Source organism: Trematomus bernacchii, unplaced genomic scaffold, assembly GCF_902827165.1.
Source record: "Trematomus bernacchii unplaced genomic scaffold, fTreBer1.1, whole genome shotgun sequence".
NCBI lineage: Eukaryota > Metazoa > Chordata > Actinopteri > Perciformes > Nototheniidae > Trematomus > Trematomus bernacchii.
The window spans coordinates 109,984-390,120 of NW_022987604.1; the positions used below are offsets into that span (position 1 = coordinate 109,984).

Consider the following 280,137-nt stretch of genomic DNA (forward strand, 5'->3'; position numbering starts at 1 on the left):
TCAAGTGATAATCAGGTGTGGACAGCCCTCTCTCTGTGGGACGGGGCAGGGCTCAGGGCCAGGACGGACAGAACCTTCTGGACTCCTGCCGCTCGGACGAGTCAAGAGGTCCAACGTCTCGCGGTGAAGACGCTCGCCTCGACAAGTTTCCCTCTGGAGCGCAGTCTGTGCGACGCGGTGACATCATCTGGAGTTGGCCCAGGTCGGCTGTGACTCAGATGTCATTCTCACTCACTTAATCTTCTCTTCTTACCACCACCGTGTGACTAACCTCAGATAAAGAGGGAGAGGAATTTAGATGTAAAAATAGGGGCATGTGTTTTCTCTCGAGGTGTTCTCATTTTATTTTCTATTTATGGAATATATGCAGTTGGAAAAGTTATGTAAATGAATAGGAACTGTGTTAACTTTGTGGATACTTACTCATGGGAAAGGCCAATGATTTGTAATAGGAATAAAGACCTCACAAATTGAAAAAAGTTTGTAATGAAATCACTTTCCAAATTTGCATTATGTACTTTCACAAGTATTTTCAGCCATATCCTCAATTTCATTTATTTCTGTAACCTGGCTTCATAAGAAATGTAATTGATATTTTAATTAAAAGGCATTTTGAGGCATATTTTAAAAGAACCTGTCGGTGCTTTGCTTGTTATGTCATGTGAGAGATTGACATATATTTAGCTGGTACCTCTGCACATTTAATCGTTGCTGCGTGTGGTTTCTTCGTCAGGTTCTTGAGAAATAAATTGAGTTGCAATCGTTGTTGTAATGTTATGGCAAAAAGAAAATCCTGGTAATTGGAAACCCTTGACAGTAATATGCAACTTTAATTTCACACAGAAATAAACGGGTCTTGTAAGACATTGTTTTTTCTATAATAATCTTTGCTGTTGATCGTAGCGAAGGCACTTCCTGTGGAAAGCCGAGCTAAGCCTTGAGTTACACCTGTCTGCATCACCTCCTGTATCTCCCACCTAAATCTGCTTTGTCCCTCTCCCCCGCTGCATCCCTCTCTTTCATTATCTCCCTTTTCAATCCCAGCATCTTCAAGTCTCATCAATGCTTCTTAATTTCCATCAATACCACTGCAGCCTAAGCTCTCCCACACCTGTCCAGTCACCATGGCAACCTCACCTCTGACAGCAAAGAGCTCTGTAAGACACGCCATGCTGTATTCCCCTTGATTAGATATTGATTAAGCTTTTGTAATACATAATAGGATCAAAGGGATTGTGTAGCTTTGCTTACCCAGGTCTTCTCCACACTTTCATTTAGTTATAATCTTTTGTTATTTTGGAATCTGCATGTTAAGAGGGATGGGGTTGAGATTTGCCCCGCTTTTGTCTAGCCATGCCAAGCCTCCTTCAGGGACCTTTTCTTTATTAGTAGTTTAAAAAACAGAATTGGAGAAGAGGTGGCATGACTGCTCTTCTATGCAAATCTGCAATTTGAAGACAGTGTTGAGAGCACATTCAGGTTTCTAAGTGCCCCAGCTTATTCTCAGTGTTTGCAGCATGTTTCCCATTAAGGAACATGCTAATAGGCCCGCTGGAGTGTGCACAGCCTCCCGAATGCTTGAGTGTCCGTAATGGATGCACTGATAGATTAATGGACTATGAAAGTAAAATGCTAAACGCATGGCAAGTGACAGGTGATAAGTCAATATGGTAAATATTTGTGTAGGACATAGTTATGAAGTTGAAAGGTCATTATTCACGACTTAAAAAGCAATTCCTCGGTATAATAAAGCGCATGGCATGATTTTAATTGTATGAAAGTAATGGTCAACGGTGCATATCTGTCAATTGTATATATTATATCATAATAGTGTCAGCTGCACAAGAGATAGGTAGACATGATGATATTGGTTTCCATTATAAATTAATATTTTTTAAACCAAACGATCCAGATAATGATGTATTGATAAGGATGCATGCATAGTGATGATGATTTAAGGTACATTTTAAATATGTTTAACTTGTAACACATACATTACACAATAACATATTTTATTTTGTTGTCACTAATTGATAGTACTTCAGTTATTTGTGCAAAGCATACTTTAGAAAAACACCGGCTGTGTGTCTGTGTTGTTAGCTGACATATTTGGGATTTATAAGAACACCCAGTCCCAACCATCCTCACCAATAAAGTAAATACACAGAAGAAACACTCGAGCCAGACAGGAGTTTGTGTGTTTGTCAAATTTACACTGAAGATTTAGAGGGATACAAGGCTGAGAGAAGTGAGCAAAACGATTTTTCCTTTCCCACACTAAGAGTAGGAGAGTTAGAATTGAGAATAAATCCCAGAACTGCAAAGAGCCATGTTTGGAACAACCTGACCTTTTTTTTCTGTACAACTCAAACAAGGATAAAGACAACAAAACGTAATAACTTTCCCCTATCCAATCCATACTTCATGATTATCCCTCACTCCAAAACATTGGAAAAAATGGAACTGTCAAAAGAGTCTTGTTGTTCCATTTTCTTTCCCCTGGCCCCCCTCCTGGAGACAAACAAACAAACCCCTGTTAGCACATTTCATTAGCTTTAGGGGTTACAGAACAGATTGAGTATCGACAACGCTGGCTGTCGAGGCTTATGGCTCTAAGGGAACAGTAGAGGAAAATCTCAGGGGTAGGAGATGCAATCGAAAGGACCAAAATAATTCAGCAGGACTCACTCGAGGAACAATCCAGTTTGTCATGTGGAATCATGGAGTGTCTGCCGCACAATGAGGAAGGGTCCCCGGGGACTCGGCACAGGAGTCAACATGTGAATAGCCAAGAGTTAGAGCCCCGACTGGGCACTCTTGGCCTTTTTATCACCTGCAAATTTAGCAACCATAAATCTGTTTCCACACCAATGCTACTACACGGACGCACCGGAGAGGCCCATAAACAAGAAATGATGTTTGGTGTCTTGGGATGGTTTGGTCATTGATGTTCCCTGGGGTGTCATACTCGGCTCTGGGAACAATTACTGTCAGGGACTTTTGATGTTTTCCTTTTGTTGTGATGGACAGTTGAAGCTGCAGGAAATTGTTGGACCATGTTGATTTTCAAGGAAACAATTTAAAGGTCCCATGTCATGCTTTTTCGGTTATTACCCGTCCCCTTGTGTGTTATGAAGGTTTTTCTGCATGTAAACGGTCTGCAAAGTTACAAACCCTCAAAGTACACCCTGTAGCGAGTAAAACTCTAACACAGAAAAGACCTGTCTATGCTGCCCCAGAACGCCTCGTTGGAGATTTCTCTTTTTCCATTGTTTTCTTCTTGGGTACAGTGACGTGCCCATACCCAAATGGACCCATTGGTCCAAATGGACCAATCCGTGGAGCCGTTACGTTACGTCCACGGTGCCGTTACGTTACGTCCTCACACACACACACTCAATCTTTTCTCAGCTGCAGCGCCGCTGATTTCTCCTCCCTGAGACCGTGGGACGCGGCGAGGCTGTGAGTCTGTGTGTGAGCACACACACAAACTCACAGCCAGGCTGCGGGTGTGTGTGTGTGTGTGCTCGGGCTGGTTTCGGGCTGGGTTTCGCTGTGTCTCACTGTCTCGCAGACGGCCACTGGGCTCACAGGGAGGGGGGGGGGGGGGGGGGGGGGGGCAGGAGCTCCAACAAGTCGTTTAGGACAGAGAGTGAATACACATACTTTACAGAGATGCTGTATGAGAAACCAATGTGAGTTTGGAAAATTGCACAATATAAATCTATTTTAGTAGACCTCAACAATGGAATTATGATCAGTAGAAATGGCCATGACATGGACCTTTAAATGATTTCACTGGCTGTGCACAGTGGGCTCTGGTTAGTGGCGAGACACAATATGGTATGGACTTTTCCTTCCGCTGTAATGGGTTTTCAGGCGCCTGGTGACTGCTGGTAGACTCGAGGGTTAATGAGGGAGGAGGAGGAGACTGGGCCGTAAAAAGGACACTGACCACGGGCTTTAATGTGACCCGACTCTCCTTATCGTAACGTCTCTGTCGATAAAACGCAGCATGAGGAAAACCTCTGATTAATCGATTGACCTCCTGTTTCTTATTCACAGACGATAACGGGCATTGCACCTGCATTTGTTTCCACTGTAACACCTCCACGAGACAAGAGCTGAATATCCATTTCCCTTTAATCAATTCACAATTTATTCCCCTCCCTCTTCCAATCTCCCTTCCATTTATTATGCATTATTCGCCCTTTTTAAACGATTTTCTACTAACCGTCTCATCTAATTTGGTATTCGGATATGGTTAGCGCTGTTAGCTCAATTAAAACAATGACATGTCCTAAATGCATTCTCTCCACAATCCAAGTGACAAGAGGACAGAGAACACTTCAAGTCTTTGCAAACAGGGTCATGCATGCACACCAGGATTGATCCAAACCGTCAGGATTTATTATATAAAGCAATGTGAATAGATACAAAAGGAAGGACAAAGCAGGCTCAATCTTCTACAGGACTGTGCTTTATTTTAGTCTAAGCAGAATATAATGAACTAGAGAACTACAGAGTTCAGGAGCACTATGGGAGATATCACCCCGAATCAGGGACCCGAGCCAACGCTATTTCAAATTACATCTCTGTTTTAAACCAAAAAAAAACAGCTTGTTCAAGTCAAATAATAAAATAAATGCTTATTCAATTCATTGTGAATATAAATACCCAAACATATCGTGAATAATTTAATAGCATGAGAACATATGAATAGATGAAACTAGATAGTGAAGCTGGGAATGTAATGATTTATGATACAAATATACATGGTGCAAAGTCACCTACAACTCAATGTAAATTCTTTAAAGGCTCTCATTGAATGCTTGATTGGAGCAAACTGCTCAGTTAGCTGTTTACATTTTGGTCCTTGTAACCAATGGAAATGGAGGTGGGTGACCACATCCTAAATGTGTGTCAGAATGGGCTTGAGGCAAAACTGACTCTGGTGGAGTGTATGATGTCTTCACAACAGATTTCTTTTTAAGATAGTACATTTGGCATCCCCAGAATACAGTGTGTCTGACCACGGCTCACAGGTAGTACTGTCGGAGAGAACAGGCTGGGTTTAAGGCAGAATTCCCTCCTCGTATTAACAAGTCAACCTGACTGGAATAAAGCGATGTGGCGCTATCTACTGTTGGTACAATGTCTTCAGTGGATGGGATCACATCAGATAAACTGTGGAAAAAAACGTTTCTTTTGTAACAACAGAGAAGATGAAATGAACAGATATGTCAATGATTCCCGTCAACCCTTTGAAAAAAAGAAAATAACAATTACATTGTGACAGAGATAGACAAGATAAAAACATTACAGAAATGGCCTAAAGACAATGAGATATGACAGCGTCGGTCTCAAACCAATCTGACTGAAAAGTTTGATATTTTTTTGTCTTTTTTTGTCTTTTTTTGTCTCAAAACAACAAAAGGCCTCAAATGAGATTCTTTTTGAACATGCAATGCTGATTCATTTAAACCCAGTTGTGCATTGGACTCATTTTTCTGAATCCACATGACAGGTACCATCAATTATCCATTTTACAGTGCAGTTTGTTAATTCTTGTATTGATTTAAGAGCTTCCTGTGAGCAAAAAAGACCTCTTTGAACTTGCCCATCCGCGAGGGATTTCATACAGGGATTGTGCAGCCAAAAAAAATACAGAATAAAGAAAAAATGATCAAAGTATATCCGAATAAACCTCATGACAATGGGTCTATCCCAGCTTCAGCAGATAATAACAAAGCAGAAAAGAAAAAAAAGAACCAACATGAGTATAAAATCCCATTTTTGAACATCAGTGCTTCACTATACAAGAAATAACATCATTTCATCTTCAGTTTTGGATAAATTATTTCATAGGTTCCTTTTTCTTAGTTTCACTGAAATATATTAACTATTCTTTTTAATTTTTTTTTAAATGTTTGAACATGTTCTATTGTACGGCTTATAAAGAAGGTTCAACATAATTGAAAAATAAGCTATATTGTATGTACAGGAGAAACGCAGCTGTGTGGTCAGGAGAGCTGTGGCAGATTGGGTCGAGCTGGCAGGGGGTTCTGCTGGGTTCTACAACAAATGTTCTCTTGTTTCTCCCCTTCTTCCAATCGTGGCTTAACCACGTACATGTGGGTTCCACCGTGTGACTCGAAAATGAATTATGTACATGTTGAACAAACTTGGAGTTTACATTTTTGCAAAACTAACCTCCTTAAAAAGCCCAAACTTTCACTTCTAATGAATTTTAAAAAGTGTAGTCGTGATGGCTGATGCTTTTTGCATTTTTTTGTTTTTTTGCGGCGAGCATGCAGATGGATGAACTCTACTGTCACTGTCATATCTGTTCATCAGCCCCAAATGGACTAATCCAATTACCGCACAGGCGATCTTTCTTCCGTCAGAAAAATCATGACATGTCGGTGTACACAGAATTTTAATAAACGGATTACTTCGGGGCTGTGGCTTAGCTTTGACACTAAGTCAAACACTTCCTTAAGCCTTGGTCCGACGCTCAGGGTTGTAGGATGCTGTTCATGTTCAGAGCCCAAACTTAAGGGGCTTAAGGGAACTACAACTCTCCTAGATACCTGCACTGCTGTGGATACATTTTATAGTGACATCATTGTCCCACAGAGTTGGGATTCTCAACACCAGCTGCTATACAACCGTCCTCTGTTTTTGTATTTAATAGGCTATTTACATTAAGGAATACAAAAAGTCTTCATTACTGTCAGCCATGTTGTTGAATGTAATCCGACACCTTCAGCGTTTCACTGTGCGAAAAATGGCAGTTTTTTTTGTAGTTAGTTAGTTAGTCAGTTGGAATTGGATGGCGATACTATAAATGCAAAGGTGTTTCATCTGCCTTTCTGCTGGCTCACTTCTTATCTGTGATTCTGCCCGACCTCCCTCAGGATCATGGATAATGCAAGGCTCTGAACCTCTCCACTAATCATGACATCATAGCGCCTGATGCCCTGAGCATTGGGAGTGATTTTGTGGAGTGTCAGTTTAGCACAAAGCACCCCCGCCACCCAGTGCCTGTTTCAACCTCCACCCCTTTTCCATACTAAATCCCATTTCCACAGCAAAACCCTCTCCGCTGCAAAGTGAGTGAGATGACGGAAAAGCTCTCTCCCAAAGCAGCTATTAAATGAGAGGCGTTAATTTCTTCCCTCCTGTCCAACAGGTTCCTTTAATTATCTCTCCACTTTCAGTCAATTACATTTCACTTCCTTTCCTTGACAATCTCTGCTATTTTAGGGTGAGTGTTATGCACCCAGGGGGTTGGGGACTCGTAGACATGCTCCAGCAGTTCTCTACTCCGCCTGCCATTGGCTGGGGCCTTCTAAGGATACACGGTCCTCTAGAGTACTGACCTTATAAGCAGTGGTGTAGTGGCAGCTGAGGAAAAGGGTATATTATGTATAAACCCCCCAAATTCTCGTTTAATAATACAGGGTCAGAGTGGGCGCACGCATCAGTGGCAGTGAGCTCATACTGAGAGTGCTGGATATGTGCACACTAAATCACTGATTGCTAAATAAAGGCAGTATGAGAAGAGAAGAAAAGCTGCATGCTTCGGGGGTATGGACATAAAACTTGACATTGCTTTGTAGGATTTGCTTTGCATGTTTTACTCTCACAATAATTTGATTCATACTGATTCCTTTAGGTTAAAATGCCATGTTCTTTTTTATCTTTTTAAATTAGAGGACATATACAATATCCCTTTTGGCAACAGCTTAGTGACTGCCTTCTGGGTTTATCATTGCTCTTAGAGGTGAAACATGGCCTGGATTTATAACAAGAGTAGACAGACAGGGTAACGGGGCAGGCGGAGACTACTTCCTTTTCATGTTTTGGTAGTTTCCGAGCAGGTTTCTCAGCTATTTCTGTTTTGAATGCACGTCACCTCAGTAACACCCTCCCCTGAGCGTATAAGTTATAACAGCAACCATTGTTAAAAGTGTTGAAATTCTGATTTCACAAAGCCTAATTTAGCCCTGGCATAGCATTGATGCTACATGAACACTGCACTGTTAGCCAAGCAGACAGCAGGATACCAGGCTAGGTTTTTTGTTGGCTCACTGGGGACTCAACCTGCCATTAGCAGAGGGAACTCACACAGCATCAGATATAAGACAGAGAGGAGATCAGCGGAGCAGGCATGCAGGGTTCATGTTCAGCCTGACAGAGCCTCACTCGCAGAATGTATTCTAAAGATGGCAGAGACAAGCACAGGAAATGTCATTGCTCATGCAACATTAGATTTCCCATCGATTAGTTCAGCTTCACATGAATAATGAGCACAAATCGGTTTGCAGAACATGGCTTTGTTTTGACCCACTTCACTCAACGACAAATCATGTAGCTTACTGCATTTCCACTATAGCTTCCAACTAATGGCTGAATGGGAGGGCTACCCTACTTTTTATTTGAATACCATTTTTAAAAAGCTGTGTTTTAATGGCCACAAATGTTAAACTAAAGAAGTACTGGGCTTCTAAAATATTCGTTCAGGTGCTTTGTAGGTGTCCCAGCAGGGATACACACAAGAGAAATAAATAATTGTATTTGCGAGTATTTATAAAACAATTACATTTTGTGAAATAAAAAGAGATGAAGATACTTCTTAAGAATTGCAGATTTTCCTCTAAATTGTTGGTTTTGACCCAATTTGAATGTTTGAAGAATATGGTTGTATCGTCCAGCTTTCTCTTTTAGTTTTGCTAATCTCCTTTTTAAACACCTTGCTATGATATGGAAGGTTTTATCCCACGTCTTCCTTTGCCGCTTTGAGTACATTTCGCAGTGTTATTGGTGCCAGGTCAGCTGTCAGCAGCCTTGCCAGGGAGAAGGCACAAACATAATTCTCTCTAATCTTCCTTCTGTCATCCACGTGTATGCAGGGGACCATCTCTCCCGTCATTTGGTCCAAGTGATTATCCCGGTGATTTTTCACTTGGTTGCTGCTAATGTATAGAGGCTGGTGATTACAGTGTGATTAGAGGGAAAGGTGAAATAGCATGTCTAATACGGTGCAGGAGATAATTGAAGGGTAGTGAGCGCAGACATTAGCCAGGTTTGAAAACGCTGTTCCAAGGGGAGAGGGCTGCTGAACAGTTGCACCGAGGTTTTAGAAAGGCATGGCTGCTCTTAGGACAGGAGAAAGAGAGGGGGCTATATGGCACGTTGATATCAAATTAAAACCTTCCGCTTATGTAAATCTCCAAGAATAGCGGTGCATTTAGCTATTGGCTGGCACATGTTTCAGTCCCTCCTTCAGTGATTTTTAATATTTCTGATCTGCTTCTCTCTGAGCAAAGCTAGCGGTAAAAAGGATGGAATGGCAAGGAGGAGAGTCTCAGTAGTAAATAGGAATTGGTTGGATTTGAGCCTAATTTGTTAACGTTTTAACCCTGTTTTTCAAAAGCACATGTAGTGTTTGCCACCAGGAGCTTGTTTACAGCTTCTACATTTCCAGATTAAGTCATTGGTCTTTATCCTAGAAGCATATGTCTGAAAGATCCTGATGTCATGTTTGGTTGTTGACTTCCTCTCTTCCCCTCCTTCCCTCCTTGCCTAGCCATGCCTCTTACCGCCAGCTGCCACTGCTCAAAGGGCTGGTGTACGGATGTGAGCTGGTGAGAAAATTGGGAAGTGTTGAGAGTGACTGAAGCAGCATCGCTCCTCCCTCTAGACTCATGCCAAACATATTGATCTGCTTTTTAGAGAAGAGCCTGCATCCAGAGCTCTAAGACAGTCAAAATGAAGGCTTTAAATCAGGACATGACAGAAGTGGAGTGCTTTTCTCTGTCCTGCCTGGCGTCGGTGTCAGAGAGGCTACAAGCGAGCTGAATAATGGAGTTTAAATATTGTCTGTTTAAGCGTTGGCTCTTTGTATAATACATGAAGAAAAGCAGGGCGGGGAACATGTTAATAGAGGAATTTACATTATATTTGACAGAGCAAAATTAGCTCTAAAAGCCTGCACTTCCTTGCCGTTGATACCGTAAATAGAGTTTGTCTTCAGGGAGTGTTTCTCTGCAAGGAGACAGGAGGTGAAATGTATCCGGGTTTTGCAGCTGATCCAGTGGACACATAGTGTATATCCTTGGCCTGTCAGTTATTGTCCTGCTTGTTTACACCAGGCATACTTAGTTTTTTCTGACAGATTTCCTAAGGGCCATTTCATTTGTATACTGAGTTCATTCTGCTGGCAGTTTCAGTAGCTGTCACCTTCTGTTGCCCTCATGACCGTCCATTTGTCCATCTCTCTAAGTAGAACCATTACCCCTTAACAACTTGTGGCTTCATAATTCACACTCCTTGTTGCAATACAAAAGGTCAAGAAAAAAAAGAAAAACACACCCCATGTCCATTTGCTTGGTCTTTACAGTGGATTGTCGCTTGAACACAAAGGCCAGTGAGAAGCCTTAGACGTCTGCACCCTGTCCAGCACAGACATGAGTTAGTTCTGTCTTCTTTTTTTTTACACTCTCAGCATTCTTTTTTTTCTTCCAGAACAGTCTGTTCGTAGCTGTCAGAGAGTGCGGTGACTTAAACATCATGATGAGCGAGATATCCAGTGGCTGATACCTTAACATCCAAGAGAAAGAGACTCGTTGCGTACAGGGGCGGATGAATGTTTTCCATTTTCCTTCACTTTTGCCCACTTTTCATTACGACTTCAAGTATTTTTTTTAAACAACAGCAAAAGTTAGCAAATCTACATTGTTTTTCTAATCTACTTTACTATACTACAACCTGGTGCTAAATCAGCATCCAGAGCAAAAGATCATCCCCTATACTACGATGCCATTTCTTTTTTTATACATTATTTCCATTTTCTTTTATTCATACTTACAGTAGGCCACTGGATATTGATTTAATGATTTTTTTGACTACGAGTAAATTGTAATACTTGCAGCTACAAGGTATGAGTTTTTAAATATATATTTATATATTTATATATTTATATTCTTTTAAAAAGCGTTTAGTCCTTTGGTCCCTATTTCCTAAGGAATGATGCATGTAAATTATCCTGGATTCTCCTCTCCCTCCTCTCCCTCTTCTTCTCCCTCTTCTTCTCCCTCTTCTTCTCCCTCTTCTTCTTCTTCTTCTTTGATCCAGAGCTCGCCCTGTCACAGAGCACAACACCTGTGTAGGCACAAAAACCAAAATGGCAGCAGGCTGGTGTGTGTGTTTGTGTGTTTTTGCACGTGTTTGCGTCAGTACTTGAGTTGGCATTTGCACGTATTTATACATGTACAAAGTTTTTCGTTTTTTTCATTTTTCATTGTTTTTTAAGTGTAGTATCTTTAAATGTGTATGTCTTGTGTGTTATGTGTGTTTATCTATATCCTGTGTCAGTATGCATGCTTTGAGCATAATGAGTCTATAAAGGTTTTTTCCCCCCATCATGTCTAAAAAACAGCAGCAAAAAGTTGGTCTCTGCAAAAAATCTTCTTCCACAGACGCCAAAGCAAAACAGGGAAAAAAGAGGCATTTGCGAAGAAAGAAAAAAGAAAAGAAAACAACAACAACTCTGGGATCCTTTTTCTCAGTCACCCAATCTTTCAGCGGGTTTTCAGCAGGATCAAGGGACCACCCTTCCTTCATGATATGTAGCAGAGCAAGAAGTCTTTGTACTTTTACTGCACTTGTGGAAATAAGGTGTTGTGGCCCTTCATCCTGTGACACAGAGACAGAGCGAGAGGTAGGTTGAAAGAGAGGGGAGAATAAGGAGAGTGGATTTAGTGAGGCTGCGGCAAACATGCTCGGGGTTGCTGCTCCTGGTTATCACACAGACTGACAGGCACAGCCAACAGCATGAGAAACAGACGGGGAGGAGAAGGAAAAAAAAAGAGGACTGTGTCAATCAAAAAACCAGAAATAAGTGGGCTAGAGGTGGGGTGGGAGATTTGTGTTTTAACCATATGGAACAGACATCTACACTGTGACAGCACTAATCCAAGGGAGGCCTAATTTAAACCGACTACATCTCCCTGCATGAAAAGAAACACAGCCGAGTGTTGCCCGAGATGTTGCTGTCATTCATCTTGTTGTTAATTCATTACAAACAAACTACCAAAAGAACACGAAGAAAACATAAAGAAAACAAGACAGTGCGAGTGATGAAATAGTGTAATGATTATGACAGAAAAACTCATGGTTGTACCATATAAAAAGAAAAATTGAAATTGCCTGTAATGAGGATGCCATGGAAATCCAACCTAGCATCCCCAGCCTTTGTGTCGACTGTCACTATAAGTGTCCGTGCTGCAGACCTTTGGATACAAAAGATCTAGTTTACAGCCTATCATCCCTAATATGTTGTGAGCTATGATGCAGGTGAAGAAAGGCTATGAAATCACAGCAAATCACTCTCCGGGAGCGAACATGAAAGGGACTGACTTTGTGATGGGAACACGCGCGCCCAGACGCTCTTTGTTCTACCGCTCCATTTCTGTAAATGAGCTTGTTACAGTTTCATAATAGATCTGCTTTTAAGATGTGAGAGCGGAGATTCTAGCTTATTTCTTATGTGTGCCAAAGCGAGCCCCGGCCATTAGCAGCATAAAGCACTAACCGTCACAATTACAGATGCCCTCTTTTATAAGCCACTGGCGCTATATTCATCTACCACAGAGAAGAAGAAACCTTTTCTTTCTCCCCGAAGTAAACAGCCTCTTGGAAAACCTCCTAAGTATTTCACCCTCCAACTTCGTCAGATAATAAAGAATTCAGTTCCTTTTTTTCACAAGCTTTTTGTCACAGCCCTCCTGCCAAACAGCCACCTACTTAGATGGCTCCATAAAAGGCACCTTGCAGTTAAGAGGCATAGTTGATGCCAGAAAGACCTTATCCCTCCCGTTTTCTCCAGCTAGACACCCCTCCTGTGTTCATTGGATAGACTACGGGAGGGAGAGTCGCCTGCAGGGCTTCTGAAAGAATAGGGCCGTACGAGTTCGATGAAAACGACTATCAGGGTTTGGCCTGGAGGGATGGAAACAAACTCACTTGCTAAGAAAGGAGCTTTTCACTGTGAAGCTGTTTGCTGCCTTGTCTTTTTTACAGACAATTATCTCAGATACAAGCCAGTAAAACATAAGCGCTAATTTATCTGGTGGCATAATCCTTCTCAAAGCAACAGCAAATACTCATCATTTTGCTCTTACTTATACGTCTGTGTGTACAGTACGCTGGACATATTTTGGCCATGTGGGTCTGCAGTGCTGCCTGCAGCTCTGCTATCACGGCGTAATTGGTTTGCACCCTCATAAATAAATACATGGGAAGCGATTCTCATGTTAGGCAAACAAAACAATCTTGCAGAAGTACTCCCTGTGCAGATGGAATCCACGGAGAAGTGGAGTGTCAACATTTGCCGTTGCTCTCTGCATGAACGCTGGAGATTTAATTGGCTACACAAACATAGGGTCACCCTGGCCATCTCTCAACTAAACAGCTGTCGATCGGGGCGAGAAGATTGTCCTTTGTGAAAAGATTCAGACTTTTAATAAAAACAACAAAAAAACAAGTTTGCTGGAGAAAAAACACGGTTGACGTGAATGTGAAGAAATAGAGAAATAGAAAATACAGTACATCCATACACATGGACCCCACAAGAGAAAAGTAAAACATCACAAGGGCACACGGTACAATAGCACAAAGGGTTAAAGGCCACTTCCAGTTATAATCAACCAACCATTTAGCACGTCAGTTACATTAAGTACAACAGCCAAGAAAGGCATCGTTTTACTGCACTCCACAAACTGCCAATATACAAAATACAGTATATATATATTTATATATATTTAAAACGGAGGGCAGAAGAGATAGAGTTTAGAGATATCAATCAACGCCACGTCATGCAACGCAGTCACAGTCCCACCACATGACGTCATCCAAAAGAAAATGACACCATGGGTTCAACTTACAGCTGTGGGAACTTGGCCCCATGACAGGTGTGGGTGGGAGGTGGCTATAGCGGAGAAAGGCCACCTCACACTGTGATTGGTTGGTCAGGTTGCCAGGTTGGTGGGGGTGCAAAAGAAGGAAAGAAACAGTGGGATTTTCTCTTCCTTAAAGTCAGAATTCAAAGCACCCTTTCCACACGTATTCCACACTCTCACTTATTCTGCCTGATAAATCAAATGAGGTTATTATGGTCATTACCATAAAAACTGAAATTGACATGTAAAACAGAAATAACAGAACACATAATCTTCAACAGAAAAAAGGGTATTTTTGTGCGTTGTGAAGTTTTCTCAGGCTGACAACATTTGCAGGTTAAAAGGTTGAATAGATGTTTTTATATTCACAAAGATAACCCTTAAGGCAGGAATGCATATTTCAGAAACTTGTCCTGTCTACAGTAATTGGATTTGCCTTGCATTGTTTGCCATGAGGGTGGCCGTACAGTGAGGGCTTCGGATTTTTTTTTGCATTAAGTTTATCTTTAAGACACAGAACGCAATTTCAGAGTAGCAGGGCTCCTGAGACCAGCAGGAGAGAATGCTGTCTGATCGTGTTTTTAATTCAACTTCAAAGCGAATCGTCAGTATTGGAGAGAAGAAATGGGGGCTTCTGAACTTATCTACATATTGAAGTTTTATACCTAAGGAACACAAAAAAAATCATCATCAAAGTTTTTCATCATCATAATGCAGTTCATTCTAGAAAATTAAACAGTTACAGTTGAACTTATTTCAGTCTTTTGCTCAAAAACTCAATGTACCGTCTTCCACAATAATAGGCAATTTGTAAGAAAAATATTCCTAAAAGTAGATTGGTTCAATTTGTCATATCCAACTTCTTTATGTTCGATCCCTCATGGTTTTTTAAGAATCTATAAACCAGGAGCTGGCTTCAGGAGCACCGCTGGGGTATTTTTTCTTTAATGTTTTCATGTGATTGCTCTTGGATTTGGTCTATTGCTTTTCCTTAACTCAAACAATAGAAGTGGTGTAATAACAGAAGAAATAAACACACAGATGAATTGTACCAGACCAGAGACGAAGGAGGACATGAAAACACACACACACACACACACACACTCATACACCGACAAGCACACACACACACACACACTTCCTGATATAGTGACAGAACATTATTGTTGGAAATGTCTGTACTCGGCGACATTCAGAGTACATCTCAATGACTGCCCTGTCATTCAGCGCTGTAGCAGGATATTTTCCATTTGTTCCCCATTGATGTGCTAAATTCAAATCCACCCCCCCCCCCCCCCCTCCTCTCTTCTCAGGGTGCTTTGAAAGCTTCTCCTCAATTAGCAGGACACGACTCCATTCAAACGCTATCAAGCAAGAGATAAAGGAGGCATCTATCATTTGTATTGCACACCACCTTCCATGAATGCCATCTTGTGGCTTTTAAGGAGTCACATCTAAAACAAACAAACGGTATTACCATGCTTTTATTTATGGAGGAATATAATCCAGGCGTATGTTATTGTAATGAAAAGTTGTCTGGCCAATTGAGCGGAGAGAGGAAGCATCTATATTATTTTGCACTGGCAGCTGCACTTTGTAACAGATGGGGGATGATTCTTTTGAATCAAGCCTGACACTGTGAAATAAGTCTTTATTGAAGGATGGTGCCACTTTAAAGTGAAGCTTTCTTTTTATTATTTTGTAGGAAAGCTTTGACTTTGTAAAGGTCCAAATGAGGAACTGTTAGGCATTGAATATACCTGGTTTTAAGAGCTATTGTTTGTTATTCTTTGTTAGTGGATACTTGTAAAAAAAAAGCAGATACATGTTGGCATAATTCAGCTATTTTGTCACAATAAACTGGATTTAAGTATATTATAATTGAAATTGTTGAGTTGTATTAAATTAACAATGTTGCTGTGAATGCTTAAATACTGGCAAAGTGAGTTTGAACTTCAACAATCCTTTTGAACACTTTTTCCTGAGCAAAACAACACATTAGCATTGAATTAGGCGTTAGAAATAGAATGTGTTTCTGTCTAGTTTATTTGTATTTATTTATTTGTAAAATCATTAACAGTAACCCTAACGTTGCAATTAAAATGAGATATGAGAAAATACTGTTAATTGGATAACTAAATGAAAATTGATTGATAAACGATGTCACAGTTCACGATGAGATACACAACATTTAAAAGTGAACTGTGACACTTTCATTTAAAGCAGAGTTTAGTGAAGTATTACTTGAACTAACCAAATAGTGCTCACTGTGTATACAAGTACATTAAACATATTTTGTTTTTTTGTGTGTAGGAACCACTCATCATGCTCATTAGTAGTTCTGTAAAAGGTTGTTATACTTTAAATATACTATCGTTGTGCGGCTCCCTGATGAAAGCTCCCATAAGTAAAGATTTAACTGACAACACCTTTAGATTTTGCTAAGAAGATGACAGAAATCTGATTAAAGCTATCATAGGAGTGAACAAACTGCTAACTTGTAGCTCAACTTGCATCGATTCTCATCACCACCCTCAGTGGATGGGTAATTATGCACAGCTTCTCCTGCAGGTAAACATTTATTTTCAAAAATCAGAAGAAACAAACACATTAAGTGGAGCCTAAGTGAAGAGGGCCTGTGCCTTCTTCAAACTCTTAAGCTTCCCCGGCTAATATCCTAAAAAAAACGTTGACCTAAAAATATATAAAAATGTCTTCTCGTATTACGGCTCCTTGTGACAAAGTCAGATTATGACTACCACATTTGGATTTGAACTGCTTCCCTATTTGACCACATTTAACATTTAACTGGATAATTCATGCGTTTTGTTGTTTCATTAGTCTGTCATAATAGTTTATGTACATTTCCACAATGAGTATTGTTTTTACTAACGGGTTGTGATGGGGGTTTCTACTGTTCGTAAGACTGGAGGATTCTTGTAGGTTTATTTTTGCTTTGCCCTGGATGTACAGTTGCAGTCCAAACAACCAGAACAAGTTGCCGATTACTTGATTTAAAATTAATTTCATGTTAAAAATTCGATTTTATTTTGTTATATAATTGATGGATACACATATGTTAAAGTAAAGATCATGCATACAGTAGATTTGAATTCTAAATAATTCTCGCATAATAATTAGATCCAGATTTCAGCCAATACTCGAAGTAAATAGGACAGTTTGAGAACAGGCATGGCATGGCACTGTATTATGACATGGCATAGTATCATAACATGGCATAGTATTATGGTATGGCAGTGTATTATGACATGGCAGAGTATCATGGCATGGCATAGTATTATGGCATGGCATAGTATCATGGCATGGCATAGTATTATGGCATGGCATAGTATCATGGCATGGCATAGTATCATGGCATGGCATAGTATTATGGCATGGCATAGTATCATGGCATGGCATAGTATCATGGCATGGCATAGTATTATGGCATGGCACTGTATTATGGTATGGCACAGTATCATGGCATGGCATAGTATCATGGCATGGCATAGTATTATGGCATGGCATAGTATCATGGCATGGCATAGTATCATGGCATGGCATAGTATCATGGCATGGCATAGTATTATGGAATGGCACTGTATTATGACATGGCATAGTATCATGGCATGGCATAGTATTATGGTATGGCATAGTATCATGGCATGGCATAGTATTATGGTATGGCATAGTATTATGGTATGGCACTGTATTATGACATGGCATAGTATTATGGTATGGCACTGTATTATGACATGGCATAGTATCATGGCATGGCATAGTATTATGGTATGGCACTGTATTATGACATGGCATAGTATTATGGTATGGCACTGTATTATGACATGGCATAGTATCATGGCATGGCATAGTATTATGGTATGGCATAGTATCATGGCATGGCATAGTATTATGGTATGGCACTGTATTATGACATGGCATAGTATCATGGCATGGCATAGTATTATGGTATGGCACTGTATTATGACATGGCATAGTATTATGGTATGGCACTGTATTATGACATGGCATAGTATCATGGCATGGCATAGTATTATGGTATGGCATAGTATTATGGTATGGCACTGTATTATGGTATGGCATAGTATTATGGTATGGCACTGTATTATGGTATGGCATAGTATTATGGTATGGCACTGTGTTATGGTATGGGTGTTACTGTACCTGGGTATGGACAGCAGACGAGTCAGTAAGGTCGGTTGGCATCCTTTGGCCGCTTTAGCTGCACCTTCAGCCTCTTCATGCCTATCTGAAAGCCGTTCATGGCCTGGATGGCGGCTTGAGCACTGGACGGGTTATCAAAACTCACAAAGCCTGAGACGAGAACAGAGAGCGGGAGGAGAGTGGTCGGAGAGAAAAATTGGAAAAAAAGGAAACAACACAGAGAAGAATGGGTGAGAGATGAGCGAGGACCACGAGAAAGGGAGCGGGGAAGAGATAGGCGAGATGAAAGAGAGAGAGGGGAGAAAAAGAGAGCCTTTTTAACTCTCAACAATGACACAACAATAGCTCTTTGTTTTCTCTTTTCAGTGGATTAATTGAAAATCTTCGAATTAAAAAGATTACATAAAATACCACAAAGGCTAATAACACAGATATTAAAAATCAAACGGAGAGGAGTTATTAGAAACTTGAACAGAGAACAAAAAAAACATGAAAAGGTGTTAAAAGATTAGACGGGGGGGGGGGGAAGCAAAAGAGTCATGTTGTGTGTGTGTGGATTTTTTTTTAGAACAAACTCTGTGAACGTTACCTGAGTTGTTTGAGTGGCAGGGCTGCGTGTGTGTGTGTGTGTGTGTTTCATGTACGTGTGTGTGACTGAGCGTGTATCTGAGTAAAGAGTAAAGGGCACGGGGGTCGTGACGAGATGCTCGGAGCAAGGTGTGTAGGACGGGGGTGCCTGCTGCTCTGAGTTATCGCCTGGGTGTCGAGGCGGAATGAGCCCACAGCTTTCCACGCCGGGACTCCTTGCCTGCTCTTATCAGACACCTCGGTGATTGACGGCCCGGATTTTCCGCCTGCCAGCTGATTTGATCACACCGCTATGGGTCCAATTTAATTTGGGGGGAGAGGGCAGGCTTTTGTCAGTGCGGGTGAGATAAGGCTGCTGCTTTTACAAACCCTTTAAACAAACTGAGCTGGGAAGGGCCTGTCAGTTGGCAGTGATCCCCCTCCCAATCCCACAAACACACACACACACACACACACAGACACATACACAGACACACACTATCCCTGGCTTTAACGGATCTCCATACCTCACATTAACATCCACATGCCAAAAAAGACGATAGGATGCTGGGGGTCAAAGTACTGACAGTGAGGACACAGATGTGTTTGAAATGCATGGACATTCGAATAATCTTAAAGTAGGATTAAATATTTGAACATGTTTTCGAGCTTTGGCTGTTTTTCTCGAGACAAAGTAACCGGCTGAGGTTTCATATCTTTGATGCAACTCTGAGTGTGTGTGGTTCTGTGCAGCTCAAAGCCCCGAACGGTACTAATGTTTGATGTACGGCTCTCACGGCAGCCATCCATATTAGCAGAATGTCTGTACGTGTTGTGATGTTGTGCATTTTTTATAAAAACAAGACTGCAACAAACAGGGTGACAATAGGGAAACTCAAGTCGAGGACCAGGTGGAGAATGCTGCAGTTCATAAGTCTCACATTGCCACAGAAAGAATAGTTAATATGTCTGTGCAGTGATGGTGTTTTATGAACACTTTTTCTACTATTTCAGAGGTCTGCAGGTGAGGTCCAGGTTCAGATACTCTCTCAGGCTTGTGAAATTGTCCCTCGATCTGTATCAACTATCACTGAACTCCCTGTAAACATGATAGTGAATTTGCTGCTTATTTTTCAAAATGTGCACCTCAAACTTCACAGTTTAGTAGCCTAAATGTTCATGCATGTATTAATTGTGATAATTATTTTCACTTGAAAGTGTTGATTGGAGATTTGCTTGTTCGTTTATATGGTTTTATTTCTTTTCAAAGTCTTTTCAAAGATGTAAGGGTTGCTCAGTATGTATGAGTGTTGGTGAAACATGAAACACACACATGCAACTTCAAAGTGAGAAACAAAAAAGGAGCTTTACAACTTCAATAAAATATAGCTTTACTGTAGGTACATTGCAACTCCTCTTTTCTCTCTTCTAAAAAGCACTGTGTATATAATGTAAAGGCCGTGTGTGTGCGTGAGAGAGAGTGTGTCATTCCATTCTCAGAAGACCTTTTGAAATTCATTTTCAAGCTAAATCCAGCTAATTCCACCTAACAAGGTACGCTTTGATCACTTTTAGAAGTCAATATTGAGTGACTGAACGCAGAGGATTAAGACTAATGTTACATCCATAGAGACCCAGGTTAGATAAAACACAGCAGCTCCTCTACTGTGAATATCAATGGGATGCACACGTCTGCCTTTTGGATGTTCTTTACATTGTGGTGACTCATTAAAGCACCGGTAACTAGCCAGTTATTTGTACTTTTTGCCACTCTTGCTTTTTGTCGTCTTATTTTCTATTTTATTGCCTGGAGAGGAATATGTTTCCCAAGGCTTTCCTTCATCTCACCTGCACATATCCATGTAATCACTAAGCAAATAAAGATACTGAAGGAAACAGACATCTGTCTGAATTGACAGTGATGCATCCCTTAAGAGTACATTTCAAATCCTACTCCAGAAATAAATCCTTTATAAGAACATGTTTCTAGTGCTCCTCCAGTGACCTTTTTATCATATGCACATTTCAGAGCTCTTCTGTAAACACTGTGTAAAAGAGTGATGTTTGGTTATCTCCTGTCTAAATCCCAAAATGTAGATTACTGCAGAGAAATCAGGCCGTGTGCAGACAGTAGATTTCTCTGTTGAAACTCACAAGTCATTCTGCAGTGGCAAGCGATTTTTTCAAAGCTATTTAATTAATAATATTACAAACTTGTTAACCTTAAAGGTGGGGTATGTAATTTTGGAGAAACCAGCTCGAGTGCGCTAGAATTTGAAAATACACAACTGGAAAAAATCTGCCACTTCCTTACAGAGCCCCTCCTCCAACACACACGAACGCGCATATGACCAATGAGGGCACGAGATAAGTTTGTGCACAGATGGAAGGCTGACAGGCAGGTAGGCCATCCAGTTATTTTAGCCGGGCCGGCTCAGATGATTGGTCGTGCTTTTTACAGCGCCACGGCTTCCACAGATTAATTTTTTTTATGTATTTATTGTCAAAGCATTTAATGTATTCATTGCTATCGGGATGTTAAGAGCATTCCATGGAATATAACAAAAAGTGTTTCTGAAATAAATTACATACCCCACCTTTAATTACATTAAGAAATTAGAAATATGCTGCTTATTGAAATATAGATTCTACATCAACACACTTGATTTTATTAGGAAAAGAAAAAAAAGGTTGTGTTGTGCTTTTTAAAATAAATTAAAATATCTTAATACTGACTCAGGCCGGTTTCTTTGTTATATGGGAATACTTATAGGTATAAATAATGAACTGTCTTTATCTTTTCATGTCGTCCTTTTTACATACACTGCTTTGAAAATGGTTTCCTCAACTATCAGGAAGGTCATTTTCTTTCAATTAGTGTGTCGAGTGTGCACGAGGCCACGTGTGTACATGTTAACCATTGACAATGAATCAATCTTTTATTTCTACATCTATAAATAGTTACTCTTCCAGTTGATCTACATGTACGGTAGTCTCCAGTGCCCATTAACCACATCATCAAGGCTAAACACACATTTTTAAGATGAAGTGTTCCAAGTTCTTAGAGGCCTAATAACTTATCCCCCTTAATGCACAGCCTCTTCGGCTGCCTAATTTGTTAATGTCTTACAAAGGAGCCCCGGGGCTTCTGCTATAAAAAGGAGGGAGAAATGACTGAATAAAAAAACCTCACCTCACAAAAGAATCATGGGTTAAATTGCTGTTTTTCAGCCAAGATCTTAATTACAAGCCGTTGAAAATAAGCCGGTGAGACTGATGAGGTCAACGCCCCTTTGTCCTTCCCCCTTGGTGACTGACGGATAGTGATAGCGGGAGGCATATGTTTAGAGGAGAGCACACAATGGGAGGCAGAGAGTCCTGAGATGGACAGAAGAAGACAGACGGGGGGGAAGAGAGAGGAAGAGAAAGCCTCATAGACATGCCATGTTGAAGAGAAAGTGAAAGAAAGCCAATGCTGGGAGTCTCTCTCTCTCTCTGCCTGTCCCCTGGGTGCTGCTGTCCAACTGAATCAACAGTAAGGCCCCACACCAGTCTATTATTATCTCTTTAAGCCCGTGGATTCCACCTGCACCGCCTCCACCCTGATGAACTGGTTTTCTGTGTGGGAGGTGAGAGAAAAAGAGGGGAGGGATGGCATGATGTGGCTAGGTGGCCCGGCTGGAGGCCTGAAGTGTGTGTGTGTGTGGGGGGGGGGGGTCTGTTTTTTCTCTTGGGTAAAGGAGTCTGGGAATGGCAGAGAAGTGGAGATGGATCCTGATTGTGTTAGGAATGGTGAGATAGAGAGGCTGAGGAATTGATGTTTCGAGCAAATGCCACTATTTGGAAAGGTGTCTGGGTCAGTGGCGTCATCTGGGATTCATGGTGGTTTGGCTTGGGTTATTTCAGGCAGAGGTTGAATGTAGTGAAGTATATTAACTCAGAAACCGAACTTAAGTACATTTTTAGGTACTCTGGTACTTTTTGAGATAGGTATATTTTCATTGTATACTTTAACTGCACTACATTTCAGAAGCCAATATATGTGTATCACTTATCTGACAGCATTAGTTACTTTACAAATACAGATTATTAGCAAAAGCAACATATAAACCACTTGTAAATATACATATTCAAATAAAAACAGGTTAACATATCCAGCAGTATATAAAGTCATTCAAATGAGGTCTTTTACCAGCTGTGATGAAAACATTAATGCATCAAAAATCATAATGCAATCATTGAGTATATGTGAAATATGATGGGCCATTTTGTATTACAAGTACTCTTTTGGTTCGTTAGGTATATTTTAAGTAAGATTTTGTATGCAGGACTTTTACTTTTAACAGAGTATTTAAAAAATGTGGTTAATGTACAACTTTAGTAAAAGACAGTACTTCTTTCATCACTGATTTAAGGCAATTCGAGCATCCATCACAACACACTCTTATTTTTTCATTATCGAGCTAAACCAAATTGTCCGTGTGTGTCCATTTCTGACTTACCAAAACATTTGCTCTGATTGGTCGCTCGGTCCACAAACACTTTGGCGGAGATGACGTTGCCAAAAGGCAGGAACATTTGCATGAGCTCCGCATCTCCGAACTCCTGGGGCAGGTGATAAATAAACAGGTTGCAACCTTCTGGCCCTGGTGATGAGAGGAAAACAACAGGAGGGCATAAACAGAAGGAGAGGCTGACCATAATAACAATAACACAGGTGGAAGAATGACTCGATAAAGCAATCAAGAGAATAATCTAAGGAACGCAGGAGCCATGTAAACACCAAATTGATATTATGTTCTCCGTGGCACAAGCATTAGTTGTGGGAAAGCTAGTTATTGTGGAGTACACACTCTTAAGTCCTGTTTCTAAAGTGTTATAAGGTCACTCTCAGCGTTGGTCAGCTCATTTAAATCCGATTACCCCGATCCAAACTACTGCATGTACTGTAGGAGGCCCTTTAAAGGATAATTTTATACAATTAAATGTGCCTATTGAATCAGAAAATGTGCCGGCAATTGCAGTGCACAGTGGCAGAGATATAAGTAAAAGCGAAATACAAAACAGGATAAAAAACACAGAGTTTGATTGGAGGAGAAATATTAAGATGGTTATATTGGGACACTGAGTCACAGAGGAAGAGAGGAGGAGGCAGAGCATAAGCCAAGTTTGTGTCCCAATTACTCCGTGACAGTAGGACTGTCTTCCAATCTCTCGCTCTCCATCCCTCCACACTCCTCCACCCAGCTGCCACATATTGTACAGGTTCAATCTGGATAAAGGGAGGAATGAACTGGAAGGAAAGAGAGCGAACCATGGCCCGAGAAAAAGCGAGAGAGAGATGGGATGGACTCGGGGACAGTGTGCTTGCAGCTGGCTGCCTGGCTAGCATTCTCTCCTGTCTCATTGCTCAGGGTGATAGCATGACGAGATGAGACTGGGGCTGGTGAGAAGGCTGATAAGAGAGCTGCACTGGTGGCTGGCTGTACTGATGCTCTGCCGCTGCGAGATAGAGGACACACACACACACACACACACACACACACACACACACACACACACACACACACACACACACACACACACACACACACACACACACACACACACACACACACACACACACACACACACACACAGGTTGACGGAGTGTGGATTTGTATTTTTTCAAACATTTAAAATCTGAATCTCGGTTCTGTCTGTTTAGCTTTAGGGGACTTAGAGTACTTACTTTAAAAAAGAAGTGGTTTGTTTGAGGTTTCCCAAATAGAGTGTGAGGACAGTTGAGAAGTTTACTTTTCACAAGTATAAAATGTCTTGATGAGTGCATGGAAACTGTCTTCCTTTTCCATGTATGCAAATCTGCTATGTAGAGGAAATATGACTTGTATTGTATCCATTATTATGCCCACAGTGGGAAAGTGCGAGGATGCAAAGTAGATAATTACCTTGTGATTGCGTGTTAATATACTGAACTGCAGTTGTTATTGTATATGACTTCAATGCACTGTTTAGGATGATAAATAAATTGGTTGATTCACATATGCATAATTTATCAATATTTATTTTGAGAGGCCAAATCCAATAATTTTACACATCAAAGTCTGTTTACAGGTCCTGTGAAGTGCTACTGCACATCAGAAAAAAAGTTGTATAAAGCCTTTTGTGGCTCCAGAGGGAGTTGCACAAAGTCTGATAAACTGCCTCAAGTGATGTCACTTGAAATAGCTTCAGTTGAGAGTTAAGATACAGCTTTTAAAATATATGTAGAAAGAAAAATGTGACTTTACAAGACCGCTGTAGTCTGCTCCTAATCCCGGTTTGAGGCCATGAGGCTCCATTACACGCAATAACGCACAACACGACCATATATTGGACTGAACTGTAAGTTGCATTGTGGGTAATGTGGGCTGCATGTATCTATCTCTCCGTGCATCGATTATTTTCTCTAAAATGATTCTGGTTATGTAATTACTGTCAACCGTAATGCGATATGATCCAGTGCTCGTAAAACGGGTCTTATTATCAATAGTTTCTACTAGTTTTCACTTTACTATGGCAACTCCCACCTGGAGGGAGACACACAGCGTCTTTCCACTTCCTGCCAAAAACAACTCAGCTTTTACCACACTGTTGGCCAAAATGCCAGATAGTTGTTGTACAATTGGATAAACAAACCGAAGAGACCGAAGAGAGACATGTCTGGGCCGTGTTTCTACAGAATCCCCTCTCGGAAAGAAACCAGAGAAAGGAGGACATTGTGGATTTGTGCAATTAGCTGTGCTGCTGTCCCCGAGGAGCACACTTCTCCTAAACTTGCGGTACAAATGCAGGGGGCCAAATCCCATCAATCCCTCCTTCTCCACAGCATCCCAGGCTGTGGGTCATTAAACTGTGTGGTTAACCTGACAGTGGGAAAAAAAAGTTTATATTGAATCTATATCACAAGATGCTGTGTTGTCTCCACTATACTGCATTTCCACTACTGCCTTTGAAAGGATATCTGCTGAAAGCACTCAAATACTATTTAATGATGATGCATGTATTGTCCTTCACCTCCCAAATGACTTCATTTTTTACCCATTATATGAAAAGTACAGATAACTGTCTGTACTTTTGTACGCTTTAATCTTGGCAGCAGTGTAAGCCGATAGATTCTCCACAAGATATCTGTAAACATCGGCAAAGTACAGCTTCTGCAGAAGTACTTGTCGGTTTTTAATGATTGAAATACCGCAGTGGAGGCTGTATATGGGTCATACGTGCCTTAGACTTGCTGTATGTTTATATATCTTTTTTATTTCCTCTTTTCAGATGAAATCTTAACAATCCTGGCTTGTAAAATATGGAGATTTGACAGACTTGAGTTCCCAGTGTCAGTATGGTGTTTTGCCCTTCAGGTCTCCGGGCCAGTCAAGTGACTAAAAACTTTGAATTGCAATCTTGAACACATTTGGTCAAGTTGGCATGAATCTTAAGCAACCCTGCCAAACATTGGGCATTTTAAGTTCATCCACAAGTTTTTTGGCAGGACTGCATTACTTCTATTTGCTGAGTCAGTAGTATTGTTATAGCCGTGCTGTCTAAGATGCTCTTCTGAAGTGAAAAGGACAAATAATTTCAAAGAGCATAGTGAAGATTTGTCTGTGTAAGATAACATATTTGGATTTGGAGGGGGGATTTTTCCTTGACACACAGACACAGACTGATAGATTGTATTGTTGCAATTGTTAGCTTTCAGAAGGAGGTTGAAGCTGAGGCTCGACAGCGCCTGTATATTTAGGTTTAGGTGTCTCTTGTTAAATGGCAGGGCTGCAGACTGTGGCAGTGGACTGAGACAGGCTGGGAGTGCAGCCAGAACTCACAGGCCACCGACTACACCAAGAATAGCTCTACGTGTGTGTGTGTGCTTGTGTGTGTGCGAGAAAGAGGAACAGAGATAGTGTGTGTGTCGCCGTGTCTGAGTGTGTATGAGTGACCATGACTTCTATCATTCTTGCTAATGATGAAAGTGTTTCAAGGTAGCAGTGAGATGTCCTTAACACATGCTGTAAAGTTATTCCTGCATGTAAAGTGAATGGGCTGCTGTCATTGAGGATAAATCTTTACTTTGTTCATACACTTGCACTTTGACCGTGGCATTCACACAAAATGCAAACATTTTCTAACTTTTTCTCGTGGCATTGTTGGAGACACTCCATTTTTTCGAAGTTCCTATATTGAATATTCAAACCACTCTATGCTGTCTCATACAATCATATAGATGAATAATTGAGACTGACGAATGTGAGTGATTTACCATCACAGTATATCCTATGCTTTATTACATCTGATGCTGTGGCATAAGAGTGAACACTACACCAGGAATGGTAATAAATGATTATGCATGCAGCTAATTAATCTGATGAATATTTATAACCACTTAAACACATTGTAATGGACTGATTAAGCAGTCCAACGCTGCAAGTTTGAATTAGTGCAGTTTTTGAATAATGACAGAGTAACTTTCCATCTCACTGCTAATGTTCTTCTCTTTAAATGGGGAGCCTTTTTCTCACATTTTCCCCAGCCAGCTTTTTCCCTCCCTCGCTAATTCAAAGCAGCGCAGCAACATTAGAATGGAACATGGCAATTATCACCTTTTATCTTGGGTGGGCGCGCTTGCTCGCTCTTACCTTCCCTCTGTTGCTGGGGAATGATGGTTGGTTGCTGGGGGAACGCCTGGCTGATTGGCGCATAGGCGGCAGGGTAGGCTGCTGTTGCAAAGGGAGAACCACAGTGGAATTTTTCACATCTCCATTTTCATATTTGACACAACAAAACTCAAATCATTATTCCATTGTTCATTTGCGTCCTCTAGACATTGCATAAATAAATTGCATTATGACTGGGAGCCTGGGCTCATTTGGATGGTGGATCACTACACAAAGAGTTTGGAAAAAGTGAGTGTGGAGTGCTGTTCAACTAAGCAGGCACAAAAGAAAGAAAGGGAGACTTGCACCTTGTTAATGAGAGCCGATGTCAGGCGGAGAGCTGTGGTTATGAGAGGTCTATGTCATATCTCATGTAGGAGGCAATGGCAGGTTCTGTGTGTACTTTTAGAATTACGTTTTTTCTTAGTGGGTGTATAATAAAGTCAACTCTAAATCCTTTCGCAATCCTAATGTAAAGTAGTTTAATCCTGGAGAAAATTGTCTGGTCGTCCAGCTATCTCTACCTGTCATAGTGTCCACTGATGTGGCAAACAGAAAAAAGGGAGAGGGGAGAGGACAGATGGAGGGAGTGAGAGAGTAGAGGAGGTAGGAGAGGCAGATCACCTGCGTAGTGTTGGACGCCAGCATAAGCCTGTTGGAGAGGGTCGTTCACCGTTGGACTCTGTGCTGCAAGAGAGACGAAACAAGAGACAGAGAAAGAGGGGTGACAAAGAGGAAAATGAAAGCAGGGGAGACAACGAGGGGATGGAAAATGGTCAAGACAGACGCAGAGACACACAAAAACAAGGATCTATTGTTAAAGAGCAAGACAGAAATTGGTTTAGCTGTAGAGAACCATCAGGGGGTGAGATCACACAGGGAGCGGGAAAAATTTGGGTTGTCATATCTCCGTTTTTCAAAATGCCTGTTTGCCCCAGATGTTTGCATCAAATATTAACAACATGCCAAACAAACCACTTTGTAGTTCATTACAATTGCAGCTGCCTCTGCATAATGTAGAAACGGGGAGTGGGTGTCTGTCAATTCTTCAGGAATCAGTCCCAGACAACATTAAGAAGCCGAGGACGGGCTGAGACACATCAAATGAACCATAATGGACTGATGGATGAACTGATGGATTCATCATGATGCTAGGGCTGGCTGCTCAGAAATCTGCCAGAGACACTGTTGATTGACCCTCGAGCCTTAAACGCTTCAGTTCAAATCAGAAAAAGATGTAATGAGAGTGTGAAGTAAAAAAGGACTCTTGTCAACTTTTTAACAGTTCCCTGAGATATTAATCAATTTGTCAACACTGGCATGTTGAACTTGCATAGTGGAGAATACAGTGATAACATGGTTTCTTTGCAAGGGTCCCCTCAACTATAAGAGATGGGATTTGGGAGGATTGCACATTTATGATGCCTCCATGTTTTGTTCAGCAGGATAATCTCCACAAATTAACACAACTTTTATGATTTTTGAAGCGTTAATAGAATGGCGAGAAGTAAAAAGCTACTGTTAGGCTATAAACCAACTTCATCACGGAAATCACTACCGCTAAGCTAAAGGCGGCTAATAGTCAGAGTGATGACGTTTACCACTCTAATTTGGTCACTTGTTAGCAACCATGTGTTTTTATGATAAAGCTTCACACATTTACGAGTGGGGTCATTACTGACGCTTCTTATGTGGTAGAATAAAACGTGAACATTTCTTAAACTTGTGTTAACCCCAGACATTATTTTTAGGGCTGTCAGTCGATTAAAATATTTAATCGCGATTAATCGCATGATGTCCAATTAATCGCACATTTTGTATCTGTTCTAAATGTACCTTAGAGGAATATTTTTCAAGTTTTTAATATACTCTTATCAACATATGAGTGGACAGATATGCTTTATGCAAATGTTTGTTTATTATCATTGGAACAGTGACAAATATTCTCCTGAATATTCTCAACACAACAACCTGGAACCTCTCTCTCTCTCTTACACTCTCTCCCAACCCTGTCTACTTCTTTGCACAGAGCCAGTTGCTCAAACAGACAAGCCTGTTTACAGTTGTCTGCGAAATCCCGCTCCTCTGTCTTCATAACAGTCAAAGCATGAGACTGAAGTTCCCACTGTGGGTCAAAATAATGCGCTGTGATGTGCAGTCGACACGTTGGATGCGATCCAAATTATCTAACGCAGCCCCTCGTCCTCCACAATGTTAAGCTGTAGCCACCCATTTAGCTACCGCTGTTGTTGTGCAGGCGTCTCCCTGGCAAACTTTCAAGCGTGGTCTGCCGCAAGCGAGCGGCAGGAGCGGGGCTGTCGGCATCAGCTGGGTGCTTGGCTTGCTGTTTGAAACACCTTTTTTTGTATCCATATCTCTCACTAGAATCTCCCACCATCCAACTAACAACAACAACAACAACGTCAAGCCTTTGGGCTCTGAAACTACAGGGCGGGCCAAGGACAAATGCACATGCGTTAATCGCACGTTAAAATAATTAGTGGCGTTAAAAACTGTTTGCGTTAATGCGTTATTAACGCGTTAACTTGACAGCCCTAATTATTTTATATATTTAACCGGATGTGGTAAAACGCTGAGTAATTCCTGGGTTTAAGGAATCTTTCCTGCATCCCTTTTTTAGGTGATCTTCTTGTTAATATCAAGTTCAACACCAGAATAATTCACAAACCTCCATCAGTACAAGATGATAATTGTAAGTGTCAGGGTCAGACGACTTAAGATGTTACAAATCTCATGTTTCTTTTATCGTAGACCTTGATTGGCTCACCTGGGTACGGGTGAATACCATTGGTGTAGACGTGCTCATTGGCCTGCCCGTTGCTTTGAGGGAGGGTACTGAATCCGTTAACCCCGATCGTGGTGGCTAGGCTGGGCACGGATGTGGCAGAGATGCCTGGGGGTGTGCTGGTGCCTGCAAATAGATACAGAGTCATTACGTGAAACTGCAGGGTGCACGCTTCACATGCTAGAGACTCGTAAATAGAGGTGCGAGAGAATTTTCTACTCAAATGTAAATGTTCACACTAATGTAATATTTAATTACACCCACATTATGGGCCCTCATAAGCAAAAACATACTCCTTTTGAACCACCATAATGGTACTGTTTGGTAAAATTGGTACCAATTAAGCCTGAACAATTACTAAAATCAGTCAAGGTAGCACACTGGAAAAATGTGAGGGTGTGGGGAAAAAAAGCTAACCCTGACTCTAATCATCACATCCCTGTTTAAAGGTTTATTTTTCTCACTTGAGCAACAAAACTATTCTTTAGCAGTTATATAAGTAGTAGTACGAATAAGACTCACAATAGCAGGCAGCATAATGTCTCATAGTCCCAGTCTGTCACCTTGTCAGTGCCCTTTTATGCTGATAGCAGGTTTTTATTATTTTTCTAATCCAACTGAAGGGCATTTAAGTCATGTAGGATTATGTTTGATAGGCATAACTTGGTGTATGTAGGCTTTGTGGATTACAAATGCCAGGTACAGCATCAAACCACTTTATTTAATACATTTGCAATGACCCTGCCTTCAGGCAGTCTGCCTACTTAGTGTCGAGCCATCAAAGCTCCTCATGACAAGGGCCAAAAAGATAGTTCAGACTGGGGTCCAGGATTATCTCACACAAATCTTTGCTCTTATATTGTATAAACCAAGGACTCTGCATCCAAAGTCATTGGATTGGCTATATTCCCAGAAAACACACACTGTCACAGACACAGGGAGGGAGAGAGCGACAGACAGACAAAGAGCGAGACAGAATATAATGTAGCTGTGCATTTTCTCCCATCATGCCCCATTCAATATACAGTAAGGGCTTTTCTTCCTTTAATCCAACACTGGCAATTCAGCCCAGAAAATAGAGCCACATTTTAAAAGATGTAACAAGGGCAAAAGCAGAAAGGCCTTGAATGAATACATTACTACTGCTTCTATAATTCTTGCTAATGATGAAAATGTTCCAGGTCAGCAGTGAAAAATGGCGCGAGATGTCTGTGTTATTGCATGTGTTCTTGCTACCGAGTGAGTTGGTGCGCGCGTGTGTGTGTGTGCCTATTAGCAAATACCTGAGGACGGTGTCATGGGAGTAGCCACCAGGCCGTTGACATTGAAAGCTGCCATTTGCTGCATTTGAGCGGCAGCGATGGCAGCCATGGGGTTCATGTAGGACCCTTGTGTTGCTGCCATCAGGGCTGCTTGCTGTTGCATCATCTGCTGTAGGATTAAAGAGCGGTGGGGAGAGAGGTGGAAGGGAGGGATTGAGAGAAGGATAGAAAAGGAAAGGAGGGTGAAATAGCCGCAGGACCAGAGCATGTTTACTCTCACATCTTTGTTTGCTTGGCCCATGCCTTGTTCTTGTACAGAGTGATCTGTGTTGCCCTGCAGCGTTGCTTCCCGGCTAGTGTAACATTGCTCTGGCCTTGTGCTCTTTGTACTGACACAAGATAAAGGCAATGTGGTGAGATGAATTTAGCAAACTGGAGACTATGTATATCTGTATGTTCTGTATATGTTTAACCCCGACCCAGTGGCAGAGTTAGTGGAGAGATTGTACGTGAGTGGGCGATCCACACCTGTCAGGAAGAGATGATGGCTACAGTGAGATCTCACAGACTCCAAGCTGTGGCTTTCATGTGTGAATATGCAATGGGGCTGGGGTGGAGTGGCAGGAATAAGGGGTAAGGGGTGAGTGGCTTTGGGTTCCCTCGTAATGAAGTGCACCTCAGTTTGAGTGTTAAGGCACATGTGAACGAAATGTTAAAGAGGCAAGCTTGGATTGGCGGTTTAAATTCACAGAACAAGTCAGGAAATATGGGAATGGGTAATGCATTTGAAACGGATGCTCTCTACTGTATGAAAGTGAAACAGTGTAGTGCTGATCATACATGATAAGCAGCTTCCCTGGACAAATGAAGGGGTAAAAAGACACAATACAGCATTTTCTATAATTCTCTGAAAATGTGCAGCCATGTAATGGTGTTAATAATGAAGGAGTTGGGTCACATGCCTAGTGGGAGAAACAGGGAATTCAAATCACAACATTTTTTATTTTATTTTTTTAAAGCTCACCGTCTCCTCCCCCGCCGGGCTGAGACTTACAGCATGAGAGTAGGCGCCATAGGCCCCAAACTGGATGGTCATGGGACTGAAGATGCCGAGCTGGCCCGCCATCTGGTGCATCCTGCGCAGGGTCCGCTCTTTATCAGTGTCTGCGAATTTGACCACCAGACTGGACGAGGCACCCTAGAGGGGCACAGATAAAAAGGTCAGTGAAATATGCAACTTAACTTCCCTCTGAGTTTGTAAATTGGAACGATTTGAGTCCTTACTGTATATAAAATGTTTGGCAGTTCATCAACACACTTTTTAATGGCTCATTGGAGATTAGCTAGCAAATATACATAAAACGTTCTTGATATAGATATAATAGGTCGATTGGGTTATACAAGTTTCAAACAAGTAGGAAAACTGACAACACAAACTTTTGCAACTGACTTGGTTACTTTCAATCAGCAGCGTTTTTGCAGATTGCACCTGTCACTTCAGCTGGCCACCAAACTAATGAGCTTGTTTTTTGTTAGCAAACTGTCTGTGAACATCCTTAGACTGGATAAATGATTGCCATTATTATTGTTATTATAATTATTCACTGGGAAAAACTGAAAGATGACAACAGGGCAAAAACACATATTCTGTTGCTACAGTAGTTTGGGGAAATTATGTTGATTTACCTAAAACTAAAAGACAAAATACTGATATAAATTCTAATGTCACTGAATGACATTGTTCAATATGCCTGACAATAATTACTATATTATGCTGCTTTATCTGGAATTGTGCAGACATGTAAACACATTGAAGACATATTAGTCAGACCATAACCCAAATATGGGTAATTTATAAACAAGGTTGCCGAATGCAGTACATTTGCATCTTTTATTGTGTGGTTTGAAAATAGCTTCCTCACAATGTGTGTGTTTCCCTTGGGGAATGACCTGCAACAAAATGCTGGCTCCATATTAAAAGAATGTAGAGCTTATCCGTATCCGTGCATCAACCTTATTTTCTAAAAAAAACGTGAGTGTTGCCTCTCTTCATCGCCTCAAAGAAGAAACAGTGAACAGTGGTGGGCATGTAATTCATTTCTGCCATCTGATGTCCATTGTACACATCAGTCAAGCCTTTATGACCTCATATCTCTGAGCCAATGAAGTCAGTGGAAGTGAATGTGCACCTCTCATGACGGCAGTCATTTAGCTGTCAGCGCTAAATGGAAGAGAATAGTGAGTGATATTTGCTTTGTGAACTTTCTAACTCCACTGTATACTCAGGGAGTGAACTGTGATCCTAAGCAGATCCCACAGGAGTCCCAGTCCCAGTGGTGCAGCTCCACTGAATACAGTACTGGGTAATTAGGTCTGACAAAGGCCTTCGGCATGTGGAGGGTGAAGTATTGACTAATGGCTCTGCCTTATGGCAGATATAGTTCCGTATTGATGTCCGTGCTCCTGAGTTTGCATCCAATTAAATCATTTGAAAGACAGAGACCAGAGTCAGTTCCTCATATGACATCCAGGCAAGGAGAGAGAGGGAGAGTGTGTGTGAGTTAAAGACAGAGAGATAGATCCGGAGAGATAGATCCGGAGAGAGAGAGAGAGAGAGAGAGAGAGAGAGAGAGAGAGAGAGAGAGAGAGAGAGAGAGAGAGAGAGACGAGAGAGAGAGAGAGAGAGAGAGAGAGAGAGAGAGAGAGAGAGAGAGAGAGAGAGAGAGAGAGAGGATGAGGAGGCTGCCAGGCAGAGAAAGCAGCCACAGAGACTGTCAAGAGGACCAGGCTCCTATTTAATTACAGGCAATGCATGCTGGGAAAGAGCACTGAGCACCACCAGGACAGAAGGACACAGGCAGCCAGGGGGCAGTCAGGATATGATTAGTAAGATCATAAAAGCAAAGACACGGGGAGAAAAGGACTCCATAATCACAACTTGGATTCATCTTTCACAAAATGTCTCATCCTGACAGGGTCAGAACAAATTCAGGCTTTGATTTAGATTTCCATATTTACTGTGGGTGTAGGAGTTGGAAATGTGAGTGCAGGGCCCAGGTGAGAAGACGAGGCTAAGAAGTGGGATGCTGCACACACCTGTTTTTTGCAGTCTCATAACAAATTGAAATTGACAAAGCTAGGGGAGGCTACAGGTCAACTGCCACATTACCAAAGCAGAGCAGAAACAAACACACTTATGCTGAGCCCTGTGAAGCTGAATATGGAAACTGCACAGTGTGTATGCAGCCACTGAACACACACAGTCTCAGTCTGACTGTTTCACAGCCTAACTTCATGTCATTTCACAGTCATTTCTACACTAAGTGTGTCCTATTTTCAAAGCGCTTCATGAAATTTTAAACAATTCCTGCTAAGAAATAGTGTCGTTGAGAGGGCAGTGCCAATCCTGTCAGATACTTTAGAGTTTGGTTAGTCATGACTGCTGCAGCACAACTTACATCATAGTTAGTCATATACAGTATTCATCCTGCCAGCAGTATGTCCTACTCTACTTTAACATCAGTCTGATCCTTCCCTCAGCTACTGTTTTTGTTTTATCTATTTTTTCATTATAAACAAAGACAAAAAAAAATCCTTTTCTAAATGCAAAACACAAACAAGTTCTTGTTCAGAGGCTTTGCAAGTAAACTATTCGATTAACTCGTGTGGAAAGTGACTTTAAAACATTCTATTAACACAACCAAGAGAATGTGTTGGGCATAGATAACTGTGGGGAAGAGGCTGGGAAATGAAGGGAGGCATCAGCGTGGACCCCAGGGACAGTGCGTCTCAGATGGGATTCTATCAGAGGCAGCCAGCACCCCACCTCAGGCCAGAGGAGACCCATCTGGTGTTTCTCCCTCGATGCCATTTCAATTAGCTAAATCAATACCCCGACGTGGCGGCGTTAACGGCACAATTTCTCCCTTTCTTATTTCATTTCATCCCACCTCCCGACCTCTTTCTCTCGTTCTTTCTCAACTTTGCGGGGCCAGTGGAAGGGACTGGGCTGTTGGATTTAATGAGGCTGGCACTGAGCAAACATCCTCCTCCAGCGTTGTTGCTTAAGCCTGCTCGCAGCATGGGGGCCTGGCATTTAGATCACATTCATTTTCTACCTTGTGTGTGTGTATTCTTACATTCATTTAATTCCTCATGAAGAATGCATTGGAGCATCGGGACTGTGAAAGCCCGAGGCTGCCTGTACCCACTGCACCGTGACTCAAAATGAAGCGAGGCTGGCCTGGTGTGCCTCCTCCCAGCAGAGCGCTCTGCTGCAGACGACGGGAGGAGACCCAGTCTGCAGTCTGTACACTGAACAGACCTGGCAGCAGCATTAAAGCAACAGCCTCTGCAGGTGTTGTGTGCAGTGCCACTCATGTCAGAGCCTTGCATTTTCAAGTTTCTTAGCATAAAAGCCAAAATACCCCCCACTAAAAAAAGAAAATGCACTCATCCTCAACCCTGAAGAGGATAATTGAATATCCTTCTCTCTGACTATATCCAGGGTCTAATCAGAAAAAGCAGATTATAGTGTGAACTCCCTCACGGATCAGAAGTTTCTATCCACGAAAAGAAAGAGTAATATGTGTCCAGATAATGATGGAACAGGTGGCGGCAGACAACAGGCACTGGATGCAAAGCAGCCACTCCTCGCTGGTAGCATAAAATCACAAGCTGACAAACAAACAGAATAATAACCTCCAACCGGCGTGACTCCCTACCTGGAGAGAAAATGAATTTGCTGAATTTGATAAGGGCCAACAGGGAGCCTTCACTTTTGACAGGTACAACTAAGGAATTTGTCACAGGTTCAAAAACTAATCTAATTTCTTGAACAACACACTTGACTTGTGAAAATCTCTCATATTGGATTCTGTATAGGCCTGTGCAATGTGTAGATGGAGAAATACACAACGGTAATTGAGGGATTAGAACTTGACGGCACCGGTGAAATGGCATTCTGCCTTTATCTCTGCATTACTGTGATACAAAGGCGCCGGTGTTAAGTGTGTACTAACAGGTAAACAGACACTCATTTTCCAATTTCTACAGGGGCTTACAGAGAAATAATACCACGCCACACTCATTGGAGAGAAAACTGTCTTTTTTCGCACAGCATACTAATGATTAACAACCACTGTTATAAGAACAGTCTTTCTTTCGCATTCGGCAAACATGTAACAGCTACTAAATGACAACTCCCAAAGTTGTGTTTCTATACTTATAGACTCTAAAAGTGCTAATTGAAAATCTGTAAGAAATTAATTGAAAACACCATAGCAAGTTTGTTTGGTAATTGGATGAACCCCCCACAGGCTTCCTATTCAACTCTCTGAACCTTGCTACATCTCTGCTAGCCTCATGGGAGGACTGTCTCTCATTAGCACTGGATGATACTGTCTAAGTCTGGACTTGCTGTCCACCACATCCAGCTGCTGCCGCCGAGCACACTGCATCAAGCCAAAAGACACAGAAGGACAATACTGTCACTCTTGGTTTCTGTGCTGCAACAGTTTCCACCACAAAATGTAAGGAGTGGGAAAAAACAAACTCCGTGTTTGTCAGCTACAAGCCTGCTGAGATTTTACAGTAGTGTTATTTGGCATTTGATGAATTGTGTGTTACTATGACAATGTTCTCTGGCTAAGTCTTATCTCTCATTAATCCAGAACTATAGTATCACACATGCACGCTCTTGTTGCTGCCAACACCAGCGAGCTCCACAGGCCCTGTCAGCCACGCTGTGACACCGAACATGACAATGTCTGCAATTTGCTGGGTGCTGTCTGCCTGCCCCCGGCTCTGCCATTTGAAGTTTTGCCACCTGTGCCTCTGCAGACATACTGTAATTCAACACACGAACCAATGGAGAGCGCCTGTTCGGTGCCCAATCACCTCTTAAGTTAATTTTGGAAGCACCTGCAATCTGCAATAAACATCAATTAAAGCGATGACCTGATCTATCAGCGTGTGCCCTTTGGTGGCATCCCTTGCCCTTAAGCTTCATTAAAGCCTTTCAATTTGGGCCAGCGTATTTTGGTGCAGGTATTATTTATGGCATGTGTGCGTGTGCCAGGTAACACAGATGCCGGAGTGAGAACATTAAGAGGGAGAGAGAGACGGAGAGGGAGCGAGAGACAACTCTTTGTTCAAGGTTCATCCAGACCTCACAGCTGGCAGCAGGCAGAGAGAGGAGCAGCCCACTCTCTGAATCCTGCCTCCTGTTAGTCTGTTGTTGACGACATGTGGCAGTGATATTATCCAAATTAACTGCATCCCCCATCGGTACCAAAGCCTTAGTTGGATACTAATGGCCACCTTGCCTATTAATCTGAGAGGAAGTTGGATTTGTGACGAGGAGGATAACAGGTGCAGGGATAGAGGGAGAGAGATATGGATAATATAGATTATGAATGAACTTTTGGATCGCTCTTGATACGCTTCAGGTCTGTTAGGGGGTCCATATGTTGCTTTGGACAGATCATCTGCAGCAGACCTCAGGTGGCTCCACCTAATGAAACTGTGCCTAGGCTGCGGCAACACAAACATACACGAAATGTGCGAAAGCAGTCCACATGAGCCAAATGTTGATCTGTACAAGAAAGCACTCCAGAGAAATCCAATTATGTAAATCCCCTAGATGTAAACATATTCCGTTGATTGAGTCAACAAGATATTTTGAGTACAAGGTAAATATCTCGATTATAATCACATTTCGGTAAGAGGCCTGTCATAAGTACGCGCGATTAGTCTGGAACATGATTATTCTTTGGCTCGTGGCCCGCTGCAATTTTGACCCTTGTGGATTTCTGAATAAAGTTTTCTATGCTCAACAACGCAGTTAGACTTTACCACTTATTTTACACCCTCACTACTTCAATGTAATGCAAAATGAGGCGGCATCAAAAAGATGTGTAAATTACATCTGGCTTCCAGGACACTATCTGGCTGCCAGGATGCGTCCGTAAATATTTATTGCGAAACATCAGTGAAGTGTGTGAAGGTGTGGATATCTGCCAGAAAGAGTGTTTGCTTGTGTGTGTGTCCAGCTGTGCAGCACTCAGCACACATGCAGCTCTGGCAGGAAGACGCTTCCCAACTCGTGATTTATTTTACTTAAGCCTTTTTGGTAGCCTTCTTCAAGCCTGACAGAAGTATATCCAATTCCTAATTAACTTCAGCTTGACGAGAGTTACAGGTTTTGTGGCCTCATTTTTCAACTAAGCAACTCATAACTACTCTAAACCCAACACGAAAACCTACTCTCCACATTTCCTTCAAAACTTTTTTCCATCCTACTGGAAAGCACATTTGGATCAATATCTATTCTGTAGTGCCCATTAATTGCCCCAGTAATTATTGCACCACTCTCTTGCATTGCATTTGAGCAATAAAGTACATGTAAACATGCTGTGTGATTCTGTGTAATGGCTATCTAGGTGATCTCACCAGAGCCATGAAAATAAACCACTGAACTATGCAGGCTACGAAGCAACACTTCCAGTATTTACAGCCTATCATTATTGCACAACATATCAAAATGAATACCCCTCTCTTGGGCAGCTTACACCCAGGCTGTAAGAATAACTGTAAAAAAGCTCAAAGTTAATGGGAGCCTGATAAACTGCAAGTGTCAAACAACATTATGAAAGACTTAATGTGGAAAAAAATCAGGACGCAGTTAAGGAAGCAAAAGTGGATCTTCAGTATGACCTCATTTTGAAGATCCATCCCAACTCGAGGGTGCTTTCCAATTTATTGACTTACTTGTTAACCTCACTTTCTAGTCACTGCCTTTCTTGATGTGTTCAAGCGTTTTAAGCATTTGATATTGTTTAACAAAGTGTAACCCCCTGACAGGGGCCACTCTGTCACTGTTCATGATTTTGCTGTAATGAGTTGTTTTTTTTGGTAATTTCTACCATGATGCTTGAAGCATTTTAGATCACTCTTCACATTACAGTACATTCAGCAGCCTGCATGTTATCTCTGATCTGAAGCACTCTTGCTATGGGTTTGATTTGTTTTTTAAAGATGCATATTTTTTCACTGGCTGTACTCCCTAAAAAATAGTATCCTCTATCCACCCTTCATCTCGGTCTTGTTAAAATGGTGGGTTTTCAATCCAAGTCTAATTTTGTTTTACATGTACTGTATTCACAAAGTAATAGATCAGAAGCCCATAAATAAAACAAAAAATGTAATACTGTTATGCTGATGACTTGCATTTATATGAACAGAATTCAAGCAATGCCTTTGTAGCCATTTTCTTAGAGTGCCTTCACCGCCCAAAGTGTCACAGGTTAAATAAACAATTTCGGAAATTAGACTTTTTGGCTTTCTACCTCAAAGATATTGCTTCACCATGAAGTTGACACATTCTCTCCCAATGCAAAGCCTTTCATTTCAAGCTAAATTCAAGCTATTAACTTTTCACAGAGGTACATTTCTAAAATGCAGAGACATTTTTGCATCCACAGGGAATCAGAAAATAGTTATCTATGCTTTAGTTGGTTCTTCTTGAGATCAAACAATGTTGTCTTGCACTTTCACAACAGAATCTTGTTTTGCATTTTCACAATGATTTACTGTCATCTTCCAGAGTGGATTTTCCCTAAACTACAACAGTCTTGTATTAACACTTTTTTGTATAAAGAGGTCTTCTGTTAGACTAATTTTAACTTATAGACAGTCTGCTTAACATATATTAGGGTTAGATTTATAAAAAATGTAAGTCAGCTTTTAAAGAATAGTGTAAAGAATACAATACTGTAATACAGTTATTTGCTTTCTACGCTTGCTTTAATCGATCGTTTGACTTACTTTGACTATACTTTTATTAATTTTCCTTATCTGACTGAACTAAGCCATAATAGTCAATAGATGGCCAGAAAAGTTTGTCCAACGGGAAGCTCTATCTATTTGGACATGTTAGCAGGGCAACGTTAGCTAACACATAAGCTAAAGGAACCTGATAAGCCAAGGTTCTGCAAGTTTTTTTCAAAAGATTATTAGGAATGCTCTGGAATTACATATTAAAAATGGCTAATTGTAAAAAATAATAATCTTTCGAATTAAAATGTTGTTTCTATTTCAAACTATTTTTTATAAAAGGAATTCTGTGCTATTAAATCATGATATAAAGACATGTTGCAGCACCAAAACCAACATCTCCAGTATCAATTAATTCTAGCTTGCACCATATAGTTATTTCATTTCTGTGTCCTTAATGGTCTTAATGACTTCAGTTTTAACTTGACAAATAAAAAATCATCATTATCATATTCATAATATATATGTGTAACAATGTCTCCTGAGAACATCCCCATGGATTAATGTGCAGTTCATAATTGTATCTCTATAAGGCTGCGATTGTAAACACTCTCTATCTGCCTGCTGAAAAGGTGTCTGAATAGCAGAAGAGGGAAATGGATATTGAGTGAAAAGACAGATACAGAGTATGCAGCTGTGCGCTGTAAGGTGGCAGCTGCTGACTGTGGAAATCTTTTGTGTGTGATAACACACAGCAAGAACGTATGTGAGACTGTGAATGATGTGCTTTGAAAAATAAGCGTCACTGTGGTATGCCTATACAGCATACAGTATATAAATATATCTATATGTGTGTGTGTCTGCGTTTTATATATATAAAGGCTCAAATAAATACATCAAAAATACATTTAATATTTCATTTTTAAAAGGCCTTGGCTACACATTTTTTTGTAGGCTTGGCCTGTGTTTATTTTTTGGCAGGGCAAAAAACTGATAAAAAGTCTATCAAACTATTTTTGTAAACTTTTCCAGAGGCTGTGGCGCAGTGGCCTAGTGCATTGGTGTTCGGATCAGGGGAGCACAGGTTCAAACCCCACTGCAGTCAGCATGTCGTTGTGTCCCTGGGCAAGACACTTCACCCCAAATTGCTCCTGGGGCTTGCCCACAGTTTTGAGTATGTTTGGATAAAAGCGTCTAACAAGTAACATGTAATGAACTGTAATGTAATGATGGGGGTGAGCTTATCTGCCCTCATTCTAGTAATGTAATGTTTTCCAAGTCTACCTCAAACATTTTATAAAAGTGGGACCATGGGGAACATGGATAGCAATATAGACATCCAAGGGTTGACACATAACTCGCAAAACTTCCTTTATGGCACTCCATATCAAGTGTCAAAGCACTTGTTTGCATCTACTGTAAAATAAACCAAATGATGTTATTAGAACATGTCTTATATGAATCAAAGTAGTTACTTACAGGCATAGTCTGTCCACCATGCAAGCTGTTGATGGCGGCCTGCGCTTCTGCGTGGCTGGAGAACTTGACAAAGGCGCATCCTGTACACAGAAAACGAGAGAAATAGAAGGGAGGGGCACAACATCAGGGAGATAGCCTTGAATATATGGGGGAAAAAACACAATTCATTACCGTTGTTTTCATGTTATCTGGTTTGTAAATATATTCCGCCATTTGTGTGTTGAGCGCATAACTCTGAATAAATCAGTCTAATTGTAGTGAAGGCATTAGCTGCGTGGAACATCCTGTCCCTCGCCCATTTTCTAAATCCAGCCCCTCCACTTCGGAGCATGGAGCCAAGGCATTTACTATCCGGACTTGTTTGTGATTATTAATCTGTTTAATATTTACACATTGTGATTTGTGTGCAGTCACTCATAAAAGAGATTATGATGACAAAGGCATAGTATTGTAATCTGCCGAATCTTTGCTCGCATAACATTTGAGATGGATGGTGGGGGAGGGGGGGGGGGGGGGGGGGGGGTGGCTTTGCTCAAGGGGCATTCAAATCATCTCAAATCTGTTGTGTAGTTATGCACAAAAGGAAAGTCAACATAAAAAGTTGGCCGGAAGACAAGGAATGGGTGTTCTGGCGCCTCATCGCATTAACATTTCAAATTATTCAAGTAGACGATAAAAATGCACCATGTTTTTTTGAAAGGTTACATATTCTAACCACATGATTGCATAGTGTATCAGTGTGTAGGTAAGGACAGGCACTGAACTACGACAACGTAAAGAGAAGTGAAATACAGTGGAACTGAAATGTGGTAATTTTGTAAAAGCCATTAAATTAACCAGGAGCTATTTCTCTGAGCTTTATGGTGGTCATAGACTGAATAAGGTATTCTGTTATGTCCTATTCTTATCCTTGCCTTCAGGTAGCTCATGTGTTAAGTCAAGAGATACCTAATTAACAAAGTCTGCCCTCTTTTCATCGATGGAGTCGCACCAGTTTCTGATAACTAGACAGGCTTTTTACTGAGTTAAATCCCTGGTTACTTGAGGACTGCTGTGACCTATTTAAAAAACGGTTACATGTGTTCATATACATTTATGCGTTTGACATTCCCAAAGGAGTCGTTATATTTGGTTTAAACACTGGAATGTAGGCCCTGAGGATGGTCTGTGTCATTCACTTCAAGAGTCAGCTTTGTTTCTCAGACAAAGAAATAAATAATTTCCCCAACAAAATCGAAAAGATTGAACTGCAAAACATGCAGTGTGTGCACGATGGAGAACAATATCCCCCTTTACCTGAGGCTCTGTTCACATTCCAGCCATATAATAAATGAGACATGTGGTAAATAGTAAAGGCCATGTGTTTCCTGTACTGTCAAATGTCCTCAAAGCTGTATAGATCTACAGAGGCAAACAGATAAGTCAAAGAAGCCTTTGATTCTGTCACAGCGCTCTAGCACCCTTTTACTTCGCTTGAACGCCCCTCTGGGTGCAGGCTGGAAAGGTCTTCATTTGTCCAACTGAAATGCGTCAGCCCACTGCGTGCCATTTGACTGCGAGTCTGTCTTTGAAGGAACAAACACATTTAACCTTTGTAGTTGAAATAATAAGAGGCAGTTTGTTTCTGCACAAGCCTTTTTGTTTTTCAAGGCAAGATAACTTGTTATTGGTTCCCTAACAAGGCTATCAGATAGTGTGCCAAAATCCCAGTGACCCCAGCAGCAAAAGCCCAACCAGAAAGACTAAACTGCAGGGCTTGGCAAACACCATCAATGGCAAAGTAATGTCAAACAATGTCACACTAGAAATTCAAGGCTGGATCCTCCCTTTTCCTGACCTAGAAAAGAAAAAGTGAAGGGACACAGAGCAAAACATCTCCAAAGAATTGCTCTACAGCCTCATAAATTATAGTGCACATTTGAGTTTTAGAATTTGATAGCTCAGAATGAGTTGGGGGGGAAAAGGAAAAAGAGAGATTGTAATGCTTTCAACCGAGAGAATCTGCGCTGCCTTTTGAATTCCCGGGGTAATAATATGTATGCGTGAATTCCATCCCGCTGGATGGGTGACATTTATAACACAACTTAATTATAGACCTAAAAGCCATCTCTCTATTTTTCCTGACAATTCAGGGCTCTATTCAACTCTGGAAGCAAGTGTTGCACTTTGAAAGTACTTTGAGGAGCAGCGCCATAGAGAGATGGATGTTAAACTTCTCGGCCTTTTTATTGGGTGAAGAGGGGTGCTGAAAAGCTTCTGAGTAGCATACATTTACATCAACAGGGGACAAAGCCTCCATCATGGAACAGATAGCACTGTCAATTTCAAGGTCTGTCTCATTCAAATTACAGGAACCTCATCCCAGGCGAGGCGGCTGGCAAAATAATTTGCCGTAACATCCCGTAATGATTGCGTAGGACTGTTGCTCAGTGAGTGATAGGACCAGATACCTATATATGAGACCTTTGTCTGGTGGTAGCATTCATACTTAACATTGCTCTACATTTTCCCATTTCCTAGCAGTGAAAACTTGAAGAATAGGTGATGATCAAGCCACTTATAATAGAGAGACAAATACTAACACAGGAAACGTATGGCATGTGAAGAGAGGAGAAAGCGATAGAGATGAGGTGCGGGGTGCAGGAGGGTGAAAAGGAATGAAAGCGCGAATAAGGGAGAAAACTAGTTCCTGTTTGACACAGCAGCAGCGGCCTTATTTCATTCCATGTGCTGTCAATCAGCTTGAGGCATCTGAGCAGACAGGAAGAGAGGGAGCCGGAGAGACAGCAAAAGAGGAAACAAGCCACGGAGAAAGAGAGGTAGTGGGCCGATGGGGCGACGCAGAGCAGTAGACCCGGGATTAACAGTGAGAGGAACAGATGTAGACACAGATATGCGTGTGGTTCAGTATAGCCAGTCTTTCTCTTTGATATACTCAGACGGCTCGCGAATTATCAACCCTTCTCCCTTGCCTTCCCACATATCTGTTTCACACATCCAGTTACCTCATATAGGAGAATAAATCACAGTCAACAGAAAAAGAAAAGGGAGGTAGAAGTTCTGAGCAATATCACCGGCGTTATCACTTCAAATGTGGCTGTGAGACAGAGATCCATCATAGGCCGATGGGGGACCCTCTCGCTCCCTCAGAACAATCCCACCTGCATCGCACATCCATCTATAATTTGACCACGCTCTAATAACTAAATAGCACATAAGCGACCGACATGAATACATAAGCTAAACGAAACGCGGAGCACGGCTGCTTTATTTACAGTAGGACATTATCGTCCAATGGGGTCTCTGGGGAGGGATAACGGGAATGTGGGAAACACACATGATTACACCCCTTCACTTTACAGATAACAGGAAGAAGAAGGAGGAGGTGGGGGGGAGAGAGGGGTTCTGAAAGACGAGGTGTTGTTTGATTTCTTTTTTTTTAGTAGAAGCCCAGGGTGAGAGGAGCGGCCGTGGTGAAGAGACAACATAAGAAACATTTTGGGAGGGGAAAGAAAAAAGGGCGAGATAAAGGAAAAGTAGAGTGAGAAATAAAAGTGAAGGGAAATACATAGAGAAGTGAGAAAAGGAAAGTGGGAGGCGAGGAGGTGTCGGAGAACGGTGACAATGAGCTATGAAAGAAATGCAGACGAGACACATAAGAGGTGGTGAAAAAACGGAATAGCTAACGGGAAGGATGGGCTATTCAGAAGAGCAGAGTGAAATGCAGACAATGAGATGAGATGACGAAGCATGGGTCTACAAATGAGTAGAAAGAGAGGCGGCATATGTACAGACAGACAGACAGACAGACAGACAGACAGACAGATGGAGAGATTTAGAGGGACAGACAGGGAAAAAAAGAGTGGGTGGTGTGTGGGCTCTGACCCTTACTGGCCCCATCAGGCCCTCGCAGGACGGTGCACTCCTCGATCTGGCCGAAGGTCTCGAACAGCCGCCGGACGTCCTCCTCGCTCTGCTGCTTGCCGAGCATTCCCACAAACAGCTTCCTGTCTTCTGGATGGGAAGAGAGGGAGGGGGAGGAAGAGGGGGGAGGAGGAAGGAGGGAGGGAGGGAGGGAGGGTGGAAGAGAGGAGAGAACAGACACATGCTACAGCTGATGGAACCGTTCTGCTGAGCTGAGAGGAACTTGAACTCAAACCACCACCACCACCACCTTTTATCAGCAGTCTGCTGTGTAGAGAATACGTTGCTGTTGTTGTTGTTGTTTTTGTTGTTGATCGTACTGTTGTGTGGTGTGCCACCCCACCCTGGTATGAGAGAGATGTATTCCTGTTTTCAGGGAGCTATTGAAGTCTGCCGCGGTGACGTTTGATACAGAAGATGTTTTGAGCGCAGGTAAAAGGCGAAAAAAAGAGCGGAGATGTTTTGCGCAGGAAGTGCAATTGTTAGATCGACCGGATGCTTTAGTCACTTAGTTTAAAGAGAACATGGAACAAGAACAATGTATAACATGTTCTCATCACTAAAGGAGTAGGAATCATAACAAGCAAGAGCAACTGAGCAGTACAATCTATGCAATGAGAAACTCGGGAAAAGTTCAAAACAGCCAGCGTGTTCTGGTTCCTCATAAAAGACTCAACTTTGTCATCCATTTCCACTTTATGATGACAGCTTGTAGAGTATGTTGTATAGAGACACACTTAAGGAAATCACATTTCCTTAGTAAAAGGGCTTATTTAAAACTGAAATTGAGGAACAAATACTTAAGAAAAAGTGTATAAATGACTAAGTAGTACAATTAACAAACACAATTTTGCGCATAGCCAAGTGTTGGTCGCCAGGAAATAACAGATGAAGCTTTTCTGTGTAAAGTTGTCTGTAGATAATTATCAGCCAAATGTTTGCAAATCTGTCAAACTTCAACAAATCCAAACTAAAACTGAGCTAGATTCACATTTCAGAAGAACAAATATATTACTGCTATTTTGTGCACCCACAGCCGAATTCTATACAACTGTTCACAAGTTAAAGGGGACCTATCATGCAAAATGCACTTTTGTACGTCTTTTATACATGAATATGTGTCCCCGGTGTTCCAGGGAACTCACCAAGTGTCAGAAAACACAACCCTCTCTATTTTCCTCCATACCCAAATCTCTAAAAATGGGGCTGCAACGGATCTGATAAAAACTGATCCAGATTTGAACACTGTCCTGACGTCAGGACGGTGGCGCTACGGCTATTGGGCCAACTCCACCAATCAGGAGGAGACAGCCACGGCCATTGCCGTTCGAAAGCGCTGGAGACGCTGTAGTACATATGCCAGGCCTGTAGGTGGTGCTGTTCTCACAGAATCAGCCCTTGCAAAAACAGGGGTAAAAAAGTGCAAATTGAGCGAAATGAGGCATGGCTAAAATGCATGATCTGTTTGGTATTTTGAAAAAAAAAAAGTATAAATATGCCTTATATAGGTATGGTCCTACACTATATTATTATAATATAGCATGATAGGTCCACTTTAAATTGAAAATAAGATGCTTTTTCTGAGACACATATCCACAATAACTGTGACCGCGACCTATGGTTTTCACAACCAAGTGATAGTGATGGTTGTTTGCAGAGAGCATTACAACAGAACATAATACTCATGAAAGTTACAAGGTCTATTATCATGCCTTGAATGAATGGCAAAGATTTACAGTATATCGTTCATATTGTGAGATATGAACTCCTTCACTTAATATTCCTGTTAAATCTGTGTTTATTTAACTGGCCTCCTTCCTTGTGACTAGGTTACTTAATTGTGTATAGAAAAAGTTTGTAAGATGCTTGTCGTTCATCTTGTTCTTAATGGCCATTCATATGAACTTTTCAAACCATTGAGTGCAATGCTAAACATGAATTCATTAATATCAGGGCTACATCCTGAGTATGACACAGTCATTGTGTCAAATTCATCTCTCGTAAAGTTCAAGGGTAAGTAGTCATGAAAGAGTTTTAAAGTGAGAATGTATTTGACTATTTTCAGTTCATGTGCATCTAGTTGGATGTTCAATCTGAGCTGAGTACTGACTTCTCCCAATTTCCTGACCAATAGTCAATTGAAGACAAATTTGCAGTGTTAGTCCTCATTACATTTAAAGGGCAGCTCCCCCCACACCAATATCTTCAACACACTTCCTGAGCTCCAGAAGGGGGCGCTCTGGTTCAGACCTATACTCTTTATACTACGACATTTTGGGCCAGTCAGAAAGCTGGATATTCCTTATTAATCTTTCCAGTGCCCTGACATTAGACAGTGCATTCATCTTCTTTACATCTTTTCCATTATGCATCTCCTATTCCGCCGTGTTGTGGAATGAAATGGCTACTAGCAAGAACCCATCGCCAGAACTGATGGAAAGTGGCAGGAAGAGGAAGAAGAGTTTATTGGAAATGACACTGTTGATCTTCAGTGCGAGTCATTTGACTGGTAGGGAGCGGGCGAGGAGCGGAGGGCGAGAGCATCACCTGGGCCTCGACAGATGTGACGCCTCCTGTACCTGCCAGGCCCCATTAGACGCAGCTGTTCTAAAAATAAAGCACCAGGGCTTCCTTTTTTGCAGCGGGGAAATCGGATCCTGTTCCTATTCCTGTAAAGTTCAAATGAGACACGTGCCTGCTTCCCCGCTTGGCCACACAAATGAGCACCTGCATAATCAATAAGGCCTCGCCGCCTTGTCTCTACTGATGGTGTTGTAGCGGTGGTGTCAGTCCATGTTTCTGTAGTCACGCCTCACACAGCAGGAAGTCTCAAACCCACCAGCTGAGCCTGCTACTCCTGCTCATTACTGTCCCCCCACCCTTGGAGCTCCAGGGCAGAAACCCAGAGGAGATCGCCACAGAGACACCCACTTATGCTGTCCACCTAGATTTAGCAAAGACCGTCAGAAGGACAGACATCTTGCTGGATATCGGACATCAACCTAGGAGCTGTAAAGTCAGCTCTGAACAGGTGTTGGAGAGAAATGAGCCTGACCCCTGGCCATGGCAGCAAAGGTGAAACATGAAACGAGACAACTGCCCATCCAGAGCTCACATGACTTTCCCCTGATCGCCCCTCCATCTTTCTGATTTGCAAAGAGGTGTCACTGGTACATCTTAAACGGGCAGAGTGCAGTTTTACAGGCCTCCTGCAGTGTGTTAATGTTTTGGGACAAAAGTCTCATCTCGGTCCTGGCCCGAGGAGATCTAATGGCGGCTTTACAAGGCTAATTAACAAGCCATGAGCGAAGTAATGAACTTTCTAAATGTGCTGGCAAATGCAAAAATAAATTACACCCCAGTGAAGGCATTAAAGGAAGTGTGAGTGTACTTGGGAGCCTTCCTTTGGGAGAGCCACAGCGAGAAAATGAATTTGGAGCTGCTATCTTTTCATTGCCTGACCTAAGAGTGTCTCAGTCGACCGACTGCCTGCCCCGGCCAGAGTCTAGATTGCTATTAATTAGTCCACTTTGCACCTGTCTCCAAAGCAGCTCTTATTGGATTTTACATGATCTCGCTCATCTCCTATGGCCACTTGCAAGCCACTTTAAATTGGCATTTTACGAATATGAATAAATATCTTGTAATACACCGAGCGCACCACGACTCAATGACTCCAAAGAGAAGTAGGTCGAGGAGAAAAAAAAGGACTTTTGCAAACACATGGATGTACTTTTTTTCAAGTGCAGTCGTGTATTTGCATTAAGAGGGGTGAGGACCTTTCTATGGAATTGTCAAGGATACAAAAGTATGACAGATCTCATTGAGCTCACTGTTTGACCTCTGGGTACTTATCTCTCAATGAGAGGGGCTCATCTTATCCTCTACAGAGCAGGGGCTCACAGCTGGAGAACATTTGAGCTCTACAGCACTTCTCTGCTCTCCTCTGTAGAGACCTTTGTAATGTGCACTTTTAAACCTTGTAACTACTTAAAAAATAGAATGTGTGTGTGTCTGTTAGTTATGATAATAAGCAGATACAAGGAAACAGTGTCTTGAAATGTGTTTGTGTCTATATGGAAAAATATGTTATATGAAACGTGCATTAGGGCTGCAAAATGTACCGAAATGTTATACAAATTGCAAAAAGGAGTACTGCAACATCCAGATTGTAATTATTATATTATTTTGCAGTACAGCTTCTTGTTTGGTATCGACCCTTTATTATAATTTTGATATATTTTTCAATGATTGGGTGAATAATGTTAAAAAATAAATATTGATTCAATTGCAATAATCGCAATTAGTTATTTTATGTATTATTTCAAAACTGAAGCCCTAACGTTACGTTAACGCCTATACACATTTGTGCTAGAAGACATATAACCTTATTTTCAGGCCATTGTCAGCACTCCCTTTCACACACAAGTCATCCACATGTCGTTTTGTTTCCTCATCTCCTGGCTAACCGTGGGAGCAATTGTGTGGAAAATGGTTCCATGTCAGTCTCCAGCCATGTCCAAACTGAGGTGGCATGTGGACAGCTCCGTTTTATGAATGCAAATAAAAAAACGGAGATCAAAAAAGTTATCAAAACACTACTGACATCTGACAATTGCTTGTCTCAGGAAACCTTTTCATTTCAGCGGCCGGTATATTAAAAATTAATGGATTTTGCACAGATGCCATATGCTGTCAAGATTGATGCTTCTCCCCCTGGAATAAAGTGCTACTTGTGGTATAGGCTGAAGTGTATGCATATAGATTGCGCTTTCCCTTTCCTCTGATCTCCTTTTGTCTTTCTATTGCCCTCTCAGTATATTTCTCTTTACCCTTTATTGTCATGCCTCACTCTACTCTCCCTCTCTCCAGGCATAGAGTCAGTTATTGACTATTTTCTTTTCAAAAGTTTCTGCTGGACTTAATGGGAATATTCTCTTTAAAGAGTTTCTCTCCTGTCCTGGTAAATAATCTTTTTTCTTTTTTTTTTCTTCTTTTTTTTTTCAACGATTCTATCACTTATTGCCCGCTGGCAGCAGTCAGGGAAGCTTGCTAGTAGTAAGTGTTCCGAAAGCATGGACAGCTGCATCCAACGATAAAAGACGCCTGCTAGGCCGCTGGGTGCATTTCAAATGCAGAGTAATGTTCCAGGCAGCACAACAGAGAACTTGTGCTTCTTATGGTCTCATTAGAAAAGCCTGATGCTGGTGCGCTGCTGCCTGGGAGGTCCGCCACCAGACCCCCTCACACATGTGGGCGTACAGACCGGGTGCACTACATTTTCAGAATGGAACATTGACTGATTTTTCATCATTACTGCATTTTCTTTTTGTTTAAAAACGGGACTAAAGGTGCCATTTGCTTTCAGAATAGGTTTTGGGTATTCTTAACCAATCATTTTAAACATATACAGGGAATCATTTGATTTAATATTTATTAATAAAAAAGCATTACTCGATGGAAGTATAATACTTAAGGATTTCATAGTTACCCTGTCAACCATTTCCCTACAGTACAGTGTTTCATTTAAGTCCCTGTAATATTAACATTTGCTAAATGCTAAATGCAGTTTCAATATGCACAGTGCATGTTCTAATTATTGTAAAATGAACATGATATACATTGGTATCTGTTGAGCTGAATTACTCCAACCTGCTTGGTTGCTTTTTCTTTCAACAAACATCTTCAATAACCTAATGAGTACAATTCTACTTACAGTATAACTCAAAATGAGTTGCTACCAGGCAAACAGAAGTAATTAGACCCCATCCCAGTGAAAATGATGTGTCTAAACCTTTCTGCTGCTGGTCCCAATCTGATGTATGCAAGTGGATTATCCGGTATAGTGAGGTGGTAAATGGAATAATCAGAGGAGAACAAACATTATAATTGTCAGTGTATCAGGCCCCGATGAGAGGAAACAGGCTATATGTTTGTAAATGCATTACTTATACCACTAAAGCTGTCATATCTGTTTACCCAGGGGAGTGGGAGGGGGGCTGTCAACCTTCTTGTATGCATGCACGATCAAAAAACAAGCTCAAAAGGATACTTGTAAGAGAAATGTGTGTTGCGACATCTGCCCAAATAGTCATTTTTCTACATTTGAAACATCTCTCCTAATGGCAAGGTCGAATCATGGCACTTTCCATAAGTCAATGCCTTAAAACCTTAAATGAATTCACTGTTTGAAATCTCTGAACTATTTTTCCTGTTCAAGTGTCCCCAATGTCGGTGTGTATTTATCAGCACACACATATCAACCGCTGCCAGGGTTCGTCTTGACTTTTCAGAGTTTTGCACGATCGTGTCCAGAGGCACAGAGGGATCTTTTGGCTTCATTTGCATGTAAAGTGGAGCGTGCTCTTCTGTGGGCGTGAGGTGCCTCCAGACAGCCCCTCCCATGTGGCAGACTGAGGCAGCCAGAAGCCCTCACTCTTCCCTACCTGCTGGGGTGGGGCATGACAGCACACTGCGCAACATCTTAAGGTCATGTCAATCTCTTCAGTGCCACGACTGGGGTCAACCTTCTGAAGAGCAGCAGGTTGGCAAGGACAAACACGACCCATTCACAAAGACTCGCCTCAGACAGACAGACAGAAAGGCATGGATGAGATATTAAAAAGGCTCACACAGGGCAGCACATGAAGGGATTTCAATGCTTCTGGCACTGTATAAGTATCCAATAAAACACAAGTGCAGGGAGCTAATAAACAAGTAGGGTAAAGAAAGAGACTGTGTGTAGACAAATGCACTTTGAGTGGCACTTTGTGAAAAAGTCGATGTTGATGGAGGTTGCCGGGCATTTCGGGAGAGTGTTGAAACCATCTTATCAGAGTTAATAAAAGAAGAGGGTGTTGCTGGCTGACCCGTCATCTCTCTTCTCATCAGTGTGGTCTCCAGACTCACAGCAGTGGAGAGAGGAGTGGGACCTGGCTCCAAGATTGTGTTTAGATAATGGCCATCTCCAATCATAGATAATCTGGCCCCATCTTTTCTTCACAGACACAGCGGCAGACAAGGTCAGGGGGAAAAAGATTCCTGGCGAGGCGAGGAGGAGATAGGGATGGGGCGGCTCTGAGATGATTTACTGCTGAGATTCACTCAGCTGCCTCCATCACCCTCCGTTAACTTTCTCATCCCGTCGTCTCTTCCCCTCTCGCGCTTTTTGTCTTCTTTCCCTCACTCGCTCGCATTCCTCCATGGGCCTTGCACTGAATCCCCATCTTTCTCACTATCACTCGCTTCATCTCTCCCTTTGCACTGCCGTACCAATGAGAAACGAAGAGAGGGACGAAGAGAGAGAACGGACGCAATACAGAATTTTTTTTTTCTACTTTCCCTCATTTCTTTCCCTTTTGGATTGAAGCTTGAGTTTTAAGGGGCCTTATAGAGTATGAGTTCCTGCACTGACCACAGAGCAAGCAGAAGACCCACGCCTCGATTGCCTCTCAGAATCTCTAAGTTGAAATCATTGTTTGATAGAATTGGGCAGCAAAGAAAATTGCTGTTAAGAGGCATCAGACAAATGTGGACTTTGTGGGGAAGAGGTCGGCTGACTCAAGGAACAGAAATAGATTTAAAGGCTGTGAAGCTCGCCTCCCACGCTCCATTCTTCCTTGATAATCCATTGAAAATATAAAATAAGACATGAGTCACTGTATTAGACAGCCAGAGAATCATCTCTGTGATCCACAATGGCAGCCGAGCAGCAGGATTGCGCAGCGCCAGGCCACCCCCAGTCATTTTCTGAGCCCTGGTTTTATTTCTCCTCCTGACACTCCCATATCCCCAGGGAGAGAGGATGTCTCTCAGGGACACCGTGAACAAAAGAGGGGCCACTGGACTCACTAGATGGAGTAATGGGCCCTAATGCCGGCAAATGCACGTAATCGAGACCTCAGCTCAACATCCAATGACAGATAATTGCTGATGTCTTGGTTGTGATAAATGTGACTCCTTTCCAGAGGTACAAATGTCCCGGTGCAGCCCTGGGTTTGACAATCGAAAGGCCCCACTGGGATTGGTGTACCTGACTGCTCCCAAGCCTTCCACAGATGAATCTCTTTCCACTTTCTCTCCTTTAGTCAGTCCTAGCAGGGCTGTCTATTTTCCTTTAACCACAGGCCTTCATAGTAAATCTCATTTCATTGTCAGCCGCGACTGTGGTTTACTTCCCCGGCCTGTGTGCTGACTTTCTGTTGCCATTAACGCTCAATATCTCTGTTGGGGCCTGTCTGCTTGGTCTTATTTCATTCTGTGCTGTGTCCTATCCTGTCTCCCCATATAGAAAGTTCATCTGACAGACTAGCCTGAGCTGTGCCAGCCTAAGAGCTCTCTGTATTTCATTCACACTGCCTGTTCATCTCCCTTCTCTTCCTGCTGAAAAAAGGGTAGTAATTGATATTGGGCCCCATCCATCCTCCCCTCTTAAGTCCAGAGATCCAATTTATCTTGGTGAGAATGCCGATTGGCTCTCGCCCAGGCCTTGTCGGTCAAACTTTGCCTGTTTTGTAGATGGCCGTTAATTAAAGTGCCGCCATGACAAAAATAAGATCTACATGGGGGTGTGTGTGTGTGTGTGTGTGTGTGTGTGGCAATAGAAATGGGCCATCTGATTCACACTTGACCACATAAATCAGCCGAGCGGCTCAGTCTAATCTGACCTAGGCAGTCTAAATCACCACTCTGAAATGCAAGCACAGGGCAGACACAGACCGGTCCAATTAGATCCAATTCCAGGCATGTAAATCTTTAACAGGCTTAATCTGCATTAACCTCTGTGATGTTAGTCACAAATGGCTTCAGAATGATCTAGTCAATCACCATGTCATTCAGATTAAAGATGGAGGGAGGACGCTGTGCAAGAGAATCGGTGCAATGTCAAAGCACAAATGCACATTTAAATGTTATTCAGCTTGCTGGCGCAGGGTTACTTTTTGAAAAAGATCAGCATATTAGAGAGTTGAACTTGCCAATACAGTATGCCAAATCAATCGATCTTTAGATCAGGGATTTTCCAATTCTGAAACTGTTGTCCTCCCCTTGAATAATGCGCCATAAACCCGTTTAGTTTCCTTGCTTAGTTTCCTTCGTTTCTGGGATCCCTATGGGACACAATGAAGTTATTTGATCCCATAGACACTAAACAATTGCTGACATAACTTCCAACTACACATACAATAATGTGCACAAGCATTTATTAGTTTGAGACTTTTAGAAAGTAGGTAAACGTGTGGATACTTCTATATTGTGATCTCTTTAACCAAATATATACAATACTACTATAATGATACTTTTATTAAGGTATATAATTCCAGTGTAATTATGTCACAGAACTATTAATGAGGCAAACGGGTAGATAGGTGTACTATAGGCAGATTTATATGTACTATGTGTGGATTTTAGAGCAGTAACGCAGGGACTGTTTATAATAGACAATAAATTGCGCTCTTACTTTTAGACAAAAAAAACAATATTGTGTACCACAAACACATTCTTTACCTCTTAATTATAACATATCCCACTTTGAAAGACTCATGTTGTCTTCATATAGTAACTAATAAAGTACATTTAGTCAAACGGATAGTGTCTCTCTCCACTAAGTAGCTCTGAGGTGCTTCTTTGTGTATGTTTGGGTTGTATCTCACTGCCTCTTATCTATGAGCGGATCTCTGCGGTGTTCATGGGACGGAGATCCTCCACTCCCCATTGTTTTCTGTTCCCTCTCTCTGTCTCGTTTATTTCTCTCCATGTTTCTCTGTCTCGTCTTTGAACCGCTCCCAGTGACTGTGAACCTGAGACAGCCCCTCTGCTGGCACAGATGGGAAGTCAATAGAAGCAAGTGACCTATATTGCGGACTACTCTACTACTCCCAGTGTGTCTCAAGTGAGAGCAGAATATTAAGGATAGTGTATTTGTGTGTTTGCGTGTGTGTGTGTGTGTTTTCTTTAAGGGGTGTGTGCAACGGAGACCAGGAGAAGGTTAATTACCTCCTCGTCCTTCGCTGTCGGCTGGCTTCACCTGGATGGGCCGGTTCATCTGGAGAAAGAGAGAAAAGAAAGAGAAGGGAAATCCCAGGTTAGCACAAAAACGATAGAAGCAATATGTGAAGTGGAAAGAGAACAAGTGCGATGTGGCAGTTTTTCTGACGTGCATGTCTTGAGTTTCTCCTGCTATGTGAGCTGAACGCAAAAATCAAACAGAGACGACGGTGTAAAAGAGATAAATCTGCGCGGTGTTTCATGCCAACGTGTTTAATTAATCCAGGGCACTGCCTCTGGAGATGCCTGAATTCCCCTCACAGTTCAGCAGAATTAGCACTTTTCAATGACGGAGCCACACTGGGTGTCACATGGCACTTGGAGATGAATACCATTACATCAGCCACTCCCTGCCCCACGGGGAGAGGTCCTTTCTGGCTGGCTCTTGCTCTTCCTGTCCCCTCCTGGCTCCAGACTCCCAGTCACCAGCTATATCCTGCTCATCCCTGACCCTCAGCGATCTCTCTCTCCCTGCCGCCATCCCTTCCTCCTCTCTACCCAGAAGCCCTGTTGCGACTCCGGACCAACGTGCCAGTGGTCTGGACAGCCAACCCCTCCCTGCCCCAGCCTGCTCCTCCTGGAAGCGATTGAGAGTGACTGCACAGCGAATCTGTGAAACAGCTTGTGAAAGGTTAACAGTAGGGAATCGATAAACAACCTTTGAAGAACCATTTTATAGTGAGGTGAAAGCAAACGTTGCCAAGCTAACATAAAAAAGGCTTTTTTAAAACTGCAATGGCGTGAATAAAAGGTCCCCTGGCTCTCTTTGCTCCCTTGTCAACAACCTAATTTTTACTCTCACTCCCTGGAGTTTGAATATAAAAGCAGAAAAAACACTCGACCCAGTGCCTTCACTGAAACAACAATAACATCCTCTCTTTCCTTTTTGGAAAGGTAGGTGTTAAGAGCCACCCTCGAAGACCTTTGCTTATTGAGGCTTCCCACGCATTTCATATTTGGCTTTTTGTTTTATTTCTGGCATGGTGTTTTCTGTCTTCAGTCAGCAGCAAGCCCCTCTTTCTAACTAGGCCATGCAGACAGGTCCAACATGTGAACGCCAGTGAATGGCACACGGTCCTGCCCCCTCAGATCTGTCAGCTCGGGCAGCACAGTGGCTGTTGGGCCCCCAGGCAACACAGCACTTGACAGCAGTTGACCGGGGCCAAATATAGACCTAAGACTTTGGACGTGTATAGACACGCGTACACATGGTGACACCCCGGGGACGTAATGTACGCGTCTAGCAAAATGCTGTGACGTTAGGAACAAAGCTAAAAGAGATGATGGACGTATCACAAAGACAAGCGAATGAAGCTGCACACACAGACATTCACACCAATACAAACAGACATGCATACATATAAACAGACGTGTCCAAAGGTGGAAGAGGTTGATAGTGTTTGACTTTTCTTATACTAACATGCAAAAGCGGCATGGTCTGTCGTAACTCATTTTCCGTACGTTCTCAGGGGGAAAGAGCTGGCTTGTTGAGGCTCTTGAAAATGAAATTGACATAGGGTCATGTTTGTTTGTGTTTAAAGTTTCAATGAAGGGTTGAAGGGGGGCACTTAGCATCATTATTAGAAAGTTTGTATGGCCTTAATCCGCCAGACAGGGGGATGTTCTATTTCTGGCTGGTTCAATATTGCACTAATTATGTTAGAAAGTGAATCTGAGGTAAGGTTCAGATAGGGTGAAGCATTGATATGTGAGTATGCTATGCGTGTGAGAGAATTAAGGTCAGTTGGTACATATTGTAAGTGTGTGTGAGTGTGTCTCAGGACGGGGGGAAGTTTAGAGTAGCCTGAGGTCCCCAAATCCCTGTCCAGTGATCAGTTGGCTTCCAGGTCTTAAACGGCAGCGATTGGTCAGGAGGCTTCATTAGTAGCCCCTGAGCCACTGCACCAACGAGAGTCATTAGACAACCCAAAAGTACACTTGGGGTTGCTAGGCAACCGAGCGGAGGTGGCCGGCAGGCAGGCAAAGCAAGGCAAGCTGGCCGCTGGTCTGTGGGCTGTTAGCCAACCAATCGACACTCCTTTCTTTCTTCTTTTTTTTCTTTCACTTGGTCCAACGAGGTCAGAGGAAAAAAAAGAAGATTTCTCAACTCCCACCTTCCAGCATGTCCCACTTTCATGTCCCTTTTTAGTGACTGTGACAATGAGTTTTCAGAGCGAGTCTGCTGAAACGTCTGCTCCAGCTTCCTGCCAATTTATGGAGTTCAGCGCCATGCCAAACTACGGGGAAGTGACGAGCGCTCACATGCAAATGGAAGGAATTAAGAGGTCTGCTTCTTTCAACTACTTTATAGTGTCCTCTACGTACACGTTCTTGTGCAAACTGAGGACATGTTTCTAGCACACACACACACACGCCTACTGCACAGAAATATTGAAGTTGACTTATATCGTCACTTTCTCTCGCTCGCTCTCTCACTGTCACACACACACACACACATACACACACACACACACACACACACACACACACACACACACACACACACACACACACACACACACATACTGTAGGCACAAAAAGTCTAGGGGCTCAATAACAGCAGGTGGCTTAGGTGACATTTTAATCCCTTATTACTGAGTGCAGGATTAGCCAACAGATCAAGGCAGAGTTAATTATACGAATTCATCAGAGGCTGGGCGAAGAGGCAGCCTGCGTTCCCCTAGGGCCAGGACCCACTCCCCCCCCACACCACCACCCACCCTTTGCCTACACACTTACAAACACACACATGAAGAACGAGGACAGTTACACGCTGAGGGAGAAGCTAGCTAGTTCCTTTTAGCATTGCAGCGGCAGGAAGCTACAGTGGAGCCTCAACAGATGTTGTAAGAAAAATGACAACCTTCCCATTGGGCATCGCAAAATGAACTGCATACATTGGAGAGAAGCACTACAGGTTTTTATATCCTATAGCCCTGTGGCTGCTGAGGCTGAAAGGAGTTCAACATCCCCCCGTCTTGCTTTATCTTTGTCTCTCTCTGCCCCTTTGGCCTCCAAAACCAATATGCTTCCCACCACAGCCCCTTAATGGGTTGATCAATGCTGACAAATAGGCAGCTCATGCTGTCTTGCCTGGGAACTCACAGCTCTGTGCCTGTGTGCTGCTGCACTTAGAAGGGCCATCTCTCTTTCTTCTCATCCTTTTTTCTGTCTTTGTCTTTCTTTCACCGTCCATATTTCCCCTTCCTTCATGCTCTATTTCCTTTATGTCTATACATTCATTTTTCTTTGCTCTAATCTCTAGAGGCAAATCTATACTTTTCATTCTGTAATGATGAATAAAAGTCATTGGCGGGTGGAAGGCCAACCGTGTGGAAGAGAGGAACTTGCTTACATTTTCCAGTAAAGGTCTGTGTGTGTGTGTGTGTGTGTGTGTGTGTGTGTGTGTGTGTGTGTGTGTGTGTGTGTGTGTGTGTGTGTGTGTGTGTGTGTGTGTGTGTGTGTGTGTGTGTGTGTGTGTGTGTGTGTGTGTGTGTGTGTGTGTGTGTGTGTGTGTGTGTGTGTGTGTGTGTGTGTGTGTGTTAGTTTCAGAGTGTACGTTTGTTGTGTGTGCATTTGAGTCCATCTTTCTTTCGGTCAATTTGATTGATAACAGTGTAGAGAAAGAGACCCCTGGCCTTTGACCATGTTATGTGAAAACCACTGCTCACAAGCAAGCAAGAGGAAATGCTTTGCCAGACAAATGTTCTCCAAGAACTTTGACACAAGTAGCTGTACTTTGGCTGTAGCTTTTACTTTTTTCTTTTTAGACGACTAGCAATATCCGATGTTAAGACCAAGTGTTTTGTGTTCAAAAGTTTGATTGGACAAAATAAATACCACCTGTGGGAAGATCCTGATTCTAAAATCTGAGTACCTTTATTTTTTTCTAGCTGCATGTGAATTATTAGCTGTTTTCTCATCTTCTCATCATATCTAGATCAGAACATTTTATTAAAAATACTTTAATAAGTTTTGGGTGATTAAGAACTTATTGTATTATTAAGTTGGATAATTCTGATGTCTTCTGGGTAGATATTTGGTCAAATGAGCACTGAGCTAAACACAAAGAAGGTTACATGTGCAGTAAATGTCATATGTCATTGGCAAGTTCCTCCATCCCATACAAGCTCATTATGTTATTTCTTCCTACTGTCTAATGTGATCCACTAACCCGCTTTCAAAATGTTCTCGCCTGACGCTGGCAGGACATAAACATGTCCAAGTACCTTGTGTCAGTTTAAACACAAGCGTAACATTTTATAACACTAACAGTTTTATTTATTGTTTTGCGTCTGTTATAATGCATTGTGTACTTTGCAAGTGGCCCATTGCCATTCTGGGTGCCTTTAGTTTGTTCTAATGAGGAAATTCATAAAGTTAGACCTAGTTTTGGCTACATCTCCATGCAACAAACAAAGCCACTTCTGCCAAAACTGTGATAGAGCATTACCCTGTTTGAGCCCCACATAAACTCACAATTTCCCAAAATAATCCTGTTTACATGACATCCCCCAAGAGAATTGTCAATGTTCTTTTTCGTCTTCCAAAACAAATAACTTGTTTCCTGACATGCCACTGTCAAATGTAACTAAAACAGTTTCTCCCATGTGTGTGCTCCAACATATCACGTTGTTCACCACAGCAGATCGAGCTGTGCTGCAATTTGAAATGCATTGAAACATAGAGTACAGTACTACATGTGTGTTGGATGCAGTGCTACATGCTGCTTTTGCCCACTGTGACCCAGGGATTGGTGAGAACTCATGCCACGACTAGTATCTTAATATATTGAGAAAGTTCCATAAGAGTGCTTATTAAAGCTAAGCTAACTGAACACATGTATTTCATTGTATTCTGTTATTCATACCTTTTCACAGTATAACAAATAACGTTATAGAAAAAATAATATTGCTACCAGTTAATCTGTTCTTGCTGTCATCTTTTCAAGTCATCTGGTAGCATTCTCTTGATCAGCCATCCATTGTTTCATGCCTCTCATTATTATTCTGCCGTTTCGCCGTCAGTGAAGTCATTGGAGCTGTTGATGCCATTTACAGCCTTTTAAGCTCAATTAAAGATGTTAAACGCAGGCTGGCTTTCTTGGAGAGCCAACTTAGAGCCGGTGGCGATGGCTGAGATCGAGAAGCCTCATTCCAAACGCAGATATAAGGACGCTAAGATCCTAACCTTTGACCATTACAAAGCCAGTATAAGTGCCCTGACCTCTGTCATTATTACCAGTGCCTTGGAGCTTTAGGGAATTAAGGGGAATCTTCTGCCTTATTGAATGGAATTGACATTTCTGTCAATATGTGTTTTAAAGTGTCATCGATCGTGATGCTTGTAATTGGTTTAAGTGTTTTTATTTGAGGCACATTGGTTTTTCAAGCCTGTTTTGCACCAGCACAGACAATGGAACATTTCAAATGCCAACAGAGAGACACATCCCTTTATAAAATAGAACTTTAAAATGTTTTTTATACTGGAAATATTCAGGTAATAGAAAAACAACAAGAGCATTTTGATGTTGACTACCATCTCTGCAGGTCAATCTCAGAGGCAAACAAGCTCCCAGATCTTGCACAGCCTGTACTGTACCAGCCCAAATTACTTCTTCCATCACCCATCGCTCACACGTCAGGACATCCTGCCCCTCGTCTCGGTGTGGAAGAGAAACAGGGCCAGCGCAGCGGGAATGAGTCTTTCTCTCAAATTGGTGTGCGGGTTCACAGCAGCCTCCCTGTGAGGCCAGCGAGTCATGAGAGGTGGAGTGTGTGTTGGAAGAGACGGGTTAAAGCTGGAGTGATCACACACTGCCTGTCTCCCTTCGGAAAACACATGAAGGAAGGCTGTGTCTGCCTCATTGCGAGGAAGAGGGAGAAGGGGCGCTGACAGCTCAACAGAGGGTGGCTGCTGGTGAAATGCCGCCTATATTTAGCTCGGAGCCCGACTTCCTATTTAAAGAAAAGGTACTTGGGGTCGGTTTGGGAATGGGAGCAGAAAAATGTTGCTTGTCACCAGCTAACACAGTTTCCCCTGGTGTAATGCTGCAGCGTCATAGGGGAACGTCTCTGTGTTTGCGTTTTGTCTTTGTAATCTCTCCATAATTACCTGGCAATTGATTCCCCCTGGAGGCGGGTTTTGGCTTTTAATTTATCTCTGTGATTCCGGTATTGGCTCTCCCGGTCCTCTGAGAGTGGAAGAGAGCAACTGAAGCGATCTATACCGCCGCACCCTGCTCGACCTAGTCCAAATCTAGTCTTGGACCTTCTATTTTTATTTTTGTACCGGTGCCCAGCAGGCCTCCGTTCGAGGTGGGACAGTGGCAGAAAGTGGATGAGAAATCGAGCCATCATGTTATCCTCTGCTCGATAAAGCCTCTGTTCTTCCTCTGACTGTAGATGGATTGCTGCGTAGATCACTGCAACCTTTTTTCCGCCCTATCTCCCTCCCTCCTCTTCCCATGAATATGAAGGGTGGGGGGTGTGGAAAGAAGGACAGGGGGAGTCAGGGTATAGGTGCATCAGGGGGAGGAGGGGGGGTGACAATTCGACATAGTGAGACAAGACTAACAAATTAGTCAAAGTGACAGGGAGTTTTATGAGGTCTGGTCTTGTGGGGCGACTGCTGCCCCCTCCTCTCTCTCCTTCTCTGGGCCATAGGGACACCATGCCGGTGTGTGTGTGTGTGTGTGTGCGTGCGTGCGTGCGTGCGTGCGTGCGTGCGTGCGTGCGTGCGTGCGTGCGTGCGTGCGTGCGTGCGTGTGTGTGTGTGTGTGGTACATTATTTCTGCATTTGAAAAGGAGAAGAGTGAAAGAAGTGTGGAGGAGTAAGGAAGGAGAAAGGTGCGGCAGGCACATGTAAGGCAGTAAAAGTGAAAAGTGAGAAATAATGGATATAAGAGGCTTAGGGAAGATGAAGGCAGAGGTACTTTTCTCTGACGTCTGCTTTTTTAATTTGTCATGCTGTGATGTAACAGCCACTTGTACTATTTTGGTTTTCTTCAGTCTTAACATACTGAAAAGGCAAGGAGCAGAGGCAGTATTCATTTAAGTGATTATTTCACAGGTATAAAACTGGAATCTAGAATGATCTGTGAATTAATTCCTCTAAATGTTGGAAAGTAGGTACTGCATTTGTCACTCTAAAGTAAGCATAAAGCTGGTGACTTAGTGAGTTTGATCAATTGTGCAATACTCAAGTATTAATAATACACCAATGCATGTCTATCTTTTCATAATGTTCGCTATACAGGGATGTTGTGAGGCATTGGTACTGGAATTGAAAGCCTGTAATTTCTCTTTTCTATAGATACCAAACATGTTATTGTACACTGGCAGGAGAAGTATCCCATATTTTTTGAAAACATCTCTCTATTACAGTATTAGCTGTGGCCGTATTTGTACAGCTTTATTATATAAGCTCTGTAATGAGACATAGTTTGGAGAACTTTACTGAAAGCTGAAGGACACCATCATTGCAGAAGAACACATTTGCAACTTCATGTAACAACAAAACCGGCTGACTGGCTATAGTTGGCAGGTCAGCAATGGAGAATATCTCTGTCACTCCTTATATTTCAGGAGTATGAGGATATGTACTGTTTCAAGGGTCTTTGCAAAAGCAAAAAATATGAAAACAAGTTTGCAATAGAGTATACAATTCCAATGCAAACTTCCAACACACGAGGTTCAAGCCCAGCGGACATAAAAGAAACAGAGCAGGAATCGCAACAATAACCCGATGCCTCCTCAGCAGCATCTATCACTCTGCAAGGCCACAGTACAAATGTGTCTGAGCCGGGCCGGGAAAACAGCCAAAGTGGCTCACGGTGTGAAAAAATAAGTGAGAGAATAATAATAAGTGGAAGGTAATGACACACCAGGCATCTGTCAGATTTATGAGTGTATATCCTGCTCTGCTCCTCTCATATACCTGCCGGGCCGGGTCTGTGCCTGAACGCAGCACAATGCTGATGAGAGGATTCAGCGCTGAGCAATCACAGAGTACAGAGAGGGAGAATGGAGCGGGGCTCGCTCTGCTATGGCCAATGACAACATCCAACAATTGAGCACTAAAGACCCAGAGCACACATAAATACTAACAGACATGTCAAAATGGCCTCCAAAAAGGCACAGGATCACAGAGAGGCATAAAACAAACTGGCAACATGGATAAGGGGCCCAGTACGGAGCCAAGAGGCAATGGTATTTATATATTTATATACAAAGTGTATTTATTTAATTATCATAATGCTTAAAAATCCATGGCGGCATTGTACTGTGTTTAATAAACTGTTTAATATTTTCCTGGAAGATCCATTTAAATTGAGAACGTTTTTTGTGTGGCTATTTGATCTGCTACATTTCCAGTTTTGCTTATGTATAAGGTAGCATTGCTCCAGAGAAAACAAAAAGACAGCCATGATTACAAATGCATATTTCAAAGTGTTATATGCAGTAAATCATGCATTTTTAAAGTGTTTGTTTGGCCTTTAGGATACATATTATCAACCGATTCTGAAAAGTGGTAAATGTAAATAAAACGTCATTGTTTACAAGAAACATTCCACACCGTTTTTGTAATGTAGCCAGAGGCAGATGAATTAAACAGCACAGTGTTGACAGTGTTCGTTCAGATTCACTCGTTTGTGCCTCTTTTTGTTGTTTACATTTTGAGAATAGAGTTCTTCATCTGTCCATAGTGAGTAAAGTTTCAATTTGAATTACTAGTCAGGGGTTATGTTTTTAGATTTGTTTTAGAGTTTCACCAATACATGATATTTCAAAGAGTGAAAATGCAACAACACTCACACGCCTCAGCTTAGTATTGTAAAACAGTGATGGTTTATATGCATGCACATTTGAAGGCAACACACTTGTTTTTACCACCACAATGTGGCATTATAGACACATCAAGCTGTCTCAGAGTACTTATATGTTTTTCTTTGTTTTTACTAAATGCTCTCATTTTGGTTTTGATTTGAGAAATGATTTGGTTTTTAGAGAATATTTTCTTCTGTACAGTTTTTTCGCCATATCCTCTTAGTTCTGGATATCTCCCTTGATTGGATACACATCTTGTAACATGTTAGCGTATGCACATTTGGGGTATTTGGGATTGACTGACTTTGGTTTAAGATATAATCTCACATACATACACACACACACACACACACACACACACACAGGCTGCTGATCATGTGTTACATTTAACTATCACATCATGAACACACAACGGAACAATAAAGCCATAAACACACACTTACCAGCTGCTGATAGTAATGGAAGACACAAGAATGAAGATGCCCATCAAGCAAACATCACAGTTAAATGGTGTCATAAATACACACAGCAGAACAAACACAGAAATAAAATGATAATTCTTATGGAACAGAAGATGTGTTTTTGTAATGAGCAATAGAAGACTGTTTATTACACAAACGAATGCAGGCATGTGGATAAGTAAGCACATGGAGACACACACATACATTCACACACTATTTCACATGCCGGCAAACTCTTGCAGAGATGCCTTTAGACACATGCTCAAACACACAAACACAAACACACACACACACACACAGCCCTGCAAGTGTGCGCCAAGACGCCGTTAGCACAGAAGGCTGTTTGTGAAAATGATCACATCAATCGAAGTGATAGATAAAAGACTGGGAGCAATTGATAAAGTGCCACAATTATTTGGAAGATGAATGGCTGAATTTGCTTTTGAAATTGGACTGGATCTCAGTGCAATGGAACAGAACTCATCATCATCAATGAGCCCGCCATTAGATTGCTTTCTGTCACAGCCCAATATCAGCCCGGACAATTGGATCCATCTGCCAAATGGGATCAAATAGACCTACTCACGCAACATCAGAGGTGATATATAGTGACCATGTGTAAAACATATTACATCGCCAATGCACAATACATCACTGTGCACGTTGTTGTGTTTGCTTGCGTTAGCCATCACCATGGATGAGTACGCTCAATAGAAATGATTTGAGATACATTAAAGGAACACAAGTATGACATAGAGGGAAAATGATATTGCTAGCTATGCAAGAAGAGAAAAAAAAACATGATGCTTTAATGCCACAAATGAACCCATCAATCCATATAATGTGCGTGAGACAATTGTAAAGAAAAGGTATGGTGAATAGCTCGAGATTGATGTGCAGTAACTGTAAAGGCGGGTTTTAACAGAAGGAACAGATGAATAATTTCCTCACATCTTCCAACAACACCAGAGTATTTTTCTTTTATTATCCTTATTTAAAAGAATATTTGCAAACTTGCAACTCATAAATCTTTCACTATCGCATCACATAATTTATTTAAGCCTATAAATCCTTTGGCTTTTTCAGTTATACGCCTCATAATGATGCATTGGTTAACACAGCCTGAATATTTGAGCCACGTAAAAATGGTAATAGATTAAAGCAGGGGAGTGTATGGGGCTGCGGAGTGTATGTGTGTGTATGTGTCTGTATGTGTGTGTATGTGTGTCACTGTGGGATTGTGTGAGCGGAGCTATCAGTAAAGAAGTATTATGGCAGCTTACACAGGCCTTTGCAAACAGAAGGGAGCCTCCAAAAGCATTGCATCTTCCCCTGCATACACATGCACAAAGCAACAGAAGAGGGACACACGCAGCAGGGGGTTGGAGGGAAACAGAATAAGTTATGTATTGTGCTTGCAGGGAGGTGTGTAAATGGTCCACTATTGAGGGAGAGGAAGCCTGAAAGATTGTTTATGGCCACAGATCTGCCCAAAGAAAACATCTTTGCTCCTAAAATGTGTTTTTTAAACTATTCTGTCTAGTGTCTGGGGGTATCCACAGTATGGCATATACTACATTTCATTTACATACAATTTGTCTTTGTTTGTTTATTAAACAGGCCCTATTATGCTATTTGGGGTTTTCCCTTTCCTGTAGTGTGTTATAGGTGTTTGTGCATGTAAATGGTCCGCAAAGGCTCAAGTTCCCTTCAGAGGGAGTTTGCTCCCACACACTCCCCCCCTGCCTGACACGCCTCCATTGGACTCCTTTGTTTCTTCCATAATGACATCACTATGTAACACTCAGGCTGTTATTGACTAGAGCTCCAACACATCGTACGTGATAGGCTAAGGGGTGGGGCCTCTCTAAGCAGTTGACCAATCACAACAGAGCCGACCAGCTAACCAATCAGAGCAGACTGGGCTCTGGTTTCAGACAGAGGTTCTGCAGCACAGGCAGTATGAGAACAATACATCATGACTCTGTAAAGCTTTCACGTTTCTTAAAAAGGTTGGTTGCTAACAAGTTTGTTGTAGATACCATTGTGTAAGTTGTTGGGAACGTTAATTGTAATCACGCCAACAACGGGGAAACTCATCTTGTAACAGGTGGTGATGTTAATGTGATGCAACAATGGTGTAGTTTGTTTGTAGCCTAATGTGATTTTTTGCTGGTTGTGATCAAATTGTTGTGCTTCAAAAACCATAAAAGTGTTGTTTATGAAGATTATCTTGCTGAACAAAACCCGTAGGTATCATAACCTTTTTCTTTGCCGCAAGGCTTTTGTTTTGCCATTAAATCTAAAAACACTGACAAAAAGTGATGCCAACTTCCAGGTTGGCCTACACAAAGCCATCGGTGAGGATGTCACTGAGTAGTTTTGTTTTTATTTGTTGTAATGTCTTCAAATAGTTTCTTATGCGCTTTGACATGATTGTCTTCTGAATCTACAGTAGTCTTTATTCATAAACTGCTTTATTTCACAAATATAAATTACATTATATTCCATTGTGTGGTATTCATTACTGTTTCATTACATTACATTGTGTATAGTCTAAAGAGAATGCTGAATGTCTCTGTCTACTGACATCACTTGAATGTAATTAAACTTTTCCAAACACAGACATACATTCAAACGCCTACACTGTACCTTTTTCTACCCACATTTGCAATAAAAGAAACATTTTCCGCTCGCTGTGTGGGAGTATGTATACACTTCATTCTGATAAACCCTTCACAGTTACGTCTTTTTCTCATTGTCTCTTTCAAACTAAAGCACACAAAAGGCCCACAAACACACGCTCTGTGGGACAGATAGGCATGAATATGCACGTGCTCTCAGAGCCACACTACACACACTTTTCATGTGCGGCCAGTGTCTGGGGAGCTCTGCAGGGACCTGTGCTGTCAGGGAGCAGACCACAGTGTCCCTGGGCCCTGCTCCACCTGCTGTGACAGCTAATTAAGCCTGGCCACAGAGGCTGGCCTGTCTGGGTGCTGGAGTGGGTGTCGTGGCATGGCATGGCAGGGCATGGCTCTGGATGGCATGGGGATAGCATGGCCAGCTGATGAGGTGCCCTGCCATGTTGTCCGGGGACATGCTTAACCCGGGGAACACCCACGACCACAGTCTCGTCTTCGTTAGGCTCCCCTTCAGTCATTAATTACGCTCACGCACTTCTATTTGTCCTCCATTTAGGCTAATCAACAAGCTGGGCCCTCCGCTGACATCATTAGCTCTCTTAACAAGCAGCAGCATTTGGGGAGGAGCCCTTCAGAGCCGTTTGTGAACATTAACTCTTACCCAGCAGTAATGAGCCACCCTTATCTTGTGGACCACCTCAGGGCCTTTTGTCCTGCTCCTGTTGTCCGACTCCCCCCAGCATGTTCTTTTTGCACCTCTGTCATTAGGAGACCGCAGCAGCTAGCACCGAAGCTGTGGACGCTCCAGGCAGACAAGGAAGCTTAAATAGCATGGCAGGAAGTTAACACTGCAACGGGGGCAATGTATATTTTGGGAGGGTTGGGGATCAAAGGCGCTGAGGAAATGGGATGAGACAGGACAGTCTAAGCCCTTTGGGTTTGTGTGTTTCCTTGAGTGTGTGTGTGACTCTTATTAGATATGAGGAAAGGAAAGAAACACAGGTTGGAGATGGTGACAGGGAGCGCAGCCGCTTGGCTGGACCAGCGGGGAGCATGAGGAGGGAGAGCGGCCCCCTGAGCGGCTGCACAGCCCCCTGGGGTGTGAGCTGCTGTTTGGATGCAGAATTAAAACACACAAACTAACCCACACAGACAAATACAGATACTGTGATAATATTTGCCAGTTTTACCTCAAGAAATAAACATTGCTTACTTGAAAGTGCATCTTATAATTTTTTGGTTGTCACACTCGCACCTACACAAACACACGCACACAGGCATTAAACACACACACACACTAGTCCTTACTTTCATCGTGCTGCACACATGTACACTTGTGTGTCCCTTGCATCAAAAATAAAAATAGACATGCACACACATGCTTCTTCACAAGTATGCAGTATTTGGTAATCGTCAACCTCCACATAGTGCCACCTATCACATAGATTCAGACCTGAGCACACATTTACCTTGTGTTATCTTGCATGCCAATTTGTATTTGTGAGTAATTGCTGCCACCTCCCACTCAATGCACATGTTTACCGTTACTGTATGTGACTAATGCTTCATAAATCAGCTGAAACAGTCACAAATGTGTGCATATGTTGTTCATGTTGAAGGTGGGAGAATGAATCACCTGGAACATGTAGGTAAGGTTGATTTTTAAATGAGGCAGAAGTGTGGAAGATGTAGGCACAATTTAGCTTCCAAACTCAAAAACTGTTCTCATTACTTTACCTTCAAGCTCTTTTCTCAGGGTTCCCATTCGTTTCAAATTGTCTACCACATTGTCTGTATGTTTAAATGAAAGCACTGGAAGCGCTGCTCTGTGCTTCAATGTTGCAGTTGTAACTTTTAAGAACATCTCACACACATTCAAAACCGCAGGCAGTCGTATCTATCCGTTTTCTTGCAGGCCGTGTAGGCGAGTTGTTGGCATGCAGAGCTAAATAAAGACATCAATGCATATGCATTATGTGCACAGAAGCAGAAAGTAAGACAAACTTACTGTAGTGTATGTGCTTGGCAAGCAGCTTTCATTTGAATAAATGGGGAGCTATGTTTGAATAACTCATCCATTGTTTAAAGGTAGGGTAGGTAAGTTTGAGAAACCGGCTCGAGATCGCTAGAATTTGAAAATACACAACCGGAGAAAATCAGCCACTTCCTTACAGAGCCCCTCCTCCAACACACACGAACGCGCACATGACCAATGAGGGCACAAGATAAGTTTGTGCACAGATGGAAGGCTGACAGGCAGGTAGGCCATCCAGTTATTTTAGCCGGGCCGGCTAAAATGATTGGTCGTGCTTTTTACAGTACTACGGCTTCCACAGATGACATTTTGTTATGGATTTTTTGTCAAAGCACTTAAGATATTCATTGCTATCGGGATGTTAAGAGCATTCCATGGAATATAACAAAAAGTGTATCTCGAGCCGGTTTCTCAAACTTACCTACCCTACCTTTAATACAACCATGGAAACTAATCACCTGTGGAGTATAGCTGGGGTTTACAACTTAGAAATAGTAGCCAGCTTTAGGAACCACAGACCACGTTCAATAATTTACCAGTTGAGAGCTGTGGACTATGCCAAAAGTAAGCAGAATGGGTAAGAAAAGTCCAACAGTGTCAGAGAAACCTTCATTAGGCTCTTGTGGGCTGCTTGAAGTTGACTCTGAAGGCACAATTGTAGCCAATTACTGCACCCCAAAACTCGTGCTCAGGGCAATTTGCAGCCCCCTCGGTTCTTCACTTATTAATCCCTGCCAGGCCTTCTGCACGGTGTCATGATTGGCTGTTCATGGTGAAAAATTCATGTCATCTCATTGTCTCCCTCTGTCTCCCTCACCTCTCTTGTAACCAGCATGGAATATAAATAAAGGTAACTGTAATCAACTACGGAATTGTACATTATTGGTAGTAAATAAAATACATTTTAAAATAAAGAATGATATAGTACCATCACATATACAGTAACACACTACAACACTTCATGACAAACGTTTTACACTAGGCTTTGACTGGGCCACAAAGCGTGTGCGTACTTTTGATTTTGGTCGTGCTGTATAGAAGCTTGGCTTGTTGCCTGGATCTCCCTGTGAAGTTTGCTATTCTCAGCAAAAACAGACTGTTCAAATAATCTCTGTAAAATCACATAGACAACAAACAGCACCTTGCACAACAGTTAACTAAATGAAATGTGCAGAATATGTCACATGAACATATATGAATACATTTTGAATCAACTATTTTTAACAGTTGAGCAAACTCTTCTTAACCTTTTTCAGTCCAAACTAAATTGCCTATAATGTTGTGAATGAAAATGAAGCGGAATTAGCATCATTATTTTCTCTTAATTACCATTTGTTGGTGTTGTGATACCTACTGGGTGCATTTTTTAACAGGTAGTTCCATTGGAATACATTTTTTAAGTATCCCTAGAAAGCTTGCTGACCAGTCTCTGACTTTGTCTTCTAAGCTGTAATTTAGACGGGTATGCATGCACCCCTGCTCTCTGTGGGCTTTTGAGGCAGAACTGAAAAACAAGGCTTTAAAGTTGTCACTGAATAATGCAGCCATGTTTGTGAATGCTTTGTGACTTCAAAGTCCAACACATTTAAAGATATTGGTAATGGAAAACCTAGAAGCTTTCCTCCTACAACAGAGTCTTCTCTGAGTAAACACACTAACTGCAGTTTCAGAAAAATAAACTGGAATGCACTGTGTACAAAGTGAAATATGTTAGTGTACCTATGTTTGTTTGTTGTTTTTCGATTCATTTGTTGGTTAATTTTCTCATTTGCAAACCGGCAACAAACAAGCATATGCAAACATGTAATTTGTGTCAAGAGAGGTTTGGTATAAAAGGGGTTAACACACTATTTTCTAGCTCTTATCGGCACTTGTGAAAGGATAAGGAGAGGGAAAGTGAGAGATAGAGGGAGGGGGGGAGCGAGAAAATGCCATTTGGGGGGAGAGCCAAGTGGGTCTGCTAAACGAGTGGATTTTTATGCAAATGCATGCTAATTTATGCGCACAAGGCAGTGGCAGCGCCTGAGGCTGCTTTGATTGGCAGTTGCAGGTCTGTGTGTGCTGAGGAGGGACGCTTGGCTCCGGGTGCTTCTGTAAAGTTGGGCACGGCTGCCTCTCCATGTTCTACATGCTCTGGATCCACTGAATGAACACGTCTGTAGCCTAGCCTCTCCACCGGACTAGTCCCAGCAAACCAGCAGGGCTCCCATCCAAAAAACTCTCCACACACCAAGAGCTCGGCACAGCCAGCTTCAATTCCTGTATGGCTAGAAGCAGCCAGGGCATCATTATAAAATCAATGCCCAAGCTTCATCTTGCCTGCCCGTGTGTGTGTTTGTGTGTGTGAGCAGAAGGGGCAGTGTTCTGGGCTTGTTTGTGTTGATTCTAGTGGGTGTTTGTGAGTGGCAGAACAGCAGAGGCGCCAACGCAATGCTCTCCACGCTCACTAATGGGCTGACAGAGAGGCTCTAGGTCAGGGCCTCCCATTACTTCAGGAGGCAAACTGGCTAAATGAATAGGAACCTGCACATAACTACCACCCAGAGGAAATGTAAATGCCATTTGTTTCTGTGGCAAGGTGTTGTCATGCAGAGCACTGGTACATCTTGATAATGTAAACATAAATTCCTGAATACGGTGATGCCGGAGTAATTGGGTGGCTGTTATTTATCATTTTTTGGCAGTTTTTTGTATTTGCAAGGCAGGAGGAAGAAAAACAAATTTAGCCGGGCGAGGATGAAGCCATTACTCTGTCTATTACTCATTCACACAGGCCCCCAGGCCAATAGAAAAACACTTGGAAATCACCAACATAAAATAGAATATGTTCCCAAAAACATAGTGCATTTTACGCTACCTCATAAATATACTCTGCCATGATGAGGTTTCTTGGAATGAAACAATGGAGGCATTTTTTCTCACTATTCCTCTACAAAAATATGCATGTTAGGGAGTTTTCATGCATATGTGTTATAAACATCTCATTCTAATGTGCAACCATGCTTATCACACACTGACACAAACACACCAAATGTTCCTGTACACACATTACCAACATTTCCCGCCTCTCCCCCTCCAGCTTCCACACGTGCCAGAGCAGAATGGGTATTTTTAAGGTCTGCAATTATACTCTCTGCCGTGTGTAGGCAGCGAAAATTACTGGGTTGGCACCCCCAGCACCCCAATCCCACACTCCCCGTGCACCCTATCTCAAAGGGAAATAAAGCAAAACCATTTAGACAGATCTGGAACAAACACATTCAAACCTTTTGTTTGTCACACCTGGGGACCGCAAATGGATTCTCATCGCGCAGTAGATTGAAAATGTAGGCTTATTTACACCAGCATCCATCTCTTTCCAAATATTACAGAGATTTTGCCAGCCATGAAGTGGCCTTGTGTCTGCCCATGCTCTCCTCACTCTACTAATCTCCCCTCTTGAGTATTTGATGACACCCGAGACACAATGTGATGTTCCCTCATCACCCATCACACGTCACCCGGCGTTGGCTTTTTGAAATAGCACGCACGCCGCATGCATATTTCACCCCCTACCCATGTAGACGCAATGAATAATACATCTTTTATTATATGATTGCAAGAGATTTGTAGCACTTGAAACAGAATGCAATATGCAGTTTATCTCCATGCATGGCCAACACAAGGTGCTTCCGTATAGCGTCTGTCTGTGTCACCCTTCAGGGGGGGAGAAAAAGGGGGGAAAACAGAGGAAACAAGCTTGTGTTACTCCTGACAGTCCATCAGGTTCCCGGGGCAATTATTCTCCCAGCTGAGGGGTTGGATGCTGAGGCTGGTGACGGCCTTTGTGCGTGTCTACACACTTAAACAAAGGATGTGTCATTTTTAACATGTCTATGTGCTTTGTGCTACTTTTCAGAACAGCATATGTTAATAGCAACTCATGTTGGGATGTATTTGGTATTAGTGTCAGCGGCCAATATCCTTGTAAGCTGTTGTGACAATTCGGCTGTAATACCAGCAATATCACTCCACACTATCTCGTCTGTACTCATGCACAACAACAAAACATCAGAAGATATTAGGACTGGCTCAGAAACTCCAATAAATACGCAAGATATCATCAGTGAAAAAGTTCTCCCCCAAAATACTTTCCCAGTTTTTTTTTCTTCAAATCACTAACCTTTCAAGACCTGGAAATGATTACATCCATTTCCCATATTCTGCAGAGCAGTGTTGAATATCAGGCATTATTAAAACCCCTCCCTTAATCATCAGGCACCTTTGTTTTGCTGCCGTAACTGCGGTCCATTTTGAAATTTAATTTCCTGAAGTAGAGGGTCGAGAGCTGATGCCATTTTAAATGGAATAATTGAAGTGTTTTTATTCCCTGCATGTGTGAGCGGCGGTATTTGTTGTCGGCCTGCCTTGTCCTCTTGGAGATGGAAGGGTGAGAGCATGCTGTAGCCCTGCAGAAATCCCCCCAGCTTCTATCGTTTAATTTGACGAGGAGGCGTGAGGTGAGCTGGAAGAGGAAATACGTCTCGCTGTTGCTGTATACCACTTGAGAGCTCATTCACTGCCTGGGGCTATTGACCAACCCGTGTCAAGTTCTATGCTAGAAATGTGTCCCCACACAACACTTAAATTGCATTTGGACCTTGGCTGGGGTGAACCAGAAATCAATGTGAGGATACAAGCCTCGGTGGACACGGGAATGCGTTAGCTTTCATTCCAGCTATTGATGAATGCCAGGTACATTTCATCAAACTACTGTAGCTCACTCAGTTTTTGTTTACTGTACTCATGCAGAATTGGAGATAGGGTAGTCTCTCAGAGAGTTGTTTATCGACAAAAGTTGGGATATTACTTTTTCTTCAGCCATTTTTTCAGCCAGGAGTTGATAAGCCTGCAAACGTCTTGAGGGAGATGGGTTAAATGTTTAAAAAAGAACAAGTAGATGGATAAATAAACATTGTAACCCAGCTTTGCTTCGCTGATCTGTGACTAACTGGATAGCCATTAAGGTTTAAAAATCCCAGAGTGTGAAACAGACTGGAACACATTGAGCTTGGGCTCAGCATAATAGATTTTCATTTCCTTAATCAACTTCCTTATTCTTCCCTTTTTTTCCAAGGAATTAATATAGATCAGTGTAAATGGGAGCCAAATACGTGAGTGGCAGCATGCAGGGAGCAGGCTCAGTGGAGGAGAGCCGGCTTTTCTCCTTCACCAGGAGCAGCATCTGTTGCTCCCCTGCTCCAACGCTATTTACAGATAGCTGCCATTATTTACGCCTGATGAGATTCTATCCAATTTGCCGATCCACAGTGTTCACAGAAACACGGACAACACAAGTGCCCGACAAGGAAGCATCACAGCGAGGTTTGTCACTCAGCACATGCAGTTTTTTGATTCAGCATTGGACACAAATATGAATACCATTTGTTGCTATGTGACAAAAACAAAGGAATTATTGAAATAGTTTATGTAGAGGCATATGGCAGTGTGATCACACCTTGTACACCTTGCGTTTGGACAAATGTCACTTTACATTTTCAAAATGAGTGGCCAAACGGAAATTATACACCCTGAATTACCCAGTCATCGTTAGCATTCAGCAGGGGCTATCAAACCAAAGGGCTCCAGTAAAAGACAATATTTATACCGACATAAGGATTACACAAAGCTCTTGGGATAAAATGCTCTCCTCAGCATGTATCAGCCTCCCTTCACAGAGCCACCAGAGCCACATATTATGTACACCTCTGCCTAAATACTGTGTCTAAACCTCAGATGAATCCTTGGAAAGTTTGATGTGCCAGCTTTCCGCTCTGGGCTATGTGGGCGAGTGTTATTTTCCAAGAGAAATAATGCACTGCGAATATAATGTGCGAGCAACTTTTTTTGTGGAATTTGGAAAATCATATTCTCTCTTTGACTTCAGGGACTTCAGAGAGAGAGAGAGTATTTATTTGCTGTGTGTGTGTGTGTGTGTGTGTGTGTGTGTGTGTGTGTGTGTGTGTGTGTGTGTGTGTGTGTGTGTGTGTGTGTGTGTGTGTGTGTGTGTGTGTGTGTGTGTGTGTGTGTGTGTGTGTGTGTGTGTACATGTGTCTGTGACGGTGTGCAAAAACACAAGAACCAAGAAAGAAATGACAAAAAAACGCTGCAGAGAGAAGATGTGACAACGAAACAAAAGAACACCAAGACAGAGAAGGGAAAAGTGACAAAGGCGACAAGAATAAAATGAGGCGACAGAGAGAAAGAGAGAGAAAAAATGAGGTATGTCAAAAGTAAAATAATAAAGGAAAGGAGAGAAAAAGGGGAGAGAAGGGAGTACACAAAGTACCAGACAGAGAGAAACTTTAAGGGGATTGGCTGTGGCAACAAAAACGATTTCTCTATGATTGCAGTTCTCTTTGCAAATAACATATAGTGTCAGTTTTAGTCTCCTCCGAGTTCCAGATGGATGTTTGTTTCCACATAAGGACAATTCAGATGCCAGAAGCAGAAAAAAATAAACAAAATTGTCAACTGTAAAGAAAGAAGTTGACTTTTTCAAACACTCTAAACTGTCATGTGTCAACCCATCAGACTGCAAGGAGATTAAAACCAAACAAATATTTGGCTTTTGAAGGTAGAGTTTCAGGCGTGCATTGCAGCACATGTCATCCATCACTTTCACTTCCTTCAATACAACAGCAACTCCACACAACTTTTTCTATTGCTAATAAAGTTGTCCTTTGTATCAGAGCTACTGACTGTGCTGTGAGTAGCTTAGAGAACAAGCGTCTGCATCCTTATGTGACCAATTTTCGCGTGAATAATGATTTCAGTAATCCGAAGACGTGCTCACAACTAATTGATTCCTCGATTTAAACTGACATAAATAAGAGGAAAATAAAAAATGTGTATGTTTTCTCTACCTTGATGTTTATTGAAGTCAAGAGAAAAAAGTTGTATGAAGTTGTGGTATCTTCCTTTCATTTTTGCACATCACTGTAATAGAACAAAACACACACACACTACACATCCACCCCTTGTTGCCAGAGGATAACCCTGTGATGTATACCCTTGCAGGTTGCAGCGTCTATAAGTTCCTTTTTTGTCTGTTGAAGAAAAGCGTTCCACTCTTGTAGATTACGGTCAGAGGCGATTAAGATCTTTGCCTCACCGAAGCAGGGGAAAAGGAAAAAAGGGACGTGCTCTGTGTAACCTAAAAAAAAGGAGACAGAGGAGATAAAACAGATGAAATCCTTCCTTCACCCCGGAGCAGTGGGCGTGGCCATCCCGATGCATGAGCAGCATCATTGGCTTCTCTCTCTTTGAATGACTCTGTCTCTTTTTTTGTAACTCTGTCCCAAGCGTAATCTCCTTGTCTCTTCTCTCACCTTACTGCTTTCAAAAGCTGTTTGTCTGTCTTTCACTCTTATCGTTCTGCAGTCGGAGAGTATCGTGGCATCAGATGTTACATTTTATGATGCTTGAGTTTCTGGAGATCTAGTATGAGCTTAGGCTGCTGTTGTTCTTGTTTTCAGTCAGTCTGGGTATGTGGATCATCAATATCCCTAAAATGTCTAAAAGCATATATTTAGTCTTTCTTACTACCACATCATTTATAAACGTGGAGTATAGCATCACAAACTCTACAGTTGCCCTATCAGTGTTTTTGACTACATGTTACAAGGGTATTGAAGTTAAAAGTAATGTAAACTGTAAAAAAAGGAATTGGGCTTCCATTTTGGTGTGGGTTTGTTTATATTTAGCTCTTTGATTAATACAATTTATACAATTTGCCACACATTGTTTTTATCAGTATTATTAAAGTGGACCTATCATGCTATATTATAATAATATAGTGTAGGACCATACCTATATAAGGCATATTTATACTTTTTTTTTTTTCAAAATACCAAACAGATCATGCATTTTAGCCATGCCTCATTTCGCTCAATTTGCACTTTTTTTATTCCTGTTTTTGCAAGGGCTGATTCTGTGAGAACAGCACCATCTACAGGCCTGGCATATGTACTACAGCGTCTCCAGCGCTTTCGAACGGCAATGGCCGTGGCTGTCTCCTCCTGATTGGTGGAGTTGGCCCAATAGCCGTAGCGCCACTTTCCTGACGTCAGGACAGTTTTCAAATCTGGATCAGTTTTTATCAGATCCGTTGCAGCCCCTTTTTTAGAGATTTGGGTATGGAGGAAAATAGAGAGGGTTGTGTTTTCTGACACTTGGTGAGTTCCCTGGAACACCGGGGACACATATTCATGTATAAAAGACGTACAACAGTGCATTTTGCATGATTGGTCCCCTTTAAGTAAAAGAAGTAAGAATACAAAGACAAATCCCGATCATTTTAGTTTGCAACCTAGATCTCGCACTCGTGTTTTTAGCCAATTTATGTGTTTTATTAATCTATCATGTACACATATAATAATGTTTAATGTAATTAAAAAAGTGGAAATATTAATACTGTATAAGAACAAATGTCATCTCTAAGAACCAATCCCAAATCACAATTTTGATTACACCTTTTAAAAGTGTCATTAATAGCCATCTCTGGATAAAAATAAATAAATCAATTTGAATTTGACAAGGATATTGCTTCAGTAAATGTGCAGACACTGATTGAAAATAAACTTTATTTATGAGGAGCGACTGCTTTTTTTTAATAAGTCAAATATTATCATAAATAGTACATCCCTCCCGGTATATGAAAACGTCTATTTGCTGATTTCATTGATCCAGAGCGGTGCACACCCTGCTGCAGCTGCAATGACTGATTTAAGTTATCTGATGACTGAATGTCAATTATTTAAAGTCGTGAGCCTCATCAAGAGATGGAATCAGCTGCTTTGCTGTCACAGCAAATTCCTCAACAACATCAACAGAAAATAAGTCCTTTGACAAACCTCCTCATCTCGCTGAGGATGCTGAAAATTCTAATCAAGAGGCTGTTGATTTTCAGCCCCTTTTTAAAGCACATCATCACTATTTTGAAATCAGTTCTAAAATACTTCTTCTCCGTGCCCTGTCATTTCTTAAAAGTAAAGTTGATTCAAATGATGAAACATGTCACTCAAAATGGACTCATAGCAGAGCATAAATGTTGTACATCATACAGTATGAGCAATTGAACTGGCTGCTTTGGTGTGAAGCCAAAACCATTTCAAGCTAAGCTGCCTAACGTCATTATGGGTAGATAAATCATTCTGCTCTGCTGACATATGACCACTAAAAGAGTCCATACTGTGAACCATAAGTACCACTGAATGAAGTGTATAATGTGCCACAGCTGAGTCCATCGACTTTTGAACCAACCATGCCCGCTAATGTGGAAGCACTGTTTCCATTATTTGGATGGGTTCCAAGTCCAGTCATTTCTTCTCAAAAGTTGAAACAATCATTTACTTTGTAATGTACTGTAGACCCAGAGAGTCCTTGAAGATGAAATGTGTTTCTTCATCATAGACTGTTTCTTGGCTGCCAGTCCTGTCTCTACTATTTTACACCATGAAGGTTTTATTTCTAACCCATACAGTATACTTATTTCTGTTTCTTTCTAATGTTTTGGTAAAACACACCTCATGTTAATCACCAAGAATGCCATGCCATGCCATTTCAGGATATGTATACTTAAAGGTGGGAAAGTGACCACATGCCAAGCAACTAATAGTCTGGAGAGTCTTCAGCAGATCATATCCCATCATCTTTAAGTTACCAATTGGGAAAACAACAAACTACCTTGTTAACTTGAAACATATCTCTTATCACACAATCCATATGTTTAAAAAGTCCCTTTTCTCAGGGCTCCAGTGCTTTACTGTTGGGCCTATAAAGAGAGGCAGGGTTTTGGAAAGCATTACATCTTCCAGGCACGTTCCTGAAGAGAGGGAGAGATGGCAAGATAAAAGGTCTTTTTGTGGCTCCCACCCTCTGCTGGCCTCTTATGCCAGCACTGCAAAAAAAAAATCATATTAACATTTCAATCTAACTAGGGTTTTGCGTTTCGAGAAACCCTCGATGGTTATTTCCCCATTGATTGTGTTGCAATTGTTTAGCATTTAGTTTAATTTCATTGCAGAAGCTTACATTGTTACATATTGAAATGTGGCAGAATAATGTCTGCTTATTCAGAGAAAAGACATCAGATTGCATTGGAATCAAGTCGGATCATCTTCCCACAATGGTCGTTTTTCTCTCGAATTCAAGGAAAATGGGATTCTACTGTAGATCGATGGCAGATTAAATGACTTGTAAAAAAACATTTTTCACAGTTCTTTTTCTGCCTGTCTCTACTGCTTACTCTTTCTTTTGCTCCTCTCTCTCAACCTGTGTGGGGAATTGACCATATGGTAAATCATTTCCCTTACTCCTGCATGCTCTCTGTCTCATCTCCCCTCCTCTCCAGCAACACACACAGGGAAAGAGTGGAGTTAACCACAGGGATGTGTTGGGTCCCGGTATAAAAGGGCATAGCAGGGCAGACAACAAGAGCAGATGTCTCCTTTTCCCTCTGCCTCTCTCTTACCCAAGACTCCTGGCAGTGTGTGGTGTCAACCCGAGCCAGGGCACTTGTCCGGGCACCGCGTTGCTCCACATTGACTAAAATGTATTCATACAGAAGTTGTCCGTGGAGATTAAGCGTCTCTGCGGTGTCGGCAGGATGGGGTCAGAGTTGGCTGGTAACGAGGAGCGGCAGCACAAGCGCAGGGCAGACAATAAATCTTTCCTGTGTGTGCCAGCAGACCCGCAGACCTACAACTCACTGAATGCTTTGTTTTTTAAATGAGCCAAGTTGACCTTAGCGGTGTATTAATGCACATTTCAGATGCAAAGACATTCTCGCCTTGCCAAAAAAAAAAAACACGGCTCCTGGCTATATAAAAAAACAGCAGAGCGAGAGACGGTTTACTGTTATGACTGTTCACCTTTTTACCTCGCTGCAGAATTAATTTCAGCATTTGAATAGTAACGTTGTTTTTGGGTTGAAAGATAGTGCTTTTGCAATGATCCTCAATAAAGAGCTATGAGTGCTTTACATGGGAAGAGGCATTTGCCATTTGCAGTGGGAGGCCCATTGGACCACTTGCTGCCGGCTTATAGGGAAAAAACGAAGGCTTTCATAGGGAGCTGGGAGAATAGCCTGTGCACATAAAAGCTCCGTCATACTAGGGCAGAAGAAAACACTATTCTCTGTACTCAGATTATGGGTTGTTTATGCTCCATTTGGAATTCAAATGGTATTTCACACTGACAAAGAAACAAAGCTGTGGAGATAAAGGCAGCTGGTGTTAGAGTTATCATTGTGGCAGTGATGTTGCTAATGTCTATGGCAGGTCCAGCCGTCATGGACAGATGGCTGCTGTACAGAAAACTCAGCAGGAGCATCCAACACAGCGCCCCCTTCAGGCAAAGTCATTTATGCAGTTCCTCTAGAGAAGTAGAGACCGAAAGGGACATGTCTGCCAGGATGAGCCAATCTGTCGTTTTGTCATAAACAGCTTATGATTGACAGTGATATATTTCTCTCCACCACCCACCACCCATCTTGGCCACCTCTGAGATACATGTCCATCCTCCCAACAGCCGTGGGGACACATCATCACCAGGCTCCACATGGATCATATAGCCTTGTGAAACAGAATGCCAAGATGAAACGAGGGATGAAGGGGACACCAAAGGAGCCCTATCCGGGGCCAGAATACCCATTATTTTCCACACAAACCCTCATGATGCAGGGCCAAGGTCAGGGAGGCAGGCAGCCACAGCTGGGCGCAAAAACTGAGGCATCCCAGCGGCTAATGGCCAGCCTTTGATCACGCGTGTCGTTTCTGTTATGAAAGTGACCCACATGTTCAGACGACTCGCCCGTGGACAAGAATGGTGGCTTAAGTACTTTCTCTTTATTCATCCTCCAAGGTAAAACTGGTGGGGATGTTGATGTTGTGGCCATGTCAGCTCATAACACGAGGTCAAGAACGGGATCTGAGTCTTTGTGACTTAACTTAACATGTGGCTTTGTGGTCATTTCATCTTTTATGATTCGTATGATGTTTTAATGCTTTGTCAAGCACTTAGTGACTATGTCTGGGACAAGCGCTTTATAAATACATTTAACTTACTTTTTTACTTACTTACAAAAGCTTGTTTTACTACAGCTTCCCCTAATTCCCTAACCTTTGCTTTATGAGGGTTCATCCCAAAAACAGAAACAAACTGAGAATCAGAGCGAGCAGAAAAAGGAATAGCAGTAGTGCCATCCACGTTAACCCCCTCCGGCGAGTAGACTTGCGAGCATCAATGATCCTATGTACCACAATCCCTTGTCCCCTTCTTTGCCTTTTCAAATATATAAAGGCAGACTGACACTCATGTTAATTAAGATTTTAATCCAGGGTCAGTGGAATACCACAGAACAAAGGAAGACTCAGGCCTACATGACAGGACTGAAAAGGAGATTTGGATGTGTGCTCCACAACAAGACGATATTCTCCCCTCCCTCCCAAAGGTCAGGCGAAGTCAGTCACTTTGTAGAGCTATCAAAAACGCCCGACATCTAGGTCAAATGTATCCACGCTAAGAGGACTATGTCATCAACGTTCTATGCCATCTACAGCTGCAAAGATGAGTTCATTTCCAAACTCAGAATGCATAATCAAAAGCCATGTCTGATGTTGTAAACATGAGGAAACAAATTACCCGCGATGGTAGGGGAGCGACAATCCATGACTGACTAGAGGAAAAGGGGGATGAAATTGACTTGGAGACGTTTGAATGCATCTTTTTAAGAATTCTCTCGCATCTCAACTTCAAAACAGGACAGATGCGACAATTCAAGATGAAATATGAGTTTGCACAAAGGCCCATTCATTCCTCATGTTTTCTCACTTATTTCTGAATCAGATTCGAGGACTTTTCTCTAACAATGTGCCCCGGGTTCAGTGAAGCCAACTGGGAGATGTGGTCGGAGTGCAAATGCAAACCTCCCCACTGCTCTGATATCAGATCAGGCAGCAGACTGCGGGCCTATCACACATTAGGAGCGTTCACCTACGTGACACGGTGTGTTTGGTGGAATAAGTGGGACAACTCCCAACAGGCTATAGGAGCACTGGCCAATAAATGATAAAACAACAGGACTAGTCCCATGCTTCCTTATTGAAGTGTACCTTTGTACATTTATACTGAATTTCAATTGTCTCTCCCTGCATTTAAAAAAAGAAACCTCATACCAAATCCCCTCTGGAAGTCTGGGGACCGGCAGACCCAAACAGAACTGTTCAACCTGACCGGCCTTTATCACAGAGGAGATAAAGGAGAACAAACTGAGCTGCATGATAACCACAACTATCCAGAAACTGTTGTTGATGTTGGAAGTCTGTTCTGCCTTTTCCTGAAGTGTTTGTTATTTAGGCACAATATGTATAATATCTCTTGTCTTAGTTAAAGCCAGTATTCAGACCAGTGCAGATTTTCATAATATTTGAGAAGAGAAAGGTGAGAAATTGATGGCATAGTTATCCCTGCAGTGTCCCCGTAATTTCCCCTTTGTAGGGCACTTTGAGCTGCTATGTGCCGCCAAACAGTCCCTTAACCTAAGATTAAAGGAACCAACCTCTCGTTAATCATCCTTTTTCCTGTGCCTGGCATAGCTTTTTGCAGTGTAAGGCCCTTTTTCATTTTGCCCTGATGAGCAAAATGTTTAACTTTAGCGTATTAAGCTATTTATTCCCCTTTGACTTTTCCACAAAGTGTGGGCATCAATGTGATGAGGTGACATTGTTTGTTTGTTTTTTATCTCTGTGTGCAGACAGAGAGAAGTGTTACAGTGCAGGATGTGAATTTAAATGAATGTCAGTGACAGGAAATGGACGCAACACAAATATACCGTTTATCAGAGCACTCTCCATCATGTATGGCTTCCTATATTTTTCATGATACAACCAACCCATGGAAACATACTCAATGACAGATTAAACATTGAATGATGTAATGCAACAGAATGTGTTGACTTGCAAATGTGTCTAATGATGTAACCCTAATCCGCAGAAACAAAGTGAAAGACCTTATACATTTTACATTAGTATTTCGTTTTTTTTACCTTAAAAATGCTGTTTGACATTTAAATTAGGCAAATGCAGTACAACCCGCTGCAAATTTAACTACACATCTACTCTGCCTCATTAAACCTGAACAGACATAAGCCTGATTATACTCTGACCCATTAGGCTGACCCCAAAACTCTAATCATATTTGCACTGATTCCTAAACATAAGCACTATAACTTTACTAAGATATGCAAATAGGCCTTCATACCAGCGCCTATAAGACAAACTCTCAGTGATATGTTTTTTCTTTTCCAGCCGGCTCAATACCTTTCCACTTAATATGCTGCCAAGTTAATCAACGTTGGTTGGAATCGGAAAGATCACAGGCACTTTAGCTGCTGACGCGCCTGACGTTCCTCAAAGGCAATGGCTGATGGATCTCCTGTGTTCATTACGGAGAGAAAGAGTTCTCCTTAATCAGCCCGGGAGTCACTTATCATAAGGACGCCTTGCCACGCACACATGCTCACACTCTGAGGCACACACACACACACCGATGAACCTCCATGGATAAAAGCACACACGCAGATACGCAAGATTCACACACATACAGTAGGTCATCAAGACACTTCCAATCAGGCATACAAAGTCATACAAACGAGGCAAAGTGAGCATATGTCTGACATAGTCTCCCGCACACACATTTGTCTTTGAGATCCTCCTAACCACCATTCAGAAGATATATGGGCACATATATTACAGGATCTAATCTGGACATAATTACCGCACCGCCCACACACATATCTGTAGCAAGTTAGCGACCATGCTGGTGTCATGTGACAGGATGTGAGAAAGTTATCTTGTGGCAGACCACGTTTAAGAACGAGTAAATATTTGAGATTGTGTGTTCAAATGCTTGTCACCGGGGTGTAGGTAAATATATATTTTAGTCTGTACTGTGTCACTGTGTAACTGTCTGTTTAGGTGACTGCGCGGGTGTTTGTGTGTGTGTTTGCCAATCTCTTTGGATTGCGGACAGGCGTACACTGATTTAATCACTCCCCAGGCAGAGTGTGGGGGAGGCTGAGGAGGCTGTGAGGCAGATAGGAACAGACAAACGCGACAAGGCGAGAGAAGGAGAGAGCATGCTCGCCCCTCGGGCCGGCTCTGCTGCACAATAAATACAGACTTGTACAAATATTACACTAAAGTAACACCTACACGGAGACATAAATACATGTATGTCTGCACTTCAACCTCTATATATGTTAAAGTACAGCATCAAAGTAAATTTGTGTCGATGGGTGGTCGCATGTTGTCGTTTTTTTCCCTGGTTTGTGTGTACATTATTCAGTTTAATACATGTAACCCTGCCTCTGCGTGTGTGGATTTGTGTCTTTGTGCAGCCTGGATGCACACACTGTATACATTGAGTCCCAGGCAGAGGTCACTAATGGAGAACATGGTGGTAATGGGCCTGGCCGTTCAGGTTGTTCTGTAATTGCATCACGCTTAACTCAATAAGGTAAAGGTCACTCTGCCCCCCCGGTAGACGCCCTGTCCCTGCTTTGACCTGCTGAGAGACAGGAAGCATGGCACCGCAACCCCAGGGCCCTGATGGGGGCTTCATCAAGACTCATTCAGTTAGAAACTCCCTCTAAATCATTGTCTCTGTCTCTTGGCTTTAAATCTGCACAAGGCAATTTAAATGCAGCATAGAACAACAGGTAAATTACATTTGGTACAGAGTTAACTTGTGTCAGTACTCTGCATACGATACAGCCCACTGATTACATAGAAAAGGATCATACTGTTTTCCAAAAAAGACAAAACCCTTTCTTTGTAATTGCTTGAATTATCCGTTTGGTAAATGACATTTAGCTAAGCCCGTTCGCTTGAACCTTTTTGAAGCTACTAAAGTTTTCACTGTTTGTGCTTTCTCTGTTGGAAGATGTCAACAAAACTGAACAACTTGTTCTGAGAACTTTTCAATCAGGAACGGCAAGAGAGTGTTTTCTGTGCCTCCCTTGTTCTGTCCCCCCCCCCCTCCCTCACTCGTCTCTCAGTCATCCCTCTTTCTCACAAACGTCATATCAACAGTATTCTCCCGCTCTGTTTTCTCTCTCTCCACCATAAATTTCATTTAGCCTGTGAAACATGAAATAGACTTTCAAAAACTGCTTTGAAAAATGGGAAATTCTAGCAGAAGTGAGCGCATTTGATCCATACAACACAGATCTGATGATAACTGTAAAATTACCAAAACACTGTGACATCAATGAAAATAGATTATTCTTCTTCACTCGCTCACTGTCTCCTCTTCTCCCTCAGAGCAGTGAGTGGGTTGGCACCGGTGTTGACAGAATCAGACCATGTGATCAATCAGAGCGCGGCGGTGACAATGAGGACCGACGGGTGAAAGATTACACACACCATAGTGGAAACCTGAGACTAACGGCGGTAATTATTTCAGAACTTTCTGTAACTCACACACACCTAAGAAAATGGTTAAAACCGGTGTTATTGGAGGGTAAAATAAAATTGTCATTTTCCTCAGGAGTCATCTCACTGGGTCTCAGGTGTGTGACATGGCAGGCAAGCAGGAGGGGGGGAAGGAGCTTAAAAAGTGACCTCGGTGTCTCCCAGTGAAATGTCGCTAATCAGCCCCGGGGGATAACATCCTCTCTGGGCTCTGGCTGAGCTCGCAGCCGGGGGCACACGGCACAGTCTGACAGACTCTCCTCCCAGAGATCAATACCCAGACTTCTTTTTAAAGTGTGACATGTTGAGAGGCGAGGAATTCTACTTCTGAAATTCAAGGGAGGAGAGTTTTTCTGTTTGTTTTTTCTAGAGGAATTGTCTGACATAAAGCAGGTGTGTGAACATCGGTATTATTGGTGTTGCTTTGGATTACATCAGCCTTATCTTCATTAGGTAAGGTGTGAATGGGAGGGATTGTGCATATGAGATATGTGCACAACTAATGTGATTAGTGTGTCAAATCCTCTACAGGCTAGTGTCAATCTTTAGAGTCAGTGTTCATTTTTTTTTCGAGCAGAGTTAGGAGTATCTTCCTATAACCCATTTAAATGTATTTTTAAACCTCTTTCCTTATGCCAAAAATCATTGCTACCTTTTACCTATCAGTTACTGTATTTCAAAAAATAATTATTAACACCTGTTGATGGATTGTATGTACTAGCACACATCATCGGCACAAATATGTTGTATTTAATCTAGCTGTACTAAAAAAGGACAACCTTTCCTACTAAAATGTGACAACAATAAATAAAACAATTGACAGAATTGTTGAGATACCGTTTGATTAAATGGAGGATAGAGGAAGCAATAATTTACCCCCACAAATTCATATGCGTTTTTTTCTCCGTTTCCTAATACTTTGTATTTTAGCATAACTCATAAAGTTATCAAAGACATTTGGAAGGGATTTAAATCTCTGATAACACTTCATAGACGTCTGAAATGGGACACATTTAGAAGCCAATAAACAGATTTTTTTGTTGTTGTAAAAAGACAAATGACTATAACTGTGAGAATAATTCAGTGGAACAAATACTACAACACCTCTCTCTGAAACGTACCGAAGTGGAAGTACATGGAACCTTAAAATGGACCTTCTGTACTCAAGTACCTTCACAACTCTGAGTAACTTTGAGTAAATGTACTTAGTAACTTTTCTTTGCGTGGTGAATTATCTGCCAAATGCAGGTGAACAATAAGCTTTTCAGGTAAATCTTTTCCACAGATGTTTTAACATTCTGACAGACACATGTGTTGTCTTATGTGGCAAACAAGCTAAACCCATCTGTCTCCCCAGTAGGAAAACTGTAGAGAAGTTTTTGCCACAACTACCAGATCCAGGCCCCCTTGTTGCTTCTGCATAACTATCTCTGCCTTCATCCCATCTGACATCTGGCAGCGGCTGAGTGGGCACAGCTCAGCCCCGCTCGGCTCCATAGCTTTAGGGGAGGTCAGCGACTGGGGGCTGAGCACCGGGCCGCCAGGGAGGTTGTTCTGCATACTGAGCATCCTGATTAGACCGAGCAGCACAGAGGGGCTCCAGCCCGAGAGGGAAGGGGGGAGACAGGCGTGACGGCACTCAGCCCTACAGCTTCCTGCCACCGCTGACCAGGTAACTGATGACAACTCACAGACCGTCTTCCCTCGCACAGAAGAAGAATCACTAAATACTTTCCCCGTTCACCTGCTTGTTCTGAGCTGTCATCCGGGGGGGAAAGCACAGGCAACATGATCATGAAGTTTTATGTACGACAACTTTCTAAACAGCTCCAGATTGGTCACTATGGTGATACACAAATGTGTTTGTTTTTATCTCTGCATGAGGCGAAAATGCAGAGGGCAAAAAAATATCAAAGAGTTAATGCATATATTTGCATACTAATAGAGTGGCCAGCTTATTTTGCTTATGCGTAATTTGTCTCCTAATACGCTGTCTACTCACCACTGTCCCTATGGTCAGAGCAAATTGATAAAGATAATGAGCCCATGACAAGCTGGCTCACATCGAGCCCCGCACAGCTGACTGCCCACAGCCATGTCCCCCCCGCTCTGCCTCCACGGAGCCAGTGTGACGGATAATTTGCTTCATACCTCTCCATTCCACCTCAACCTTCTCCTCGGTCTAATCGCACCACCCCGCTACAAAAAAACACCAGCATCTGCATGGAACATGCCCAGGTGCATTATGGTAACTGATGAGTGTTATTACGGTAAAAAATAAAATCAGAGAGACGTAAATCAGCCCATGATTGGGGAAAACGTTGCTGCAACACAGGCACAGGGTTTATGAAGCGTCACTGACGTACACTGATTGCTTTTGATTCTCTCTGCTGTGTCTTCTTTTACCAATGAGGTGAACAATTTGGGAGGGGGACTGGAGATGAGGGCTTGTGAAAAATAGTTTTGCAGGCGACAACTCAGTTGTTTTCGCACATTCCCCATGGCTCATTGTTGTTTGCACTTTGTCAGAAAGGCCTGTCTTGAACAAGCATACACACAACATAAGCAAACACACATTTATATTCAAGCACACCTTAACTTCCACACATTAGGGAGAAGGGAGCCCAGCGCTGCCGAGAGCAACAGAGTAAGATATGTAGAGGGGTCAGCCATCCGCTGAGATGATAATGAAAGAATAATAATAGAGTACAAAATGAAATTACTGAGCTTTACCCACAATATCTTCTCTCATTAGCTCCAGCACTAATGTTGCCGTTTATGCTTGTGTTCTACACCAGCTCCCCCTAATTAGGCGTGGGCTTCTAAATAAACAGGCAAACTAAATAGTGGCGTGAAAGTACATGCAAATCTGTTGATGTACAGGAATAATGGTGGCGGGGTAGAAGAGGGGTGGGGTGGGGATTAGTGGTGCGCTGCAGACTAAAGTAATTGAGTTGGGTAGTGTTGACACCCAGACACAGTCACAGTGCCCATGTTGTGGAACGTGCTGCGGGAACGTGTGCTACAAGGCTCAGCCGCCGTTTGTTTTGTGTGGCTGGTGTCATGGTAAAGGTGAAAGCGCTGGAGAAAAAGGTGGAGAGGATGCATGGATGCTAATCCCTGCGTTACTCTGAAAGAGAGGAGCAGGGTGGAGTCTTCCTCCTGTGAAACAGTGAGGACAATCTGTTGCAAAAGATCAGGCGGGGCACAGGGCTTGGCACAGCAAGGACGAGTTACTGTCAGCCATTACTCGGTTCCAAGACCAGAGAATGCTATTAAGGACATCTTTATAAACATTTTGTTTGGGGCTCTGGATGAAACTGGTCCACGGATAATAAATGCATTTATTATGTTAGGTAAAATATTAGTTTTTCAAGTTCAATCAAGGAGTTATCTGAATTTAAGGTTTCTAAAATATGCAAAGCCGATTTATTTTGGATATTGAATATTGCCACCAACCATTACAAGGAGGCACAACCCAACCTGAAATGGGACAAAATACCATATTGAAGAGTGGGATATTATGGAATAATAGATATATTCTTTATATCCTCTCTGTTTTTATTATTATTTGAACTTTTGAAGGAATCCAATTAACTCTGTTTCGTCTTTTGTAATTTTTTAAGATTATAATTTTTTTATTATAATGATATAATACATTTAAAGTTTTTTTTTTTTTTTTTTTGTTATTTTATCATACAGATTTGTCATTTTTGGCAGTTGCCTGTTATAAATAAAATAAAATAAAAGTTAAAAAAAAAATATATATATGTATCTGTTTTTAAAGTTACTAAAAGTGATACTACTCTTAATAAAGTCACAAGGGAATATATAATATCCAAAAAGGCAGTAAAACACAATCAGACTTCTTAAAGTCTTGAGTGTACCTACATGTATTAAGCCTGTTGGAAGCTATAGACGCCCTGATGTGCCGGTGCAAACACCATTACAACCTACACTGGCACAGAGAAAGGAGCAGAGCACCTTATTTTACTGCGGGGTGACAATGCTAACCACTGAGCCACTGTGCTGCCCTCCTGTGTAATTTTACTGAGATGAATTTAACATAACAAAGACTTTGAACGCTTAAAGAACCAGATTTAAATTCAGTAGCTCTCAAATAAAATCCAATATAAATGAAAATGGGTAGAATGTTGACAGTTTGATATGTGGGAGATAAGGTAGGAAATACAGTGGCTTAGAGCAATTTTCACAGCAAAGTACCTGTTTAAGCACGACAGGGGCAAAGTAGGGCCCGGCTCATCTTGATAATTCCTTTCTCACCCTTGTCACTCCGGCTTTACGACTTAAAGGAATTTCTTGATCTCTCTCGACATTGACTTTTTTTCACCTTCACTGAAATGGAGTTTTAACCATAGAATATTTACAGAAACACAGCTGGCTTAGTGTATGACGTTATATAGCTGTACTAGTAGCAGTGGGCAGTTTGATGGTTACAGTGGTACCATTGTTGTTTGTCACTGTAATTCACAACAGGATTTGACATTGTTATTACCTTTTGTTTGCTACATTAAAGGGGACCTATCATGCAAAATGCACTTTTGTACGTCTTTTATACATGAATATGTGTCCCCGGTGTTCCAGGGAACTCACCAAGTGTCAGAAAACACAACCCTCTCTATTTTCCTCCATACCCAAATCTCTAAAAAAGGGGCTGCAACGGATCTGATAAAAACTGATCCAGATTTGAACACTGTCCTGACGCCAGGACAGTGGCGCTACGGCTATTGGGCCAACTCCACCAATCAGGAGGAGACAGCCACGGCCATTGCCGTTCGAAAGCGCTGGAGACGCTGTAGTACATATGCCAGGCCTGTAGATGGTGCTGTTCTCACAGAATCAGCCCTTGCAAAAACAGGGGTAAAAAAGTGCAAATTGAGCAAAATGAGGCATGGCTAAAATGCATGATCTGTTTGGTATTTTGAAAAAAAAAATGTATAAATATGCCTTATATAGGTATGGTCCTACACTATATTATTATAATATAGCATGATAGGTCCACTTTAAGCTTTTTGCATATATGATGCTAGCACTTTTATTGTGTACTATGTTCTCGACTTAGATAGCCAACACAATTTGAAAAATGTAAAGTGCAATATGTGTTTGGCTAGATTAGACATTTTGTGTCATCGTGGTATTTTTTTCCCCGCTAAGAATGGCCTAGAAAATGTTGGTACAATGCATGGCAGATTGTGATAGTGAAGTTATTACATACATTCAAAGAAGTCTGGCAGTACAATTATGTAAAACATACTTAAAAGACAATGGCCGAATTAGTCTAAAGTATCCAATGTTAAAAAAATAGGGCATTGTAAAAGGGTTAAACGGAAAACTAAGCGACAACTTAGTAGTAATAAGAACTGATCTATGTAAATGTGAACAAAGATGATCATAGTCTACTATTGATGGAATATCTAAGTTATACTATTGGAAGGATTACAATAATAGAAATGTACATTCAATGTGAAAGATGTCTACTGAGGAAGCAACCAAACATTGAAGTGTCACCGTCAAGGAAAAACAGGTTAACTGGAGTTACAGGCTGAAGATGAGTCTGTCACTACCTTGCTTTTCTGGTGCTTCCCATGAAATTATCTCTGAACCGATGCATTTCAACCTTATATGCTGCATATCATAAAGCTGCCAACATCCCGTCCAATTCTCATTTATATAAGATGTTATTTTCTTCTCTGAGCAATGTCACCAGAGGACAGCACATCTTTGTTGTGGTAATTATAGCTCTGTGACATTGTGTAGGAAAAAAACAATTAATGGACAAAAGTTGCAGAACGCAATGCACTTTGGGGAAATTCTGCATTTAATAGTTAGTAATCTTATATGAGTGACTACAGCTTGATCGGAGTTCAAAGTATTATTATAAAAACAAGTCGTATCTACTTAAAACTGTGAATTTCCTCCCAGGGAAATATGTGACATCCCAGGTGGAGAAATATTGAGAAGATAACAATAAGGTGGATGATACGAAGAGTTCTCTCGCCATAAAGAAAAGCATTTATCTGTGTGCTTGTTTCCTCCAGTATCCAAACAAACATCAGTTTTTACAAATGCAACTTGGGTCAATAGGCAGTTGAAATCTCAAATGGATAAACTGTACTTTGTAGATGTACCACTGCTGTTACTAATTTCTCTCTGCAAGCGTAGCACCATTGTGTTGAGTTCAAAGAGAGAGACGTGTGGTGACTAATTCCTGCCTTGAATGCAGTCCTTTGGCCTCGCTTCGGGCCTCGCTCTGTCTATTACTGCAGCTCTGCGTCACAAACCTTCACCCTGGGGCTGTCAGCGAGAGTCCCCTCGGTGGGTGGGCCGTTCAAACATACATGTACTTGCATGCACAAGCACACAAACACGTTTTTATACTACCATCACACCCAATATATCTCCCTCTCTCTCTTTCTTTCTGTCTGCCTCTCCCTCACAAAGACTTACTTCCCCAGGAATCAGGTCTTTGTATAGAGTGACTGTGTTGGCGTGGGCGGAGGTATGGCCGCTCTGCTTCACCCAGCTCAGACTGGATCTCAGATCAATATCCTGTCCCCCGCCGGTACAGACTGCTCCTGCAGACATGTCCTTGTGGTTTTACGTCCGTCGTCTCTCATAAAACGAGTCTGCTGGTTATTTACCCCACTCTAATAAAAGCCTATTGAAGGGACACCATTTTATTACATCTATTGTTTTGGAATCATTGTTGCAGTGATATTCAACCACTAGGAATACGCATTATAGCATCTGTCCAAAAAGTATGGGATATAAAAGTAACAAAAAACAAGACAGCAGTGGGCTCCTTCAGTTGTTTGCTAACTAGATTCTTGTTTCTTTGTGTACACGTTTGCCTTTATGGACTTATCACAAATATGCATGTGATGCATTACCTTGTCTGTCCCCCCCCCTTTTTTTACCCCATGAATGATATTGTGAAATTAAACCTGACTGGTCAGCTGCAGGTCTTTAGCAAACTTTCTCACGTACTTTATACAAGTTTGAAGCCAAATCTGTCCTGTCTTATAATTTCGTTCAAATATATCATAGAGGGCTAAATTGTAATCCCACTTCTACCGGAGCAGAACAAGCACTTATTCACTGTCAAGCATAGCAAGTGCAAATGCCCTTGGTAACCACAATAACCATTACTTGCAAAGGAAACCGTTCATCAGCTGTCCATGAAAATTGCTTTGTTCACTTGAGGCAAAGTCGATAATATTTTCGCAGGTAGAGCGGGGCCTGTACAGTATGTGCGCCAGCCACTGTGTCCAGGAGCTGTATGGAAACTATTTTCATTTTGGACTTTGGGAAGGCATACTCACTGACCAAGACAGAAAAGAAGGCATGCACCATTATTCTCACGTGCAGACAAATTGCAGAGGAGTTTAATAGGCACTCCTTTACATGAATTAATGAATATTTTGTGAGAGTATTAGTGTTCATACAATGCTGTAGTTATTAAACTAACCGACAGCTTTTTTATTTCAAACTTTGATGAAGTGCACAACACCATGTTGGTAGTTTTGGACATTCAAACAAATCCCCTGTTTATACTGTTACCCTATATACACCCTTTGCAACACCTATTTGTTTTATGGAGACATTTTAAGATGGCTTAATCATTTGAGTAAAGTCATCTTTAAAACGTTGTGTCCTGATTAAATATAAACCTGCAGCTCAAGATGAATGGTAAGATTAAGGTTAAGGTTAGTTTATTTGTATAGCACATTTTAATACACGGCAATTCAAAGTGCTTAGATTAGACAAGCTACAATTTACAACTATTCAGGGGAATAAATACTATGGGATGAAACTGTGTCCTTGTAAAACCAACATGTTGTTTCAATTTAAGTACAGAGGCGTCAGCTTGATCTCATTGGAAAAAACAAATCATGCTCAAACCTACTTTACCAAACCTTTCTAGCTCGTATATGAAAGACATTTCCTTCTATACGGCCCTTGAGGTCACCAACATGGCCTCTAAGGCTCTAAAGCCTGCACCCCTCAGGTTGGGTAGATTGTGCAGCTAAGCTGAGCTGAGCTGCAGAGATCTCTGAGGCTAGTTGGGGCCTTTCACAACCCTGTCAGCCCCTGTCGGCCCTTCATGATCAAGGTGACTTATGGGGGAGCGTCTGGCGCTATGACGTTGTGGTCGGGATCTCATTCCCTGACAGATTACAGTGTTGGACAAGCTGCCACTCGGAGCAGTGTGGCTGTGATGGCTCTGATAATTGAAGTGCTCAAAGGTGGATGGGTTGGACAGATGAAGCGGAGCAAGTCAATGGATCAATAGTGTAATCGTGAGCTCCAGGTGCTGGAGTTAAAAGGGCCAGCTGGACTGAGCCCTAGCAGAAGCCAGCTAAAAATAAAAGGTCACAGGGCCTTTTTGCCCACATTTTGTCCTTTTTCTTACCCAGAGAAAGTTTGCCATGATGGGAGTGAACAGCTCAGCGCTAATAAATCCCATCAAGCCACATGTGCCCCAGGCAACATCAATGATGTACAGAAACTGACAGCAGAGAAAATATACCTTTACAAATGATATGACAGCCAATGTCTTCCAGCGACGATGTGGCATTTATGTCTCTGGGTTTAGCCTTTAGATTTGTCTATTATTGGTTTATCTTCCCCAGTCCCATTTCACTGATACGACCATCTATTTGCCTATCTTGTTCCTGGCAAATCGACAAACAGACTGCTCAACATTCATTGTGTGGCGGCGAACAGATTTCATAATCGTCACTCGCGTTGCTCACAAGGCAATAGCTATGACTTTATCAGCAGGAAAACACACAGAAGGTTTGTTCATGGACTTAATTGAATAGGAATAGCCGAGCCCTGGCGTCAAGCTCGCAAAGTCATTTTCATATCGCTCAAATGTCAGCAGCCGATAGGGTGACAGGCTGCTCTGGCCACCTGTCAAGCGTCCCTGTGACAAGTACCACCAACGAAAACACCCTGGCATTATAAACAGACCCTGCACAGAACATCAGAAGCACTCCGTTCACTTACTCTAAAAGTACATTTTCTCTAAGGCACTGAGGAGGCGTTATCAACTGGCACAATGCGTTTCTCAGATGTTGTACAGGAACAACAGCACCTATCGTTTAGTGCAAATGGACACTGCAGGACAAACAATACATTGCACACTATAAATATCAATTTACAAACATGTCATTCAATCAGTAGGTGCATTCAGGCGGCACGGCATCCAGACAGAGATCAGAAATTCTAGCTGTGCGGTTTGCCAAATGGAGGTGTGTATAGGGAGAGCAGCCACGAGGATCCGTGGGGATGAGGACAGAGGGATGGTTAGGGACTGAGTGAGACAGAGATGATGATTTCTAATCTACAGAGGTCTCTCGAGAGAGTGAGAGGATCAGTCACTAGAAGAAGATAGGCCTAACCAACTAACCGTAGCCCTAATTCACACCCCCACTGGTAATTTACACTCATCCACATCATGACTGAGCCTGAATGAAGGTGAAATGCACGACGATGAGGATGCGAGGGAGATTTATCCCTGTCTTCTGATGCTAAGAGGATGCAGGGTGGAAGGACAAAGGATTACATTTAACCTTTTACATTTACCTGATGCTCTTAGCCAGGGCCACCTATCAGAACACGCTCAAATTGTTATATCACCAACATGACAAGCAACCCATAATAAAAACAGTACGCGTACGTGACAGGGTCAGAACCACAGAGCAGGGCCCTGGGATGACGATATAAAAGAGTTGCCCAGGAAAATGAAATGAAGAGGTGGAGGAAGAAGGAACTGACAGGGTTAGATGACGATAAATGCCAGATGCTGGAGGCCAGAGTTGTACTCTACGAGAAGAAGGAGCCCAGAGTGTATATAAAAGAGAGAGTTAAAAAAGGGAGGCGATAGAGAGTGAGAGTGAGAGTGAGAAACCACATCCACAGTGTAGGGGGAGCAATACAGCGCTGAAGAACGAGAGGCAATCCAGGGAGGGGGTAAAAAAGTTAAAGCAGAAACAGGGAAGTATGGGAAAGAGAAATAGCCAATTAGCAGGAAGCCAGCAGGTGTGCTTTCTCTCCAGAGCCCCCCCCCCCCCCCCTTCCTTTTACCCCCCATCCTCGGTATGGGGTAGGGGTGTGGGCTAATGCTGTGCGGGCCTTAAAGAGCAGGGAGTTGCTATGGCAACCGCCTGGCACGCTCTGTCTCCAGGGAAACGGAAATGTCACAGCTTAAGAGGTCTCACAGAAAGCAAGTGAGGAAGGGAGAGAGAGGCGGAGAGAGAGGCGGAGAGAAAATAAAAGGTACAGGTATGTGCACGGCGGCGGCGGCGGGATCGATGCATTACTCCTTATCTTTGTCGCAAGGCTGTCACATTTTCTATGGAGTTTCTGTACAATCAAATTAATCATCTGGCGTCGCCCTCCAGTCCTCCCACTCACCCCATAACTTAGTTTACAGCTGGAACAGATGACAATGTAGACGCTGGGTAATTTAGAGACAGTCCCTTAGCAAGGAAGTGAAACCCAAGTTGCCTGCACCTAAGCACAATGCCGTTTATTGCCGGGCCTTTGAGAGCCAATCAACCTTAATTTATTTAATCAAATATTTACTGTCATAAGCAGCCCGAGGGTGTGGTGGGAAAGCTACAGCGTGCATTGGCAGCATGTGGCGAGGACGAATGCGACGGGTCTTTGCTGCTGAGCTATGGGCTGACCCTTCAAATCACACATTAGCCAGGGCCGACCAGCTGAAAGCCCATTAACCTGAATGGCCGCTGATTGTTCCACTATTAACACAGTCTGGCTCCTCTCCTCCAGGGCTGTGCCCACTTATACAGGTGCTACAACACCCTTCAAGGTCTTGGATTAATCAAGGTAAACAAATGTTGTTTCTTTGTCATGGCAGTGCCATTTTGTTTGATGTATGACACATTACAGCTCCAACTTTTCTCCCCAAATCTCTTTGAAATTAAATTGACTAATTGTGCCCATCTGGTATAATTGACCTTTTCTTTGTGGCATGTCGGGATTCAAAAACGTTGTTTAAATTGTATTGGAAAGTCACAGAGTGAAATGAAAGTTGTGTGTGTGTTGTGTGTGTGTGTGTTTGTGTTAGCGTGAGGGGGAAAGGAGATGGCCAGCTAAATGGAGCATTTCTCCAGCATGCTGCTGCGTGCCTGAGAGTGTGGCCACGCCTAATTTATTTCCTCTTTTGTCGTTGTTGTCTCCATTCCTCGGTTGATTAAACCAACCTCATGCAGCTATGCTCAACAAATAGCCTAATTGAGTACGACCTTGGCAAATGATATATCAGCCCTATCCTCCAAAAACACCACCTGCACCAGACGCCCATCTCCCCAACCCATCGCTCTGCGGGCCGCCGCACCAAGCACAACAAACATAAACAGGGGATTCGCCTCCTCAGCCAAAGTCATTTCTTGCACGACCTTTCCCACAAATCACTGAGATGACACAGGGCTGGATGGATCACTGAAATGGGACACATTTGTATCACTTAGACCTTTCATCAGATGCAAGCAGATACTCATCTATTATTCCCCTTTCCATTTGCAACTTTCACCCCAGAGCCTGCACACGGAGGGCAAAATAAGTGAACAAAACATTCCTATCTTTTGCCCCATGCAGCAGCTGCAGCAGGCTTAAGCAGCACAGAATTCTCATTAAATTTCCATCCTGTCTCTGTGTTTAGATGGTTGCTGGAATGAGGGAAGGAAGGGGGGCTGGTAGTTTGTGTTCAAAGGGGCCTGCTGTAGAAGATCTGATGGCTCTCTCAGTGCAGTCTCTGGTGGGATCTCTCGCAGGATACAGATGCCTGCTCTGAGATGGCTTCATACCTAATGAGTCTGAGCTCCAGCAGGGCTGCACACAAAGCAGCGCTGCCCCCGATTCTCTGTTTGTTTGCCACCGCCAGCCCCACCCTCGTTGCCTCGCTCGCTCGCTCACTCAGCACTGAGCGATGTGCCTGCCCACAGCTAGTGTGTGACACTGATGTGTTTCTCAGGAGGGATGCGTATCCTGCAGGTAAACACCTGGAGGCTGAAAAATCACCGTCCAAAAGCGAGCGACAGGGGCTGTGCTGTAGCCAGGGACTGTTAACAAAGTGAGACTCATCCCTCTGCCTGTCTCTGTGACTACGAGAGGCCTGTGTGGTGGGACAGCAGGACTCAGAGGAGGGGTGTCAAACATAAGACCTGCGGGTCACAACCTGCCCGCCAAAGGGTCCCATCCTGCCCACTGGATGATTCTGCAAAGTGTGAATATTGCAGAGAATTTTGTGCAATAATATTCCTATACTGTACATCTGTGGAGAGTAAGAAGTGCTAGGTCTCAGGGGAAGTTAAACAGTGAGTAAGCTACTCTCTGTAAAATGCTGCTTCAATAGTTCTTCCCCTACAGTTCTCTGAAAATGCTTTATGTGGTCATATTAAAATATACTGAACATTGTGTTAATATTTTGTAAAGCACGAGATAAGCTAACCTACCTTTTGAATAGCTTCCACTTTTGTTGGTGAGTTGCAGCATTACTACTCAGCAGTGCATATGTATTGAAAACTAAAAGTATTTCTAAATCTGTTTGAATAACAAAGAAGTCAAATAGTGAGTAGACCGTCTGAACATGGGAAAAACTGAAGCAAATTCATTTTTTTACAACATCTTAGGATGTTCGTCATCTCTTTTGTAAATGGATTGTTCAAAAACAAGTTTTTATAGAATATATTCTTTTAAGTGAATAACTTGGAAGAAGGGGAAATATTTGGAGGTTAGTTATTATTCTATGGTTTAAGTAGTCCGGCAAAATTGAGTTTGACACCTCTGCTTTGTGTTTTAGATGTCTTTTCAAAAGGTTTTTTTGAACAGTGAGACAAAACACAAGTAAGTAAACAAGATGTGTTGGGAATATACAAAGTTAAAGCATGAAGAGAGGGTAATCACTTGACTCTTCTTAATATGGGATGGCAGGGCCTTTGGTAATTGGGCTGATCCCTCACTCACGGATCCTTATACTCCTTTGACAAGTACTTGTGTGTATTTGTTTTACTTAGAGGTGTAAAGCAGGGCTTTCTTTGACTCCTTGATAATAAACTTTTACAGTTACCTTTAAAGTTATACTGATGCTGTGACTTTAATCAAAGGCAGAATCATTTTAAGCCTTTGAGCAAAGAAGGGATTGATATTTAACACATTTGTAAAATTCTGGTATTTATCTTCATACAGGAGGAATTTAGTTTGGCAGTACCTCAGCAAAGGCTATTTGTGAATTAATGTGTCCTTGTATGTGTGTTGTGAGAGAGCTCGTGCTGCGGTGACCTCTACTAAAGACACGGAGGGGACGGAGGCTTGGTAAACAGCAGATCTTCCTTTCACGTCCCTCAGAGCCATGCCGCATCTGGCCTGATGGTGGGATACGGACGTGTTGATAAAAATAGGTCACACTGCCAATATACAGCCTGAGAGAATGGCAGCAAGGTTACCACAGCAAGGAGAGAAAATGGACGGATCTGTCTGTCTGTCCATCATCCCGGTCATGCTGGGAGATTAGAGGACAGTTGTAGGGAAGAAAAGGAGAAAGGAACAAATTCTCCGTCCACTTACACAGAGGTCAGGCGATGTTCTGAACACTTGAGTGGTGATCATTTAAATGACGGCATCCACAGGCATCCTCTTTTAAAATCAAATGGAAAAATCACACTGGGTGGTAAAGCATACTGTAGCTCATTAAAATGTCACTTTACAGCTCTTTGACGAGCTGCGCGTTCCAAGACAGCATGCCATCGAGGGCCTGCGAGAATAAGTCCCTCAAGGCGATTCGCACAAGACAAACTACAGGGGGTGTGTGTGTTCTCCGCCATTCGGACGATTAATGCATGCTGCACTGAGGGTCCCATACAGTCCACAGTTCTCGTGCCATTATAGGCCTTGCTGGAATGGGCCGTCATCTCGTAGGTGCCGGTTGTCCCAAGGCAGAATGGCTTTAATCATAGCTTGTGAGGAGCCAACAGTCACTAGGGACAAGTTTCATTGAGAGTTATAAGAATGATGGAGCCATGCAATCTGAACCCCTCTCCGATGGGATGGAGGGATTAAACAGTGAAGAAGTGACGAAGATGGATGGAGAGAAAAGGACGTTACTACATGCCTTTTCCCGTCTTTACCTCAGAGAGCTGTCATGAGCGCTGGCCTGGCCTGCTTATTTATTGAGAGCTTTCATTCATGAGCTGACTGACTGGCAGCGTTTCAACAGACCTGGGCTTCTGCCCCCTGGCATGCCTTAGCTTCCTTTTTAAGCAGGCCCTCCTTCATAAGCATCAATCAGTTGATAATTTCACCAAGCACCCCACGTAACTGACAGTCCACAAGACAACACAAGACCCAAACGGCGTATCCCTTTCACCACTTCCCTGTAAATGTGCCAGGGGATTTATTAAAAACACTTCCCGTGGTTAACAATTTACATATTGCCAATATCACAAGACTTCATTAAATAAATAATCTGGGATCACATCTCTCCTCAGATGTTTGCAAATCCAATTATTGCTTTATCAAATTGGATTTCGCTGTTATTATTTTTATTTTTTCAGGGTGTGGTGCCTGGAAATAGGATGATGAAATTGGTGCAGTTTAATATCAGCGCTGTGTAAATGTGTTTGGTTTCATCACTGCAGCTGTAGACAGTCCAAAGGGCAGGCACAGTGCTCCAGAGCATGGGCCACTGCTGGGACGACTTCCACGTTAATCATATTACAGCGCAGCTCCAAGGTGTGCAGAGGACATTTGCACACAAGGAAATGTGTGTAGGACAAAACTAATAGGCAAGAAAGTACCTAAAGCCACGGCAGGGAGGCTAGCTTATAGTGCTGCACCGACAGGATACTGGTGTTTACTGTTTACAGACGCAGAGAGACTATAAGTTTCTACAGGGAGCGTAATTAGCTGTGAAGCGTCAAATAGACAACAAAGAGCGCAACATGAAACTGCCTCAGATGCATATCCTTGAACTCTCTGCGAGGAGATGGTATCTTTACAAAAGAAAAAGATCCCGCATCTCCGCCTCTCATGCCTTCTGATCTCTTCTCTTCACGCTACCATCTACATGTTTTCAAAATAAAAACCAAGTAAATAGAAAAGGAAGGATTCTCCACGGGGCCAGACTGATAGAATAGTTCTTCACAAGTTTTCCCTGGAAGTGGAAAGACCATCCCCAGAGTTTCTGTGTCCACTCGGAAGGACACTTTAACAGCCTCACTCTCTGGGGAGACACTATTCACTAGGCACAGGGAAGATAAGACAAAAAAAACAAGAAAAATAAAATCACCCTGCTGCTTTCTTTTCTTCCCCTATCTTTGATGCTCCTCTGGTACACACCTGAGCTTCCTCTGTCTCTTTGTAGCACCACACAAATAAAAAACATGTGTGGAGAAGCAGAGGAAAATGAGGCACCCTAAGGTGTAAAAAGAGAGGGTAGAGAGTGAGCGGAGGAGCACCGGTGCTGTTTTTTCGTACAAACAGCGAAGCCAGGAAGAAGAAAATGAAACATCTTGTTAATGTGCTGCCTGGAGTACAACCTTGCGCTTATACCTAATATTCCCCAAAGTGCAAATGTGTGTGTAAGTCTTGCATTTATATATGAGTGCAGGCGTGATTGGGACCTATCTATAGTGACCCATGCTGACCTGTGCATGAATAAGCTTCATTTCAAATGGACAGGAGTGGTGGAAACTAAATAGCCTCTCATTTCAAAGTCCCTGAGAGTAAAGGCGGTTGGCAGGTGGACACATTAAATAGACATGGAACATGCTGGATTCTTGCTGGATAATTAGACCGACATGCTAACAACTCTGAATTGTTGATTCTTACCACAGTTTGCTGTCCCTCGACAGTCTTTGAAACATCATTAACCACCAAGACAGAAATAAGGTTGTAACCGTCTGTCTATCTTTTTTCAATCTACCAACACCTAGCCCCTCTGCATGTATCTTTTGTTGATGAGTGTAGTCCTTTGAACTTAAAAAAAACAGGATTCTGCTAATGCAGATAGTAGCTTAACGACTCCATATCAGAGGAGATGCAGTGCTTTGGCCCGGGAGGTCGATAATCTAGTCAGACCAAGCTATAGCAACATCAACATCAATTGGAAAGACCATTTAAACAGTGTCGTAAAGAATCCAGACGGGTGATTTACCAGGGACAACTTGGCAATGAGCAAGACAGTGAAGAAACTCCTTCAAACTTCCATTACTGATGTACTGCTATGGTCTCACAAAACAGCCCACACTCATCCCCCTTATGGATTACTAACTTTACATACTTCAAATGTTGACAGTTGAGACAGAAAAATGCTAAAGTTAACAGAAAATGACACGCAAAATATACACAAACAGCAAAAGGACAGGAAGTAATGATGCTGTGAAGCTGACCGGAATAAATATAGACTTGTTGAAGTGCTAGCATGTTACCAATTCCCAACAGGCAGCATCTCTGTGCCAGTCCATCTCCTGAGACCCGAGGGTGTTTATGATATAGTCACTATATGTGTCCTCTCCTGCCTTGGAGATGGAGCTGTGAAAATGTGGTTGGGGGCAATAACTGTCATTGGAAACAAGAGGAAACAGAGGTCTATGCTGTTCGGCCCACAGATGCCCCCCCCCCCCCCCTGCCTGGCAGCCAGACATCCGTAGAGCTATGGGGCCTCAACCTAAGAGAGAGGCTCACAATGTTATCTGTCTTCTGCCTCTCCCGTACCCAGTCCACCATTGTCTATTTATTTTTCTCTATCCTGAAAATAAAGAGGGGAAATGAAAACACACCTTTTTCATTATTTTTTTTCTTCATCCAAGTGCTTTCCACCTGACTAAAATTCATATTTATGCTAATACGCAGCACCTCTTTCCGCCTCTGCCTCACACGGGAGATGGGAGCCAGGCTAGAATTAATGACATTGCATCGGCGGTAATGTTTGGCGCGTTTCATTAGCTGGTATATCTTTAATTTCCAATAAACACAGTAATTAGGGGAGGTATCCGCGGAGACAGGCCCTGGCAGGCTGCTGCCGTGGTAACAGCTGTAACCGAGTCTGCACCGAGGTAACAGCAGTCAAGGAGGACTTTCAGCTTAACCAAATCCTGCCTCGCAGTGGGAAGGGCCTCGATTCAATTATATGAAAATGAAGCCCACCACAGATAGCAGCCCGGCAGCTCGCAGAAAATAATATGTGCTTGAGCATCTGCAGAGAAGATGGAGATGGACCCATCCATATGTAATGGTATTCAAATAAAGAATATATCCATATTTCAAAACAGATATAAAAACCAAACAGCCCTATAGACTTTCATTACATCGTTTTCCTTTAAAATCCATTTCAAAAGCTCACTCTTTCAAAAAAGCACTTAAGAGGGAGGGGAAAACATTCACATAATGTTCCTAAAATCAGCCCCTCACATGCTACACTGTGTCTTGCTCAGCGTGAGCACAAAGGGCAGTGGAATGGATTAATCCTACACATCATAGTCAAAGGACTAGTGAGACTCATGTACAGAGAGGCAATTTACCATCGTGACCTTTCAATCTTTCAAAAACGTTCCACATTCCCCCCCACACACACATACTTTTGAATGCTCTCCTCCAACGCAAGTGCCGCAATCATCTGAGGATTTCTTCATCTCATCATGACTTGATGAACAGAGTGAGATAAAAATGGAGGAAGAAAGCACATCAGAAGGAGTAAAGCGAGATAGGAGAGAGATATAACGATAGAGACAAAGAAGTGAGAATGTCTCCCTGAGAAAGGATACGGGCCAGGTAACTGAGGAGAGGAGAGCTATAATGGAAGCTGACACCGCCTGCGTTCCCAGTCCTGACCTCCCAGTCACAGTGTCCCCTTTATTTAGAGACAAACAAATGGAGAAGCACAAAGAGCTAATAGGCTGTGCTCGGTACTCAAACTCAGTCACCCCAGTGTGAGGCGAGGAACACAAACTGAATGGCACCTGTATCACAATGGCTGAGAAGTATTAGCTAATGATGATGGGAAAATAAACCTGACTACAGTTATAAAACCAGATTTCAGTTAAGATAATACAAATATTTAAGATTTGAAAGTGAAAATGCTGACTAATGCTTCCTTACACATTTCTTTCCACTGTGTATTTTGACTCTTACGGCCTGTCCACACAGCGGCGTGCGTTGAAGCTTCAACGCTTCTGCCCATTCACTTTGAATGGGGTGACGTCACGCTTCGCCGAACTGCATTGTGGGAGCGAAGCGTAGCTTCAAAAGCGTTGCTCGCTGCAAAAGTTGAGCAATGTTCAACTTTTGAAGCTTCGGCGGAAGCGTCAGCCAATCGAATCATATGCCAGTACAAGCTCTAGCCAATCAAACCGCGTGCTTGTGTGTCCGGGGTGGGAGATTTGGTTGTTGGTCGAGTTTCAGCCCCCCCCGCCGGCAAGCTTTAACGCACTTCGCTGTGTGGACGGGCCGTTAAACTAAGCAAGGTGTCAGTGTTGTTGTATTTTTCATAAAATCCACAAAACACTAAAGCCAACAATGAATTGTTTCTACTTACAAGTTCTGTACATTTTTATTCAACTCAACACCTCCAATGTCATCCAAAGCACAAAGTGAAAACTGAAATCTAATCTGTGACATATTTCTTCATTACCATGAAGAAATGCACCGTAGTATATTTAACGTTACGTACACCATCCTTCTTCCGGAAATACACTTTGAAGCACCAAATGTGTATGAATCTACAAAGGAAAGTAGTCCTCAACCAATAAAGAATGTTGTTTATTTTATTAAACGATAAAATGTTTTTTAATGATCTATGTCATCAGTAGTAATTAATTTTTTTAATGTGCTGAGAGCCACAGACATGCTTAGAATAAGATTGTACGGTTTATATTTTCGTGTCTTTTTCTTGGGCTTGTGCTGATACTAAGAAACATTTAGAACAATGCGTTAACCTTAAACCTGGATTATATACCAACATGTTACAGGATCAAAAGACTTCTCTGTATATACACTTCTATTTCCACAACAGCTACTATCTCTCTATGCTTCATAAATGCTTTTTTTTGCAAAGTTTGACAGCTTTTGTCAGTTCTCTTTCTTTGTTCCTCAGATCCGGCCCCTCCCCTCCTCTGTCCCTCCTCCCTGTGATGTACTCATCACCAGTTTACCAGATCAGACAGAGGCTATGGAAAGGTCACAGCTCACTCGTGGGTCCTCTCCCGCTGCCCTCCCTGGGATCAGGCTCTGCATTCGGGTTACGAGTGCCCCGAGCAGCCCTGCTTCCCAGTAGGCTCCCTGAAGCCCCACAAGCCCAGTCTGGTATCCCAGCATGTGGGATCAATAATGTCAGACATCTCCATATCCCTAGTAATAACCAGATCAGCTTGGGACCATGTGCTGCGCTATGATTAGCGACAGTGGCTTACCAGTCCTGTTCAGACTTCGCACAGGAGAACAATAAGAGTTGACGTCTCCATCTGCTCCATCATGAGTTACTGCAGACTCTTTCCCTCACGGAGAGAGATTCACAAGGAAGTGGAGCTCACTCACTTTTGGAAAAGCTCGCAGCCTAAGTCAGAAAGCAGCGGTCTCAAGCTGTGCCTCTTCCTTCTCCCATCTCCGTTGATCTTAGGGCGAGCATATGGCCTGAGAGTGGAGAAAGTGCAGCATCTCGGCAGGCTGGATTAGGGATGGAGTAACAGGCTGCGAGGGAGTGGTGATGGGCTCTTTGGCTGGAGCACACTGTAATCTGCCCAGCAAGGCAGAGCACAGATGCTGGGCCAGGCAGGGAGGCTCACTCCTCGTTAAGGGTCCATTACAGAAAAGTCCTCGTTAAAGAAACACCACTGTGAGGAGAGACCTTCCGATAGATGAACCAACTTAGGGTACATTTGACTGAATCATTTATTTATCACCCCACCATTTTTTGTGAGATCATGTCTCCATTTTCCTCTATTAAATTAATAAATTGATTGTTGTGCTTTTATCTTAATGTGTGCATATGTATAAATGTGTCTGTTGATTGTGTATATATAGGATATACATATTTGATATATATTTTATAGACTTAAAGTGATGTGGGAGGACCAGCTTAAATCTAAACTCAAAACCTGTTTGATTCTTTTTGTTTAACTCTCGCACATTCATAGTCTCTTCCCACCTTTTGTTTGACTACATTTCGCCAACCCTTTCCATCCGGGCTTCCCGACAGGCTTGTTTGAGAAAATGCTTTTGGTTAGCAAAGCAAGGAGATGTGGCGAGGGAGGGAGAGAGGCCTGAGGAATTCTGCTCAATTGAGCACCAGGGAGAATGTTAACATGGGGCTCTGGCACCTCTGCCAAAACGAGTTAGCCTTACTTGATGTTTCAGTGTTGATTAAGAGACAGGGATGGGAATAGGTTTCAGCTCCGTTTAGTAAAGGAGAAGCAGGTGCCGGTTGGGACAAGCCAAAGTGATGATGGTGTTGAGTAGCGTCAGTTTGTACACTGGAAAAAGAAAATAATTCCCTAAAAGTTGAAAGATGAAAATGCATCTTGATAGAGTATGTCAATGTTTTTTGATTTCACGACTGGAAAATATTTTCGCTCTCCATTACTTTTTGATAATTTTGTAATTGTGGTAAAAAAAGAAAATGTTATGACAGCAAGACTTGTACTTGCTATATGTATGTATATATAAATAATGTGTCTAAGAAATTATATCATTATTAAGTAGCACCCCTAACCATAGGCGGATTTTGCGGGGGGGCATTTCAGTGGCTGAAATATGTTACAGCATTACTACGTCGAAAACTGTTCCAATACAAATATTTCATATATCAATATTTTAATAAGGTAGGACACTGGTTAATAATATTGTAGCGTGTTCAAGTAACCAAGGGATGTAGTAGTTATCAAATAAGTATAAGATGTGCACAGTTATGATAAGTTTTACAGTTATGTAATGCACTGTTGTTGGGGGGAGAGACCGCCCCTTCCATATGAGTGTGAGTGTACGGCGGGCATGAGGCGTGCATGACGGGACGAGTTGTGTTCGTATGTGGAAAAGTCATACTCAGTGCGGTGAGCGCTGGCTTTATTGCTACTGTATCCGTAGCACCCCACGCAATAGTTGGGACTGTGTACTGACGTCAGTAAAAAAGGTTTGCCCCCCCAAGCGCAAATGTCAAACTCCGCCTATGCCCCTAACCCTTTAACATGGCTGTCAGATCTATAAAGATATGCATGTGGTTACATTGAGCAAACTACATTTGAAAGAAAGTTCTACAAATAATTGAGCGCACTTTCCTAACCTTTTAAAACGTTTTTTTTAAAGAAAAGTTATTCAATGACAGAAAGAAAGTTTGACTTCATAATCAGTCTGGTGAGCCTTTCATGAAATCCTTTATCCTTTTGAAGTGAAGTGATTGCATTGGACGTTTAAAGTAGTGTCACTCTGACATCCGAATGTTACATTCATTTTTACCAACAATGAGATTTAATGATCAAGTGCAATTCAAAAACATTTCATATAGGCATTTTCTGCAGTGTGGAGGCTGAAAGAGATTCTCTAAAGGAGCACGTAGGCCGAACCGATGCGAGGAAGATTTTCCCTCTCCCTCCTTTTCACTATAACAACCTCCCTGAGCATTTCATAGCTGCATATGCTGCTGCTTAAAGCACCACTGAGATTTATGCCGTTGTCAGCTCACAAGGGTGCAATCAGGAATAAAGATCCCATAAACCCCTCTGATGTGTCCACAGGTACAGCAGTACTGGGTTATTGCTGATGGCAGATAAAAACCACGTAACTGTGTGTGTTAGGTTCTTTTTCTTTGTCTTATTCAGAGTGAAAGCTTACATAGTTACAAGGTTTGATTGAGTTTCATGACCCGGAGACTTTTGAGTTCTGATTAAACCTTGTGGCACTGTTGTACGAATACATTTACGTCAACAAGAAAACTAGTTTAGCTCTTACCTCAACAACACTTTTGGAAAAAAAGTCAGGGACAGGGGAGAGAAAGAGGGCCACAAAGTTTGCAGTCTGCCAGAGAAAGAGATTAGCATGGACGAGAAAACATGTCACGTCAAAGCTTTAGGCCCTTTGTTTTAATCTTAAGTAACGCTGATTTCCTCTGGGTTGCTGAGGTTGGCAAGAGTGTTTAGTGTGTGTGTTTGTGTGTGTGTGTGTGTGTGGTGTGTGTGTGTGTGTGTGTGTGTGTGTGTGTGTGTGTGTGTGTGTGTGTGTGTGTGTGTGTGTGTGTGTGTGTGTGTGTCTGTGTGTGTGTGTGTGTGTGTGTGTGTGTGGGTGAGTGTGTGAGTGTGTGTGGACAATGTTTGTTTATGTTGGGATTGTTTGTCCACTCCTGAAGTCAAGCCAGGTTGGCATCTGCTGCACAATAGTTTGAGTCGGCATGACAGTGTGTGTATAAGGCTTGGACCCTACAGATTACGTGTATATATGTGTGTGTGTGTGTGTGTGTGTGTGTGTGTGTGTGTGTGTGTGTGTGTGTGTATATGTGTGTGCCCACCTGGCTTTCTCTCAACGGGTTACATAAGTATGTGCGAAGCCTTCAGGGTACTCCCTCGCTCTGGGTCCAGCTGGCACCCCGCTGGCACCCCGCTCCTAGCACCTAGCTTTCTTTCCTTTAACTCCATCAAACAACAATCTCCTCCGTCACCTGAACAACAATGTGTTCTTTATTTTAATTGATTTGTTTGCTTTCCAGATAGTCTTAACTGGGGTGACATGTGGGGTTTAGCTGATACAAGCCCACGCTGTTGAGACAATTAACTTTCTCATTCTGTATTTTCATGGTGAGGTTGTGTATTGTTACGCCTGGCTAGATAGCATCTACTTAATCCAGCATGGCTCAAATGTGTGGTCAACACTGTGTAAGGAAAAATACAAACATATCTGCAACTATCTGTGAAACGGTGCAGCTTGATGACCATATGTGTCAAGTAACTAAGTACATTTACTCAAGTGCTGTACTTAAGTATCATTTTGAGGTATTGTACTTTACTTGAGTGTTTTTGTGTGCTATTTTGTCCTTTTACTCCACTACATTTATTTAATATATTTAGTTATTTTGCAGGTTTGGATTAATGAAATATAATCAACGCTTAAATAAGACTTTAGTTTTACCTGGAGTAAATTCACAAGCTACCCTGCAGTATACAAAGTCATTAAACCAGCTTTGATAACACTTTAACGCATCAATAATTATAATCAAAACATATAATATATTTCTGAAATGGGCCAATTTGCATAATGAGTACTTTTACTTTTGTTGCTCGAAGCTTATTTGACTACTTTTACTTTTACTACATTTTGATTGCAGGTATTTTACTTGTAACAGAGTAATCCTACACTCTGGTACTTCTACTTTTTACTCAAGTACACGATCTGAGTACTTCTCCCACCTGTGTTGATGACTGATGGGAACAGTATTTGCGTGAAGGCCGAGGTATGAGAGGTGTCTCGGTGCTGTCTGCGTGAGATTGCAGAGTGGTAATCAAAGAGGTGGCATGTCTTGGGTTGGTTGCACTGCGAACCCCCTCCCCCCCCCTAAACCCCCCTCTGGGCCTCTCAAGGGCCGTCTATCCCACTCCATCGCATCACCGTAGCGACAGCTCTCCTCGCCTCCCCATCAATCCCCTGGCCAGTCGCAGGTTCCCGATCTCACTGCCAGCTCCTCCGCCAGTCAGCAGCTGCCCAACAACGCCAAGCCTGACAATCGCTTACCCTGCCGGCTTCAAGTCTGTCAACCCCCGGCCTGTCAAATTACTGTCAGCGTAAACAGTGGGGGAGAGGAGATAGAAAAGAGGAAGGGGTGAAAGTGGATGGGAAAGGAATGGAGAGAGTAGAGTGGGGCATGTTGGGTGGGATGAGATGGGGTGAGTGTCACATGCACACACACACACACACACAACTCTGATATATCACTCTCGCCCCATCTTCTTCTGATGCTCCCACTCCCATCAATGTCCCCCTCCTGTCTCTTTTCCCCATCTTTCTTTCAGGTAATTCCCTCGGTCACATCAGTCCTACTCATCTCTCCGCGCTTTTTCTTCCCTCAGCCCCTTCGCCACACATGTTCCATCTCTATCCCCCGGTCTCAAAGCCCCAGCTCAACATCTCTTTGAGTCGCCAAAAAAAAAAAAAAATAGAAGAAAGAGAAGGCGAAGAAGGAAAAAGTAATGGGCAGAAAAATGAAATGACTTTCTGGGCCCTCACGTAAAAGCATGGCTCGCTCTTCAAGACAGGCAATATTCCCTCAATTATTGCCACTCACAGAAACGTCTTCCACAGTGGAGGAAGTTTTAATTCCAGGCCTCCAATAAAATGAATGCCCTAGATATAATATGGAAATAATTCCTCAGTGTTTCAGGATTTGCATGACAGTGCACTGTGACCGCAGCACACATGCCCTGCACATATGAGAACACGTGGTTTCCTATACTATAAGTAAGTAAGAGATGACGAGGAAGCTATATATTGATGCAACCTCTCAGCTTTCAACCTCGACCTGTTTTTTTCCCCCTCATAACTGAAGTCTATTAACTCTCAGTCCTATATTAAACACCACCTCTGGACACGACTGGTCTGAACATACATGAGCCGATATATCAATAATGCTTCCGTCAATTATGCAGGTACTTCCTAGATTACTTTCTATTCAAATTCCCTAAATAACCAACTATTTTACCAAAACATACAATCCATTTTCATTATTTTTTCTGTGTCTTATGGGCGAGCATGTAAATATGGAAAGAAAAGTCGAGTGACAGATACTATGACACTGGCTATATATAATGTTTATCCATATTTCCACTAGAACCACATTACGGCAATTAACTCAACGAGTAGGCGGCAGATGTAATGTGGCTTCTTGAAACCTAGATTTCTGGTCCTCATTTGTGTGACATTACCATTTTCAGTTTTAGTTAATGTTCCTGTAATGTTTAGTACTTGTACATTTCCAATTATCTTTTGAGGTCCAGTTATATGTCTAGTTCAAGTTCTAGCTGGAATTTTTGTTTTATGTTTCACGATTGTAGTAATTATCTTTTCAGTTCTATATTATTATAGTTCCTGCTCGAGTTCTGCTTTTAGTTATAATCCTTGCTTTTGTTTAATATGAGTGCGTTTTTGATACTAGAACTAGTTCTAGTTTGAGATCCATTTCCAGTTCTACCTCTTATTCCACTTTACTGGTACTATATCTAATAATATGTTGACTACAGTTATACTATTTGACTTCTATTGTTAGTTTGAGGTTCATGTCCTGTTGCAAGCGAGTGACAGGAGATGTATCAATATTTTTGACCATTTAAAGGGGACCTATCATGCAAAATGCACTTGTGTACGTCTTTTATACATGAATATGTGTCCCCGGTGTTCCAGGGAACTCACCAAGTGTCAGAAAATACAACCCTCTCTATTTTCCTCCATACCCAAATCTCTAAAAAAGGGGCTGCAACGGATCTGATAAAAACTGATCCAGATTTGAACACTGTCCTGACGTCAGGATGGTGGCGCTACGGCTATTGGGCCAACTCCACCAATCAGGAGGAGACAGCCACGGCCATTGCCGTTCGAAAGCGCTGGAGACGCTGTAGTACATATGCCAGGCCTGTAGGTGGTGCTGTTCTCACAGAATCAGCCCTTGCAAAAACAGAGCTAACATTTTTCAAATTGAGCGAAATGAGGAGGCATGGCTAAAATGCATGATCTGTTTGGTATAAATATGCCTTATATAGGTATGGTCCTACACTATATTATTCAAATATAGCATGATAGTTCCACTTTAATATATCTATTTAAAGATGTCATTTTAGCCAACAAAAAGTGATTCCTCTTTACTCTACCGGACTGCCTTGGACTGATTTTTGATGCTGGTTTTATTTGCCACAGTGACTAACCTCAGGCACTCTGGTTTCTGATTGGTCAAGGGATGGGAGGGGCCCCCGCTGTGCATAGATGAGTGCTCAGATAATTGGTAAAGAGAATTGGGAGTCGTCAGCGGCCACTCTAACAGAAATGGGTCTAGCCAGCTGAGCTCCGTGCTCCTTAAGTGCCATTTTAACACAACCATTCCCCCGCCTTTTAATTGCAACCTAACTTTGAGGGCATAGACGTGGGCCTTGTTCTCCATCATGAACTGACGCACACTTTTCAAACACACACCTACGTCAGCCAACACATGGAAACAAATTGTCAGACATTGACTGAGGATTCACATTATGCTGACACACCAGAGGGAATAAACATGGCAGAAAATTCAGCTTTGTCTCTGACTCAGGGAGAGAGAGGGAGCGGGGGAAGAGACAGGCTTTGTCTTGGGTGTAGCTGTGTGGCTGTGGGGATCGATAGGTTTAACCAGCAGGGGCTTGGGTCTGTGGAGCAGGAAGAGACACAGGCAGGAGGTTAGGGCTGGGCAGAACAGCCTGGAAATGCTTTATCAACACTGCCAGCAAGGCACTGTCTCCCATCAGGGGCACAAGAAGCTTTGGGGCTTGAGAAGCTACGTGTATGTGTGTGTGTGTGTGTGTGTGTGTGTGTGTGTGTGTGTGTGTGTGTGTGTGTGTGTGTGTGTGTGTGTGTGTGTGTGTGTGTGTGTGTGTGTGTGTGTGTGTGTGTGTGTGTGTGTGTGTGTGTGCCGTTCAGGGATTTGTCTGTGTGAATGCATGAACTGTGCGTGACAAATATAACATTATCGTCCGGGCTGTTTCACTTGCATGCTGATATTGTTTGATTCAACCTGGCATCTGTGAAAGACCTCAGGAAATCCCTCCGCTATTGTTTCTGTTTAGTCCTTACGCCATCAGCTCAGAGAGAGAAATGAATCTAAACTGTCTGCTTGAGGAGGAGCAGGAGGAGGAGGAGGAGGAGGAAGAGAGGAGAAATTAGGAGAGGGAAAACCAGGTGAAAGCTGTAATATCAGGCTGCTTTTCCGTGCTGACATTAGCCCAAAGACCAAAAAGTATTTTTCTTCTATATTTCTCTACTGTTTGGATCAAAGCAGGAAGTTGCTTGAGAGGAGAAGAGTGGAACAAAAGGAATTTGAGGCAAGCTGACGTGCAGAGAAAGGAGGATTAGACGTCTACAGAGGAGCCGAGGAAAAAGACAGTTAGAAATGTGGAAGCAAGAAGAGGTTGATGCTGAATGCTGACCTGTCATACTTTAGTTCCCCGGGCCTTTTGGTGACAATAACATCACCCGGCTAAGGGCAGAGGGGTGCAGCTTGGTACAAATACACTGTAACTACTGCAGTGGAGCCAAGTTGTTGCACGAAAACAGTGCAGGGTCTGAAAGGAGATATTTTGGCAAATCACAGACTACATTAAAAAGGCCTTTTCCCTTTCTTTAAGTGTGTTAAATAGGTTTGTGTGCATGTCAATGGTCTTCAAAGGCTAAATCAAAAGTTTCCTGCAGAGGGAGTTTCTCTCCCACCCTGCCTGAAACGCCTCCATTGGACTAGTTTGTTTACTTCCAGAACATAATGAAATCAGTATATAACATTCACGCTGCTATTGGCTAGCGTTCAACACATTGTACTTGATAGGCTAAGGTCGTGACGTCTCCAAGCAGTTGACCAATCACAACTGAGACGGCCAGCTAACCAATCAGAGCAGACTGGGCTGTTGTTTCAAACAGAGGGTGAAAAGAGGTGCTGCAGCACAATATTACAACATGGAAAGCAGTAGTGCAGGGGTGTCAAACTCAAGGCCCGGGGGCCAAATCCGGCCCGCGACTTCATTTTATGTGGCCCTGCAAGAGCTTGCAAAGAATATAATACGTTTATTATACGGTTACCTGCCACTTTACAGAAGCAGGTTGCCCATAAACTACATGTCCCACAATGCATCTCGTTTTGTGACATGCACACTGAAGAGACTTGCAATTATTTGCCCTGGACTTCTGCTTTCAGACGTAGTTGGTAGTTAAGATTTAACCTTGATTTAGCACCTTGGGATTGCTGTTAGCAATGAAAGGTGCTTTATAAATCGAATTTATAATAATAATTATTATTATTATTATGAATTACTAAGTTATTATCCTATCCGATAATAATCCAATTCAGAGGCAATAATGTAATATAATACATTATTTTATATATATATTATATATTTATATATGTATATTTATATAGTTACAACTGGCCCTTTGAGTGCAACCATAATGCTGTGTGGCCCGCGATGAAATTGAGTTTGACACCCCTGCAGTAGTGCAATGTAATGCATGTGTATAATATAGGTAAATACATATGACAGATAAAAAAAGCTAGAGTATACGTAGTATGAACAGTATCCATGGATATGAACACTATAAACAGTCATATAAATATTGAATAAACTATAGAGCTGGTCAAATTAGACGTAGACAGTACAAATTAGACAATGTTGTCACTTTAAAGAAATGTATAAAACAATATGGGTACTGTTTGAATAAGGTTATTAAAAATAAAATGAATAAATAAGACTAATGTGCAAAGTCAGTCACTGGGTACGTTCTAAAGTCACATCTCTGAATTTTGAATATTTTTTATTTCATATTTGGGATAAAAACTCTTAATTAATACATTTGTGCAAGTTTTGTTTTTGAACAAGAACATCACAGCATGGTAAAGAAACTCAAACTGACAAATGAATCCCGTGTGAGTGATTCATTTTGAATACAAACAGTTTTGGTCTCTGACAATTTCATTCATTAAGCCAGACAAGTCATACAGTAATTGAGCTGGATAAGTTGGCCTAATGTCTCAGTCTTTCAAAACAAACAGTGCTGTCATAATTAGTTTTTAATCGGATTGCGTTGTTTTGGGCTGATAAAATATGCTAACTTGCATTATTATGAGTAATGAGAGGAGCCCAACTTACTGAGCAGCGTTCCCAAACAGCAGAAGAGACCGATGGTGTTTGTACAGTAGATGCAAATCAGCCTGTCTCGTGTTTATTGTTCTAGAGGACACCGTCTGATGTGGAAGCTGCCGTCTTTCACTGTGAATTTTACCTTTCACCTGAATCAGACTGTGATTAAATGCGCGCCTCAGCTCAATATTTAGATTAGTTGCAGCTTAAACGCAGACTGTGAAATTTAATTTGATCATATTTTCAGCTATAAAACAAGGAACGGGTAAACAACCACTTTATAGAACCCTCTCTGTTTCCAAGTGGCATTTGGGTTGTTAAATACCTCCAAAAACGGTGTTTATTATATATGTTGTGTATTCTCTAGTGTGTATTACATGTGGACTGCATTCTGTGAAACTAACTGTTCTGTACATACTATGAAAAAAGCCTTTAGATAGCCGTAGATGAAACTAGTCTAATATTTAATCAATTAACCAGAATAGCTTCAGCACATTGTATTTATACGTTTTCATTTATTTTAGCTTATAATTCTGCCAAGGGGGTCAAACATTACCATGTGTTATCTTCATGCAATAATAATTACAGGCAAAGCTGCATTTTTTAACATTGTTTATTACTTATTATTCTATCCAATTTGCCGTCAGTGTTGCAGTGTAGTTTTTCTATTTACATGATGGTATTCAAATTATGTTTGGGGATATGATCGCTCACAAAACAGCTTATCTGTAATAAACAGGGAATCAGGAAATGAGCTTTACTCAACTTTGACATTACTTTAAAAGGAAAGAAATGCACGTAAATTAAAAAGCTCAAGCTCTTGTTAGACTTTTCTAAATCAGTACGTGCTGTGATGGAAACACAGTGGACTAAATGAGTGCAACGTGTCTGTGCTGTCAGACCTGTCTTAACACAGAAACCTGCTCAAACATGAGTGACTTAAACAGCTCTAATTTCCCTCTTTAACTCTGTGAGGAAAATCTGAAAACATTATCAACTGCCAAGTGTTGTTCCTGCCTTAAAAATGGCACCAGGTTCAAACTTAAATTCACAGATGCGTGACAAAATAGTATCTTTTGAGGCTTTGAAAATGGTTTCAAAATCTGGTTCCATCTAAGTTGCCAAAATGCTGCAATTGAGGAGGTGTTATTGTACAGCTGTTCCAATTCAGGACTAAAACATGTGTTAGCATCACAACACTGCAAACTGCAAATTAATGTAGATCCTTCTCACACTCACAAGCACTGGAAATAATAGATTGAACTTAAGGGGATTACACTCATTTAACTATAAATAGCCTGTCAATCATGATTTTGTTTTCCCTTTTCTGGAAATACCTCAGTTATAAAAATAAACCAAGCCAAATGAAATGCTGTGCTTAAAGATGTAAATGGTAGGAAACCCAGATACTCCAAAAATAAGCATGACCTGTTTTAAGGCAAAATGTAATTCTACTCCAAAGCACAAAGTAAGCAGGGTTGTGCGCTTCTTTTGCAAAAGTACAATCTAAAATGAGACACCTTTTACCATGTCTGACGATACACGTCTTATCCTCATACCGCTTACCATTACTATGCCTTGAGACCTATACCTAGAGACTGATTTTGCACATTACATGCTGTACATTTCACCTTCTTAAATGAAAATCAAACTATCAGCTAATTAATCAGCAGCAGAAAGGAATGAGATGATAATAAGACCTTTCTTAAAAGGGCAAAAGTGGATCTGAATAACCCAGAGGTAAGGCGGAGATAGGACCCGGGCGCTGAACACTGATAAAGGTTTTACCTCCATTACAGACGCTAAGACGAGGCTCGGCTCTGGATTCAAAGCACGCTTCTGATTTCTCAGCTCGGGGAGAGAATGCTGTAATAGTGGACATAATGGCACAAGGAGTGTTTGTTGTTGGAGCGTGTGTGTGTGTGTTTGTGCGGAGAGGTAGGGTGAAGAGTGTGCAGAAGGAATGAATGACGGTAGAAAAATGTCTGCAGATGGATGTTGAAACAGCCATACATCCTTGTTAGACCTCCTGTCTCCCAGCGGCCAGAGCAGACCCTTCATCTCCCACAAACACACACTCGTACACACACGAATATAGAAAAGGCACTAACATTGTGCCATCACTAAGTACACTTACTGGATTGTTTTCAAAATGCCAAGGCTATGTAGAAGGAGTTATGACATGAAGACGCAGAGGGACGTGTACACAGCTTGGTGTTGGATATATGATTTGAATAATAATGTTGCTGGTTTCTTCTGTATTTCTTCACACACAGTTCATATACAATACTTATGTACATTTTTAGATATTTGATCGTAAAACAGAGAGTGAACAGCCATGCTAGCAGCTCTGTAAGGCTGTACTTAGGTATAGTTTTGAGCTGATTTATAATGGCAGAATGCTAACTAATCTCATTTGACACAGTTGTATGCAAAGTAAGAAACTCAGAACAGCAAAGAAACTGCAGGTATATTTGATTGAAATAACCCTAACCATTGTAAGTGAAGGTGCATTAGTTTAAAATGAGCTAAAGTACTACTTTTTTTGTTTTCTAACATTCACTAAACATGACAATGTTAACATGCTGATGTTATGCATCTCTTGCATGTTCAGTGTTTAGTTCAGTGTGTAGCTAACATTTGCTAATTAGCTTTACACAAAATACAGCTGAGGCTCATGGAAATGTCATTATTTGTGCAGGTATTTGGTCATGAACCAAAGTATAGGACAAATTAAAATGGTATTCTGATGATGCAGCATTACAAAATGTAATAGGTGGTGTAAAAATGTCAACTTGCTGGAGGCACTTAAGTTAGGATTCATCCTCTGGGATCATGCTGTATTATTTCAGTCTGGACAAAATTGGTGTAGTGGATGATTAACTATTATACTGGCATATTTTTTTTTAAATCCAAACCCATCCATCCAAATACATTAAATAATCATATGCAGAACTGATATAACATGCCGAAAGCCTACACTGAGTAAAACGTGCTTCAATACCAACAGCCAAACCTCCTTTTAGCCCAAGAGACCCCGCCCACTCACCACATGTCAGTATCCACTGGCTATTTCCCCCCCAGCGCCCCCAGCAGCATACCGAGTCATGTCCTCTCCGATGTTGTCCCCCCTCCTCTGTCCCCCCCTCCTCTGTCCAGCGACAGCATAAGTCACTTGCCCTAAAGAGAGCTGGCAGAACTACAGAGGAGCCCACAAAGATACAAATGGCCGCTCGCAGACAGCTCGCACTTTGCATCTGCATTCATTATCTCTCATTTTTGCCACACACAGAAAAAATGTTCTCTCTGAGCCGCCGGTGTGTGCTTACGAGGGGCGTCACGGTGCCGTCAAACCGGCCTTCGGGGCTCACGGCTTCCACGGCTAAGACAGTCAGAGGTCAGTAATGAATATACATGTGTGGTCTGCAGCGGGGACGATACTGGGGGAAATAGAGCGAGGGAGGAAGATGAATATTGAGTTAACGTGCTGAGCAGAGTAGAGCTACAATCCCAGTTCCCCAGTCACAATGTCCTCTGCTGTTAGTCTCAGTCCGCCGTCTGAACATAAATATTTACACGGCTGTCACGATCAGGATTTATAGGACATTCTCTGCTCTTCCCGTAAGAGAAATATAAAGTATGCTTTATTCTCTCTTTTCTTTTTGCAAAGGCCAGTTTCCTTTTGCACAAAGCAATGAGATTCTTGTTTGCTCGGGGACGTCTGTACTGAGTGCACAGGGTATGAATATTGTCTCATTATATTGACAGTCCTCATCCTTGCCAGTTTCAATAACCAACGTTCAGCAAAAGAAGTGGTGTAATATAAACAGTTGGGATATTTCCACCTGATGGGCTGGTGAAGTGAGGCAACAGAGGCAATAAAACACAGACAATGCACTTATTGTCTTTCTTTGTAATACTGGATGCAATAACAATACTGCAGGCTAACCTGTCTGATGTTTATGTTTGTGTGGAGGTGTGTGTTTGTGCAGAAATCTCTAAGTGTTTGTGACCATTACTGGGATATTCTCAATGGAGGCAAGACAAATGCAAACACTTTATTTGTCTCTTGCCTACTCTTCTTCCTCCCGATTCCTTCCTCATCTGCCAATGCCAAATCTATTTTGTCATGTAACTCCTCTGATAGGTTGGCATGTAATTAACTCCTTGGCATGCACTGTGGGTTGTCATTTGCATGGTAATAAATCTCTGCTCCTTACAGTAGGTGGGGGAACTGTGTGCTTAGCTTCAGCAAACATCCCTGTCTAACTCTTATCAACCCCCCCGACTCCAACCTGTTTGGCTCCAGGAGGAGTAATCGCCATTTCCAGGTGGCAGACCATATTGATTAAACATTGCGGTTGGTTTTTATGAATGTATTTTAGGGAAAGCGGATCAAATTAAGCTTTTGGACAACTCCCTGCTATTAATCCTACGGTGCATTTGCAGCCTTGTTTTTATTTGTTCCTACAAGCCTTCTGCCATCCATTACGGAGTCATTTCCTTTTGTCCACTTTATCAATTTTGAGGCTCGTCTTTCCTTCAGATCCCTGGCTGTCGCCCAAATGTTTCTCATATACAGCAGGCCTAACAAAGCCAGAAAGAAGAGTGTGTGTGTGTGTGTCGGTGTGATGTGTAAGTATGTGTATATTTGTGTCCCTGAGTGCACACACAAAGAGATGAGGCATTTGGGGCAAGAGAGGAAGGGGGGGGGGGGGGAGGTGGGGGGGATGTGAGGTGGTACAAGGTGATTATATGTGTGTTTTTTGAGAGATGGATGAACGGAGTAAAGATTGCACTCATCTGTCGTGGTACAGTGCTCCCATCAGGTCTAATGAGTGTGCCGGGGTGACCTCAGTCTCGTAGGTTCACAGGCCTGATTAAACATCGTCTCCTCGTCGGCTCAGGGGATGCCGGGCAGACCAGCGCCGGCTCCCCGCTCTCCTCATCTCCCCCTCTTTGCTCCCCTCCATCGTCCTAATGGCTCCTTCTGATCTAACCCCATTTATCTCTATCACCCCCCCACTGCACACACACACACACACACCTCCTCACCCCTTGCTACCCGCTGCTTCACTCTACCAGTGATACTCCCTTTGTTTGACTGTCACCTGTCTTTCTTTATATTTATTTTCTTTGCTCATATGCTTGACTGTTTTGTTCCCTTCCCGTCTTCCCGTGTTTATTCAGAGTTAGTAAGCCGTAATGAGGCTGAGGTTGAAGGATGATGATTAACTGCAACAGGATCCAGGAACTGGCGTAACTCATGATAAGACAGCTTTCTGTGCAGACTTTGATTTATTTGGCTGTAAGGTGCAGAATATCGGGCGCTCCTCTGAGCTGGGGGCCGCGTGGGGTCACGAGTCGGAGACATGCAGTTAAGACGCAGCCAGCCAGTGCGTTTTAATCTCTTCACTTTGATCTCGGTAACTTCAGTGGAAGCTTGCTCAAATCATCACCAAGACATTTTAAAGGGTTGCAATTAGGGCCAAATAGCCCACCATTTATCAAGCTCCTTTCATGTCCACCATTTTATTTTATGAAAGCAATCGATTGTCTCTGTGGCACAGACGCGCAGCCCGACCTGAGCCTGTGCTCCCAGGTGAAAGCGATGAGCACAGTCAGGCCATCGCTTCCCGCAGTGAGAGAGGGGGAGATAGACGGTGATTTGGCCGGCTGGAACACCATGACCAACACTTCTCTCTCGCTTTTGCTCCAGAGTAATCAGACAGCCTGGACCGGTGAAAATACAGCAGCTAGACAACATGCCAGGGGCTGCGGGCATCTGTGTTTGCTTTCTGGGTGGGGCTATAACTGAAGAACAGAGGGAGGAAAACTAGGCAAAGGTCACAAGAAAGGAGAGGAAAGGATAGAGGAAAGTAGGGCGCAAACAAAGCTAGCGGCCGTTACAGCTGTGCGATGTTTATTTACACTATGTGTTATTTACATCGCTGCTCCAGAGGAGTGTTCAGCTTTTTTTGCAGCCAGACGGCGGGGGAAAGGCATGTGGCCGACACAGACAAAGAGAGAGGGAGACGACACTCACACACACATGCAAACACACACACTAACACACAGCCCACTGGGATTTGTTCATCATAGCAAAAGCTTATTCGCAAAATGATGTACAAAATGAGCACCGTTCATCAATATTTAAATCCTCAAACTGTGAAATGAAACGTATTTAATATATAAAATATGCATGCCTTCTTTAAAGATTTGGTCTGCGGGAGATCTGTGTGTGCTTTTTTTTTCATTGCGAGTAGTACAACAGCCTTAACATGCATATTTATTAGCAGCCTATATTATTGGAATAATGAGACACACATGCATACACGGATGTCCACACACTTATGCAGACAAGCAAATTATTTTATATCTGGAGAATGTGCAGGTCCACACACACACACACACACACACAAACACACAAACACACACACACACACACACACACACCTACACACACACACACAGTGGGATTCACAGTAACAGAGCTCCAGCAGTGCGGGGCCGGCGAGGAGGCTGCAGGGCCCTGACCACATAATCATCTCCTAGAGAGTGATCATCAAGGCCTCCAACATCACTGCACAAATACACCAACCTTGGACCCCCTCACGATACGGGAGGGAGCAGGGGGGAAGACAAGAGTGTTTACAGGGGGGTAAAAGGAAGGAAAAGAGAAAATAAAAAGAAACGGGAAAGGGGGGCGAGAGAAAGGAGATTACAAAGTTGAAAGAAAGAGGGAAGAGAAGGTCTGTGTTTACAAGGGGAACATTGGAGTAGGGCAGATAATTAAGGGGAAAGGAGTAGAGAATACAAAAGTGAGTGGATGTTATGTCGACAGGGAGAAGAAATTGAGGAGGAGAGAGACACATTGGTTAGGTGTTAAGGAGGTAGGAAATCAGGAAAGGGTGAAAGGCAGGAGGAGGAAGTGAGAGGCTTACAGGTGAGGAGAAAGGGGGAAAAAAAGTGAGAAGGATATATCAAGAGAGAGGAATTAGAGGTGAACACGGGGGCTGTGTTGACAGGAAATAAGAAGGGGGGAGAAAATGAGGGAAAGAGCTAGGAAACAAACATAGAGAGACACAGAAATACGGGAGCGAGTGTATCTGTTTGCCACGCATGAATGTACAGCAGCGTTGCCCTGGAAACGGCAGCCGCTTGGATTATGAGCTGATTAGTTGCCCTCCCCCTTGAACCCCCCCCCCCCCCCCCCTCCACTCAACAGGGTGTGTGTGCATGCTACCTGGGACACGGTCTGATGAACAATCGCTCACACACACACAGAGGCTCCATTCAGGCACATACACACAATAAACTCAGCCTTTACTCCTGGTTGCCCATTGTATTCACTGTAGCCAATACCTTTCCGCGTCAACATCTCAATCTCTGGCTCTCCGCGGGACTCTGCCTCTCTGTCTCGCTGCGTGTGACGTGGCAGGGTGCTAATCTTGGCCCTTATCTTCGCCCGCAGCTCTGCTCACATTCCCTTCGCCACAAGCACCTTATCTGCCATCACTGTCAATCAGAGCAGATCAGGCTACCTACAGCTGAGTCCGCTCCTCCACCCTCCTCGACCCCTTACATGTCCATTACCATCACTCGCATCCCCCCCAGCATCTTTCACACATCTCACACACAGACAAGCAAAACCTTAAAGTGATTATTAGACAACACTGGCATCTGTTGTTGCACTTAAATCCACTTCCTTTGTCAGGATCGGATAAGCATGTTTGACCACTAAACTCTGCATCCTTACCAGCTAATTACCAGATGGCTTTTGGTACCAGCTCAAAGCAAAAACAAGGGTGATTTTGATTGGACATTTCCTCAAGGGAATAGAGACAAAGTGCAGCAGTGTTTCAGAAGTAAGCTTTGCAGCAAACAGAGGCTGTTTTGCTATCGCCATTTACTCGCAGGGTCACTAGCGAAAACAAGTCTGCCTTTGATGTCAATAAATACATAAATCAAGAACAACATAAAACCAAGAAAAAGTATTGGTTTTATTTACAGTTTGTATTTTTATTTGGGCAGATACAGGCTACATTATTATTACCATCATGTTTCAGTCAACAAAATGTTTTATTACTGTATTCAATATTTCAATAAGATAATTTAGTTTAAGACTGTGTGTGATGGAGGCTGTTCTTTATGCAAAGTGATTTTAGGTTAGATCATGTTCTAATATAATCACCATATTGTTGCCCAACTACAACAACATGTTGAACTTGAAATATTTGTAACTTTAATAATGTTAGTATTTTAATGTTCCTGCCGGATAAAGATTAAAGATTCAAAGGCTTTATTGTCCTGTGCACTAGCTACAGTGTAGGTATGGCAATGAAAATCTTAAGTCCAAGGCTCCTCCAACAATGCAACATGAATACATACAGTATATGAAACAATCAAAAACAATCAAAGTAGTGCAAGAATAGACAGAATAGAAATACAATAGTGCAAGAGAAGGGTGCAAGACCAATGTGAAAGTCAATGCAGCTTTACTTTAAATAGAATAGGATAAGCTAAAAATTGAATGCAATATGAAATACTGTGCAGTGGAATAAAATACTGCTTGTTGTAATAATGAATAAATGTGTGAGCTGCAAACAGATGAATGCTATAAAGTTATGAAAAGACTTCACAGAGCACAGGAGTTTAGCAGTAGTGCAAAGATCCCTCAGAATGACATCCAAGGGAAAAGCCAGTATACATAGTGGATAGATTAGTATCGTTATCGGGGTGAATGCTGTACAAAATGGACTGCCCCAGAAAGAAAGCCCTCATGGACCATGACGTTATGTGTTGTCATAGCTGCGTAGTCTTGTGCAATGACAGACATGCAAATGAACACACACTCATCAGCACTCTCCTCCAATCAGTCAGAGCCAGTGACCTCCCACCTGTTATCACACTGAGAAACCCCACCCATCTAAATACTGTGCACACAGCCAGCGATCACCCACCCACCCACTAATCAGGAGCTCTAATCCACACTGCTGACATTTGTGGTTCACAAGCCTCACAATGAGGGCAGCCAAACCGCGCGTACCAGAGAAGGAGAGAGAAATAAAATAGCACAAATCCCTTTTGGGCAGGTTTAATATTTTTAGGTGAGGGTACTTTTATGTGGGGGCAGGTGTGCTCTGGCTCCCTAATGCTGAAGTAATTGTAGATAATGGAGTTTTAAGGACAGCTGCTGATGCGGGTTTAAGTAGGATTTGGGTAGAGATTTATTGAGGAGGGGAAATGGGCGGACGGGTGGAGAAGTTGAAAATGTGCGAGGGAGTGAAGGAGGAGGTGGAAAAGGAGATGAAGAGATTAGGGGAGAGGGAGGGGGGTCTGCCTTGGGTTATACCAGCAAAGGTGAGAAGCAAGATGAAAGGGAGGGGAGATAGTAATAAAAAAAAAAAAAAAGATATGGCTCTATCTTGCAGAAAAAGCTCAGGGAGTCAGAAGGTAAAAAAGAAAAGAACTCATCCATAGTTTAGTGCGAAACGAGAGCCCGTCTGGCCCGGTGCTTATCGAGGACGGGGGGGTTATAGAGGGCACAAGCTGGATGACTAATTGGGGAAGATACGAAATGAGGCTTGACTCAATCTACACCCTTGAATCAACTCTGCCCTACAGTATGCATCAAATGGGCTCCCTAAGTGGTGCTTTTCCATTGATTATACCCTTTCAATGTTACGCTCCAACTCCTTGTTGGAAAAAATTGACAGAAAAGAAAAGGGAGCGAAAGGGATCTAAAGGGGGCAGTTGAAATACCGGTCAATACTTTGCAAAGGGGCAAACCAGAAAAGTAGGAAATCAGAGAGTGAGTTATATCACATAACAATATATGAAAGGGATTTGGGAGCAAGAGAAAGAGAGAGGGCAAGGTGTGTAAAAAAGTGCGTCGTGGCTTGCCGTAAAGGCAGCGGTGCGTGGCTCTTCTCCTGGCATAGCACTCACACTTTATGAGCTGTGGAGGGCCGTCTCCCTCGCCTGTCTGCACGTTTTAATAGTACAGTTTAAAAGGAATAGCTGGAGCCTCCGTCGGCACCAAGGACTTCACCCCTTCTGGACCACACACACACACACACACACACACACACACACACACACACACACACACACACACACACACACACACACCCTATACATTATATATAAACTCACACACATATATAAGTGTAACTGTGCACACAAACTGCTTTTTTTGTTTGTAAGATCACAACGTAACCCTAAATCAGAATCAGAACCAGGGGGGAATAAGGTTTCGTGACATTTGTGTTGCCAAATTAAAATAAAATGAATACAAATGTATATCAACATAAGAAGTTGAAATGTCCAATTAAAGTCCTTGCCACAGAAACACAGCATCTCAGGCCCAGGAACAAAATGAAAACAAAAAACTGTACTTTAAAATAGATGTGGTCCCAGATTGGAAAAAAACTATAAGAAAATATACATTCATGGTTTTGCTAATTGTTTAAACGTAAATAGTTTTCACAGGACATTTAAGAATTAGAGTTAAATGACCAAAAAATAATATTGCTCCCATTCCAACACTCACGCATCAACACTCCCACTCTCTATAAACCCTACACTTGATGTATGGATGATGTTGGGCCCGAGGTAGAGGATGGGATGAGAGGGGACAGCGACAGCGATGAAGAGGAGGTGAAACTGTCTGTCAGAGCTGTGAAGCCTCCTCAGATCTGCCCCATGTGTCGCTCTACAGAAGAGGAGGACTTTACCCAGAACCCTCACCTATCACTGTACCCTCTCAGAGGAGAACATACCGCAGTAATGCAATATTGATCTGACTTTGCAGTGTGTGTGTGTGTGTGTGTGTGTGTGTGTGTGTGTGTGTGTGTGTGTGTGTCTGCACAGGTGTGTGTGTGTGTTTGGGTGAGGTGTGTACAAGTGTGCCTTGTTTGTGTGTGTGTGTGTGTGTGTGTGTGTGTGTGTGATAGGGGGAGCGATGCATTAATAAGCAAGAGGTGAGGTGTTAGCCTTTGTGCTATTTCTGACACCTCACTGTCAGAGCTTTCCTGTGCCGTGGCGTGCCTGACTGAACGGAAACTAGCGGGGGCCTTTGCACCTCCATTTCACCTTTCACTTCTCTGTAACGCCATCTTGCTTTCTCTCATTTTTCCTCTGTCACTATCTACCTGTCTGGGATGAGGAGAGGTTATATAGGTAGCTTTTATTTACAGTTAAACTTAAAGCATGCAAACCAAGTGAGTCAGAAATGTGGAAAATAAGCCTTTCATTACAGGTATTTAATATTAATTTGAATGAGTTAAAAAAAATGAACATGCAGGTTGTACTCTTTTTGAGTTATTAGGAATTTTCCCATAAATCTTCAGCTCTATGGCCATACAATAATGATGTAACACTGCACATTATTCGAACAATAAAAGAGTAAATCAGCACTTTGTGTTTGATTATAAGATATCTCCATTTCTTTTATGTTTTGAACAGAGCACTCAGGCTTTAAATGGTAAAAGTAGTGCTGATGCAATACTTGTTCGTATCAGGCAACTTGCCCCATTGCTGTAATTCAAATTGTCCCCAGTAGATGTCCAGTAATCCTTTGTTGGAAAATGTAGAATAAAGAAAAAGAAGGAGATCCATATTCTGTATGTTCATAACACTACTTTGATGTTTTGTTCTCCCCTCTTCTAGACAACTTTCTCTGCCTGTCTGTGTGAGTCAGAGCCTGCCGAGGATAAAGAACCAATATGAAGTGAAATGAGAGAAGGAGATATAGCAAAAAGAACTGTACAATGAGAAAGTGAAATGAAACTGAAATCAAAGATCGTCTCACTGCACATTTGAGGACATCAGATGATTATGTAACATTTGTAGGTCTGTCTTAAAACAGTACTCACATTTAAAAACTGCTTTTGCATGCTGTAATCATTTCTTAAGCCCTTGGTTAAGTGCTTGCAATGAAAGACATTTTGAGAATTTGTGCTTTAGTGTAAAACACTCCCAAAAGTTCATTTCAAGCTAGTCTGAGACTTTTGAAGTCTTAGTAAAAACCGTTGAAGATATCCACTTGAATTTCAAGTTTCAGACATTTCCTCAATGTCAGTATGAACAGGAGGGATGATTACTGCAGCAAAACCTGTTTCAATGTTCAAACATGAGCACCAGTATTATTTTTTGAAGAAAATCATACCACTGATCACCATACCTTGACCGTTAACCTTTCTGCTGCCTGATTAAAAGTACAATTTTCTAAACTATAACGTCCTAACACAAACAGAATCTTAATGCCACCAAATACTCCTTTTCATTCAGCTACATGCTGCTTCTCAACGTTGAAGATTGATAGTTGCCTGAAATACTGACACCTTCAGTCTGATACCCTGCATTCTCACCAGCTGAGACTTTGTGGGCTTTACGGCACAAAGAGGTGCAGCTAGCACTAAACGATAAAACAATGTTATCCCCTTATCAAAAGAGATCACTTTTGAGGGACAAGGATCAAAATAAAACGCAGGTTGGGATTGCAATACACGTGGCCTTCATGTTGAGAATGACTGCACAAATTCCCGTACTTTGAAAGTCTAAAAGTCCAACTCATAAGGAAAGAAAAACTAGAGCACACACATACACATCGCACCAATACTAGTACAGTATAGCCTGACTCATAGGAGCCTCACAGCAGTTATTCCCAGTGCAATAAAACAGGCAGACAAACTAATGGAACCACCCACTCACAAAACATACTTTTTAAACACACACCACCTTCCAGAAACAAACACACACACGTGCACTCTTTCAGTCCCAGCCCACTCGCTGCTCGTTAGCGGCTTCACCCGCTGGTTGTTTTGCCGTTAACTCCGATCTGCTGAGGCGGCAGCACCAAAAATACTTCACCTAACAAACTCTTCTGATTACAGTTTGACTTTCTCGCCGCCTCCTTCTCTCCCTCCTGTCTTTAATCAGCATGTAAACAAGCGCAAGGTCGTTTTCTTTCTTAAACGAAATGGGGGGAGATAAGAGGAGCGTGGCGTAGTTAATCCTTTGGACACGCTGATGGAGGAGTTTGTCCTGGTGATGCTCGGCGGTTAATTATGCAAGAGTGCATTTCCTCTCTCTGTCTCCCTTTCACTCTTTACATCCCTCTTTCTTCTTCATGATGACTCATCAGTTTTTCTCTTTCCTCTTTTACCCTCCTTTCCTTATTTCCATTCCCAAATATGTCAGACGTATGTGTTTCACTTTAAAATCAGACAAAGTGTACACTACTCCACGTGATTAACTGTGTTTGATAACCGGGCCTGCCAGAGTGATTTGCTGAAATCAGCAGCATCATGTTGTCTTTACCACTTGTTTTGTCTTTGAACAAATACGTGCAGATTGCCTGGATGTCTTCCGTGATTGCCAGAATAAGTTGCGAATTGCAATGAAGGGATACCAACTTGATAGGGAAGGAAAACAATTGAAAGGCAAAGAACAACAAAGCAAGGTGATGTGGATAAAAGTAAGGACTTCAGTTTTCAACGCGGCTGTCTTAGTAAAAGACAACACATTTTCTCATTACCCACTCATGTGCCAACACCTGTTTCTATTGATGCATCACGTTGTCTGAAACTAGTTATAAAGATCACACATCTTTAAAGGTAGACTTACGCCTTGATCTTCTCAAATTGATCTGCTCAAATTGAGTGGGAAGGGAAGTTAATTTGCCAAATCCACAGCATTTCTTGATGCTTTGGAGGATAGATCCAGTCTCAAGGATTCATTTTTGGGCTGTTTTTTGATTTTTCTTTCCAATTGTTTTCTCCAGACAGCCTGATCTTGATGCAATGGAAAGCTTGATGTCTAATTGGTTTGGGAAATGTCATATTCCAGTGTGCATCCTAACTAAGTGACAGCAATCCAGGCCCAGTAAAAGACTAAAATCATCATTCTTAGAGGTATGACAGCACCCGGGCCCTCATTTCCATCCTTCTCCACTATTTGTCAGCGCTCTCCTCTTCCCCAGTGAAGCAGCAATGTTAACAATGCTGTCCCCACATTTACCAGTTCTGCCTCATTACAGCTAAAGAAGTGGATAAATTAGCACAGGAGAGCATGCATGGCGGAGTCGGACTCCACCTGTCAGCGAGGGGAAGATAGTGGATGTGTCGTTGTGGAGGAAGGGTGTGAACGCTCTGCTCAGCCTACAAGGCTCCAACTCATATTAAAACTAAACCCATCCAGCCAGGATGACGCTCACTATTACAAAAGCATAACCTTTTTTCACTATTTTAATAACAGAATGAGAATACAATCTGACGTATGGGAGGGTATTAATTGGTCTGTGTGTAATACATTCATTTAATTTCATTCAAAAATTGGTAAAAATACATTAGATTAGATGTCAGCTTCAAAAAGGCCAAATAAATAATGTGTTTACCTTTACCTCCAGTTCACCACTGCTGACAGGCGGCCCTAAAGCGGGCGTAATAATACATGTTTTATTGATTTGTAGATTGCCCATTTCAAGATCTAAATAGTACAACTGTATTATGTTATTTTCCTTTTTTGACGCCTACAAAAAGCAGAATTCTGAATCGTTTGTCCATTTTAGTTTTTCAGATTGAATTAACACTGCTTCAAATATGACAAGAGTAGAATGCACTTTTACAAACCTGGGATCTACTTTAGAAGAAAAAACGTCCTGACTATCTTTTTCTTTTAGTGCCTTGTTGAAGAGTCCTTCCTTCAATATATTGAGGAGCTGTGATTTTTCACCCGAACAACCTGGGCTTCAGCCTGTTTTACTGTATTGCAATATATGTTCAAGAGCAAGAGGACCAATGGGCCTGGTTGTTGCCATCCTCTGAACACCAGAACTGTCCTGCCCTGCGGCCTTTAAAGACAGCACAATCTGTCCGGCTCACTGTCTCTGCCTCTGGCCTGCCATCTTTACAGGCTGGTTAAAGGATGTCTCACAATGAACTATGTTTTCACCCTGTCCAAATTCACCATTAAAACGACTGGCGTTCCACTATGTCCACCCTCCTGCCTGCCAGGATTAACATTTTGCTCTCTCCAAGGTTGAAAATCCCATCAGATGGAACGAAATTAATTTTTACACAATATTCAGGGCCACCAGCCGCATAATAGGAGACAATGCTGAGTGTATCCCTCGATTGTGATTCCATTCACTCCCTAATCGGCAGGATGGCTGTGCATGGTGCAGCAGCGTAGTAAATGCTTTCATCCCAGGGGGATTAGAAAAACAATGGCCCTTTTAATTTCTTTTCTAAAGCGGGCAGCAGAAAGAAAATGATATAGACGTAATTGATGATGAGGAGAGCAGCGGGAGCCTGAGCAGAGGTCTCACGTCCAGTGCCCAGGCCGCTCTTTTTTTTGCTTCATAATGGCAACAGCTCACGGGCACTGGAGGTTGACAAATCTGGCGCAGAGGACAAATTGATCGGCAACAGAACGCAATTTGTCCCTTAAAAGAATGGGTAAAGGCCCTGCGTGGCCCTGAGTAATTAGTTTAAACTGCAGCATGTCTGTCCAGGAGTGGCCCTGCTGGAGAGTGTGTCCTCTGATAAGACGCCCTCACTTTGCTGCTCGTACCTGGGATACTCCACAAAAGCCCTTACTGATGATATCAATAAACATTATGTTAGATGAATGGGAATAAAGGAAGGTGGTTGGTTTTCAAAGTGTTTTTGTGTTTATTTAGATCCCCTGAGAAGTCACTGTGGAGAAGTTACTTTCCGTGAAGAGAATTGAAACTTTTTTTTGGGAGGGGTGGTGCATTCACTGTCAATCTTAGGCTTGTGTGATTTTAAAAGAGCAAAAATGTCAAGGGGAAAAATGCTTGTTGCTTATTCTCGGTGTGCACTGAGACACAGACAGAGACATATGGCAGATCCACGGTGGCCGCCTCTGTGGTGTGGTGCGGAGAGAGAGTGTCAACAACATGGAGGCACTGGTCCATGGCAGTGTGCTTAGTGACACATAATACTGGTATTGCACAATCTTCCCCTGACCCATTTTTGTGTGACACACAGAGAAGTCAATTGTCTGCTCTTTTCATGCACTCAAGATGAAGAGAAAAAATGTGAGAAACCGAAATATTTTGCTAGTGACTTCGGTGGAAGCTGATACTTTCAAGCTTACCCTTTCAAATTGGAAGAGAAACACTCGAGAAAGTAGGAGTGGGTAACTTTCCTCGCCCATATCTTCTTCACTGTTGTTTGCCTCGTCATCAATATGAGGGTAGGATTTTTCTGGTACTCTCACTCAAAAACGTTGGTCTTTCCACTATGACCTACGGAAATGACTAGAATAAGGTTGGGGACCACCCCACAGCCAACAGAAGAAATGGTGGAATAGATAGTGGGAGAGTGAAGGCAATAGAAATATTATTAGGTAGTCGAAGTCATTGGGGGAGGTTCGAAAGAGAGCACAAGTGAATGAGAGACAACGAGAAGCTGGATCTTTTTTCCAAGAACATTTTAATTGGCTTTTGGGCTTCAGTAGCACCTAATTAGCATGCTTGTTACACGCGGACACCAGGACCTAATTGGCCTGAGAGGAGAAAGCGGCGTCGCCCTGAAAGGAAAGAGCAGGACTCATTTGAAGGTTCGCGGCTCCAATAGCAGCATGTTGGGAGGCTACTTGGCAAACAGTTGGAAAAAACTATTTGCTGCAATTGCAAATACTATTTATACTTTCCTGCTGTTTTTATTGGTGTTGCCGAAAGGGAACGTGTAATTAAATGTATTGCGTCAACAAAGTTCACGTAACTGTATGAGGTTTGTTGAAAGCAATGATGTTAAGTTGAACCAATGTTTTTAAATGTAATATTATTGTATTCAACCAACCTCATACAGTTATGTGAAATCTGTAGACATAATACATTTATTTAAAGTCAACGGTTTAGTTTTTGCAGTGTAAATCAACAACTTACCTGTATTTACACATTTTCACGATGTAGGAAGGAAATGTAAATGCATTGATCGTGAACTACTCAGTGTGCCTAGTCGGTATGTGAGCGTCCTGGGAATTAATCAGATCGGGGGAGAGATCATTCACAGGCATGACCTAACCTGTCCACATGCAGTGCCGTGCTCTACATCAGGGGATATGCTGAATGCACACCTAAACACAACAGCACCATGAACTCACCAGGGGCGAGATCTCTGATTACATTTACTGTACAAACTGTAGCAGCGGGATGGGATGCATGGTACATCAAGAGCTCATTACGCTCCTTACATGCAATTAATCAAACAATGTAAACACAGTTCGCCTCAGCCACACACAGACAGAGCCGGATTCTCTGGTGGCAACTCAAATGCAGTACACACACAGTACGAGTCAATAAATGAACGTCATATATGGAAATGTGAAGATTCACAGCCAATCTGGAGATTATGTAAGAGTCGGGGGTTCCTGCTGAGACCACACCACAAGCAGATATATCTTCCTCCTCTCTGTCACACTGTTAAGCCTTTAGTCTCATCCTTTTGTGAAATGCACACACTGTGCAGCAAATGTGACGCTCTGTAACAATGAAAGAATTACATGAAGGACGACCGTGCGAGTAGAAACACAGCTCTGTGACTGAGATACTCACGAGGCTGGGCATGCACACGTCCCTTCAACTGTGATGAGCTTAAAGAGGCAATCTCTACTTAGTGGAGTTTGTATTATAAGAGCAGGAGGCCAGTGTTAGTCTGGAGTCATGTCCTATTAATTAATAAATAATGAATTCATTGGTGGAGGTTTTATTTAAAGAGCAAGATGACAACGTTAGAGTCATGCCACATAAACTCATTATAATTCAAATCGTTATGCAGGTAGACACACTAGTAGAGACGATGGCTTGTAATTATCTTTTAACAAATCTCAGCTGACCTGCAGGTTGCTGGGAGTTTGTTCCAGATATTTGGAGCATAATAACTGCTTCTCCATGTTTAGTTCTGACTCTGGGGACAGAAAGCAGACCAGTCTCTAACCTGTAAACATTGTTTTGTATTCTATGACTGGATATATATTATAAAGATATAAATATATATACATAGTGCTTCACTTGATCCCCCACCTCATCAGCCTTTGTTATATGATGTTATATGAATGATACCTAGGATATTATTGTCTCTGTTTCTCAGCTAACCCAGCCTCAGCACCCCCTAATATAGCAGACAGACAACAAACAATTGAGACATGGTAGAGAAATCGGTAGAAACTACTTCCCTTTTTGACAGATGTCAGAAGAAGAATGAGCCTTACAATTCCCACGAACACACCCATTCCCCATCTTCTTGATTTTTCCTTTAGTTTGTTTCTGAGTACAGCACCAGCCCCATATGTGGGCTCCATTTGATAAAACCTTTACAAAATGTTATAGTCTGGATCAAACGTGGAAGTTAAAGAAGTGAAATCCAGCATCTTCCGTGCTCCAGAGCTTTAGGGAAAAATACATCGACTTTGAGGTCTAAGTGAAGAAGCCATACAGGGACACGCTGGATAAACATGATGGAATAGGATGAGGACTGTTTTTAAAAGCTTACAAATACACTTCAAATTGCACTTGAGCTCATAGGACTTGACTGTGCAGCTATGATTTTGTCTGTATATATTTACATTTTGTTTTACATATCATATTGTAAAAGAAAGAAAGGTATTCTTTTTAAATGTCAGATGTCTCATCGGAGCAATATTTGCATTTAGGTTGCCTGACAGTCCCACCGACACAATTGGACTCCACCATCATGTCTGCCACGCTGTGTGGAGGGGAAAGTGCAGCATTATACAACGGAGCATCTCCAAGCATCAGGCCATGACAGTGACAATGAGGCTTGTCCAGAAGTGCCACCTCTCTCTGCCTGTCTCTGTCTTCCTCCAAATCTCTTGTTCTCTCTCTCTGTGTCGTATGCACGCATCAAAACCCACACACACACACACACACACACACACACACACACACACACACACAGAACATCTTTATTAGCCCTCTGTATGCAGGCTACGCTCAGCCCGAGATTGCAGGACTGACCCCTCGCTGTGAGCTTTACAGGGGAAATGTTTACCCAAACCCCCCAGAACATGACATTAACCTCTTTCTAGATAGAAGACAAACAAGAATCTCTAGGACCATCATGACAATCATCTCATTACCGAGTTGCGGGGGGCAGTGAGGAGCTGGGGGGGGGGGGGGTTCTCCCAGGGACACAGCGGTGTACCTGTGTGGCTAACATCCATCCAAGTACCTATGAAATGCAGCGAAGGGCAAACAGCTGATTAACCCAACAGTGAAGAACAATATAAAGTCCATCAACACCCCTCCTTTTTCAAACATCTACTTCCTGGCTCTTCCCTCCTGTCTCTCTGCTCCCTCCCCAGAGATTTAGATGGATATCCTGAGGCTCTGATTAAAGCCCCGACAGTGGAGGGTGTTTTGGTTTGTGGTGAAAGGAAATGGGGGCTGGGGGGGGGGGGGGGGGCAGTGAGGAGCCTGGGCAATAGAGCAGTTTCTCGTTTTTAGGGACCCGAGGGTGTAATTCAATCACACCTCGATAATTCCCCTGATGCAAGAGTTGAATCCCCCTCACACACATCAAGTACTGATAGACACCACAAGCTTACACTGATCCCAGATTGAGGGTCTCCTCCTGGGTGGGCTTAAGAGCAACTACTGGGTACGTTTTACCTGTGTCGTTTGAAGAGCCCATTATTTTAATTGAAAAAGTTACCTGCCCGCCAAAGGCGAACAAGAACAGGGGAGAGAATTAAAACAAAAACACCAGATGGTGATATACATGGTTTAAAATGATTGTTTATACTTACTGTTTGATTACATGTGATAATGAGAGTGGGATTCCTCAAGGCAATTAGTGTCTGCGGCAGCCATATTGTGAGAGGACAGGGGAAGGACGGCACAGGCTGTTATGAAGGAGCGCTTATCAAATATCTCCGGCGGGGTGATTAGTGTAATAAGACACTGCAAGGTGAGATAGGCCACTCACACTCCTTTAGTATGTCTGCGTGTGTGTGCATGTCTGCGTGCTTGTGTGTGCGTAGGCAAGTAAGCAAGTCAAAATGTGTGTGAAGGCGAGCTGTAGAGAGAGGCTGAGAGGGAGTCTGAGAACAGATAAGTGTCTTTCCATCTGTTTCCATTTCCGTGTGTGTGTGTGTGTGTGTGTGTGTGTGTGTGTGTGTGTGTGTGTGTGTGTGTGTGTGTGTGTGTGTGTGTGTGTGTGTGTGTGTGTGTGTGTGTGTGTGTGTGTGTGTGTGTGTGTGTGTGTGTGTGTGTGTGTGTGTGTGTGCTTGAATGGGTGTCTTAATGTATACGGTGTCCCCATGTGCCCCGACGTGTACAAGTGTGATATAATCCCTATGTTAAATTGGGTTCCCATGCCAGGCTGGCTGCCCCGGGGGCTTTAGCCTGTGACAGAGGGCAGATCGGGGGCACTTACCCCTGGCAGAGTCTTCTGTTCATGGAGGGCGCTCTGGGCCTTCAGTGCTGACTCTCTGGCACAGTATGTTAGAAAGGCACATCCTAGAATATCAGGGAGACAGGAGAGAGACAGACAATGAACCACCATTAATATTAAAAAGAAGAAAAAATGCTACAGTGACTAGGAATATATGGCTTTGTGTGAAGACAGAGGATATGTACTGTAGTGTTTGTTGTGCTTTTTAAGATGCTAAACAGTCTTAGTTAATACATTAGTCTCAGGGGGCTTCACAGTCTGTACAGCATACACCCTCTGTTCCCTTGCGGCGCACAAGGAAAAACTCCCAAAGAAAAATGGAAGACACCTTGGGGAGAGCAACAGGGGAGGGATTACTCTCAAAGGACGGACATACGTGCAATAGATGTCATTTGTAAAGATTTAAAAAGATAATAAAATTACAACATAGACATCCCGAACGATAATGTGAACATATATAAAAAAAGACAGACCCCGCTAAAATAAAAGAGTGGACGTCAGGCAAATTATGACTGTAAACTGTACCGTAGTAAACTAATCCGAAAAAGTCGTATAGGTCGTTATGATTTATGGATTTGAGCATTTAGTACCCATTAAATACAATGTGTAACGTTAAAGGATGATTGCTAAAGTTTACAGCAAAAGCAGTGGAACAGATTAAAAAAAATTCAACTTCATAATCATCTTTCTTTATACTCAACGGTCTTGAGTTTCATTGGATAGCTCTACCATTAGAGTCAGTTCTAAATGCACCATGTAAAGCCGGTGTAGCAGCTCTCCATTGATATGTGTTCAGAGATTAAGCATTCCTCTAAAAGCCCCATTGTAACCTTGCAAATGGACCCAGAGATTTGTGATTCCCGCTAAAGTAATTCCCATCTACGCGAGCCATAATATAAGACTTATTGGAGTTTTACAAGCTATTGCCAAAAACATGTATTATATTCAAATGGAGTTCATACACTGCGCTGACAATGGGAATGTGGCTCTCTGAAGTTAATAGCTCTATACCCTCAGAGAAAATAACATGCTGGTTGAGAAACACGATTACAATTTTACACGTTTCTTTCAAAATATGACAAGCCCTTAAGATTAGATTTACCGAACTCATGCATATTTTAACTGTGTTCGACACATTGTATTTTTGTTGTTGTTTTTCCGTTCGACTTAATATAGTGAGATGGATTTAGCAAAATGAAACATGTCCAATATAAATATGTAAAAACAGGTGTGATCCTGAAGGTGAGGTTTAATTTGTGAGTGCTGATGGAAAATGCTTAGTCACCCCAGATCGGTGCGTTATCGTTTTCTTTTCATTACTACAAACTATGCATGATGAATGATCACTTTCATAGTTATTGAACCGGGCACAGGAGGAAAAAGTCAAACTGTTTGCATATTGTTTTAGCTGCCAAGTCATTAAAATCCTCCAGTGATGAGCTGAAGCTCTACCCCCGCACATCTCTGGAGACTTTTCCTTAAGTTGGGAAATCCAGGAGAGCAGAATGAATATGCATCCGTAAATAAGGCCCCAACAAAAATATGACAGCTTTCATTAAAGGGTGAGTGGTTGCTCTGTTGCGCGCTTGGCAGAGCTGACAGTGGGTGACCCCGTTCAGAAGAGGTTTTGCACTGTGCAGCATAATTTCCCATTACTACATGTCACACCTGCTGCCAAAGATTCCCACGGGAGAAACAAGACTCACACACACACAATTACACGTAGAGATGATACACACCCATGCAGCACCCATCACCCCAAAACCCAGCTACACACTCTGGCGCTCGGCCAAGAGAGCTCCCTTTCACGACAACCTTCACCCACCTCCACAACTAGGCAGTTACTCAAGAGGAAAAGCCACCTAAACGACGCTGATGAAACAGCATGCCACACAGCAAAGCAGGAAAGTTTGGGAGTCTGGGGAAACACCCTTCATCCTTTATGACATTACAAAACTGTGGGACATGAACCCAGGCATCCCACAGAGGCACGTCCTTGCAAAGGCTTGTGGGAATTTTAAGCTGTTGCTGACACACTTCTGCCACGGCCCTGACCTCCTCTGGTATATTTCACCAAGACAATCTAATAAACATCCGGATGAGATTGTATCACATGATTCATTGTTAGTAGTTATTTAAACGTTTCCTAGCAACAAAGTTAACCAGTTATATTGAATTTTTCCCTTTAAGAAAATTAGGCTTGTCATTTTTAGAAACTGCAAAAAGTGTCCATCTTCACGTGGCATCAAATCAATCACACTTTAGGATGACACAATTCTAGAAATTCCTCAAGAATTTCCATTGTTTACTGATTCAATTGTTCTTATTGTGTTTATTTGCACTGATAGAAACACAAGCAAATGTACTTTTATTGCGCACAGTATTGAGGTAACTTTTAATTTACTTTAATTTCTAACTTTAATCTATTTTTTAACTATAGTTACAAGTTATCTCAAATAAGGATTTAACTTGCAAAGATGTGATCCATTTTCTAAATATGATACAAAAACTAACCAGCAATTCAAATCCACTCAAACCATCAACAGCAAATGCTAACATGTTAATACATTAGTAATCCAATAGTACACTTCTACTAAAAGTGCTTTATCATTATTGTACTTCAAATACTTCTATACTTTTACTGTTTGAATGCACAACTTGTACTCCATACTTGTAATGGAGCATCTTCCTAGTGTGTTTTTTAGATGTAATGATGTGAATATTTGAGACCCGAAAAACTGCACCACCGTTGAGTTTTTCCAGGAGCATGCTCAAAGCAGATGAAACTGCATCTGAAACAGTAAAGTGTTCTCTTCCCACTGTAGATGTATGTCGTTGCCTCTAGAGGAAGAAGCATGTCATACTATGTGTTCAAATTGTTTGTTGAACTGGACTTTTTGTGCAAGGTAGCTTTTATTATTCCAGCCAGCTGTGTGGCTGCCTCAGCTTCATCGCAGTGGTGGGAAACCGACGGGACTTTGGGAAAGCTTTGCCTCCAGCAGCGCTGGCTCAGAGGACATCTGAAGCCCAGAGGACTCGGCGAGGGAGAAGCCAGTCGTGGAACAGATGAGCGTTCAGCTCGGAGAACACGAGGAGAGCAGCAGTTTGAGGAGAGGTAACAAGGATGTAACAGCTGGAAACAGGTTAGCGCTGTCAGCCTTAAAGTTTAAATGGACTAATTGGCATGGGATTACATTCATACTTGTATGTTATTCCACCTTTGGTGTTGTCTTGGTATTATGTGCAATCACACAAGGGGTGTATCAAGAAAAAATATTGATACAATTGACTATCGCGATCTTACATTTTGTGATACCATATCGATTCTCAAAAACAATGCATCAAGTATGTCTGTGTCATTTTCTATTCTAGCTTAATTTAGACATAAAGAGTCCTTCAGCACTCTTTCATTTTGTATCTAAATCAGGGGGGTCAAACTCAATTTCATCGCGGGCCACATTAGCATTATGGGCCGGTTGTAACTTTCAATCTCAATCTTTATTTATTTATATAGCACATTTAAAACCACCTCAGTTGACCAAAGTGCAGGGAACAGGGAGTAAAATAATAAAACAATAATTAAAAACAAGATAAAAAGCACAATAACTATTATTGGATAGGGTAACAACTTCATAATTAACTAAATCTGAAAGCAGAAGTCTAGGGCAATGTTCAGTGTGCATGTCACAAAATGAGATGCATTGTGGGACATGTAGTTTATGTACAACGTGCTTCTGTAAAGCGGCATTCAACCGTGTAATAAACATATTATATTCTTTGCAAGCTCTTGCAGGGCCACATAAAATGAAGTTGAGGGCCGGATTTGGCCCCCGGGCCTTGAGTTTGACACCCCTGATCTAAATTATTAAAATGTTGCAGAAATGTAGTGCAAGGGTGTTGAAAGCTAAATGCTAATTATTTTCCCACTGTTACGAAAACATAAACAAAAAAAAAATCTTTATTCAGATTGAATGCATGTGGTGGTTTGTTATTGTGCCCTATAATTACAAATAGCAATATACTGCCTTTCTTACAATGTATTGCAATATATTTTATCACAACGCGTGTATGAAGCGTTTGGTATCCCCATTTCCTAAATCATACAAATATAAATATGTTATGATATTACCACTTTCATGGTCGAAGGTAATGCAGCAACATTAATAAGTGAAGCAAAAAGGAGAGACTTTGTTCACTGTGATGTATAACTTGGGCATTTGGAGCACGTCTTTATAGTCCTTAAAGTCTTGTATGTATTTAGAAGTATGTAAGTAAGTGCACATTTTAATGAGTATAACACATCCCTTAACGTTTCAATACTTCTCATTATTGTCATGGCACTGTTCCCACTGTTGTCTTGGTACAGTACTCATCTTCAGCCAATAACTCCGATGACATTTAGACCCTACTTTGAGAATAATGGTTTGAATCAAGAACATCTTAACCAACGACTGGAGAAAATACCTTTTGAATAGGAATTAGAGAAAGAGAACATGGCTGTAATTGTGGTTCAACCGATTTGCTTTAGGCTTCCTGTGATGAGCAGGTTAAGTGGGGTGACAATAATACTTTGGTAATCAAAGACAATTTACCACACTATAATTCCAGCGAGGGGCAAAAGTTCAACAAATTACATTTAAGGCAAATGAAAAAGTAAGCCATGCAAACTAGTTCAAAGAGAAAACAGGAAATGTGTCTTTGCGTTTGTAAAAACACATTTCGGGTAATTACTTAAAGAACTCCCCCCCCCCCCCCCCTGTAATGCTTCTTCAGTTTATTTTAAAATGTAAATTAGTGTGTGCTCAAAACTGCATGCATCCAGGCATCAAGAGTAAATTGTGCTTTTTTTTAAGGTACCTGTAATTGAAATAACTCCAGAACAAATTTGTATAAAATGTTCAATTCAGTAGCAGTGAATTCATGAATCATGAGCAATGTGCCTTCCTCCAGTCTCCTCACACATGTCTGATCCTAGAATGTTCATTAAAGTGGGAAAATAATGCAAATTAATTTCCAAAGAAAATCTAGGCGCAAAGTAATTATGTAAAGCAACTGGAAGCTGCTCAGTGTGACAGCCTGACCCTCTCATGGGTGCTGAGACAAATACGATGTGAGCCTTCATCAAGCGCGTCATGTTTCTGTGTTAACCACACTGTTACCTGCCGAGCATCCCTACATCTCTCAGTCCATCTACATTCAGAGCGGTAAGCTGTCTGCTTCACACACTGCCACCTTTCTAATGATCAAAGAGGTCATCTGTAGACTTAAGCTACACCTGTCACTCAACTTACACAAACTGTCAATCAACGTCCAACACTTCCTCTACATCGCTCGACAAAACCCAGCAGGCTCTGTAAATCAAAGTGGTTGTACTAAAAGTCTAAAAACTATTTTTTAAAGCAACATCAATGAATTTCAAAGTATACACATTTAAAACTTTCAAATATTTGTTAATTCATTCCATGACTCATGTGCAATTAGATATTAATGCCCTACTGAGGTTTGCTTTTGACTTTTGTATGCCTTAGAGGTCTTTTTATGTCAATTTGGCAGGCTATTTATAGCCAATTACCCTGCATGGACCTACCGAGGAGAGGAGGATGGATGAGGATATTTAACAACTCTTTGTATCTCTTCCTCCTGGCTGTGTAGTGCAGCTCAGAGTCCCTCCTCTCAGCATCAGAGACGGATTGATAGATAACGCTACTCAAGCAAAAGATTTGCCCCCCACTAACATTCAGCATGTCTGAACAATGCATGCATTCTGGCACTGACACTAAGTATTACGATAATGTAGTGCTCAGTGGAATGATGGATGTTAAACAGCACGACCTGGCTGCACAACGCTCGACGAGCACCGCGTCCGCCAATAGTGTCAAGTCATCCCACGCGCTGCAGAAGGCTCCCTGACGACGCACAAACTATCAAATCGACATTAAAGGCAACAGCGTCTAACAGCTACGAGGCTCATCTGTTAAAAGACAAACTCTTTCTGAGTAGATCATGCAGCTACACTAATCCACTGAGGTGTACAGGGAAATATGAAACACAGAATTCCCCAGATATTTAGAAGAGTCCCAGGAGATCCCCGAAATGCCCAAAGTTAGAATTCACAAAGCATAACACATCTGTTGGAAGTGATGCAGCACAATCCACATGAATTAATCATGAGCAAACATGACATATTTTGATCTGCCCTTAAATCCATAATTATGGTGCGATTCTGTGTCACAGGACTCGGGCTGTAAAATAAGGTAGTGCTGCAAATCATCCATTAGACACGCTTTACTAACTGATGCCAACAGCCATCCTCTATCCGGAGCAAATCAAATCTCAAACACAAACTGAGCTCAAAGAGGGATTTCAAAGTCGTAGTCAAAGTAAATGTATGGCAATGCATTAAATCTTTATGAACTTTATGTTTTAAGGGATCGTGGAGCCAATGTGATTATAACCCCCACTTCCTCCTCCTACACACACACACACACACACACACTATTCGCTCTGCTGTGAAAAATGTTTGTTGCTGTTTATGATAAAAATGTGATTTGAATTTGTTGCAACATCGGGGATCCTCCTGGGATTTTGGCATAATAACTATTCATTGGCATATTATGTGTTTGTGAAGCAAATAGAAAACAGACTATTTTTCAAATACAACACTGTGGACAAAAGATGATTGCAAAACCATGTATAAGTTAGAGCCAGAGGGAGAGAATGAAGCCGTTACAACACTTTTCTGTGTAGATTAATCCCATTCATCCAGGCAGGACAACACCAGGTTCAAATGAAACTATGTACTGGGCTGTTAGTTGTTCAGTGTGTGAAGTCGTGAAGATATTACAACACTCGTCCGAGGGATTTCTACTGGATGGGATTGAGCTGTCATGTGACCAAAACATTTATCAACTATTCTCATATGACATGATGATGTGCAAAACCCAAAGAGGTTTAAATGATGCCTCTTCCTCGCCATCCAGGATAAATAATGAAACCCTTTGCATAAGTATAGCACAACATCCTAAACATTAGAACTAAAATACTTTAGGTTTGTTTTACTTCAATGTGTGTTTTGACACATTCCTATTTATATGTTGAGCAGTCCATTATCAGACAGGCAAAAAAAAAATGTGTGTCTGATCCCACCCACATACTCCACCCAGAATTCCAGCTCCTACCTTCTGGTAGAAGAATCAGGGTTCCCAATAACAGGCTGAACCGCTATAAGCACTCATTCCTACTTATGTCCATTAAGCTTCTTAACATTCACATGAAATGAAATGTAGTCAAATGTAATGAAATGTACTTTTTAAATGTTGGCCATGAGGGTTGTGCAATAGGTCGCCATTGTCAGTATGTGCGTCTGTGTATTGTGTTTGTTCAAACGGTGTATGACTGATGATATGTGTATGTCTCTTAATGTCTACTGTATATGTACATGTATGCGGAACTGCAGGACGGAGTCCAGAACAAATGTCCTTACGGGGACAATAAAGTATATCGTATCGTATGTGATGGACCACCAGCAACATTATAGTCATTTCACTCTTTAGGTATCTTCTTAAACCCGCAATAGCTCTTTATATGTGGCCTTATTATTTGGAGAAGCAAAAATAAAATAAATCATCGAACTTTGAGCTGATTTGGAAACGTATTAGCAAACAGTTGTTTATTTATACATCTAGCAGAGTCGAAGGATTGGCATTTACATTCATGTGGATTAGAGTTTCTGGCCACCTGATGAATGTTTGTTGAGTTCTCAGTCTCACTTTAGCTCTGTTGTTAGTCTTCCTATCTCCTTGGGAAAATGTATGGATGGTCTAATATGTTCATCAGCTGCTCTAACATTGTCTAAATGGTAAATCCCTTTGGGTTCATCATCAAGTGTGACCCCTTTAACGAAGAGGTAGTGATTCATCATGAATATCAAAGTGTTGTTTTCCCTCTAACATGTGTTTTTAATTGACATAATGCAGAGGCAGTTAAGTGCCATCTGATTTCTGATCCATCTCTATTTATATTTATGAGCTGGATTTAGCAGTAGATCTATGAGTGTTAAATTATAATCTAACTGGAATTGTAATATGCTCTATGCTTTGAATATAAAACTTTAACACACAATTTAACTTCATTGTCAATGTCAGATTTGATATCCCAATTGACTTTAGTGGGTTAAAAGGAGAGCAAAGGTTTGACAGTACAGCATGACCACATTTTATTTGAATAATATTATTAGTGTTGTAACATTGTGTCCGCCTGTTTTTAAAGAGGACTTACAATAACATTTCACATTGTAACACATCACATTGATGAAGTCTGTGTGATTCGGTTGAAGCTGCGGACTGCCAGTAGGTGGGCTTTGAGATGGGGTTGCAAATTAAATCACAATTAAATGAAACATTATAAGTCTACTGATGTAGAACACTGCTGTACTGACCTTGGTGCAACCCAAAAACTTTCCCAGTTGAGTAATTAATTGTACCTTTAATTCCCCTACAAGCTTTCCTCGATTTCAGATTGGACCTTTTCCCAGCTCTCCTTGAAAAACACAGCACATGATACAATACACTTTGATGTTTTGTTAACACTCCTATTTTCCTACTCTTGTACTGTCTTGTTTCGGTCTACATGTATCACACATGGACGCAGCAGGAGGCATGAACACGGTTTAGATAAGTGGCCAATAAGAAAAACTCATCCCTATAATGCATTGGTGAAATCGTATTAAAAGTGCATGCTCGTGCTCCCAAAGTGACTTTGAATGTCATGCGGGATGAAGTGGGCATAATGCATGCATCAGAGTGGCCTTGGTGGAGGATGATTTGAACGGGCATGCGGTGGAACAGGATTATCCGTCCCGAGGCAGCCACCCTCCAGAGTGTTGACATTCAGGGATGGTCGAGGACAGGCGTAAACAACATGAACATCAGAAATATTGTTTTAATCGATCACCGCGCTCTGAAGAGGAGCACGGGAGAGGAGAGGAGGAGCAGGAGGCACCAGCGACTGATGGCTGGAGGAACAGGTGGTGCATGGAGACCTTCGGAGGCTACACACACAAGAAATCCACGCTGAGCCAACATTCAATTCTCCCACAAGAGCGCTTGACTTGCGCCGATCAATAGGATCATGAACTGTAGCCACTGACTAACATATCATACATAATTTGCCTGCATTGATAATAGATTCTGTTTCACTGAGTGAACTGCGGGGGAATTCAATATGTGTGCATGTGTGTGGCTCTCTCTCGTGTTTTCAATTGTATCTTGCAAAATAATTTACAGCCATCTACAAAATATAATGTATCACAAACAGCAGCAGCAGGTATAATAAAACCATACTTAAGCTGATAATAAAGTGTGGGACAGCCTGCTTAAGAGGACACTGATAGTGCTGGAAATGTGACCTTATTTTTGCGTTCCAGTCCAATAAAATGCAGGTTAAAAACACTACTAAATACAGGCTTTAAAAGTCATACATTGTGTTAATAATAGTAATAATACTTACTTTTGTTATTACATTGTAATTATTGTTCAATTTTCTTTCATCACAAAATAATCCACTAATAGAAACACTGGTGAAATTCAAAGCTTGTAAAAAAAAAACTAAACTTGTAAATGAAAATGTGGTCATTGTATTTACCTTAAGGGTTTATTCTTTTATAATTGCATCACAATTAAGTGTACAAATGTAATAGGATTAGTGCATATAAATTGTGTCTAGAGTTGGACTTTGATGTATTGGATTTTTTTTTTGTTTAACTAAAACGCCCGCCAACACAAGCCCCACTCTACCATTCACCATTATAACAATCATTATAATTGATCCCTGACTAATTACTAAGTGAACACTAATCTCGCCCGGTTTGGACAATGGGGGTGACAGCGGGGTGAGGACAGAACAAGAAGACGATGCACGCTGGATCCCAGGCTCTACTATTATCCTGCTTTGTACTTCCTGACTGCAAGCCGCCCACGGAGCAGCATTACAATACAGCTGCCGCGTATTTTCCACAGATAATGACGTCCGAAAAGTAGGCTTACATATTATCCCTCTGAAAGGTCAAAGCAGCATGCCAGCACCACCTTAATCACGGATGCTTATTGCTTGATAATGGTTTGCACTTTTCCACTCCCATGCGAGCATTTTATTTATCTCGGGTAACAACCAGCACTCTGTGATACAGATTTTTTTGTTGTGAAGATATTTCTGCATCTGCTGAAATAACACTTGCCTGTCCCGCCCCCCTTTAACTGGGATGCTCCGCACATGAGATTCAATGTAAACACACAAAGGCGTTTTCAGCTGTAGTATTCACGTGGATTGGCTGGACGCCGTTACAATTAACCCTGCACTTCACTTCCACGTGTTTTCCCTCTCACGCCTCATATATGTGCGTATAGCCTATGTGTGTGTGTGTGTGTGTGTGTGTGTGTGTGTGTGTGTGTGTGTGTGTGTGTGTGTGTGTGTGTGTGTGTGTGTGTGTATGTGTGTATGTGTGTGTGTGTGTGTGTGTGTGTGTGTGTATGTGTGTATGTGTGTGTGTGTGTGTGTGTGTGTGTGTGTGTGTGTGTGTGCGTGTGTGCGTGTGTGTGTGTGTGTGTGTGTGTGTGTGTGTGTGTGTGTGTGTGTGTGACGGCTCCACGGGGCACCCACTCTGTCCCAAACATCTGTACATTAACATACTTTTCATGCCCCCGAAAAACTGAATTGGGACGCTGTCTGATTTATTGCCCCCCCCCCTCTCCTTGAAGGCTAAAACAAAAGTAAAGATATCAAAATAACCAACCTTTATGCATTCCCGTAAACCTGTCTTTCAGTACAGTGAGTTCGTATATCTTTCCGAATTCCTCAAACAGGGGTTTCAGGTCCTTTTCCTCCAGGTTTCTGGGAATCTGCCCGATGAAAAGCTTGATGGCGTCGTGGTCCTTCATTGGAATGGTGTTCTGGCCGATGCTAAGCCCGTTCATCCTGCCGGCGCTGTTCGTGGTGCTGAATCCATTCTCTTGCTGCACTCCGTTTGCAGTGACTGTAGCCATCTTTCCTCAATGGGCCGGCGAGCTGCTCTCTCTCTCCCTCTCTCGCTCACTCTCTCTCTCCTCTCTGTAGTCAACTGCACAGTGCACACTCCCCCCCCCCTTGTTATATCTTCCTCACTCCTCCTCTTTCTCTCCTCTCCCTTAACAGCCTCCTTGTTTGGAATCAGCCTTATTTATTTTGCTTATGCTTTATGTGTTTTCATTTTTTGTTCTTCTTTCAACCACCCCCTGTCCCCCCCACTGCTTCAACTCTGCCCGTGACGTCAACTCGTACATTTATGCACAGACCACGCCCACTGCCCAATTTGCATAATGAGCGCGGCCGAGGGCCAATGAGATAGCAGGATGACTGAGGGCCCACAGGGCAGAGTTAGAATATAAACATTTGTGTAGGGTGGAAAGCTTGGGACATTTAAACAGTGCGAATGTGCGATGGCAGCATTAGTGCTACTTCTTCTGCTTGTGTCTTAAACTTATTGTGATGTTAAACATGAATATGTTAAAATATCTAAAGCATCTGGTAATCAGAATTAAAATGTGCTTTATTTACCTTTATTCCTTTGGATTTCTGACCCAACACTGCCATTTGAAATTAGAAGATATGTGGTAGAGTGACTAATGTGATGGCTTACGTGCATATCCAATAGCAACCAATACCAAAAGGATAAGCGGCAAATTTGGGAACTGTGGGGGAAACTTCTGAAGCAATTGGAGTCAGGACTCAGAGAGACACGAGGAGAGCTGGAGCTTTGATGGCAAACACTGATGGGTTTATTTGGAGCTTGTGGCTCAAGACATGTCACGAGCCACGATCTGACCACACGGTTGAGATGCCAAACCAATTCTGAAGAACTCTACCCCAGACCCAAGTATTTAGCTAGTTCTGAGAGAATAATCAACATTGTGCATAACAAGATAGAATCATAACACCTCTATCAGCTGACGCCAACAGGCAGGAACAGGGAGACAAAACACTGAGAGCACAGCAGCCAAGGTTACAGGTGTCTGTGCTCAGTGAGGTCAGTATAAACTGACAAACTGGGTCAAAGTTATGGGCCTTGGAAAAATATTTCCCCAACAGGAACGGCTGTGACAAAGGGTCTTTGGTCTATCCCAAGATGTATTGGATGTCTGTATCAAGTCTATTGAAGTGAATGTAGGTAGCTTTGGAGGCGTGTGGCGCAGTGGACTAGTGCATTTGTGTTCGGATCAGGGGGGCACAGGTTCAAACCCCACTGCAGTCAGCATGTCGTTGTGTCCCTGGGCAAGACACTGTGCTCCTGGGGATTGTCCACAGTATTGAGTATGTAAGTCGCTTTGGATAAAAGCATGTAACATTTAATGTGATGTAATAATAAAGAAGAAATACATTATTTATTTTAGTTATTTCATGTTGCACAATGGAAGATTTACTATATGTTACCAAAGAGCCCTGTCCTCATAACCTTCATGTCTTCTGGACCCAGGTGTGGGGTAAATAAGTGCATTCATCTGGCGTACTGGGCGTGAGAAAGTCCCTGTCAGATGTTTAGAAAGAAACCAGCAGGGCTGTAGCTCCTGAGGTCTAATTCCTGAAAGACACTGCTGTGAAGCCTTGTAGGAATGTTCTCTACAGCAGAGGTTCTCAGTCCTGGACCTCAGGAGCCAGGGCCCTGCTGGGTTTCATTTTAACCATCTAACTGGGAGTATGTGACAAGTGAGACACCATCCAGGTGAATGTTATTTACTACATCGAGGGTAGAAAACCAACAGAGCTGTGATCCCTGAGGACTGAGATCCACGGCTGTGCTCCACTGGTCTAATTTATATAACACTTTTATATGTTATAGATTGGAGAATTTCTAACCATAAATACTTACTAACATTCTAAATATTACATGCATTTTAAACAAGAGAAAAAACATTACTTTGAGTCATAATTGTAGCATTATTATTTAGAGCAGGACATTTGGTTGTAATGTATTGCTCATGGATACCTCCAAACGATGCCATAGATCCTAACATGTAGTCAAATTACTTCTTCTTTTTCAGGCAGGATGCTTACCAAATAACAAATGAATGTCACAACCTATAAGGTATAACAATTATATTCATATTTAGACAGTTGTTACCCCTCGGTTATCAATAATAATCATCTTTTTCTTCATGTTTAATGTATTTCTCTGCTGTGCTTGTCTAATTTCATGATATATTTACGAGACCTTTTAATCATAAATTATTAATAACACTCTATACATCACTTGCACTTGGACTTTAAAACACTGTCATCTAAGGTTATCATCACATATAAGTCCAATGTGTTTGGATGAGTCTTCATGTGTTTTCCTTTTCTCCAGCATAGCTTGTTACTCCGTGATACTTTTCAAACCTCGCCTGCTTTATTTAGAAGGACAATCTGGAAAGAAAATAGAAGTTTGGTCAGGTGCTCGGATCAAAGGCATATTTGGGTAAATAATTAAAAAGATAGCAGCATGCTGTGGGATGCAACACGCAGCAGCCTTTAGAGCGTTGCACAATATAAAAAAACAAACTCTTTCTCCCCTTCACAAAAACAATGTGAACAGATGGAGGGGAAAAGAACGAGAGAATAAAGCAGTGCAGTTTGCCTTGTGTCACTGTCCATGGTGCTGAATCAGTGCTGTCATTCAGTGCCATTAAAAAGCTTGTTGGAGCTACAGTTTTGAACATGTTTGCACTCCAAATTGTCCGACCCCTCTCCAGCTATCCATCTCCAAACTGGCCTGTCTATTACTCTTCACAGGGAATGATGCATTCAACGCCACTCTTCCGAATAGTTGTGTTATTCATGCAAGAGAGCATGTGCCCTGCCAGTGTTGCATTACTCGCACACAGAAAGGTCTAATTAGTGCAGATGGGAATATAACATCAATACAAGGGCAGTGCAGTTCACACTGACATGAGTAATTACGCTTGATATGAGGGCATTTATGTGGATCATATCATGTATCAATGATCGATTGTATGTGGCAAGTTGTGTATGAGAATCGTTAATAGGGGGGTGCACGCTAGCATGCAAAGGAATAGGATCTGCCCTGATTAACGGTGTTTGAGCAACACATGGAGTTCCTGACACCTCCAGAGGAGTCGTTCTGTAACTGAGCATGACCTCTGATCCCCTTGGGGATTTCGGCGAGCAAACGCGCTATCAGAAGAGAATCACAAAAAAACTGCGTGTCCCGTGAAATGCATTCAAACAACATGCTTAACCTCTGTTAGGTCAGAATTAATTGGCTAATAAGAAGATGTAATTAAATACTAGTGATTATTTTTGTTCTGTTGATTTTGCTAATGAGCAGAATACAGCCGCCTGAAATGTTTAATATCTGGAGTGCTACAAGCCTCTATCTATCTATCTATCTATCTATCTATCTATCAATATATCCATCTATCTATCTATCTATCTACTGTATCTATATATCTATCTATCCATCCATCTATCTATCTATCTATCCATCTATCCATCTATCCATCTATCCATCTATCCATCTATCCATCTATCTATCTATCTATCCATCTATCTGTCTGTCTATCTATCTATCTATCCATCCATCTATCTATCTATCTATCCATCTATCCATCTATCCATCTATCTGTCTGTCTATCTATCTATCTATCCATCTATCTATCCATCCATCTATCTATCCATCTATCCATCTATCCATCTATCTGTCTATCTATCTATCTATCTGTCTGTCTATCTATCTATTTATCCATCTATCCATCCATCTATCCATCCATCTATCTATCTATCTATCTATCCATCCATCAACCCTTCCATCCAGCCATCCGAGCTACTACTCAGTTAAAAATATTGTATTTAACTGATTAAAAACATGGTTGTCGTGAAAAATTCAACGAAACAGCATCTCCCATGAGTCTGTAATCGAGCTGCCCAGTTTCTTTCCCCCCTGATACCAATGCAAATTTGACATTTGAATGCCTTCAGTGAGTAACTTAGTGTTTATGCTATCAGAGGAATCTTATCTACCGCAAATAGAAACATTGTGGCCACCTTTTTCACAAACACCTTACAGTATGATAAGCTCATAGTCTATTGTGGGGGGTTACTCCGGTGGGAAGTGTCACAATGTACCTCATAAACATTTTTGGTCACCAGGTAGTTGAGGAGTCAGCTTTGATGGATTATGTGCTGTTCACTTTGCAGGTTTTTGAGTGTGTTTTTGTGTGTGTTCACCCTGATGCCTGTCAGAGTGAATGATCTTCGGGGATAGTTTTATTCTGAAAGCAACTAACAGTAACATCTGGCTCTGCATTGGCTTTGTTATGAATATTTATTTATTTTCTATTTAATCATGTCTTTGTAGACCATCTCAAAACATCCTGTGGAGTTTTTGGCTCTGAATGGGGATCAAAAAACACAACGGGTCTCCCTTGTCAATACCATCAGGGCCATTCTTTCCCACAAAGACATAGCTGATTTAGCTTCAGCGCTTCTTATTGCCTTTGTGATTTTTTATGTTTCCTTGTTTTTGTCATTTCTCCACGGGATAGTTTCCCTGCACAGCTGTGAAGTCTTGGAATTTGCCTGGCAGGAGAATATGCAGGTACTGCATGATCTCTTCAATTATGCCTGTCTGAAGGCATCGTCTTTGTTCGAACACAGGCAAGCGTATCAGAAAGGTTGACAGGGTTCTTCTTCTTGTCTGTGCCACGCTCAGCACCTGGATGGTTGAACAGGGCACCTCTGCCAATTGCTCTAAAAAAGACAAAAGAGCAGTCAGAAGAGCTCCAGCTGTGTCTGTGAAGTGGGTATGAACTTGCAAGAAGAACACAAAGAAACAAAGAAGTCCTTCAAGGATCTTGCACACCTCGAGACACATTTCCACCAATTTATTTTCTTATTATTTCTGGATGGAAACTGTGTTGGCCCATTAGCAATAAGCAAGGATTTTCTCTCAGAAGTCCAACTAGAATTGAAATCGGGAGGGGGTGTGAACACTTTAAATGTGTCAGCAAAATCATTTCCACATTAATGCACAACAATATTTACTCTGAATATTTCACACGGTACAGTTGCTATTTTCCAGCCCTGAGTGACTGCAATTTCTGTTTTTATTACCGAAATTATTCACACCGCTGTCAAGGTGACTTGTTGGAATGTCACAGACACACCACTTGAAACCGATACCCCCCCAAAAAAAAGCCCCTTGAAGGAGCGAAATCAGTGACATAAGTCATGCAATGTGCATAACAGGGTGGTGTCATGCACAATTCCTTTATACTGTGTGTTCATTATCCCATTAATCTGGATATATGGAGTGGGCCAGGTGGAACGTTGTCATGCATGAACATTTTTCACTGTCTGTTTTGTAGAGTCCAAAAGGAGAGCAACCATTGATATTCATGGCACAGCCAGTATGAGGTGTGACAGTATTTTTTGTGAATCTGTGAGTGTATATGGTAATACCAGAGCAGCCTCAAACCTCAACTGCAGTCTCTCCCTGAAGGAGGGGTACACCCCGCCCCTCCAAAACAGGCTCTGCAAGATAAAGAACCACTCAGGAGGGAGGGATCGTTTTCTCTTAAAGGGGCCCTTTGTGTTTTTTGAGCTTTCCCTTTCCTGTAGTGCAGGGGTGTCAAACTCAATTTCATCAAGGGCCACGTTAGCATTAAGGTTGCACTCAAAGGGCCGGTTGTAACTATATAAATATACATATATAATATATATATTGTAGTGACCACTATTTAACTAGGGTACATAATTCACGCATGGAACTACAGGTTGGGGGTATTGTTTCGCACGGACACATATCTTGACGGTACCTCCGGGGTACCTACTGTGTGTGTGTCTCTTGCACTTTCTCTTACTCTTCTCGGCTCGACCCGACAGCATGTGTATTTCTGCTGCTCAATAAAGCCAGATTTGTACCTTCGATGCACCGCCTCCGACTCCCTTCTCTCGGCACTACATTGGTGACCCTGACATAAGTCTCGCGAAGGTTCCGAGACTGAACCGAACACGGCAAAAAAACTCTTGTTTTTCCTCGGAATGCCGGAGATTCTTGGAGACGTCCGTAGCTGCCACGTGCACATGGACTGAGGCTCGGTGCGCCCCACGGAATGGCTGGGAACGTCGCTCACCATTCCCGCTTCGTCTCGGCGCTGGAGGGCAGCAAGCCTTCCTACTACGAGGGGACGATGCACGACCTGCTAGGTATGGAGGGACCCGACTTCTGCCTCGTGGAGCTGGTTCTTCGGGACATGCGGCTGCGTGTCCAGGCGGCGCTAGCTAACTCGGCTAGTGTTGAGCCCCGCGCTTTGGCCGAAGATGCTGGCCGGTTCCTCCTGGCCGCCCCGCGATTTACCCCCGAGGTGCTTGCCACTGCACGCTGCAGCACCTTCCCTGGTGGGGGCACGCCGCCTAGCAGAGGCTCCGGGGCCGACGACGACGACAGCGACTACCGGCCGTCGAGTGCGGCTAGCCTCGACTGCTAACGACAGCTAGCCACGACAGCTAACCACGACAGCTAACGGCTAGCTGCTACCAACGGCTAGCGACGACTGCTACCAACGGCTGACGGTGACTAGCAGCTACCAGCGGCTATCGACATCCGACTGTTTTTTTTTGTTTTTTGTTTTTTGTGGTGCCTGAGAGGAGGTTCGATCAAGTCTGGTCGGCCTCGCGTGGATCCTCTCGCTATTTCGCCCACCTGTTTTTGGTGGTGGACAGGACGACCATTTTTGAGCTTTTTGTGGTGCCTGAGAGGAGGTTCGACCATGTCTGGTCGGCCTCGTGTGGACCCTCTCGCTTTATCACCACCTCGACGGCGGTTTCGGACGTCACACACGCCTGCTTCGGCCCGTGGGTGACGCGCTTCTGGACCCCGTCTCGCCTCTTCCCTCGCCTCGGCGGTTTCGAACGTCGCCCGTGCCTTCATCGGCCCGCGGGTGGCGCGCTTCGGGACCCTGCCTGGCCTCACCTCTAACCGCGGCTCACGGTTCGCCTCGACGGCGCCCCGTCTGGCCTCTCCCCTGTCCACGTCTCTCTCCTCCCGGGGACACGGCTCCTTCCTCCCGAGGACTTCGTGCCCGCCGCCGCTGTGCCTTCGCCTGCGGCCGGGCAGTGCTCCTCCCTGCCGACCCTGCTTTCTGCGGCCCCCTGACGACGGCCCGTTCCGGCCTTCCCCCCACCCCCCGGTGGGGATGCCCTCGCCCTCGTTGGGGCCCCTACCCTCTCCTGCGGCCCCCTGATGACGGCCCGTTCCGGCCCACCCCCCACCCCCCGGTGGGGATGCCTTCGCCCTCGTTGGGGCCCCTACCCTCTCCTGCGGCCCCCTGACGACGGCCCGTTCCGGCCCGCCCCCCACCCCCCGGTGGGGATGCCCTCGCCCTCGTTGGGGCCCCTAACCTGCTTTCTGCGGCCCCCTGACGACGGCCCGTTCCGGCCCGCCCCCCACCCTCCGGTGGGGATGCCCTCGCCCTCGTTGGGGCCCCTACCCTCTCCTGCGGCCCCCTTCCGACGGCCCGTTCCGTGGCCCGGCCCTCGCCGGCGGCCCCGCCCTCCTCGGCCCCTGTGGTGCTTCCTCCCGACGCGAGGATTGTGTCCATGGTTGAATTCTGGGGGGGCTTGTGGAGTGACCACTATTTAACTAGGGTACATAATTCACGCATGGAACTACAGGTTGGGGGTATTGTTTCGCACGGACACATATCTTGACGGTACCTCCGGGGTACCTACTGTGTGTGTGTCTCTTGCACTTTCTCTTACTCTTCTCGGCTCGACCCGACAGCATGTGTATTTCTGCTGCTCAATAAAGCCAGATTTGTACCTTCGATGCACCGCCTCCGACTCCATTCTCTCGGCACTACAATATAAAATAATGTATTATATTACAGTATTGCCTCTGAATTAGATTATTATCGGATAGGATAATAACTTAGTAATTAACTACGTCTGAAAGCAGAAGTCCAGGGCAAATAATTGCAAGTCTCTTCAGTGTCACAAAGTGAGATGCATTGTGGGACATGTAGTTTATGGGCAACCTGCTTCTGTAAAGTGGCATGTAACCGTATAATATTATATTCTTAGCAAGGCCACATAAAATGAAGTCGCGGGCCGGATTTGGCCCCCGGGCCTTGAGTTTGACACCCCTGCTGTAGTGTGTCATATAGGTTTTTGTGCATGTAAATGGTCTGCAAAGGCTAAAATACCAAAGTACCAAAATAGTTTATTATATATATATATATATATATATATATATATTTATTTTAATATCTCTTTTTTATATGGCTGATATTTCGTTTCTACAGCAGTATTGTACTGAACGATAAGCAGGCATCTTGCTGTGTTTAAGTTCACTAGTGACGCAAGATAGGGAATAAATGAGAGGAAAAAACGAAGACAAGGTCAGGGAGACCACAGTGACTCATCTGCTTTCTGGCGGCTAATGAATCCCAGAATACTCTGCGCAGGTCACCGAGTACAGTCACACAGGCATTACTTCAGCTGCTATTTCATGTTAATGCAGTAATTAGCTTCTGGAAGTTATTGATACACACATATTTCTCTGTGTGGATGGGTCTGTGTGAGAGTTTCCATTGTGTGTTGAACAACTTGCCACCATTATCATCACTGCTATTGAGGATACTTAACAAACGTATGCAGAGTAGACAGAATCTCACTTTCTTCTATACTTTTTACACCACTTTTTTTTATCTCATGGCTGATTTCTTTACCTTCCAAGCAATCGATGCAGTGAAATCTCTGTGGTATTCCCTTAAAATACATATTTCATGATATTTTGCATTGCACGGTACATAAAGTCTAATTGTCCTTGTGCTATTGTAGCTTCAGTATGCACCGTGGAGCTCTGTCAGTTGTCAAAGTCTCTGCTCCAATGTCACTAAGACAAATCCCTACATTGATTTGTCTACATCTGCAATTTTGAAAATAAATGCTGTTGAGAACATTACTTTCTTTGTGTTGTCATTCAAGCACAGGGGCAGACTCTTCATTGGCATTTCACTAAGCTAATCTTTCAATCATACTTCCTCACAATTAGATGTTTTATTGTGTCATGATGATTATGAACAGATAACTGATACTCATTTCCATAATGTTAATTGTTTCCATGCTTTCAGGGGCCCCTTCCTTAGCTAGGTACTAAATATGCTGATTTGAAATCCAAGGACACTGCGGTCCATCTACATTTCACTTTGCTTTTATTTTATATATACGAAAAACATCTGTCAAACCGTGCTACTGCAAATTGAAACAGCAATTTCATTCAGATGTTTTCTGACGCTGATGACATGCGCTGATGTTGTCGGTAATGACAAGCTCAGAGGGGTGTTTATTTTAAAGGCACTTATGACTACAGCTATGAAAAGTCTTCTCTTTCCAAGCTGTTGAAATACCAATCACTTTTATAGTCTGTAGTCATTATCTTTTTCTTTGCCGGGTCTATAAAATGAAACAATTTCTAATCCTATCGTGTATATCTATTCAAATAAAGGTCACTGCAGGTACCAGTAGTCATCACATTTATTCTGTTTCATTAACATGTTTTACACATATACACAATATTGAATCATTCTTCATTTAGCACCTCCTTAACCCTCCTGTTGTCTTCCGGTCAAATCTGACAGATTTACTACTTTCATCAATCATAACTTTTTTGTTTTACATTCGATTGCATTAAGGCTTTATGATATCCTTCACAGTAGACATTTGAACATATACAATTGCTGATCAACACTTTCATTGAATTTTGGATGATTTAGTCAACTTTGTAACACCCATGGTGTTCCCGGTCAAAAATGACCGCCATAAAGAAAAGGAATTAGTCACCATCCGGATCAGATAAAACACACACACACACACACCCACACCCACACCCACACCCACACCCACACACACACACACACACACACACACACACACACACACACACACACACACACACACACACACACACACACACACACACACACACACACACACACACACACACACACACACACACACACACACACACACACACACACACACACACACACACACACACACACACACACACACACACACACACACACACACACTCTAGATGTGTCCCCCCCCCTTATGTGCCCAATCCCCCCATGTGAATCACACCTGGCACACAAACACACACACCGAACAATTTGACACATTTCCCGCTCTTATGTGCCCATCCCCCCACATGGATCACACCTGGCACACGCAATACATGTTCAGTGTCTATTCTTTGTATGTTTACTGCAGTTTGTCATGCATACCAGTAGTCTGATACAATATTTACAGTTTGAAAGGGTGTTAAATGAAATTTGGTGATGATTAATGGTTTTTGTGTTAATGTAATAGCAGTTAAAACAGGACCGGTCCAAAATGTGACCGCGAACACCAAAGTAAGGGGGGGGGAAACGAAGACAATAGGAGGGTTAAGCCAAGTCACTGTATCATATATGAATGTGACGTGATGTGAATCTGCACAAATTATCTTTCACGTTTACTGACAAAATAAGAAGAATACGTTTCATTCTCTGCCCTGACTTCTCTTTTGTTTCCTGAAACTTCCAAGAATAATCCGCACTGAGCCATGACTGATCCACAGTGATGCATTTGTTATGTAAGAGGGCTTATCAGGTTTTTGAAAGCATTGAAATAGACAAGCATTATGTGCCATTTCTTGTACAGGAAACTGGCTCATTATCAGCTGCACAGTGTGGAAGTTAGACTGTTTTTGAATAGGTTATTTATAACTTTCACTAAAACACACAGAAGATTAAATAAACCTGAAAGGAAAAGTGTAACTTTTTTGAAAATGTATGTCTTATTTTCTTGCTAAACACTTTGATGTCTGTAAACACGAAGCTGGAGCCAGCAGCCTGTTAGCTTATTAGCACAACAACTAAACAGCTAGCCTAGCTCTTTCATAAAGGTAACAAAATCTGCTCACTAATCAATATTGTTTTTTGTTAGTATATTCCACACAAAAAAAAACTAAGTTTAAAAACTAAAAGTTGTGGCTTTAGGCAGACTTATGTGCAAACTCACCAAAACAACAACACTCCAGGTATGTACTGTTCGTGTTCAAAGGAAACCCTGCAACTTGTTTATTACACTGTGGTATTTGTGCCCATAAAAAACGATCTGTGGTAATTAGTTAGTTTTGGAAGTGCTGGTTGGCAGATTTTGGCCGAGCTAAGCTAGCTGTTTTCCAGTCTTTCTGCTAAACTAATTGGCTGCTGGCTCAGACTTAATATTTACTGTACAGACGTGAGTGTGGCATGGATTTTCCCATCAAACTCTTGACAAGAAATCAACTAGGCCATTCCCCAATATGTTAAATTATTGCTTTAAAGTCAAAGAACCAGGCTTCTCCGATTTTTCAAATTCTTACAAATCTCCCCTCCCTGCCTCCCTTCATTTTTTGACTCTCTTCCCAAAGTCTTCTCTCCTGGGTAACCTCAGGGATAGCCTGAAGACTTATTTCCATTTTATCATCCCTTGACCTGATCACCCCCGCTCACCGGTCAGCTTCAATCTCCGTTCATACTGCAAAAAAGCTTTACTCCGTATTCTGCTGAGGCGCGCTCTTTGTAAGCTCACTGCATGTAATTGTCCTGCAACTGTCTCTCTTGAACCAAAGCGTGTGTCTTCACTTCCCATTTCCGTGTGTGTGTGTGTGTGTGTGTGTGTGTGTGTGTGTGTGTGTGTGTGTGTGTGTGTGTGTGTGTGTGTGTGTGTGTGTGTGTGTGTGTGTGTGTGTGTGTGTGTGTGTGTGTGTGTGTGTGTGTGTCAGACAGGAAGCAGACTTCTGTTCGGGAGCCCAGCGGCTGGTAAGAAACTAACAAGAAACTTCACTCTAGTGAGAAATAGTGGAGAGGTTGTGGTGAAATAGATAGAAAAATAAAAAGGGGGTGTATGCAACTCCTCCATTATTCCAATGTGTGTGTGTGTGTGTGTGTGTGTGTGTGTGTGTGTGTGTGTGTGTGTGTGTGTGTGTGTGTGTGTGTGTGTGTGTGTGTGTGTGTGTGTGTGCGTGTGTGTGTGTGTGTTAAACTTTTTTAAACATTTGCAAGATAGAAGAACTAGGTCAGCTTATCAAAGTAAAGCCATGAAGCAATACAAGTTCTGAGTGGCTTTGATACATTTTACATCAAAAGGATACACTACAATGATACAGTAAACCCTCAGTATCTTTACTAAAGAGATAAATGGAAAAATAACTGTGTTAAGATGCTACACACAGTACACAGTAACTTTTAAGTGTTTACAAAAGTTTCAACTTATTCTATAGATGCTGCTTTCAAACAGCCGTAGGTACTTTTCTATCCATATCAGACAAATCTAGGTTGACAGAATAGTAACGTGAGTTGTAGCAACAGCAGCCTTATGGAAGGGGGTGTGGGAGGGGAGGGTGTGTATGAACACAATATTCACACACACTCATTTTAACACCACTGAACTGCACGGTACCATTGCACTTTTCTGCTGGACTCCAGACAGCAATACATTCATTCTTAGCAAGAACTTGCATCTCTGAACACCATGATGGTAAGCATTTAAGATTAAAGGGGACCTATCATGCAAAATGCACTTTTTGATGTCTTTTATACATAAATATGTGTCCCCGGTGTGTCGGGGAACTCACGCAGCGTCAGAAAATAAAACCCTCTCTTTTTTCCTCCGTACCCAAATCTCTAAAAACGGGGCTACAACGGAGCTGATCCAGATTTGCGTCCGATATGACGTAATATCGGAAATGTAGGTTGGCTTTACACCCACGGCCCTATCAGAAACGTTGCTATCAGAAACAATGCCCGACTGTTTTGGACGTAATATGGTCGGTGTTTACATTAGCATCGCTAACACTCAGAGCTAACCTGTATGTAGCATGTGTGTGAAGAAGCAGGAAATAAAAAGGAACTCACCTTGTGGTATAACCGGCAAGAGAGAAAGCCTTTGAGCTCCATACTGTTTCAGAAATAATCCTTGATAATCCATGATATGGCGTTTCATCACGGCAGTATTTAGTGTAGACGGTAGCTGCCGGGTCCCGCATGAGCTCAGCCCACTCCTTTTTTTAATAATTTTTTTTAAAGCTTTATACCCCAAATCAGCACTTTTGAAACAGGAAGTGAAATAGAGGGATATGAGGCATGGCTAGAATGGGTGATCTGTTTGGTATTTTGAGCAAAACACTTCATAGACATGTTTTTTATATATTTTTATATATCTGAGACCTATGCTATTGCCTACAAATAGCATGATAGGTCCACTTTAAGTTATTATTATGTTCGATTGCTTTAGATGTTGAGGGATAACCAATGTGACAATTACAACCAACCAATCAGTAAACACAACGATTTACCATAAAGCAGATCATCTATAGGGCTAATACTTTTGTTGTTAATGTACATTTGAATTACTCAGCAATGCAAAAAGTCCAAACTTTCAAGAGAGATCAACATTTGGTCAGCATTTCAGGTCTTCTTGTCTAAAAAATGTGTTTTTTGTTAAATACTTGAAATAGGTCTTTGGTATCTCCAAGGTATATATGTCAGTAAAAACACCACTTGTGAATGATTAAGCTTTACATGTCTGCTAACAAAAGGCTAAACTAAACGACTAAACGTCATCTTGTTAGTTTGTTTAAAGCTTTAGGTTAGCTTTTTGCATCTGGGAAATTAAATGATGCATACTGAATCATAAAATGGTGATTATGTTGCTGATCAAGTATAGTAAACATTTGATTGCTACGGACCTTATTTTCTGCAATAATCCAAAAGCAAATAGACAAATTCAGCTTGCTTTCCATCAAGTAGACCAGTGCAACACTCATTAGACAGTTTTACTTGGAGGGGGGCTGCATCCACACCACCACCACATGTCATGATGCCCCTTATTTCCCCAAAAGACACGCCCACGCAGATACAATCTCCTGCACATATTAGGTTTACTGTATATTTCCGAGTGTCAAACGAGGACATGGTGGACCCTCACGCTGTGGCTCGACAGAAAGAGCACAGTGAAGCTTACACAGCACTCAGCAATTGTCAGGCTCGATGCCATGCATTTCTCCAACAGCTTGCACTCTGTTTCCATCAGATGTAACACACAGTCTGGCACTGCAGCCAGTCAAACCTCGTTAGTTGCTTTAGCCCCTGTTTACAGAGACTGGGCATTTTGTCATGTTGGATTTTGTTCATCTTAAATGCGGTAGGGATTGTTTGATCGAGGAGGGAAGTTAGGTTTGTTTTTTAGCTGTAGGCTGCTTCAACAGCTTGAGGTGAGCTGATCTAGATCCCCCCCTCGACAGCACCAGAAACACACATTGTTAATGGGCGTCTTTATGGCACCACAGAGTTGTCATCACAGTCTGTTTTTACTTTAGCGGAGGCCCGGCAGGATCAGCAGAGTGGCATTTGAAGCTCACGCCGTTGACTCACAAACAGCGCTGCTTCACAGAGCCTACATAACTAGTTCACAAGCTGTTCTGTCGCACATGTTGCCTTCCATCACGCCGCTTTGAGAGACTGAAATAAAGTAACGTGTTCCCTCCTAAATCTATTTTTCATTAGCTTTAAGCTCTGTGTTGTGCAAGCTGTTTGATTTCAGCCGTGCCGCCTTTAGAGCTTTGGCTCAACACATCAAAACTCCTACATCTCCTCGCAGCTCCTAAAACCTGTGGAGGATCCTTTTCTTGTTTTTCAGGCCAGAAATAGGAAACACAGTGTAGATACAGGAGAACACATATGCCAGAAAGGCAATTTGATAAAACATTTGCATATTTTAGTTCACAGCTTCAACAAAGGAAGAAAAACTGGAGTATTATGTGTTTGATAACATGTACACTGCCATGTTATTGAGCAGGGCTAAGAAGAAAAAGCAAAAAAATGACAATAACATAATATTATTTCACCTCCCTACACCTGTAACTGTAACTTTTGCTGAATCCTTTTCAATTTCCCCACTGGGCTTTCTATGTCTAAGGCACAGTGGTTACCTTAGTGTGTGTGGTGTGTGTTTGTCTCTATATGATTCACACACCAGCCTGAGAATGTGTCGAACATCACATCTCTTAAGGTGTCTGAGGACCTCAGGGGCTCAATATAATATAGTTGTTTTCTACTTATTTTCTAAGAATGCTCCATTCCCGACGGTGTGCTTCCATCCAGCATAATGCTCTTTATTGTGCTGGAAGGACAGGATATATTTGTTTTGCCGTCTAAAGGATGTATTTGCTGTCTCTAAGCACTGAAGGCTGTACATTGAATACTGTAGAACTGCAGCGCGTACAACATGATTCAGCTCATAAACTTTGTATATATTGTACTTTAATGTTTTCTATATCTTGTAACCCTGATGAAGAGAGCCGAGCGTAAACACACTGGATTATTATTTAACTCCATTTGTCACCAAAGTGTTTCTGAATCACTTATTGCTCTTATACAGTAGTTCTCATATCCAAGCACTCATTTTCCGAGACAATTTGTTCCATTGAGTGTTTCATAAACCAATCGGCTCGTGTTGACCTTAGGCTAAAACGACATTAGAAATAGCATTTAGTTACAATTATGTTTCTTGAGTGGGAACAGTTAGCAGTTATTATTTTGTTGAGCGAGCAATCTGTATACAGCAATCTGCTGTGTATTCTTTCAGTCAGGCTGCGGCTGCCTTGAACTTTTGCACTGCAATTAATTTAGCCATGAATTTCACCTATTCATCCTCTCAAAGCGGCAATTATATTTATGTATTTATTTACCTGGAGCCAAGAGTGCAGTGCATGATTAAAACCAAAACAATGCAGTTGGCAGAGAAGGAGGTTTTGGATACCTTTAGTTTACACGTAATGAAAGTTACAAATAACGACAACAGGATACATATTTTACATTAAAGTTATATTATTTGATCCTTGGCTCAGATACCTAACCCCAAATTGCTGAGGTAAGCATGTCTACAGTGCATGAAAGCTGTTTTGGATAAAAAGAGTCAACTAAAAAGACATGAACCAGATAATGTGGGATAAAGGCAATTGTTATTTTAATAAGACTATAAATATTATGGTCTTAAAATACTCCATTACAAGTAGGAATCCCGAGATTAAAATGTCACTTAAGTAATAGTGTAGAAGTATTATGAGCAAAATGTACTCAAGTATCAAAAGTACTTATTATGCAGACTGACTGTTGTTTTGCAATTGAATATAACAGTATAAAATCCTGCTTTTATCCTTAACAAATACCTAAAAGAGTATGTTTTATGTTGTTATTCGGCAATGTAGAGCACATTTTGGACCGGTCCTGTTTTAACTGCTATTACATCAACACAAAAACCATTAATCATCACCAAATGTCATTTAACACCCTTTCAAACTGTACATATTGTATCAGACTACTGGTATACATGAAAAGCTGCAGTAAACATACAAAGAATAGACACTGAACATGTATTGCGTGTGCCAGGTGTGATCCATGTGGGGGGATGGGCACATAAGAGCGGGAAATGTGTCAAATTGTTCTGTGTGTGTGTGTGTGCCAGGTGTGATTCACATGGGGGGATTGGGCACATAAGGGGGGAACACATTTAGTGTGTGTGTGTGTGTGTGTGTGTGTGTGTGTGTGTGTGTGTGTGTGTGTGTGTGTGTGTGTGTGTGTGTGTGTGTGTGTGTGTGTGTGTGTGTGTGTGTTTTATCTGATCCGGATGGTTACTAATTCCTTTTCTTTATGGCGGTCATTTTTGACCGGGAACACCATGGGTGTTACAAAGTTGACTAAATCATCCAAAATTCAATGAAAGTGGTGAAAAAAGTTATGATTGATGAAAGTAGTAAATCGGTCAGATTTGACCCGAAGACAACAGGAGGGTTAAGTGCAACACTTAAGTACTTGTCTCTAACATTCTGTTTCTTAAATGTCTCTCACAAAACTCCTCTTTTGCTCCCTAGCTGCGTACTTACGGAGCTACTTCAGAGGCATCAGGTGAAACTGTCAACCGGTGAGCTGGATCGCATCCATTGTTCTGCTCTGATGGATCATTTGCAACAATCCAGAGATAAATCTGCTTTCTATTTTTGGGCTGACAGCCTCTACCTGTAACCAGCCGCCTGCGAGCCCCCCCCCCCACCCAGACAGTGACCGGCCTAATGTCTGGTCGCAGTGGCTTCCTTGAAGTGCCCCTGCAAGTTAATAAATTCTGAGCCATCTGTTTCCATACAGCCCCTTTCCATTACCAGGTGCCCCCCCCCTCCTTGGACCTCTATCTAATTAACTTTCCTCTCTCTGCCTCTCTTTGTGCCCACATTCAAACTGGGGAAGGGAGGTAGAGAAAGGTACATTTGTTTAACCTGATGTTTTGAGGCAAAGTAAACAGTACGGTAACCTATTTAGCAACAATGCTTTTTTCTGTGATTTAGCAATGATGTTATTAATAACCATGTGGGTCTGAAGGGTACTTAACCATGCAATAAAGAGATGGGGCATTGAGTGCCACTGTTGTGCCTTCGCTTTGGAGAGGAACACTAATTGCTAGTCGGGGAATCTAATGAAAACCCTCCAAACAAATAACAAAGCAGACAGTGAAGAGTGTATGAAAGTAGAACAAAGGGAGGAGAGCAATGCAAGGAGAGAATGCATGAAATAATGGAAATAATAAACACTGTAGCTACAGCTAATAAAGGCAGTTAATGCTTCACAGACAGTGCACCGACAGTAATTCAAAGTCGCAAAGAGAAACAATAAAAATGCCAGCCATGAATTGAGGAAAGTATTAGACATCAACAAAACAAGTATTTATAGTAAGTATAAGGGAGGTAAAAACAAATAATATAAAAAGCCTTTCTGTGAAACATGTTTTAGGAAGAGATTTAAAAGCTGACCCAAACAGACAGGAAATGATCTTATTCCATCATTGGGTGGCTTTCTATCAAATTATCATGTGCAACATGTTCTGCTCCCAAAGATGTCGTGTCCTTTCTAAGGATGAATGCTGTTATTGAAAACAGAAATGACAGTAGGAAGAGAAACAGCTCTCTGATGCTAAAAAAGACTAGCATTGCCCATAGCATATAACGCTTTTAACTACTTTTAGCTGTCAGAATCTAACTGAAAGCATCAACCATCAAAGCCATTAGGGTGCCAGAGTGCCCCTGTGGTTTTGCCATTAGCCCATAATATATTGGCAACAATATGCCAGAGCAGCACTACAGTATCAACATACAGACACTGAGGGAAAAAGGGTGGCACATAAATAGCATAGCCAAAAGAGCACAACACTCCATACAAGGTTAGGATTCCCCATTGTGGGAGAAATGTAAGTTATGTGTCCACATTAAGCTGTAATGTTCTCAGAGACGATGATGCCACTTTTTATGGTAAGGCTGTTGACTATTCATGAAAATCATGGAGGTGGCTGTAGGAGATTAGATTCCTGCTGTTGCGGGAAACACTCATAAGTCCAACCAGTAATTTCCATGTTTCTACCTGATCAGACGGTTTATGTGGTTCTTTATAGAAGTTGCCAGCTGTGTGACCCCTAAGGCCCACAAAATCTATTCATAAACTAGAATAAGGATGCATGGTTGTCAGTCGGAAAAATAAGGGTTTCTTTTCAAAGATACAAGGTTTGTACCCAGTGGCAGCGATATTTCTGACACATGTTTGAGTCATTTCATTTGCATGAATCCTATGCATATTACATCGCTCCGACCTGTTGGCTACCACAGGAATTGTCATCATCGGTTGCAGGCAATAATAGTAAGTTACTGCTGCTTGTCATATGCCATCCTGCTTCCGCCATAATTTATGTTCACGGGACCATTGTCTTGAGGCCCGGGGGGCATTTTGTGTGCCTCCGATTCCGGCTTTATGACGCAAGGAGGGGAGAGCCTCCACCAATGCCAAGTGAACCAAAACCTTTCGCATGCTGAGAAGCTCCTTTTCCAAATGAATGTTTCACTTCCCTTCCCAAATTGAATCTGCGAGATGCGGAGACAAACGCACGGGTTTCCTGTTGACAGTCAGAGAGGGCTACATACAAACAAAATGAAAGGGAGGGTGATCAGGATGGTTTACATCTCTGAGGAACTCATCCGGAAGGGCATGTCCCTCATTACGCCTGTTTGGAGAGAGGTCACGTTTTGCCAGTTAACACTCTCCTCCGCGTCCTCCACCTGCAGCGGGTTAGGGAGGGAGGGAGACGTCTCTGACATGACCTCCAGTGAAGTGAGCATGTCGGGAACCGCTGGAGATTGGAGGCGGAACCAATGCCGAAGAGAGAGAAACACATGCCTCGCAATCAGCCATGAAATGCAACCTGGCACCGATTGGACTGAGCCTGCAGGGAGCCTCCATAGACCTCAGCCTGCAGAACAACAGGGAGGGAGAGACGGGTAGAGGGTGAGGGATGCGGACGGTATGGAGAGGGTTATGGGGTACGAGGTCATTCTACCTCACAGGGTGTTTTATTAATGTAATTAAACACGGGCGAGCTCTCTGGCTCTGCATCATACCTGACCTCCACAGCAGAGGGAAGGGAAGGGAGGGAGAGACAGACAGGGAAAGGGAGGGCGAGGGAGAGAGGTAGGGATAACAAGGACATGAGATTGGCAGGATAAGGCGAGATGAAACAAGAGAGGACAGGGCTAAGCAACGGGGATAAAAAGCGATAGATGCAGCACGATGCAGGAGTGAGAGGGGAATATTTGAAATTTAGTCCGAGAATTAGTGCGCAGGAAAGCCAAGTGAGCCATGGAGGAGTCGAGGCCAGTGCATTTGAGGAAAGAGAGGTCAACGTGAGGGCAAACAAAGGCCTCTGGGTCTGGTGCGCAATGTGAGGAATGTCATGTAATCATATTAGACACATCTCGCTGCGCTGTAGAAACAAAGGGTTGGGCTTTCTCTCTCAGCATAATTATATTGTTGGATAATATTTTATTTCCGAAGCTAGTTTTCACTTTCAGAAAAGTGTTTTTTATATGCTCCTTTTTTCTCATATTAAATACACTTTAAAGGGTCAAAATCATCGTTAAAGCCCTTTATAAACAGTTTTTCCCACCCACAGAAATCTCTGATATGAATTAACAAAAACTATACAAACTTTTTCAGAAAGTTTTGTGTAAGACGTCGCTCAGAGTTAAAAGCAAATTGAGAAAATGTTTTTTTGATAACTTTAAAGCTGAACAAATTAACATCATTCCTTTCTTAATTGCTGATTAAATGACTCTTAACACATCCTGCGCCGGAGGATAACATGGCTTTGTTCTTGTGCAAGAAAAAGATAATACAGAGGAATAAGAGAAGGAACAAATGCAACCATAGAAGTGGTACAAGTGTGTGTCTTGTTCTGATATGTCACTTTTTTCTTTCTGTGGACTATGTTTGCTCTCACATCAAAAAAGTAGTAATCTAAAAGTTAGAAACAATCTGTTATCTGATTTATGGAACAGCAATAAAAGCTGTTTGAGGCTAAAGAAATAACTTATTGCTAAATCACACACCTGCTCTAAAGTCTTATGGGCCTGTCATCGATGAAAAAGGTTCAAGTGCCTTTCTTTATCCAGAGTTGGCTCAGAAACATAAGAGCCACAAGCCTTAAAACCGCAGTGTTCTGCTTTATTGTTCTGTTTGTTTGGCTTTTTATTAATTCTGTGTTTTTATTTTAACATTGTGTTTAGCCATGTAGCTTTAATAACACCTTGCCAATACTTTATTGAGACATATCATTAAAAACTCACTTCTTAAGTGCTTTTAAACATACATTTTGGAGAGGTTTTATAGCAACAAACTGTGAAATAAAACGGGGTTGAGAACCACCTTTTTGCAAAAATATTTTTCTCCACTTTTTCTTGCTAGGACTCGCGTTTTAGACAGATGTTGAATTCAGGTATATGAAGAAAGACCTGATGAGAAAAGTAATCTAAAGCAGGTAAAAATGTTATAGTAGAATCCTAAAATACAAATATCCATAATCTATCCCCTTTCATTTGAACCATAACGACATTGTAAGCTTGTTTTTTTAGGTATATAAAATAATGTATGAGATACTGTAAGAACTAACTCCAGTGCCATTACAACATGTTTTTGGGAAAAAATCCTCCATTTCCTTCTGATACTTAATTGTTTATGAACTTAATAACATACATTATGAAGGTAGATAGATGGACGTGTGATTGAAAACACAGATGAGGCTCTATAATGGGTCAGGTTGTTTACAGAGTGCTGCTATAAGGAACGGTAGGCGAGGATTCACCACTCAGTGTGACAGCTTCAAGCACAACCCGTCAAAATCCATTTCTCATCTCCACAGCCCACATTAGACTCCCTGTCAAAATAATTGCATTTCTCTGTATTAATTGACGACTTATCATGAAAATAAGAGCTGTCTGGGAATGCATCAAACTACAGCAACAATAATAACAAAAGCAATAACCAAACAAATATCAAATGGACAAATGAGAGAGAGTGTTGGATGTGATTGATGCCAAGTCCAACCACACAGTGCTTATGTGCTCAGAAACGTAATGCTCCACAATTGACAGGCTTGATGACTGTATGTATTAAACAGCAAACAGTGTGTGTGTCCATGCATGCATGTAGAATTCATATTAGCTAGAGATTTAGCTTGGGGGGGAAATTATAACAACTAATAGAGCATGAATAAGGAACTTGTAATCCGTGTCAGACTTGAATTACTATCCAATAATGCTTATTTCAATACACAAAAAGCCATAATCCCATTTATCTGTAAGCTTTCCTATTGTCATCAGCGTTTACACAGCAGCATATCAATGCAGACACACGCAATCATTACATTATTGATATGAAAGCTCATTCGTCCTTTGCCCTCTAAGTTCAGCACGGCTTAATGAGGTATATCTATTTTTCTCAGGTATAAATACATTTACAACTGCCGCATGATGGTTATGAGCAGAATGTCATTAAAGTGTATGCTTGCCTCAAGTGTAATGGACTGAGAAACCATCACACACAGTTAACGATGCATGCACAAAGTGTGTCCACGTATACAATTAGAGATGCTACGATGTACTGTACTCGCCTGTTTGACTTTGCCATTTATCATCTTTTCTGCTTCTGAACAACAACGTGCCATTGACAGGAAAAAGGGAGCATTGGTCCAGTGCGTGGAAAAGATTGATGAATGTGGTACCTTGACCTTTTTGTCACATAAGTCCCACAATAACCCCTTATATATACATTTGTTTTTCATGCTATTTTTTCCAAGAAGCAGCAGTCTTTGTGAAAAGTCTAAAGCATAATACGGAATATTACAGATTTCTGAAAAACACAATGTCAGCTGTCTGTACCTGTGCTGTAACTTAAACAGGTGAATTTCTTTACAAATGAATTGTCCCTCAGATTGTTGTTGTGGTTTTAGTGGTTTACATAATAAGCTGGCATCTATCAAGGATCGTTTTGAGTCTGTTGTCCCGAGATCCTGATAGGTGTGCAGGTAGGTGTGATGGTTGTGCTTACATACTGCAGGTTGGCAGCCATTTTCCAACAGTGAATAATAAAAGAGAGTGATGTCCAAACAATGATGGCATGCACCAACTGCCAAGGAGCCTAGTGTTGATTTAGTTTGGATCAATCGGGAACCACAATCAATCTGAGACTTGTTCTTATGATCCACCCATACTGAAGCATACGGAAATGCTAAATTGTGTATTTTTGTAAGCCAATCTGAAGGTAAGCATCCCTCAACAAAACAATGGGATTTTTCCATTGGATTCGTGAACAAGTTTTGTTCAGGAGAATAATCTCCTCATATGAATTCCACGTTTATACTTTTTTAAAAGCATATATGCAATTGTGCCTAACATTAGGCAATACACAGACTACATCACATTCCCATGGCTTCATGTCACCTCCACTAAGCTAAAGGTGGCTAATATTCAGCGTGATGGTGTTCGGTCTCATTTAGTAACTTGTTAGCAACCGCCATTTTGAATACACAAGAAGTAGTATTTTATGTTGTAGAACAAAATGTGAAAATCTCCAAAAAACATTTGGCATCGAGACAAGGGAACAGGAAGTAGTAAACTAGTTTCACAGTTTTAGGAAATTCCTGCACCACTCTATAGTACTTGGATGTTTGAGTGCTATTGCTGCCAGTCCCATTAAACTTATTTTCAATGCATTACTGGTATTCATGTCAGTGTGAGCAGGATAGCAAGAGGGAGGCGAATAGAAACATTTGTGAATTTATTAAAACTTGGACGTTGGACAAGCTTACCAAAACCTAAAAAGTTTGTTCAAAAAAATATATTTCTTCATTTTTTTTGCAGCTCACTCGTCGAGACAAAGCAAGAAATGAGGTTGATCAATAGAAGAAATTCCCAACGGCACCCACCTTCGACCTTATTATGTTGATTAGAGGGCCATAATCAATAGCGTCAAAGGTTGTGCTTAGGTCATACAAGACCAATATGGTGCACTCTCATGAATCAACAACCACCAATAAATCAGAACATATGAGCACAAAAACACACTGAAGCATCTCAAAAAACAATACAGCTCTTCTTGAAGTTGTTCAAAAACAAGTTGTCCAGAATAATAAGGTCATTTCAAAATTTGAATAACTTGCTTTTTACTTACTGTAAGTGCTAAGGCCAGAACAATTCAGCGCCCCCTCCTAAAAATATCTGGAACACATCCAGATGAAAGAGAGCTGTTTTGAATAGAAAGCGAAGCAGGGCAGAGCCTACAGCCCTCATAACCTCTCTGAATAAATTTGTAGGAATACTATCGAGGGGACCAGTCGAGGGCCTCATATGTGAAACAATCTCAGTGAGAGTACGCAAAGAAATCGGCCCTAAGCGATTCAACAAATTAGGGAATGGGCAAGGGAAGTCCGAAGCAAAATTTAGAGTTGGAGGAGTGATATTAGTCCTTCCTCACACTGAGCAAACCTGGGGGAAATATTTCAAGGCTCGTTTCATGTCCATCAGATAATCCAAACATTTGAAAGCCATTTCAGGGTCCAAGTGATATCACCAATCTTCTGCACTCTCCCTTGCAGGAAATGAAGCTCCACGTGTGAGACAGCTTCCTCTGGAGTGAGTCACTATCTCCCATCAAACTTTTTTTGGCTGCAAGATGGTGATGTGAGTTGCTTACTAGTGATACCAATGTGCATGGACATTAGAGCTTAGGTTAAGTTTTCTTATTCTGTTATATTCTTCCCATGGATATTTATCTCAGCATGCTAACAGAATGGCACATTGGGGCCAGTTAAACATTTTAATAGGAGACACTACAGGTGAATAGGGTAAACAATTAAACCATTAAACGTCCCCATGTTGATTACTCACATTAAACAATTCATTTTTGTACAACATGAATTTCTGAAATGTATAATTATGCAAATGAGACATTGTCTTATATGTGTTATTCCCAGATCAGAAAACTGAAAATTGGATAAAGCAGGATTCAAAATGCTTCTTTTATTTTGTTTACATATTCAGTTTGAGGTTTTTTTAAAGTGGGAATGTTGTATATCATAATATCACTCATAAAAAACTTTAGCCATAAAAAATGTTTGGAATAAAAGAGTAAAATGTTATAAAAGTCCGACTTTAAGTGATATATGAACAAAGCCCTCTATGCACACCTTCAGATTATAGATAGCAGTGAAACTGGTGAAGTCGTTCATGTATCTGAAAAATCTGCCTCTGAAATTATTTTGTATGCTTTCTACGTTTACCTGAAGCAGTATCTAATGATCTCTTTGATTGAATTTAGGAGAGATGTAAACTCTTTCACGAGACTGAAAGAAGACAAAATATCCATGAATATCAAATTAACCAGTGCATGAAAAAACAATGTGTTTGCTGTAGTGTCACACTTAATACCTTTTTCAACACAACAACCCATAAGAGGGAAGTAACATCAGCAGATACGCTGCATTCGCAATGTTTAAGTGATCTTACTTCTTGCGGTCTAAGTGTTGTGTTTGAAGACAAATTCAAAGCATTGTCATCAGTCACAAGACCCGCTATATTTCTGTCTTCAAATTCTCTAGAGGATTTACTGTACATTCATATTGGATGAATCTGCAGCACGATTTATGCCCAATGCCAGCGTTCAGTGCCATTGCGTACAGGTCCTTAAATCCACCTACATCTGATTGGATTAAACACAAAATATGTCGTTTCTCCAACATGTCATGACATCATCAGCAGAGACACTGAGACACTATGATTACCAACACTCTTAGATAGCACAGCATATATTTATAGCTCTACTCAATAGTGCTATGGAAGGTTTCTTACATGATTTTATTTGATAAATATAAATCTTTTTTTATGCACATCAGTTTTTACTTAAAGTGCACCTATCATGCTATTTGTAGGCAATAGCATAGGTCTCAGATATATGCTGATTTGGGGTATAAAGCTTTAAAAAAAAAAAAAAGATAAAAAAGAGGGGCGGAGCTTATGCCTGCTCATGCGGGAGATTCTACCGGCAGATTCTGCGGTGATGAAACGCCATGTCATGGATTATCATGGATTATTTCTGAAACAGTATGGAGCTCAAAGGCTTTCTCTCTTGCCGGTTATACCACAAGGTGAGTTCCTTTTTATTTCCTGTTTCTTCACACACATGCTCTGTGCAGTACAGGTTTGCTCTGAGTGTTAGCGATGCTAATGTAAACACCGACCATATTACGTCCAAAACAGTCAGGCATTGTTTCTGATAGCAACGTTTCTGATAGTGCCGTGGGTCCACATTTCCGATATTACGTCATATCGGACGCAAATCTCGATCAGCTCCGTTGTACCTCCGTTTTTAGAGATTTGGGTACGGAGGGAAAGAGAGAGGGTTTTATTTTCTGACGCTGCGTGAGTTCCCCGACACACCGGGGACACATATTTATGTATAAAAGACATCAAAAAGTGCATTTTGCATGATAGGTCCCCTTTAATGCATTGAAAAAAAGTCATGGGGAGGGAAAAGTTGAAGTGTTTTTTAGTGAGGGAGTGAAGTATGCAGTACACAGAGAGCATGGCATTGAATACCAACACAGGTCAAGTTTAATTTTTCTTCACAGCACTTCAGTTGTGTGTACAGCACTTCAGTTGTGTGTACAGCATTAAGTATGCTCAGTGAATCCCACACTCAGTGTACCCATCTTGATCAACATAAACCACACACTGCTGTTTACATATATAAACTTGATTATGGGTCATTTGTCATTTCTACTTTACATTTACTGCCAATTTTTATTTTTATTCCATATTTTATTCCATTGCAATGTAAATACTGTTATATTTTGTATTATTTTTAAGATTTTTTCTAGTTCTCTATCTGTTTTAATTTGTTTTACTTTTATGTATGCACCACGACACCTAGTCAAATTCCTCGTAAGTGTAAACCTACCTGGTAATAAACCCGTTTCTGATTCTGATTCTAATGTGACGTGCAATATTTGCTCAACAGACATAGCGAAAATACCATGCGAAATTAAACCACTAGGACAAGTCGTGCTTTTTTCGCAAAGATTGACATGTAATTGGGCCAATAATGGCTGATTAGTAGTACACAGATTTTAGATACTACTTAATGGCTAAATACTTTCTTTACTATTAATGTTTGTAAAACTTTAAGGGTCCCCAACTTTCAATGAATGGACTCCCTGCTCACCTTCTTGCAGCTGGTATGAGCCCCAATATAATAAAACCTGCATAATACATATTTCTCCATTATTTAATCATATCTCCTACCTTCACCACCCCATGTTTTCTAAAAGTGTGGCTGCCAACAGTGCTGCCAAGCAATAAGGCTGTTTCACTGCATGAACATGGAGATGAATACGATTTGGATTGCCACAAATGTGAAAAGCGTTTAATGGCTGATGACTTATTGTCAGGTTTGGGGAAAATAGGACCCAAGTGCAGTTTAAAGGACTAAAAAAGGTAAGGTAACAAAAAGCGAGCTTTATTCCAAAAAAAGCCGATGACAAAAGAAAACAAGATACCAATTAACATTAACAAAACTGGGGAGCACGACAGACAGGAACAAACTTACAGGCGGCAACAGGCAGGAGACATGGACTAGCAAAGACGAGCACAGGCGAGGCAGGGAACAAGGACATGAAGAGACAAGGTAGCATGGACATGAAAAGACGACGAACAGACATGGAGCACAGGGGAAGACTAGACTAAATACACAGAAGGGTAATCACAGGACAAGACACAGCTGGGCAGGGGAGGCAGAAACACAAGGGCAACAGGTGAACACAATCAGACAATCAGACACACCAGGGAAACTAATGACAGGAAGGCAAACACAGGATGTAGGATCAGACAAGACACAAGGAGGAAAACATTTCAAAATAAAAAGGTGGAAAATGAAAACATAAATCCAAAACCATGACACTTTTGCTGCTTAAAATGCTAGTAAGTCAATGATAAATGGTGCTAGTTTTTTCACCTTTTTTTCGAGAATGTGGCTGGTCAACACAGTCTCACTCCATAAACGTCCAGGAGTGACGCTTGGTCAGGGTCCCGTGGCGTGCAGTTGGGACGCGCCGAGGCTCCTTCAGCTTCACAAACGGACGCAAATAGCTTTCAACTGATTGCAATGTATTCCCATCCGGCGGGATTTGACGCTCATTTAACACCTACTGGTTAAAGCACGTTATTGCATTTTATAATTGTATTATTAGATATTAATAGGATCCCTATAAGGTATATTCTTTACTCGTCGTTATTCTCTACTAATAGTTAATTAAAGACTGTACGTTCCTCGCTCCTGGACGTTTATGGAGTGAGAGTGTGTTGGGCTGGTTTGTTTGACCCTCTACCTCCTTGAATAATGGAGCTTGATGGCTAATAAACAGCTACAACCATGTATCACTAACAAGGAACAAGGCAAACTGCTGGCAGAGAATCTGTGTTTGCAACTTGTTAACTCAAGATGTTCTTTTATTTATACTTTAAAAACTTGACACTAATGCATGAATGATTTATTTACCATCAAGTGATGCTAACTTTTGAAACCCTGGATGAGTACCTGTCAGTTTTGTGTTGACATGATGCATTATTTACAAGACAATCCTCAATATATAGAGTATATTAGAAAATGTGTGATGATCAAATGTTGATTGATTTTGGCACTGTTTCAGATACCTGAGATTGCGGGTCATCAGGTTACTGGCATTAAAATGTTAGTAGCACAAAACCCTGACATACAATTGGGAGACGGTAAGAATCGATATTAACATCAAGAAAATCAATTCCAAAAGAGAGCAAGATGTTGGCAGGGGATACATAAACCAGGTAGTTGTATAGACTAAAAGGACAATACTATTTTTAATACAAGACACTTATTTGTATTTCCACAAACAGTGAGTGTCTGCCTCTGGTGTTAACTCCTTGATTTCTGTCTTTCCAGTTCTGGAATATGTGTTCAAAATACCACATTTGGACGAGGTGCATGAATATAATCTTAAAACTGTAGTCCAGTTCTCCGAATAAAAAAAGGAGATGAACATCTGGATGGAGGAAGGTGACAAGGACACAAGTTATTAGTGATAGGGGCATCTGTTTAGCTCTTCTTCCTTCCCCAGCCTCTCTTGGAGCAGAATCTCTCCTTCTTCCTTGTTTCTGGCATCTTTATCCGAGAAAGACAGATGGATTTGCTTCTCCCTGGATACACACTCAATCACGCACACACACTCTAATGCCCAAGCACGCATGTACTATATATACACACATATATAGAGTGATACACAACCAAAGGCACAAATAACTTACAGAGAGGAGGCATAGTGACTTTGACAAACAAATAGACTTCGGCAGGCACACACTCATATGTACACTCCGGGCTTGGGAGACAGGACAGCTGTGCAAATATGCCAGGCCCTCATTCTTGGGATCTGAGCGGGGCTCCAACCACAACAGCAAATATTTCCCCTGCTGTCATCTTCTCTATTTTCCCTCTCTTATTCATCGGAAGTGTGCCCGGGAAGTGGCAGGAGAGGTGAGGCAGCTTCTGGGTTCAGCCAGGAACCAGCGCATCCCTCTTTTTCCCCATTTCCCTCGTCTTCCCGCCAGATGCTGATTGAGGGGAAAAGTGGCAACGAGGTGGGACCCTACCTGTCCCCGGGGGAAGATGAAATGTAAATTTTGCGACGTGGGCTCATTTGCTGCAGTCTGGAGCTGTCTGATAGGACCTGACTGGAGGCTTATTTGATTAGCTTAATTCCATCCTCGTGTGGACCACCACAGCAATATTCCTGGAACATTTGTTAGAGCATTAGGCCCACAGTTAATGAACAATTTGTTCCGTTGAGCAACGAAACACATGAGCCGTCGTGAGCCGTCCGCACGCTGCGTGGAAGGGTTTTCATAGTTGTGACACTTAGCCAAGAAATTAGATTGGAGAAAATTGAGACTATAAAAAGTACAACCAAGAAAACTGCTTTGTTAACTTCTCTCTCTCTCTGGATGATGCTTTAATTTGATGGCTCACAGAGGTGTTGTATTATCCAGTGTCCTGCTGTGAATATAGTTAACGTTTAAATGCCTTACATGTTGTCGACTGCTGTGCTTACAAGCTAAATGTCCACCTGGGATAATATATAGTATTTTATCTTACTGTATATGTTGCATATAAAGAGGTTTCTGGAGAGGTTCAGAGCTTCCCAGCATGAGCTCAGACATTACTTGTGGCAAAGTCATTACACACTCACCTTACACGGTGCATCTTTCACACCCTCGCCATATGTTACGTTTTAGCATGCAGCTCCATGTGAGAAATAGCTTGAGTCATAACATTATCATCTAAATAGCAGCAAAAACCGTCAGACATGGCTAAGGGACATGACATGTTACAATCTCACGCAGGTTATAGTACTTACATGTATGATATGTCACATTTTAGCATTTAAATGTAAAAAATGACTAGACCTTATACATATATTAATATAAAGTTGAGTTACTACATTATAGAAAATGTGTCTAACATTTTTAGAACCGAGAAAAATCAGTGCTCTTAATCAATGTCACGTTTTCTTTAATGTGGCCATCTATAATGGTGACATATGCCCTTTTGTTGGTTGCCTTTAAACTCATTTTAAGCAAAATAATTACAAAACAGTTTTAAGATCTTCCTCAATATAAACTATGTATTGTAACTGGGAAAAGGATTTCATTGTAATTATCCATTATCTACTGTAAATCTTACTTTATCAATTAATCAGATAAACAAACTGAGAAACAAGCTAACGTTAGCGGTTAGCTAGCAGCCCCTCCATCCCAAGCCCCCAGGAAGTGCGCCGGACTCTGATGAAAATATTTGTTGTGTCCAAACGGCGGTACTACAATTTCCGTATCAGTCCGTGACGTCACTAGGCCCAGAAATACTTTTTCCCATTGACTAACATTGGGAAAGAGACGTCTGTAAATCAGCGGATACTTTTTAAAAAACGAAATAAACTACCCAGTATGAACTATTGTATAGCCCTTATTATAATCATTAAGTCCATAAAGTTGTAAAATGCACTAAAAGCCGAATCTAGATTTATTTTCTGTCTCCATTCATTCTACTGAGCCGAGAGTGGGAGCTCCGGGGGCGGGGCTTAAGGGGCGCATGCTCTGTGAGCGCACATACGGGTTCTTCTGCTCTGACAGCCAGGCATGACGGGTCATCTGTGACGTTTCGCTCTCTCAAAAGTTGGGCCATTTTGTCCTCATGCGCCAATGAGCATCTCTCATAGGAAAGTACGAGACCCCGCCTCCGACGCTGTATCCAGTTCTTATTATACATCCATGCTCCATCCTATGTCCGCCATACCGTGCATTATACATTTTTTAAGTCAAACTACTCTATTTTGAGTTTTTCCCACTTTTACCCACCGGGTCCATTTGTTCTGATATAGAAGAGACCTCTGGGTATAATTCAGCCTCTGGTAACGTTAAAACCACCTGAAAGATGAACAACAAAATAATCCTAACCGAGAGAATCTGACAGAAATGGAGGCCACCAAACTGTTGTTATTCTTTTTGATTGAGAGACCCGTAGTGGCAGAAAATGAAATACTGTGAGTTTAAACTTTAGAGGAAAATACTGTACAGTCATTCTGACAAAATATCAGATTTTTGTCGAGTTTCAAACCTTGTTGTATTTTCCCAAAGATAAGGGCACTCCCAAACAAACATGAGAACTATTCATGCGAAAGGAAGTAACCACTTTCAATGTAAATGTTTTTGATTTGCTCTTATTTAAAACTGGTATAGTAACATCCAGCAATTGTAAGTTTTATTGCTTCTTTTTAACATCATTTGCAATTGATTTAGGATACAAGCTGTGTTGTAAACAAAAGGCTTATATTCACACATTTGTGGTGTTGCTGCTTGTCCCACAGATGATGGCAAAGCTGTTAAAATTCATGTCAGCAAATACCATATCTAAAATCCTGATTAGCAGATGAAAGTTTTACTGTCGACCAACAACAACAAACTGCACGTCACAGTAAAATACTTTTTTCAGAATGTGGAAGATTATGGATTGTATTTAGTAGAAATCTGGCATTCTGTGGCATCTGAATTCACTGTTGACATATAACAGGTGTGATTTACGTCACAGAACAAAACATGAAACTCCTGCAGGCTAACAGGTGTGTTGACTACAGATCTTGTATTCTGCATAAATAAAAAATGCACAAGAGCATCTGCTGAGAGGGGCAATGGATCACACAGTAATACTCTATGACTGTCATTTAATAGGATATTTTCATGTTTAATTTAAGGCATATATCAAACTTAAGAAGCAGAGTGTGGGTTTCTGGCACAACTTCACCTACTTCCAAAGTGCATGGAGAAGGAAAGAATCTGAAGAGGTCAAAACTCAAGGACCATTTGTAGTAAAAGGAACAATTGTATTGTAAGACGAACGTATTTTAACTGGTGGCCTCATCAGGGTCATCTTATCCTATCATATATATCTCATATCGAACTTCGCTATACACTACTGTTTTTTTTTTTTGCCCTTATGAATGGGATATGATCCGAAATCTCCAGGATGAATGGCCCATCCATTATATCCTCCTTCTTAGTAATTGATTTAGATTTTACCAATAGAAACGACTAATGTTTGGTAGAAAGCAATCACTTTGGGAATATGCCAAGCAGTACCTTGCTGGATGACACTGCATTGTGTTGTGGCAACATTTGAGGCAGTTTGAACTTTCTTGCTATTGTCTTCTACGTTGGCCCCCCTACCATGCAGTCTCATTAAAGTGAATGTGGCAGCTGCATGTTTAGATGTAACACTAAAGGCGATCTGAGAGCAAGTTTAGTGACGACCACTAGCTATTATGCTGCATATTATGTAAGATCATAACCATAATCTGTACTGTGTATAGGCCCTTTTCTTGCAATTCTATTTTGCACAAAGTGTAAGCCAATGAAAAGAAACTTTAAATGGAAGTTTGAGTTGCTTAATTTTAACTCTGACCTTAAGTAGCACTAGGGATTTGTTTGTTTTTTTAAACACGCTTATTTTCTTTCTTTCTTATCAGACTGGTATTAGTTTAGGGACCCGGTTTGGAACTGGAGGCTCACTGGTTCAAGTCCCTGAATGGACCAGGTATGGAGAGTATACTGGTACTTTGAGAGTTCACCTCCAGTGCCGAGATGTACTTGAGCAATGCAATGGTCTCCCACACTGATCCCTGGGCGCTGTATAGTAGCTGCCCACTGCTTCTAATACCAGGATGGGTTAAATCCAGAGATTACATTTCACTGTGTGTTCGTAGCTGTGTGCGTGTGATTAAAAGAGCATTTGAAATGAATCCTCAATTTCCATTTCCATTACGAAGAGTTACATAAGGGCGATGGTTCTCTGCTTCCCAGTGCTTCCAGTCTTTATGCTAAGCTAATCATCTGCTGGCTGTAACTTTATATGAGCAGTATCAATCTTCTTAAGTGAATAAACACTATTGCTTTAAGCATCTCTGACCTACAATATTAAAGTAATAACTTATGTTGAAAATGTAATTGCTCACATTGCAACCTATTTTACTTCTACCTTAAACACTCAGCATGTGTGTGTCTAACTATTTCATAACTTGCTGGCTTGATCATAGAAGCATTCAGTCATATTTATGAGCTTTGCCACACCATACCACTAAGGGATCCAGCACTAACTAAAAATAAACTGTTCTGTCTCCCTCCTATGCTTTTCTCTCTTTTCCTCTCTCTCTCTGCAACTCCTCCTCCATTATTCCAATGTGTTTGTGTTTGTGTGTGTGTGTGTGGTGTGTGTGTGTGTGTGTGTGTGTGTGTGTGTGTGTGTGTGTGTGTGTGTGTGTGGTGTGTGTGTGTGTGTGTGTGTGTGTGTGTGTGTGTGTGTGTGTGGGTGTGTGTGTGTGTGTGTGTGTGTGTGTGTGTGTTGTTCTCTCCCTTCTTTCTCTTTCTGCCCTTCCTCCTCCGGCCTGCCACGCTCTCATTTGTCACATTTACAATGGAAACATCCAAATTTACAGATGCTATCAATTAATCACCTCCGCTCTAATTACAATCCAATTAACCTCTGTTTCCATGCGCCATGCTGCAGGACGGCCAGCACCCTCCCTACTCAATCACACTGCTCAGAGAGAGAGATAGACAGAGAGACGGAGTGGGAGGGGAAGCAGAGTGAGATTTAATGGAAGAAAAACTAAGTGAGGAGGGGAGAGAGATGCCGTAGATAGAGGGATAGATAAATGTGGCTAAAAGTATGTGGACACCTCTGTCGGTTGGTCTTGGGGTGTTTACACAGTTTAGACTAGCTCTTTTTTGTAAACAAGGTAACGTCTTAATGCTACAGCATGTAAAGATATGTTATACAATAGTGTGACTTTAACTTGGCAGCAACAGTTTGAAAAAGCCTGTTTCCTGTTGCAAGATAACAATCCCTGTAAAGCAAGATCCATGAGGAAATGTTGCATATGTTGTTGAACTCAACTCCATCACACCTTTGGGATCAACAACTGCCGGTAACACATTTACACGTTCATGTATGTGCAAACATAAATGAACCATGAAGGAGAGAAAGGGAGATAAGAGAGCCAGGCGACAGACATTCATGGAACAAATATAAATGATGGAAGGGGAAGGAAAAAAATGAAGCTCAGCTCAAGAGCTGGTGTCTCAGCGGAGGATCACAGGTGTGACTTGAGCGGAGACAAAGAAAGAAGAGAAAGCTAGAGGAAGGTAGAGAGGGAGGGAGGGAGGGATGAAGAGCTGCTGTTGTCAGGAGGTTTGAAGGAAGACGAAGGATGTGTCCATTACAGACGAGACTGTTCTCCTGTGCCATCGGAGACCAGACTGTCATCATGAACCACCTGTGTGTGAGTGTGCTTAAGTGTGTGTGGTGTCTATATGCATGAGCACAGAAACCCACATAATATGTCAATGTGTCCCCTTGAGCATGCACACACATTTGAATGCATATGATGACATAAATACAAGTACAGCCCCGCACACACAAGCACATGTTCGAGTGTGTGCAAACAAATACACACATTAGGATGCACACACATGGCCCCCAACGTGCATTAAGACCACGTACGTGCGCACACATACGATAGAACGAGCACACACACATGGGCACACACACTCTGGTCCGGCTCTAACACAGATGGATATACAGCACCACCATTAGCGGCTCTGGATTTACAGTGGCCCGTCAGCCTTCAGCTTTTAATGCCACGTGGGGCCTGTTTTACAGCTCTGCCCCAGGGCCCCAATCGGCTTTCAATTAGCAGGTGAGCTGCAGCCCTGTTCCCAATCAATAGCCCAGTGCAGGCAGGCTGCAGGCACCCTGGGGCCCCCAGCTTGGAGGGAGGAGAGAGGAGAGGGAGGGGGAGAGAGGGGAGCTGGCAAGAGAGCTGATGTGGAATCATGCCATGCTGCTGGGCCAGAGGGCTGTTTGAAGAGCTTGGACATGTCACTTTCTTTCTTTCTTTCTACATACAAACAGGAAACCATGCACCAAGGCACAATTTGTCCGTAAATCCAATCTGCAAATCTTGCTTTCCTTAACAAAACCAGGCTAATCGACACACTGACTGAGGAGTGTTAACGCACTGCTGGCAGCCTCAGAGGAGGAAGCTACCCTCAAGTCGAACTCCTGAAATAAAAGCTGTATTTCTTGGAACTTTCCTTTCTTTCAACACACATACAAACAGCGAGATTCATCAAAGCACAAATTGTCTGTAAATCAATTCTGCAAATCTTGCATTCCTTAAACAAAACAAGGCTAATCGACGCACTAAGCGAGGAGTGTTAAGGCACTGCTGGCAACCTCCAAGGAGGAAGCTGCCCTCCAGTCGAACTTCGGAAATAAAAGATGTGTTTCTGTTTGAGAAAAGGGGAATTTGAATAAAGAAAACTCATTACTTACAAGTTCAATTCAATAACTTACACAAGTTCTTCAAATAGATGTTTTGTATTCATTGATTTAGCAAAACCATTTCAGTTCAGTTTGACAAATGCATGCCATTTAAACACCAGTTAGGCAATAATCTCTGTTCATATAGAGTTTCATATTTCTTATGCTGTTTTCCCCTGTTGGAAAGAGTTTTTCTCAAAACTGGTGACAGTATCTTCAAAGATGACGATTACTCTGCGCTTTTCAAGAAAATGTCAGTTAATTTAAGAAGGCACTTGAAAGTGACTGGGTAGCATTAGACACAAGTGAATTTGTCTCAGAAAAGATAGTTTTACTGTGCGAGAAGAATGATTTAAGGTGGATAATAGGATGAAATAATACAAGACGGACATTTTAGGCAGTATATCTTTCATCAAGCGGTCTGGGAAATCAGTCTCATCGTTCTTTACAGGAACATCAATAAAACCAACATGAGTCAAGTCAAACTTGGATGATAAACTGCCTGACAAGGGCGCCACCATTTCTACACTTTGTGGTCAGGACATTTTAATGCCCCTGCTTTGGAAGTTACATTATTTATGACTATGGGACAGAATACAAATTAAGTGACTTATTAAAATGTTTGCTGGGCACACACACAAAGACCCACACATGTACACACACAAATATATGCATCCCCATGCATGCACAGCTGTCAAGTCCACACTCTCATCAAGGCTCAGCTCAGTCCAACTCCACCGAGAGGAGAAACCGGGCGAGACAAAATTAAGTATTTCAATTCTCCTCCATCTCACAGAGAAAACCATCGCATGGCAAAATAGCCAAGTCATTTTAATTAGACTCACAGAGCACCACATGCTTTGGTCCCTACCTCCAACACATGAAAAAGAAAAATCCCATTCCCCTAAGTGACAGCAGAGAGAGAGAGAGAGGGGGGAATCTGCCAAAGCAGGCAGCTTGGCAAAGAACCGGCATCCACTAAATAACGGAACAGAGCGCCATTTTTACATCATGCAGCACTGATTGTCAGAAGCGCATCCCCCATCAAGCAATTACCTGTCTCTATTTCCTTTTTATTTATTTTGACTCCTGTGTGTTTTGTAACCTTGTGAGAAGATGGAAACAGAGCGAGTGTGCACGGAGGAGAGGTTAGAGAACATTGGAATGCGTTGAAGAAGAAGAGCTACAGAGTTACTGGAGTGACATGGGTGTCTTTGAAGGCCTCACAGCAGGGGGGGGGTGGAGGGGGTTGGTCCTCTCCAACCCTCTGCTCCTATATCTCTATCCCTGTGCCAGTTTTATCCGAGGGGGGCAACGAGGGTCTTTGAAGGCGTCCCAGCAGGAGGTGTATGATTGTGCGTGTGTGTGTGTTGCACATAGAATCATTACGTATAGATGTATGCTTTCTGAGAACATTGTTAAATGAGAATAAATTAATTAATTCAGGTATTTATGCATTTGTTTGCACATGTTGGCCTGCGTGTGTGATGGGAGAGCGGCCCATCTACAATACCTCTCACTCTGTGTGGTGGAGAGCTGGAGCTGCTGGAAGGCGGAGAGACAGGCAGCTCTTCCCCTCCACACATCTCTGTTCAAAGGCGCCATCAAAGTCTGGCAGAAATGTCAGTGCTGCAGGCAGGGGACCGGCCTCTGAATGTCAGTCCTTCTCAGGTCAACACCGAGAGCCAGCCCGCCCCGTACACACAGAAAGAGACGGAGAGGGGGGGCATAGAGACACATAGAGTAGATGAAGATGAAAAGGCAAAACACGGGGACAGTGATTAGGGGAACATGATAAAATGGTGGAGGAAGAGAGAGCGAGACGGAGTTATGGAGGAAAGAGAGTGATAAGGAACAGCAGGTAGATTGCAGGGCAAAGTAATAACAGAGAGTATAAGGGAAAACAATGTTGAAAAAACTGAACTGTGACTTTGATTGAATGTAATATATCATATGTTTAGTTGAAAGCAATAATATTAAGTTTGAACAAATATTATGTTCAACTTAATTGTATTGCTTTCCACTAACCTAATACAGTTATGCAAAAGGTGTTGACATTACACATTTAATTCAAGTCAACGTTTCAGTTTTTTCAGTGTGGTTGTTTGTGGTGAGACTTCCAGCCCGTCAGTGTGTGTTTGTAGCAGGATGTCAAGTGACTACTGGGCAGAGATCTAGGCGAGGCTATGAGTGAGAGAAGTAATAAAGGGAAAACATTGAAAAGCAAAGCGGACAACGCAAAAACGTCCTTGCATCCGTTTGCATCTGAAAAGCAGGACTTGTAGAGATAGATTTAATAGCAGACAGACACACAGAAATAGAAAGAGACGTGTGGACTCATACAGCAGACACACATACACACACACCGCCACACTAGTGATTGTCCCAGTGCAGGCCATGAGGAGCCTGTCAGATTACAGGAGGGTAATTGAATGGTAAGGAAGCAGACAACACATCTAGCACAGCCGGACTCCAGAGGCGGCCGCCACCATACCAGAGCTCAGGGGAAATTCAGGGCCCACTTAATAGTGAATTGGAGAAGGGACATTGCATGCGTGTGTGTGTGTGTGTGTGTGTGTGTGTGTGTCGGGGTATGAGTTTGTGCGTGAGTGCTTGGTAGGTGTGGGACAAAGGAGAGCGCTCATGGCTGCAGAGAAAATGGTCACTAAAAATCTGAAGAAGGCTGATTTCAGAAACTACTTGACATGAGCAGGCGGAAAAAACACCACGAGAAACATTTGAGAGGCATGACAAAGCAGAGAGAAAGAAAGAAATAACAACAGAGAGAAGAGACACAGAAAGAAAGGCGGAGGTACAACATGAGGAGATGCTGAGGGGGAAAGAGATAAGGCAAAAGGGAAGAGGTGGTGAGAGGGAAAGTGAAATGCAGAGGTAGAAAAACATGAAGGGGACAGAGGGACGGCGGGAAAAAGAGGTCAGGAAGGGAAAAGATACAGAACCAAGATATGAAGGTTGAAGGAGAGCTGCTATATGAGTGTCCATCTACCAATGAGTCTCTAATAGCAGAGGAAATTGACAAGGAAGTCAAACAAAAGCACTGAGGAGCGCTGTACACGACGAGAGGAAGACAAGTGACAAATGAATAGAGATTTTTCTTTCAGTGGCACTTTAATGGCAATGAACACTTATTTTATTTTATTCCCATATGAATAGGGACAGAAGAGCAGACATTACGCACGCATACTATGATATTGATTGAAGGAGGTGTGTGTGTGTGTGTGTGTGTGTGTGTGTGTGTGTGTGTGTGTGTGTGTGTGTGTGTGTGTGTGTGTGTGTGTGTGTGTGTGTGTGTGTGTGTGTGTGTGTGTGTGTGTGACAGGAAGCAGACTTCTGTTCGGGAGCCCAGCGGCTGGTAAGAAACTAACAAGAAACTTCACTGTAGTGAGAAACAGTGGAGAGGTTGTGGTGAAATAGATAGAAAAATAAAAAGGGGGGGGGGGGGGGGGTGTATGTGAGGAAAGAGGGGAGAGACAGGGAGGAGAGAGGAGAAAAAACAAGAAGGTCTGCTGGGTGTAAAGTTTCCCCTGGATATGATATGTGGATATGGGGAAGTCATCAAGCCTGTGAAGTGGAAATAATAAAGAATTAGGATTGTCTCCGAAGACAGGGGAATTAATCCAAAATGAATTACGAAGGGGGGAAGAGGAGAAGAGGGGGGGGGGGGAAATCAACATCAGCTATTTCCTTTTTCCTCTGCTTCAAGGCAGATAGGGGGCGGTTTGTGCGAGAACTGTGAATCCCATAAAAATTAAATTAATAACAAAGGGAAAACACACACACACACAAATAGAAGCGGAAAAAATTAGTAATACGTGGGTGGGGAGAGATAGTCGTACAGAGAGCAAGGGTACAGATGGGAAAAAAAGAGACAAGAGAGAGATTTGAGGGAAGTGAGGGTGGGCACTGTTGCTGCCAGATTGCACTGCTCTTTTGTTCCCCCTCGTCTCTCTGGAAAGGGCTGCTGGTGTTAAAGAGGAGATGCCGCGGAGGCCATTGTAATAAATGCCACTTGTAAATTGCGGAGTGGAATTATACAGCGTGCAGATGGATCCATACGCCTGAGCAAAATGTGGCCAAAAAACCGGCAGCGATAATTAAGACTTAGGGGGTGAATGACAGAGCCATTTGTGACGACGGAATATGGCGTCTCCGAGCTCTCTGGGAAACAGAAGGGCTCGGAGAGGCTCGGTGTCACAAAACATTACCCACACAGCTGTTGGCTTTATGAGCAGCAATGGTGTACTCCCTTCCTCCCGCTCATCCTACTCTCTATCTCTTCCTTCCCCCCCCAAACACACACACACACACACCCATCTCACCTTGGTCACCACACAGGGGTGCTGTTCTTTTCCAGTTTGTGCCATTTTAAAACAACCACCCACCTTTTCTCCCTCCCCAAAACACATGCATTGCCACCCCCTTCTTTTCGCCTCATACCACCATCCTCACCATCTCTGAGGGACTAGACAAGGACTTGTACTCCATCATTCATATCAAGGGAGGAGGAGGAGGAGGGGGGAGGTGGCACTCGGCATGCACACAAACTGTAGAGTAACACCCGGGCTGAAAATTCAATAAAAGGCAACGACACTGACAGTGCACGGTACTGTTTTGAATGGGAGTTGGGCTTACTGGGGCTCTGGGCTGACTGTAAAGTAGGAAAATCGAATTGTGGTGTTTTTCTTCCCTCTCTCTTCTGTTAAAAAAACATTTTTGTATGCCATCCCTGCGCTCACAATGTCCATACAAGTCATGCTACAATGCTTGTAAGGTTCAGAAATCATGTCTGTGCTTTGTTCATACTGCTTTGTATTTCAAACACACACAAATATATTAAAAAAACATTAGACATCCTGGGAATTCACCGCACATCCTGCTCAACAAGTGTACCTGAATACCTCTTTTGCTTTGTGACACTGCATAAATTGTCGCTATCTCTGCACAAACACAAAACTCCCGCTCATTTATCCTACTTGGCGAATAAAGTGATTCTGATTCTGATGTCCCCCAAACTCTGCCCTCTCCGTCTCTTCGCTAAGTCCATCTATCTCTCTGCCTGGCTGGCCAGCCAGCCTGTCTTTTGGTCTCATCTACCTCTTTGTCTCTGTCCCGAGGGCCTCCGCAGCGTGCAGAGTAGCCCACGAAGTCTTAACTCAAACGAGACCCCTTCGCGCCCCGTTAAACCACCGACCTTCTCTGTCACTCCTGTCGCCCGCTGCTGCCGACGACGGGGGCCTGAGCTGCAAGCTAAGAGACCCCGAGCTCAATAAAAGTGTGGGTGATTAAACAACTCCCTGTAATTGCTCCTTTTGTGCAGAAATCAAACGGTCACACTTATTACGGAGGCAGGGGGAGAGGGAGGTCGGGAGCAGCCGCTTCCGCCGAGGGCTAGACACCCTCTGTGACCTTCTGCCCTCCCGTCACTACTCCTTTATCTGACCAAACAACTACTGTGGAGTGTGTGTGTTTACCTGCATGTGTGTGCTATGTGCCCGAGTGTATGTTAAGTATGCAAAGAAAGCAGGCAGAGTAGAACAAAACCAGAGCTCCCCTCAGTGGCCGATGGCTGAACTACACAAGAAACAAGCGAAGTGCAGTTGTGTGCCACCAGCCAGCTGGCTTTGGTAATGGGGGACAAAGCCAAACCAGGGGACCGTGTCCAACATGAGGCCCAGGTTTCAGAGATCATAGTAACAGGTGAACCATACACATCATCTACTAGTCACACACGTACGCAGCTATCAGTACAAGGGCCCAGCCACAGGGCCCTGTCAAATGGGTCAGCTTACAAAGGGAGGGGCCCAATTACCGTAGCCACAAATACACACATAAAGTGCCTTTCAAGGGCCCAAGAGTGCTTCAGCTTCCCCGTGATTATGCCCACTCTCTACACACCCAGCACTTGTCGTACACATACAGAAGCTCCTTTGCCAAAATAGCCATCAGACTTTCTGCAGCGGAGATGGTTTGAAAGACGAGAGCTTTCTGTGGTCAGGGAGAGACAGAAAGAGTAAACAACAAGGTGAAAGCATACCCTGCCATATTTAACCAGCAGGGATTAGATCAATGTCAACTTGCATGAATTTATGATGCAATAAATCAATTTATGTATGGATGTAGTTTTATCATGCTTGTAGTACTGCAGTATATGTAACTAAATGAATAACTTTTGAAAGGAAAATGGGTTTGAATTTCAAAGATTCAAGAGATTCAAAAGATTCAAAAGGTTTAATGTCACATCATATACACAACTACAGTGTAGCTGCTGTGTAATTAAATAAAAACTTTGGACACAGGTTCCTCAACAATGCAATATAAATATATACAATATATACAAGATATATACAACATTGTAGATGTCATGCTGCGGTGTTATGGTTATTCATGCTATTTTCAATATTCTATAGTTAAGAATGATGACAGCAAAATTAATGCCTATATATTTTCTTACTCTGATGTCAATCCCTTGATGGTATATTAATACACTGTATTTCGAAAGTGCAGAATACACATATTTTGTTTAATAATCAGCCTGTGGCTATTATTCATTAATCCCTTTCTTCAGCACTAGCATTAAGGTTTAATGTTTATACAATAGGGTCAATGTTCATAAAAGCAGAACCTAATGGCTCTATGAATAGTGCTGATTGCATATAATTGATTTATGCTACCACATGAACTTAAGAGGAAATGGGATTCAAATAGAAAAGGTCCCCCAAACATCATACTTCACCTACTATTGCATCAACCTTTTCAAGTGCAGTAATTTTAAATGTGAGAGTCTGGTTTGTTTTGCAGACTTCAAATAGAATACAGCCCTAAGGTGTGTGTGCCGGTGGAGTTATGGTGCCCCCTTCTGCTCAAAATGTAAGGTTTCAGGCACAATATATACACCTCTGAATGTGATGTTAGGCTAATACTTATTTTCCACAGAGACATCAAAGGAAAGGAGACTGTATGTAAAACTGTGCAAAATCAGGCTTTATTCATTTTTTTTTCTCTGCATCGTCGCCTTTCATCATCAGCATCGTAATCACCATCGTTGTCGTCGACATCATCTTTAAAAACATAACTCACCGGAGACAGACAGCCAGAGAATAAATTCTCTAAGACACTCGCAGCTCAAACCTCTTGGCAAAAAAACAGGCACCAGCTATTAGCACAGTCCCCGCAACAGAATGAGTAAGCTGTACATGTCCACTTCTTTCAGGGCAATACATTTCAAAGAGGTCTCCAATGTCCTTATGTACAAGTCGCTCTCTTTCAGTAGTCTCTTAAAGTCCATTCAGTAGTCTTACTTCCAGGAGACACTGAAAGCCCGTCTCAGCACCGACATGGTTTAAGATGATGAATATTATAGTCTTCCTGACACCATAAATACTTTTTCTTCCACTTTTCCTCCTCTACCGGTGTCCTGCAGGTCCGAGGACAGTCCATTTCTCCAGTTTAGGCAAACGTTGAATAAGTGCAATGTCTAGTATAATGTCAAGAAAATACAAACCCACACGTACATACATACATACATACAGTACATGACTAACTGATAAACTTGATTAGCTATACAAGGTTGCCATTTTCCATCCAGTGTCCTTCAGGCAGAGGCCGGGGAGGATGTGAGCTCACCTGGACTGGATGTAGATATTTTGGTAAAATTGTCCATGATTTTCTGTACATTGGATTTTGTTAGTTGTGACTCCAATGGAAAGTGTAGTTCATACACAAACAGATTTATTTCAAAATGAGATATGCACCCCTCGGAGGAAAGGTGACTTGAACTAAATGACGGCGCCTGACAGATTATTGTAATTTTTCAACACAGAACATAGGCAACAGAGATGACATGTCATATTAAATTCAGTGTTTGTTTCTTTGATTTAATGACGTTGTTCAGTCTGCTATTTTATACTTATGTCCAGTGAGATAAAAGTATATTTTTCTCTTTTCTAATATCCTGTTTGTTGGACGTTTTGGGGCTGTGAGGTTTTGAAAGTGCATCAATCATTGAAGAAAATCATAATAATGTTAATGTCTGGATTTTTACATTTGATAATGTTATCAAAAACAAAGTGCCTTCAGTGTATGTAACTCGATTTCAAGCCACACCTCGCTTATTGGATTCTGGGAGCAGACAAGGACAAAACGACAGAGCAGTGCTTGCCCCCCAGATAACTATGTCACAGACCTTAATTCATGTCATTAGTCAAAGAATATTAAACAAACGGATCGCAGATAATGCCTTTGCAAACACAATAAGAGAACACACTTCTATATGCATGTCAATCCATCACTTATTTGCCACAAGGGGAACAAATTATCGTTTGGGGTGATTCTTTCTACTTTCTTTTTTACTAGATATTCACAAAGAATAATGATAAATAAAAGTAGTCAGAAGGATCAGTGAAAGTGCGGCAAGTGAGGATAAACTGTGGAGAGACTTAGCAGTGACTACTACTTGCAGTTCTAACTGACACAAAACTCAGAAAAGCAGACCAAACTTGAGGTTAAATGAGAATGTAAAACAAAGCCACTCGGAGAAGAGGAACAACGAAGGGAGAGGAAAACGAGGACCAGGACAAAACGACTTGAGAGATAATGTGCTCAAGTGCTAGCTCGGCCGTTAGCATCCGGCCTGAGGTCAGCCTGCCCAAACATTCGCTGTCTGCCTGCCCGCGTGTCCCCCCCCCCCCCAGAGACAGGTATGGACAACCACCATTAGCTGGAGTAGATCTGGGTCCCAATCACACGCATGATCTCCTTCTGCACCTTAGGCTCCTGGGTGTTGATGTTAGCATCTCCTACTTGGCCATCCTCATACCTGCACATATACATGGATGAGTTGACATGAGATAACATAAAACTTTTATTATTCCCCTAAGGAAAAATCAGATGTCCGAGCAGCATCGGCAATAAAAGAGAGAAACACAGGCTAAGTGTCTACACAAGGATAACTAGAATAAAAGAAGAAAGTAACAGTATAAATAAAAAATAACAATTGCAATAGGTAGAACACAGAGTAGTTGAGTTCACATAGGAATCAGTGAGAATCAAAAGTAGGTACATACAGAAAAGCTGGTCTTCAGATATGATGTTGGTATTGTGTTTTGAAGCTTTTCATCAATAGCTGCTTCAGTTTTTATCCCTTTCTCTTGCTCACGCCCAATATTAGTTAAAAGCAGCCAAAGTGTATTAGTATCGCATCAACAAGGCATAATGATGATGATAAATAGTTCTTGGAGACATTAACCACTTTAAGTTAATCTTGTCTAGGGAGCAAGGGTTTAACAGTGATTTTAGAAAAGGCATTGTTAGGTCTGATGCAAGAAATCTTTATGTTTTTATTCTAATACTGTCAACATTTCTTCAAGCTGAAAAACCCAACCATATGCTGAGCACAAGTTGAGAATTGAATTATATTTAGCTGCGATTTAAATGTGATTGCAGGCATTCTCAAATCTAATTTCCCAATCAGAAGACAGCAGCAGACGTGATAATAGACTGTGCCATATGGTTAATGCCTGTTTCCAAAGCTCAGACTCAAACCCCTAACTCATAGCTTCAATACACAGCTGTAAACATCCTATTAAAAGGCTCTGACCTGAGAGGAACCCAGTTTAGTGGAGCGGGAACTCCACTCAGCCATCTTTTATTCACTGCTTATTTAAAATGATGATGAGTGATGAGGGACAACTGCAGCATATACCATAATTCTTCATCAAACCACCTTCATCATGTGTGGTTTAGCAGGAAAGAAACAGCAACCTGAGTGATAAACTATGCAATTTAAGTGATAATGAAGCGTGATGATTATTTTTTATACTGGCCGCCTGGCTGCTATGCCAACACACCTTGTCATTACGCACTTGTAGACATTTCCAAGGTGTTAAAAAAATGTGGGATTACTTACACAAAAAAGAAGCGTGTACAGACGTGGTCGGATACTGGACACACCCAGATGTTCCCATGTTTCTGCAGATCCTTAGACGTGATAACTGTTGAATAGAAATAGAAAACACTGCAGCTTAATGGCTTAGACTCAGATATTATCATAACTGATGCACATCATTTATTTTGTTTATATCTAATTGTTTACCTCTTACTAAAATGATTATGATCTGATTATGATGATTGCTATGACCTTTTTTGACTACACAATTAGCCTTGTGAGCCTACTGTTTGGATTGAATTATAATTTTGTTTGCGATTCTCTTCTTGTTTTGCTTTTATTGTGTAATTTTTTTTGTATTAATAAAAAGGAAATATCGTACTTATATTATAATGTGAATCAAACTTTAATTTGAATGTGTATTTGTTTAGAGACACATCAATATATCATCATATCAATCAAATAAAGCCCCATATTATATCATATAAAACATATGATACCTTCTTGCTGCTTATTACCTTCACACAGAGCGATGCAGTTCAGATTCCGACTCTGAAGAAACCTCGATTGTATTGGACGGCTCTGTTGAAAAAAATAAAGAGACAGTTAAAACTCTTCCCTGCTTCAGTGAATACCGTGATCTAACTGAGCTGTAACCAGACATTGAGAATTACACACACTCAAACTGTAAACCCTATAATAGTTTTAACTAAAGCATAGTGATTTGAAGTAGTAGTAGTAGTAGTAGTAACATTTTAAAAGATGTGTACTTTGTTTGGATTTGTTTGTCTTTTGTTGTGTGCAGTCTGGATTAGTAGTGATCTGAGTCCAAGACTTCGAGTCGTGGCTGAACCTATCACTGTGGTCCTGCCTGACTCTCATCATACTACTTCCCTGATGGCTCCCACAGGATTGTTGACATCCTCGTGGATTCATCTTCTTATTATAGACACATGCATTTCCAAACATTTGGTCTACCTATGCTGTACAATGTATTATCTCTTCTATTTACACACGGCATCTATTGCACGTCTGTCCGTCCTGGGAGAGGGATCCCTCCTCTGTTGCTCTCCCTGAGGTTTCTCCCTTTTTTAAACTGTGGGGTTTTTCCTTGTACGATGTGAGGGTCCAAGGACAGAGGGTGTCGTATTGTCATACTAATATTCTGTACAAACTGTGAAGTCCACTGAGACAAATGTAACATTTGTGATATTGGGCTATACAAATAAACATTGATTGATTGATAGTGCCGCACTATATTTGAAAAAGAGATGGTACGCATTTAGGAGAGGATTTATTATGTGCAGTACCTGTGGGATGGTGTTCATGCGGTTGTAGCGCTGCACCAGTTCATCTTTGGTGGGCATGCGGTGCTGTCCTTTCCCCATCCCTGCAAGAAGCAGCACACAGAGAGCAAACGAGAGTCAGAGCGACCTCAGATCTGTGAGAAACCTTCCTCTACTGTCTGCAGCTGCTGGTGCACAGGAAGTATTACCCACAGTGCTAACCTTCATATCAAGGTTGTTTTAAAAGGCTACTGAATATGGTTACATTTAGAAAATAAACATGGGTTGCAACATTCAGCATCGAGACAAAAAGGTGATACAACAAGTACCACTTTTAGTTTATTTATCATAAAAATTGCCTTTTTTAATTATACCAATCATTCTGATATTTCAACTTAAAGGTGGGGTAGGTAATTCACTTCAGAAATACTTTTTGTTATATTCCATGGAATGCTCTTAACATCCCGATAGCAATGAATATATTAAATGCTTTGACAATTAATACATAAAAAAATGTCATCTGTGGAAGCCGTAGCGCTGTAAAAAGCACGACCAATCATCTGAGCCGGCCCGCGGCAAATAACTGGATGGCCTACCTGCCTGTCAGCCTTCCATCTCGTGCACAAACTTATCTCGTGCCCTCATTGGTCATGTGCGCGTTCGTGTGTGTTAGAGGAGGGGCTCTGGAAGGAAGTCTGAAGGAAGGGGCAGATTTTTTCCGGTTGTGTACTTTCAAATTCTAGCGCACTCGAGCTGGTTTCTCCATTCTTACCTACCCTAACTTTAAGTAGGTATTTGTTTATATTACTTTTATTTTACAGTGTATAAGCTGATTTTAGTGGACTGTAATATGCTTATATTGCATGATAGACATGGACGCAGAGAAAGTGTCATCATTGAGTTTGATTAGGCCAGGACAGAGTGATAAAATGCCAGCAATTGAGCAGAGAATTATTATTTCTACATATTTCCTTGAAACTACAAAACCATTGAGTAGGGGTTTGTTAAAAATACTAACATGGGTTTGGCAACCTGGCAATCTAATTTCCAAATAATCGACAAAACACAAAAACCTAAAAAAATATACCTTTAAAATTGTGTGAGAGCAGGAATACACAATGTAAGGCTTTCAGGGTTATACGGCCTCTTCACCACCACCCGACACAGGAGAAAGTAATATTAAAAGCCAACAAAGTACAAAGTAACACACACAGATCCACTGACAGCTCCATTTTTCACAACCACGACATAATGTATGGTAGGCGGCACACAAGCTCAGAGAAAGAAGGCCCGAGGCCCAGCACCCACAACGATAACACACAACACAGAGCGGCACGACAAGAGAGCACGGGAAGATCCCACATGTGAAGATGAAGTGTTCCAGGATGATTATCAGGCCACGTTACAAACAGAGAGCGCACTCAGTCAACATGGTGGTATAAAAGGGAGAGGGGGGGTTGGCTGGAGGGGTCTGAGTGGCGAGGAATGATTCGTTCCTACCTGAGTATCCAAAAGAAATGCTGGAGATGGGGCTCAGATAGATGCCCTTTCCATACGCTGCCCCATGCAGCTTGGGTTTGAAAAGAGCAGGAAGGAAGGAAGGGTCACTGAGCAGTTGCACAAGACAACCACACACACACACACACACACACACACACACACACACACACACACACACACACACACACACACACACACACACACACACACACACACACACACACACACACACACCACACACACACACACACACACACACACACACACACACACACACACACACACACACACACACACACACACACACACACACGAAAATCCAAAGACAATGGATCGCAACAGCAAAAGAAAGAAGTTTAATTAATCCGGTAAACTCCGACAGCCCATAATAATGTTGAGAGAAGGTCATGTGATGCTCTTGAATCGCGTTTAAAATGAGAACATGTTTTCCGGTTTGAACGTAAAGATGGTGAAGTATGATGAGGATTGACAATGATCATGAGCCTCCACACACAAGCATGTCCAGGATGAGGAAAAGGAAAAAGGACCACAGCTGTGACATGGACAAGTGTTCATGAACCGCGGTGAAACCACATGAAAGGAAGGAGAAACTCAGGGGTGAAATGTGAGATGGAGGTCAGGACATGGCACATCTGGAAGAAATCAAAAGGAGCAATAGACAAGAGGTTTTGTGTGATGGCTGGAGCTGGAGGCAGACTCAGTCCTCCTCCTCATGTGAAATACAATGACAGAAGGGGGGGGGGGGGGGTGTCAATGCTGAAGGTGAAACAGGGAGGAGAAAGAGAAGGCAGACGAGATCAAAGATGGAGAGTTCAAAAAGTTGGAGAACAAAGCAGGCATAAATGAAACACATCCGCATGATAGAGCAATCACGGCCGACGTGAGTGTTTCAAAGATCCCTGAGATTTCACATTTAATTGTTTCTCGTCTATTTTCAGGACCTGTCGGTGTGTCTTCAAGCAGTCATTATCTGTCGCAAATGAGACAATTCTGCGCTCTCTAGTTCTCACTTCATCTTTTCTAGTTGTATTATTTATCCTTTACAGACCTGGTTCACAAAGTGCAACAAGGACAACTTTGTAAATGCAATGTGAAATCTGATGCAGAGTGAAATCAGAACGCACTCTGAAGAAAAGTATGTTGGTCTGCTTTTGTATTAAAACTATTTATGGTCCTGATTTGAAATTGTACCCATTTGGTAGATAGTATTGTAATGAATTGAGGCAACTAAGTAGGCCTGCATTATTGCGCTCATGTTTTTCTGAATTTATATGATAACAATAATTCACATAACATAATTCACTTTATAATGGAAAAATATTCAAATGACCAGGGTTTGATTTTGTAAATGGATCTGTACCAAACAGGGATTCTTTATTGAGTCTGTTGAATATAGTTTTTAGGCCAATACTCCAATCAGAATTATATGTTCACATACATTACCTTTACTAAATATTGCACTTACTGCTATTTTGATACCACACAAGTCCCTAAAACGATTTTCTATAAAAGTTTGATAAATTGCAGCACTATTGCTCAGCTCGAGTTTGAATACAACAAGTGAGGTGCCAGTTACTGACCTTTTAGTGAAGCCCTCCTTATTCACCCACAGGAAGTCTATACTCACTACCATGGAGCTTGTCCTTTGCATCCTCCAGCTTCAGACCTAGCCTACTCAGTGCTCTAGGTGGTTCACCCCCACAGGGCACACAGACAGCCTCCAACATCACAGCGGACACCACAGCCCCCCCTCCCCTTTGTCCCACAACAGGATGAGACGTGCTGTCCGCTGCTGTCTGCCTCACAGAGTAGCAGACATTGGTCGGGAAGATCTAACCGTGTGCCCCGCTCGCTAAAATGCCAAATGCAAAGCTGACGAAAGGGAAGCTGGCATCCATTAACTGCAAAAATGAATCAGCCGGACAGCGAGCCTGCTCTATCAGAGAGCAGGTTCACTGTCCGAGAGGAGATGCATCGTAAATTCCAGAGAACTGCCAGGGTTACGTACCTGCAGTTTGGTATAAGAGGCATTGACTAGTCCATTTCTCAGAACAGAGTGCCAGTTCTCTATATGGGAACCACTAGAGCAAGTGTAGAGAGAGGGAGAGATAAGAAAGAAGAGATAAAACAAAGTGCTGTGTGAATATAAACAGTGTGCAACCACCGGTGTGTAGTGGGCCAGATCCAGGCTGCTCCAAAGTACACTGTCACATTTTCGCTGTAACCTTTGACTTTCATTATAGGGATTACCAAATGGAATTGAGTGCAGGAATGAGTACTAAAACACAGGAAGGAGTAACACTTCAGATTCCCTCGTCTCAAAGGTAATGTCATTTATAAAAACGTTTTTGGTGAGGAGATGTTCACCCTTCTAGTGGATGTCTGAAGCTTAACGTGTCTTAAATACAGGAGTTGCTAAAAAAGTGGCTTAATGAGACGATTACACGTCATCAGCGATGAGTTGAAGTCATGCCAAGGTGATGTCGTTAGCTTTTTACTTCAAGTGTTTTTATTTACAAAGTCACACAGTGGTGGTTAATGTGTGGAGATTATCCTGCTGAACAAAATGTGTAAGTATCATAAATGTTTGTTTGCAACAGAGCATATTTTCTGCATAGTCCAAAATCAAAATGGAAAAATCCTACTGGCTTTTATTGAGGGAGCATTTCCGTGTCAGCCTGCAAATATGCTTCATCACTGGATAACTCCATCATTTCCTTTACTATTATAATATTGATTTTCTCAATGTCATGAAATATTACTGTAAAAAAAGCAATGAAATGTGTTACTTGAGGATTGCTGCTTTTTACTTCAGAATTATTTTAAACCTATTAAGAATTCATAAAGAGAGTTTATTCAAGCTCTCTTCTGCCAAACACAAAGAGCTTCTGAAGTCTATTTTTCCAATCTGTGCGAGGACATTTGGGACATTTTGTTACATCATCACAGTACTCCAAATTGAAATAACTGAATGTTAAATATTATATTATAAAAATTAAGATCAAAGATGACAACCCATCATTGATGTCTTCAGCACAGTATGGGTTATTTGAATACATCTCCCAAGACAGGTCTTAAAATAAAATAAACAGCAGTGTCATGAGTGCTTTTATTTTTAAACTAGTTTTGAAGCTGTTTAATTAATATAAGGTATATATGCTTTTAATTGATTCCTTCCCAAATCTCGCAGATATTTATATTTTCTATTAATCTATTTATATCAATGTAAAATCACGGCAGCCAAGCCAACATAACATTTCCTGTTGAGAATTACTACATTTTGTAGCATTCATCAGCGTAAAGAGACACTGTCAGCGCTGCTCATGTGTTATCTGTCCCACATGGGCCGTGTGCCTTTAAAATATTCAGCAGAGCCCCATCTGCTACAGTACCAATCTCCATCTCACAGATACTGCTGGCTCCATGTGCTGGCGGAGCGATTCGGTTTCTCAGTCCAAGCGAGTGGTCAGCGCTCGGTGCTGTTGTTTGTTATGGTTCCATTAAAATCAGCTCGAGTTGCTACTCCATCCGCAGCGTAATGACCAGGTGCTCTAGAGAAGAGTTCATGCTTGACACAGTGTACTGCTGTAACGCTAAATTATGCATGCATTTCAGGGACTATGCTGTATTTAAGATCAATTATGTACAGTGAGTGATTTCTCACGTTATATTTACAGCCAAAGCTTAACAATAGAAATAACTACATTAACATATTTTACAATAGCCTAAATCATTTCTGTAACTGTGACTTCACAAGCTATATGCTTCAAATTAGTCATTCAATTCTACAGGAGTGGTTATGCTTAATTCGAGTCAATAATGTATGTCTTTTTGGACTTTGGGAAAATAAAACATGAACAATCACTTGATTTGTCACATTATATTTGTCCAAAATCCACAAGCTTAACAACATAATAACCACAAAATGTTCCCTGATATTTTCTAACAGCATTAATGTTTGACTCTCTACAAGCTATAAGCTTCAAAGTAGTCATTCAGCTAAAACATAAGAGCCTTGATGGGATGCATGCTGTGTCGGCTAATGAGAGGAACAGAGGGGACTCACTGGAAGGCGAAGGTGCTGCCATAAAGCTTCTTGGCAGTGCGGAAACGAGCCTCCTTGGCCGGGGGGCTGCTGAGCAGCAGGAACTGGTGGGAGGTGTGCATGAATTTCAGTTGCTAGCACAATGAGGTCATGAGGGAATGTGAGAGAGAGCAAGCGAGACAAAAAGAGAGTGAGTATGAAGCATTTAACGACAGAACGTAGGAGTAATAAGAAACTGATTTGATAAAGGGCATTCGAGGGGAAGCCATTCTTGTTTCCTACCCTACTCAGAGGCAGCTTGACAATATGAGACCGGTTACTGGAAATAATCCTGCAAAAACACAGAGGGAAAAAATCATAGGCCTTTTTCAACACAGATATGTTGATCTTGGAATGGTAGGAAAAAGTGTTACTAATAATATTATAAATGGCTTTGTTCTGTTCATGTGTCCCAGTAAGAGGTGGCAGTGTGCAAATGAGCCAACGTTCACAATATCAGGAGTCTAAAACCAGCCAAATGAAATCCATCATAAACTTCATTATTTATGAAGGAGTTGTGATTGAATTCAGTAAGAGTTTTTGTAGTGTTGATTACAAAGGTGGTTATGGTTGTTGTTTGTGACATTTTCATGTATATAGTTTGATCCTGATGTTTCGGGATGGTCGAATGGACAGCACTTATAGATATTATAAGTATATATACACGAGGTCGCCTGTGAAAAAGAGGGTCAGTGTGTTGCTGTGTCACAGCGACGATTAGTTTGTTTTGCTCAAATGTATAACTGTGCTTTTGTCAAATGTCAAAATGTCTCCATAATAAGGCAGATTGCCATAAGCCCATAAGCGTATGTGTTGTCCATGATCTTTTATCTAATATAGTAAGTTTGATATGCTTTCTTCTGGTGAGAAGAGCTTTTCCTGTCCATTTGCAAAACACAGTAAACACAGTTTTTTGAGCAGATCCTCTCTACTCACCACTGTAGCAGGGGATGTGCCAAGGGGTCCAGTTTGTCCATCTGTTTCTTGATCTCTAGATATGAGCCCTGGGGGAAAAAAGCATACAAGCATGTGTTGTTTGCAGATATCAGGATGTTGTTTTCCAAAAGCCAAATTAGGAGTTGTTCAGACACAGTCCTATGATGTGATTTATACAAAGTATGGATGCAGCCAAGCCACAGTGGGTACACAAGTAATATAAGGAAGTGAAGAAAAAACCGTTGAAGAGGTAAACTAATCCTGTGTAATGGTCATTTCCAAACATTGGGTAGACATACAGTCGAGTGATGATCTTATATAAACTAAAAAGATATCTTTACGTCTATCTCATACATTAAGACTAACTATGTCCTAGATTCACAGTGGCCCTTCACTTCTTTCCCTCCCATCTTCTCCTTGTACCTGTGTCATTTCACGAATGGACATGACGCTGTCCAATGCTTTCTGCAGTCTCTCATAATTCTTCTTCTGTGTTCATCGGTTGAGCCAAACATCCATTGTATGCAATGACAGAGGGAACAACATACAGACATCTAAAATCACTTGTAGACACAAACGTTTGACAAAATATTGATACTATTTCTTAATTATTCACATCAGTTTATGAGAAAGACAAAACTAATTGCACTTTACTTCAAAGATACAGCTAATGATGTAATGTTAAGCATAGATGTGACATACCTACATGCATTAAGTTTGTAAACAACTACATATATATATTCTAGTTTTGCTCTGACAGCAGTAGTGGTATTGAATCTTGGAATAAAATGTGTTTATAGTTTAGTAATCATGATCCTAGAAGTGGGGATGCTGACCTTTGGGTTGAAGGCCAGAGTCTTGGGGTCATTGGGGTCAACGACTGATGGGTACGGCTCGAAGATGATGCTCTTACGAGGGGATTCAAGTGCAGCTCGACACATCGCCACAAGAAGGTCCACCACCTGCAGGGAGAGGGATTTTATAATTACATTTGATTCCTTTATTGGATTTTGTTATTTACTTATTTAAATGCTTTTATTGACAGTGCAATACCACAGAAATATCTGCCTCAGTTTCAATTAAACGTATAAACTACAAATAATTTTTTTTTTGTAACATATAAAGTCATTCTTTGATCTTAAATCCAAAAGAGTATTTAGGGGGGTTACAAAAATACAAATAAATAGAATTATGTCATATACTATCGTGTTGTCATCACCTCTGCTCCAGTACTAATACATGATAATATATTATTATGGGTTAAGCTACCCAGCAGTAAATGAAGTAGTTCAAATAAACCCCACCTTTAAGTGCAACAATGAAGTGATGAACACATTAATGCTTCAATAATTAGAATACTACAATGTTATATGTATGATTCTTAAATAGAGCCATACTGCATAATGAGTACTTTTTGTAAGATATACTTTTGTAACTCGATCCAAAATTCGTTTTTGGGGGAAATAAAAACAAACTATTGCAGGAAAAAATAAAATTACAAATAATCTGTTTATAATGATATCATATACTATGAGTCGTGTGGTCGTCACCTCTGCTCCTGTTGCCACCTCCTCTGCGGCTCCGGACATCACACCCAGAGTGTAGAAGGAGAACACACACAGCTCCCTGGTGCACACAGCCGGCTATACAAACACACAAAGCCATGCACACAGACAAAGAAAGATAAAAATACAGGCTTTTCAATGTGTACTAGATATCATATAAAAGCACATGCACACAGACACTGACGCACACTCCCTCTCTCTCTTTATCTTGCTCCTTCACAACTACCATAGCGGAAAATCCATTAACAGGATCATGGTACTAATAGAGAGAGAGAACATCACACACATGCTATTCATAACATTGGATGTATGAACCAATATGGAATGGTTTATAAATCCATACTGTAAGTCCATTTCTTGTCGCTCATAATGGGCGGTTCTGGTAACACTGTGCTTGGAACCCCCTGTGGCCCCCCTCCAAAAGAATAAATCTATGATGATGCAATTTGTGATAGTGTTGCAGCCAGTACTGTGCTGTATTGTGGGAAGATAACAGGAATGGGTATTTTTTCAGTAATGTAATTAAATACATCGAAAATAAGTTACTCAAACAAATTCTGTTACTTAGACAAATACCAAAACATATTAAGAAATAAAATAAAAACAACGTTTGGCTGCATAAATAATGTATTATTGCCCCAAACAGCATTTAGGTTAAAGGTGGGGTAGGTAAGTTTGAGAAACCGGCTCGAGATACACTTGTTGTTATATTCCATGGAATGCTCTTAACATCCCGATAGCAATGAATATCTTAAGTGCTTTGACAAAAAATCCATAAAGAAATGTCATCTGTGGAAGCCGTAGTACTGTAAAAAGCACGACCAATCATTTTAGCCGGCCCGGCTAAAATAACTGGATGGCCTACCTGCCTGTCAGCCTTCCATCTGTGCACAAACTTATCTCGTGCCCTCATTGGTCATGTGCGCGTTCGTGTGTGTTGGAGGAAGGGCTCTGTAAGGAAGTGGCAGATTTGTTCCGGCTGTGTATTTTCAAATTCTAGCGCACTCGAGCTGGTTTTTCTAAAATTACCTACCCCACCTTTAATGTGTTAAAAAAAATGGTAACGTCATTGACACAAATTCTGTTTTTTTGGTGCGGTATGACTTTACACTGAACTGAAAAAAGTTTAAATCTTGAACACTGTCTTTGTCTCCCTTGTCCAGCATCAAATGTGCCCCTCTCATTCACACAACATTGGTCTAGAACCGCCATTGTGGCTCATACCTTCAGCATGGATCCATTCTGAAAGACGTGCTGCTCGTCACACACCACGCAGTACTCGTTGAGCGTGGGGATCCTCTGCTCTGAGTACTTCATTATCTGTTGGGAGAAAAAGCAGAGTGGTGCTCTCAGTTATCATTTCTACCTCCAGCGCTGTAATAGAATAAAGATGAATTAAGCAGCAGAAATGTCACAAAACTACCATTCAGTACAGCAGCTTCGACCAGTGGGACAGTGTAACTAAGTACATTTACTTAAGTTCTGAACTTAAGTAACAAATAGAGGTGCTTCTACATGACTCAAGTATTTTTACATTATGCTACGTTGTACTTTAACCTAACTTTATTTTGAAGGCAAATGTTGTACTTTTTACTCCACTGAATACATTTGACAGCATTAGCTACTTTGCAGATTTACTACTACAAAACACAGAAATCTGATATATTATTAAAGGTTAAGATACCCAGCAGTATACAAACATTTTCAAATAAACCCCACCTTTACCTAAGTGCAAAATGGGAGTGATGAACACATGAGTGCAATCATAATTATAAAACAATAATTATTATTGTAGTAATTGTAATAAGGTAACATTAGCTCAATTTTGATAGCAGGACTTTTAAATGTAATTGAGTAATTGTAGTATTGCTACTTGTATATAATTCTGAAATTGAGCATTTTGAATACTTTTACTTTTAGTAAGTATATTTTGATGCTTATACTTTAACATAGGTTACATTTTTAATGCAGGACTCTTACTTGTAACTAAGTATTTGTTCACTGCAGTGTTGCTACACATATAATTCAGGAATGCACAAAATAAGTAATTGCAGTTTTTGTACTTATACTTATAGTATATTGATTGTTGCTAATACTGTTGTACTTTTACTTGAGTTGTATTCTGAATGCAAGACTTTAACTTGTAACTGAGTATTTGTACACTGTAGTATTGCTACTTTTACTTTAGAATTGAGTACTTCTTCCACCTCTTGCTACGACTGGTTTAACCTATAATATGGTCCCACTGTTGCACAACAACACACTTTACCCCCCCCCCCTCTGCTCCCAGCTCATATCTCCCCGGGATCTAACCTGCACTAAGAAGCCATACTCCAAGGTAGGGATGTTCTTGCAGTGGCCGCCCGCCTGGGATGAGAAAAACAATTCAATCAGCTGCCTCGTGGTAATCTGCGCAGGGGCCCTGGCCGCCGGGACAGCCACAGTCTGATGAGTCAAGTGAAGACAAAGCATTATGGGAAACGGCGCAGCAGCCATGTTACGGTGGGTGGGGGGGAGGAAAGGCTCAGGTGGGAACAGTGCAGGTGGCAGGAGACTGAGAAGAGGGTAAGAGTGGGTTACAGTGTATTAAAACAGAAATATACAGTGCCTTAGACAGCAGGCAGCAGCAGTTCATGAGTTTCTACACAAACGCAGTGTCAAGGTTCAGAGCTGTGACATCAACACTGTGACCACAACTTGACATGTGAGTGAAACATGTTAAAGACTAATAACAGGGTTTCTGCAGGTTTCAACAAGTTCCATTCAGATTTCAGAAGAACATTTTAAGAATGCATTGAATACAATATAAGATACATTTGTGTTTTTGGAGTCATACAGGAGAAATATGATTGGAAATGAGTACGAATGAAAATGATCATATAATTGTTTGAAATACAATAATCAACTGACATGTTTAAAGTGAAAAAGTTATGTACAACATCAATAATTACATTCATGTTTGAGATAAAGTTCTTTTGAATGTAGTATAAGCAAAGAAATGACAACCCTCTTTTTTTGTAGGTAATACAACATTAAAGCATTTATTTTAAGACCTATAAAATCACATTTTTTACAAGTAAGGACGATTTTAGGACTTCATTTCAGCAACCTTTTAAGGACCTTCTGAAACCCTGACATAAGTAGGAGAACAGTGGGATTGTGTTAATTCCTCAAATGAAAATCTAAACTGAGAGGTGTGTGATTGATGCCCAGTACAGGCTGACACTGACCTGGCTGTTGGGGGGGTAGCTGAAGAGCTCCCCTTTGGGGTTCTTCATGGTGCACGAGATGGAGCGGTTCATCAGGCGCGTCACCCTCAGCTCAGGGACGCTCAGCTTCCCTTTCAAAACGGTGTCTTGGATCAGAGGAAAACTTGGAGACCTAAAAAAAAAACAAGACAAAATTCATGCATATTACTTTACCAAGCATTTATCTATCTTTCTTCTAACTTGGAACGCCAAAACAGAAATGTGTTTGTTGTTTCAGAAGTGTATTGTTTGAAAAAAGCCGAATTAATTATAATAGAATTTGCATCATCGTAGTTATACCATATAGTCAGTGCCTGGTTAATGTTATAGTGAAATGCACACTCACGCTACACTTACATTATTATATCAGCTTGCACAAACTACAATCTGTTAGTTGCTAGCTGTTATTGTACAATGATCACCATCACTTTTATCCATGTACTCTCTTGAAATGATACTCCTGTCAAGTAGTAAGCATGTCAAGATAGCCTAGCAGTTGTGAGGCTGACCTCCATCGGGGGGGTCGAGATACGATCCCAGTGCACCCTTCACTGTCAAAGCATCACACAGTCAGACAGAGGCAGAGAAGAGTAATCCCCCCTTAGGAAATTGGTTGACAGTGTCACGTTTAGAGTTTGAGTCTATCGTACACATGCAAAGTCAGATATTTTTCTCCTGCTTGTCTTCCTTGCTACAGTCTTTAAAAGCACAGACCCCCACAAAGTATTTATTTCACTGTCTCTCTATCGTCCAACAGACATCTAGGGACTTGGGATATAGCTCACATGCATGTTGGTAAAGTAAACGTATTAATATAGCACCTTTCTAGATTTTATGTTGCAAAGAGCTTCCCAATAGATCAAAGGAGAAAGTCAAAAGAAAGGAATTCAAATTCAAAGTGAAAAATACAATAGAAATTTAAAAATTAACACAAACTGTAGACATCATCTCATGAAACAGGATATTTCCTAGTAAGTATCCAGAAAGAGGCATCATATTGTGACTAGGTACAGACTGAATCACAGAAATAAACCTAATCTTCAACCTTCTGTTATTTCCTAAAGACCTACAACCGAACAAAGCTGAATTGTCATGTAAAAATAGCATCATTTTAGTTACAGGAACACTTAAAAATATCTTACGACTTCCCAAAAGTGCAAGAACATTTGCAGATGTAATGCTAAAAATACCACAAAAATAGCCTGATTGTGTTCTGTACTTGAGGTTATTTCCTCTGTGCTCTTCTCCCTGAGTGATTGCCGACACTTGAAAACAGTGAAGTGTTTAGAAAATAGATCAGGACATGTCCTAATAAAATGTTCAAGACGTCAGTAACTTAACTGAGCATCACATCAAAGTATAACAGCTTAACTCCTTGTTGACGTGTTGATTTTGTAATGGAATTATCATTGCTGAAAATGTGTGTTTATTTTAAAATAACAATCTATTGGATTGTCAATCACAGACTCAAAAAAAGATGCTAATTTTCAGGTACATATTTGTTTTTGGCCCTCTTCTGTGACATGTTTTAATATTCAGAAAGGGCTTTATTTTTCTCATACTGCCTGTGCTGCAGCAACTCTTTTCACCCTCTGTCTGAAACCAGAGCCCAGTCTGCTGTTAGCTGGTCGGCTCTGTTGTGATTGGTCAACCGCTTATTAAATGTGTTGGAGGGCTAGCCAATAGAAGCATGTGTGTCACATAGTGATGTGATTATGTTACGGAAGTAAACAAAGGAGTCAAACTTGAGGCAGGGGGGGGAGTGTGTGGGAGAGAAACTCCGTCTGGGGGGGACTTTGGGATTTTAGCCTTTGCAGAACATTTACATGCACAAAAACCTATGTAACACACTGCAGGAAAGGGTAAACCCCAAAAGGCATAATAGGGCCCCTTTAAATGTGTTGCATGCTGTTTATGAAACACAGTCATGGTTGTTAGGATGTCTTGAAAGAGATACAGAGAGAGAGAGAGACCTACTTGGGTATGGGGGAGAAGATGCTGAGCCCGGCGCGGAACTTCTTGATGGTTCCCCCGGCTTTGAACCAGCTGTGCCTCTTCTCCTGCTGGGCCTTGAGGAACTCATTACTGAGGTGCTTCCACTGCTGCGAGGTGAAGGTGCTCAGGATCCTGATACGGCACAAATAAGGAAGATTGGTGAGTTAACATTGAAGTGGTGGATTACGCTTTAAATCTCCTTCTTTTTGTTGTACGCATTATTATTTTTTGTCAGTGGATAAATCAGCCAAAAATGAAAAAGTAAATAATCTGGTATTTGTATTTCTGATGCTGCACATTTGAGGTTACAATCCCCAAGAGTTTTGTTTAAATAAATGTATGTTAAGTCACTATATTTCACCCACTGATGAAAGTATTATATTTGCACTAATGTGAGCTGGACTCTTTGGTGATATTCCAGGAAAACATCCTGTATAAAGTGTCTCCTAATGCAAACCAAACAGTTCCTACAGCAGCTTCACATTAAAACATTAAACTGGTGAAAAATAAGTTAACATTTAGTGTGAATTAGTCACAGGAAATGCAATGTGTTTAAACATGACATTGGTTGCTATTCATAATAAAAAATGCAGCCGAAACCTGATAGCAGTCTGTATTTTTTTAGATATATTGCAGGGTAGAGTATAGAGCACAGTGAAGTGTTAGATGAAGAGCTGCAGGCTGCAAACCGCCAATTTCTCAGCCAGGTAACAAAGTACTTTCAGTTTTTTGCAAACTCATGCCGTGCGTCGCATGCAAACCGGGTCACGGTTGTTAACAGAATGATGGAAAAGGACTAGGTACTGCCTGAAATCCTCATTAAAAAGAGAATAGTTTGTTTTGCTGCCACCAGTTTTCTTGGACCCAGGCGGGAAGTATTCACCTACAGTTTCTGATACCATATTTATATTGGGTCTTAATCTTAAGTATTGCTAGTAGAGATTCACTATGAAATGTTCGTGGCGTCAACAAAAACAACTTACTTTTTGAGCTGTAGGCCGAGGCTGAAGCCTTCTTTATTGGAGGGCTGGAACACCTCGACTGATGGCTCTGAGTAAAGATGACTAACATTATTACACAGTGCACAGAAACACACTCTCACTTCTCACTCTCCCTCTTGTATAGCACATATTGTACTCACCTCCCACGCTCAGTGAGTGGCACAAATACCTAAAGTCCCTCCCAGAAAACCAACATCCACACTGACATCTTTACTCACCAGGTCCATCGAGGTACTGAGAAAGAGAAAAGCGCAGTCTCAGAATAATGGGCTCTGTTCTGATAACTTTCCAAGCTGTCGCAACCTCCTCCTGAGTCAGACACACACACATACACACACATATACAGAGTTAGCATCCTAATTAGGGCCATTTCTCATTGCATAAATAAATTACGAGCACACGATGCATTATACATGATGTGTTACTTTGCAAAATATCAACGTTGGAATAGTAATGGGGAGAGAAGGAGGAGGTGTGTGCAGGGAACGAGGAATGCTGACTCACATCTAAGAAACCGATGTTAATGTGAAGATCGATGTCCACGTCATCAATGGTTCCATACTCCCTGTGAAGAGACGAACAAAAACAGAGTCATTCATCATAAGTAATGAGATGCACTCAAACATTTTCAATATCCCGTTGTGTTTTTTTCCTATTTCGCAGACAGTGCCTAGTGGAAATGAATACATTATGACTCTGAATTGTCTCATGTAAAAATCTTTTCAAAATAGGTCTTACACAGTTGTGTTTCTGTGTGTGTTGTTGTGTTTCTGTACAGTACCTCACAGAGACAGCACTGTCAGTGTAGATGTCTTTCACTGCCTCGATATCTGCATCCAGCTGAGGGTGGCGGTACAGGTCAGCCGCACAGCTCCCCTGTAAACAGCAGTATATTAACACTGAAGCTCACAATTATACCCTTCAGTGACCCCATCTGTCATCATCCTAATGTGTTCATTTATTATATGATTTTCCCAGGACAATGCACAATGATCGACATCACTTCACATGGGCCAGTGTAAGCCAGAAAAGCTAATTATCAACTGTTGTCCAGATGTTAAAATGGCCATTAAAAAACACAAAGTGCACAACATGTCAAATTTAAACCAGAGAAAGCAAAGCATGAACAGCTGAACAGGAGAAAAAAGCTAAGAGCGGTTCGGCAAGCATATCATGCAAAGTAGGACATGTTGTGTGCAGGAAATCAATACACAAACAATGTTAACAATATATTATTGACATTTTAAACTGTATACCCCGGTTATCTAGGCTCTTTGTTTTGTTTAAATGTATACCCCGTTTATCTAGGCCCTTTTTGTTTTGTTTTATGTATACATGTCACACTGTAGGACTGCGGGAAACGATATTTCGAGATTTCTGGATGTATAACACATGTAGAATTTTTGACAATAAAGCTGACTTTGACTTTGAGAAGAGTTTTTATGATGCATATTTAACAGAAGGATGTTAAGAAACTGTGTAAACTGTCAGATGTTTTCCTTTTTGGGACAACCATGTCCACTCTAATTCTTGATCCGTTTAATCTATATTCAACATTTTTCTGAAGGCTGAATGTGGGGGAGCTGCTAATCCATCAAGACAACTGCATATTAACAAGCATTGTGAAACTTAATATGCATTTTCCAAGAGGCCATTCTATATCATATCATCACACTAGGAGGTATAGTACAGTAACGGGAGCATTTAGTATTATTATCCATGCTTTAATATTGTTTCAGTGGGGGACAGATTGAGAGTTAATACAGTAATATGTGAGCATGGATATAAATCTAAGCAGTTTCAACATTTGGAGATTATTTTAAACTGGGTGTTATTAAGGACACATTTGATATTGTTTCTATTTAAACCATTTAATTATAACTTCTAACTATTTATTATTTCAACTATTTATTCACTGGTTTTAGATTCCTGTTCAGACTTCTCTGCTTATTTTTTTACTAATCTTAAACAGATTGTCAATTGCAACACTACAGCTGACCTTATATAGAAACGTGTTTTAATTCAAATATGTTCTTCTCACATCAGATGTGCGTCTGAATATCTCGCCTCAGCAAAGACTTTTGTCCAAATACATTTCAAAAACTGTAGGCATACATTTGTCATTTTTCAGCTTCAATTTCCTGAAATACATTCTGTGGTTACCTCAGTACATTTGCTGTCCTCCATAAATAACAACTTATTAAAGTATTAATAACAACAGTTGATCTAAGTTTGTCATATTATGTCTAGACTTGAAGTCACACTCCTCTCCTGAGCTCTGAGTGCAGATCTTTCACTTTCATCCTTATCTTCACTGCGCTGCTTTCATGTTCTCTGGCTGCATAGAAATGAGCTCTAAGTTCCCAGACTGGATTTACATTTCAATCACAGGACTTGGAAGATAACAGTAAAAAGGATGACTAACAGATTAAGATCTTGTATGGAAGTGAAGCATTGAACTTTATGAGATTATACAAGAAATAGCATCCAGAAAAAAATATTCTGTGTTGCTTGGGACTTCAAGTGTGTTGAAAAGCTAAACCTGTATAGTACTTGAGTGAAAAATCTAATATGTGCTTTTGTCAGTTTGTAAAAATTCATATTTTGGACACAGCCCAGAACCTTGTCAAACATTGGGACATTGAATATCCTTCATATTAATGTATATGTTTTCCCTGCATTAGGGGACGCATTAACATAGTCCATCTGTTCTGACCTACTAGAGCAAAATATTAACTACTGGATTACTATTAACCCACTGCATTATATTTTGTCTGAATATGCATAATGCTCAAACCAAATCCTAGGTCTGTGGTTTTCGGCAAAACCAACTCAAACAATCAAACAACTTACAGCAGAGGATCTTGTAAGTCGGTAAAACACAAACATATCCGAAGCATTTTTACAGTTTGTTGGGAACTAAAACAGTATTTTTGGTATAAAAATACCTACATTTGAGAGTAAAGTAATGTGAATCATTGCCAATCATTATAAAAAACAACATTTTCCGACATACAACCAGAAAGGACACATAGATTGAATGTAATGTAATCCAGTAGCCTGTGCTTTACCTGAATGCCATACAGGAACTGTTCGGACTCGTTCTCCCCGTCCGACTCCTCGTCTGTCCAACACTGGCCTTTGATGTCCTGTGGGCCCACACATTGTGAAAAGGCCATTATAGTGGAGCGGAAAGAAAATGCAACCTCTCTCTCTATCATCCTTTCATCTCACGTCCTTTCTCACATCTCCCTATTTAGCCTCGCGTTCAAAACACCCAGCTTCAAAACAATGCTTTATATAACATCTCAAAGAGAGACATGAAGAGGAGTGATCTATTTCTAAAAAGACAGGAAATGCTCTAAATTCAACCTTCAAAAGAATACTCAATTTACGATCATTGATGAGATCCTTTTATGTTTTTTGGGAGAAAATAACCATGTCTGTTGTCATTTCCAGCAAAGCCTGATGCCCGGAGGTCCTGTTGGAAAACCCCACAGTATTTAATCTATACATTGACATTAAGCTAATACAACATCCTAATATCTATGAAAAGGCTGCACTCCTGTTAGCATTGACGGCAAAGTAATTTAATTTAATGTACCACTTTGGTACATCTTAAACACACCATGCATGGATGACACAGCTTAATCGTATGCAGTGGTTACACCAATAGAATCCTAGCTGTCTTACCATTGGGTCTGCTGTTCATAGGGCTCACTCAGACAGGTTTAAACCTTTGAATACTGCTGACCATTGCAGCGTATTTCCAGGTGGAAGGAACGAGAACGGAAATCCGGAGAGCTTTGTCTGACCACCTCTCTTTCTCGCACTCTTCAGAACTGCAAAACCTGGGAGAAATAGACATTACAAATCAGTAAAGGATGGAAAACGTGAAACAAAGAGGCCATCATGCCTAGCTTTGTAAACGGTGCCCTCCTTTTTTTCTTTCAATGGTCTGCACTTCACCTTGCCATGTTTCCTAGCAACAGCCATCTCTGGTTCCTTTCAGAGTGGCATTAATCACTGTGGAGAGAATGTGTGGGAGATATCTGCTGAACGTTCAGTACCCAGGATGTATCCATTTCTTTGTTTTGTTTGTTTTTCCCCACAGCAAATGTACCTATTAATACCGAAGCACCAAAAGTTGGCACACCTTTATTGAGCTAAGCGAATGATGTCATTGTTAAACTGACGTGTTTGATTGGCCTGGATGATTTATATGGAAGGAAATGGTTGAAGCGCCATGTTATTCCTGGGTTAGCATAAGAAGAAGGCATTGTTTGCACACATTGTTTGTTAAGTAAAAATAAATAAAAGACATTTCCCAAGAATTTAAGAAAATACAATAAAGGTTGCCTATAAATGGTGGGAAAAATATTGAATATGAGGATACAAATTGTAAGGGAAAGCAAAATGTGTGATATAACAGAGGCAGCTACAGTACACTGCATTTAATGGCGGCCCATCACATTTTGTGTCAGACATGTAAACAACGAGCGTGATGTTCTTTCAACAAGATTTAAAGCTGCAGGTGCAGAGTTGCATAACTCACACTGCAGCATCATAATACACATTACAATTTGCATTGTGTAGTGGATGTCAAACCAAAATAAATGACATTTCTTAATATTTAACAGTACTGAATCTGACAATCAAAGACTGGATGGCAATGGCTTGGCCCTCGAGAGCAGACTGCCTTAACGAAACCACTAAGCATGAAGTCATCTATGCTATACATATGACAATGTAATCAAATGAACACCAATTATACATCTTTCCCCTTGTTTGCTGGGCTAACATAAGACACTAAGCTCATCTCTACCTTACATTGGGCTATTTTCCACAAAATGAAGATCTGTGTTTCTCTCCCTGATCGAGAATATCTGTCTTTTATTTGTGTCGCGGCTCCTCCAGACATCCACTGCATCCTATTAAACAAAGCTCCCTCGTCATCACCATCTTCCGCTTCAGCTCCTCTCCTTGTCCCTATACGTCTGCTGCTCTGCCATATATTTAACCCTGCAAGCACCTACACCAACCCCCCCCCCCCCTCCTAACCCCCCCCATCATTCCCATAGCCGCTGTCGTCTCACATACCAATAGAGTCGGTGGCAAAATGAGCCCCCCACACACACACACATCCACCATGGCCGACCCCATTCTGATCATATTTAACACAAACACAGATGCAGTCAGACGGATTTTCCCCTCCCCCCCATGCTCCGCACCCCCACCCCATCCATCCACACTTACCTCCACAGAGGATGGAGACTCGGATGCCGTCCTTGCCTCAGCTGCTCCCCCTCTTAAAGGGCACACCTGCCTTTCTCTGTCTCCGTGGCTGTTTTCCACTGAAAATATAGATGACAATAACCCCATTAAAATAGGATTTGTTCGAGAAACGAGAGCCACTATTCCCCAGTTCTACAGCGCCTGTGTCTCAATGCGTGCGGTGTGTGTCTGCGAGCAATCCAACTGGTGTGTGTGAGTCTGTGTGTTTATCTATTGCAGATCTCTGCTGCTGCTGTTGCTGCTACTGCTGCCTTGTATTTTGCCTGACAACACTGAGGGGTCTGAGCATGCTCAGTGAGAGCAGGCAAGCAAGTCATGTGACCTGCAGCTGACTGCACTGCTGCTGCTGAGAAATAAGAAGAAAAATGGAGGAAAATGGCTCTACTCGTGTATATGCGTCTGCCTGTGTGCGTGTGTTTGTGTGTTGTGTGTGTGTGTATGATTGCATAAGTCAGTGTCTATTGCAGTTCAACCATGTTTGGAGTCAGATTATGGATAATACTGTCTCATCTAAATATATTAAAAGAAAGAAAGCATAAATATGATCCTTTTTACAATGTGCTTTATACTTAAGCACTGCATGTTGTATAGACGCTGAAATGCATAAGCTTAGTTAATATAATATCACATTTATATTACAATAACAATAGTTGTATTTAGTAATATCAAAAACAAATATTGCAACAAATATCATTTCCTTTGTATCTATGATACAGTGTGTTGTACGGATATGTGAGACAATTACCATCAGGCCTTAACTAGAGTTAATCAGTCTTAACCCTTATTATCTCAAGGTTCAATTTAAGAAGTGACCTAAAAACTGAACATGCGTTAGTCTTACTGTCTGATCAGTGTGTGGCTGTAGCCAGGATATAGGAGAAAATTAAGATATCTTTAAACATTCATTTGGCACACAATGCAGCAGCTTAAGGGCATTGACCACAATGGCACAATATAGATTGGGAAACATATTTGACACCGTTTATTTTGTCAATCCTGCTTATATTCTTATAATGCCTGGTACTTCTTGTATATGAACAGGTGTTCCAGGTTCATGATTACATGTTTTTCCTATAGTGCAACTGGATGGAGGAGGTGGAAATGCAGATTGAAATAAAAATGTTTTTCTTTGCTCCATGTTACTAAATCAATATTCCAACATACAGTAAGTGCCGTGGAACTTTCTGAATTACAACCACTATCTTTTTTTGTGGAAGAAATGACCTGTTCACTGAAATATTAAATAATTTGCATATCTATAACTTGTTAAACTAAAAACACATCTAAATCTTGTTTCATTTTGTATTTTGCTTCTACAGTTTTCACCCTATACTATGGAAAACCGATTTTTACAATTTCCTCATCTATTGTCTTTGCCTTTTTAATATTATGATAAATGTTATCATCATGCAATATTGATTTTTATGTTTTCTGTGTGCCTTAATGGATATCATTTTATTTCTTCCCTCTTGTATTCATTAATTATAATTTAATTTTAGGTATCACTTGTACTCATGCAGAAATAATACACACAATAGGGTGTCCTAACTGCTCACTGAGATTTATTTGAGCACATTAGCACAGTGTCTTACTGTACCTCATGGCCTGTGAATCACAGGAGTAAGCAGCCAATAATACTGACTGACAGCCAGGCCCTTGGCCAGTGGACAGGGGGACTGGATGGCAGATCTGTCGCTCACCTGGACAGGTGTGTCCATTGGCCTCAGGCAGCGGAGTGGATCCATGCTGAGGCTATTTCCAGCCAGTGGGACAGCAACATGGGCAGTGGGAGCAGCAGTGCCAACACCACCACAGCTGCCAACAGGTGAGAACAGAATAGTGAGAGATGACATGGACTACAGTATGCCACAGGGAGAAAAGAAAAAAGATTAGCAGGGTGCTCTGTACCAAGTACTTATATAAGTATCATTGCCAGGTTGATTTATCTGTTATGTTGCAAGTCTGACTGTTACAAATGTAACCTCCCTGTGGTTGAGACAGGAGACAGTGTTTTTGTCTAGGATTCAGTTTTAGTCTGCCATCTCCTTTGGCAGAGCTTATTAATATTATCACAACACCATAATTAATCTTCCTGGGAACATTTGCAACATGTGTTTTGTATGCTCTGGACAAACAATCCCTATATATGTTGTTACTTTCGGCCATTGGCATAACACAGCTGATTAGCAACAAGATAATATTATGAAATATTCTATAAAATATATATAAAACATATCAATGTTCTGTGTATCTCACAGTTTTCAGGCTCTGTAGGTTCTTTGGAATACACAAATCAACTTTATATTAAGTTGCAATTTGTGTAATTTAGTAGAACAAAAACGGTTGCTTAAAATATGCAATTTCGCAACGTGTGGTTGAAACGCAACCACATAATTAAAGATTATATGATTTGAGAATAATTTATATAATAACATATAACATGTATATTTTATACTCAACATGGTGTTCCTAAAAACCTTAAAATATGCTTAGAGCACATTATTGAACAAATTGTTATATCAGTATTCATCACTAGATGGAGGTATTGCCTCAAACACTGCACAGTAGCAAGGTATCAGGATTCTTGGTCCATCACTGTTAAACTCTGGCTGGCTGCGACTACTAATGCATTTGAGGCAATGAACAATTGCCATTTTATATACAAATATTGCACCAGTTTTGATTCAATTAAAAACAAGGGCTTGAACAATATCTGTGGTATTTTCTACGAGAGTTCGCGTATATTGCAACACGTTTGATTATGCTTTCCATGAACCATTTAGGTAGGCGATGATTTTCATATCCGTAGAATAATGGAGCCAACATAAACTACTGACAACATCACAACATGATAATTGGAGTCGTTAAAACGTGATTTAACTAGACAAGACTAACCGTAGTAACCAAATACTGAGTTTTTTCAGGAAACCACAGCACGCCATCCATAGTCACATGTCGGACTCATGCGACGACGATGCACTCACGCGCCCTCTGATTGGCTCCTTAACTTTACCAAGCACTTCCACCGCGTAACGGCGTATCATTCCGCGTTGATTATAGTTTCTATAATTTCCTCGCTTTTCACAAGAGTATTACTAAAAGAGAACATTCATGTGAGCAGCCTATAATCAATGCAATAGGTAAATAAGGGTTAAGAAGTTGCATTGTTATTTAATGTATCTTCACTCTCTCGGATGGATATGTCTCAGCATCCCTAGAAAGTAGTTCCGCAGAGTGAGGAACTAGGGAGATCACCTTGAGCTTATTTATCACAGTGGAAAGGCACATCGTTCCCTGCAGTTGTTCAACGAGGTAAGGTGGGTATCCTCAACATGGACTGCTAATTGTTCTCTTTAAGTAAACTGATTACTTGTGGGTAAATTATATGACTGCTTTTTAAACCTTTTTGTCTTTTATTGTATGTGTACATCCTGCAAGCTGGTAAGTCCGGGCATGTATGAGTCAACCACTCGTGGCTTGTTTCCACTCTTAACTTATCTACTTTTTAAATTAACATCATGTTCATCTATGCCCAACACGCCTAAATGTGTGTTTTTCATTTTACACAAGCCATTTTTAATCCTGTTCTGCTGGTTAGATATCATTTGTTTTAGCAACGTAGAGATTTGCACTTGGACAGACTGAGGGGATTTATCCGTGCACTCAGCAGATATTTCTGTAACTACCGCACTACGTTTTTGTAATCTTACTTTATCGCTAAACATTGGTATTACATTTAAAATGATAAAATATAAATGTGATGCGTGCAGTGTTGCATTTTCGCTTCCTGTTGCCTCCTCTTGTGGGTGTGGCCGCTGCGTCTTCTCGGCCTCTGATTGGTCAGTTTCTGTGATGACCACTCGATCAGGAAAATGTGACGCAGGATGAGAACGTGACCTTTTAGCGCATCGTGTGCATAGCATATTACATTAAATATACGTTTTATCCGGTGACACAAATGCACCAGAGCTTAATCTTCCCTGCATTAGTTGTGTGTTATCGTCGTACTCCTTTAAATGGCGTGGCAGTGAGTTAGTCATTAGAGAGCTTCGTCACAATCATCCTTTGTATACTTCAATATTCCTGTCACACTTCCACAGAAACACCTGAAATACATCTGAAGCTCGTTTTGACTGTTTTAGAAAATGGGAAAACCATCCCATGATAATGTAGTTGGAAAATATGCACATTGCCTAAGCAGCTACACTGCAGTAGATTGCTGCAGTGCTGCTACAGATAAAATGTCTTGTTGACACTCGATACATGAGAAGAAAGGCAGGTAGCTCCCTAATTTACAGCTTAGTTTAACTGTGCTGCTCATTATAGGCATTAAATAAGGCCTGTTTTTCAGCCTGTTCCACAAAAAAAGAAAGATGATTTGATCAAGGCAAGGCTTCGTTTAATTTTACATTTAAAATTGTGACGACACATCCTTTATCAAATACATACTACAGCATAAGTAGGATATGCATATGATATGGCCTGCTGTAAAGCCACTTGTGCTGTTTTAATAATTGTTTGGTGTATAACTCACGTTTTGGAGAAACTGTCATTGCTATGTCCTTCCTGTCCCTGTTGACAAAATGGAGTCTTTATCCCAGGGGAACTTTTAGGTTATAATGTCAAGTGACTAGGAAAAGTGTCTTTCTGTTTACCTAAATCTTGGCTGTTAACTTTTAAATATTTGCCTATGTGGTCTGGTCTTTAGTCTATCATTCTTTAGATATAAACTGCTGACATAAATAACAATAAGTAACTATATACTGTGAAATTGTCATTTAAACTGTGGTTGTTAATATGCTTATACTTTGAGTAGCACTTTGGTAGGTAATCATTGATTTTCAAAGATGATTGCGCATTTTGGAGTCCTCCAGCTACTGGAGTTAATGAATGGGAATACTATAATTGTTCTGTTCTATATCGGGTTAAAAGTAACTTAATCTATCGGTTTTTGACCTGGTTTCATGGAAAGGTAGTTTAGTTGCAGCTGATCTGGTGGTCAGTGCAGTAGGCCTTTTGCAGCTGGTGCTGCTCTCATGCAGCCTCCTCCCCACCAAAACTGCATGTTTGCTGACTAATGCTATGTGGAGGCATGCGGTGGAAGACTACCAATTATGGGTAAATCCCTTTGCTACTTCAGACACACTTGACTGACTGCACTGACTCAATTTGAGGTAAGGTGCTTGGGTTTACCATTTACCATGTGTATTTTAATTGCATTGAACATGCACAGCATTCTTTACCATTAAGTAACTTAGATGTACCCTTATCTGTCATTTGTTTTGGAGTATACAGGCCTTGTTTACTGGCCCACATAGTGTAAATACCATAGTACATGCTGAGTGTTGGATGTGCAAACAACTCTGCATGCTGTGCGTTATTATTAGCCATGAGGCAGTTTTTAGGCCTGGGGGGTTATATGACCTAGGTTAGTGCTGCACTGTGGTGTGTCGTGGTAGAAGTCTCATGTACGTTCATTGTATCTGGCAATGGCGATTGCTCGGTCACAGAAGGATCTGTCGGTTGCCATTATCCTCATTGAAGGGATTTACTCTTGAGCATCCTAATGTGTCCTACGCATGCACGCGCACTGCAGCGGTCGGATCTGCTTGGGCTGCTGTTGCAGGGAGGGGTTTTCTCATTGGCGTTGGAAGCTGCAACACGCTGGGGTTGTTCTGGAGGTCATTGGCTGTAAGGTGTCTGTTTGTTCCAAGGAGCAACAGTAAGATCCACTGGGGGTATGTACTGCAACTTTCAAAACGGTGCTTGTTTGAGTGAGTGCGACTGAAAAATGTTCTACTGTATGTGAGCCCACTAGGATAAGCCCGATGTTGCGTCGCATCCATAGTAGATGATACTGAATGTCATGTCATCCTGATAGCAATGCTACTACTGCATGGCTGCTCATGTTTGCACAGGTGTGTGTGATAAGGAATAATGAAAAAGACAGACAAAGATGGTGACTGAGAGCATGTTAACAGAGAGTATGTTTCAAAGGTTGAAGGGATTGGAGGGGATTATTAGCAGCCAGATCTAAAATTAGCCCTGCATCTGTGTCAGGGTTACTATGGCTGCTGTTGGCCAACGGTGGCTGCTAACTGGCTGTTCCGGGGTCAGACACACTATCCATGTCTGTCAGTCAGCCAATTATGAAATGTTGTACCTCCATAACAACATTACTGCACTTGGTGAAGGATAGTCACTACCTGATTTTTTTCTTTTTGTAATGTTTTATCAGGAGAATATGTTACATTCCCTCTGATACTTTAGCTCTGTAATAACATCTCAGCTGAGGATACAGGCAGAGTTGCCTGAGGATAACCTTTCATATACTTAGTTGTTGACTAATGAAATTTGACCCCATGAGAGTAATAAAGGACCCTAATTCCATTACGTTTTGCCAATTTGTGTTGGGACACACATTTCAAGTCCTGGAAATGTTGAGCTGAGGGGAAAGACACTTCCTTAATAAGGCTTGCTGTAAATGGAGGAAAATTATGATTTAAATGGAAATACATTATGCTAAAGCATTCTCGGTTGCTGTAATCACATTATCTTGCAGTGGCAACTGTTCTGAAGCTATGAATCCGAAGTCAGACAATTTAATGACAATTGGATCTTTGCAAAGAACTACCTTAAACCTACTCTCAACTTTTCCCTAGGTCCTCCCCTTTCACTGTTGAAACTGTAACTGCTAGTATTCATTTCATTTCAAACCTTTATTTATCCAGGTGACTCCCTTGAGATCAATTGATCTCTTTTTCAAGGGAGACCTGCTATTGCATTGTCTTTAGTAGTACATTAAACTGTGAAGTTGTAATCTTTATTGGTCATGCTGCAATAGCACACCATTTGCGGAAGATACTTTACTAGATGGCTTCAATTAGCATGACCAGAGAGTTCAATGTATATAGTTATTCTTAAAAGGCAATTTGTTTAGGTCAAAGAGACCTTCATAAGTCAATATTGCCTCAAATAATGAATCGTATAAAATATGCAACAGCTCTCTGTAGCCAACAAAGATCTGATGTTTTTAATGGAGAAGAACATAAAACACTTAACTCAATTATCATCGTCAGGTGTAACATGTATATTTGTTCTAATTCTGGTAATTTGCCATTTAAATTCACATTTAGTTAAGACCACTATTCTGTTTCATTCATTCATAAATACATTTATAAAACAGTGGCTGCCAATATGCAGACTCTCTATTTTTTATTCCCCCTCTGCAGTCTTTTCCTGTGGTTCAGTCCACTAGGATGTCAGCTCCCAGCCTTGCCCATGGTTGTGTGTTGCAGTCGTGGGATGTGACTGTGCTCACGTACAGCAGTGGTCTGCCCCTCTGCTGTTACATCATCAGCCAGGAGACCCAGTTAAAAGAGCCAGCTGGTATACGGGTCTGCCTGGAATCCCCCACTGTGATGCATTCAATGAGTTTTTTCAGAGAGGCTCAATGATCGTGTCTTTAGGTGCAGTTGTACCACCCACAGATTCAGGCTATTTATTTGTACCCGTAGGTAGATTTGGTTTGCAGATAAAGGACAAGGGATCCATTACGACACACATTCTAAAACACCAGTGGACAAATGTCCTGCAGCAATCAAAAATGTGCCATCTTCTGTCTATTTTCCAGCTCTCCTCCCTTTACGCACACATCAGCCTTTGCAGTTTTTGCTTTTCAAGATGGCAAAATCCTCTTGTTTTGTAACTGACTTGCAAAATCTATTGCCTAACAGACACACTTCTGGGTCTAGATTAGCATTTTTTTCCCACGTTTGCACTTCCTGTTAAGTGTTAGAAATTCAGAACAGGTCTAGAGGGAATCCTATTAGGTTGACAGGGTTCTTCTTCCCTTAAAGAGATATCAGTCACCCTGTTGCTCTGCCAAAGAATCAACCAGTGAGTGTTCTTTGTTGAAGTGCACTTCACTTTATAATTTAAACAAAGAGAACCTGATCTCTCTGCTGGGTGTTTTGTACTCCATCTCGAGATTGCACATGGTATGTAGTCATTTTATTCTTTAAGTTATTGAGTAAAATGTACCTAGCGATAATGGTACTTTCTATCAACTACTTTCACATCCTTATATTTAATCTATTTCATGATTGTTTTACATGAAGTTCTACTTGTGTTATCATAATCCTTTTGTTATCTTAATTTGTATTCCTCATTAGACCATCTTTTTTTTAAATTGTAAAATATTCTATCCTTATTTGGGAAATTGCCTTATACGTCTAAAATTCATGATCTTATATAGTATTATTAGGGATGTCCCGATCACCTTTTTTTGCTCCCGATCCGATTCCGATCATTTGATTTTGACAATCTGCCGATACCGATTTTTCCCGATCCGATCTTTATGCAATGCATTAAGAGGAAAAAAAAGGTAACAGATAACGGCTGGTCATCCAACGCGATGAATTCAGCTATCTTGGCTGTTATTTTTTTGGCCTTTTCACTGTTCTGGGGTAGTTTCTCTTTCCTTTTAAAAGTCTCTGAAAGTGTCGGTTGTTTCAGTGCCGTTACCTGAGTGGCCGCTGTGTACTCGTCGTGTTGTTGTTGGTGTTTGTATTAGATTGGTCGTGTTGAACGTAGCTCTGTTCTTTCCACCACGCGGAACCTCCGCCTTGCAAACATTGCATCTGGCTGTTACACTGCCTTCGCTTTCAATTTTATAATACTTCCAAACTCCTGACATTTTCTCTGTCCCGACTCCCGAGTCACCAGCTGAACGTAGCCTCTTGTTAGCTTACTGCTACTATTAGACACTGCGCCCACTCTGTTGCCAGATTTGAGAGAAATAAGCAACCAGGTCTATGAAAACAAGCCCAAAAGAAGCAACACATACATGATGTTGTGTAATTTTAACCCAAAACTAAGGCCTCAGGATGACTTTAAGACGTGAACATGGTCATTTTTGTTTTGTAACATTAAATAAAATGTATAAAAATATTTTATAAAAAAAAAAAAAAAAAAAATCCGATCCCCGATTTTTTTCTCCCGATCACGTGAAAATCACGTGATCGGCTCCGATCCCCGATCACGTGATCGGATCGGGACATCCCTAAGTATTATGTACTATATTCTCACAATGTATTTTGTTGATGGGATCTATGGAGTGTGAGAAGAACAGGAAGGGGATAGAGTGCACATCTAATCCCACTTGGGTAGATGTGGATCATTGATAATGCAGTAGAAACATTTAGGTATTCTGCCCACTGAATTTCCACTCTTAGCTTACGAGTATTAATAGAAGCAAGATGTTGTCCAGAAAGGTTTCACTTAAAGTAAATTAAAATAAAACAGTGGCACTTTCTCCCCATCTCACGAGGATCCAGTACTTGAATCGAACACGTTTCTGCTTGCTATCAAATCACCAGCTTGAACGCTCCACCAAGCATTTCAGCCTGTCAGATGGCCTGTTATGTAACTACAACAAATAGAGCCGTAGTAGAAGCAACATTCCTCATCAGAGTATTCCTGCTACTCCTTCCTCGAATACACCTAGCTTTATTGCTACCTGTTGAGACATGCCCCAACGTTAATGCATGCCCCAACGTTAATGCGTGTATGGAGTGCTCATAATTATGTCAGGAAGACAAAAGGGAAAAAAGGAAGTGTTAAAGCCAGGCTTTAAGCACCCGGTTTGCACATGACAGTATTGAGACACAGGATACGATGTAATATCTCTTCTGTGCTACGGTGTACAGTATTATTTTGTTCCTGTTCTGGTTGAAAAGGAATGATGAAAGCTTGGCAGGTCAAGCCCTGTAGATGTGCTTCGTGCTGGTGTCGTTGCCATGGGTGACTCAGCAAAAAGTGGGTGGGAACAGCATGTACGATCAGCTATACTGCTCCACTCGCATGATCATGGCAGCAGTGAGGTGCAATGCAGAAGAATTAACACATCCTTTGGCGATTCATATCCACATTCTTAAATCTGTACACATTCAGAAGATGGGTGTTTCCCTCAGGTGTCGTATTCATACGTGTATTCACTGTAGAAGATGATCTTGTTAGCTGACAAAAACACTTTTATTTAATAGAAATTGCAGTGGCAACATTTCATCAGCCTCATTAGTCTGTATTGTGCTGTTTTGGTGGCTGCAGTAAGTAAAATAAAATAGACATGCTGGAGGTGAATAACAACCATTTTTAGCCCTGTAGTACGTCAGCAAGCAATGTGATAATTTGATTCCCACTGGGGCATTATCCTTTCACTTTACTATCACAAGGTTAGCTTCGAATCAGGATTAGGTGCAGTCGGTGTGTTGAGAAGGAAAGTCAGCGGGGGGGGATCCGGTGCCATTACTATCTGGCCAGGGTGACCTCTGTGGGAATTAAATCCCTCATCCGAGATCTCTCAATCCACTGAGTTATACTAGAGTTGACCACAGTGAAATTGTGCTTGCTACCAGTCTGCTCTCAGTCTTGTAACACAATTTAACCAGCAATGGTTTAAAAGTTATATTCTGTTTTGAAAGGATTTCAGTAATCCTGTACTGGTCCAACCAAAGAAAGCTGTTGAAGATAACAGTCTCCTTTTTATATTAACTATTTTCTCAAATGTTCTTTTCGGCAGGACTTCTAAGTTTGCACCAGTGAACACCATGCCTCAATCAAAGAACGTAGACCTGGGCTCTGCCTTCATCCAGACGCAGCAGCTCAACGCTGCCATGGCCGACACCTTCCTGGAACACATGTGCCTGCTGGACATCGACTCCGAGCCCACCACCGCTCGCAACACTGGCATCATCTGCACCATCGGTTAGTGAACATTTATGGTGGCTACCAAAGGCTGCAACATGACAGCTTAATAGTAGCATTTCTTTTCAGGAATTGTTTATTACTGTTATTAGGTTAATTATAAGGTTTTAAAAGTTATGAGGATGAGTGTTATCTAACCTTAATTGTTTCTCTTCAATGCCTGCCTGCAGGGCCAGCCTCCCGCTCTGTGAGTATGCTGCAGGAGATGATCAAGTCTGGCATGAACATTGCTCGCCTGAACTTCTCCCATGGCACACATGAGGTGGGTCTTTACACATTGTTAAAAGTCACGTATAAACAGTGCTGATCATTTCCACCCAGGTTTGATGTAGCAGTGTAGGTACTCTTTGCATTAAAAATCTATGGTGCCGGTCAACAACGTCATTTATTTTTGAAATATCATCCGAATCAGCTTGGCACCCTAAGAAAGATTAGGTCAGCAAGCATGCATGAAATATAGTAGTGCTAACTTGCATAAGATTACACTCTGGGTTTACTAACTAGGTCATCTCAAAGTGATGCATTTAAGTCTGTCACAAAATGTTTAGTATTTAGACTGTATTGGATATATTGGAGGACAGATGTATAAAGAGGCTGATACAAGCTGCTAATCTCACTTGAAAGCATCCAGTGGAATGATCTGTGCACAATAAGATCTGAGCCAAAGTTAACTTTGAAGTTAAAATGTTGCAACAAAAGTCCAACATGTATAATATAAACACACAACCCCAGAAGTGGAAGTGACTGTGGAGACAGAATGGCTGCTTGCCACCAGTTTATGTAAAAGTCCTTTAATCGGGCAGTCAGTCCAGGTGAGCTGAACTGACTGACAACCTGACTCTCACCGCCACACTCCTGCAGGGAGAATCCTGTGTAAATGGTCATCAACGGATAATGCAATCTGAAAATAGAATCATCCACATGTGATAAGTGAGGCTGTTTGACATTTGAATGTTTTCATAGTGTCAATTTAATCAGTTGTCATTTAACATTATGACCATTATCTTTAGATGACCTTGTAGATTAAGAATCTGCAAGATGCAATAATTCATTTTTAGCTCTTCAATTAAAAAATGTAAGTTTCCTGCAGTAGAATCATTTTTAGAAGATATGTTTTATTCTTCCTGAAAACTAAATATGAAAAGTATCTGAGTTGTTTCAATAAAATCAAAGGTTAGGGAAATAAATCAGAGCTTTGTTGGCTTTGGGTGCTATAAATATGTCAACTGTAGCTTCCTGCCCTGCCCTTGTGTACCTTTATCTCCTCAGCAGGGAGCACACATAGACTCTGTAAATGTGTGTGTGTGTACACAACCAAGGTCAGTCCACTGTAAAGCAAAGAAGGAAGTGCACATGATGCAAGTCACATTATTCTCAGTACCAGTATTGCTGATATAGAATGACATGGGAACTACTGTAGCTGAACGTTAACTGGTGTTTCACTTTCGTGTGTGTAGAAAATGAATTAAACTGTCTTGACCCTGACCTATACTCATGCATACTAGTCAGCTGATCCTGATTCACATTGGTCTTAAAACATTACCCTGCATTCATCTCTTACACAAACGCTTTGTGGCATTTCAAATCCTGTAGCCTCAGACTGTGTGTGAGACTAAATGTTAATTGCAGCTTTAAGTGTTTTGGCAACTCGGTTAAGGTCTAACTTTGGATTCTTATTTTTTTTATTTCTTTAATTGTAGTTGGTGAGACCATCCAGGCCATTTGAGTGGCAGTGCAGTGAGTGTAGCATTAGCTCAATGTGTTGCCAGCGTGGAAGGCAGCCAATGTGATTACCTGCCACTTAAGTTATTACTGAAAGCTCTGGTTACACAGGTGGGCATGTTAAGCCATGAAGGAGAGGCTGTCTTTAAAGTCACAGACACTGCGCTACATAACATACATAATCATTAGCCTGTACTAAAGGGAAAAGATGGCTGCAGCAGTAATGTGACAGAACTGGCTTACTATAAAGTTCTCTTCCATCTATACACACTTGAGGCTAAACGCATCAATCAAGGGCACAATCAATGACATTCAATATCCTTAACCTAAGATCTCTTGGTTATTGTGCAACAAGATTCCTCAGTGAAACATAACATGTCAGTTTGGGTGGTATAAAAAGGACCGTATGACCCCGTAGTGATGCTCACAGTATGACAAATGTTTATGACTGTTTCAGTTTCCCTGGCCTGATTTGTAAGTCTGGTGTATAAAACGTATTCAATCAATCTCAAATACCAGTGCCTCTGATATGTTTTAATTTCATTGTTTGCGATAGGATAAGAAAATGGATTAGTGATGGGTGTGATCACAATAAATCACTGTGCTGTTAATTAGCTTGCTTATTGTTTCTCTGGAGATATTTGAACATGTTATACTTGTCTTCCTTTCTGTAGTACCATGCACAGACCATTAAGAACATTCGTGAGGCATGTGGGAGCTTCGAGCCTGGCAGCATCCAATACAGGCCCATTGGCATCGCCCTGGACACCAAGGGCCCAGAGATCAGGACCGGCCTCATCAAGGGAGTGAGTATTGTTGTAGTCCCTTTAAAGGTCACCTATTATGCAAAATCCACTTTTTCCTGTTTTTATACATACCGTATCTTCCGGACTACAAGTCGCACCTGATTATAAGTCGCTCTTGTCAAAAAACGTGTCGTTAAGAGAAAAAACATATAAGTCGCATTTATCCACTGAAGTCTTCATCCTCTGTCGCTGTGAAGGTCTCATTATCACCGAGCTAGCTATCCATCCAGTTAAACACTTTCAAAGAAACTCCGGCACAGAGGTCAGCTTTACTGAAGTTTAATGAATTGGTGAAACTGTAAACACAATACAGACATGGCACACTGTTATTAACTGCCTGACTGACGAGCTGAATAAACAAAAGAATCCACACAAGGAGCTACGGCACATAAACAGGGTTGCCAACTTTGGGTACCTGGCTGGAGTGAGATTTTGATATCATGGGTTTAATTCGGTTTAATTGCACATATGCGCACGAAATGACTGCTATCGTGTCAGCAGCAGGACCTTGGCATATAGGATATATATACAATATATACAAATACACAATAATGGACACAGACTATAAAGGGCACACAGTTTCATTCACTAATGAAAGTCAAACATGTTTGTTTCCACTGTTTTATTGTGTGCCTGTCGCGATAAGCAATTAATTGACTTGCGTACGATAAATAAAAATGAACTCGATAACTTTTCTGACCTCGATAAATTGCCATTTACATGAGGATGTGACTAGCAGTTTGAAAGGATGTACTTGAATTATTATTATATATTATCATTATGTCAGTGGTCTAAAATGGTCATACAACGGTGCCGACAATATTATCGTTTATCGCAAAAATTTCCGGGAAAATGTATCCAACAAAATGAATTATCGTGAGAGGCCTATACATGAAACACACACACACAAACAAATCTATAGACTTACTCCAAACTGCCAAATATATTAATTAACACTCTCTCACTCTCATATACTCTTTGACTCTATTTTGGCCTAGTAGAACAATAAGCAGCAGACTTTTACTTTTTTATCATTTCTACTGGATCTTAGATCTGCGCATGCGCAATACGGGTCGGCAGTTGCGGCTCCAGAGTATTTTTGTTGGGTAATCTATAATAGGGCTAACCCATACAGTGGTGGGGCTCAAGTCAGTATTTGCAATGTAATTACATACACGCTCCCCCCGACAGTGAAACGCCACGCGTGAGGTTTAGATTATTTCCCTGTCTCAATCCAAATTGAACTGTATGAAATAAAAAGGCACATTTGTCTTGTAGTAAATAAAAAGGGCGACCTGGAGCCAATCCTGCAATTTCCCCACAGGTGAAAGAGTTGACATGCTGAAAGCCCAACCCCTGCAGGGGGGTCTGGGGGGATTCTCCCCCAGGAGATTTTTTTTAAATACTAACATAAAATACACATTCTGGTACTCTCTTGAGAAGAAAAATAAATAAATCTATTACTACACGACGTATTTAAAAAAAAAAAATGAATGCCATTTTAGTTTTTTGTTACTTTGTTCTGAAAGCTGAACCTGCTGCTCCTCACAGAGGGAAGAGGCTGTGTGAATTACTTTACATTGTGGATAAGGGTGGATAGCCCCCATTGTTCTGTGTGTCAAAATGAAAGACAGCCCACACACCTATCAATCATCAAACCGTGGGGTCTTATTTCATTACGTGTTGATTTCTATCAACACGTAATGTTGTATCGATGTATAGAGATGTACTACCGCAAAAGTATTCTCCGTCGGGACTTCCTGCAACAACATCACGCCGTTATCGTGATTCTGATTGGCCAGAAGACATTATCAAAGATGTTCTATTGAGAAGACGATCACTACGTGACAAAAGTTTTCAAAACCGTTTCTAGTCTTCGGTATTCTTGTTTTTGGCGTGAGAATAGTTTGGGCAGCTTGAGAGTGAAAGCGTGTGTCATGCGTGAGAGTTGGCAACCCTGACATAATACTGATATGCTAATTAGCTTAGCCACTCGGAATTCTCACTGTATTATTTATACAGTCGCTGTTAAACACTTCCGCCAACTCCGGTGTCGAAGAAGCAGCATGTCCTGCTCCAGGCTGTCCTCAGACTCTCCATCAGCTCCGATTAGACCTTTCTGAATCCCGACAGAATGGTGTCGGTCGTCAATGAAGCCCATGCTGTGTCGATCCATCCGACAACATCCTGGAAAGTTACGTGACGCATCCTCCCAGTTGCCGTGACTTTTTTCTTCTTCGGTGGTAAAGCAGTTATCACGATTGTATAGGGAGGCAGTGGACTAGTGCGTTGATGTTGGGATCAGGGGAGCACAGGTTCAAGCCCCACTGCAGTCAGCATGTCGTTGTGTCCCTGGGCAAGACACTTCACTCCAAATTGCTCCTGTGGGGATTGGCCACAGTTTTGAGTATGTAAGTCGCTTTGGATAAAAGCGTCTAACAAGTAACATGTAATGTATATTGTGCCATCTATTGGCCGGAGTTTGAACTCAGTCAGACAAAATTCAATATATAAGTCGCTTCAGAGTATAAGTCGCAGGAACAGCCAGACGGGTAAAAGAAAAACGCGACTTATAGTCCGGAAAATACGGTAAACATGTGTCCCCTCTGTGTGAAGAGATTCTGAAAGTTTCAGGAAAAAGGATTCGCTCTCTTTGTCCTGATCCATTTATATAAAAACCTGTCTGAAAATGAGCTGATCACATTTTGGCCACTTTATGATGTCATAACGTTTTTTTGGCTTGTGTAACCATTAGCCAATCACCAACCAAGGTAACTCCCCCCTTCACCTTATCACCTGAGTCTCCTCCTAGAGCACCATTGTGTTATTTTTAACCAAATGATCTGTTTGGTATGTATATATCTGAGACTTATAATAAATTAAGGAAAAACAGTGTAATAGGGGACCTTTTTTAAATGGCTTTTTTAGCTGTTCACAATGATAACATTCAGCATGAAAACAAACCAAACAGAAATTAAGTTATGACTGTTGATGATTTGACAGAGCGGCGAAGCTGAGGTGGAGCTGAAAAAGGGCAACATGCTCAAGATAACCCTGGACGATACTTACGCAGACAACTGCAGCGAAGAAGTCCTGTGGCTCGACTACAAGAACATCACCAAAGTGGTGGAAATCGGCAGCAGGATCTACATTGACGACGGACTCGTATCCCTGCAGGTCAAGGAGATTGGTGAGTGAAGCACTGTCGAACATTAATAAAATCACTTCTGGTCGATTAGAAAACACTACCAATTAACAAGGTAGAAAAGTCTTCAGCCCGTTAATATGTTCTTGTGTCTCCAGGTTCTGATTTCCTCATGTGCGAGATTGAGAACGGCGGCACCATTGGAAGCAAGAAGGGCGTGAACCTGCCCGGTGCTGCTGTGGATCTGCCGGCTGTTTCAGAGAAGGACATCCAGGACCTGCAGTTCGGTTTGGAGCACGGAGTCGACATGGTGTTCGCGTCCTTCATCCGCAAAGCAGCAGATGTGGAGGCTGTCAGAGCCGTGCTGGGAGAGAAAGGCAAAGACATTAAGATCATCAGCAAGCTGGAGAACCACGAGGGTGTCCGCAGGTGTGTGTGTGGATGAAGAATTATATGTAGATCTTTCATGTAAATCCTGGTTAGAGTTCATTTATCGTATTTATGGATTTTTGTACATTTCGGTATTTAAATTATTGTTTCCTGTGCAGATTTGATGAGATCATGGAGGCCAGCGATGGCATCATGGTTGCCCGTGGTGACCTGGGAATTGAGATCCCAACAGAAAAGGTCTTCCTGGCCCAGAAGATGATGATCGGTCGCTGCAACAGAGCTGGCAAGCCAATCACATGTGCAACTCAGGTCAGAGCAAAGCACAGTACACCACTTTCTCTACAGCTGATTTATTATTTATTAAAGTGTCTGTTTGTCTTCTGTCTGTGTGGGATGTTGTTTGCCGTGGTGTCCCAACACTGGACGGGTTGTCGCGGGGAGGAGGTGCTGCCGTACTGACATTTATTGTTTATAGTTGACATTTTTGTTTTAGCTGACTGTTTTTTAAATGTGTATGTCTGTTTGTCTTCCGTCTCTGTGGGATGTTGTTTGCCCTGGTGTTAAGCAGTATTCACATTGTTACTCTACCTATCTTTCTATAAAGTGAAGATTTGTTTACCTACTTTTGATACAAAGTAAAAAGAGTGGCTGTACTGGGCTGCTTAGACATCTGAATATCTGCAGGCGTGTTAACCTAAAGGAGGGCAGTCAGTTTAATCTTTAGAGGCAAGGCAATTTTATTTATATAGCACTTTTCAGCACGTGGCGATTCAAAGTGCTTTACACATTAAAAGCAAAAGACATTTAAGAACAAATACAGCATAAATACATTAAGAGACGGAACTTGAGCCTTGGTTGATAAAAGGCGGTTTCTTTCCACTCAGATGTTGGAGAGCATGATCAAGAAGCCCCGGCCCACCCGCGCTGAGGGCAGCGACGTAGCCAACGCCGTGTTGGACGGAGCCGACTGCATCATGCTGAGCGGAGAGACCGCCAAGGGAGACTACCCTCTGGAGGCAGTACAGACACAGCACAAGGTGAGTTCATCTATACTCAATACACATATTTGAATATTTTATCTAAGCATAAAGAATTGTTTTTGAAAAAATAGATATTATTGATTGGAGAAATTAAGGGGAGGATCTTGCATGATTTTCATTTTCAACTAAGCATGCCAACACTTGGAAGCTGCTCTTTCTTGTTTCCTATTTTTTGTGTTCTCCTGAACACATCAATGACTTTTGGTTTTCTATGACGCAGCACCTTTTTATATTTTCCTCTTGGCTTGCTATAACAGCTGTCCGCAGGATTGTTAGGCCAACCGGAAATGCCTTGTTTATTTTTCCATCCACTTGTTTCCAGTTAATCTGTCCACCTGCTTTATGGTAGGCTCATGAAAACTCAGTGGAGGAACAATCATCTTTTTAATGAGTTTAATAATAATGAAATTGAGATTTCAAATAGATGGCACATCCTTCTTTATCTTCCAAATGATAGGAAGTAGTGTATTTATTAAGGAGCAATTGTGTTTGTCTGTATTTTAGAAACATCTTTGATTCATTCATGATTTACTAATTATTGATCATTACCAATGCTGACGATGGATTAAGAAAATATTATGCTTAAAATCTGTTATGTTTTATGTTCAGTCAGGGACAGACACAAGTAGAACACTTTTGAAACGGTCTTGATGAATTCTTACATTAGAATCACAATGGATAATGCACTTAATGCTGTCTTTTTGTAGCCTAACATCCCGTGGTCTGTTCACTCTGCTGTGCGCTGCTATGCAGATGCAGGAGTGACTCAGCATTACTCCCCTCCTGCCTTTGAGCTTGCTGCCCTAAGCTGAATTTGTATCGGGTTCTTAAAAATCCAAAGGAAACCAGCGACTTTCACTGACCCAAAACCGTGCTTTTAGTAGTGAGACTCGTGTTTGTTACCTCACGTTGACTTAACGTCTTCTTAGCCCTTTTATCGGGCATCTTCTTATTTACTTTAATGCTTCTGAAGCTTTTCTTGTTCATTCTTCCTGTACTTCTTTTAACCATTTCTTGACACTATTGTGCAGTGCATGATATTTTCACTCCAAAACTCTTTTTTTCCCTCCTCCCAGTTGATTTAAAGGTGGGGTAGGTAAGTTTGAGAAACCGGCTCGAGATACACTTTTTGTTATATTCCATGGAATGCTCTTAACATCCCGATAGCAATAAATATCTTAAGTGCTTTGACAAAAAACCCATTAAAAAATGTCATCTGTGGAAGCCGTAGTACTGTAAAGAGTACGACCAATCATTTGAGCCGGCTCGGCTAAAATAACTGGATGGCCTACCTGCCTGTCAGCCTTCCATCGGGGCACAAACTTATCTCGTGCCCTCATTGGTCATGTGCGCGTTCGTGTGTGTTGGAGGAGGGGCTCTGTAAGGAAGTGGCAGATTTTTTCCGGCTGTGTATTTTCAAATTCTAGCGCACTCGAGTTGGTTTCGCCAAAATTACCTACCCCACCTTTAAGATTAGATTTTTTTTTATAGTTTTAATTTAATCAAATTTATTTTGGGGTTTTATTTGATTAAGCTAATCTTGGTCAATATTATCCCTAACCATATTTTTCTTAAGGATACAAATATATTTGTGTAACTTTATCCCATCAGGACAGTTCACATAACTCCAGATTAGCATGGGTTGTATTACATTATGTTTATTTATTAACCAAATGTTAAGTGTTGTGTTTTTCTGGATATGTTTTAACGTTGATGTTTCCCCCCCCGCTAAACTACACCCTAACTCTTCTATTTAATGTCCTGCCTGTCCTCTCCTTCTGTCTCCTTTTTTTTTTTTTTAACTTGTTCTTGTTGTATGTCTCTAACATTGTCCTTCTCTGTTTCCCATTTATTTTCTCCACCAATTTCCTTAATTTCCCCTCTGCCTGTGCGTGTTGTGGGAATGCCTCTGCTTGATGCATCTTGCCCTCACGTGTGCCAGATTGCTCGTGAAGCCGAGGCGGCCATGTTCCACCGGCAGGTGTTCGAGGACCTGCGTCGCTCCACGCCGCCCTGCACAGACCCCGCAGAGGCTATTGCTATCGGTGCTGTCGAGGCCTCTTTTAAGAGCTTAGCCTCTGCCATGATTGTGCTCACTGGCTCTGGAAGGTAGGCAGGTCCCACAGGTGGAGGAGGACAGTGATGGCGTAGTTAAGGATTCAGAGAGGGAGTGTAGGGCCGGACAGGGACTGATTCAGGAAGTAACTATGAGAGACTGGCAAATGCCTAAACTAAAAAGTTGTACTGATTTTTTTTTATTTGATAGTGTGTTTTGAGGGAACACTTTTCCTATCATTAAGCCAAAAATGAACCTTGTTAACCAGGAGTCTAGCAGCGCATTTGCCAGTCTCTCGTAGTGGTGTGAATGACTGTGTGAGGCAGTATGGGTGATTGAGAGTAACCCCCCCCACCCCACCCTCCTCCTATGGTCCCTCTGGGCTCAGATAGCACGAGAGGCCGAGGCGGCCACCTTCCACAGACGGCTGTTTGAGGAGCTGAGGAGAAGCTCCAAGCTGACCAGAGACCCGTCTGAGGCTGTGGCCGTCGGCGCCGTCGAGTCCGCCTTCAAATGCTGCGCTAGCGCCCTGATAGTCCTCACCAAGACCGGGAGGTAAGACCGACGAGAAGGGTAGAGGTGGAAGGGTCCTCCTGAAGGTAAAGTGTCGCCAACGCTGCTCCTAATTCTTCCTCGAACACCTAATTTGCTCTTACAGATCCCCCTCCTTTGATTTTGTGTGTGTCAGAAGTGCGCTGTGTGTGGTGAGATGAGATAGCAACAGATTTAATTTGTGGTTGTCATTAGCACAGTCCAAATGTCCATTGTTAAACCCACTAACTAATTGCTTACTTGCATTAATCATCAGACCTGTAAAATGGGGTTTCTTGGCAAAGAATTATGCAAAAGCATTTTCTTCAGTGTTTCAAATTTTATAGAGTAGGCCAATTAGTTGACTAATTCACAAAAAGGGGGCAGACCTACTCGCCAAAAACCCAGCATAAAGATGGTCTGCTGAAGTCTAAATTAACCAAAGTATCTGAAATAACCTGTTGTGTGTAGTGTACAGATTTTAATCTTACTGAATTGCTTTAATTAATTTGGATGGAGTTCATTTACATGTTAGGTTAACGGCTTATGCATTACTGAAGTTATATTCAATGCAATACAATATTTAGCTTAAAATTGTACCGTTGAATGTCTATACTAAATATGTTGACATCACTCTGCAATTATAATTCAGCTTCTTACTGACAGTAACTGCATTTTGTGTAAGCATGACTTTTTTCAATAATTGTTAGTCATACCTTTGCAGTCATTGGTTTAAAAGAAAATACTCAACATGTGAGGAAATCGTTTAAACCTGTTTGTGTGTGTGTGTGTGTGTGTGTGTGCAGGTCCGCCCACCTGATCTCAAGGTACAGGCCCCGCGCCCCCATCATCGCCGTGACCCGTAACGCTCAGACGGCTCGCCAGGCTCACCTGTACCGCGGCATCTTCCCCGTCCTCTACACCAACCCCTCCCACGACGTGTGGGCCGAGGACGTCGACATGCGCGTCAACTTTGCCATGGATATGGGTTAGTGTCTTCGTTTCCTTTTTAGTATTTTCTTTTTTAACTTGGGTTTTCCTTTTATTACAGTTTCATCTCTTCGTCAGACCAAATTTCAGCTGTATATTTGTTTTATCTCCACATTAAGTCACAAAGCCTTCTGATGTTTGCTCGCTGATTATTACCCATCATGTCTCCTCATTAAAAGTTTATTTTAGTATTTAACAGTGCAGAACAAGTGTAGATTTTTGAGACAATAATGTAACATTCTCTCAGGATAACACAATGTAAGATTAACAATGTATTTAAATGTTTGATGCTTTGTTTCCAGGTAAGGCCCGAGGCTTCTTCAAAGAGGGAGACGTTGTCATCGTGCTGACCGGCTGGCGTCCAGGCTCCGGTTACACCAACACCATGCGTGTGGTTCTGGTGGCCTGAACAGTCTCCATCCACCTTCATTTATGTTTCATAGCGCTCCACCCTGCACTCCAGCTCACAGCCCCCCCAGTGCAACAGCCATAGACTCAAACCCTGAACAACTAATAATGTAGGCAATGATGCAAAGCAATTAGAGTACAGCCTTCATGGCTATAGAGCTGTTTTGGGTGGAGTTTTGATTCGTACACTTTATGTTTTCATTCCTTTCACATCTCTAAATCAAAACCAGTCCGCAGGGCCTCAGATTTAAACACCTTGACCAGAAACTGCTGTATTTACACTTATTATTTAAGGTGAATCAGTCTTAGAGTGAATGCTTCCTGGTCTGTGTGCATGTGCATACTGCCTCCTGTTTAGGTGGAGTTGGGGGTTATCTTTTAAAAAGGGCAACTTGAGGACTGTAACGGTATACTGATGCAACTCCTCTGCCGATATAACGAACAAACTTGTTACATCCTAAATCAAAGGGCTCCACCTCTCCACCCAAACAGATCCTCGTGTAGTGCCGTCTGTTTGAAGTGTCCTCTCCAGCTATCACTGTACTTATGATGCGTGTTGCACTCCTTATTTACTCCAGACAATGTTACATTCAATGTTATACTTAACTTCTGTAAATTGTAGTTTTGTTTTGGGACATCCAATACTACTTATATTTTGTCAAACTCAAGAGAAATGTTAGTGTTGGATGTTCAGAGTTGTTGGAGCTAGTTACTGTATTTGTGACATAAAAGCCTTTACCGTTAATTGAATTTGGAGCATATTTATTTTGAATCTCGTGTGGTTTAATAAAGTTGACTGATATAAAAGAGCATTGTAGGGTATTTCCAAAGGGGACCTGGTGAAGGGATGACACCCAGTCCCTCTCGACTCCAGTGGGTGAGGGGTCGCCCCCCTCTGCTTGTCTTTCTCCTTTTTATGTTGGTGAGCCACTGTAGCTGTCTTTTTGTGTCTAACATGCTTTTGATTGTAACGCTAGAGTGTCTGAACTAACTAAATGTAAAGGGGTATTATAATGTTTAGCTGGTGTACTGAGCTGTCCTTAAAGCCTGGATTTCCATCAATAAAAGAGATGAACACTTACCTTAACTCTGCCTGATGTTTTGTTTGACAATGAATAATCATGGGTGGTTCTACATAATCTTTAGGGAAGGGTCCCGGATAGTAAAACATAGTAATAATTATGGCGCATTTCCACTACAGCGCGGAGCTCGCTTTAAGCGTGCCCGGCCCGTTTTTGGTTGCGTTTCCACTTGGTGTAGTTCCAGCTAGCGGGTACTATTTCACAGTTTTTCTGGCCCCATAAAATCGAGGTTCTTTCCGGGCCAACAACCAGGCTACAACAAAAGGAACATATTTGACCGTGATTTAATTGTAATACACGTTTCAAAAAAGTAACATACTGATACCGGTTAGTAAAAACCATGAATTTATGCTTTGACAGACGGCAGGCAAAAAACCTTTTAAAATGCGTGTTTTCTAAATGGAGATCGTCCACACTCTCAACAACGGCCTATAGCCTACAGACATAAATAAACCAGCGACTGTATTCGCCATGACACAGACTGTGGTTTGTACTTGTTTAAAGTGGACCTATCATGCTATATTTGAAACATATTGTAGGGCCATACCTATACAAAACATGAAACGCGGATCTTGGGTCCTTAGCTTGAAAAAAATAAAAGGAGGCGGAGCTAATGCCTGATCAGAATTCTACCGGAGATAAAGTTAAATTCTGCTGTGATAAAACGCCATCCTGTTTAAACCACGTCAAGGATTATTTCTGAAATAGTATGGAGCTCAAATGCTTTTTCTCTTGCAGGTTTATCACAACTTGTGATAAACCTGCAAGAGAAAAAGCATTTGAGCTTGACAAGGTGAGTTTTTTTATTTCCTGCTTTTTAAACACGTGCTTTACAGTACAGGTTAGCTCTGAGTGTTAGCGAGGCTTGTCAGGCATTGTTTCTGATAACAACTTCCTGTGGGTCCGCTGCCGATTTGACGTCAGTTCGGATGAAATCTGTATCCGCTCGTTGTACACCCGTTTTAAAAAGATTTGGGTACGGAGGAAAAGAGAGGGTTTTATTTTCTGACGCTGCGTGAGTTCCCCGACGCACCGGGGTCATGTATGTATAAAAGACATCAAAGTGCATTTTGCATGATAGGTTCCCTTTAACTTTTGTCTAGTTTCTGAACAGATATGAGGAGCTGTGAGCTTGAGTGCCAACAGCTAACGGCTGATGTTGTTTTTCTGTGGTGGTTCTCATTGAAGATGACGTCACGGCTCCGCCTACACTGCGTTACTATAGTTACTGCCCCAGCTCTAAACTGTAATGGAAACGCAGCATAAAGTGAGCCAGTCCTAACAAGGCCTAACGAGGCCTAGCCATACCGAGCGAGGCCCTGTAGTGGAAATGCGCCATAAAACACCCACTAAAGTGGTCTCAAAAAGTTAAATCGCCTGCTAATGTATATGTAGGGTGCAGGATTTTTAATTAAAAATAATTGCTTTCTCCAATGCATCTGCATGGAGTTAAAATACATGTACAAAGTATTAAGGTTAATTTCTTAGACAATACTATACTCATATTCAACAAGGTTTTATTCATTATTTCAAGCTTTGACTCTTGTCTGAATAATCTATACTCAACATGTAATAGCAACATACTGCCATGCTAGCTGAGCTGATCATCATATTTAGTTTACTTTTTTTTATAGGGTTAGGTTACGGTAAAGAAATGTGGATATTCCAAACCCATAAAGTTATCTCAAAAGTTAAGCTCCTCACTGATGATTTTATGAATGCACAATCCAGTCAAAACATAAAGAACCATTTATTCTCCAATACAAACGTGTTCTATTCAACAAGGTCAATATATCCAGATTCACGTTTTGAGCATTTACTTGCTGTCCTGGCTGTACACGACCCCCACCTGCCTGCGAATCTCATCCTCCAACTCAGCCAGCAGCAGAGAGTCAGCATGGGAGACGACTGAACTCTCCTTCAGCCCTACATGGGAAATGTCACACTGTAAGAACATGTTTAGACTGAATCATACACTGTATACATGTATACATGCATACAGTTTGGGAACATAGTAAAAGCTCTTTAAGATTCCAGTGTTTCTGATGCCACCTTGTGTTGAAAGTATGAACAACAAGTCTAGAAACATGCCTGAACTGAGGTTATAAGAGTTGGGAATATAATTTACTTCAGTGACAACAGAGGCCTGTACTACGAAGCTGGTTCAACCTAACCTGGATATGTTTGAGTTAGCCGGTTGGCCCAATCCAAAACATACGCGCTCTGGCTAAACTGTACTACGACGCTGGTTATCAAGTGGATCGCTCAAGCCAGCCGTGTCCTATCTAGTTAGGTGCGCGTTCACATGAAAGGGGTGGTATTTGGAGCATTCGACCAATCTCAAACACGGACAAGCGTACTGACAGCGCAGCGTCATACTTCCTGAATGAAAAGTGAACTTTAATATTAGTCAAATATGAAGAAGTTAAACTTTAAACATCCATGACTTAAACACTTTATCCAGGATAAAAGCCACATAGCTGCACCTGCAAGGTGAATACAGCTGGTAAAAGAAAAAGTGTTTGAATGCGTACATTAACAGGTTTATGAAATCACTGCCCCGTCCAAGACACGAGTGGATCTGACTTTAATTAGGAGAATTTGACTCGAGTGTTTCATCAACTTAATGTGTTGCTTAAAATAATACTTCTGCATACAGTATGTGACACTGTGAGTGTTGCACGGCCAGATACGGCTCAAGAAGCTGACTCAAATAAGGAAATATATGATACATTATGATGTGATATGATATGAATGATAATGGGGCACATCGACGTCTGCACTCACAGTGCCGCGGACTGTACTTAATGTTACTCTGATCCGGTTACTTATGTTGTGGCAGATATTTAAGTAAGCTTTCTTAACGCTAATATTATAATAGTCAGATTGCTCTGAAGATGGGAGGGAATATTCTATTAATTTTCACGTTCACACAGTCAGTTGATTTTGGCCGGCCGTCTTTCCTGCAACGGCAGTTTTTCTGTATTTCCTCTATCCTGTAATATGAATTGATCGCTTTAAACTCCGCACACGGAGCTCTGATTGGTCAGCAGGCGGTGCTTTCACTGAGTTGATCTCTTAGCCTGCCACCTAACCTGCTCCGGAGCAGGTTTGCCGCTCAGCATAAGTTACCATGGAAATCTAGCCTGCTAAAAAGAGAACCAGCGTCGTAGGACCGGAAAGCCCGAGATTTCCCTGAAGTTAGCCGGCTAAGCGAAAATCCAGCTTCGTAGTACAGGCCTCAGGTCTCATTCTCTCCCGCAATAACAAACAGATGTATGAGTCACTTTTAATTTTTTTATTTTAATTGAATTATGAGTGCATTTGCAAGTAATGGATAAGTCATACCTTTGCAAAGGTTTAGTTTTTGTTAGCACCCGGTATAATGTCTCAAAAATATCTAGCTTTATATACATGAATGCATGGTTGGAGACCTCTGAAAATATATCTTAAAATATCTTGATTATCTTTTGAAATATATTAGTTTTAGTCCCATTTGATTATCACAAATGTGAGAACATTGACCTGAGCTGAATAGCTTTGATTACTGGCATTTTATATACTGCAATACATAAAATCCTTTTCCTATTGTACAAGAGAGGACTGCATAAGAAAAACATTAGGGATTAATCATGAAGACACTGCATAGCGACGTCTCCTGGAAGGTATGGTTCATTCAATTTAAGTGGTTAAAGGTTGCAAGAGTTGACAAAAAAAGAATTGAGTCACCTTTTTTCAGTAGTTATATATTATAGCTAAAGAACAAAAGAAAAATATATAATTTTGACTGCTTATTTTTCATCTAATCTTCTGTTTTGACAGATATTCCTTACCTGAACTTTCAGAAATCACAGATGAATATACACCTTCTAATTGTGCTTTTTTCTTTTTCTGGTTAATACGTAAATGAATTATTGTTGTAATGTAAATACAATCTAAAATATGCCTAAACTCACAGTACCTTTGAGCAAACACTGCCGGACCTCCTCTGCCTCGTAACGCATCCCTGTACTGTTGAGGAAGTTGAGGGGCAGATAAGGCTCTGGCACAGGGTACTGAGTCTCCTTCCCATTCACCTCTAATGACGTGGGGCACCACATGTGGTCAGGGATCTAAAGAGCATGCAACAGGGTATTTTCACAACAATAACATCAGACAATTATGACATATACAGTATAATATGTGAAGAGAAACTACATTTAACTCCCCTCCTGCTTCACACTTGCCCTTGTTCACATTTGAAACTTGAAAATAGTATATACAAATTGCAAATAGGATCTAACATTCAGACTATTTTTATTTAATTTGACTATGTGACCCTGCTGATGACCTACCCTGATGTTTCCCTTTGTGCCCGCAATAATGGTGTCATTGGGCAGCTGGACACCTGAAGAGCAGGAGAACACGGCCATCCTGTTCCTGGAGAACTTCAGAGTGACAACCACAGTCTCATCCACTCCTGCAATAACATACAGATGAGGTCATGCACAGGAACATTTTACTTGCATAAGAAATGACTGAGACATGCAAAACTGATTTGCTGCTAATCACATAAAAAATACAAGAATTTAGCAGTGTCGTTGTTTAAACAAGTGCAGTGTCTGCCATGTGTACTCTGCAAATAAAGTGTTGAGTTTGTTTATTACACTGTGCTTTATATTGAAGAATAAAACAGTGTATAAGAATGTAGGGCAAGAATAGATACCTGGACTATAAAAGCCTAACTTTTATTGTACCAGTTGAGGTGATATCTTATCGTACAGGAACACTCCCTTGGTTAAAGATTATCAATCCACATAAAATATGAATGATACTTTATACAAACAGTTTGCAAGCTGCAACCTTTTCATTTTGTTTTCTTATCAGGAGCTGCAAATGGCTTAGGTTATGGATAACAATGGTAGCACTGTTAACCTGTGTGTGATGTTTTTAAAGGTAAGAGAAAGCCGCGATGACTTCTTAATTACTTCAGACTCATATGAGCTATGTTCCCGACTTGTTATTGAAGTTACACAGCTTCAGAAAGGACATCTGTGACACCCTTTTCTCTTTTAATCACCTGTCTCCAGACAGACCCCCATGGCCTGGATGCTCTCCGGCTTCTCTCCGTTGAACACCATGCATATGAACTGCAGGCAGTAGATGCCGATGTCTAGAATTGCTCCTCCGCCCAGCTCCTTCTGACCCGACCTCGGCACGTGCGAAATCGGCACGCCAAACTCCGACCTCACCATCTTCACCTCTCCCACCTCCCCCTGTTCCACCAGCCGCCTGATCTCCACTGAGGCTGGGAAGAATCTGGTCCACACAGCCTGGGGAGGGCAGGAGGCTTTAGTGCTAGCTTTGTGTAATCTTATTTAGTAGTTGACTTACATTAGAAAGTTTTAATGTTAAGTTTGATTTTGCATGTGAAAAGTGGAGGAGACTACGGTGGCCGTCAGGTGCAAACGCGGAACACCGGCCAAAAACGCACACATAAGCGGGAAACACCTGCAAATAATGAAATGAAAAACAAACAAACCCTGAAAACAAATACAACAACAAAATGCTAAATGTACAGAAATGATGCAAACTAAATACAACACACAAACCCCAAAAACAAACGCAACAGAAAAATGCTGCAAATACAAAAACTATATGCAAAGTCAAAAACACATAGCTACAAACCCAAAAACAAATGCAAAACATACCGGAAGTGCTCCAGGCCTCTAGGGGGCTCGTTACGTGGAACGCGTTTGCACCTGGCGGCCACCGTAGGAGACAGACTAAAGCTATTGCAAATTGTATACATGTATTTGTGTGGACTGACTCCATCCTTACCTCCATGAGAAAGACATCATTCCTCTTGGCAGAGGACAGGATCTCCTTCACCTCCTTGGTGTTCATGGCCAGCGGCTTCTCACACAGCACGTTCTTCTTGGCATTTGTGAAGAGCAGGCAAGTGCTCAGATGGTAGGGGTGGATAACTCCAATGTACACAACATCTGCATTCACAAAAAGAGACAAACCAGAGATCATGCTGTGATGTTTTTCAATGTCAAAATATATATTACAGAAAGAAAAAAAACAGGAAATCAAGACAGTTGTGGTTCAAACTGAATACAAGAGTAGTAAAAGCGCCATCAAACAATCTGATGTGACCCAGGTCTGAAAGAAACCAACCTATGTCTGGATCTCTGGCCAGCTCCTCATAGCTGCCGTAAACTCGGGAGATGCTGTGCTTTGTGGCAAACTCCTGTGCATCCTCTAATTTACGAGCTGCCACAGCCACAACCTGTAAATCCAGTTTATAATATTATTCACCACAACAAGGTAATCTTGTTCCACCTTAATGAAAAGCCCCCAGAAAAAAAATGTGCTTGCAGAAACATGATAACACTGACTACTGGAAATGTGAATTTATTATTTCCATATTCAATTTTCTGTGTAAACTTAATAACTTAATGTTTCTCTTGCTAAAACTGTGCATTTCTCAGTGTTTGGAGGCAGCTATACTTTACAATAGTAACCCATCTATAGTCAGTTTAAAGATTCAATGAATATAGTCTTTATAGCAAAATGTTGTTTTTAAGTGGTAGGCTACGCAGCTATTTAATATTTTGCATTAATGTTTTCATTGTTGGGTACCGTAATTACTTGGTTATAGAGTACAAATAAAATGTAGGTGACCATTTAGTGTGTACTTTACGGTAAAAAAACAAAGCGTGCCAAAGTGTTAAAAAATGCTGCAGACTGTCGTTTGAAATGTCTATAAACTCTTTAAAGCTGCATGTTGCACATCATCAACACTGGATTAGGACTTTACTTTAACCATAGACTGTAAGAAATGCGTGTGAACTGTCCGCGGATACACACACTCAGCACGGAGCGAAAAGCCTCGCTGGGTTCTGTGTGTGTAGTCGAGAAACTAAAGATGTAAATGTGTGTGCGCTTCTGCTTCTGCTGGTACCTGGTGGTCTTCATGAGGAAGGGTCTTCAGAGCCACAGTGAAGTCATGACTGATCCTCCCCGCGCTGCAGATTCCCCACCTGGTTGCCATGTTGGACGAGTAGCATGTTCCTGGCTGCAGCCCCGGACAATAGGCTTGTTTGAGACGAGCTGCGGCTCGCCTCGAAAGTAGACGAGAATAGCCGATCGCAGCCGGGGGAGGTCTCAAAAAGCTCGCCTGAAGTCGGACAGCTCGGAGTCGGCTTCTTCTTCTTCTTCTTCTTCTTCTTCTCTCGGTTTTTTGGCGGATTTCAAACAACTTTAAGGTGCATACTGCCACCTCCGGAGTCGGCTTGACTCGGTTTGCATTTATAAATGCACACGGCATCTATTGCACGTCTGTCCGTCCTGGGAGAGGGATCCCTCCTCTGTTGCTCTCCCTGAGGTTTCTCCCATTTCCCCTTTAAACTGTGGGTTTTTCTCTGGAAGTGTTTCCTTGTATGATGTGAAACGTAAGGACAGAGGGTGTCGTATTGTCATACTGATATTCTGTACAAACTGTGAAGTCCACTGAGACAAATGTAACATTTGTGATATTGGGCTATATAAATAAACATTGATTGATTGATTGATAAAGAATGGACAAATGTGTTTAATCGTTAATGTCAGATATGTACTAAGTAAATACATTTGTTCCTGCTCAAGATTAGATTCAACTTTATTGTTATTGCACAGATTACAGGTACTGAGACAACGAAATGCAGTTTAGCTTCTAACCAGGAGTGCATAAAGCAGTAAAGTGAAAAGTAATGTACACAATCTACAGAATAAAATATAGAATGAATTGAATGATGAAAAAACAGTGAGGGGTATGAATACACTATATACACAGTAGCCTAGCCTAGTATGAACAGTGTGTTGTATGAATATGCTAAGATATATAAAGTATGACAACGGTAAGCAGTGCAAGTATAGTATAAAATATATAGATATTAATGTCATGATGATAAACATTGTGGAACAATGATGAAAAATGTGAATGGAAGTGGCGACGTAAAACTGACACAAAACAACAACACACTTTTGCCGAGCCAATGGAGAGTTTCATCTCCAGCACGGGGTAAAACCAAGCGGCAAACTCTGGGGAAGAGCCGGGACGCCAATACGGAAGTGCCACAAACTGCAGTTCATATATTGGCCGATAGGCGATGACTGCAGAAAGGAGCAATTTCCATAGACCCCAATGTTAAAATGCCCATTTTCACAGCAGAAAAAAAACGTTTCTAGCCCTGGCTCCAATACATTTTATTATGTATATAGTTAGATTCCACCTTCGTGATTATGAATCTGTGAGTGAATTGTTTTCTAACGCGACCCTTTTATTTATATTAGGTCTTAAAGTTTTTGCATAAATTAGGGCGTGGTCACATTGAGTGACAGCTCTGTCAGGTGACTGCTGCTGTTAGCTTTTTGTCTCTCTGCTAGCTGCTCCGTCCGTGAAGCTACAGGGACTGTGCCTGGTCAGTTCATCCAGGGAACACAACTTGATCCCGGCCGTGTTTGTTTGTTCTTCATGCTTATATATCGGACTATTGTGACTCGCTCTGCGGTTAAAACAGACGGTGCATGAATGCCGTTTTGCGGTAAGTGAAATTCGAGTACTTTATTTATGTGTTTATGATACGTAATGAATGTTAAGGCTTGGGTTTGCGTGTAAGCGAGTGGTAGCTATGCTCAAGTATGTAGACAAGCTAACGTCGAAGTAGTGTATGTGAAATCAACCTCACAATAAGATGTGTGTATATTACAATTATTAATGTCATATTTTCAAGATGATTACTTAGATATTACAATATGGTTGGTTGAGCTGGAGTTCATTATTGAGTTTACACGTTAACGTCACAGTCATCTGAAGAACGAACCCAAACGTTGTTGTTTTTATTAATTGCATTACCAAATTGGTATCAAATAAACAGTAACACAACAGCATTGGTAACACAACTTCCAAAGTTACAGTAAAATAAAAAGAACCCTGACTCGGACAATACACAATCCAACATGTTCAACAGAAGAGAATAAGTTATATTGTTTGTACACATGGTTCTTTACATATATATCTGTTTGTTTAAAGTTTCCAGGTGATGCAGACAGGATGGACCAGAGAGTGAGAGACAGAACTGGACTCCTCACAGCAGTGAACTTCAGCACAGGTACAAATACTCTTTTTTCATACTGTACAAAGAATCAAGAAAGATATTGGTTTAAATAAATGAAGTATTGACTTTAATACACTGATATACATTCCATTAAACAATACTAAATACTAGATCACCTACACATCAGTGAAGTTGAGGGTTTTTTCCATGCAAAGGGTTACATTTAGATGTTAACAAGCAAGTCAGCTTTCTAATTTAAGGTATTGAAGGCAAAGCTATTAGTGAGAACTGCTACTATTTATCTCTCAATATTGTCTGTAAAAAACGTGGTAAAAGTTATGATTTCAGTGAGAGAACAGAGCAAGCTTCTACAGTTGCACTAAGTTTTGATAACAGTTCAATATTATTTTGATAATAAAATATATTTCAATGTTGATGAATTTCATACTGTTCATTCATAATCTGATTGTCTTTGTAGCTCACTGTTGAAATAAAATAAAACATTACAATTACAAAATAATTATATCTACAGCCCCTAAACACAAACACACCTCTTTCATAAATAACACACTTGTTCTGCAATAATATGCTTTATGTTTCCTGTAATTTTTGTTAGGAAAGGACATGCCTGAAAGACACGACTCAACATGTTCTCCTTCTCTGAGGGTCAAGAAGAACATCCAAGAGGAAAATTAAAAGCTGATGTTATGAGATTTTAAGACCAGTACAGGACATTCACTAAGAAACTACTTTTATTGTGAAGTCAGCTGATCGAATGCACCTATTTCCACATCTACACTCCATCAGCTGATTAATTCTATTTGCCTCACTTTATGAGCTTCACAACATGTACCTTGTACCGCAGAGTTTGCAACGCAAATAAATGGGGCCAATCTTCAGTCGGATGTGAATGTGTAATCTAACATTTTCAGTAAGAATAATGGACAAAAGGAGTGCAAATACAAATTCAATTTATTGAAATCTGAACCAAAAGTTAATCAAACATGTTTTAAATAAAAAAGCACATATGGACAGAAGGTGTAAACCTATTAAATGTATAAGTAAACACATTTAGTCAAATAAAGTGACAGACAAGGCCTGATCAGGTGGTATCAGCTATGCATGGGCTCCTCCATCAGGCCTGATCCTCCTCACAGAGGAAAGACCCTCAGTCCTCTCCAAACCAACAGACAGGACGTCCATCACACGGAGGTTTCTCCCTGAAGTCTCTGCAGCTCTCTGGACACCACGCTGTCTCAATCCGTCCACACTGAATATGAGAGGGGAAAATGAAAATAATAAATGCTTTAGACAATAAGAAATATAAAGTTGACTGTTGAGTTGCTCAGTTTTTTTAGATTGTCAATACTATTACTGTATAACTAATATCTCAGGTTAAGAGGCACCTTATAGTTTTAATGATACAGTCTGGTTATAATGCGGTTTGGAGGAGGCCTCACAGGTAAGAGCACTAACTAGCTACCATCACATGCACCTTAGCTTAACTTAAATGTATTAAACGTATAATTAAGTGATAGCAAAATATAAATAACTAATGTCATGCAAACATATTAATATTTGCTTGATTCCAGTGTTGCATTTAGCACATTGCATACAAACGTTAAGGGATTTTAAGATTCTGAAGTATTATGCTAATAACTCAATAACTTAGATTATTATTTATAGTTTTGCTGAATAGTTTCATGTCCGCTTACCTTAGAAACGTAAAATGTGACGGCAGTGTGCTGATGGGGAAGCATGTTAGCTTAGCTTCTTAGCTTGAGCTAGCTCTGTTACTTCCCAGCTGGAGGCAGAAGGTCCCGCCTCGGCTCCGCCTCTTTGCCCTTATTTGGAGCAGGCTGGAGCAGGCGGGAGTTAGACTCAGACGTCACTGTCGAGCCGTTAGTGGCCGACTCCGCCTACTAAGGGCTTCTCGGCAACTCTGCAGAATCCTATGGGTGACGTCACGGACCCTACGTCCATTTATATATACAGTCTATGGCCGTGTCTCAATTCAGGGGTTTCATCCTTCGAAGGGTGCATTCGTAGACCGCATACGTCACTTCCGCCGAAAGAAGGCTGTCCCAATTTAAAAAAAAGACGAGACTCCTCCGAATGCGGCCCACGAATGCAGCCTACTTTTCCCCAATTTGAAGGATACATCTGATGTACACTCCGCGGCCTACCATATCCCAGGGTGCAATACGCGCAGGGAAGAGTGAGTTTTTTTCAAATGAAATGGCTTCCGGTCTCCCCAGCAGAGTGGATTTAAAGGGCCCATGTCATGTAGTGATGGGAATTCCGGCTCTTCTTGGTGAGCCGGATCATTTGGCTCGGCTCACCAAGAAGAGCCGGCTCTTTCGGCTCCCAAACGGCTCTTCAGTTTACCACATATTATACCTTTTATAATTCAATCAAATGTAGCCTTGTTTTGACTAATGATTTATATGTGTACACATATCACTTAAATTATTCAATACATCCTTTGTACGGAAGTATTCAAAAGTAAAAATGACATGTTTAATATCAATTATTTGCTGTGGCCAATTGTTTTCATTGCATTTACAGACCCTTGTATCTCTCTGATACCACCCAATGAATGCACAGACTTGCTTGTCGAACCACGCTACACAAAGCAGATAGCAACACCTATAACAAAACCCGAGGTGACAGGGCTTTCAGTGTTGCAGCTCCTAGACTGTGGAACAGCCTCCCAGTACATATCCGGACTGCTGAGTCTATTGAACTTTTTAAATCTCAGCTAAAAACTCACCTCTTTGCACTGGCTTTTAATACTAGTTGAACATTACATTTTTACATTTGTATGTGTTTTTTAAAAAATATTTTTCTAGTTATTGTGCTTTTTATCATGTTTTTAATTATTGTTTTATTATTGTACTCCCATTGTGTTATTTAATATGTATTGCCTGTACAGCACTTTGGTCAACTGAAGGTTGTTTTAAATGTGCTATATAAATAAATAAAGATTGAGATTGAGATAAAAACTTAAGCATAGACATTTTAAAAAATGGGCTACTCTATCGACATTTTAAAATTATATTTAAAGAAAAGGCCCTGACTAAACAGCAGGGCTCTATTTCAGTATTAACTATAGAAAAAAAGACAGCAACAGCTGACATCAAATCTTTGCCGAGCCCAAGGATAATCATAAATAAATAACATAGTGAAAATAAATATATTGCAATGCTCAGTACAGCAGCATCCAACCGTCTCTAATCATAAAAAAACATAATAAAAATAAATGTATTGCAATGCTCAAAACAGCAGCATCCAACAGTCTCTAATCCTTGGATATTACATGTCACTGCATGCATGCACGGAGCAGCTGTAGCGCGGAGATCATCATATCATTCTGTCTTGTATTACTTAACAACAACAAAATAACAAAAAAAAACGGCTCGTTCGCGGGCGCGAGCCGGCTCCCGTCGTTCACTTAAAAGAGCCGGCTCTTTGAGCCGGCTCGTTCGCGACCGACACATCACTAATGTCATGGCCATTTCCACTGATCATAATTACATTGTTGAGGTATACTAAAATAGATTTATACTGTGCAATTTTCCAAACTCACATTGGTTTCGCATACAGCATCTCTGTCAAGCATGTGAATTCAGCAGTATTCACTTTCTCCACTAAACGACTCGTTGGAGCTCTTGCCCCCCCCTCCCTGTGAGCCTAGTGTGCTCCGATTGGTCAGCTCGGCCACTCGTTCTGATTAGTCAACCACCAGAGAGGCTGCGCCCATGTCAGTGCTTTTCCCGGCTGCTCTCAGCGTAACATCAGTCTTATCATGGCGTCGGTACAGCGGTATATTTTATATACATATATATTTTTAACTGTTGTTATAGAAGAGTGTGACGGCCTCAGGGCCTTTGTCTTACGGTGGGGTGGAGCTGAAGAGGGTAATCAGCGCGATCACGGACACCTCCGTAGCCGGTGCTATTAATCCCAGCGGCCCGGAGTCTCTCTCCAAAGCGGCTGCAGAAGGACGAACTGAGCGACCCTCTCCCCTCGACCACCTGTCTCTGCATTTACTACAATAAATGTGCCGTGGTTTTGTAAACTCGTGTATGTCTCCTTGCCTTTCCGTTGTGGCCTACGAGCTACTCTCATAACAAAGAGTAAGTTATTTTTACCCGTTATAAACTACTACTGTTTGATGAGAAATCAAATCATGGTTTGCTATATATGAATTCAGGGAAGAAAGGATAGGCCTACTAAGTATTTCCATTAAACTTTATTTTAGAAATGTACAAAATGAACATAAATATACATATATACAGGGTATATCATCCATTCCTCCTCCTCGCATCTTGCCTGCGCACAGTCGGTGCGGTGCCTTTTAGCACCCTCAGTAGTAGTAGAATCCCTTCCCCGTCATGGATTGTCCGCCAGGATCTGGCTGGACGAAATCAAATGCAAATCACAAAATATTAGAGAAACTTAGTTGTTTTAGATTCGTTAGTAGTAGTTGTGTAATGAACAGCTTGCCTGCTAATATGCTAACCTAGCTTTGTTTACCTTGGTAGCTAACACGATATGAACGTTAGCTTGGAGGAAAGGCAACTATAATGCAGTGTAATAAAACTACTATGAACAAAAGCTAGTGGTTCATATTAGGCTAGCAATAACGTGTTTATAATTGCAATCGTATACGGGTATTCTGCTACGTTCGATCATACAATGTAACTTGCATGAATACATTGTTTTGCGCTAGCATACAGCTAGCCTCGTTAGCTACATGCAGTATATGTACGGTCACAATGTACGGTAAATCACAGTACAGTATACTGTATGAGTATTCCGTGTGTGTGACTGCAGACATTCTCCTGCCATGACAAACATGTAAGGCCATCTGCTGACATTGTAGTTGATATATTTAAACGCTAGCAACGTAGCATCACAAAAATGTTTTTCTGACCGAAACTAGCTCTAGCTCCGTGTGTTAGATCGCTACGCCAGCTATAATGTAATTACGTTTCGCGACTGACCGGCAAATCACCCGGAGTATACTGTCAATAGGTATTTTGTGTGTGAATGCAGACATTCTCCTGCTATGAGATACATGTATGCAAGGCCATCTGCTGATATTAGAGTTGATATATGGAAACTCTAGCACTTAGTTAGCACTGTGTCAATGGCTTAGCAGTCCAACACAGTTTACACATTTAAACAGTCTTGTTTGATAAATACACAAATAACAATGCAAACTTACAGGTTGTATACCCAGATCTTCCCCTGCTCCAAACGGTCCAAACAAGCTGTGCATATCCGGCCTCAAACTGGGCAATGTTTTGGAAGCTTTCGTCTGTGAAATGCCGGTTCTTCGAACCTCTGGAGGAGGAACACGACGCTGCTGGTGTGGCCATAGCTCTTCGGGATTGGTCCATTTCGTTCCGGGTACCGCATGACATCAGGCGGTACCCGGAACTAAATGGAAGACTCAAATGGGCAGTGACGTATCTCCAACGAGGCGTTTTGGGGAGGTATTTTCTGTGTTAGAGTTTTACTCGCTACAGGGTGTACTTTGAGGGTTTTGACTCTGCACACCGTTTACATGCATAAAAACCTTCATAACACACAAGGGGACGGGTAATAACCGGAAAAGCATGACATGGGAGCTTTAAAAGCAGCAGCAAGCGGAGGAATCACTAATAAATGTGAGTATTGGGTTTTAACTTACTTTAAATTAACTAACGTCACACACGTCAAACCCAAGGGGCATTAAAACGTACATTTTCGTTAAATAATACGGATAAATATGTGACGCTAACTAGCTAGCTGGACGTACTGCACTGTTGTTTACACTTATTTTTAATTCAATTCAGAAGTTTACTAAAGTCATACAGAGATCGTGGCTCTGTTATAGATAAGTTATACTTTATATTGCATAAATAGACCAAAGTGAAAACATTTAGACCGGTATAGCCTACAGTACGGTGGGATTTATAAAAGGCTACCCTGACGTGTAGCTGCTGTTAGCTTTATGTATTTCTCTGACATGTTGCAATGTTTTACTGTTTATTAAACTTTGGGACAACATTACAACCTTTGTGTTCAGCTCATGCTGCTTTGAGGTAGGGCTAAAAGAAAAGCCTATTTTAAATATTTCCACCAGATTTGATCATCTTTTATAAGGTTAAAGTTTATTTAATGTATCCTAATCCCATAATAATAAGACAATCAAAAATAGACAGCAGCCTTTTGCTTGATGTTAGTTTGTGCAGTGCTGTCAAAGGGATGCACGTGTGACTGTCATTTCATCTCTTTAGTTTTTTAAAAACCAGAACAGTACATCATTTTAAATGATCCTTTAGGGATTGTTTGTCTGACTCTGAAATGCTTAGTTACATTTTGCAATAATACTTCTGCAACCCTGTGTTTAATATGATTAATTCACTTTTTAATTTTTCTCTTGTTTTTCTCTGTAATTAGTAAAATTCTGGAGAAATGGATCTGCTGGAGAAGGACCCCTAATCTGAAAAGTGCCCAGCGGATCATCAGGACAGAGCTGCCATCCACCTGGACACCCCGTGGTGCTGAAGAAAGCAAAACGGCGATCAGGAACATCCTCCACCCAGACCTCTGCTTACTGCCGTCCTACATACTTGTGTGTCTTAGTTTCAGAATATGATTTTGTATGTGTCCTTTCTTTGAATAGATATGTAACGATTATAGCTTGAGTCTGTCTGATTCCCCAAACAACTGCTTCTATATACTTGCTGCACATATAATTCAAATAAACAACTGCATAAACACACTTTTGCTGATATTTGTTTTACTGCTGGTGATGTTAAATAACATGATTGATTTGCTCTGTCTCAATGATGAAAGTTATAATAATAGAAGACATGAAGCTGCAGAGAGAGGATGGATATATTCTTACCTCTACTTTGTGATAAGATGAAAATACAATATTAAATTGTAATTGTTAAACACATTGTTTATTTCATTTACTGAGGTTTTAACCATTATTTACAACATGTGTACATAAGCAGTGGAATAATAGGATATCTCTAGGTCATTAAACTGTCTTCAGTTTAATTTTATTAATACAAAAAATAGGTCATAGAAAATGTTTAATTGTGTATTTCAGCAGAGCGGGGGATCACGGTGCTGCTGGACCTGGAGGTGCTGACCTGGGGTCAGTGGGACATCATCTGGGCAGGTTTAGGGGAAGAAGGAGAATATAAACTGTTATGATCACAGCTATTAAGATTAGAACACTAATATTGTTAAGAATCAATCTATACAACATGCTTTGGTTCATTTAAAAAACATATTGTTTTATTAGTACAGAACAATTAAGACTTATTTTAAATAAATAATATGATTAAATTACATCAGCTATATATAATTTACTTGTTAACTTACTAATGTAACATTACTGGGGGCTAAAGGAACAGCTTCATCTTATTTACCTGGCCATGGTCCTCTTTAATTCATCGCCGACGGTGATCTCCAAAAAATGTAAAAGTAAAAGTAACATTTCTGGATCCTTTTCAGCTGAGTTAGCTTGTAAGCTAATTTGCTAGCAGGCTGCTGGAGCAGCGCAACCGAACAGCGCGTATCACGTGACATAAATACGAAGCGCTCCGTAGGCTAGACCGTCTCATTTCGTAGGCCGCTCGGTCCAGCCTACCCGGTCTACGTGGGCTTGGTCCTCCGTGGACCGCGTAGGCTGCGTACTCCGAAGGGTGCAGCCCCTGAATTGAGACACGGCCTATGGGTAAAACCCACCAATGAGCGCTCAGCTCGAGATACCAGCGAGTCGTTTCCCATCAAGCATTTCGCTTCCGCAGCCCGGGGAGAGAAACTGCGCCGCCTCGCTGCGCCTCGCTCTCAAGTCTGCGGGCGTCTTTGTCCCGCGAGATTTCAACGTCTCATGTAGGCGAGCCTCCTGAGCAAGTCGGACAAAATGACTAACCATCATGCAACGCACGAGCAAGACGTTGATCGCAATTGCGCAGGTCTGCGCAGGTCTCGCTTGTCTCAAACAAGCCTAACATCACCCAGCAGCCGGTGCAAGACGGACACGACACGCCCACCGACACTACGGTGGCTGAGAGACATTGATACCGTACATGGCAGATTAAAAACGAATTGCAAATGTTATTGTAGCATTTTAAGAAACTATTAGGCCAATAAATTAATAACCTAGTCTATCCGTTTGAGACACAACAGTATATGACTTTCACCACAAATCATTTTGTCTAATTAATAAATTAAAGGTCCCATGTCATGCTTTTCCGGTTATTACCCGTCCCCTTGTGTGTTATGAAGGTTTTTATGCATGTGAACGGTCTGCAGAGTCAAAAACCCTCAAAGTACACCCTGTAGGGAGTACAACTCTAACACAGTACCTCCCCAAAACGCCTCGTTGGAGATTCCTCATTTTCCAATGTTTTCTTCCTGGGTATCGTAACGTATCCCAGTAGCCACGCCCAGAGCTATGGCCGCACCCTCTGCCAGCCGAACATATAAGGCTTGTTTGAGACAAGCGAGACCTGCGCAATTGCGATCAACGTCTTGCTAGTGCGTTGCATGCATGGATGTATAATAAGAACTGGATACAGCGTGGGATGCGGGGCCTCATTCATTCCTATGAGAGTTGCTCATTCGCGCATGATGATAAAATGGCCCAACTTTTGAGAGAGCGAAACGTCACAGATTACCCGGCATGCCTGAGAAGTACCCGTATGTGCGCTCATAGCGCATGCGCAACTTTAACCATGCCCCCCAAAATGCTCGTTCACATCAAGCACGTCAATTCGCGTACACGTAACAGCACCGCACGTTCATGACAGCATGGTAATGGTTTGTTATTATGATAGATTTGATATTAACGAGGCGGCAGTTAGCAGCTAGCGGTTAGCTAGTAATTATGCTAATTTACACATCAATCGTTATGTACTTTTATATTACGCTGTAACAGGATCTAGTGATATCCAAGCAACAGAGCTTCATTTAGCATGAAAGAATTATTGCACTGTATATATATATTAGGGCTGTCAAGTTAACGCGTTAATAACGACAGCGTTATTATGCTGTTCGTCTGACAGCAGCTCTGTCCCCGTTATTTTCCCCCGCCTCTGTTAGTACACATTTACTGACACAAACATTTGTATCATCTGTTGTAGACCCAAATACATTAAATAAAATAAGAACTCATTCTCAAAAAAGTTATAGTTCTTATTATACATCCATGGGAGGCTCGCCTACATGAGACGTTGAAATCTCGCGGGACAAAGACGCCCGCAGACTTGAGAGCGAGGCGCGGCGAGGCGGCGCAGTTTCTCTCCACGGGCTGCGGAAGCGAAATGCTTGATGGGAAACGACTCGCTGGTATCTCGAGCTGAGCGCTCATTGGTGGTTTTTACCCCGTGCTGGGGATGAAACTCTCCATTGGCTCGGCAAAAGTTTGTTGTTGTTTTGTGTCAGTTTTACGTCGCCACTTCCATTCACATTTTTCATCATAGTTCCACAATGTTTATCATCATGAAATTAATATCTATATATTTTATACTATACTTGCACTGCTTACCGTTTTCATACTTTATATATCTTAGCATTCATACACACTGTTAATGCTGTTCATACTGCTCATAGGCTACTGTGTATATCTAGTGTATTCATACCCCTCACTGTGTATTCATCATTCAATTCATTCTATATTTTATTCTGTAGATTGTGCACATTACTTTTCACTTTACTGCTTTTTGCACTCCTGGTTAGAAGCTAAACTGCATTTCGTTGTCTCAGTACCTGTAATCTGTGCAATAACAATAAAGTTGAATCTAATCTTGAGCAGGAACAAATGTATTTACTTAGTACATATCTGACATTAACGATTAAACACATTTGTGCATTCTTTAGAAGAGAGAAACTTGCTCTTTCATAGGCCTACTGGGTCAGGCTACAAGGAAGTGGAGAGGCAAATATCACAAACAGAATACTACAGGATTGCTGGGAATATACAAAGTTCCAGGGGCGTGGGTTTGGCTGGACAAGTAAGGAGAGAACGAGGACATATGGAGTGGAGACCATAAAGTTTGCCAAAGCAAGCCCATTTAGCAGTGTTCCCCCATGGCTTTTCCCAGAAGCTAATATAGATGTGAGTATCATAGAAAGGAAAAAAAAAGTGGCAAATAAATGAAGTGGGAATTAAAACGAGTATGTACCTGAACGAAAAGTATTACAATTACCTCAAAATGTATACAGATGGATCTAAGAAGCAAGAATGCGTGGGGATAGGCGTGTATATCCCAGAATTCAAAATATCAATCTCAAAACGAGTGTCACATAACTTATCAGTTTATACAGCAGAAATACTCACAGCAATTATTGGGCTACAATAGGTTGAAGAGGTCAGACCTGATAGGTTAGTGATATGCACAGACTCACTATCTGCTTTGAAAAGCATACAGTCGACAATAACACAGAAAGGAACAGACGGGGAGGAGATCATCATCACTAGACTCAGACTGGATCATACAGGATTAAATGGCACGATGTTTATAATGGGAAAAAGCGAAGTTGAAGAATGCAGGGGGTGTGGAGTGAAAGAAAATGTGGAACACATCATATTACACTGCAACATGTACAAAACAGAGAGGGAAAAACTAAGAGACAGGGTCAGAGAGGCAGGAAGGGAGTGGAGCCTGATGGGGATACTGGGAACAGAAGGTGAGGGGGTAGGAGCTACCAGGAAGGCCATTTTTAAGTATTTCAGTGAAACAGGATTGATTGGAAGAATTTAAAACAACGTAAATACGGTGGTATAATTCCACAAGTGGTGATAGGATGATATGGTGATACACACTCTTGTACAGTAGGTGGCGGTATGCACCTTAAAGTTGTTTGCAATCCGCCAAAAACCGAGAGAAGAAGAAGAAGAAGCCGACTCCGAGCTGTCCGACTTCAGGCGAGCTTTTTGAGACCTCCCCCGGCTGCAATCGGCTATTCTCGTCTACTTTCGAGGCGAGCCGCAGCTCATCTCAAACAAGCCTATCTGGAAGCTCAGGTTCAGTTCAAAACTGTATCCAGTCATGCCAAGGAGGGTCTGTTTCCTGTCTTGTGAGGGGAAATCTTCAATGTATGCCTTACCGAGGGCAGAACCACGACGAAGTCAGTGGTTGACATTTCTTGTTGACACTGTTCCTTCAGATGTTCGAGGTATTGTACTGTGTGCGCGGCATTTCACGGACCAAAGCTTCGGAAACATTGCAGCGTTTTATGCCGGATATGCACAGCGTAGGACACTGAAGGACGATGCTGTTCCTACTTTGTTTGGACCAGCGGGAGATTCGGGTACACAACCTGTAAGTATGCATTGTTGTTTGTGTATTTATGATGTTTAAAACAAACAAGGTATCTACCACGACTGTTTAAATACTGCGGTCAAGCCAGTTTCCACTTGGGAAAACGCAGTCAAGCCAGCCCGCACGTTATATTGCGGTGCGCGAATATCCTATGGGTCGATGCCTGGAAAAACTGCCTTCAAAATAAAAGCGCTTACTCGGTCATATACTGGAGATTAAATTAAGAAATATGTACTATATAATGTGATCAATAATAATTTAAAACAAACTACGTATAACTACCACATTATAACTGAGTGAATTTAAAACTTAAGGAGTTTAAAAATAAAATACTTTTGAAATCTCATATGGGCCTTCTGTTTTTAGATAAGAATAAAACAAAAACTCTCCAGTATCAAATACGTATTTCACTCCAGGGTGATGGCAGGACACCCCATCTAGTCACTCAGAGAAAATCAGGACATTATGATGTAGAGTTTCAAAATAAAAGACCTTTGAAATCTCTATTATATGAGCTGTCGTCCCGCTGTTTTTAGATAAGAATACAACAAAAGCTCTCCAATATCAAATACTTATTTCACTCCAGGGTGATAGCAGGACACCACAACTAGTCACTCAGAAAAAATCAGGACATTCTGATGTAGAGTTTCAAAATAAAAGACCTTTGAAATCTCTATTATATGAGCTATCATCCCTCTGTTTTTAGATAAGAATAAAACAAAAACTCTCCAGTATCAAAGACTTATTTCACTCCAGGGTGATAGCAGGACACCCCAAATAGTCACTGTTTTTATGCCAGCTACAATGAATGACCGAACGTAGCAGACTACCCGTATAAGATTGCAATTGTAAACATGTTCTTGCTAGCCTAATATGAACCACTAGCTTTTGTTCATAGTAGGTTGGCATATTACACTGAACAACTAGCAAATGTAGGTTAGCATATTAATCTAGGTGGCAAGCCAACGAACATAAAACAACTAAGTTTCTCTAATATTTTGTGATTTGCACTTGATTTCGTTAGGAATGTGTCCCAGAAAGTGTTGCTTTTAGGAAATTGACTGTTTTCATCGGATACAAAATTAATTGTATGAATGTTATGTGTATCTTTCTTAGAGTACATCACAGCAGGACCCCGGTACCCCCCACCGCTCCAGTACAGTCGGATGCCAAACAGACCGTAAAAAGACTGTTTCTGTGGGAACTCGGAGGGTTGAGACACCGTCTGTGGGAACACAGACAGTGAAATGTAAAGTGTCCGCCGTTTCAGTTGCTACACAGTTGTCCTGGGGAACACTGAAATCGGCACACATGAGAAGCAAAGGTAGACTATAACACTGACATTGACTGTTTTTTAGTGGGAATGCTGACACAGCATTCCAACTATCTGTTATGCTATGCACGAAATTCTTTATTATTCCGCCGGGTTATTTTGCGCTGCTTCTTCTCTCACATTGAACATCGCAGAAACTCAGTTCGAACATCAAAACGTTCAGCTCGGTCGGGAATCAATGGCTATTACTTTTGTCATTCATAACTTTCATAATTCCAGAGATACATCCCATAATACATCCCATTTTTAACATGGAAGTCAATGGAGAACTCTTCAGACTTCAACAATCTTCATGCAACTTCAACTGCTAACTGCGCCTTCTTCAACTGCTAACTGCTTCTTCATACTTTCACTCAGAAACGTCATTCCAACTTTAAAATGTCACACATTTTTCTGACATTATTCGTGTAACACAACTTTTAAATCTGATTCTTACTTTTACAGATATTAAACATTGTTCAGACCTTGGTAAAGAGGCCTTCTTCAGATTTTAGAGTGTGTGATGTCACAGCTAGAGGAGGACAGATTTAATTTTGCCTTCATATTTTCTTTTAAACCTGCCATAATTCCCAAACCCTACATTCCTGAGACATAATTTTTCATGACAAACATAGGAAAACATCTCGTAGCTTGAAAGATAAAAAAAAATTAAGCAAAATAATTGAACAAAATGCCTCTTGAGGGCATGAAGTGACAAACGCTTTCAACATGTCTCCATTAAAGCCAATTGTAAATTCAAGCTGATCTTTACTCACAGCAGCAGCCGCACACCTTTAGTTACCTGACAAAAAGGCCACATTATTAACCCGAAAGTACACAAAAAGTACACTTCAGATGTATGGAGCTAATTTCCTGCCATAACTCCACAAACAAACTAAACAGGTTTTACAAATGCCTTATGATTCACTAACAAACACAATGTGGTTTGCAAATACAAAACACCATCTACAAACTAATGAATTTAGTTTTGCAAAGAAAAAACGTATCTATCAAACAAACACATAACATTATTCTAATAAATCATGTTTCAGAGACAAATTCAGCTTAGGTTTTACTTAGTACACAACTTTTTTTTACAAGTGCACAAATTTGTTTTACAACTACAACACTTTGTTTTACAACTACAAAACTTTTTTTTACAAGTACACAAATTTGTTTTACAACTACAACACTTTGTTTTACAACTACAAAACTTTTTTTACAAGTACAAAACTTTTTCTTCTCACGGCGGAATATTACTGCCAAAAGTCACGTGACTGGAATATTACTGCCAAAAGTCACGTGACTGAGACTTTTGGCAGTAATATTCCGCCGTGGCTGGCTCATACACAGTCACACATGCTCACTCACACATGCTACACGGCAGCAGGGGGCGCTACTGAGTCCATTGGGAAGACGGGAGGTTGAGCAGAGCATGGAACAGCTCTTGCCAGTCTGATGACAGGTGTTATAGTGATAATATTATAAACAAGGTGAATTTAGCGATCACAACGAAAACAGCCAAGACACATATTGAGCCCAGAAAATAAATGTTATTAGGGGCTGTAAATATAATAAGCCTTTGTCTAAAATGGACAACATTGTAACTAAAGAGATTTAAACTATATATACAGCCAGGGGACGTTCGGGACGAATCCCGATGGGCCGGTACTGAAGTGGGCCGGTCGGATAAGTCACTGCTCACCCCCCCTTCCCCCCCGTCGACAATTTCCTCGCGGTATTTACTTGCGGCACCACCGAGGTGGGCCGCTTACTTGCGGTACCGAGGTGGGCCGGCGGTACCGAAGTGGGCCGGTCGAGAGTCCCGGGCTGATTTGTTGTCCCAGTCCGCCCCTGTATACAGCGATTCTGCACTCGGTCAATCAGCTGCTTTTCATTTTTATTCCTGCTATATTCAATGAGTGATACAAATATTTTTTACCACAAGTTCTTAATAAAACTGACACTGTTGGACTTGGTACTAGTTGACTGCAACCAGAAATAAAATGAAGTACTTTACTGTGTACTTTGTGAGTAATCCTCTGTCAGAGTCCCCTCCATAGTACATAATGCATGTTTTTTGCTATCTTTGATGAATGATAAAAATAAAATGTTACCATTAGTTCTTAATGAAATTGATACGGTTTGACTTTGTATTAGTAAGCCTACTACTAACAATACATTGAAGTACTTTTACTGTGTATTTTTTGAGAAATACTCTGTCAAAGTCCCCTCCTGTGAACAAAATCAAGCCACTTCTGCTAAGTTTGATGAGGGAATTCTTTTTTGTTGCCATTAGTTCTTCGTGAGATTGATCCTGTTGGACTCAGTACTACTGAAACTACCCCCACAAGTACTATGAAGTACTTATTGTGTACTTTTCCAGTAATCCTCTGTCAATGTCCCCTCCTGAGTACAAGAATGCATGTTTTTCTTTTAATAAGCGTTAAAAAACATTTCTTCCTGAGACTGATATTGTTGGACAGAGTATTTTAAGAGGATGGTAGACATGATATCAGCAATACTTCCAGTCAGTACTCCGGCAGCAGCATTTTCACACCTTGGAAAGTCTTTAGAGTCTGGCCTGGAATGGATAGCTGGTCACAAATATCCTTCAGCAAAGTAACACACTCTGTCACATGGTTGCCCTCTTATGATGCTGCTGTCTTTTAATATATAATTAATCCTCTGCCGCTAGTTCGTTCCTCGCAGATTCTTCAGTCTCATCAGTCCCAGTTAACGCCTCCAGCCCACTTCCAGTATCTGACTCCATATGATATTGTCCTGATGCTGTAAGGGTGATGCCCCATGATCACAAAATGACCCCTCTAGAGTGCCAAGGACCTCATATTATGTCTGTCATTAATGTTACATCACCCATTAAATCACCCAAAAAATATTTTTTTCCCTCATCAAACTTAGAAGAAGTGGCTTGATTTTGTTCTCAGGAGGGGACTTTGACAGAGTATTTCTCAAAAAAATACACAGTAAAAGTACTTCAATGTATTGTTAGTAGTAGGCTTACTAATACAAAGTCAAACCGTATCAATTTCATTAAGAACTAATGGTAACATTTTATTTTTGGGTCATTCCAGAATTGGAGGACATTTCATGTCCCCCATATAAAAAATCTAATAATCCATGCCCAAAAAGCTAAGACATGCACTTGTTGTGTTAAATATACTTGTCTTGAGACAAGATGCATATAAAGTTGTAGAAAAAGTAGTTTCAAAATATTATTTAAAATATCAAATAGCTCTCGAACACCCCCTAAAATTGCCCTTTTCTCTTGTCCCAGCTTCTTGGTGACCAACTTGCATGTCAACTATAACATTTAAAATAGGGTTTTTATTTACTTTTTGGTATTATTCTATTGATATATGTGTCTTGTAATGGTAAAATCAATTTGTTAAATCATAAACACATTTTAAATAACAGTAATTTTGCACAGAAGGTGTGTCCCTCAACATGCGCGCAACCCTGTTACCGAAACCTTTTTAGCTTGGCAGAGGAAGTGAAAAAACTGTTTGTCGCATGACACAGTGGAAAGGACATCAGCAAGCCATGTGCTACTACCATGGGTAGACCAAAACTAAGTCCTCTCTTTTATTTGTAATATATTTCCAATCTTGTCACTCTTGAAGGAGTGTGGCACTCATACAAACGCAACCCTGTTACTCAAATTATGAGACAAAAACAAATTAATTTCAAATGTATCTTTCTTTTGTTAAATATATATAAATATAAATATAATATAAAGTGTGTCCATTCCTTGACAATAGCATTACATTGTGCAGCTAGCATTAATTCCTGAGGTAAAAGCTAAAATTAGCATTGATTTTCAACCCTGTTACTATAATTAGAGTAACAGGGTTAATTCTTCATTGGAAAATATACATTTGATGCCTTAGCTGGGCAAATCACTTTTTTTTATGGTTTATTATCTGTTTTTCCTAAATACATAACAAAAAATAATCAAATGAAAGGTTCATTTTTCAAAAATGTTGGTGTCTAAATTGTCCTCCAATTCTGGAATGACCCTTTTATCATTCATCAAAGATAGCAAAAAACATGCATTATGTACTATGGAGGGGACTCTGACAGAGGATTACTCACAAAGTACACAGTAAAGTACTTCCTTTTATTTCTGGTAGCAGTCAACTAGTACCGAGTCCAACAGTATCAGTTTTATTCAGAACGTATGGTAAAAAATATTTGTATCACTCATTGAATATAGCAGGAAAGAAAATGAAGAGCAGCTGATTGACCGAGTGCAGAATCGCTGTATAGTTTAAATCTCCTTAGTTACAATGTTGTCTATTTTAGACAAAGGCTTATTATATTTACAGCCCTAAGAACATTCATTTTCTGGGCTCAATATGTGTCTTGGCTGTTTTCGTTGTGATCGCTAAATTCAGATGCTGGATCGCTAGAAACACCGCTGTCATGATCAGGCTGGCAAGAGCTGTTCCATGCTCTGCTCAACCTCCCGCCTTCCCAATGGACTCAGTAGTGCCCCCTGCTGCCGTGGAGCATGTGTGAGTGAGCATGTGTGAGTGTGTATGAGCACAACCACGGCGGAATATTACTGCCAAAAGTCACGTGACTGAGTCACGTGACTTTTGGCAGTAATATTCCGCCGTGAGAAGAAAAAGTTTTGTACTTGTAAAAAAAAAGTTTTGTAGTTGTAAAACAAAGTGTTGTAGTTGTAAAACAAATTTGTGCACTTGTAAAAAAAAAGTTTTGTAGTTGTAAAACAAAGTGTTGTAGTTGTAAAACAAATTTGTGCACTTGTAAAAAAAAGTTGTGTACTTGTAAAACCTAAGCTGAATTTGTCTCTGAAACATGATTTATTAGAAAAATGTTATGTGTTTGTTTGATAGATACGTTTTTTCTTTGCAAAACTAAATTCATTAGTTTGTAGATGGTGTTTTGTATTTGCAAACCACATTGTGTTTGTTAGTGAATCATAAGGCATTTGTAAAACCTGTTTAGTTTGTTTGTGGAGTTATGGCAGGAAATTAGCTCCATACAGATGCTCAAGTTCCTTGACATGCTTCACGCTTTGAAATTTCACCGATATCTGTTACGGTTCTTCAACAAAACGTTCACATGTAACAGGTTTATCTCTCATTCAGAACAATGAAAATGCTTTCCTCTCACTAATCACCATGGAAACCTTTGATCTCTGGACACGTCGTTAGCTCAAATATAAACACCTGTGTCATGGAACACGATGATGTCATAACTCCAATTGACATAATTAGAGCAGCAGACTAATGACGTGGTCACTGGAGTTTAACAAACTGTCTCAGTCTATTCTTTTCCGTCTGATGGAGACTTCATACTGACTTCAACATGTTCCACATATTTTAGACATTATTGGTGACGTATGCTTTTAGTTCTAAAGTTTTCAGTTCAAATATTCTGCTACTTTTTCATGCATTTAGACTTTTATTTTCTTGTTCTTATTTAGTGGGAATGCTGATACAGTTTTGAGATTTCTTCAAATGCCGTTGCCATGGCAACACAATGCTCGCCATGAAAAACGGTTTTCTCATAACTTCAGTGAAAATGCTCCAAACAGCCCAAAACTTCACAGGTTTGGTAACGATGCAGCCATCAACATATCTAAGCGTATTATGGGGTGTCATCAAATACCGTTGCCATGGCGACAGATCATTCGCCATCAAGTTAGTTCACAAGTTTGCAGTTCAAATATTCTGCTGCTTTTCCAAGCTTTTTTACTTTCTTTTCTTCTCTTATCACACATTCAAGCCCCCAGTGTTCATGTATCATTTCAATCTAAATTCTTCACTTTCTTCTTACACATTACATTTCAGCGTCAGCTTTTCAGCATAAAGCTGGCCACTAGCAATTTCTTCAGGAATTGCATTCTCTAGTTTTATTTGAGATACATTACCTTCATTGTGCTTTTATTACATGTACAGCACTTTGGCTCGACCAAAAATCGTTTTTAAATGTGCTCTATAAATAAAACTGTATTTGATATTATTGTATCCCTCTGTTTTTTTATATCACAGAAATACTGTTATGTGGACTACAGGATATACAGTGCTGTTTGTAGTTTTTTTCTAAATATTTCATGAATTAATCTGTCAGATGTACACAAGTTGTTGGCCTTTTACAATGTATTAGTGTATTATATAATGTACAACGTATTTATGCACTTTTCCCTTTTTATTAACAGGCATCCAGGCCACGGTGTCTTTCAAAAATGTTGGCACTACAACTTCCACCTACCCAGAATTCCCCTTAGCCTCTACACCAATAAAGGGCCCAGGATTGGGACCTAGCAAGAGACCTCGACTGGAGTTGGAGGAGGAACAAGGAGAGACTTCGACTGAATTTGAAGAGACTCTGGATTCGAGTTACTACCCTGATGATACTGTAGAAGAATCTGACGTATCGTAAGTTTGGTATATTTGGTACACATTACTATTACTGTTTTTCAGAGTTGAAATCTAACATGTATTGTTAATTTTGTTTTGTTACATTAGACTTCAGACAACGATCAAACACACAGTGACGCAAATTACATTGTTTTTGAAAGCTGCCTCGGACAGCTGTTTGAAAAATGTCCGGTGTGTAAGACAGACTGTGATGTCCAAAGACGAAAAATGGGGGACTTTTGTGGCGTTCACACACAGCGTTGTCCAAACTTGCTGTTACTTCAGACAATGGGAGAGCCAGCCCATCATCGGAAGTACCCCGGTTGGCAACTTACAATGATCCGCTGCTACATACTTCACTGGTGCTTCCTTCTTCCAACTACAAAAGGTATTTTACCATCTAATATCCATAGCATATGAAAATTGACAGCAGTGGAATTTTTCAAAAACGTTTCCTGTTTTTCTATTTATTCATAGATATGCAGAGCCATGCAGCTGGAGATCTTCCAGTATGAGACCTTCAGGAGGCATGCTAGGAATTACCTGGAGCCTGCTATTATCCACAAGTGGAAGACTGATCAGCTGCATTTTTTCCAGCAACTACAACACCAGGGGGGAAAGGTCACAGTTGGAGGAGATATGAGAGCAGACTCTCCAGGTAAGCAGAAACAGACAAGTCTAGTGCCAGAGTTACTGGTGTATATTACAATTCATCTAACTTATCCATTGAAATTCTGTTGAAAAGCCTTGAAACCTCCTGTATTATATTTTCTTCAGGGCACTCAGCCAAGTTCGGGAGCTACACACTCATGCACCTGGGAAGCAACACCATTGTGGACTTCCAGCTTGTTCAGGTGTGATTCTCTTTCTGGGTGTTATAATTTTAGGCTTGCTGGCTGTTGATGCATGCTTCAGTGTATTTACAGTATGCCCTATTTCTTATTCACCAACAGAGCAATGAAGTAGGTGGTAGTTACAACATGGAAAAGGAGGGACTCAAAAGATCATCTGGAGTCAAACGATTTGGCGGTTGAGTACATTGTGACTGACCGTCATCCACAGATCCAGAAGTTTCTGAGGGAACGCAACATAGAACAATTCTATGATGTGTGGCACTTTGAAAAAGGTATTTATCCCTATATGTTGTAATGGAAGAATACCAAATCAGAGACACTGTCCTTTGTTAAGATATTCCTTTGTTTTACTATGCAATTTATCCTGAGCTTCTAATCAGCAGCAGACATGACATCATGTCTGGATACATTAATGATATCCCCTACAATTTGGCCCTCTAATCTGCTCTTTACTCTGTTATTGTAAACTGTCTGCCAGACCACTTGATCACAGCACCTTTTGTCATTGTAAATTACATTTCACTCACTAATCTTAGGATAATGTGAGTGCTCTTTAGAATGGGAATTTACAGTGATGTGTATATGAATATGTATTGGGTTTCCTGGCTATGAAATGTTTTCAGACAGAAGGGTGTCGTGTTTTCAGACAGAAGGGCGTCTCACTGACCATTGTCAGGCAATTATCATATGTATGTTATGGTTGATGATATTAAGTGTGGAATTTCCACCACACCCTTGAATGTTGAATGTTGTCCATCACAGCATTTCATTTCCACACTATGGCTTGAATATTCACTTGTGCATGTGCTTTTTTTTATCAGGTTTGTCCAAGAAACTTTTGAAACTTTCACAGAACAAGGACTGCAAGGTGTTGAAGAGGTGGCTGCACAGCATAAAAAAACCATGTATACTGGAGTGCGACGAGCACAACCTCGGGGCCGGAGAAGGTGGCAAGGTGGACGTCAGTGGTCAACCACCTACAAAACATTCACGTGCATGACGACCCCCTATTCCCCAAGTGTTCACATCCTGAAAGAGCCTCAAGCGATGCAAATAAATGGCTAAAACCTGGTAAGTTCAATATTTATAAAACAATTGGAAATAACAAGTGAAAATTTTAAAAACACTTCACTTCCTTCATAAGATCAACAATATTGAATGTAAATACCACATTGTTGTTATGGCAAATTATTGTTGTAATGTTCTAATGGGCTGGTGATTTACCTAATGTTTTTCTAATTTTACTCAAGGGTCAATAACACTCGCCAAAGTTGAAAGAATACTCAACAACAAGAGAGTTCTCAAAGATGTGCAAAAGCTAAGCCATCACTACCAGACCTCATCCCAGAGGCCTGTACTACGAAGCTGGTTCAACCTAACCTGGATATGTTTGAGTTAGCCGGTTGGCCCAATCCAAAACATACACGCTCTCGCTAAACTGTACTACGACGCTGGGTTATCAAGTGGATCGCTCAAGCCAGCCATGTCCTATCTAGTTAGGTGCGCGTTCACATAAAAGGGGTGGTATTTGGAGCATTCGACCAATCTCAAACATGGACAAGCGTACTGACAGCGCAGCATCATACTTCCTGAATGAAAAGTGAACTTTAATATTAGTCAAATATGAAGAAGTTAAACTTTAAACATCCATGACTTAAACACTTTATCCAGGATAAAAGCCACATAGCTGCACCTGCAAGGTGAATACAGCTGGTAAAAGAAAAAGCGTTTGAATGCGTACATTAACAGGTTTATGATATCACTGCCACTGCCCGTCCAAGACACGAGTGGATCTGACTTTAATTACATTTGACTCGAGTGTTTCGTCAACTTAATGTGTTGCTTAAAATAATACTTCTGCATACAGTATGTGACACTGTGAGTGTTGCACGGCCAGTTACGGCTCAAGAAGCTGACTCAGATAAGGAAATATATGATACATTATGATGTGATATGATATGAATGATAATGGGACACATCGACGTCTGCACTCACAGTGCCGCGGACTGTACTTAATGTTACTCTGATCCGGTTACTTATGTTGTGGCAGATATTTAAGTAAGCTTTCTTAACGCTAATGTTATAATAGTCAGATTGCTCTGAAGATGGGAGGGGATATTCTATTAATTTTCACGTTCACACAATCAGTTGATTTTTGCCGGCCGTCTTTCCTGCAACGGCAGTTTTTCTGTATTTCCTCTATCCTGTAATATGACTTGATCGCTTTAAACTCCGCACACGGAGCTCTGATTGGTCAGCAGGCCGGTGCTTTCACTGAGTTGATCTCTTAGCCTGCAACCTAACTCCTCTCCTCCCGAGGAGGTTAGCCGCTCAGCATAAGTTACCATGGAGATCTAGCCCGCTAAAAAGAGAAACCAGCGTCGTAGGACCGGAAAGCCCGAGTTTTCCCTGAAGTCAGCCGGCTAAAGCGAAAATCCGGCTTCGTAGTAGTACAGGCCTTCTGGAGTCCTTCCACAGCTTAATTCTGCGTTTTGCCCCCAAAAATGTGATTTTCCCCCTTCATGGGAATGTTTGTGCAGGTAATACACTGTATAATTTATTCTGTAGCATCTTATAACACAGTCACTGTTTAGTGGCATGAGGGTTTTATTCTGTCATAACACAAAGTCTCATTTTATTTTGCTATTCTATAGGTTGTGTCTAGCAGCCATGCATCACAATGAAAATGCTGACCGTGAGCAAGCCACAACAGCTGCAGGAGAACATGTGTTCAAAGTGGCCTATCCAAAATCAAAGAGAGGATAATGTACTGCAAAGCCTGAAAAGAACGACCCTACATACAGTAAGTTGTGAAATATTTTTGTTTTTATTACAAACATAACTTACATTTTAAATGATTATAGCCACACTGAATTATATGTACAATGAAAAGTGTTACATGAAATTAGGGATGTCCCGATCCACCTTTTTTTTGCTCCCGATCCGATTCCGATCATTTTGATTTAGACAATCTGCCGATACCCGATTTTCCCGATCCGATCTTTATGCAATGCATTAAGAGGAAAAAAAAGGTAACAGATAACGGCTGGTCATCCAACGCGATGAATTCAGCTATCTTGGCTGTTATTTTTTGGCCTTTTCACTGTTCTGGGGTAGTTTCTCTTTCCTTTTAAAAAGTCTCTGAAAGTGTCGGTTGTTTCAGTGCCGTTACCTGAGTGGCCCGCTGTGTACTCGTCGTGTTGTTGTTGGTGGTGTTTGTATTAGATTGGTCATGTTGAACGTAGCTCTGTTCTTTCCAACCATGCGGAACCTCCGCCTTGCAAACATTGCCATCTGGCTGTTACACTGCCTTCGCTTTCAATTTTATAATACTTCCAAACTCCTGACATTTTCTCTGTCCCGACTCCCGAGTCACCAGCTGAACGTAGCCTCTTGTTAGCTTACTGCTACTATTAGACCCTGCGCCCACTCTGTTGCCAGATTTGAGAGAAATAAGCAACCAGGTCTATGAAAACAAGCCCAAAAGAAGCAACACATACATGATGTTGTGTAATTTTAACCCAAAACTAAGGCCTCAGGATGACTTTAAGACGTGAACATGGTCATTTTTGTTTTGTAACATTAAATAAAATGTATAAAAATATTTTATAAAAAAAAAAAAAAAAAAATCCGATCCCCGATTTTTTTCTCCCGATCCCCGATCACGTGAAAATCACGTGATCGGATCGGGACATCCCTACATGAAATAGAATAAGTGAATTAAAATAATAAATTATTATATGAATGCTATATTTTTCAGTGTACGTGGATGAGCTGATGAGGCTTGTGTTTGAGGAAGTCTTTGAGGACCCAACACCCTTTGTGGATGAGATGAATAAAATCCCCATCCCAAAGGACCTGTCCACTCAATTTGACAGGCCCCTCGATCAGGAAACTCCCTGGCGTATTCCGGCGGACAACACATGATGGGATGACCACTCTGATGCCTCGTCCTAAAAAGCCCCAGCACCAGCTTACAAAGCTGCGATAGGCAAGATGCCGAAAACGCCTATAAGGGGAGGAATGGATGATATACGTATATGTATATTTACACCACATGTTCATTTTGTACATTTCTAAAAATAAAGTTTGATGGAAATACTTAGTAGCCTTTCTTCCCTGAATTATTTGCTCCTATAACATATCATCATATATAGCAAAACCATGATTTGATTTTTCATCAAACACAGTAGTAGTTTTATTACAGGTAAGAATAAATTAACTCTTCTTTCCGTTCTACGCCTCAAAGGTCCATAATCAAATCTGTAAATATTAAGGAGGTTCTGCAGGGTGTATGGGTTGAGACAGTTTGGCTCTAGTCCTGGGTGGTGTACCATGCACATAATAGGTGCTGGGACTTGGTTCATTCGTGTTACAACCTATAGGAAGGTAAGATATTTGTTACATAACACGTTTAGCAATCAAACCAACTATGGCAAGGTTTACAAAATAAACATTCATTATATGTCATTTGTTAAGATGCTTTTATCCAAAGCGACTTACATATATTCAGTACTGTGGACAATCCCCTCAGGAGCAATTTGGGGTGAAGTGTCTTGGCCAGGGACACAATGACATGCTGACTGCAGTGGGACTCGAACTTGCTATCCCCTGATTCAAAGTTCAGCGCACTAAGTTCAGCACACTATTCCACTGAGCCACAGCCTCCCATTCAATTACTAGGGAAGAAATAAAAGGGCATATAATAGTCTATTGACTTGACAAATATGTATGGTGTATATCTTGGCATATAATGCTGTGTGCTACTGTTGGTGTTTTCAACTAGCTGGCTACATAATGTTGTAACTGTCAGCTATGCTACCTTTCTAATTTCTTTGCAGCAGATGTTTTCCACTTCGGTAGGCATCATGGCGCAGTTTCCACAAGTGCACCTAATAACAACAGTTGTAGGTACAGTTTGGTTAGTTAGCGGACAAACTTGTTACTGTGATGTAGATAAATAATGCAGTTCTAACATCTGAAATGTAAGAGGCGAGCGATACTAAATAAAAACTTTCCACTGTGAAACCGTCTGCTCTAGTATAGTTTGGGACGGTGGATCAGGTCTATCACGTTGGTCTGTCTCACTTTCAGGATCGGACTCCGGCTCAAACATATACGGCTGTACCGACGCCATTGTAAAACCGATGTTCCGCTCAGAGCCGAAAAAAGCACTGTGTTAGACATGGGCGGAGCCTCTCTGGTGGTTGACTAATCAGAACAGAGTGGCCAAGCTGACCAATCGGAGCACACTGGGCTCACAGGGAGGGGGGGGGCAGGAGCTCCAACAAGCCGTTTAGGACAGAGAGTGAATACACATACTTTACAGAGATGCTGTATGAGAAACCAATGTGAGTTTGGAAAATTGCACAGTATAAATCTATTTTAGTATACCTCAACAATGGAATTATGATCAGTAGAAATGGCCATGACATGGGACCTTTAAAACAAAAAGGTGGCTTACTAAACTTTATTTTAATTTGTTAGTACATATAAAATAGGTATTAATGAGATCATCTATTAATTATGTTTGTCTAACTGCTACACATGTATTTATACATAAATGTAGATATTTATGAACATCTAAATATAGTTGTTAAAGGTTTTAAGATATAAATAATCACATCATGGGGTCATTAAAGTTTCAAACAGGTTCATGTAAGGTAGGCCTACTATAACATGAAAACATGATTTTTAAAACTAATTTCTGAATCTCACATTAGCCTGTACTTTGGTATATTATTGATATGGGCTGGACACCCCTTCACAATGATCATCATTGACCTTTTTTTAGACCAAAACTAGGAGGGCCAGTCAGGCCACTAATGAGCTCAATCATTCACATTTATTATTATAAAATATCAACTCTGAACAGAAGGGTTTAAAAACACGTTTTTAATGCAAATAAACTTGAAACATAAACCATCAATTTGTCATTTCAAAATTCACTTTTATTGTCTGTGTGAAAGGCACAGTAGGCTATGAGCGAATACATATCAACATCCGAAAATTACAAAGTTGTACAATATATACCATGTGCTACTGTCTAGGATTAAGTATGATGAGAGGATTTTGTGTTTTGAATATGTAAGAGAAAAGTTACATTTACATCAATTAAAATAAATGTATGGCAAGTATGATAAAATGAACATAATGTCAAGATATAGCCAATATACAATCAACATGCTTGAATATAAAGGCAAGAAGAACAATAAACAGATGAACATTTAGGTTTTATGTGTAAATTGTGACACCTTAATACATGTAGCAGCCTAAGACAGCAAACTAAGCTTCTTTAACTGCTGCTAGAACACAGTTTTACCATGGGGTATTTCTAACAAGACCAAAAAGATATAGGCCTACAAGGCTTCCAAAACAGAAGAAACCAACTCAATACAGTATTTTAATTTCCTTCAAAACGACAAAAGCACAAATAAAAACGAAATAACAACATAACATGTGATGTTAGAAATATGAATATAATAATATTAATATAATATTGAAGTCAATGGAGAGAGAAAACTTATCTTTCGATCCCGTTTGAATTGTGCCATGAATATGATGTTTGTCAATCAATGTGGGGTGTTGAGAGGGTGTCCCACATTGTCCCACACAAACATACTCCTTGTCCCACATTTGGTTTGTTGGGACCTGGTCACCCTAGGTGTGTGTGAGACAAGTGAACTGAGTCAGCCTGCCAACAACCAGCAGTCTGCTGTCATTTTAAACATGTTCCCCGACTTTTTAACACACTTTTACCCATGTTTTGAGCACTTATTCCTGGGTCAATGTGTTATCTTTTCCCCCCTGGGTGTGTGTATGTCTGCCTTTGAGTGTGATATGCTGCTTAAAGCAGTGATTCTGCTGTTTTTAGTTTCTTGTACATTTAATAAATGAAATATGATTAATATGTACATTGTTCTGTCTATACTGACAGGTTTATGTCCATAGCTCTGTCTGTTTGTTGACTCCAATGTACACCGTCTAAAAATGACAATTATGACTGAATTAAAACAGTTTGACCTGATTTTAACACTCATGTAGCCATGTTTGCAGCGCAGCTCACCGGGTAACACTTGAAATACACTCTCCTGTTGAATTAAAACAGTTCCCCCGACTTTAAACACTACTACTACTACTTTACTCGTTACTTTACTCGTTACTTTACTCGTTACTTTACTTTACTCGTTACTTTACTCGTTACTTTACTCGCTGTTAGTAGTGCGTGAGGCCATATGTACAGATATGTACATGGGACATGAAAACAGTGCATCTCATATTGACAAAAATAAACCTCGCTAACCGAGTTTTCCAAATCACTCTAAAAAATAAGCCGTTGTGATACACGTGTAGACAACATCTGCAGAATCATAAATGATCATTACATTGGGGTCATTAAAACCATTATTTCGCCAAGATAAAAAACATTAATGTTTTGGATTTTAGTGTAATTCACAAATGTTCCACCAGATTGTGCCACACACACACACACACACACACCCAGGGGGAAAATATAATATATTAACCCAGCAATAAGTGGGCAAAATGTGGGTACATTAGTGTTTAAAGTCGGGGGAACTGTTTTAATTCAACAGGAGAGTGTATTTCAAGTGTTACCCGGTGAGCTGCGCTGCAAACATGGCTACATGAGTGTTAAAATCAGGTCAAACTGTTTTAATTCAGTCATAATTGTCATTTTTAGACGGTGTACATTGGAGTCAACAAACAGACAGAGCTATGGACATAAACCTGTCAGTATAGACAGAACAATGTACATATTAATCATATTTAGTTTATTTAAAGTACAATAAACTAAAAACAGCTTCCAGGCAGAGGACGGCCTAGAGACCTCCAAGAGGTGTCCCTGAAATGGGGACTTAGTTTATTTCACACTTCCAGGAGAGACAACGGGAAAATCACTTCTCTTTGCCTGCTCACAGACCCCCAAAGGACGGCCTAGAGACCTCCAGCACCAGTCCCTAACAGTGGGACTCTGTTTATTTCACACCTCCAGGACAGAGACCGGGAAAATCACCTCTCTCTGCCCGCTCACAGACCCCCAAAGGACGGACTAATGACCCCCAGCATATGTCCCTGACTTGTGCATTCCTCCATAACCTTGCACACCGTGAGTCCCCGGGCCCCCGCAGTTAAGCACTCCCCCACGGACTAAACCCAGATATTCACACCCTCAAGAACCTCGTGCCCCTGGTAATACTAACAAGGGGGTGGATTTTGTGGTGGTCTACCGTCCGCCCTTAAGCATTCAACTGCGAACTCCTGACCCCCAGACACTTTTCATAGTTTTAGCTTACCAGGGGCACGCTTGTCTGGCAGTTATTCACATAGGGGTTTTGTCCTAGGCATTGTGCTTAAGTCAAGGGGTCAGGGGACTCACGGTGCACATGGAGGTGCAAGCACTTTAGCTTTTTAGCACTGGTAGACAGCGTCTCAATGGTGCTGATGGAAAGCAGCACCGGGGACAGCGCCACACCGGTGCTGAAGGAAAGAATCCATGTTGGTGCATTCCACGGGTGGGTGCGCCTGGCAAAGCTGTGTACTCAAACTTCAGCACTCTGACTAAACACATATGGACATTCCGGTAAGAACTTCCTGCCCCTGGTAACCTTGCAAATAGGGAAAAATGAGCCATATAATGTCAACAAACATCAAGTGAGATAGCTATGTATTTCATCCCGGAAAATATACACATTTCACTGGCTCTGCTCCAGGAGCTTCGAAAAGCAGACTCCCGGGCTCCGTCAAGTCCTGTAAAGTATCATTCTTTATTCATAGTTCATTTCCGTCATTCAGGCAAATACACATATATATATATGTCCGCTCCAGCAGAAGAATCGAATCCACAGTACAGACGACATACAACCAGACACCAGCCAAGGCCGGACCGGCGGAGACCCTCCAATGGTGGGTTCGACCCTGAGAAGAATCAAACTCACAGTACAGAAGACGTACCGCCGGCCACAGGCACGAGTCCGGGCTGGCAGAAGCCCCCCAATGGTGGGTTCGACCCTGAGAAGAATCGAACCCACAGTACAGAACACTTACACCAGACACCGGCGGACGCCCTCCGAGTGGGTTCGACCCTGAGAAGAATCGAACTCACAGTACAGAAGACGTACCGCCGGGCTGGCAGAAGCCCCCCAATGGTGAGTTCGAGACTCCCCACTTAGAGACAAGCATATGTTACTGGCAACACCAACCAGTTGGCCATTGAAGCCACCGAGCCACCGATCCATTGTCCGTGACCGGCGGAGGCCCTTCGATCGCCGGTTCGACTCTGCCCACTTATAGACAAGCATATGTTACTGGCACCACCAACCAGTTGGCCATTGAAGCCACCGAGCCACCGATCCATTGGAGCCTCCTGTATGGCCACCGTCCGGGCGTGTACGCAAACATGAAAAACACTGAGGTCTTAGAGGCGGCCAAAAGGGGAACTGCTGAGGGCTACATCATCCATGTGCAGGATCACAAGACGGCCAAGACATATGGCGAAGCACAGCTGGCGCTTACAGTAGAGGAGTTTAGCTGGGTCATGCGGTGGATGGGGATTAAAGAGGCATTGCTGGGTCCTCAGAATGAATTCTTCCTTTTCACAAGGGGGATTTGGGCCTCCAAGAACCTGAACGCTCACTTGAAGAGGGCATGGGCTGATGCTGGGCTAGAAACAGCCGTCACCTTCACAATCCTGCGCACTGCCCTTGCTGACAATATCAAGCATCACCAAGATCCAGAAAGCCGGTCGATTCTCGCCAGGTTTATGTGTCACGACGTAACCACGGTGGACCGGTTCTACGCGAATGCGCCTGGAATAAAGGAGGCATTGAAAATCCGCTCCATGTTCAGGGCGTCATCGGTTGCGGCAGAAGCTGCATCAGCATCAGAAGGATGTCTACCGCTGTCAGATGGGGAGACCTCCGAAGAGGGCTCCGGGGCTGAGAGCAGCAGACAAGACCCCAACGATACCTCTTCTTCAGAGCACGAGCAACCTGATGGGTCATCAGATGCGGCAGCAGCAGCGGAAGCGGAAGCGGGAGGGAAAGAGGCCAATGAAGTCGGGACCGGGGCTGGTTGACACTCCTGATGATGGGGCAGGGGCCATGGACTCAACCTGTTTGCCCTGGTGCACCGTACGAATTAGACGCCTAATATGGTCCCCGGAACCCCGCTAAACATTGTGAATATGTATACCGTGTATATAGTTTTTGTTCAAATAAATAGTTATAATTATTATTATAATCCTGGGTATACATTTTGTAAATAGTACAATACCTCCAGGGCGCATAACTGCACTTTACAAGCCAGGGAAGGTGCCTGAATCCTGGGTATACATTTTGTAAATAGTACAATACCTCCAGGGCGCATAACTGCACTTTACAAGCCAGGGAAGGTGACTGAATCCTGGGTATACATTTTGTTAATAGTGCAACACCTCCAGGGCGCATAACTGCACTTTACAACCCAGGGTAAACAATGTAGTAGTATTAGTAATAGTAGTAGTGCAACGTGTAAATAGTTCATGTTTTTGGCTGTGTGTACTGTTTTTGTTCAAATAAAAAAAAAAAAAACAATAACCTTGATGGTTCCCAGGGGCAGATAAAGTGCCACTTTCCATCAGCACCGGGGAGGCACTCTCCTTGGTGCTGAACCCTGTGATGAGCGCTCAAGTGTTGGCGGAGGAGGTGTAAGCCAGAGGAGGGTGAAAAAAAGTTAAAGTGTTTGAACCTCCAGCCCAGAAGGGGGGTGGTGGTGCCAATAAGAAGGCCGAATTTGGATGCTGATGGGCGGACATAAAAGCACCACAAAATCCACCCCCCTTTAGGGTCACCAGGGGCACGAGGTTCTGGTGGGTGTGAATACCTGGGTTTAGTCCGTGGGGGAGTGCTTAACTGCGGGGGCCCGGGGACTCACGGTGTGCAAGGTTATGGAGGTGCCACTGTTATGGGGACATGCTGGGGGTCATTAGTCCGTCCTTTGGGGGTCTGTGAGCGGGCAAAGAGAGGTGATTTTCCCGGTCTCTGTCCTGGAGGTGTGAAATAAACAGAGTCCCACTGTTAGGGACTGGTGCTGGAGGTCTCTAGGCCGTCCTTTGGGGGTCTGTGAGCGGCCAGAGAGAGGGGACTTTCCCGGTCTCTGTCCTGGAGGTGTGAAATAAACAGAGTGCCACTGTTAGGGACTGGTGCTGGAGGTCTCTAGGCCGTCCTTTGGGGGTCCGTGAGCGGGCAGAGAGAGGGGACTTTGCCGGACTCTCTCCTGGAGGTGTGAAATAAACAGAGTCCCACTGTTAGGGACTGGTGCTGGAGGTCTCTAGGCCGTCCTTTGGGGGTCTGTGAGCGGGCAGAGAGAGGGGACTTTGCCGGACTCTCTCCTGGAGGTGTGAAATAAACAGAGTGCCACTGTTAGGGACTGGTGCTGGAGGTCTCTAGGCCGTCCTTTGGGGGTCTGTGAGCGGGCAGAGAGAGGGGACTTTGCCGGATTCTGTCCTGGAGGTGTGAAATAAACAGAGTGCCACTGTTAGGGACTGGTGCTGGAGGTCTCTAGGCCGTCCTTTGGGGGTCTGTGAGCGGGCAGAGAGAGGGGACTTTGCCGGACTCTGTCCTGGAGGTGTGAAATAAACAGAGTGCCACTGTTAGGGACTGGTGCTGGAGGTCTCTAGGCCGTCCTTTGGGGGTCTGTGAGCGGGCAGAGAGAGGGGACTTTGCCGGACTCTCTCCTGGAGGTGTGAAATAAACAGAGTGCCACTGTTAGGGACTGGTGCTGGAGGTCTCTAGGCCGTCCTTTGGGGGTCTGTGAGCGGGCAGAGAGAGGGGACTTTCCCGGTCTCTGTCCTGGAGGTGTGAAATAAACAGAGTCCCACTGTTAAGGACTGGTGCTGGAGGTCTCTAGGCCGTCCTTTGGGGGTCCGTGAGCGGGCAGAGAGAGGGGACTTTGCCGGACTCTCTCCTGGAGGTGTGAAATAAACAGAGTGTCACTGTTAGGGACTGGTGCTGGAGGTCTCTAGGCCGTCCTTTGGGGGTCTGTGAGCGGGCAGAGAGAGGGGATTTTCCCGGACTCTCTCCTGGAGGTGTGAAATAAACAGAGTCCCACTGTTAGGGACTGGTGCTGGAGGTCTCTAGGCCGTCCTTTGGGGGTCTGTGAGCGGGCAGAGAGAGGGGACTTTGCCGGACTCTCTCCTGGAGGTGTGAAATAAACAGAGTGCCACTGTTAGGGACTGGTGCTGGAGGTCTCTAGGCCGTCCTTTGGGGGTCTGTGAGCGGGCAGAGAGAGGGGACTTTCCCGGTCTCTGTCCTGGAGGTGTGAAATAAACAGAGTCCCACTGTTAGGGACTGGTGCTGGAGGTCTCTAGGCCGTCCTTTGGGGGTCTGTGAGCGGGCAAAGAGAGGTGATTTTCCTGTTGTCTCTCCTGGAAGTGTGAAATAAACTAAGTCCCCAGACCTCTTGTTTACCGGACCCGGGGAACCCCCCCGAGACCCCCGATGCGTCCCCCTATTTTAGAAACCCGAGTAAGGTTGTGTAACTCACCACAGTAAATGTATGTATAAATGCATAATATAGCCGGTGGCTGTATATTATATGCGGAGAGGGATCTGGGGGCTAACTATTGGGAAGCAGCATGGCTTCCTGCGCATCCCACTTCCCTTCAGCGCTGTCCGTGGTGCTGAAAGTGCTACATTTTGTAAATAGTACAATACCTCCAGGGCGCATAACTGCACTTTACAAGCCAGGGAAGGTGCTTGAATCCTGGGTATACATCTTGTAAATAGTGCAATACCTCCAGGGCGCATAACTGCACTTTACAAGGCAGGGAAGGTGCCTGAATCCTGGGTATACATTTTGTAAATAGTGCAATACCTCCAGGGCGCATAACTGCACTTTACAAGCCAGGGAAGGTGCCTGAATCCTGGGGTAAACATTGTTTAATTGTTTAAGTGTTTTTAAATGTATGGAACAGTGTTTTGTCTCTTTCAAAACTCTCCCGTCATTGGCCGGATACATGGGGACGATTTTATATTCACTATGACCGTTAATATTCCAGTGAGACGAAGTACGTCCGGTGACGGGAGTGATCCCATGTTAATTTTGTCCGAAAACCAGAGCATTCCCTTATCCATAATTACTCGTGACATATTGCATAGTTATGATATACCCCTGTTCTTTGGAAACAATATACATAAGAAACAAGACTTTAAATCCATATTTATTATATAAGAACTGCAGTGAGTGCATATTTGAGTTGTGTTGTATTTGTTAACACGACTAAAGTACACATTTTAATTATTGTTGTAGATTCACATATACACACACCAAGTATAAAGTCCAGTCGTTGTTCTAATCAGTATTTACATATAAGTGCTTTGTTATTGTTTAACCTTTTATACACTGCAATAAAACAACACAATGATTTGCTTCTGAATATGAAATAGAAACCTTGCAGACAGGTGTTTGCCCCTCTTTGCTCTTCTCTTCACCACCAGATGGCGACAGGAGCCTGGATATCTTTTTCTTTCTCATAACCTGTTAAGACCTGAGCCTGTTTTTCAGGTCTCAGGCTCGAAAATGACATTCCCAGAACAAATGACCATATCTTCCCTTCTAAAAGGGTTAAATTAATAATCTTTGTTCTCAAAGTAATGATAAACCTGTGAGTTGGATGTAGAAAAGTCAGAATCAATATAGATGTTTTTTATTTTAATGAAAATTCAGATTGAACATAGTAAAAAACTGTAAATTATAGTGTCCGTCCAAAAATTATTTTTTACTTATAGTGAAAACTACCCTTGGATGATGGGTTAGTAGACTAAAAGCTTTAGGAATCCAAAGTACAACATATAATAAGTACCCTGTATCAAGATTGATGCAAAACAAGTGACATTTGACCTTTTTAGAGAGATTTAGCCAAAAAACCCCACTTCTGGGGTCATTTGGGTGGATTTTCCATATCTCTGGCCCCCCTTGGTCGATTTTGATGAATGAAATCTCTTTATAACCGCTAGAGCCAATGGAATCGAGGGGAAGTTCTACACACATCAACACGTTAACAAATAAGGAGTGAGAGTGACGCGTGGCCAAAACCAGAAGCTGCATACACTCTGGTGGCTACCATTAGCAGCTAACTTATTTGCTCTGAATTTTACATAAAAATGGAAATTATGGATTATAAATAATTTTTTCAAACCGACAGTCACATTATCAACCCATGGATCAACCTATACAGCCTCGTTTTTTCTCGTTTTAATGCCATTGAACACGTCTTTTGATCTAATTGACAGCTACGGTGAGACGATCTGCCGTAAAAGCTCCGTAAAGGTACGTGTTGTGATGTCTGTGTTTGCTTCCCATGTTGCAAATTCGGATCGCTCAGTGATGATAATACCTATATAATCTGTGGAGTCTCAGCTTTAATCGGATATATTGTATGTGCAGTTACGATAAGTAATAAGGGTATCTTTATCTGTGCCGCAGTGCGTTAGAATTGTTTCGCTCAGGGGTCATTTAGATGCTTCTTATGAGACTTGTGTTTTGTTTTGGTAAAAATGGTTCGTATCTTCAGTTAGCTGAGATTCTTCCCATTAATCTGGTGCTACACATTAATAGTTTCATAAATGTTAAGAAGCCCTGAGACACAGTCCCCAACAAAACTTAAACGTTTTTAAGTTGTACCAAAGCCCTATAACTGAAAGAGTTGCGACAGCGGAAGTCCAAAATGGTTGATCGTCTTGTGGTGGTCTCTTTATAGGGCTTTGCTTCAGTCATACTCATACATGGGCTGTTTCTCAAAGTCGAGGGCGCTTCCTTGGTAGGACATGTCCTTCCGAGTCAGGTCCTTCAGAGGCTATAGGCAAGAATCCTTCCTAGCATTCGGAGAACAAAGAATGGAACAGGCTAGCAAGTGTGCAGGTGTGCGTCATATGAGAGGCCCCGCCTTAAATTGAGCGCGATTTGTTTGAAGACTCATAACTGATTTGTGAAGATCGAAGATGTACTTGAGTAACTGTATTTTGTAAAAGGATCATCTCTCCAGGAGAGAACCACTAAACTAACATAACACGTTCTCCTTCTGTTTGCAGCCTTGAAAAAGTCCTGGAGGATAAGCAGCCATAAGAAAATCATAAAATCACCATCACCAATCAATAATACAATGTGTATTCATATATCATAGGCTACTTGATGTCTGCAAATGAACATTTTTATTTTTGTGGAAATACTGTAGGCTAACACATGTAATATAAAAAAAAAACAAGATACTTTTTCTTAATTATTGTGAGTCTTAGCTTCTAATTATGAAGTATTTCAAAATAAAACTTCTAATATAATCTTTTAAACATTTTTTCCATTTATCAACTTAACTTTCTCCTTGTTTTGGAGATGCTAAGTTAACA

At 41.6% G+C, this 280,137-nt stretch overlaps 4 protein-coding genes and 1 long non-coding RNA gene across 22 annotated transcripts; 2 read left to right on the plus strand and 3 right to left on the minus strand.

Annotated features, from left to right (window-relative positions):
• Positions 1-4,460: 4,460 nt before the first annotated feature.
• On the minus strand, positions 4,461-146,620 carry si:dkey-205h23.2 (CUGBP Elav-like family member 4). Of its 8 annotated transcripts, none has more exons than XM_034130815.1 (13): positions 146,311-146,620; positions 135,504-135,586; positions 55,652-55,700; positions 45,620-45,745; positions 41,735-41,814; positions 32,535-32,678; positions 31,502-31,649; positions 30,201-30,344; positions 28,037-28,099; positions 27,395-27,475; positions 23,222-23,365; positions 18,153-18,302; positions 4,461-11,703 (listed from the first exon to the last, which is right to left on the minus strand). In XM_034130815.1, exons 1-12 carry the CDS (start codon positions 146,558-146,560, stop codon positions 18,175-18,177), a joined length of 1,440 nt encoding a protein of 479 aa, XP_033986706.1. In that variant the 5' UTR covers positions 146,561-146,620; the 3' UTR covers positions 4,461-11,703; positions 18,153-18,174. The 8 variants fall into 8 exon arrangements, with proteins under 8 accessions (XP_033986706.1, XP_033986702.1, XP_033986704.1 ...); XM_034130811.1 differs by having other exon boundaries at positions 32,505-32,678; XM_034130813.1 differs by having other exon boundaries at positions 32,505-32,678; positions 45,626-45,748.
• A 42,322-nt stretch (positions 146,621-188,942) lies between these two features.
• On the minus strand, positions 188,943-215,774 carry LOC117482639 (protein mono-ADP-ribosyltransferase PARP6). Of its 8 annotated transcripts, XM_034130802.1 has the most exons (25): positions 215,694-215,774; positions 214,499-214,613; positions 212,760-212,857; positions 211,197-211,354; positions 210,575-210,652; positions 208,285-208,379; positions 208,008-208,068; positions 207,722-207,812; positions 207,486-207,552; positions 206,485-206,634; positions 204,490-204,640; positions 203,573-203,704; positions 202,484-202,579; positions 201,245-201,337; positions 200,531-200,656; positions 200,118-200,183; positions 199,695-199,762; positions 199,002-199,050; positions 198,741-198,853; positions 196,683-196,755; positions 194,654-194,723; positions 193,178-193,257; positions 192,386-192,449; positions 191,889-191,973; positions 188,943-190,799 (listed from the first exon to the last, which is right to left on the minus strand). In XM_034130802.1, the coding sequence occupies exons 4-25, from the start codon at positions 211,197-211,199 to the stop codon at positions 190,697-190,699; spliced, it is 1,914 nt and encodes a 637-aa protein (XP_033986693.1). In that variant the 5' UTR covers positions 211,200-211,354; positions 212,760-212,857; positions 214,499-214,613; positions 215,694-215,774; the 3' UTR covers positions 188,943-190,696. The 8 variants fall into 8 exon arrangements, 6 of the variants coding, with proteins under 6 accessions (XP_033986693.1, XP_033986695.1, XP_033986696.1 ...); XM_034130804.1 differs by lacking the exons at positions 214,499-214,613; positions 215,694-215,774 and having other exon boundaries at positions 207,722-207,737; positions 212,760-213,027; XM_034130805.1 differs by lacking the exons at positions 214,499-214,613; positions 215,694-215,774 and having other exon boundaries at positions 203,573-203,626; positions 212,760-213,027.
• A 124-nt stretch (positions 215,775-215,898) lies between these two features.
• pkma (pyruvate kinase M1/2a) lies at positions 215,899-235,740 on the plus strand. Of its 4 annotated transcripts, none has more exons than XM_034130797.1 (11): positions 215,899-216,115; positions 223,381-223,565; positions 223,736-223,827; positions 225,962-226,093; positions 229,097-229,283; positions 229,397-229,667; positions 229,787-229,937; positions 230,513-230,665; positions 233,113-233,279; positions 234,062-234,243; positions 234,548-235,740. In XM_034130797.1, the coding sequence occupies exons 2-11, from the start codon at positions 223,409-223,411 to the stop codon at positions 234,652-234,654; spliced, it is 1,599 nt and encodes a 532-aa protein (XP_033986688.1). In that variant the 5' UTR covers positions 215,899-216,115; positions 223,381-223,408; the 3' UTR covers positions 234,655-235,740. The 4 variants fall into 4 exon arrangements, with proteins under 4 accessions (XP_033986688.1, XP_033986685.1, XP_033986686.1 ...); XM_034130794.1 differs by lacking the exon at positions 233,113-233,279 and adding an exon at positions 232,611-232,777 and having other exon boundaries at positions 215,900-216,115; XM_034130795.1 differs by lacking the exon at positions 233,113-233,279 and adding an exon at positions 232,611-232,777 and having other exon boundaries at positions 216,017-216,110.
• A 1,726-nt stretch (positions 235,741-237,466) lies between these two features.
• On the minus strand, positions 237,467-242,919 carry LOC117482636 (trans-1,2-dihydrobenzene-1,2-diol dehydrogenase-like). Its single transcript, XM_034130798.1, has 7 exons — positions 242,685-242,919; positions 241,898-242,009; positions 241,556-241,719; positions 240,795-241,047; positions 240,070-240,194; positions 239,697-239,847; positions 237,467-237,661 (listed from the first exon to the last, which is right to left on the minus strand). The coding sequence occupies exons 1-7, from the start codon at positions 242,772-242,774 to the stop codon at positions 237,552-237,554; spliced, it is 1,005 nt and encodes a 334-aa protein (XP_033986689.1). The 5' UTR covers positions 242,775-242,919; the 3' UTR covers positions 237,467-237,551.
• A 21,236-nt stretch (positions 242,920-264,155) lies between these two features.
• On the plus strand, positions 264,156-268,759 carry LOC117482637. Its single transcript, XR_004555904.1, has 7 exons — positions 264,156-264,270; positions 264,360-264,540; positions 264,660-264,736; positions 264,836-265,008; positions 265,558-265,807; positions 267,391-267,539; positions 268,497-268,759. It is a non-coding gene; the product is annotated as an uncharacterized LOC117482637 (long non-coding RNA).
• The last annotated feature ends 11,378 nt before the right edge of the window (positions 268,760-280,137 follow it).

Coding starts and splice junctions, on each gene's coding strand:
- LOC117482636 (XM_034130798.1), bottom strand. CDS start 242,774: ATGGCAACCAGGTGGGGAATCTGCAGCGCGGGGAGGATCAGTCATGAC. Junction 242,010..242,684: donor TTCCTCATGAAGACCACCAG/GTACCAGCAGAA, acceptor CTGGATTTACAG/GTTGTGGCTGTGGCAGCTCG. Junction 237,662..239,696: donor CCGGCAGTGTTTGCTCAAAG/GTACTGTGAGTT, acceptor TTTCCCATGTAG/GGCTGAAGGAGAGTTCAGTC.
- LOC117482639 (XM_034130801.1), bottom strand. CDS start 210,682: ATGGCCTTTTCACAATGTGTGGGCCCACAGGACATCAAAGGCCAGTGT. Junction 196,756..198,740: donor GGCAGCACCTTCGCCTTCCA/GTGAGTCCCCTC, acceptor CACTTGCTCTAG/TGGTTCCCATATAGAGAACT. Junction 191,974..192,385: donor CTGCATCGCTCTGTGTGAAG/GTAATAAGCAGC, acceptor TCTATTCAACAG/TTATCACGTCTAAGGATCTG.
- si:dkey-205h23.2 (XM_034130808.1), bottom strand. CDS start 146,560: ATGGCTACAGTCACTGCAAACGGAGTGCAGCAAGAGAATGGATTCAGC. Junction 27,476..28,036: donor TGGCGTCCAACACTACGCAG/GTGATCTGCCTC, acceptor CCTTTGCAACAG/CAGCCTACCCTGCCGCCTAT. Junction 18,303..23,221: donor CAATCAGAGCAAATGTTTTG/GTAAGTCAGAAA, acceptor TTCTCGTCTCAG/GCTTTGTGAGTTTTGATAAC.
- pkma (XM_034130797.1), top strand. CDS start 223,409: ATGCCTCAATCAAAGAACGTAGACCTGGGCTCTGCCTTCATCCAGACG. Junction 223,566..223,735: donor TGGCATCATCTGCACCATCG/GTTAGTGAACAT, acceptor GCCTGCCTGCAG/GGCCAGCCTCCCGCTCTGTG. Junction 230,666..233,112: donor CAGTACAGACACAGCACAAG/GTGAGTTCATCT, acceptor CTCTGGGCTCAG/ATAGCACGAGAGGCCGAGGC.